Below are 288,358 nucleotides of genomic sequence, written 5' to 3'. Positions count from 1 at the left end.
AATTAAGTTAAACTTGAGTGAGACATTCTTATTATTCTCTTGCATAAATACATAGAATATATTGTACTTAAAATTTACATTTTACTTGAATCCTAGTTAACTTTCAATGTAAATAGAAATCAAGGGTTTTTACTTTTTAGCTTAACCTGCTTCCAAAGGATACTGAATAAAAAAAACCACTTTTAATGAAGGATAAGTATGTCTATATAGAGATACTTGGAATAGTTATAAGGCAGTATATCATCACATTAATATATGTCTTAATTTCCACATGCGGACAAGAATTTGGTATCCAGAGACTGACAATGCTACCTACATTAGTTCTGTAAATAAGGACATCTGTACTCATTTGTAATAACAGTATCATAAAAGTATGCCAACAAAACACAGGATCAAATGAAAAACAAAACATATTCAAAAGAAGGAATGAGAGAAGAAATTCACTGCTCTGTTATTGAACAAAAACAGGTTTGTCTGGCTGTGGAATGCACGTTACATCTTGCACTGCAGGCATGAGCTCAGTAAAATACAATTAAAGAATTAGAGAACAGTTGTGGATCCGTAACGGAGAAAGGACACCCCAGAGCCCCTAGTCTTCTCAGTGGAAGAAAGATGGTTGCCTTGTAGGAACGTGTTGAAAGCATCTTGCCTTACTGCACTTTTACTGCTTCTGAAAGGCCCAGGTTATTTTTTCTCATCACTTTCTGTTAACATGCCAGTGTTTTCTGTTTGTTTCCACTAGAACTAACACAGTCAACAAACTAAAATGCAGCTGACTCAGTCTGACCAGGAGTGCTTTTTCTAAATTGCGTTTATATTTGTGGCATGCTCAGGTTTATGCTGTGCTTGGTATCTGTTCCAAAATATTTCAGTTGTTAAAGAAGAGCCAAGTTAGCCAAAAGAACAGTTTATCTACATAAAGAAGTGATACCTAGAAATCCTGCCAAGTGAGAAAAAGGTCAGCTATTTAAGCAAGCAGTGAAGTTAACACGTAGCTCCCCCTCTCCCAAGCCTGTTCAGATCTATCATGTGTGAACTGTAAATCTGAAGGGGGACAAACTAGCATTACCCTTATCTTGTCTAACCTGACTATTTCACAGCTGGCATTTTCTGTTTTGTTGATGAGGGGTCTTTTTATGGTGGACACATTTTATTCTTATTTGCCGAGGTGTTTCGTATTCTAACTTAGCTTTTTCTACAAGCAAAATGGTTTGAATCCAAGAGGGGTGAAGTGCCCTTTCTTTAAAAAATGTGTTTACTTGAATGAATTTGTAGTCACACAATTTTTAAGAGTTACAGCTAGATCCACTGGAGAACTGCCTCAGGATTTAGGCAGAACACCCGAGGCGCTGCTGTTTGGGTTTGGGGCTTCAGCTCTGAACCTCTCAAGCTCAGGTGCCGGTGAAGCCTGGAGCTGCCCAGCACCTCGTCCGATTCCCACATTCCCAGGTACCTACAACAGCAACCTTGCAGATGGCCAGAACTGCCCATCTTTTTGGTGCCAAACTTAGCTGCTGAACAAAGTAACAAGGATTCAAGAACAAGCTCTGTTTCTGCCCAAGCCCTCTGGGAGATGCACATTACAGTGGGCACTCTTACAGCTCACCTAACCTTTGGTGACAAGTCACGTTACAGTATCCTCTTACAGTATTTCTCTTGTTCCTAATGCTTCTTGTATTTCTTGTTTTGCAAGAGAAAAACTTACACATGAAGGATGGGGATTGCCTCCAGCCAGCTTCACAGCTAGCCTGGTGCCAACAGCACTTTCCTAGGAGTGAGATAAGAGATAAGGTTTTCGACAGCCTCAGGCTGAGGAGGGCAAGTAACTCCTCTCTCCTGTTTCCTAGGCGAACATTCCAACCACTCTCCTATTCTGCTTAACGCAGGCCCAGCTACCATCTTCCTCCTCCTCCAGCTCAGTTTTGAGTCCTTTCCAAACAGTCACTTGTCTCTCGACTCCGGGGACAGCCCCAAACTGTGAATCTGAGGGGAACAGAAGAACTATGCCCTTGAATAGCATGCCTTGTCTCCCTGCATGGCCAGAATTTCCAGCATCTTGCTTTTTGCAAACCTTCCTGATAGTTCTAGGAAGCAACTTGCTCAGCAGCAAGGCTGTGATTTTCTCCATGTGTCTCTTCCAAATGCCTGCTTCTCAGCACACACCGTGTGGAGAGCTTATAAGCATTAAGGTCCTGGGGTGTTTTTCCCAGGCCAGCCAAACTCCACTGCTGGGTGGATAAGGAGGTCACCATCCCATGTCTCTTCCCTCTCCACCCATTTGCCTGGCTGCCACTGTGCATTTTTCCAAACCATGCCATGGAATTGCAGTTGTGCATCCTTCTCCATTAGAACTGAAGTTGTGTCAACCTCTAGGTTGCTTAGCTGAAATGAGAGGTGCTACAGGAGCTATCCTCAAGGCATTTGTGGTCTTTTTTTGGATCTCATAATTAGGAAAGTTCAAAATACATTCCTGAGTCCAAAGCCAAAAACTACATACTGAAATAATCCTTTACAAATGAAACTTCTCCTTAGCCTGAATTTGATATACCATGCAACTAAAGACACCACCCCAAAACAGTTATTAGGCGAAATTGCAGTGATTGGATGGACTTCAATGGATTTACTACGGGTTCAGGTTTTCCCCTAGACAGCATGAAAACACTACTCAGAGCACTTTGTTGGAAACCAGCTAAACTTTTTTTGTATGTGCGTGAAATAGGAAACATTAATAAGATTTGGAGATATCGGAGAATTAGATTAAATTAAATCCCACATAGAAATGTCAGTGCCTGTTATGGACAGGGTTGTGTTCTAGATTCAGTATCAAATTCAGTACTACATACTCAGTCCCAAAAGATGATGGCTGATAACTGAAATCAAAGTAATAATAAAGGAGCTATTCACTTGCTGTCTGATTGGGACTCCAAATTCTCATCAAATCAGGAGCAAATACAAAAAGTGAATCTGATCACTTCTATTTTAGGTTTTTTTTGATTTGTATTCAACATGCAGATACGGAAAGATGTTGTTTTCTTTTTCAAAAACATGACTCGATTTTGTTGATTGTTGAAAATTAGCTTCATGAATATTTCAGTAAGGAAAAAGCATTTCATCAAGTATTCACCAACTTCACAGAGCTAATACACAATTGACTTAAAATAACTTATGTTTACAAGGCTGTATTACATGGAAAAAAAGCAACTTGGTTGGTCCAAAGTTGGGTATTATTCATCCTAGATATCAAAGCAAAAGATCTTCGAGCCTTTTGGAGGCAGTCAGAGTGAAACATATTGCAAAGGGTGTTTCTTACCAGGCTATATATTTTTAACAGTAATGGGTCTGGGTCAGGTGCAGAACTTCTGAACTGAGTGTCTCTATTTTGCCTCCTGAATCCATTTCAGCATTTGAGTGAATGGACTAGACAAATTCAGATAAAATGCTGAGAAATTTTATGGATTTAACAAGATTGAAAATCAAAATCACATTAATATTTCTGGTGATGCATAACTTGTAGCAAGATTTCCTTGGGAAATCACAGCTTTGTGACTGAGAACCAGAACAAATTTGGCTACCAGCTGTGATAAGTAAGCACAAACATTCCTGTTTGACAAACTGGCTGGAAGCCCATTTACTAAAAACTGTCACCATCTTTATGTTGATTTGCCAAACACAAGGTTACAAAAATTCTGTTGGGTGGGTTTGGGTTCATACAACAAATCTAGAAGGCACACAGATTTCAGATACAAAGTGCTCTTGTCATGTCCTTACTGCTATTTTGAAGACACATTTAATAAAAGTCATCAGTAACATATGTTAGCTATGCTTGTTACAAAAGCAAGCCACCATCAAATCTACTGGAGAATTCATGCTGTAATGGGATTGTTTTGAGCCTTATTATAAAAGGCAAGACTCAAAAAAGTAACTTAATTCTATGTATAGTTTCTTAATAACAAATCTAATATTCCCCATTTATTCTCTGCATTTTCTGAGTGGTAATAACACAGTTTCTATCAACATCAGCAATAGTGTTTTTAACTGCTATGCTTACAAGTTTAACATTTTGGCTTGTTACCTCTTAGATTTCATAAGGGTGTCCAAGAAACATTTTGCTTATGTACAATACACCGTGGAAGGCCAGGGCAGACTCCAGAGATCTGAAGAACTAGCATAGAGGTAGTATTTAGGCTTGCATTTTTGGAATTCTGCTGCTGAAACTAAACGTAAATATACTTAATTACATTTTTGTCATTTAAATCATATTACCTGAAGGTGTGGCCATCTCAGGAAACCAGCTGATCTTACAATTTTTGCCATCTTTTAAAAAAGATCTGTCTAGAAAGATATTCCACTGCTGTAGATAAGTACAAGTATGCCGGTTCTCACCAGAATCTGCACTAGCTTGTGTGGATGGCAGAAAAAAGAAATCTCCTGTTTGACGTAGACCCCAAACTCTCTGGATAAAAGAATTCAGCTTAAAGCCAAGAATTATTTTAGTTCTGAGACACTAGTTCTAGGCCAACCTTAAGCTAAAGATAAATGTCAGTTCTTAATTAGAAGGTTATATTGATATCTATATTATACATCACGTGTGATACTTACAAAGACACTCACTAAAACGAAGGACAACTGATCAATTACTAATGTTTCATATAGTGAATCTGCAATGCTAGCTTTGCCCAATGGAGTCAAGATTCTGCAACTTTTTTTATGAAGAGTATATCCTACAGACATTTACACACATTTCTAAGCAAACATGTTACCGCAGTTGATTTTATCTGCTGAAGTTTTAAAAGCTTTCCGTATTGAAGCCCTATGAAGGCCTACTGATTGAGTATCATTGGTGTGGCTGCCAATTAATATATTTAAATTCTTATATTTCTGAGATTATATTGTGTCAAAATTTTTCAATTTTCATCTTTGACTAAAGCATATGAATTTTTCTTTTTCTAATTGAATTTGAGAATGATTTTGGAGAAATATCATTATTCCCAGTGCATTTTTGGCAGAATGACAAACAAAAACAATGCAGTGCCCAAATATACTTCACAACTGGTATTAAATTGTGTAACATGAGCTCAGCTAGACTCAAGAGCAGAGACAAGTAATTATCTCCCTCCTTTCCCTACTAGTCCCCCAAAACGAGGGAAAGTTCATGTAATCAGCAATGACAACACACAATGGAGTCCCAGGTATACACGCATGCTACCTGAGTAGATCAGACCACTGCTATGTGTCAGCACAGATCTGCAATTAATGCTAATGTGAAGTTTTTTCATACCAAAAGACTGCAATTAAACACTGAAACAGTGCTGATTTGTGATGCCATTGACTAGTTCATGTCACAGAACTCCTTAATGAAAATCAGTTTTTTTCATAGTGAGCCTTAAATGTTATCAATCAAAGCCCAGTTGCCTATGGATGTGGACACGCTTTGAAATAATATGCTATCATCAGGATAAATAAGGACACTTCCATTTCTCAGTGTCAATGGAAAAGCACTCAAAGCTTTTGGCTGCCTGTTTACGAATTTTAATGAGGCCTGGGTTTGTCTCAGAAGGAGGTAGCCTTAGTTTTCAAAGTGATTCAGACAAGTCACTACAATATTAGAAAACAGTACAAAAGCATGAGCAATAATATAATAAAGCACTTTGATGAAGCTATGTTGGGGAGGGGAAGCCAGCTTATATAAAATCACCCCCACCGTTGCTCCTCCTAAGCTACAAAACTACCAACTTTTGGATCTGTTTCCAATGTCATTTTCACCTTTTGTTGCTAAAAAGTTTGTAGTATGGAATGAACAGTAAAAATAGAGGCTGATTGTTATATTTTAGTCTCAGACGGAGGATGATTTGACACTTCTCACCCATCAGACAATTACAGGGCAGACTCAAGTTAATTTTGGCTTTAGAAAATGTTTGTTTACTTGAATTAATTTAGCACGGTATTTAAACCTGGAATATGATTTCTCTCTAGCAGAACCTAATCCATTAGCAAGGCCTTCAAGGTTCCCAGTCTAACCTCTGCTTTTCAAGTCCCCCAGACATGTGTGCACATCTATGTACCGCAGCAGCCCTGTAATGCCTTTGTCCCAACTACGGCCACAAACAGAGGGAAAAGCTGCCCTGCCTGGACCCTGGATCCTATTCCAGCCTCTTTCCTTGTTTTATTTCTTACCTTCCCTGTATTTCCTAGCTGTGGGCAGACCTATGCATTGTTTTCTTACCTGCAAAATGGAGAACATCACTGCCCACTGGCTCAATACTGGCACGAGGCTTGTTTCTGCAGCATCCTTGATTTCTTCCACAAGCCAGCCTTCAGGGCTCTGTGAAAACTTGGGCTCTGCTGGCACGGGCTCAGGAAGAAACAATAGGCAAAAAAAAAGTCAATATTTGCCAAACAGAAAAGGCCAGCTCCCGCATAAGGTTTCCACGGCCTGGTGAGTCATGTAGAGTGAGAAAGGTCATCAATACTAGATTCATTAAAATCTGGTTGCTTTAGGTGAATGCCGTGGTGACTACAGAAGACCAATGCTTAGACCAAAAAGCCAGCTCCCAGGTGGTCACCCTCTGAGCACTGGATGAGCTACCAAAGACCCGGGAGCTGGGAGGAGGAAGGGTAACTCTCCGGTTGCTGTAAGAAAGAAGAAACTGATTTCTCCCTCTCCCCCAGCTCCATCTCCCCATCTCTCAGCACAAGCAGCTCCCCTCTGTGCTACCATGTCCCTGTCTCTGCTGCTGGAAAAATGTGGGGTGGGAGGGTCCCTCATTCAGCTTCCCTTCAGCTGGAAAGGTGGCACATTTGTAAGATCTAGCAGGTGAGCAGAAATTAAATGACATGACAATTCCTGTCTTGATGATAGGGAGCAGTATATGGGGTTGTTAAAAGTCTCTCAGGAAAAACCTTCATTTGCTCTCTCATCTGAGTTACTTAGGACCTGCTGTACTTATCTTCAGGATCTCCACTTTGCTTTCTGAAGGCAGACCCTTAAATGCAACAGCAGATGGAAATCCCAGGCTTCTTGGGAGCTTCTATGAGTTTTCACATGTTCAGACAAAACTCTCTCAGTTTGACCTTACTGCCAGGAACTTCTAAAAACACTCACCATTCTGCAGAAATGAATTAGAATCACATAAACTCAGTGCTGCTGTTCTTCTCATCTTCTTTTCATGTCGTTATGCCCATTTCCTTCCATGTCCTTGTTTTACTCTCATCTTTACCTACTTTCTTCTCCAACCTTATTCCACATTCTCATATTCCTTGTTCATGCCTCTTTCTTATGCAGCTGTTCAAAAACTTATCTGATGTTCTAATTTCTTTTACCTTTCATGTTCATTCTGCTCCCTCTTCCTTCAAACTGCTTACTTATGCTAAGGCCCAGCTTTCAAATTCTTTTTAATTCCCCTGCACTTACACTTAGTGCCACCCCCCAACTGATTTTTTTCATCTTTGTTGCATTTCCCTCATCTATCCCATATTTCTCCTTGTTGTGAAAGATAAAGGAGCCAGTAGTCTTAGCATGGCAAAGTCATAAACAGAACAACTGCACATTTGAAAAAATCAGTTCTTTTCAGCCAGGAATGGCAGACTCTAAGCCAAGTTAAGTATTGTCATAGTACCCTTCAAAAAAGTTGGAAGTAGGTGGGAAAATTTCTATTCATTCCTAAACTCAGCACTGGTTACTACTGCATGAGAGCACATGAAATGTTATATTCATCACACTCAGTTAATGAGATCAGTTGATGGTATAAAGCACATTTAGGAAGTGGTAAATTCATGCAATATATAAAATGCTTTATTCTGGCATTTAAACACTGCCATACCCAGTGAAAAATTTTTCTGCCTTGCAATACATTAACCATTATCCCAACACCAGAGTAGTTGTTAGCTGACTCTGTTTACTGTCTGGGCAGGTGATAACCACACCTATCCATGAGTAGAGTCATTAACATTTTCCTGGAAGGGGCATAAAATAGTTTGGAAGTCTGAAACTTTTACCTGATTAAGGGCTAAGGCATTCTTACAGGCACATAGTATACATTTGGATCATTACCAAAAAAGCGTGATCTCCCAAATCCCTTCTACCATCTGTAAATGGAAAATAGATATATAAAAGCTGACCCCAGAACCACAGACTAAGTCACACAGGTGTGAAGCGTCATAACCAGCTATCAGCTGGACAATATCAAGTAAAAGACACTTCTGGATCTAATCTAGTAGGTAGGTAGACTTTATTCTCTTTTCATTGCTGCTCACTTGCTTCTGTAAACATTGGCATCTCATGAGCTACATTTGGATTCTGTCAGAGAAATTATTTTATGTTCTTTTAACTTAGCTTTTCTTAAAGCAGTTATAGGGTAACAGGCAAATGTGAAAGTCTTTGTAGGCTTTGCAACAGTGAGTCTTTAAACATGTAGTGGTGCGTCAGTTTTTCAGACAGATCACAACCCTAGCACATTGTTTCAGGACGTCTAAAGAGTAAGTCTGAATTTCTTGAATTTGTGGTGTTCAGACTGTAGATAATAGCAACATCTCTTCCACATTCTTAATTCCCATTACTTTTTACATTATCCTGGTGCCTGGGAGTCACAGTCATGGATTTGGGTCCCCTACGTGCTGGCTTGGGAAGCACCCTGCAAGATAACCACAATTAGTGCCTCTGTAACCCGAGTATAAGGAAATGTGTTCTGACCCCAGCCTCCCAGTGACATTTTTTGTTGTCCAGGAATGTATACTACAAAGCCTCATCTGCCAACAAGAGTATATATGTTAGGTCAGAAGATCCCTTCCCTAAATGGGTCAGATGGTGGAAATCACCCAGCCAAGCCACATGAAAAGGCTGCAAGCTGGTCCAGGGGGCAATTAAGAGAATTTCTGTTTATATGAGAGCCTTTTGCTCAAGATTACCAATCTCCTGACAAAAGGACTACTTAAGAATGCAGTAAAGATTACAAAACCAGATAAGAACATACAAAGACTTTAAACAGGGTTGTAAAGATAGTAGTATTTATTAAAAACCAGGTCTCCATGCATCTGAGGGCACTCCAGCAAAGGAGAACAATCAAAACATTTAACAAGCGTGTGAATTTGGAGCTCAGATACTCCCTCAGAGGTCTGGTGCTATCTTAATGTAAAAGTGACATTTCTTGCCCAGTAGATGAACAACATATTCTATATACAAAACAGCAAAACTGTTCACTGAAATGCTCATGAGATGCGATGCCTATTTTGCTAAGAAAGAAACAGAACATGTAGAATTTATGTAATAACATGACCTTTCATGCTCAAGCCATGGATAGCATTTTCAGTACCTGGGATTAAAGGTTAGGCATTTCTGGGTCCCAGTCCCACGATGAGATTTGGAAATTTGTTTCCACTCACTGTAGAGTAAGCAGTGACAATAAGCCTTCACCAGAAAGAAGTGCTTGAATATCAAAACAACCGTCAAGCTTTAACCTCATCAGGTGGGAATGAACTTCAAAACAGGAAAGCATAAAGCAGTACAAGCCCTAAAGCCATATTCTGTGTCTTGAGATGGAAGTTATGAACCACAGAAATCCTGTGTCAGCAGATCTCAGATCATGGTAGGCATGCAGGGAATAAAGAGATTATCAAAACTGGGATGAGCTAAGCCCATGACGTACAACACTGCAAATGATCTGCTATTCAACAGGTGCCAGCACAGAGCTTTCAACACTGGGGACAGATGTTTGAAATGCTTAATGGGAGCAAGAAGCCCTGCCTCTGCATGTTGAACCTGCTTCTGGAGCCTCCTCAAGCGCTTGGCCAGGCAAGTACAGCGGCAGTTTAATTTTCTGCTCCCAGAATTATGACTTCCTGCACAGGCTGTTAGAGACCCTGCTGCTGATCTAGGTGAAATGCTCAGGTTTTATGTTTTGAAATAAGCAGGTCTTTGGCAACTGCATGACATTTGTTTGTTTTCCATCCATACAAACACAGCAATTCTAAGCATTGCAGCTAAAAGTGAACATGAATATTTGTTACAGAGGATGTGAATTCACAGACTACTAAGTACCCATAAATCCAGTCTTATAATATATTAGAAGAAAATAATGTGTTTAGTCAAGTGACCTATATCTTAATAAAAATACAATGATTCATATTTCCAGCTACTGCAAACAAATAATTTTAAGAACACCCTCTTAGGTATTGGGGAATGGTACTCTTTTCATCATCCCATGTTACTGATGAAAAAATCAAGACTGCAGCTTCTTGCAAGAGGAGTTTGTCATAATTTATATCTGATCTCTGGCACTGAGAGGAATCCTGTATGAGCCCCTTTCCAGCTGTAACTCAGATTAGCTTTACTCCTGCTTTGGGTGTACATGATTCTTTCTGGACCTCGAAATGGAAGCAGGATTATTTGAGCTAAGGCTCAAATGATCAACTAGCATAAATAAGTATACCTTCCTCTGTTTGACTAGAAAAGGAAAACACAAGCAATTGTATGATCCTCCTTTTTTATTTTATGGGAATCCAAAAGTATTAAGCACTTCAGACCTCCCTTTCTTAATAAGAGAGACCTTGTTTAAATGGTTAACATCAAAACAGTAAACTTACAGACTATAAAGTCTGTCTTTACTGCCAACTGATTTGTTTTTCTTTGTTATATCCATTGCTGAGATTTTTTTTAAGGATTAGTTTTTCCTCAGATCTGATTAGATGTTCTAGATAAAGCCCTGGGTTGAGGTTTTGTTCTTTGCCTCATAAGTTCTGACCCCACAGATTTTTTCTCTTAATTTGGAAAGGCTTATGACCTGAAATTGGAAATGCAAAGACCATAGAAGCATTGCCCTTCTCTCTAGATTAGATATTGAACTGTCTGTTTAGCTGCCCTGTGGACACTTTAGTTTATGGTACAGATGCTTGTAGGAGAACAGAGAAACCAGGAAAAATATTTCCCTCTTCAGAAGACTTGTACTCTGTACTTAGGAAAGCCGAACTCACCATCAAAGGAATCTTTGGCCACCTTTTCCTCATCATGATAAGTCCCAAATGAAAAGGGCTCAGCATGAAAGAAAAATGGACAGATTGATATTCTTCATATCGGTATACTGAACTTTACCTACAGAAATGCTGTAACAGTGGTTAGGAAGAGAGGACACCATTAGGTCTTCTGGGGGTTAGTCTCCAAAAGAAAAGGGCTGGACATAAAGTGCTGGATTTTTCCTACAGAACTTTCTATGGCCTGTCTAGTTTAAAATGTCACTGAAGCTATAGACTGCCTTGGATATTCACAGGAAAGTCCAGAAAACTCTTCTCTGGATATTTGAATAGAGGTGCCTGGGAATCTTGGCATTTATTTAGAGACGGTAATATCTGCACAATGAAAATAATTTTTCAAGCTTTCAAAGGTCTTTTCTAGCTTCCCACATTTCTCCAGACTCGTGATTCCAAACTACAGTCATCATTCTTTCCCCACCCCTTAACAATTGATGTATTAGGCTCCTTCACATTCTTTATTCCCCATTACAGAAAAAAAGAAATACAATTGTTCTTGCCTGAAACATTCATTTTCTCCATAAGCCACTGCTCCCTCCATCCAACACTGCAATATTTGAATCTGATAAACGTGGTTAAGAATCTTAGATTTTGTGGGATCCCAATGGATTAGGAAATCAGCAAGTGCTCTTCTTGTATTTTACAGCAGTGCTAAAAAATACATAATTGCCAGAGATATTTTTTTCTTCTTTGTAATCAAAGGCAATCAAACATTATTTACTGTGTGGTCAGTATGAGCCTGAATAATATAAATTGTAATCACAAAAGAGCTTTTAGGTGAGTGGGAAATAACAGCTAAGGTTTTTTTTCCCCTTAAAAAACCAACTACCAAACCCAGGAACACAACAAACACAATGCCATTTTAGTGCATTTCTGGGAATACTTAATTAGACCTATGCAGCACAAGTCAATATTAAAGCTCCATAACAAATTTATACATTTTAAAAATTCAATGGGATTCAAATCCAAACAAAGGCTGCTAAGTGACAGAGAAATAATAGAATTACTGCTGTATGCTAGGATACTGGCTATAACAAATAATCATGCCATTCTCTGTCATCAGTCCACAGGGATCCCAGTAGAAATGACTCCTCTTGAGGTCCAGAAGAGAAAAACAAAAAATATTCCCTAACCTGTTCCCTCTGTACAGTTGTTGCATACTTCCTAAATGGAGTGATGCTCAAACAATTGAGGAGCATATCCCATACTGCAAAAGATCAGTGCTTAGAGCTAATTTATCAATTTTTTAAAATATGGGACTGTCATACAGGATATGAATGGCAAATAACATGCTGAAGTGCACATAAAAACTGTTAACAAACAAAATTTTTAAGAGCTCCATGAGCTTTTCCACCACACAGCTTTGTCAGCAGCAATGCACCTTCTACAGACACCTTTCATTTTCCTAATCATCGTTCCACTTTGTTTCAGTGCCAAAACAGACTCAAATTCAGCCAGCTTCATGTGGAGACAATCTAACATTTGTATTACGAAGTAAGCAGACCTGCAAGAAATTAGATTCCAATTAATTAGATGTCAGTTTGGTTTCAGGTTTTTTTCTACAATAGTGTTATTATATAGAAACATTTTTCTCCTTCTGCTTATCCACACTCTTAAAAATTATGTCCAGACTCCTTTTTTACAGCTCATCCACTGACAGATCTTTCTCTTAGCCCTTGACAAATGCCGCAACACACCTTCCACGTTCATTCACAGCCTTTCCTTCTGACCTGCCCATTTTTCTCACTGACTACTCTTCACATCTGCTGCAGCTTTACTTCCTCCCATGCATCATCCTAAGCTGTTCTTGCCTCTCTGGGTCACGCACGATCTGGTCCATCCTTTCCCCATCCCTTCCTGGGGCTGACTCCTGCCTCCACACAGCTGGCTACACCAGCCATTGCTTTTCCAGTCAGCACCATCCAGCTTTTCCTGGCACTTCTCTGAGACATGGAAGAAGTGTCCAGGGAAGAGGCAGCAGCCACCTCCTTTGTGAGAATGCTTGGTGAAATATTCAGGGTGGCTGTGTCCTTGGCACACTGGTCAGTATCGTCTCATCAGTACTTTCTCCTCCAGAGACTGCTGACTTTCAAGAAAGACATAGTGCTTGACATTGCAATACCCTGCAAAATGACCTCTGTATTGTGTTGGTGCAGTGACTTTTGACTGGTGGATGTCCCCAGCCCCCTGGGACTCATGATATTGGCATTACTGTATTAACAAAGAACCCAGAGCAGGGGTAAGAGCAACCCACAGAGTTCAGATCTGACTTTTTTAAAATTCCAAATTTTGATTTCCTTTGGACTTATCATCAACTTTATAGCATCAAATAAAGCTGTTTTTTAAGCCTGATGACATTACACTGCCATGAGAGAGATCTTATGAAAGTCACTATTGGCACACTACATGCTGTACAAAGTACTCTGTGTGGTATTTGCATAGTCCTTCCACAGTGACTGGATGAGCAAAGACATGACATACAGTCTATGTTTATAAAATGTCACATAACCAAAAATCTTGTTCAGGGAGTTACATGATGGAAACATGAAACAGTTTTAATACAAAACAAAACCCATGACTTTTATTAGTACTTAGAAGTGAAATCTATCCCTAGGCCACTTTTTTGACATGCAGGCTTCAGGAGAGCAGAATGGCATCTTGTTAGAGGGAGACTAGGCAATGAAGGTGCTAAATGAGTAAAAGCATCTTTACAGACCCTTAGCATCCAGCACTTACTAGAAACCCAGTAAGTGTCTCAATCAGCATACCTCCACAGACAAACAGCATTTCATAGTCCGATGTTAATTATCCCTTCCTTTATATTAAATTCTACCTCAGTGACCTTGCTGCTCTTCAAAGGAAATATGAATAAGAAAAGGGCTTGCATTCCTGCTAGCATTCATATTTCATATACACACTAAAGTCTGAACACATTTTTAAAAATTCAAGTATAACTAAGATGTGGCAAAGCAGATCATACATATTAAAGTGCAGTGTGGATTGCATATACTAAAGTCCCTGTATCTATCTAGGCACATAGCTAGAAACCAGTCTTTTGTCAGAGATGCTTCAACTAAGCACATGCATCCTAGCTGTTTTAAGATTTTGTGGTGTAGGTTTTCACCCTTTAGGTTTTGGTGTGTGAATTTCATTTTCAAAATAAATGTTTGGGATTAGTTTTGGTCTGCAGACTACAATTTAGCGCATGGATGAAAATGAGACAGACTCAAATCTAATTCACACTATAAAATGCAGCTGGATGTACTGAAGTACAGCTGGGATGCACAGGCATGGAGTTCATTGATGGTTACATATATTCTGAACTACCTGAGCATTTCCAAAAGCAGAGAATGTAACACATATTAACTTTTCCTTTATGAAATCACATTTTATTTTTTCAACATTCCATGCTGAAGAATGAAAGCTGGAAAAATCTCTTTTTAAATGCATTCTGTTTTGCCTTGCCCAGCAAAACATTTCTTCCCTTTTCTAAACAATTCATGTCAAAAAGAAATGATCGACCTGATTGGATTTACTGTTTTATACACACCGTATATCAAGGCAATCCTGAGCTGAATTTTATGTTCCATAATCCTGTCCAGAAATGTTTTTATCATGCAATAATAATCGTCCCCTTGAAATTCAAATCTATAATACATAATTGACACATTAACTCTAAAATGGTAAGAAGATATGTGGAACTATTTTCAGCTGTTATCAACTGTACATGGCTGTGCTTCTGAAGCACTTAGCACACATAGATTGATGATACATTTTCTGAAGGGGATAGGCTTTGTAGAGTGATTATTTCTGTAAAGAGATATATTGTAGGTTTTTGCCTTCACTTTCTATAATGCACACAGTAATGTCTGAGAAAGTTAAACACATTGTAAAGAAAGCAGACCATATAAAACAAATTGAAACTGTATTTTAATCCCATTTTACACCAGCAGTGTCATTGCTTTATACATCAAGAACACAGGATGCACAAATATTTTCTCATTTGGCTCCTGAGTTGAAGACGACATCACTAGAAAAAACTGCTTATACAACTAAAATTTCAACTGAATAGTTGTGTGTGATTCATGCCATTCTATTCGAAGTATAATTTTAGTCTACTTTCACTTGCCCTTGAAAAGCTTTTCAAGAGAATCTTGAGAAAGTCTAAAAGGGAGGGAAAAGATAGGAGGTAGAAAAATATGATCATCTTTGTCCTCACTGTATTTAAAGAGGCACCAAAATAGCTTATTGAGGTTATAGGCCGTATCCAGTAAGAGATGGGCTACAGTAGAATTTAGCAAGAAGTTAGGTATATCTAAATTGTGATCCTGAGATCCTTTGCTGTCCAACTCCATTATGTCTTCCTTAATGACTTTGAAGGTACACCTGCAAAGTTCCAAGCTTCTTGTTACAGTGAGTGACAGTGTGCAGAAGGCAACCTGGCCACAGCATCAGGGGCCATGCGTAGGGTGGCACCAGGTTTGGTGGCTCTTCTCCCAGCAGTGCACAGCTCTCTGCCACTTGTAGCACCACCAGGCTCTACAGCCCTGGTCCAGGCTTGAGCTAAGCCACAAAAGTCCTCCCCTAAAAGGAGACCAAGGCTCAATTTTTGTCACAGATTGAAATAGTGGATGTAACCCCAAAGGAATATACTAAACCACACAGAGTCAGCCAGCCCCAGAGCACGGTCCTTAAAGGAAGAGAGTTTTTATGGTGTGATGAGAAATAGCCCCAGCTTTCAGTACAGCTGTGCCATGTCTCCTCTGAGGCACATACCCGACACCACCAGTTAGAAGACCAAGGAGGTGCCTGTCATGTCACTGCTCATCAAGTTTCCTTCTACATGTATGCATACCTCTCATTTGAGCCAGTGACCATTTCAACACATTTCCTTGTCATCTTGATTTATTAAGGAAGGGAAAGTTGAGTATTTCCAGCTTCTCTTATGTTAAAACTAAGGCCTAATCCCAACCAGTGGGGGGTTATCACCTGGTTGCCTTTATGCTTAAAGTAAACTATCATCGTAAGCTGTACCCATACTCTGGGTTAGAGCCTGCCTACCTTTCACATAGAGTCAGTCCACTTTCCAAGGAAAGGAGTCGTAGGTGCTTGTACTCATGCTCTGGATGGTGTATCTACTTTAGAACAGATCTTTTGCTAGCAAAAGGTGGTTTTAGGACTATCACTCTGCAAAGTACATATTAGAGATTTCATATACATTCAGTGTATTGTTGCAGATCAGTTTTGTGAACTTTGTTGAGCAACTGAAATCTGTGTGATGTGGTTTGATGTTTACAAAACTCACACCTTTGATTTTGTAAAAATACTTATGAAGTCTGTAACATGGGCACATAGAGCATGTGGAACCCAAAACACCAGCATTATCTTCCCTAAAGCAAATGTTTCTGTTGAGGTGCTCCACCAGAACTCTGCTACAGGCTTTCCTACATACATCTTTCGAGCCTTGGTGCCTCCGCTGATGCTCATTAAGCAGAAAGGTGGGTATACTGTTAATGTTAGTGGCAGATTTGTATGGTGAGCTTTCTTACATGTAGTAGGGTAGGATTGCCTGCTCTAATGTAAGCCTGCTCTATTGATGCCTTTCGCAGTGAATTATCATCTTCTAGCTACCATTAGCTTTTACCTTGTTGCCTTAGCCATGGGATCTCATTCATGAACAGGTTGGAAACAGACTTCTCAAAGTGTGGCATGTTCTCAAACCTGGGATATTTAAAATACTTACAGTATGAAAAAAAACTTATATCATATACCTAAATCTGCTCTCTCAAAGTCAATTCTGAATAAACTAAGCTTTAGTAGAACATGTGGATGACGAGCCTGTGACCTTGAGCTTCCAGTTCCTCTTCAGATAGATATACAGGTATGCAAAAATGCTCCCAAAACCTTAAAGATAAGCATATGAAGTAGAAGGTACCTATTCCAAGCCCTTCTATAGCTTGAAAGAGGTCCATTTAGAAAGAAAATGCCTTCTCACCCATGCAGAAGTCAATCTGCTGTGAATATCCCTATATTAAAAGGATGATACATTCATAATTTTAGGAGACCATTTGAAATCCTACTTTTTCTTTGGTTTTTTTTTTTTACATTTCTCCTCTTTTCTTCTTCTTTCCGTACCTCACCATGGATTTTAGAGCATCAGGCAAAGCCGTTTGGCCTTTAAGCTCTTTAAGCAACAGAAGGAATAAAGTCCAGCTTGCCATGACCAGCTAAACTTTGTACCTATTACAGACTTTTCTCCCATACTGCTCTCCTGAGTCTCTTCTAACAGGTCAGAGACAGGGCATATCATAACAGGTCATCTGGAGCTAAGTGTATGCTTACAGTACCAGCCAGTCTACACATGTACATTGATTGACTGGATCGCTTCTGCCAAGCACACTGTATCTTTGCAGAGAAAACTCATCTATTACTGTGACTGAAGTCCCTCTCTCTTCCCACCCTCCCTCTCTCTTGTTGTTTAGACACTAGTTTCAACAGACATTCTAAGAAAACATCTTTGAGACTTCTATTCCTCCAAAGTTGGTAAAAATTTGCCAACAGATTAAAAGTTCTTAAGCAAAAAGGAAGACAGACAGACAAGCAGAGATTGCATAATCATAATTTCCTCAGGAAACCACGTTAAAAACAGATTCCTGAGTCCTTAGATGTAATAATTACAGTCATTACCACATAATATACATTTCCATTAGCATTAACTCACTCAATACAGGTAACCTTTGGAATTTAAAGTGGATAACGCCCTTTTTTGGTCATTTAAAAAGGAATTAAATCTGAGGCAATTAAGAGTCATTAAAGTAAATGATTCATGGAAACCCAGTTTTCAAATCTGAATGCCTAAGCTAGCAAGATTTCTACATTTAGGTGTTGAACCAATGACGGTTCAACCAGATGATATTTGTCACATACCAAAGTATTCTGCTGGAAAATTCAAAAGCCAGACATAGTCTTGGTCTCCTTACTTTACACAAAAAAAGTTTGAATGGCAAACTTGTAACACATCTGTATTGGATTTTTTTACTACACAGATTCTCAACTTGAGGGTCTTATATTTGTCCAGGTAGGAATAACTATACTGCCTGCTTATGATGAGCCACATAAGAGATCAGACATGGCATATTATAATTTTTATATGACCACAAGCAGTGGAAATGTATTAAATAATTCTTCCCTGTTCAAGAACTGGTGAACATCATATGAAGCAAGTAGGTGGCAATTTCAAAGCAAACAGGAGAAGATACTTCTTCATACAACATGTATGAGTTCAGTGGTTGAATTCCTTGCCACAGGAGGTTGAAGATGCTATCAGACAAACTGACAAAGGGACACAAAAAAACCCAGTGATCTGCAAACCACAAACCACTGAAAGCCAAAGGATTATTCTGGAAAAGTACCTCTTCATATCTTGGACATCTGCTGCTGGCCACCATTTCTTCTGTTTCTTTGTTTTGTGAGGGAACAGGATTTTTCAGGCAAGTATCCGTACAGTATCATATATCTGTCAAGCATCCCAAACCCCTACACACATCAGCAAAGTCCCCTCTCTGCTCTCATGCCCTATGGTCGAGGACCAGGAGATCGCACCCAGGTAAGTTATTTGTCATTACAGCACAGAAAACATTCAGGCCATTGCTGTTGTCCAAATGTCAAATTTTAGCAAGCAAGCAGAGTTGGGGGAAAAGGGACTTTTAGGCTCAAAACCTTACATTCTTTCAAGCTGAGTTCTCAGTCTATGAAGGAGAGGCCCCAGTCTTCCTCCCATACTGGGACCTGGTACATAAAATGCTGAGAACAAACCACAGTATATTTCAACATCACTTTTAGTTAGCTGTTTTATAAGAAAGGAATATTTTATCTTGTTATTTATTTTCATACTAATTGTTTTTGTATAATTTCTGTTGTTCTTCATAAGCAAGGTGTTATGTATATTTCCTTTTAAAAATTTAGCACTTTTGTAATTGCCAAAACCACAGCAGTCAGAAGGCCTCAAAAGCATTTTTTCATCAGAACATATTTCATTCCTTAAATACAGCTTCACACAGCCTTTTCATACTAATGCTTTATAAATTAATCATCAGGAACAGATGCCAAGTATGTTATACTTTTTCTTGGTGAAGGGGAAATGCAAAAGGCCAACCTCCTATTTGCGCTAAAAGAGAAGCCTCCTGTTTATATCTTGTTGCTTTTTTAATAGAAAAAGTTATATATATATTTTCAAGAAAGTTCCCATGCTGCTTCTATGTACCTAATATGAGACATTTTCCCAAATTAAATACACTTACGTTGTCCTTCTTTTGAAGCATGCTAGTTAAGAGTGCATTAATAAATATGAAGAACATCCTACGCACATAGTTTGTTTGCAGAAAGTAAATTATGTTCAGGCAAATCAAGGCAACATAATACAATGCACTTCACAGGAAGAACCAGGGAACATTTTTCAGATGAACTGCACTGAGAAATGCCATTTCAGATTGATGAAGAGTGTGCAAATGACCTCAAGCATAAGAAATACCAAATACAACAGAATTTGAAAATTTTAAAGTAAATGCAATATTTCAGTGTTTTATCTTGAAACAAAACTTTCATAATTTCGATTTATTTAGTTTTAAATGAAAATTCCTGTCAAAGAGAAGATTTCAGTTCAGTAAGAATTAGTTTTATTTTATTGTCCAGTCACAAAATTGACACATTCATTATCTGCAGAACTCTGCTTGCAGGCAAAGTCAAAAGGCAACAACTGCAAAAAATTACATAGCACTTACTTCATTAAAACCTGAATATTACCAAGATAAACTTCTAAGGCCACACTTATATAAAAATACTTAGAATTTACTTGCTTAAAAGCCTAAATCTTATCTAAGGCTCATTGATTTACCTAAAAGTTGGCCTACATGATAAGTATGCTTAGGGAAGGTACTTATACTTGTCAAAAAATGCGTGCAACTTCATAATTTCCTCAAGTTTCTCTAATTTTGGTGATTCATACATGCATGAAATTCAGAGCATATGAAATAATTTTAAACTTTATCTAAAAATAATTACTCTCAAATCTATACCAGACCAAACACAATTAATTTTTTGCATCTCTACATTTGGAAAGGCAGCTTTTATACTGTTATATTCACTCATATATTGTGAAATCAAAACAATATCAAGAGAATATCAGAATTGTGAGGAGACTGCATAGAGAATTGCAAATTAGAACACAAAGCTTTTAAGCTCACAAAATTCCCTTTTTCAAGAAAGAAAAAACACCTGTTTGGTGTCAAAGTTTTAAAGACCAAATTGTTGAACCAGGCAGCTCCCCTAATCAAACTGGGATGATGAGAAACTCTTCTGCCAATATAGAGAAAACAGTTTCTTCGGTTTATTCAACTAATTCAGTCTAATGCATGAAACTACTGATAACCTGAATGAGATATGAAAAAAAGCAACACCAAAACTTAGAACTGTTTCTGTTCCTATGAAACTAGACTGGAGAACCTGAGATCTACCAGCAGCAGAAATTTGTGGTGATCAGAAACAATCCTTTCATTTCCATTTCTGTAGATAATGCTTTCTTGCTTCACTAGATACATTCATTTAGTGTCTAAAACATATTTTAACTTTAGAAAATGGATTACGTACCCAACACATTTATAATACTGCTACTGGTTAATAGAAATACTTTTTAAATGCTATTTGTGTTCATTTTAATTGAATTCCAGCTCTATTCAAAAGCAATTTGACATCAACCGTAAAGAAAAGAATAATCACCAAGTAAGTTAGAATTGCACCATTGACCATTTTTAACATAATAAGCTACAAACTGCTTAAATAAACATGCACAGGTATATTATAGGCTATTTGTTGGCCTTACATATAAATCTCAATGCTAAGTTTATTAATTTGCTAATCAAAATGTTTTGGTTCTTACCAAACAACAACAACCTAATGTTCTTTAAGAAACTAAAATTACTATTACAAAAAAAAATAAAACAATTTATATCAAGTTTGCTTGCTTGTTGATGTAAATCAGTCCACCTGGAAAAAAAAATGCCTTGGACTACCTTAAAGTCTTGTGAGATGATCCTTTTCTTTCTGCAAAGGACGATACTAATTTTCAAATAAGCCAGGACCATGTATATTTTTTGTTCTGTAGGTGCAACAAAATGATGTTGAATCTCCTGTGTCTTAGACTGGTCTAAAATAGGGCTGTTATTTGGTAGGTTTTCCAATAACTGACTCTTTATAGATGAATCATAACATGATGCTGGAAACTTGGCAATTACATCAATGACTCTGCACCATGCATTGTACATGACCTGCATACTAAGGGAGAAGAGTACAAGTAGAAAGGAATACTTTTTGCAGTTGCTGAGACTCACCTCATCTCATTATATCCACTGTGTGTATGCACAGTCTGACTTGCTTAGAAGACAGATGTAAAACCAGCAGCATCCTACAATCCACACATTACTAGCTGTTACTGCTTAAGTTCCCATGAAATACTAAAATAACAACCAAATATCCAGAGACATGCAGCTGAAAAAACTCCAGAAAAAAATATTCTGAGACAGATTCAGGTTTGTAGCAGTGCTCACAAGATATTTAAAAGATTCAAGCCAAAGTTTCTATTGTGTGAGAAAATGCAAGCAAAATTGGCCTGATTTTCAGGGGCACTCAGCAGTTTGAGCTCCCATTTAGTTCATCTCTAAGATTATACAAAATAGTCTGTTTGTATAATCTACAGCCTTGAAAGAAAGGTCTCCTGTGATCTCTCATAAGAGTCTTGGCAGGTAAATGTGAGCAACACAAAAGACATTGTCTTTCTTTCGTGAAAGTAAGTGCCATAAGCCCAATAGGTTTTCCAGACACATTGTTATAAGCACTTTGTTCTAAGAGGATGAAACTACAACTCTTTTAAAGTTCTTTTTCCCTTAAAGTGTATTTCTATTTGGTGGCTTTCATCCAGGTTGTTCCAAATTGCTTTCTGAAGTGAGGAATACTTGATGGAAATAGGAATAGCAAATACTACACAGAAAAGGCAATAGTGTCTGGGAACAGAGAAACCAAGTCCAATCTGTTGTTAAGTGGAATTTTCTTCCTAGCTAAAGAGAGAAATGTCCTGCTTCAACATGCTTTGCCTAAAAAGGACCCAATGTTTCTAGGAGGGCAATTATGTGCCTGAAACACACACTACAGAAGTACATACATATATAAACATGCACATAGATGTCAACACACACACACACACATATATGTGTACAGTATATCAGTGTATATATACCCACTTCCCACTGAATGTAGCTTATGGTTTACTGCTTCGAAAATTTTTATTTTCACTCTTACTTTCACATTGTCATTTAAGAAACAGAAGCCATGGTCTTTGCAGCGCAGAGTCCATTGCAGACTCTGAAACTCAAAGAGTTTTGTTCTTGTTGCCATCATTAAAAACCTGTCATTAATTAAAGGGAATTATGGGAATTATGACAATGTCTACTGGCCACACAGACCCTAGATATGAATTCGTTTCCCCACCTCTAAATGCTTTCTGCCTGGACCCTTTCCTGTAAAGGGGAACTGCAGATTGGAAATGGAGGTGCCCAATGTCTCACTAAGGGAAGACCGTGTATAAATACAAGAGACGGGGCCTGGGAAGGGGAGGCATTACTTTTTGTCCCCTCCTCCCCTGGTGCTGCATGACTCCACAGGGCTCAGGGAGTGGCAGAGGAGCTACAGGGCAGACAATGCTCAGGGTGCCAAGGCTGTGGCATGGGTGCCAGAGATTATGGGCTAATGTGCCTGTAAAACCTCTTCCCACACAATGCTTGGGGCTATAGGTTTACCTCCATCTTATGATGTGACAGGGAGATTAAAGGCAGAGGGTAAGAGAGTCATCTGGGCAGAAATCAGGTCAGCCCACGACTTGCCACCACCACAATTAAGGTTCCCTTCTCATAGGATGGGCCAACACTCAAACCAAGCTGCTCCCAAAGATCTAATCTTCATTTTACCAGCTGATAAAACTAAAAGAGAAGTGTTAAGTGACTTGCCTAACAGATCTTACACGTGCTTTAACACAAAGAGTCCATGAATATTTAACTACTGATTGGTACCTTTCCTGCAGCAGCTAGAGCTCCCCACTGGGCTGGGGGAGACAGATGTCAGTCTCTGGGTCACAACAGGCAAAGGAGAAACTTGATCCCGGGGGGGAGCAGGTCTCAGTATTGCTGTCCTTTATAGCGGAAAGGGAAAGAGCACAAGGGAATTAGGTTTTGTTGTGATGCAGAGGGGAAAGGCCTGTGGAGAGCAAACCCCTGCTTCCCTCCACCCTGCCAAGGACATTCTCATCAGTGCAAGCACTACCACCCAGTGCTTTCTCTCTGCTGGCTCTGGTCTCAGACCTTGGAATATAACACGTGTAACCAATTTCATATTAATCCATACTGGAATACAGTACAATGTTACAGTCTTATTTACTTCTTATAAACCCTTAAGAAGGGCACATAGAGAGGCTGGATGACAGGTTAATGTTCAGAACCACCTTGAGCCCAGGGTATTCTGTACCCAGCCAAAACAACACCCAGCTTGCACGATCTACAGTTGTGAAATAGAGATGGAATTAATACAGCTAGTATGTGCATATTCATATAGTCACTTCAGAAAAAAATACTTCTAATAGAATGAATCCTGAGTACTAGATAAGATGAATAAGATTTCCCCAATGACTACTTTCAATCTTTGTTTACAACACAAAAAAAATATCTGAGACTCAATTATTTATCTACCCATTATTTATTCATTCACCTAGTAGTATCTCAGTAAACTAGCATGTGGTTTGGCTGCTCAGTTTTTCCCTAAGGATTCTGGCCAAACACTCCTGCACAAAGGAAAGCTGGGGAGTATTTTCATTTGAAAACACAAAGAAAGCAGCCATATCTCTTCAAATCTCTTTCATTACGGCTTTAACTGGTGATGGACATATTCCAGACAGTCTAGTTCAAGCTTGGTTAAAGTCTTCAAATGTTTGGAGACTTCTGAAGTACCCTTGCACTTTATTGTGCCCCTGAAAGTGGCTCCCAGAAAAACGCCTTATCTCTGGAATACACTGAGAAGGTGTGGTTGATTACACATTCCAAATACAGAGGAGAAAAAATGAATGTGGGTTTATACCCCCCACCCCCCATCTCACTCCCACTCCAAAAAAAACCCTGCCACTGTAAACTGAACTAGTTTATTTGAGGATATTGTTATTCTCAGAAAGTGTAACTCACAACTCCAACAGGCTTGCTCGGTCTCGCTCTGAGTTCCCCTTTCTTGCTTTTGGCCTTCAGTCACAGCTCCTACCCTAACTATGCAAAACCTGCTGCTTTCACTTCACATCATTTCCCCAAAATTCATTCCTGTCTGTCACTTGTTTCTCTTTAGTGAAGAAAAGAAAAAAATCAGTCACAACAAACAAAGAAAGTGTCAGGTTTTGTATCTCATCATTGTCAAAAAAGGCAAAAGTTGTGGGGAAGGAAGGATTTGGACAAAATTTGGTCAGGTTCTGGTAAAGAAAAATATTCAGAATGTGGTAAAATCCTTCCATAAACCTTTAGTCTTCACCACTAAAGTATCTCACATCTCTAGTCTTAACCACACCACCTTGTAAACCATTTATAGCTAGAGTTCAGCATGAATGCCCCAAAGCTTAGCCACCACAGTCACTACCTATTAAAGTAAACAAAGAGGGGAAAAACAAACAACCCCCAAGTCTTCAAACGAAAAGAGCCAGAAGCCAGTGACTGGAGGAAACCAGCTCTTGGTGTAATAAATGTAGTGGGGAGGGTCTGAGGACCAGCGACTTACCTTCCTTACTAAAGAAAAGAGATGCTAAGAGGCGGGAAAATCTAAATGAACTGAGGTAGCATAGCAAAAAACAATTTGGTGGACATCTGAGATTTGGGGTGGGACTGAGTTGTACTCAACGACTCATTTAGGTAATCCATACTTTAAATATAGTTGGTATATTCTGAGGAGAACTATGGTTCACTAAGACTATATTATCTGGATATCTAGAAGCTCTGAAGTGCTACAAACCTGCATCAGTCACTGTAGTCTGTAATAAATTTTATCTATTAAGCAGGATACAAAAATCCTGACAAAAAAAAAGGCTGTAAACTGTGTTTAGAAATGGAAGCCTTCACAATACTGAAATATAGAGCAAGACGGCATACTCTATGATAATGTGCTTTAACTACAACACTGTAGAGTATGGCTAAAAAAAATTTGTTTGTTTCAAGTCATAACCTTCACAAAAGGAGATAATAAATATTGTGGGAAGGCACACAGAGAGGGCTGTTTTCATTTATAGCAAGACAAATTAATCCATGTCCATTTATTGTGACCACTCTTACTTTACTTTCCAATCCCAAGGATTATTGGTAAAGTTCTTTGAGAACCCAGGAGGTAGCATAAGACACCCAAGTCCAAATTACTACAATATTATAATGCTGCATTTAGAATGAAGTTCACCCCGACTATCATTTAAATCAAAATGAAGCACTGAGTGCCATTCTTGTGGCAAGGAGATTTGCCTTGACTTTTTGTCCAGGGCTGAAATTTACTTTGTTGTATATATATCATAAGAAAAGGACTATGCTTAAAGAATTCAAAGAATTTCAGGTTTTGTAATAAAGTAACTCTGTAATTAATGTACTATAATTCAGGAATCCAAAAGAACTAGAGATTTCGATACACTGAAACATTTCACTGCATTTGCTTTAGTTCAGGCATGTCCTGCATTTACTTTCTCAGTAATCCTATTTAGACAGGCAATTTGCCTAAAGCTAGCATAATTGAGCATATTTGTAATATTGCATGTGGTAATGTGTCTCACTAAAACAATTGTATATAACCTAAATTTTCTCAAGTCAAAAAAAAAGAACGATAAATGAATTATGGCACTTCAGGACTCTAAGCCTTTATATCATACTCATTCACCTCACCGTATGACATCATAGTGGTCAAATGTAAGCCATGACAAAAGTAATTCCTAAAGAGACAGATGCACTTTTGCTATGAGCTGACTTACTTCTGTAAGAACCTCTGTGAGTCCTAGTAGTATCAATGATGTCAATGACACTTAAATGGCTCAGTATGCAAAACACTTTTAAAACTGGAATATCTGCCTTCTAGAGAAACAAAAAAAATCTTATTCCTCCCACCCCACCTACGTTCTCATGCTCTGCAAAGCAAGCCGATAAAAACCTCTGTCATGCCATTGCCCAGTCTTCCTACAGTTGCTCTGGAGTGGAACTAAACAAACCACCATAAAGTGCAGGAACTCTGGATCACAAACTGTGAACAACATCTTCAGGGCTTGTGTCCCATTCAGGCTCTGCAATCAGACCAGTAATACCAGCAGGACTGGGAAGGAAGGAAATCACTTGTCACTGGATCTCATCTAGCTATAGGACAAAAGGGAGGTTGATTTCCTCTGTTGCCAGTGTGGCCATTTTAAATAGGAAGAACAATTCCAATAAAAATATCCACGTTTTATTGTTTCTTCTATAAAAGAAGAAAATCCTTTTGCAATCTGGAGAACGCAGAAGTGGACACCAACGTGCCAGGAACTGATGGCTGCGAATAGCCCAGTGATGATACATCTCTAAAGACAAGCCTCAGACTGGCTACTTCACTTCAGGAAGATAGGAGAAAGCTTGATCAAAAGCCACTGTTATTTCACATGGATGCCCTTTAGACCATGCTTACATGTTTACCTGTTGTAAACTGTACTCTTACCATATTCTCTACTACTTCTTCAAACAATTCCTAGTCGACAAGATAGACTGTGACATTTCATGGTATCCAGCTATGAAGGTATCTTTTAGTGGAAATTGCAAAAAATTCAGACTGAAACTACCACTGCCTATCCTTTTCCTTTATCTTTTTTTTTTCCATAATCTCATTATGCTTAATATTTCAGTGGACTCCACCAGGGATTTATTATAAATTTAGGTATCTTAGCCACATGAAGAGGGATTGGGTTGAGAGGGTTTTTTTAGAATTTGTTTTCCAATTGGGCATTAAGTGCCCACTGTAGCACTAAGTCCCTCATGGTGTAACAGATGCCTTTGTAATTTAATTCATGTGAGTTCCATGCATATTTATGTATATTAGTTAAAAACAATTCAGCTACAGTAATACTGTTCTGTGTCCCCTAGTCAACAAATAATAAGAAGTGCTCCCCTTGCCACACGCTTATCTCTGTTATTAATGTACAATAACAAATTCCAAACTCTCAGCTGGGAACATTATATTGTAATTGCTTAGTAGGCTATTAGGGCATACCTATCTGTCAGAATCAAAATACAGAAAACAACACTGCTGTTATAGGAAGAGAACGATTGATTTCTTATGCCATCTCGTGGAAAAATTATTAATTGCAAGACGATCTCAAACTTTCACATGGTTCTGTATAAGCAGAAATGTCAGGAACATAGTTCAAGCCAGCTTTGCTTCCTACACGAAAAATCTGTTGCCTATAAAGTAGTAACCTAGTTTGTTAACATCTTACAGTCAAATATTTTTGATCAGTTGACCTAAACTCAGTGGCTTATCTTACTGTATGCCTTGTGGATTGTGCAGTCTCAATCATAAAGCTCTGATTTAATTTCCTTGCTACAAACAGTTTTTAGATCTTCCTTCATATTCAGGTTTATATAGAAAGATAATATGCTTCTTTCAAAATTCATTGCACAACAGCAGTCTTTATTCTCACCTGGACTGCTGGTTGGAATAAATTTTTTTTTTTCAGTACTTTTTTGAAAATTGCAAACTAATTGTTCTAACAATAAATATTCACTGATTGCTTAATTAAACTTATTAAAATGCAAATTAAAATCCCAAACCAATGACAATAATTAAAAAAAGAACACATTACCAAAATGATGGAAGATCAGGTTTAACTTTTTCCATTATCCAAAATAATGTCAATTAAGTATAATTGGAAAATGAGCAAGCACAAAAAAAGTCTGAAAACAGCTTTTGCCACAGAAACTTAAACAGGACTGTGTTACCTCACACAGAGCTCAGAAGAAGACTATAGATTATTATTTTGCAAGGTGTTTAGGTCATCCTTGTGTTCTAAGTCCACTTGCAGTCCAACAGAATTTGAAGGGCAGCCTAAATCTTCTTTCTGTCCTCTCCCCTCCAGTCTTATGATATTCCATCTGTAGGAAACCTAAACACTTATCTGAATCTCGTGTCTTTAATCTATAAACACTTGCTAAACTACATTCACAGAAGAACATAGATGATAAGTTCTAGGAAACCCCAGTGAGAGTGTGGTGGAATAACAGTGATGCTTGAGGATTTAACCACGCAGCTCTTTTTAGCATTAATGTGAGTCAATAAAGTTAATCTCTAGATTCCACTTTGAAACTACATGTGTGAGAGTTTGAATTATTTCCTTTTATTTGCAGTTATCCTTTGATAATGCTTCAGCATATGAATACTACCAGACAAGATGACAGTGGAACTCAGCACCATTTACTCACTGCAAAATGAATTACAATTGCCTGGGTGCAGTCTAATCCAGCAAACATTTCAGGGACTGCTCCATTCCACTCTCTCCTCCCCATTTCTCATCTCAGGAGTAACATGCCCTTTTGCCATATTTCTGCTTCTTTCTAGAGCAGATGTTGCTCTTTTACGCTGCTGCATGAGGTATTTCAATTGGTCAAGAATCCTCCATGGACAATGTGAAGACCAACAAATTGAGCAATTATTTAAATAAAAACCACTTGACATGGCAAGCTACTGTGCTAGCATATTGCTGCACCAACCTCCTTCAAATTGTACTATTTAAATTCCTCTGACCTAGTAAATGCCCTTCCTGCTTCACTGTTGCTGCAATACCTATGTGCTATAAAGCATGCTGAACCTGTCAGCGGGACATCACTGCTTGTGGAGGACAGCAGTTAGTCTTCTGGCTGTGTCAAGATCTCATTACACGTGGGTCAATCACAATACGAAGAAACACAGAAGCATCTACTGTTTGTGGAAAAACTGTAACTCCGCACAGCTCTTTGCTGCAGCTCTGAGCCCTGAATCCGTGGCGTAGAGCCCCTGCCTGTCCTTCCTGGCTGCTTTTCTTAACCCGCTGCTGTGAGTGGACTCAGACAAGAATCAAGATGCAGCCCCAGCCCCTGTACCCTGGTCTCAAGCATGTGGTACATTAGGAAACTGTATACAGGCTTAAGTTCCTGGCTGGCTGCTCTGACCACCTTTGCTGCATGCCCTTGTTTCCAGCGGCTTTGCAACCTCAATAGCAAGGTTGCAGATAGCAAGGTGTTGAATTACAATCTCTCTGTACAGGCCTAGTCCATGTCATGCTGATGTGAGAGCTGCCATTAGCTAGTTTTATTCTGACACAAATATTTTGCTTCCTAAAGTGGGACACAGCTTATATACTGTTCTTCATAACATAAGCCTATTGAAAGATTTGCTCCAGTACCATCTTTCAGGTCATTACCAAAACTGGGCCTGTTGTAGGTGGTTATTGTTGATCTTTTTTTATTAGGAGCAGAACTGAAGTCATATTTCAGTCACATACAAATTAATGAGACTATAAAATTAAAGTACTGACAAAGTACAAATGATTATGCTCTCTTCCTTTCAGAATGTGTAATGTACATTCTTTTGTATCAAGATTTCATGTAAGTGCACTTTCCCATTTCTTTTTTGCTGCTACTGTGTATCTGCTGCAAATAGCATCGGTTTCTGGTCAAAATCTTCCACTCAGTATTGAATTACAATAGTATAAACTGATGTCAAAATTTTATCCCCCATATCTCCTCAAGTAACTTTCCTGCCTTGCCTCAGACCCAGTCCCCAGATCTGTATGTGCCAAGGATCCCTATGACACCTCTTCGGCTTCAGCATCACTTCCAGATCCCAGATCCACTCTCTCAATGGTGTAGACTTGGACAGCTTATAGAGTGGGTAAGACAACTGAACATCTGAAGTTTCTTGTGTGGCCAGCCTTAAGCATGCAAAAACACTAACCACTGAAAATTACAAGATTTAAACAAATGAAGTTGAGTCAAATGAAGTTTTATCTTGGTTTTGAGACTTCAAAGTCCTGTTAAATCTTGTTTTCCAGGTTGTCTTTGAAGGACAAAGTACTGATATAGTTTCCTCCCTCCGGGTGCGGGATTTCAGAATTCTGCCAGATATTATGTGTGAGACCTGGTAATGCTGTAGCTCCTGCAACCCATTAAAAATTAAATATAAGTACCCTTGACATAGAAAAGTCAATAAAGATTTCTGAGGTCAGCCTGAGTCATAGGACAATTTGGTAACTATGTTAAGGGAGGCATATTCAAGGAACTGAAGTACACAATCAGCAGTAATAATGATTCTGCAAGACAAATTAGATGGTTAATAACATGTAAACAGACCCGCAGTTTTCAGATTATGTCATTAGTAACAGCTGTGCAACTCTGATGCCATCAGAGGGAACACACATAGAGACCTAAATGGAAATTGCCAAACTCTTTTGTTGATAGCAAAGAAAGGGAGGAGAGCTGGGTCACGTCCTCCCATGTGTGTTGGCTCTGCAAGGTTAACAGGAGTGGAAGGTAGTACTAACTTAATTTTGCCATTGGAAAACCTGCCAGTTTTCCATATTCACATTTTGCAGTATAACTAGTGCTTAACTTTTGTTCTCTACTCTTTTACTTGCTGTCAGGCATTTTCTTTTCAACACATTCCTGCACTGCTTCTTGACATGCTTTGTTTCTCCTGTTTCATCTCCTTTTACATAAAGCAGGGGTGGTGTGCAAGGTGTCATCACTCACCTCAGAGAGGACATGAGTGTGGCTTTAGTTTCTCTAGTCCTTCTACTAGGCACCACAACTCACTTTGGTCCTTCGTATCTAAGCTGTGTGTGTAAAGCAGAAGGTATGACCATATATGCCCTCATTGATATGACGTTGACCACAACAACCTTATCTGTTGCAGTGGAAATGGTGTCAGCTTCAATATTAAAGATTCTTGTTAATATAAGTCTATGCAATGACAGGACAGTAATGCATATTTACAAACTGTTTTGGTGATTCTTTCTCAGACAGTTATAAATTATTTCTTAGATGAGAGCTTTTTACACTTGATGAATAGCAGATGATTGTCACTACTGTTTAATTTTTAAATTAATTTGAAGTATAATTCTCCAACTATAAAGTGCTCTGACACTACTAAGAAATGAATCACATTAAATGAAGTTCATTATAAATCATCATCTTTACATGACACTCAAAAGTATGCACTGGAAGAAATTAACGCAACAAAGCAGGATTCTCAATGTTTCATTTAAACAGAAAATGCATTTCAGAATTAATTAAAATGAGAAAACACTAGGTAAGTATTGAAATTGTTTGTGTGGAACTCCTACATCAGATACATAAAACCAAGCTGATACTTAGTAAGAGCATACAAATTTGTAAGCCCTGTGAAATTTTACACTTATGAATTAGTTTCAGCTTCATGTTATTCAAGAATTTAAAAGAGGTTTACAAATCTGAGCAGTGACCTAGTCTTACAACAGATGAACTTTCACTAATTACATTTAAGAACAAGAAGCCAGTAATGCATGAAGGAAACCAAACAGAAATTTTGCATTACACTTTTGTAGAATCATGGAATGATAGAATGGTTTGGGTTGGAAGGGACCTTAAAGATCATCTAGTTCCAATTCCCCTGCCATGGGCAGGGACACCTTCCACTAGACCACGTTGCTCAAAGCCCCATCCAACCTGGCCTTGAACACTTCCAGGGATGGGGCATCCACAGCCTCTCTGGGCAACCTGTTCCAGTGCCTCACCACCCTCACAGTCAAGAACTTCTTCCTGACACCTAATCTAAATCTACCCTCTTTCAGTTTAATGCCATTACCCTTTGCCCTATCACTACATGCCCTTGCAAAAAGTCCCTCTCTGGCTTTCTTGCAGGCCCCCTTTAGGTACTGGAAGGCTGCTCTAAGGCTTCCCTGGAGCCTTCTCTTCTCCACGCTGAACAACCCCAACTCTCTCAGCCTGTCTTCATAGGAGAGGTGCTCCAGCCCTCTGATCACCTTCGTGACCCTCCTCTGGACATGCTCCAATAGGTCCATGTCCTTCTTGGGTTGTGGGCCCCAGAGCTGAACACAGTACTCCAGGTGGGGTCTCACCAGAGCGGAGTAGAGGGGGAGAATCACCTCCCTCGACCTGCTGGCCACACTTCTTTTGATGCAGCCCAGGATACAGGTGGCTTTCTGGGCTGCAAATGCACATTGCCGGGTCATGTTGAGCTTCTTGTCAACCAACACCCCCAAGTCCTTCTCCTCAGGGCTGCACTCAATCCACTCATCACCCAGCCTGTATTTGTGCTTGGGATTGCCCCAACTCATGTGCAGGACCTTGCACTTGGCCTTGTTGAACTTCATGAGGTTTGCACAGGCCCACCTCTCAGGCCTGTCAAGGTCCCTCTGGATGACATCTCTTCCCTCCAGCGTGTCGACCACACCACACAGCTTGGTGTCCCTGGCAAACTTGCTGAGGGTGCACTCGATCCCACTGTCCATGTCACTGACAAAGATGTTAAACAGCGCCGGTCCCAATACTGACACCTGAGGAACACCACTCGTCACTGCTCTCCCCTTGGGCATCCAGCTGTTGACTGCAACTCTTTGAATGCAACCATCCAGCCAATTCCTTATCCACCAAGTGGTACATCAGTCAAATCCATGTCTCTCTCATTTAGAGACAAGGATGCCGTGCAGGGCAGTGTCAAATGCTTTGCACAAGTCCAGGTAGATCATAGCAGTTGCTCTTTCCTTATCCACCCATGCTGTAACCTGTTGTAACGGGCCACTGAATTTGTCAGGCACGATTTGCCCTTAGTGAAGCCATGTTGGCTGTCACCAGTCACCTCCTTATTTTCCATGTGCCTTAGCATAGCTTCCAGGAGGATCTGCTCCGTGATCTTTCTGGGCACAGAGGTGAGACTGGCTGGCCTCTAGTTCCCCAGGTCTTCCTTTTTTCCCTTTCTAAAAATGGGGTTTATGTTTCCCCTTTTCCAGTCAGTGGGAACTTCCCCAGACTGCCACAACATTTCAAATATGATGGATAGTGGCTTAGCCACTTCATTTGCCAGTTCCCTCAGGACCTGTGGATGCATCTCATCAGGTCCCATGGACTTGCGCAGCTTCAAGTTGTTTAGATGGTTTCGACCCTGATCTTCTCCTATGGTGGGCGGGTCTTTATTCTCCCAGTCCCTGCCTTTGCGTTCTGCATCTTGGATGGTGTGGCTGGAGCACTTGCTGGTGAAGACTGAGGCAAAAAAGTGATTGAGTACCTCAGCCTTCTCCATATCCCAGATAACCAGGTCTCCTGTTTCCTTTCAGACAGGGCCCACATTTTCCCTCATCTTCCTTTTATCACCAGTGTACCTATAGATGCTTTTCTTGTTGCCCTTGATGTCCCTGGCCAGATTTAATTCTATCAGGGCTTTAACTTTCCTAACCAGATCCCTGGCTGCTTGGACAATTTCTCTGTATTCCTCCCAGGCTACCTGTCCTTGCTTCCACCTTCTGTAGGCTTCCTTTTTGTTTTGAGTTTGTCCAGGAGTTCCTCGTTCATCCACGCAGGCCTCCTGGTGTTTTTGCCTGACTTCCTCTTTGTTGGGATGCATTGCTCCTGAGCTTGGAGGAGGTGACCCTTGAATATTAACCAGCTTTCTTGGGCCCCTCTTCTACCTAAAGCCACGACATCCTCATATTGAAAAGAACACCACCAAACACACAAAACATAAATGTTAAACTTACTTCCAAATGGTCATTAAACTACACTTCTTGGGAAAAAAGTACCAAATTAAAAGAGACACTGTCAGATAAAATATGAAGCACATATTGGAAGCTGCATTTTGTAAGCACAGTTTGGTCTCCTGGTAAAATCCAGTCCTTTGGAATGAGAAAGGAAAAGAAACAAACTAGCTCTGAAATAATATGGAAGCTGCCAATTTTGTATAAACTTACGGATATTTGCAAGTCTTTAGTGTAATGACAGTAACCAAGGGCAACAGGTTGAATATCAAATTTATTCAGCTGAGGCAGCCATGCAGAATATTTCTACTGAAACAGAAAACATAACTTGTAGACTGGCATTCAAATAAAGTTTTAAAGTACAGAGAGTTTGAAATCCAGTAGGAGGCTTCTTGTGTTAGTCTTTCTGCTAATTGCTCAGCCATTTAGAGGTACTATCTATTTACTACAGTGGCCTACATTACACTATGCAGACCACTGTTATGATTAGTTGAGGAACTTGTCTCTGCTCTACTCATCCATTTTTTCTAGCACGTGGTACTTTTTTACTATACAGAATAAGAATGGAAAATATAAGTCTGAAAGGTTAAGTTTGTCAAAATATTTCAAAAATTTGTCAAAACCACAAACAAGTGCTGAGATGCTGAGAATGAAATACTACAGTGAAATGTTGGAAGCCAACACAACTTAAATTTCAGACATCACTCACGTCTTCAGAATTATAGCAAAACAGATATACAATATGCAGTTTTAAAGCTGTAATTGCAAATATAGTATTAGAGCATTTTTTACATGGAGCTTCAGTGGTTTATTAGTAAAAAGATTTGCTAAGGTTAGCCATGTTGAAGGGAATGCAACTTTCTACACACCTACTGAATAAACAAAATGCAAAGTAAAAATGACCTAGAGCCATAGTAACTAGATTTAAACATAATATGCAAGCTAATTCTTAGACTTCAATAAGGTTTTAGCAAAGATTTTAAAATTTTCATCCAGCTGTTTTTTGAAATTTCGGGGAAGTCTTAGAATTACTGAGAAAGACCTTCTATAACAAAACCAACCATCTTTCTTGGTTGGAGTGGATTCACTAATGTATCCTCGTTGTAAAAAAGTTTGGGGAAGAGGGGAGCTCATCTTTCTGCACACTTATTTTGCTACACATGAGCAGACATTTCATGGTCAACAACTGAGAGCACAAAATACTAATGTATAGAGTCCGAACAGCACAGTCTTAAACAGTTTGTTTTTCTTAGCTGGTTTATACTTACTTGATGAGGCAAAGGTCTACAAAACGAGTATTTTACGACCCCAGACCAAGAACCAAAAAAGGCAACATAGCTGCCCCTGACCCTACACACCAGGGGAAAAAAAAAAAAAATTGTGGTAGAAGGACTGCCTTTATTTTGCTCCAAAGTAAATATTTACTTGCTTTTTCAAAGGAGAGAGGGAGGAGGGAAGGAAAACACTGAATTAATGGAGCCTAAAAGAAAAGAAAGTTTGTTAAGTTCTTACATTTGTCCTTCCCTAGAGAATCATCTCATTTAAATGCAAGACCCAGTCATGGAAAATGAGAAAAATAAAAGCTTTGTGAATGTAGGCATAAAAAATACTTATACTTGCAGTAAACAGTGATGAGTCAGTATCTACTTATTTGGAAGATTGATTTGGTATAACATATAAACATAGGTACTTATTAAAGCCTGAATCTCTGGAAGCTGCCAAGCACCACACCTTCACTGTTTCTGTCTGTGATGATCCTGAAGGGGAATGTTTCTGTGCAACAGTTAAGTGTCACTAAGGTCATTATGTGGTATTTAATTATTATGCTGGAAAAATGGAGCATCACACACTTACCTCTGATGTAAATGTAGTTCAGTAACATGGAGTTACAAGTAACCTTTTCTAAAACTAAAATAGATGTGAATATATAAGAAGGAGCAGCATATTCCACTTATTCCACAGTATTTCAGCAACAAGGCAGATCTAAACCAAGATGTACAAGTGAATCTGACAATGCTCTAAGTGTACTACAATTTATAAATAATAAAACCTACAGACATAAGCTGCATAGGCATATAGCTATTGTTTTCTCTGTATATCCTTTGGGTTATGTTTTCATTGTCTTCTAGTTATACTTGCCATCTGTACTGAAACTGCTTAACAGAATGGTCCTTTGTCACTAAAGAAAAAATATATCACCAAGATGCAGAAACACTAATTCCTTACTTAAACAGAAGCAAATGGTAAAACAATGCCTTATAAGTAAATCTATTGGAGATAAAAGAAAAACTGCAGAAGAAACATCAAGTGTGATAAATTATATGTGGATTACAAAATATGTGCGTAGCTGCAAATGAAATTTATATAAGCAGGAATAAAGGCGAACATATACCAAAGTGCCAACTGCAATGACAGCAGCACTGTCACTAGCATGAGAGACAAGGTGCAAAGGTGAAAGCTTGGAAGACTGGTGTCTTGGTAAATCAAAATTACTGCTCAAATAAATGTATTACCCAAGCACAGAGCTTCGTTTTAAAGGAGATAAACTAGGCAGTAAACAACCAACTCAATTACCTAGTTTTCCATAAGGTTGTCAACGCAAGATGTTTTGTTACATAACAAAAGATTCCAAATAAACTCATAGCTACAGTGCCATCATGGGTAACACATCTTAATACTCTGCTATTGGCAATGCTATGCTCATACAACACTTTAATGAGATCAATAAAAACCTTTGAGAAAGTGTGAAATGCAGCATATGGGCAAATCTGTCTCACTATCACAACTCTCTGGGATATTCCAAAAAGCATCTGCCTCATTCAGTGCCCTTCATTTTATTAAAACCTAGGGGTTTCGAGTGGTCTTTTTTTAAGATTGTGAAATTAACTGACAACATATAAATAACAATTTTTTTTTTTTTTTAACAACAGTGCCTGGGCTCAGAATTACTAGTAATGTAAATGCACAAATTTTGGCCTATAAGAAAATTTATTGAGGGCCTACTGGTAAATCAAGGCATGCTGATGTACTATTGTATTCGTGGGTTTATCCTGTTATGGAACACAGTAAAGCACAAGTTTGTAAGTTCTCAATGATATGAAAGCACATATGCAAACTGAATTTCTAAAGTACAATAAAACATCTCATTACATATCTCTCCTGTCCCATCTCACATTTGCGAAAAGAGCTGGCGTATTTCTTAGAAGTCTTTCTGTGATTCATGATTTCTATAATCACATTTTCATTGTTTTGTGGTTACTTAACACTGTCTTATTGCAAGTATACTTGCAAAAATCTACCTATTGCAGACATATCACAGTATTCAAAACATCTCTGTATTTCCACAGAAAGTAGTTTCAGTGAAACTTTTCTTTTGTTCCCTCAGCTGCATCTCCACGTTTCAGAAGTAATTATTTAAAGACACCCCCACACCTACTTCACCTGATAGGCAAAATGCCTACCCTCTCCACATAGAAATCACAGGTCAAAGATATGCTTATGGTTGAAATACATCTTGTTCACATCTTCTAGTGATTTTGGCAGAAAACTAAAATGTTGTTAAAGGGGCTGTTGCTGACTCTAACTGCACATCTCCGTTTCCCCCAGTGTGCTTTTGTGACCAACAGCCTGGGCTGCCACCTATGGCACCATAACCAGGGAAGTCCAAGAAAGCATGGCCATTATCTTTAATGAGACATAGTTTCTGCACTGGCAGCAATATCCAGTAATACATATTCAGTAGTACTCCAAGGTAATGGAGAAAATGAATTTTTTAAACATGACTCTTAGGACATTGTACTCTCTCATTACTGCTCTCATTTTTGAGGTCTATGTTCAGCATTAGTTGCATTAGCCCCAAGAATTATTTTTGTGCTTTATGTTAAATATATACTTACAAGTCTTACCAGATCTGGGCTTATACAGAAAAGAAAAGCAAAGACTAAATGTCAAACATAAAAAGGAATCTCCTTCTTCCATACCCTTTTTCTTGTAAAGTGAGACCTACACATGGGTTTGGTGGTGCAGTAAGGGTAACTCATTAAACAGAAAATCCTACTCTCTTGAAAGAGCCTTCTGTCACATCTTTTAGCATTATTTTATTTCTGATATGCTAACTTTTTTTGTGTTTAGCATAAACTGAAAATCTCACTCCTGTTACCTAACAAGACTTTTATACAACTTGGACATCTGTAGGCCTGAAATGTAAGATGTCTTAACAATTGCGGGCCCTTAGAAAAGATGTATTTTGAAGTACTGCTGTTCAAATCCCTCCTTTTTTTTTCTACTATGATAATTGAATGTCAAGACAAAGAAGGCACTGAGGTCAGAGACCAAGAGCAAGCCAGTTTTACACTGACTTTTTAAATTTGATTTTCACCTCTAGCTGGAACTTGAATTGCAATAAAGCGAATCAGCCTAGTTTTTCTCTACTATATTCTATTTTAAAGGAAAGTCAGCTTTCAAAAGTGGAAGATTTTCAAATTATATCTAGCTGACCAGAAATGGCAAACCTTTTGACAGTCAAGATTCACTCCAAAGAACTGGTGGTATGGCGTCTCTCCCTGAGTTCAGCAAAACCAGCACAGGTATGGCAGAGCTTATCAGCTCGGTTCACTGCTGCTTCTCACTTGCTCTTTCAAATGGGTCTGGGATCTCCTTGTGGGGATGGGACCATGGCATAAGCAAAACAATGTAATAGAAAAGAAAAATATTCCTGAGGTTAGCTCTTAAATGAGCTGGGTGAATTTGTACCTTCTAATCAACATCAGTGCAGAAAACTACAACAGAAAGAGAGGTTATGATATATAAAAGCAAAAGACCAAGTTCATGATTTACAATTATTTCCTTCATTTCTAAGAATTTATAATGCCAGGTGAAATGTCAAACTACTGCTCAAAACACAAGAAATTCTTTGCCAGTACCTCGCTTTATTCCACCCCTGAAACAGTGGGACTTCCTGCTTACTCTTCTCCTTTAACATTTCCTGGGACATTGCTTTATTTTTAAATATTTTTTTTTAAGTATTATTTTAAAAATCCCTTTTTGAAAGTGCTGAAAGCTGACCCTTTGCCAAAACAGCATTGTATTTGACTGTGGTATGTGAGAAGGAGGTTCAGTTTATTTAATACAGCTTCTAAAACACTGGGTAATATTGGCCAGTTTTGCAAGTATGTATTCATTCAATAGTCTGCTCAGCCCCTGTAAGAGTACAAAGGTATTCACATGCATGTGTGTACAGCAGGAATCTAAACAAATAAGAATATAAAGTATGTGCAATTCACTTCAAGGTCAAGTTTAAAATTATTCTGGCTTTAGTGGAATTTCTGTGAAAAACCGTTGAAGAATCAGGTCTAGCAGTTCCTCAGAACAATGCAAACTAAGGACTTTCTCAGGAAAATATTGCACCTTAATTATTTTGACATGACATTGCAATGTTTAGCAGCAATATAAAATCTTGACCTGCAACACAGTATTCACAGAAAAATCATTCAGGGAGAAATACTAGGTGAAAGTATGTACACAAGACATTGATAACAGTGTCTTGAAAAACTGCAAGTGAAAGCAAAACAACTAGATAAATGTGGAAGTTACATTATTACCAAATTGCTGCATTAAAGACTAGCATAATAAACCTTGTGTATTAAATCCACATAAAGAACATGTAAATTGATTTTTATAAAAAATCAATTAATCTAAAACCTGCACTAGATTTGCATAAAATGCCTTCTGGGACACCAAAAAGCTTTTTGTTCCCTCACTACGGTGTGTCTCCCTGCTTTCAGGAGTCGGCCAGAAACAGAAGTCCTGGAGCAGTGGAAAGAGTTCTGCAGGGCTGTGCTTCCATCCTGGAGAGAGGAAGCACTAACGACCCCTCCTGAAAGCCTATTTCCATTAACCTGCTGTCAGAACAGATCCCTGACAAGACAAAGACGGGTGCCTTCTTATTGTTGGTGCTTTTTCTGGAGAGGGCCAGGTGGAATCTCACCAGCCTTCATGATGAGGGCTGTACCCACCACCCACCACTATGTCTGGCTGTGGTCCTGGGCAGCTGTTAATGTCCACCACCGCCTTCCCTACAGCCATGTGGAGTTGCCACAGTGGCCTTGCTGTGCTGAGTGCCCTGGGACAGATCCCAAGTATCAACCCCTTGGAAGAAGGGAATAAAGACCCCAGAGCCAGCAAGGAATGGACTGGGCTGGCCAGGGGGCACTCAGCTGGGTTGTGGCCCCAGTCTTGCCCCCAAGCTCCCTGGCCCTCAGACTCCCACTGAGATGTTGGCTGTTTTCAATAAATGCTGCCATGGGGCAGAATAAAATCTTGTTCTGATCTCACTCTCTCCCCTAGGGCTGGAGGTGGACCCCTTCCAAAGCAGCAAGATCCCAACTCTCCATCCCCCTCTCCCCAAAAGCCCCTCATATGTTAGCATGCTTAAAAATGCATGAACAAAGCAGGTATATTAACTCCCACTTATTAAAATCAGATTATTGCAAATATGTACACTGATTTCCAAGCAAAGCCACAAAGAAAAAAAAGAGGTTTTTCTTGCATGTTATTTTGGCAAATATTTCTCCCAAGGGCATCGGCTAGCGAACAAAACGATTACAAGAAATTACAGTATGTACCATGAATACTTTTTGGTATGCACAGAACAATTTAAGGTGTTATAATGTCACACTGCCACATTAAATAAAAAGAAAAAATCATAGGCTTTTTAAGTTATTCAGAAAAGAATACAATGTTCACTCTGTGTTATAGAAGCTATTAAAGAAAAAAAAAAGATTTTGAAACCGTGCTTTAATAACAGCGTGATTACAAGTTGGGGAGTGTTTATCTAAAAGAACAAGATGAACGTTGCTTATGGCCTTAATCCAAAACCCTTTGAAGCTGAAGAGTTTTTCCCAATGACTTCAATGGGCTTCGGTTCAGGCCTCAAGACCATTTGTCATTATAAGATGTACTTATTCATTTCAGGCCAATGTCCCCCACAGAAGTGCTACATCTCCACACAGTATGTCTATAGTCAGATAGCCTGCACCAAACCCAAGAACACTGCAGCCAGTTAATACAATAATCTTCTGGGGAGCAGAAGATGCCTTTTTGTAATGCCTTTGTGCCGTATCTAGCATGAAGCATAATCTATCATGAGGGTACTAAGCTTGTCTGCAGTATGAATTCCCTTGTACCTCATGAATTTCCCCTCACAATACCTGTGTGAAGCACCAGCAATTTTGTAGTTTACAGGAGAAGAAACAACAGAAACCTAAATAATTTACTGTGGGTCCCACATGGTGCCAGTGACAGAGGTGGGCACTCAGTCCAGAATTAACCCCACTCCTTAGACAAACAGAGTTAGGAAAAATACTCAGCCTAACTAGACCCATAGTTTTGGATCTACTTAGAGCAGTTTAGAAGACTACCACCTTCAGCAGTTCAGCACTGGCTTTCAGCACGAGGCTCCTGCCTGATAAGTGATGCCAATTCCCTGACCTCCTCCAGTGCTAAGTCAGTGGCTTAACACCTTGTCCTGGTTTCAGCTGGGATAGAGTTAATTTTCTTTCTAGTAGCTGGTATAGTGTTATGTTTTGGGTTCAGTATGAGAATAATGTTGATAACACACTGATGTTTTCAGTTGTTGCTACGTAATGTTTATACAAAGTCAGAGATTTTTCAGCTTCTCATGCCCAGCCAGCAAGAAGGCTGGAGGGGCACAAGGGATTGGGAGGGGACGCAGCCAGGACAGCTGACCCAAACTGGCCAAAGGGGTATTCCATACCATGTGTCATCATGCCCAGTATATAAACTGGGGGGAATTGGCCTGGGGGGAATCACTGCTTGGGAACTAACTGGGCATCAGTCGGCAGGTGGTGAGCAATTGCATCATGCATCACTTGTATATTCCAATCCTTTTCTTATTATTATTGTTATTTTATTATTGTTATTATTATAATTACTAGTTTCTTCCTTTCTGTTCTATTAAACTGTTCCTATCTCAATCCACGAGTTTTAATTTTTTTCCTATTCTCTCCCCCATCCCACTGAGGGGTGGGAGTGGAATGAGAGAGCAGCTGCATGGTGCTGAGTTGCCGGCTGGGGTTAAACTACAACACACCTCCAACACGGAGTCAGCCAAAATGACCGGCTTGAGGTTGAGGCAGGTAAGGACAACTCACACCATTCCCTGCTGTGTGTCCCAGAGCTAGGAAGAAGCATGAGCTTAGAGCACCCTGCCTGTTTTGGAAGTGAATTCTCCATTGGTTTGGGTGGATTTGTTTCTTTTAATGTGGAGTAGCTCTTTCTGCAAAAGCAGCCTTAACAGACACTAACAGCAGAGAACTGTTAAGAGTTGAACTGCTTACATCAGATACCTGGATAACATAATGGGTAAAGAAATTACAAAAATATTCACTAATTATAAGTAAAGATATTGCAAAATGTTGATGAAAAGCCAGCACTTATGTTTTGTAGGATGCAAAAGTGCAGGCTACAGCAAAGTCAGCAGCGAACTTGAACTGAAAACCAATGACCTTGCTTCCATGCAACCTTTTGTTTGGGAATGTTTGGGTTTGCAAGTTAGTGAACAAAATCCTCACACTTTTACCGCTGCATGCTTTTCAACATGTCAAGACTGAGTTCATTTGTAAACCTATCTATTTATAAATATATAAACTGTGTCTTTTAGTCTGTCTTTAGAGAACAGTATTTCAAGTAGAGGAAATGCATCAGTGAATGCTGTGGTTGTCCTCTGAGAAATATCTAAAACGGAGGAATATATTAAAGGAACCAGAAACAGAGGAAGCAAAGACAGCATGAAATACCTTTGCTTCATACAGAAACAAATTCTTTATTCCCAGTTGTCTCAGTGTTAACTATGTATAATTTGAAATGCTTCCCCTGTAATTTGTACTGAAATGATCACCTAACTGAGCTGGGAACAGAAAGATACACGGTGGAGACACACATTTGGTGTGGAAAAAAGACAGTGCGAAAAACTGGAACACAACATCCCCTCCTTGGTATGAAAAGCACACAGCTATTAGCTTTTTTACAAAATATTTCTCCCATCATTTCAGGTTACATCTCAGATATATATTTAATTCAAATCTGATATGAAAGTAATTAAATGGCAAACCATATCAAGTTATGAAAAAACATATTCATAGGATTAAAAACAGAGAGAGACAAAGATCTTTACCATAGCTGTAAAACCTCAGACTACATTTGGAAATAATCAGCCTCAGCTGAAATCATATTACATCTAAATTAAATTAATGCTATGTACCTGAAATATTTTTGGTTTTAAATGACTTAGAGACAGTCCCTATGTGGTCAATTACTTCTTTAGTTTGCCGCCTGTTTTCCTACCCACCATTCCATCTGTTAATTACAATGTCTTTTGTGGTTCTGAAAGGAATTCCTTTCATTTGTGAATGGTGGAGTATATCAAACAGTTACCTCTAAAGCAGACTAAGAACTAGAGTTGGATTTCTTCATAAGATTGTTAAAACTGATTGTTACACATCAAAATTACAACAGCTTCCAACATCTCCAGTGACTACTTTGGTAGTTTGAAAAGAAATTTGCAAGAAGTCTATGTGGAGGGTGGCTCCTACAAAAAATATCTTCTTCAGTAACAAATATAAAATATGTGGCAACAAAAGCACTTTCTGTAAATCTCCCTGATGATTATTTATCACTTCGTGTATGGAAACAAATATTCAATTAAATTAATACAGTAATTTTAATCTAACTTTTTCCCCTTAATTCCACCACTTTTAGAGTTAACAAAAGAACCTACTGAACAGATGGGCTATTTCCAGTTTTAGACACAGGTCTTAAAAAGGACAGTTAAACCATCAGGTACACTGTAATTGAGATAAAGTAAAGTTCCTCTTTCAGATCAATAGAAATGAGAAGTAGCTACATCAGATTCTGTGTTCCCTCAGTATTGTATTATTTTAAATTCCGACTCTCCTGGAGATTTACAGCCCTGTGAACCCCATACTATTTCCAGCTCCTGCCATAACCTCAGTTATATTACTTCCCCCTGCTTGTGCAATCTTGCAGTATTCAGCTAAGATTTAGAGCCATGTTTTTCCATTTAAAGCAACTGGACGGGGCCCAGGTATGGGAGAGTGCCGAGACCCTCAGCACGGGTGTTGGAGGGAGAGCGGGAGTGTAACTGTGACAGTGACAGTCCCCTCTGCAAGTCCTCCAGGCAGGCAGTGCCCCATTGGTCCTGCCGGGGGATTGCTTGTGCCAGGCTCACCCCACAAGTCTTCTCCTGGCACAGACTGGAGCACTGTGACCAGCTGGAAGCAGTGCCAGGGAAGGACTTCACTTCGCACGAGGCAGAACTGGGTTTGGATTCAGAGCTGCAAAAGACCTCACACAGCCCTGGAGCATCTGCACATCACAGAGAGGGCAAAGGGAAAAACCCCCTCTAACGAACTGCAATTATCTGAATATGCATTGCCTCTTGCTGTTTCATGTCTGTATGCACGTATGTGTACGTACATGTGTATGCGTGTACATGCATGTGCATGTGCATGCATGCACACACACATCTCGTTTGACACAACACAGAGCTATTGCCTTAAATTCCAGGATATTTTTTGTTCCAAAAACAGGCATGCATGCACACATGCACATGCAGGGGTTGCCTTCTACTTGAGGTCACAAAGCAAACCAGGGGGCCCAGTCTTCTGCAGTGGGAATGCAGTGTTAGGAGCCCCCACCATGTATCTGTCAAGGAGGAGCTTTGGCTATAGAGTCCAGACACTACAACTCTTCAATATCAAATATAGGGCAAGACAGGAATATTAGGTGCAAAATGTTTTTACAGCATTTTTCTAGAAAGGAAACCCTGCTGAACCAACTGTCCTATATTTTATCACAGTACGTACAGTATGTTTAGGTATAGAGAAAGATCTGCCTGACCAGGACATCATGGACTTGGTTTATCTTGCCATCTGAGTACTTTTAGTATTGCTTGATAGTCCCTAGACTGCTCAGACCTCATATTTCTGACCAAAGGAGCCAACAACTTGTCATAACTGCAAGCTGGGCAAAGCTGAAAGATTACATGAGGTCACTTCTGAAAAAATGAGAACAAGATTCAGTTTTCTAGTAAGACAGAACTAAACCTTGTTCACTGAGCCATGTCATTGTTCATGCTGTATGCTACCACTCTTCTAATCTTCTAATAACCCTTTTCCAGTGTCTGAGAAAATCCCCAAAACTTGATTCCTGCCATTTCACTAATATTTCATAGATTTATTTATAGAACAGGAACATATATTGTTCCTTACAATATAAATTTAGTCCCTTTCCTCAAATAGAGGATGGCTTTGCTAGTGGATTTTTTTCTTCATATTTTGGGTAATTGAAATGCTGTTTTTGAGAACAGTTTGCGATAGAGTTTGCCTGCCTAGAAAAAGAGTTACTGTCTATGCAGGGTCAAACTATGACTTAAAAACATTAAAGCATGGCTTTATTTGAAGATACAACTGTGCTTGTAGCTGGGTGTTTCATCCTTGCATTTGTTTTAGCGCACACCTCAAGGTCTGACATCTTTTGAGAGTGCTCCAACTCAACAAGTGTCTCTGAGCTCTCTCCCAGAAAGCATCAGACCTGTTCCTTGCATTCCCACATGGCTGAAGTGAGATGATTTCTTTGAACACAGAAGCAAGTGACATCTAATGAACTCTTTAGATAATAAGTGAGGAAAATTCAAATTCATATCTCTAATAAAAGTTTGAGGTACTGTTACTGTGAATTAATTTCCTTTTGACTTACTGTGATGCTCGTAGCCATGGTAGATACAGGAAGCAAAGGATTCATATCTCCACAGGGAGCATGTCCTTCTGGATCAGCCTTTAGGGAAATCATTAGATGAAACTGTGAGTAGTGATATTTAGATGAAGGTGAAGGAATGAAGCTGCCTATCAAAGCTGATAATAATAAGGCCTATTTGTACTTATCAGTTTGCACTGTCGGTGAATCCTCTGTTCTTACACAGCTGTTTATACTGCACTGTTCATAGTTTTGTCTTCCTTATAGTCCCAATGGGTGAAGCAGATGAAAACACTCCACAATAACTGGTCTTGGACAATATCAGAACGGGATTCACATTGGTGTTCTTGCCAGGCTGCACTAGTGTGGTGGAGGAGGTGTGCACATCGAGAGTCACTTACATTTCCCCACTCACACTACAAACCATCCCCCATCTTCCCTGCTCTGTGATTGCATATCCGTTCCCCATCTACCCCACATGCTTTTGCAAACAGGGACCCACACTTGTTTCAGGCACAGGCAGATGCCCGGTTGACCAAGCCACTGTTGGATCCTACAGACCTTTGGTTCTTTATGCTCTGAGACACATGAACCCTAAGAAAGCCCTGTCATGGGTCAAGGCTCTCCCTTGGCCCTTGCGACTCTGCTACACCCAAAGTCCTCCTGCCTTGTGTTTCAGTTTCTCCCTCCTCACCTCCTCCTCACCAGGACTCATGAATACAGGCAGTGTCAACCTTCAGGCTTGCCGATGCTGGGCTGATCTCCAGCCCTGCCAGGGACCTGTTCAGCACAGGGGCAGTTTGCCCTGCCCTAAGGTGAATCCCATGAGAATTTCCATGCTCTGCAGGCATACGCTGCACATAAGAGAAGGGGTTGATGCCACCACAGTTCCTTCCACCTCCTTCTCCAACAGCTCTTTCTTCACAACAGTCTGAGCCAAGATCAGACACCTGCACCATATCAGAGAGCTGGGTTTGAGTGAGGACAGCTAAACCAATTGACATGGGCAGGGGGGAAGGGCATGCACCAGGTCCAGTGTCATATACCACTCACTGGAGATGGGGAAGAGGCAGTCTCTGTCAGCCACAGCCTCCTGCCTCATCAGTGGGCTGCTGTGGACACTACCAGTGCTCTATCCACTTTTCCCAAGGTCAGTCCCTGTCTTCTTAGGAAGATTGTATGGGCTGAAGCAGAGTAGGGAACTAGCAAGAGGCAAGAGAAAACTTTTGAAACATCCCACAGTCTTCTCAAAAACACCTTGCCTTCTCCTGGCCATCCAGACATATATTTGTTGCCTAGAAAAGTTGTCCTACCACCAGGACAAACCCCAGCTTTGCTAGCCTTGGCAGGAAGAAGTAACTTTGCATGCCTTAGTAAGAAGCATTGTGCTGGCTTTCCTGGGCCCCAACCCTTCCCTCCCCTATTCCCACCTTACCACGTTGTCCCATCTACTTACCACCACATCCTTTCCCTGCTTTTCCTTGGCCTTGCTTTCAAATCTTGAGGAGGAAAGGCAGATCCTGACTCTGGCTGGGTCTTTGCAGCAGGCATCACCGGGGGAGTAGCCTGGGGAGTTGCAGAGCAACAAGTCACTGCCAGTCCCTATGACTTACAGTAGCCACTAACGTGTTGGTAACCACTTGTGCACCGGTGCTCACCTGAGCTGCAGATGAGGTGTTTGCATGCTGTCATGTCTCCGATCATGACAGCTCAGGGAAGTGCATCCACACCACCAGAGGGGAGAAAACCCCTCTGTGGTACTGTATCACTAAGGCTGGCCTAGAGAATTGTATAGCACTCTGCCATCACTTTGAGAGTGCATCCACATCTTAGTGGGGATGGGAAAGTCAGTATAGGAGTCTGTCCTATTTTTTCTGACTATAGTGATTTATAGGCTTGAATTTACGAGGCTTGAAGAAGGGAATTAGGAGTTTCCCAAACTGCACCCAAAGAACCCAAAGTCGTAACGCTCTGACTGTCAGAAATGGGCTGAACTTCAGACAGTGCTGTACAGAAGCTTCCACTGACTGCCACTTATTCATTTATTATATCTCTTCTCTGACTGATTCATCTGTGGTGTAACTGGACCACTTACTTTCCATTTTCAGGCAGTAAGTTAGCAAAGGAAGCCAACGCAGCTGATTAATGAAGTTCATTAATCTGAGAACATGAAACCTAGAAGAAACAAAGAACCTAGAGTAAATAAACTTCACATTTTTTAATTTATTTATCCTTTATTTAGTAATAGCACCCAAAGCTGCATTATATTAACACAAGTAATAAAGCTTTCATATTTTATTCCTACCAGTGCATTTCCAAATCCAGGTGAAATGCTGGAAACAAGTAATGCTGCCATACCATGAACACAGGGTGTAGATCACAATGATACACAACTTACAAGTGAATCCCAATGTAATAAAATAAAGAGTTGTAGTTTAGGTATGAAACCTGTAACCTAAGGAACTGTGGCCATCTCTATTTCCACAAAGTACCATAACAAAACAGCGGCTGTAGGAACTATAAAGATAACATACTTAATCATACTTTTTGCATCACTTTATTGAATACTCCATGTTGGATGTACAACTTATAGCTATAGTGTGTGTTGGCTACAATGCTACAGTGAGAATGTGTATTGCTTGTATTACAGAAAGGGTCATGAAATGTATGGACCTGTCTGCATGTTTAACAAAATGAAACAGCAATACAATAAAACTGCACCACATGTGAATATTGTCAATGGTTAAGTTATAAAGTCATTCATTCAAAAATCCAAATATTTCAATGAAAAAAAGTATATAAAATGTAGTAAAACATAAATTACATTTAAAGGTCTGTACATGATTCATCCTGCAAATAGAAGCACAAAACCAGCACTTTGTACAGTATTGCTTATTTCGGTCTTCTAAAGTTCAAAGATTCATTTTCACTAAAGAGGCAGGAAAAAAACATGGTTTCACATGCAATCCAGCAGTAATTGTGGTAAATCAAGTAAGTCTCTAAGCCCACACAAACCCCAACACTTTTACAATGTAGGAACATGCATGTGGAGCCCTTTTCTATACTTGATAACCAATATGCAATTAAAGTTGGATTGTTAAGTTAGTGCACACCTACAATATCCCCTACAATATCCCCATTTTTGGTTAACAGTGTATTAAGGCTGCTTGCTGCTGAAAATACATAGCAGAGAAGGAATACTTTCATCCACAAATGCAGTCAGACGATCTCATTTGGAAGCTTCTGTCACAGTCATTCATTGGGAATGATGAAAGCAAGCCATCCTCTCTCCTCTCATGTTATTCCACAGGATGTTGTGGATGCTATAAGTTTATGTGGGTTCAAAATCATTTGGATAAATTCATGGTAGAAAATTCCATCGAGGGCTATTAAACAGAAAAAAAATTCCACTTCTGTCTTGGGAAGTCCCTAAGCCACAAATTGCTGGAGGCTAGGGAAATACCCTGGGGAAATTCTACAAGGGAAATTGCCCTTGCAGTCTTCCCTGGGCAGACATTATCGATGGCCTTTCGAGACATGCTACTGGGCTGGACAGACTTGTGGTCTGACTCAGCACAGTCAATTTTATGTTCATTTTCCCTACTTTTCTGTTTATCGTAATACAAGCACGGATCAGTATTCTCAACTTGTTATTTTTTCAGACTCAAAAAGCAAACAACAATCTCGTGTCCATTATATCAAAGAGATAAATACTATAAACTAAGCTGTCCATCACATCCAGGGCACTTCTTTATGCTCAGAGCAATTCTGCAACCATAGTTGGATTCCTTTTTGTGTTATTGGTTTAAGCATAATTCACTAACATTACACTCACATATCATGATATACATGAAGTGCAATGCTACTCTGCAATACGTTGCACAGCAACAGTACGTAACTGAAAAGCAGCTTCCCTCAAGAACTGTAGGACAGTAAAAAAGATTAAACCCAGCAATTCTATACCATCATATTTGCAAAATCTGATGGTGGCAATGGTCAATAAACCCCGTATATGCTGCGCTTTACATGGATGTAGGTTTTTTAGTTTTCTTTCTTTTAGTCAGATCAATATCACTGCTATTAAGCCTAAGGATCTACAGTCTCCATGCATGGAAGTGATGTGAAATTTTTAGTAATGAGGCCAAATTCCTTAGGCTTCTGATTGAATTTCTGCTTCATCCATCTGAAGTGTGTCATTATCACCCAGCAATTCTGTTTCAGGCACAGAGCCCTCCTCTTCCTCCTCCTCCTGGACGGGATTCTGGGCAATGTCTTCCGTTCCATTGTGTGTGTCATCTGTGCCCTCCGAGAGCAGAGCAGCCCTATCAGCCACCGACGCATTGGAAGGTGCTGTTGTTACGTAGCCTGTGCTGGTGGATCCGCTCCCGCTATGGTGAGAGCCTGGTTTGGGAATGATCTGGGGAGGCATTTGCTGAGGAGCCATTTGCATTGGAATTTGGACGGGATAAAAATTTGGCAAGTAAGCGCCATAGGCGGGCATTGGCTGGTAACCATTGACTGGAATGTAGAGCTGAGGAGGTGGGACCATTGGTCTCATCTGCCCTTTCATTTGTATGAACTGTGGTTGAGGGAAAGCTGGAGTTTTCTGCTTTGGTCCAATGTACCTAGCATTGCTGACATTGCTAACAGGGCTTGTGCTGAGAGAACTTGTTTGTGTGGTGTTGCTTGCCCCAGAGGTTTGCGCTGAGCTGTTGTAATTAGAAAGGTTTCCCCATGTTCTTAGTCTGTTGTGTATATCTTTAAATCTTGGTCTTCTATTGGGAAATTCATTCCAACACTCCAACATCAAAGTGTATATCCATGTGGGGCAGTCATCAGGACATGGCAAAACCTGTCGGTTCCTGATCATCTCGATGACATCCTGGTTAGAATAACCACAGTAAGGCTGCAGGCCATAGCTGAAAACTTCCCACAACACAACTCCATACGACCATATATCCGAATCAATAGAAAACTTGCCATACATAATAGCCTCAGGGGACATCCACCGGATAGGAAGAAGGGAATTTCCCATCAGCTTGTAGTAATCAGCAGCGTAAACTTCCCTGAAAAGGCCTAAATCAGATATTTTCACATTCAGTTTATCAAACACCAGTATATTTCTAGTGGCCAAGTCCTTGTGGACAACATGGTGGCTTGAAAGATATTCCATTCCTGCAGCTATCTGAGTCACAATGTGGAAAAAGTCTGCTGGTTCCAGAGTGGATTTTACTGTCTTGTCATCGTCAGTGCTGCCAACATCCGAATGGGGTGATCTCATCACCAAGAACTCATGGAGGTCGCTGTGGGAACAATAACTAAAGATCATGCTTATGGGTTGTTCCTTCGTCACTATTCCCAGCAAACAAACAATGTTTGGATGCTGTAATCGTGATCTCATCATTGCCTCATGTTTGAATTCTTCCCGAAGAGCCAGTTCTGCTTTGTCTTTAAGTGTCTTGATAGCAACAGCTTGCGTCTGTTCACCTGGTGCTGTACCAAAAAGATGCCCCTTGTAGACTTTGCCAAATCTCTCCTCTCCTAGTTCCTCCATAAACCGCACAGTGGACAGATTGATTTCTTTAAGTTTAGCCTGAAATGAAGTAAAGAAGATAAGTAAGTCAGTAAAAAAAATCAGAATGTTTTCTAAACAACAGAATCTCTTATTAAAGAAAAGCTCCCAGTGGTAGATGCTCCAAATGGAAGATAAATTGGGCCAAAATGACTTTCCAGCTTTTTGTATATTCACATCAGTATATTGATTTTACAGTTAATCTTGAAATGAGTTATACTATTATCAGAAGTGTAAATTGAATTATGCTGCAAGATGATGAGTATAATTATTTTTACAAAGGAGCAATCATATTTTCTGCAAGCTAAAGGAATAATTGGTTCAGAGTAAATCTGGCAAACAATGACATCTATTAACTGCAGCTGCACTTGCCCTACAGATCAACCCAGAGATGCCCACTGGAGATCTGTCAGAAAAGCTGTGGGCACTGGCTGAGAAGGTGGCAGCCTTGGGATGAACTGAAACATCTCTTCCAGCAGAGGGAGGAACAAACCCTGTCTCTTTCGGTTCTGCAGTGGCAGATATGCCCTTTCTCCTCTGTTCCACTATAGGAATGGCCCCTGCCTGTGGGCAGCAGTACACAGTACCCCTGCTGAGAAACCTCACACTAGCTCTGATGAAGAAGAGGGTGGAAGGGGAGCAGAAGGAAGAAGGAATTTCTCCCCGCTACATGAAGGAAAAGGTGGCAAAGCCAAAAGTGAGAAAACCCCAGAGCCTCCCTCCTGCAGCTGGCAGGGAAAGCAAGGGAGTTTGTGATGGTGACCTAATGGGTCTATCCTGACCAGCATGGGCTGGAGGAGTCTCTGACCAAGCCAGATGAAGCTGGCACAGCTTCACACACAGGCCACTGCAGCAGGAGGGGGCAGGGCAGGCTGGAAAAAGGCTTTAACAGGTGATTTGGGAACAAGCTCTAATTTTGGTGGCCAACAGACTGTGGTCTGGACCAGGCAGTTTCCAGCATAGCCCACACTCAGCCATTAAACCTCCCCCTTATCACATAAAATCAATGTAATTTGTTACAATCAGTAATATTCTGCAAATATTCTACAGTTTCTGAGCAGATGTTGCCAACTGTTTCAAGTTGAGCATTGTTTTTTAGAGCTTGCATCTTGTAAATGCTGTGATTAGAAATTCAACATTAGCTCTGAACAGGATTTTAGCTCAGAGATCAGTTAGTTGACCCAGAAAATCGTATGCAGGAGCTGAGATCTGTAGACAGAAGTTCAAAGCCATTTTCGTTTCACCGTCCTTTGTGATACACAGCCTTAGAAACATGTTGCACCCCAGCTCAGCTCCCCGCTCGGTGGTGGTTCAGAATACCAGCAGACTGAGCCGATGGATTAGACAAGAAATCCCACTGTGCATTCTGCTTTAAACAAGCAAACCGTCCACGTCACTACCAAGAGCGAAAATGAGCTGCAGGCTGAAGACTGGATCAGAAATAACAACAATTCCAGTCAGTAAGACAACAGGCAGAATGGGGATTCACAGGTAAGGACAAATGTCATAAAATACTTTGTCCTGAAAGCTGTTACCTGAGGCCAGGATTTCGAGATACAGCTAGCAAGTGCGAGATCTGGTTTTCACTGAAGTAGATGGCCAGCACAGTACGAAAATTAGGTCCCTTAGAACACGGCTCAATTCTAACACTGACAACCCGAGACACTGAAAATCACGACACCTTGGAAATACGTGGCCTAAGCAAATTCTGGAAAAAATACCTGTTTGTGTTGATTAATGAGTGGCATTTCCATGTCCTGGCTAGGAGATGCCATTAGCTGCCGGCGCTGTGGTGTAGCAGCAGATGCCTTCTGCTTGTTTCTGCACATACAGACCAGGAAGAAGAGGCAAGCAATAACCAGAGGGATGGCTATGCTGGGAACCAGGATGTAGAGGATTCCCATTTTACTGCTGTCACGTGGACCTGTCAGGTGCAGAAATGTTCATTGTTTACAATATGTATTTTTAATACATTCAGTAGTAAAGCAAAAAAACCCCCAAACAAATCCAAACCCCCAAACTACAGTATGATTATTAATACTATATTTTAATGCTATATTTTAAACATAAACTCCTACAGCTTGAAAACAGAAGCCACGTTACCCTCTCCCCCTTCTCCATAATTTTCCATTAAATATTCCAGAGAAGTCTGAATGGACATAGCAACTAGCAGTATGAAGATAAACTAGGAGCCCCACATTTAATGTGTCGACTGTAACAGTATGTGGTTTATTTCACTTTATTTTTGAGGCTTCTGGTTGTGGAAACTGCAGAACATAGACCAGAGTATCATTGCATTATCTTGTTCAGGGAAAAAAAAGCAAGTGAGTAGTCTTCATCACAGTATATAAAGCAGTGAACTCAATGTGATAAACCACAGCAAACATTGCAGTCTGGCCTTCTCACCCAACTTCAGCCATTTCATCAGCACTCTGCCCACTTTTTTCCTCCTGGTACTACTTCTGCCCAGAATAAAATAAATCTCACTTCTCACTGGCAGAGATATTATTTGTTCTGTACTTAATAGAATTAAAGTGCTTTTATCTTACAGTGAGACAGACATGAAAGAGCCAACCATACACTTAATAAGACTGTTCTGGAACCTTCCTAAAGTGCTTTTTTCTTGATACTTAGAGACTCTAGGAAAGCATAATGATGTCCAAAATGTTTACTGGAACAGCCTGGGACGTTTTCTGCAATTGTGGTTTTGCTGTTTGTGGCTACTGCTTTCACCACAACCACATCCCAGTGTTATCTTTACACCACGTTACATGCAACATAGAAATATATTATAAATGTCAAATCATGTTACTGTAAGTAAGTGAAGTAACTAAAAAATTTCATGTCAATTTTGAGTGCTCTTAAATATCCAGGCAATCTGTTACAAAACCTCTTTTATGGCTTCCATGATACATCTGTTGCTGCAGGAAACATGCTTTTCTTCCTAATGAAGCACAGTACTAAGCTGTTTTGTCATGTCCAAAGACTGTTACCACTGTAACAGCTCTAGACTGAAGACTGTGCCAATACAGGGAAGTGAGTGGGACAGTATTAAGCTGCGTGCTTTTTATTTTTGCTGTCAGTTGTGCAGTACAGAGCCACTAGCAGATAGTGTAGGACTTTTCTGATAAGATCGTCTGTTTTATGACGTCTCTGCTTCTGCACTCCACGTGGTTTCCTTCCAACCAAGCACGGTGCTGTATCTCCCTCTAGAGGATCTGAAAATCCTTGCTGCCTACAAGTTGCCATACAGAGCGAAAGCAATATGTGGTGTGAGCAAACCAAATACATACAGGTGATAAGTACATCAAGTCTGGCATTTGACAAATTAGAATACAAACTACAGCATCATCGTTAATTATTATCTAAGCTTAAGCACCCAATATGTAACAAAAAAGTGTCAGCATCTCAGTTACAAGCTCTGATCTCCAGAAAATATTAAATACCTACAACACAAGACAAGGGTGCCGCATTATAGCAAGTGAAACATTTGAAAGCATAACCGCCTTAAGTGAATTGTACTTGTAAAAATAGGGAACATTCAAAATCACACAGGATTCAGGACAGTAGTAGGGGAAAAAAAGAAAGAGAATACATACTACAAGAAGGTATGTCACACAGTTCCATGCGTACGTTTTTATTCTTTGTAAAACACCAGGGCCCATCCATCTGACCTCCAGGATTTCGGCAATATGCATGTCCTCCACCTAGCTCTGGAAACTGTGTGCTCGTCAGATCATGGTTGTGCGGACTTTGGGAGTCCCATAGTTGGCAAGTGTGGCCAGACTTGGTAACGCTGACCGTCCCTCTGTAGTCTGCTCCAGAACCGTTATAGCACTGATGATCTGCAAGACAGAGTTAGACAAAACGTTGCAAATAACAAGACAATCAAGGCCAGCAAGACCAAAATGGTTGAAGTGCATAGACCATGTATGCAAAAAGTGCTTGAATTTAGGTACTTCAGGATTTAAACGAAAGCTGTGGGCTTTGAAATTTCAGTTCTGCAGGTATCTGTATTCTTACACCCAGATATCTGGATTCTTCTCTTGAGCATCTCAGCTCTATGGCTATACATACCAATATCTGGTAACTCTGGGTGCAAGTTGATACTAAGGAGCACGTATGGACCTTTTGATACAGGACAAGGTAAGTTAAACTAAATTAGAGATCTGAGTTTTACTTCAGGAAAAGTCTTCAGATGCCAACAGTGTAAACTTCCCGCCACTTTTATTTCTCATAATCTTCCTGTCTTCCTCAAACTGCTCACTTCCTAGAGAAACTAGTGCTGCATTTTCTAATGCCCCTTGCCAATTTTTCCTTCTTTTCTTGTTTAGAAAGAAGGGATTCAGGCTTTTCTTCTCTTTAGATACATCACTTTCATACCTGCTGACCTCCTATCTTTATTATCTCTCTGGTTTGCTGCTATCGTCTCTTCACACTTTTTGAGTGCTTGTTGCTCATGTATCACCTGAACTGAATAATGCATTTTCCTGCACATTTGCAACACTACCTTCTCCACTTTTCTGAGTCCCCCTCCCCAGAACTCAGGAATCCAGCTCTCTCAAAGCCCTTCCTCCACATCCCCAGGGTATTCACACGGAGGCTGTTCCACCAGAGGGAGAACGACTGGCTCTGAGGATCATGAACTACTTCAGCCAGACGTTTTGTTGTTTTTATTCTCATTCCTTTTGCTTGATAGCTCTTCCCTGGCTGATTTGTCTCTGTCATTGTCTTTGAAGCTACACTAGGTTATTGCCTTACTAGCACAGAGTCTTCCATCTCCACCAATATGCCATGACCCCTGCTCCTAGCTATGGTTCAGACAATGGATATTCAGAATAATCTTATCACACTTTGAACTTTAAACATCTTTAGTCTCTTGGAACTTCCTTGTTAAACATTGTAGGGGATGGTGATTAATTGCTAGGAAACGGAGTAGGCAGAAAAATTGTCAGCACATAATTACTGACGGAACAGCCCTTCTACTCCTGGATACAAATATAAATTCAAGTAAGCGAGATCAATGTTTTCACCCATCCTGTGTGGGTGAAGAAAGACAATTACACTCCATGCTCGATTTACAGGGTTAATATTCTTGTGGATTTCCATATAGAAAGAATGAACATTAAATGTTTAATTTCTTAACAGATTTTTCCAGTGAAGCTTCCAGAGCCTATGTGAGGTTTATTGATAGGTAAACAGAAGTCAGAAATAGCTGTATGGGGGACTCAACCAGAAAGGCAAGGACTGAGCCAGAGATGGGGGCAGGCTTGTGGGAAGGGAAGCCTGCAACACACTGCTGCCCCTCGCTAAACTGAGTCAAACTGGTTGTGTGAACACAGAGTTTTATAGCCCAGGATGGTTGATATAACCCTTTTCAGTACTAAGCAGCATCCTTTAAACTCTCTCGCCATCCTAACTATACCTTACAACAGTGCAAAATTGTGGTCAGTATTAACATGATAAAAAGTAGTAACATCCAGTATAGCAGTACTTCTTTTAGAAAAAAATGACTGATAAAATATTGTGTCTCAGACCCAACCTGAGGAAGCAACAACTCTACTTTTTCCCAGTGATGAAACACCCAGACTTACATTGGCTGAGTCTCTCCACAGGGATCCCAATCCTTATGCAGCTGGCAGCTTCCAAGGTGTCAGGTCGTGGGAGATCCTCACACTTAGGCAACTGAAGCTGCATCAAGATGAGGGGGTTTGACCTAGCAATGTTGTACTCCTGCCTACAGAGATCGTTCTCCAGAACTTCACATTCATCCCGGCACAGCTCCCGCGGCTTAGGGGTCCGAGAGCGCTCATCACATAGGGGAAACACAAAGTGGCAGAACGATGGTATAGCAAACTGTGAGCACTGATCAGACAAATGTGTGGAAGTGCCAATCATGGTAAATGCAGCTGGAAGGGAACAAAAATACTGCTTATGTATTAATTCACAAAAAGCATGAGAAACAACATAATTTTCATGTCATTTGCCTTTTACAACTTCCATCTTTTCTTGAGGGTCTGAAAGCCTACTGAGCAGTGGGGAAATGAGTTCATTTCTGCTGCAAAGGAGAGTTGACAAATGCAGACAGCAAACCCAGCATCCCAGTGTCCCTCTGATGTCTGCACAGAGCTTGTAGGACCTCAGTTCTTAGGAAAGTACCCAAGTGACTAGCATTGAGCAAACTGTTGGTGCTTGACTAATTTTAACTTGAAAGGATACGGAGCAAAGGCAAGATACACTTGCCAGGATGCTGACATGAATTTCCAAAGTGCCAAATCAGGTAAAATCTGAACGAGGATCACCTAGCTTCTTCCTTCTGTAGACATTTTGATCGATAAACAAGACAAGTGTTTTTCAAGTCTTGACAGGCAAAATGAAGTGTGCCATTGGTATTTGGGGAAATATTGCTATTAATAGACATGAGAAGCCTAACAGGCAGCAGTTTTGGGAAAAATGAATGTAATCAATCTCAGCATACTGATCACATTAAGATGAATGTCATAATGAATTAGGAGCTTAATCCTCCCTTTCAGCTTTCAGCATCTACGCACTAACATTTATCTGCAAGTTTTCTTACACATTGCAAAGAAAAGACAAATGTGCATGTTCATCATGTACTGGGGATGAATCACGCTTTAAATGTAGGAACATTCATTCCCACACTGGAAAGCGTCATTTGTGAGTGAGGCTTACTAGACTGCACATTCCTCTAATGCACACTGTAAAAAGGAAATGAGCAGTTCCAAGTCATTCAGCAGTCTATTTACAACCTACAGATCAATTCTTTGCCTCTTGTCCAGCTCCCTCCTTTCAACCATCTACTTCCTGCTGCCACCTGCTATCAGGGAGTCTCCTGCCTCTTCCTAAACGCCACACATGCAGCAAGCAGCCCCAGCTCCAGCCCTTTGTACTGTTTACACCTTTGCTTATTTTAATACAAAAATATTAACACAGTAATATAACCATTTATCAATCATATAGGGAACACTGCATGCAAGCACGATATCAGACCTCAAACAACAGCTGTGACGTGCTTGTCCCGAAGACTAACAGGGAAAAAATAAACTTGGAGGAGTGAAACAGTCACTGTTGGGTATTTGAAACACCACACTAATTTCTCTGAAGGCGTTAGAGAATTTAGATCAGCATGAGCAAAGAGTGCACAATTCACAACCGTGTCTTTATTTTGATGGGAGGTGCAAAAGCCAGCAGGACTGTGTGGTGGCATCTAAGGGGTTTTTAAGTTATTAAACAGATATTAAACAGCACAGCAAAGACATTGCTAGCCACACATATCCACAGGTCAGGGGTCAGGTCCATGCACTCTTTATTACTGACCCTCCAGTCTTTCAAGTCATGTGTCAAGTTTTTCTCCACAAACGTCCTTCTTTTTTCAATAGAAGGCTGCAATTCTCATCTAACCACATGGCCAGGACTGAACAGCACCAGGGGTCATAGAGACAAAGGGAATGTATTTCACACATCAGCACAGCAGGGAAATGAAAATCCGGAATGAAAATTCCCCATAGATGTTGCCTGTAACCTTGTTAAATGTTCTTGGCGTCGGGCAGTAGGTGTCACCATTTCCCATGCACAGACTCCCCTGAATGTCCTACGGCTCTTAAGCACAAAGACCTTCCACCAAAAACTGTGCTTAGGAAGTATGGGCAAAAGTATAAGCAAAATCTCAGCAGCAGTTATATAGCAGATTTTTTTTTTTATCTAACAAGTTACCGCAATTTCAAAAATACCCCATCATTTGGACAGAGAACACCCAGTCTTGCAATACTTGTTTTACATATAAGAAAACTCGTAAGAACCAAGTATGCTGTGAAGTCCTCAGGGTTATTTTGCATAAGGCATTTGGTATGTCTTTCAGATATATATACTTTGAAAATGCCATATTATTAATGGATTATCATTACTGCCTGGCTAGGCATGGGGCAGCTCTACATGGTGGTTCACAGAGTTTTCCTAAAAAAGAATGATTCCATCAGAAATTTTCCTCCACTCCAGGATAGAGAGCCCCAGCATCCAAAATCTAACCAATAATCGGTGATGTTAGGGATCCAGCAGCCAGGTCATGAATGTCCATGTTGTATATTCCAGAAACAAGTATAACTTGATCAAGAAACATTTTCTGGAAGATATCACAGTTTTTTGGTTGTTTATTTATTTTTAGAAGGACATTATGGACCTAATCGACAGAGTTACAGATTTAATTATTTCAGATAGCTGAACATTTCCATATTGCTGAAAAACATCCAAATAGGATAGAGATTATGTTGTAGAAAAAAATGGTATCATTAGTCTGTATTAATTAATGACATAATGGTAAAAGAGGCTGGAATTACAACAGAGTACAGGAGAAAGGAGGGAAGGGAATGAGTCATTACAGCACAAGGAAAGGTCAACACCTGGATTTTGCCAGTCCCAGAATCTGATAGCCATTTCAAGAACAGAAAAAAAACCTGACCTGGATTTCTGGCTTGACAACGAGTCTTTAATGTAATATCTTTAGGGAGATAGAGGGGACAAGTGAAGTGAAACTCTTTTTGGCAACTAGTTATGTTAAAATTGCAGATTCGATTAGTTAGCCATATCTGGCCAGATGCAAATGAGCTCCTGCTGGAATAAGTTAACTGGCCATATATTACAATAAACAGTTTGCTTTATTCCATGGATTCATTCGCTTGCTCTGCTTGTGTACATCAGAGTCACAGCTGCTAATGTCAGCTAAAACTGAGGTCCAGTGAAGAAAACCCATGTTGATGTACAGCCCATTAAAAGTCATTAAGGTTTTGGATGCATGTTTGTGACTCTGTACCAAAATGATGATCAGAGAAACAATCAGCAGGGGCAGAGCACAGGAAGGTCAACTCTTGTTTTATATAAATCAATGTGAAATCCAGACTCTGCCGAGATTATGCAATAGGGAAGGAAACCCAAGAGAAAAGCCACCATACACTTTTCAAGAAAGTAAAAATCAGTAATTTTTTTGTTACATCACAAAATGTTTTTTTAAAAAAATCTTCTATTTGAATCCATCATGCAAAAAGTTCCAGTATAAACTCCAAGCTGTTAAAAAGTCAATGCTCTGACATTTTACTCAAGGACATGGAAGAATCTTCTACACATTACAGCAGATACTTATCTTCCTTGCTCCCAATTTTGTTAACAGCACAAATGGGAAACTGGCTCACCTCCTCTAAACCTTAATGTAAGGATGTCTTAGTCATTGACCAATAAAACTAAAAAGGATGATAGCACTATTTATACTTGAATTGGATACTTTCACGGATGTTTTTTTGCCCTGCTACAGAGATATATAAGCTTACCAGTAATTCGGTTTTCAATTTCCCCTTGCATCTGGAGGGAGTCCACATAAATGGTCCTGTTTCCAATGATTCGTGCACACGCAATTCCCCTGTAGGGCTGACAGAACCCATCTTCATGGTAATCTTCTCTGCAAAAGACAGGTTAGGATTTTATAAGCAGATGTCTAGCTGTCCCTGATGAATTTTTACAAAATAAATTCTTAGAAAAGCAGAAAACCCCAAAAGACTGCAAATCTGAAATTATTCCATTCCCCAGGTGCAGCTTTCTGCTCCAATTCTCTCTACACAACCTTAGAAGTATTAACAAGGCACCCTGTAAATAGCTCATTAGAGAAAGAAGTAAACCAAAACCCAAGATTAATTTAAAAATCATATGCTAATGGTAATGGGATTTGACAGATGAATCTATTAAAAAGCCTTTAGACTGACAGAAACATAGATCTTGTTACATGTCCCCATGCATTTTTGGCATCTAGCTGCACCCAGTACAATTAGGCAAACAGTAGGTTCTCTTTTCCCACCTCTCTCTCCCTTTCTTCATTTCCTGTAGTGAACAGCAGAAGAGATCTTGCCAAGCTTTAATTAAAACACAGAATAATTTTGAACTCTGAATTGGGTAAACAGAATAAAAAGTAATCAAGGTTTTAACCTCTTTTCCTCTTCTCTTTACTCAGAGTCAACGCCAAATTCCTCTTCCAACATACATTTTAATACATTTGTCAGCACAATGAGGCTTTGGGCCAAATTTTATTCCCTTACTTCAACATAAATACTTTGGCGTAAAAGCACTGGCCTAAACGCTCAGTGGTTCAACGCATCATTCCCAAAGCCCCAGTAAATAACACAGAGCTGATCTGTAGATCGTAACTGTCTGAGCACTGAAAAGGGTCTTCAGAGTGAAAGCGCTCTCAGAGTCAATATCCAGGACGCCATGTGTTTCCTCTGGCACGGCACAGCCTCTGTGCTAGGATTCACTAGCCTGATGGATTCACATCATGTCATTCACTGCATGATGGGCCATAAAAGGCATAAAACATAATCTAGAAAACCATGACTCTAGAGAAATCCTAAGACACCCAAAACCTTAATCAACTTTTGTAACTAAACACTCAGTTCAAAAGCCTGAGGTACCTCTCCAATACCAGTGATTTTTCAAGTATTAATTCAATAATCTTCTGCACTTTGTACTTTATTATCTCTGGATATCAATTCCTGTTTTGGTCACCCATGGTTCCACTTCCCTTACAAGTACTTTCACCCTTCCTTAGAGTGCCACAGGAGCAGGACAAAACTGTCAGTGATTACATGTAAAACCACATAACTTCAGCTGGGCCTAATCAGCACAAAAACCTGCTGCCTGATAACAACTATCCATGATGAGCACATCACTCTACACAGTGGTGATGGCAGCCTGTTATTTCCTATGTCTTATTCTGTCTTAGGAACCTCTTTTCACTTTTACTGTGCTGTGTCTCCCTGATAAAGCTCATCTCTTCAGGGAAATGTTACCACTATTTCTTAAAGTATAAACTGTTTGGCAGCAAAAGGTTGGGCAGGACTGTCCATGCAGTGTAGCCAAAAGCTGGAACCATCATCACTTGAGCAGCATCTCTCCCCTTCCTCCCAGCAAGACAATGACTTAACATGACCCGATCCATCACACAGCTGCTAGATAAACCATGCTGATATGAAGTGTCTCATGCAGTTGTTGTCCAGATCTGGCTTTTATTTCCTATCACAGTATGATTGTTAAATATTCATAAAGCAACATTCTGTCTACAAACTCTGAAACAAGTTCTGCTTCCACAAAGATATGTAAGTTTTCGATTATGGTGGATGAAGTAAAGGAGGAGTCTTTCAGGATCAATTAATTCCTGCAGTGAAATTCTTTCATAACAAACCCTCTAATTTTGCAACAATTCCATCATGCCTGAAGGGACAAAAATATCAAAGGATTTTGTCTGTGCCTGTTTCATGATCCTTGACCACCTCAGTAGGAAGTCAGCAATTCCCATAAGGAGCTGAATGAATATGAAACCTCTGTTTGACCTCTTTCTCAAGAGTAAATTCATACTCCTATCCTGCAGAACAAAGCCTGCAATATATCTAACTGAAACTGTACCTCACACTTCAACTCTCAGTGCAGGGCTCTCTTGCCAGCACCAAAAAAAAAAAACCCCAACCAAAAAACAACCCTATAAAAAATAGCACTCCAAACAGCATGGGTTTGGTGACAAAAGCAGTGTGATCTCTTACTTAGCTCAGTTTATTTATTTCTGACAAGAACTTCTAAATACAGCTTAGATACTATATATACACACATATGCTCCCCTCTCCCACATTATAGCCAACTGCTGATTAAACTAAACTGGATATGACCATTACCATGGATGCAAGCAAAAGTAAACAGTAACCTGATGTCAGATACTCTGACAGAAGCTGGGCTGTTATTCTACATACATCTTTGTCAGGTCAGGAAACTCAGTGAATACAGTTTGAACAGCACTAGTGATCAAGGGGACAAAATTACATTAGTCTTCTTAGGAAAATAGTTGATTTCAACAAAGCTGCAGAAGTGGCAGCAATAAATTAGTCTTTGCCTTGGCTACACGTACACTCAGCGCATGGCAAAACATCCGCAACAAGCAACCTAGGGGGAATCTGATAAAATAGTGCAGAAGTGGCATCATGCTCAGTTCAAACAGGAGTCTTCGGAACCATGTGCGGCTTTGATTCATGCTCCAAACCATATGCCAGCAATTCAGTTGCTGATCAGAGCAAGAGTTAAAAGTTGCTGAAAATAGGCAGAAATACTGACTCTTCAATTTCCTGCTGCTTGAGATGTAAAGTCTGCTCTGATCAAGAACCCTAGTAAAAGCAGAAATCTGACTCCACAAGAGGAATCCAGAAGAGTTCAATTTGTTCCACTTGCAGAGATCTTATAAGCTAACCACCATAGGTACTTTTTTACCTTTGTTCCTTATTGTTTCTTTCTGAATGTTTCAAGATGGCATTACCTTTTCTCTCTAGCGATTTTCTTCCATTTTTATATAACCATTTTTTTTTTACAAAACAGAGTCAGGAACATCCTAAGTGTTGACCTTCTTTTTTCACCCTTGCTGGAGGGCAGTCTCAAAGACAGTGCACCTGGAACATGAATTTTCTCAGCACTCAATTAGAGTGGAGGTAAGGTATATTATCCTACTGAGAGTACTCTCCTCTGAGCTACTTGTCAGATGTTTGACCAGAGTCTGGAATCAGAAACAAAATCACAAACAATCTGACTAAACAGATCCTCTATTCCTAAACGCCCAACTTCCATTTCTTAGGATGAATGCCATTAGTTTTCCAGGCCCATAAGGTGATCTGCCTCAACAATAAAGTTAAGAACCAGCCTTTCTAATATAAAGCTAAAGCAGAAGAATCTTTTATTTTGGGCACATACAAATAAAACCAAAACACCAATACTACTTTTATGTACAACCTGGGGTGTCTCTAAGATTGACCAGGCTTACCACATCTGGACACATCTTGAAGAACCAAGCACTGATAAGACATTTACAAGTTACTTGTCACACATGCACTGCACCACCTGATTAAACACAGTCTGCCTTCAGGTTTGTGGGCAGAAGAATTCTGTATGAAATGGAGAATTAACGAAACAAGCAATGTAGAAAAAAGATGCAGGTTCAGTGGTACAGTGCCAGTTCAATCTTCTCCCACTGACAGCAACCATAACTTCCAGGGGCATCTGGGTCTATAAAGGAAGCACTGGAAGAACAAGGTGCCACCCAATAGGAATAAAAACCAGCATGCATGAATAGGAATCTCTCTAGATGCAGGTCATGCAAGACTTTCATAAGGTAGATATCTGCTCTAGAAGTATATGGAGAGATTTCTTGGCATGATGCATGTGCTGCAAAAACATACTGAACATCGCCACCCCCATCCTCACACTATGCATTACTTTAATTTCACATGTGACACAGAAAGGACACTGAAAAAAGGCTACAACAGAAAATACTTAGGAAACAAAGAGGCTTTTCTTAACAGAAGATCTGAAATGCTGAAAGAATACATCTGGGCACAATACACTATGTGGTATCTGTGTAACACAATCTACTGTATGCAACGATCACAGCTGAACAGTCCAGAGGGCATATGAAACAAAAAAGTCCCAGTAAATAAAAGGCAACCATGGAAACTGTTCAATCCTAAAATCACCTTGTGACGCACATAAGTCTGATCAGAACTTTCAGCATGTATTTGGTGCCCCTGAAAACACAGTGAGAGCAGACCTAATGGTTTTGCTGAAAAATACAGAAAACACATGAAGGCATAATAATCTTTAGCAAGGGTTTGCAAGGGAATTCTGAAAGCAAGGTTGAGAGGTACTAGAAATTTATTTGCTATTAAGATACCTTTTTTCTGATTGCATCCCACAAACTTAACTTACAAAGACAACAGAAACTTGTAAGTTAAATCTATTTTCCTGAAAATAGAAGAGACACGACACTGCGCATCAGCCATAAAAAGAAACTCGGAAATTCCCCAGAAAACTCAAAAAGAAAACTTTTTTTGATTGAATACATTAAAAATCCCAACAAATTTAAAAGTACCCTACCAACCTACCCTTGTAATAAAATGAACAGAAATGTTATTTAAAATTATAATTTGAGAATAATTTATTTTAATATATTCAAATAATAAATTTAGAAGTTATTTGGAGAGATATATCCTTAGCTTACACCTTACCAAAGTAAATGATACTAAGCCAATTCATAGAATATAACAGGATATTCCAGACATTAATTTTCAAAAACATAGTAGAAACTTTGTTACAGCAGTTTCCCACAAGCAAACTAAGTGCAGTTAAAATTTCCTATAAATTTTTCCACAACAAATAAGAAACATGAAGTTTTGACCCCCTTTCATATTGTCCAGGAATTAAGCAGCTTTTAATTAAAAACAGTTTAATGCTAAGAGAGGATATTAGGACTCCCCCTCGTATTCCATTACAAGGGGAGTGGCAAAGCAAGGACAAACGCACAGAAAACCACAGTTAAGACAGTGACAGACGAAGGAAAGGACAAATGATTTGTGTCTTCCTATTTGCTATGGGTAGAGAAATACAACATTTGGTGTACAGTCATTGGGCTTGTGGGAAAGTCTCAGAATTTTTGGTAGCTATGGCTTGAAAACTAATGGCACAAGCTGTGTAAAGAGGATGATTGTGATGGACAGTAAAATCAGACGGAAAAGGACAGGCAGCATATTTCAGATTATGAGTTAACTTAGCCTGGTGTGTGGCTACTCCATAAACATAAAGCACACAAGTTAAATGACCTGCAATACAAAGAATTAAAGGAATAAAGGGTTTATGTTTAATCAGAGACAAATCACTCCGACTTGTGGGAAGGGCATTACAAAGGGCAGCAGTAAAAAATCAGGAATTTCTGTTTTCAATATACATATGTATTCATGGTTTGTTTATACTGCATCTCAAAGTCAGGATCTCTTATAATCCCGCACTACAGCCCTTGTAATTTGTTACTTTTACTCTTGACATGTACCATGTCATAGTGCTGGGGAGTGAACTCGACTCACAAGGGGATCACTTTTCAATGGCTAAAATGAGTTCACATCTCCAAATATTCACTCTCTCCCACTGAAACAGGTCACAGAGATGATCTGAGGGAAGAGAAACATACTACCCTTGTCATATGTTGTACCACATGTATAAAATTTGCCTCCTGTCAAAACCATGGTGAATTTACATTAATGTTACTATACAAAAATACTTTGTATTTTCCAGTCAGGTTTGCATATTTACCTTTCAGGGAAAATATAAAATAAAACACTCAATTTCTTGTTTCACCATGAATTAAAATTCGTCAAGAGTGTTGCCTTTTAAAATAATAGTTACAATAAACTGTAAAATTGCTCCATTTCATAGGCCTCCTGTTGTGCACAGGAGATCAATGGAAGTTTTAGTACTGCCATTCAAGGCAACAGAAGTATAAATATTTGATGGAGGAAAACCATGGGATTTTTCAAAACCAGTATTGACTGAACTATTACTACTCATCCATTGAGAAGGGCTGAGCTAATGCCAGGTGCTCCTGACATCGCCCATAACTTCTGCACATACAGGGCAGAAATTCAGTAACACGCATAAATGGATTGGAGGTTTTAGCAAAGTTTGAAAAACCCAGGTGTACAGGAAAACCTCAATACCCCCCCCCCCAAATCATAAAACACCAAAACCCCACACCTGCACATCTGTGTCCTGCCTGCTGAAGACAAGAAGTCAAAGGATGGCAGGGACAATTTCACTGTTGCCTCAGGCCCCTGCTTGGATGGAGGCACCCTGTGCCCACGTCACAGGAGAAGGGTGCAGGCTTCCTGCCCTACCCATATCTGTGCTCTGAACAAACAGTTTCATTCTCTGACCAAAGGTTTATCTGCAAATAACCCACCTTTCCAGCACATAAAATCATTTGTTTGCACATCTTCACCCACGTCTAAAGATCAGTGCTCCTGGGATATCAGAAAATACCCATCAAAGTAGTTAACACCTCAAAGAGAGACTTCACTAAAATACAAGAGGGATGTAAAAACTTTTCCCATACACTAAAAGAATGTAATAAAAAGTATCAGAAAAGAAGGGGACTCTAGTATTAAAAAGTCAAAAACTAACAGGCAGGGGAATTTGTATAAATAGTCATAGCTCAGTTGCAGTCAATGGACCTATGACAATTTACACTCAGCAGTGATATGGCCCGTGAATTTTGCTACCAGATGCTCATTGAGCAAATGATTCCCTTACACCTAGCATAAAACTTAGATAAATATTAACAAAGAGCATTTATTTTTGTGCTTTTTATCTGAAAAGTAGTACATAACAGAATCCCTAAAAAAAATGTGCTTGAATTCACATTTACTGAACAGAGCAATCGTGCTGCATTTGATTTGAATATTTATCTAGTGCCTAGAAAAGTACATTGTGAACTGAAACTCCAGATTCAATGTCTAAGATCAGTAAAAAATAACAGTTAATCTTTATTCTACTGATTCTATGTGTATTTATTCTACTGTATCTATTCTAACAAATGATGAATTTGTTAATGTTAATCATAAGATTTGAGACACCATTTTAAGCCAGGTAATAGATGAAGCAGTTCATTGAAATGTCATTAGTAAAAACACAGCTGCAAATGGACTTAGTGTTTGTGACAAACTAGAGAAAAGTTGTTTGTCAAACAGCAACTTGTAAACAACCTTATTTTTAGCCTATTGCAATTATTTCCACAACAGATTATAAAATCAGTATTTTTAAACACAAAACTTAGGCTCCAAAGTCTGTCTCTAATACATAGTCCAAATAATGTTTTAAACATATATTCTGATGTTACCATGAAAGGAGAATGTTTTTAATGCAAGGTATTAAAAAATCACTGAAGCACAAGAAAGGGGGAGGACTTCAGTAGGTTTTAAGCATATGCCTTCATTGAATCATGAACCAAATTGTTCTCTTCACTAGGCATTGCCTTAAGTGGGTGTCAGCACTCCTAGCTGAGCTGTGTCCTTGCTAAAAGATCAATTATTTAAGTGGATAAAATCAATGGAATATGGTGTTGCCTTCCTTTCTTCCACAGAATCATCTTCCATCACTCCTATAACAAGAAAAACACACAGACCTCACTAGCAAAGATACAGGAAAGAACCAAACATATAAAACTCTGGCAGGATGCTCATTAGATAATACTACATGCTGCTGTGGTTTGATGGTATCATAGGCATTCACATATTTATTATTGCTCTACATATTTAGAAAAGGTTTCAGTGTACTAAAACCTGTTGCTGTTCCCAAGTACAGTAATCACATACGGAAGTATAGACATGGGTGGTAGGACGGCACTTACCACAGTAACCTGGGTAAAACATGTCCTGAATTTCTGCAAGGAACAGAGGATTGTCCCTGGAGGTATAACCAGCCAAAATCCTCTGATTACCACATGTAACTTTAAACAGATGATCTAATATTACTTCTACCTACAAACGCTCTCTTTCAATTCACCCAAATGACATTTTTGTAAATCCTCCCTCTGCTTCCATAGGTGTCAAGCATGTTGGAATGAAATCCTGAAATCAGATGAGTCAGCTGGCAATCCAAGGAAGGCTGCAAGTCTGTTTTTTAACAGAAACGTCTCAGTTACAACCAGGGTTACTGAAGAATTGGAAAGAAAAAAACCTTCAGAAAACTAATTGCAACATACGGGACCTAGCCATGCAGCATTCCAGCTTCTCGCTCACCAAAGAAATCATTATGAGTCTCCCTCCCCAACCCCTTTTTTTAAGGCAAGTTATCCCCCTCAGTGTGTTACGACTGTCTAATAAATTGTATCCCTCCAACATCCCCAAGGAAAAAAGAGCAGGGCCAATGAGCCCTCTGAATAGTCTCTAACAAGCAGCTCCCTATTCCCCCCCGCCCACTGCCAGAGGAGAGCAAAATTCTTCTTTGCATTTATCCTTCCTCCTCCTGCCATGCCACCCTGAGTAAGCACACACAGGTCAGCTCCAAAAAGGTCTTGGAAGAGTCCACCAGCTGAAAATGTCATTGTAATTGCTGCCGTATCCAGGCAGCAACAGAACTGGCAGGTGGCATCCCAGGCGGTCCAGAGAGGGCTTCGGCAGTGGGGCTGCCAGCGTCCTGGGGTCAGCGCAGGGGACAGAGGGCTCCACCTGGGCTGTTGTGCTACGCTGAAGGAGGGATGCGACTGAGCACGCAGAGCTAAGAGGCCACATCAGCTGCCCAGTGGATGGGAAAGCCGTGGAGGGGGGAAAGAAGGAGCGAAGGGCAGCTTTGATGGCTGTGATGCCGTAGAAGGGAGGGAGGGAGGGAGGGAAGAAGGAAGGGATATTGGGCCTCACCAAGGGGGCTGGGCTGGGGATAGGGGTCCCTCCTCATCCCTGGGAGTGGGTGAGAGAAGGGCAGCCCACCTCCTGCCAGGCTGCTCCAACCTTGCCTGGTGTCAACCCTCACCCCACTCCATAAAAGCCACTAGGGATAAGCATGGTATAATAAATTCTTTTTAAAAAAAAATCCTTAAAGCTTTCAGGTAGCTATTCATGCATAAGCAGATTTTATGCACAAATAGAAATTTTATATTATCGTTCAGTTCATTAAAATCCGTCGATGGAATTTCATACCTATGCCAGGATGACAGGTAGGAGGTAGAAAATCTTGAGAGGAAAGACTGAGAAAGCATGGTCAAAAAACAGCCAGTTACACAAATCCAAAGAGAAGGGGATGTTACAAGAAAGACAAATGTATAATTTAAAACAAAAACCCAAATCCCATGGTAGTGCCTCAAGCCTTCCGTTTTGTTTTTTTTTCTTGAATGATGGGAAATACAAGTTTGCTGCAAAGTGCTTCCTAGCTTTTTAGTAGAGGTTAAAAGGTGAAGACATTTTTGTAAAAAAAAGTGGTTAAAACCTGTTATTAATTAAAAAATGTTTCAGAATTAAAAATGTCATTTTCATTCACCATGCCATTAAAAATGTGATCACTTATGAAAGTATCTGAGCAAATGAAAAATTGAAAAGAACTGCACTGGCATAATTTTTTTCTTCTCTCTTCTTTTTTTAAAACATAACAAAGGTGGCTTTTCTATTTCAGCTAACACAGAGATTATACATCTAATAGCAGAGAGCTTTGTAAAACAGCCAGAAATTATCATAGCATCCGCTATAAATTGCTTATGTAATTATACATACATGCAAGTATTCATCTTCAAAGTTTTTCACAGACCATTTTTATTAAAACTACAGAAACATCAACTATTTATAACCATGTAACAATGAAGTGTCAGTTTCACAGTAATTTTTCCAGTCTTAAGGAAAAATTAGCATATTCCATTCATCAGAAAACCCCAGCATCAACTAAATTACTTCTTTAAAAACATCTAAGCAACAATATGAAATACTTGTTAGCTTCTCTGTTACTTTTTATGGGTACAATATGAGCTACTTATTCTAGGCAATGTTGCAGGAAGTTAGTTTGTGAATACTTCCCAATGTTAAAGGCTGTTTTCATAGCTGAACCTAACTTTGTAGAACTTACTTCAGCTGAAATTTTCTACAGTCCAAAGCTTTTTTTTTTTTTTGTTACTTCAAAAGAAATGGTTGTTTCAAAAAATGAGGCCAGAGAATATTACCATTCTTATCTTTAGGAAAAAAGAAAAAATTAAAACCCAAACCAAAACCACTACCAGGAAAAGGAGCAGCCATTTGGTTGTGATGCCTTTGTATTCCCTTGCTATTGAGTAGAGTCCTGAGACTTGCCGGAACATACCTTTTGCTGTTCCCATGAAACACTACCCGAATTTGTCCAACCTTTATGTCATTTCCATCTCCACGTGCTCAGCCCAGCCTATGTTAGTGTAGCTGACACATTCTCCAAATATCCCATCTACAGCAAGCTTTGCAGACATGCATGAGAAAATAAAAATGGCTTGGCACCCTTGTCAGGGCTAGCGCCTAAGGTTAATTGCGGCAATGGTATGAGGAGTTTGCTGAGGGCCCAGGAGGACAGGGGCTATGGAAGTGGGAGGAAGAGGCAGGTCAGGATGCATAAAATGGCTACCACCAGTAGAGCACATGATCCTCCAAAATCTGGAGCAAAACTTAGTATTTTTTCTGTCCCACCATTTCTTTCTGTCAACAGATGAGTAAGTATGTGTCTCCTCTTCTGGGCTGGTCTGCACTGAAGACAGCAGTCTATTATTAGTGCTATCCACTTGTTGGCTGACTCCAGTGACCGAGGTCTGGGTGGTATGGCTAAGGAATCCAGAACTCATGAAATAATTCTAGTATGTCATCATAATTCCACACAGTAGGATTGTTGATTTTTTCCAAATTAGGAAAATTAGCTTTTTCTGCACAGGAAATTCTATGCCAGTTCCAATCAAAGCCTCTGGAGTTCTCAAGAATTAAAAATAAACAGACACTCTCCCACTTCAGCCACTCAAGAGGGTAGAAATGAACAACCTTTGGCTCTGCAGCTGTCCTTTGTTGGGGCTGAGGACACAGCACCCTGAACCACCCAAAACTGCTGGGAGGCCTGAGTATCCATCCAGCCCTCATGTAATCCCAAATGATAATTTCCCCTTATTTTTTTTGGACTTAAAAACCACTTACGGAATGTTTATCAGACCTTATTTCCAAAGACTCCTCTCTTCTTTTTTTTCCCTATGTATAACCAATTAATGCCTGAATGTCACATTTTTTTCATTTAATGCTTTCCACAATATAACAGTGGATACTGCATTGTATCTCAGGCAAAGCAAAATAGCTCATATTCCAAAGTCAGAGTTATAATTTATTTTCAGGTGCCACACACATGATGCTATGCAAACATTATTAGCTTGATAGGCTGTGCGTAGTAATTGTACCAGCACCACAGCTCTGTAAATCAATCTAATCGGGCTTAACATTAATAAACTCTTCATGAATCAAAACACGTAGAAAACTCAATTAAGAAATCAAATGCTTCTCCACGTTTAGCAGTTCAGCATTTAGCTCTTAATGCTTGAAAACTAAGATCCTGTATATACTGATATATCTCTCGGTCTGAATGACAGAGAATTTAAAAGTACAGTGATCACCCATTGCACTTTCTTGCTGGAGTGCCTGAGTCTTGGAACTATTGATTTTTTAATACATTTTTGCTTTTCTTTCTTCTCCTCAATCTAATTCTGAACTAAAAAACATGCAGCTAAAATTCATTACCCACTGAGGTTGTCTTGTCCACATTAATTACCAAACAGAACATGAACACGGTACCTTGCAGCTACCAACAATAAATTGGGAATATCACCACAGCAGCTCAGAGTCAAAAAGCACCTACGGTTTTAGCTTTGTTAACACAGTGCACCCGCAAGCATGCCTTTGTTCTAAGTTTCAGATTCCTGTGTAATTTAGCAGCTAAGAATATGTTTCTATGTAACATGTAACATTTTATGTTTGGACTTGATGATCTTAAGAGTCTTTTCCTACCTAACCAATTCTATGATTTTATGTAATAAACTGTAGCCTATTACAGCAGAAAATAAAAAAACTGCACTAGTCCTGTTGAAAGCACAGAAGATTTGTTCCTGTGTGAAACAGTATTTTCTTATACTGCTTGCTGCTGTGACAGATTCTTCTTACCTTGGGGCAAAGACTCTTTCTATTTTGGCGACTGAGGTAACATGCATGTATTCCTTGGGGTGGTATACGCTGTGCTGCGTGAGGAACTGGCTGAATGGCAGGGTTCAGGGGATTGTAGTGAATGGGGCTACATCTGGCTGGTGGCCAGTCACCAGTGATGTTCCTCAGTGCTCAATTCTAAGGCCAGTTCTGTTCAGTATTTTTATCAATGCAATGATCTAGAGGCGGGAGTTAAATGCACAGTTTTTAAGTTTGCTGATGATACCAAACTGGGAGGTGCTGTTGAATCTCTCAAGGGACAAGAGGCCTTGCAGAGGGATGTAGATACATAGGAGCACTGGGCAATCATCAGTGGCATGAAATTTAACGAGAACAAATTATGGCTTCTGCACCTTGGCTGGAGTAATGCCAGACCCAAGTGTAAACTGGCAGAGGAATGGCTGGAGAGCAGCCCTGCAGAAAGGGATCTGGGGGTGCTGGTTGACAGCAGGCTCAACGTGAGTCAGCAGTGTGCCCTGGCAGCCAGGAGGGCAAACCACATCCTGGGGTGCATCAAGCACAGCTTAGCCAGCTGGTCAAAAGAGGTGATTATCGCACTGTATTTAGTGTTGGTGCAGCACCACCTCGAGTACTACATTGTCCTGGTTTCAGCTGGGATAGAGTTAACTGTCTTCCTAGTAGCTGGTACGGTGCTATGTTTTGAGTTTAGTATGTGAAGAATGTTGATAACACTGATGTTTTCAGTTGTTGCTAAGTAATGTTTAGTCTAAAGTCAAGGATTTTTCAGCTTCTCATGCCCAGCCAGCGAGAAAGCTGGAGGGGCACAAGAAGTTGGCACAGGACACAGCCAGGGCACCTGACCCAAACTGGCCAACAGGGTATTCCATACCATGTGACATCATGTCTAGTATATAAACTGGGGGGAGGGGGGAGGGAATCACCGCTCGGGGATTAACTGGACGTTGATTGGTGGGTTGTGAGCAATTGCACTGTGCATCATTTGTATATTCCAATCCTTTTATTATTACTGCTGTCATTTTATTAGTGTTATCATTACCATTATTAGTTTCTTCTTTTCTGTTCTATTAAACTGTTCTTATCTCAACCCACAAGTTTTACTTTTTTTCCCAGTTTTCTCCCCATCCCACTGGGGGGAGGGGGGAGTGAGTGAGTGGGTGGGTGGTGCTTACTTGCTGGCTGGGGTTAAACCACGACATACGTGCAGGTCTGGGCCCCACAATTTAAAAAGGATATTAAGGTACCTGAATGTGTCCAGAGAAGGGCAACAAAGCTGGTGGAAGGGCTGAAAGGCATGTCCTGTGAGGAGTGGCTGAGGATTGGTTGGAAATGGTTCAAAGCTGTGTCAGGGGAGGTTCAGACTAGGTATTAGGAAGTGTTTCTTTACTGAGACGGTGGTCATACGCTAGAACAGACGTCCTAGAGAAGCAGTCAATGCCCCATGCCTGTCAGTGCCTTGAAAAGAGGCATTTGGACAATGCCCCTCATAGTATGCTTTAACTTCTGGTCAGCCGTGGAGTGATCAGGCAGTTGGACTAGGTGATCGTTGTAGGTCCCTTCCAGCTGGAACTATCCCATCCTATCCCATCCTATCCTATCCTATCCTATCCTATCCTATCCTACCCTAAATAAATGTTTGTGAAAGCTGCTGAACCAAACGAAATCAGAAAGTCAAAACCTTCTGGAAGCTGTTGGACTTTCGGAAACCTTTGCTGTATTTCCCACTGGCAATGCTTTCTCTTGCAGGACCTCAGCAAGCATCCCTTCACTGGCTTGTGACAGTTGTGCTCTGGGTTGTGGCCACTCAGGTCTTGAAGATCTCCAGGCTCAGGGATCCCACAACATGTCTGGGCAACCCATTCCAGTGCTTCAGGATCCTCACAGGGATGTTGTTTTTTCTTCCTTGTCTCCAGCCTGAACCTCTCTAGTTTCAGGAGATGCCGCTGTCTTTCAGCTGCCCACCAGGCAGTGCTGGGAGGAGCCTGCCCCCATCCCCTTGATACCTTCTCCATGAGCACCGGTGTGTGCTGTGAGGTGCCCCAACACCTTCTCTGCTCCATGCTGAGCCAGCCCCAGCCCCACAGATGCTCCTTACCTCCCCTGAGCCCCTCTGGTTTGTCAGCCTGTCTCTGGGACCCCAGAGAGGACATCATGCCTGGATGAGGCCTGATGGGTGCTGAGCAGAAGGGATCACCCTTGTGCCTTCTGACTAGGGGAGAAAGACAGGAGAAAAACCATGAGAGAGAGCCAAGTGCTGCCTTTGACGCTCCGGGGGAGGAAGCAGAGGAGCCCAGAGGGCTGGCCAGCAGTGCTGGGCTGTGGGCAAAGCTGTGTCCTGCAGCCTCCAAGGGAGGCACGATGTGTTGTTACCAAATGAACCCTCTTGCCGTATGTGCCTGGAGACATCTGCCCTGGACAGAGGGACCTGACGGGACCCTGGGAAGACACGGCCGAGGCCTCCGTGACTGCTGTGGAACACCGATGCCGAGCACAAGATGAGGGAGGGGGGCACGGAGCGGGCAGTGGTGCTGCGGTAACCCCAGACGCGTGTGCTGGGGCCGCAGCGCTGCTGGGGCGAGCGCCGTGGGCGAGGATGGCCTGTCGTGATGTCACCCAGCAATGGATTGTGACACCCCCGAGCAACGGATTGTGACATCGCCGAGCAATGGACTGTGACCAGGCGACCCTCACTGCTTATATTCGGGCGCTGAGGCTCCCCCCAGTCTGCTCGTGCCCGCACTCCAGCTGAGCAGATCGCGAGGTCTGGAGCACTGAGCGAGGCCTTGGCACTGGTGTCGTGCTCGGGGAGTTGCTCCTTGCAGCTCTCAGTGCCCAACCCCAGAGCCGTTGAAGGATTTTCCCCGGCCCTGCCAGCTCCAGGCAGCCGGGGCACCCAGGAGCTACGCTCGCAGCAGCAGAGGTGAGCTGGTCGGGGACGCCTCACCCTGGGGAGCTGGGAGGGTTTCCTTCTGGAGGGACCTGGGCACTTCTTCCACCCCTCCCCAGGCCAGCCAGTGACCCTGCCCTCTCTTCCTTTTCTAGCATGACACCAGCTGCTGCAGCGCCGGTGAGAGGGAGTGGTTCCACATCCCTGGTACCCCCAAGCCCACCGCAGCACGTGGAGAGCGTAGCCATGGAGCTGGAGGACCACTGTCCCATCTGCCTGGGCAGCTGGGAGGAGGCCAGCTTTGTTATGCCATGCCTCCACCGGTTCTGCTACCCGTGCATCCTGCGGTGGGCTGAGAGCAAGCCCGAGTGCCCCCTCTGCAAGAGGAGGATCCTCTCCATCTTGCACTCGGTGCAGGCGGATGATGACTACGTGGAGCATATCATCACACCACCCTCAGGCGTTGTCCGTCAGGCGGGAGGAGCTCCCAGACGTGCAGCTGCCCACGACCTCCATCTCCCTGGAGGACCTCAACGCTGGGCTGCAGAAGGGGTGCCCAGGCGTCCTGTGGGCATCTTCCAGCCCCCAAACTGGTTGAACAACTTACGGGACAACCCAGCGCTCCTCCAGATCCTGCAGCCCTGTGTCCATCAGCAGATGGAGGAGATCTTTGGCAGCAGCGTGTTGGAGGCAGCCATGGAGGAGGACACCGTCACCACCATCCTGACCAGCCAAAGGATGGATACAGAGCTGCTGGGCCAGATGCTGGGGGTCTCCCATCAAAACCATGAGGAGACATTCTTCCAACACCATGGACATGTCGCTGCGCAACGGCACAGCAGAGAGACCCAACGTCTGCTGGGCTGGCAGGATGCCCCTGCTGCTGGAGGTCAGGAGGACCGCCCCATGGGTGCCCCTGGCCCCACTGCCACCCAAGGAGGGTCTCTTGTCCCCGGCCCAGCCTCCTCCAGCAGCCCTGCAAGATCCAGCGCAGACGAGCTCCCTGGCACCTCATCTGCTGCCGTTGGTTGGATTCCCAGCAGCCACCCCTCTGCTCCCATTGCCATCCCTGCGGAGCAAGAAGTGCCCCAGGAGGAGCCAGGGGAGGCTGTGCCCGAGCCGTCCACTTCCAGCCGGGGCAGGGAACGCTCCCCTGGGAGGCCACGACAAGCCCCAAAGAGGAGGACCGACAGCTCCGAGGCCTCCCCAGCCAACAAGAGGACAGCACCACGTCGCTGACCCTGGAGTGTCCCTCGGGGGATGGCCAAACCAGGACTGGGCCATCAGCTGGGGCATGCACCAGCCCTCAAGGGCTCCCGGCCCCCCACATCCAATCATCCAAATATAATAAGTGCATGAAAACTACATAAAAAGTCTCAGTGTTACTAACAGTGCAGGTGGTGTTGCTGTCCTCACCCTGTTTTGGTTTTTTGCCAGGAGGGGTGGGACATTAACACTGATGGGTCCTTCTACGCATGCCAGGCACTACTTCATTGTTCCACCCAAAGGCAAGTGCTGCCCAGCTCCAGGCCTGCAGCATCTCTGCAGCTGCTCCCGGGGCAGATGTTTCCAGCCGGGGGCTCTCCAGGACCAGCCCGTGCCCCACCGCTCATCACCCCAGGCTCGTCCTCCTCCTCACCGCACCCTCTGCCCCCGCGTCCCGGGGCTCTGCTCTCCTACCAGCCTGCACTGCTGGGCGCAGCCTTGCTACAGCAGCACCCAAATCCCTCCTCCTGGGCAGACTCGCGACTCGGTGCTGCTCTCTGCATCGGCCTAGGGTCGTACCCTGCCAAGGCAGGATCCCCGACAAGCTCAACAAGGGGAAGCGCAAAGTCCTGCCCCTCAGAGGGACAACGCCAGGCACCAGCACATGTGGCACGCTGCCCGTCTGGAAAGCAGCCAGGGAACGGTGACCATGCTGCTGCCCTCAAGTACAGGCTTTCTTCCCACTCTTCCAGATCCAGCCTTGGCGCTGACATGCCTTCTCCTCCACTTGGAAAGAGCCCATCTTCGGCAGATGCTTGGCAGATGGATGCCAAGCGGCTGAGGACTCTGGGTTTGTCTAGTTTGGAGAAAAGGTGGCTGAGGGGTGACCTCTTTGCTCTCCACAACTTCCTGAGGAGGGGAAGTGGAGAGGGAGCTGCTGATCTCTTCTCCCTGGGATCCAGTGACAGGACACGTGGGAATAGTTCAAAGCTGTGGTAGGGGAGATTCAGACTTGATAGTAGGAAGCATTTCTCTAACAAGAGGGTGGTCAAACACTGGAACGGGGTCCCTAGAGAGGTGGTCGATGCCCCATGCCTGTCAGTGCCTTAAAAAGAGGCATTTGGATAATGCCCCTCATAGTATGCTTTAACTTCTGGTCAGCTGTGGAGTATTGTATTGTATTGTATTGTATTGTATTGTATTGTATTGTATTGTATTGTATTCTATGCTATTCTATTCCTTTACCCCTCCACTTGTTGTTGAATTGCAATCTGGGACTACTTTACTGGCATTAGGTAGGTGAAAAAATGGAGTTTTTTCAAGGCAATTTTGCAAAACTGAGTGAGATGAAAGTATCAGGATTTCTATATGCAGGTCAAACTGCTGAGACTGTCCCACTGAAATAAAGAGATTGATTTCCCAACTTGAAGGAAAACATGGCAACGCAGGGGTAAGCGTGCTTTCTGGCCTGTAAATTGAACTGTTACAAAAACTTGTGAAGGGGTGGGATTATGTGTATGTGTGTGCAGACATATGTATAAAAACCAATTTTCTGTGATATATCAAATATTGTTTGTGTCCCACCTAAAGCAATCCTTTGCCTCTACTGTGTTACTATCAGATTGAAGAAACTGAGAAATGGGATGCTTATGACTGACCTTTTTGAGGAGCATGAGAGAGAATGCTGATGAGATACGCTTCCTGCAACTTTATTTTTACCTCAAATACTTCAGATTTTAGACTTAACAGAGCAGTACCAATTTAAAAGAGCTGCTTTCCTTACTACATTTTCTTTCTCCTTTTTTTAAAACAATGCCTTCCACCACTCTTCACATTATTTAGTTTTGAATGGAAATGTTCCACTTTTATCAGTTTGCCCCATCTGTTTCACCTTTTCTCAAGTACACTAAATTAGTTGCATCTATGGTTTGTTTGGCTCTTTCAAATTGAAATGGAGAACAAAATAATACAAAAGTAGGGAGAAAATTAACCATAAAGCCATAAAAATTGAAAGGAAGATGTATAGTGTGGTGTTACAACATTATCTCATTTTGTTAAATTACCTACTTTTCATTAGAATGGTGTTCCTTTATCTTTGTCCCTAACTACAACATTCACCCTTTCCTTGTATGCACTTAGAGGCTATTCAGCATCCTAAGGAACTGTAATTAAAGTCAATGTGGCATCAAATGCTGACAGGAAGTCTCAGGGACACATAACTGTCCTTTTGTAGGACATACAATAAATACTTTAAAAGCCATTTAAGCTACTGAACAAAGGACAGAAGGGGAGGGAGAGAGGGAGGAAGTAAAATCAAAACAAACTAAAGATCGCTGGTTATATCAGGGATGTCCAACAGCTGCAGTAGCTACTTGCCAAAAATCCAAGCGCCATTACTACTTTGAATATCAATTTACATGTATCCTTAAACGGATTAACAAATGTCTTATTTCACTTGCAACTTCTTTGATAGTTTAATGCAAATTGTTTGGCTGAGCTGCCCAGACCTAAGCACCTGCTGCTGATCTGGAATTTGCTGGAAGAGGGTACGTCGGGGTCACATATTTACAAAGTCAGAGCTGTACTTGGCTCTTCGCTGTACATTGCACATCTCAGAGTTGCACCTTACAGCTTGCCTGATACGATAGCTTGCTGGCTATCAAAAACCTAACCACTGCTTTTCAGAGTAGGAAGGAGGCTCTCCCAGCACACAGGCTGTGGGTAAATTCTTCCCTACAGAAATAATCAACTTCCTTTAATATCCACCTACAAGTTAAATTTCTAAATTTTGGAAAGCAGAACTCTTAGGAAATAAAGTATTTGTGTGTTTTGGTGTAATTTGTGTGTTTTGGTGTACTGCATGCTGTAGCTCCACATATAAATGCAAAGTGGTAAGCATTACATTCATTACAGTGCTTGATCTAACCCATTTAGAAGTAACTTGACAGTACTGCTAATCACAACTGGGAAGGTGCTTCCTCACATTTAACCCTAAGTTAGCTTAACTGTAAGAGTAGACAGAAGTGTAACTAATCTCTTCTTCCTCCTAAGGTATTTGGAAACCTTGCCCAACAGCAGGCAAGTTCCACAGGGCTGCTTTCTTGTCTTTGCAACCAGACTCTCTCAGTAAAGCAGTGAAAAGTAGGTGCATTACACCGTAAGTCTCAGGGGCATTTGATTTATACAGTAGCACAAAGAAGGTAAAATTTTCCAGCGGTCTATTTTTAATCACCTTTACTTGGCTTCCCTTTGGTTTTGGGTGGTTTCTGAACAATATGAATTAGTGAGAATAAAGGATTGAAACAAACTATTGTCCTTTTTTCTATATTCCCTATCAGCTTCTTTCCTTTCTTATTCCCCTTCGTCGAAGGAATGGAAAAAACTACCACTTCCAATAGTTTCTCCAGATAACAAGTTGCAGGAATACAGATACTTATGTCTACTCCAAGATGCTACGCATATTAGTTTAAATACAAATCTGGCTTTTAAAATTAGTCGATTCTGTAGGCACATATTGAATTTCTACTTCTAAAAAATGCATTAGATTGTTCATCATTTATTTACTAGTGATTAGAAAAGATTTAAGTGGAAGATTAAAGCTGAAGAAATAACTTAGTGTGGGAAGAAGCTGGGATCTGATGTGGTGCAAAGCAACCCAAACCAGTACTTCACTGCTCTTTAACTCTGCCTTGAATTACACATATTCTGGGCTTTTCATGAGAAAAAATAAATTTTTTGAAATACAGAAGTAAGATTAGGATAAAATTTTCACAGTTTCCATTACAAGACAGAGGGTTAGCTTCTTCAGAATGTACTCTACAGCTCTGGACAGACCAGAGTATAGTTTTCAGTTATATATTATTTGTGACATGGTATACTTACGAGCCCTACTAGGCTGTATGCTACATAGCTAGAGTAAAAACAATCACTGCACCGAAAAATTACACTCTAAAATAGATAAGAGAGAAAAGAGTATGTAAAATGGCTTAGTGCAGCCTTGGTTTCAGTTCCTTCCTTCCTCTACAAATTTCCTGTCTTGGCCTGAGCAACTGTCAAAGGACATTTAAACCAATGGACCCAGAAGCAGATCTGAGATGATTGTTGATCAAAATTCCCTGAAAGGAGCCCCAACCCCACATCATGGTGAAATACATCCTCCCCTTCAACCTTGAAAGAAAAAAGGAAACTGACACACAGGGGCTAGGAGGGAATTGCAGCATGTTCCAGCCAGATCCCCAGATTGGATTGTCAGGGAGCCAGGAAATCTGCCAAGGCAAACACATGCTGTTTAATGTAGACCAGCCTGAGACAATCTGTGCCTCAGTTCCTCATTTGTAAAATAGGAATAACATTCCGTGCTTTATGGGGAGAGAATGTACCCTAAACATTTTGAAATGATCAGATCCTATAATAGAGGAAGGCAAAAAATTCCCAAGATTGACCATCTCCATTTGGTGTACAAAACATGGAGAAACAAAGGTTAAGCAACTTGCTGCAATCACACACGGAGACGGGAGCAGAGCCAGAAACTGAATCCAGACCTCTAAAATTACAGTCCAGTGTTTTAATCACAAAATCCTTCTTCTTCCTTGATTAAAACAGGAAACCAGAACTCAAAGTATGCACTTATTCTGTAACTTCAACATGTTATGACAAATATCTTAGAAAAATATATATACTTAAATATGGTTATCTCAGCCAAGTGTATATTTTGATGAAACAAAAGGCATGCATGTCATTTTGGAGGAGGCCCATCGTTGAACACCTAGTCCTCATGGGCCTGAATAAACTCTGTAACTTCTGAGTTGCGACAACCTTGTACTGGTTATAAAAGCATCTGTTTATGTGAATTTTAAGATAATCCTGTGTAATTTACAAGATTTAAAATGTTGTCAGTGGCTGAACTACACAGAGACTAAAGATTATTTGCCATGCCACCCAAGGAAAGGAAGAAGATACAAGCGGTGCTGCTGTTTGACTGTAAGGAAAGTATTCTTCCTTTTTAACGTGGTGTTGGGTACATTTGCTTTGCCAGACAGATCTGGTTTACAAAATTATTTGCCCCCACAGCTACTGTCTTTTACGTGTAAGAACCCAGCCATGTGCAAGGAGGTGACCTCAGGGTGAAGTGCTCTGGTGACCCACTCCTTTCCACTCTCTTTCCCAAGGTCCCATATTCCCTTTTCCACCTTATAATTACATGGAGATTTCTCACATGATGGAAACATACTTGCCCCCATCATAAAGCTGTATGAGTGCACATCACATCATGCAGAAGGTCCCTCTGGAGTCACAGAAGAAATGTGCTTTGGCTATGTGATAAAAGCCATGGGATATGCAGATCCGTAGAGTATAAATTGCCCACCCCAGCCCCAGATCAGAGTCTTAACTCAGACATGTTACTAGTTTTAAAGACATTCTGTTTTCCATTGTTTGAAAGAACTGCTTCATCACTTTTCTTCATTGGACTGAATCTTAAAATTTTTACTGTGGTCCCAAACTACCTGAAGAAAATCACAGAATGATAGAATGGTTTGGGTTGGAAGGGACCTTAAAGAACATCTAGTTCCAGCTCCCCTGCCATGGGCAGGGACACCTTCCACTAGACCACGTTGCTCAAAGCCCCATCCAACCTGGCCTTGAACACTTCCAGGGATGGGGCATCCACAGCCTCTCTGGGCAACCTGTTCCAGTGCCTCACCACCCTCACAGTCAAGAACTTCTTCCTGACACCTAATCTAAATCTACCCTCTTTCAGTTTAATGCCATTACCCTTTGCCCTATCACTACATGCCCTTGCAAAAAGTCCCTCTCTGGCTTTCTTGCAGGCCCCCTTTAGGTACTGGAAGGCTGCTCTAAGGCTTCCCTGGAGCCTTCTCTTCTCCACGCTGAACAACCCCAACTCTCTCAGCCTGTCTTCATAGGAGAGGTGCTCCAGCCCTCTGATCACCTTCGTGACCCTCCTCTGGACATGCTCCAATAGGTCCATGTCCTTCTTGGGTTGTGGGCCCCAGAGCTGAACACAGTACTCCAGGTGGGGTCTCACCAGAGCGGAGTAGAGGGGGAGAATCACCTCCCTCGACCTGCTGGCCACACTTCTTTTGATGCAGCCCAGGATACAGGTGGCTTTCTGGGCTGCAAATGCACATTGCCGGGTCATGTTGAGCTTCTTGTCAACCAACACCCCCAAGTCCTTCTCCTCAGGGCTGCACTCAATCCACTCATCACCCAGCCTGTATTTGTGCTTGGGATTGCCCCAACTCATGTGCAGGACCTCGCACTTGGCCTTGTTGAACTTCATGAGGTTTGCACAGGCCCACCTCTCAGGCCTGTCAAGGTCCCTCTGGATGACATCTCTTCCCTCCAGCGTGTCGACCACACCACACAGCTTGGTGTCCCTGGCAAACTTGCTGAGGGTGCACTCGATCCCACTGTCCATGTCACTGACAAAGATGTTAAACAGCGCCGGTCCCAATACTGACACCTGAGGAACACCACTCGTCACTGCTCTCCCCTTGGGCATCCAGCTGTTGACTGCAACTCTTTGAATGCAACCATCCAGCCAATTCCTTATCCACCAAGTGGTACATCAGTCAAATCCATGTCTCTCTCATTTAGAGACAAGGATGCCGTGCAGGGCAGTGTCAAATGCTTTGCACAAGTCCAGGTAGATCATAGCAGTTGCTCTTTCCTTATCCACCCATGCTGTAACCTGTTGTAACGGGCCACTGAATTTGTCAGGCACGATTTGCCCTTAGTGAAGCCATGTTGGCTGTCACCAGTCACCTCCTTATTTTCCATGTGCCTTAGCATAGCTTCCAGGAGGATCTGCTCCGTGATCTTTCTGGGCACAGAGGTGAGACTGGCTGGCCTCTAGTTCCCCAGGTCTTCCTTTTTTCCCTTTCTAAAAATGGGGTTTATGTTTCCCCTTTTCCAGTCAGTGGGAACTTCCCCAGACTGCCACAACATTTCAAATATGATGGATAGTGGCTTAGCCACTTCATTTGCCAGTTCCCTCAGGACCTGTGGATGCATCTCATCAGGTCCCATGGACTTGCGCAGCTTCAAGTTGTTTAGATGGTCTTGAACCTGATCTTCCCATTTCCTCCCGGAGAGGGCCCACATTTTCCCTAGTCTTCCTTTTACCACCGACATACCTGTAGAAGTTTTTCTTGTTGCCCTTGATGTCCCTGGGCAGACTTAATTCTATCAGGGCTTTAGCTTTCCTAATCTGATCCCTGTCTGTGAAGACAATTTCTCTGTAAGGCATGAAAGCATGCAAATTTATTCTGAATGATTAATACCTCAAAAATTCCTCCCCAAAGGAATGACTATTTGTACTTGATGATGGTGTTTCTTCCCACTTATTTCTCCTTCTAAGGGTCCAGCAGCATACAGGCATCAGTGACTGCAAACTCAGAACTGATCTTACTCAGACTTCAATAAAACAGGGACTTCTCAAAGTTTCTTAGAAAGCCCCATTCCCCTGCACTGGGCTCTGGAAGGAGATGTTCACCTCCTGGCATCCTGAGCAGACTGCAGAAAGGTCATGCGAGGAAAAGTGCACCACTGGCAACAGAGCCAGTTCTGTTCACCTATATTTGGCAAGGGCTGAGTTTATAGCTACTTCTTTCTGCCTCTACTCTGCTGTGTCTTCCTCACTTCTGCTAAAGCCCCATCAGATTTTCCAGAAGCCCTTAGAGCTAACAAACTGTCAGATATCTCCCATCCCAAGTTCCCTTCAAGGTGTCACCTCTACAGTCACAGCCTTAATGAGAAATCTAGAGAGCTTCAAAACTGGAATTTGCCCAATGGGTGAAATTCAATCTAACCATTCAATTCAAGAGAAAAATACATTAGACTAGAGAACACATAGCCTTTTAGAATGATGTTATCTTGTAAAAGCAATACCTCTAGAAGGGAAGGCAACTGCTTCTGCCCTCCAAGAGATTAACATCCGTTGCTTACTTTTAAATCATACTAAAAAAACATTCTCCGGTATTTGCTACCCATTTATTTTATGTCCACACACTTGTACCTTTCTGAATGGACAGGATGTCTCTCTTTAGAAGGGCAAAAGCTAATAACACTAGTGATAAAAAAGGTAATAGCATTATGCAGTGAGAAAAGGGGTTCAACCTGCTGGCTTGTCCTCTAGTAGTAGAGTCCTTTAGTAGCACAGCCCCTTGGACAGCAAAGGCTGGTGGTCAGAGACTAGTTTTCTGACTGTGTTTTGATTTTATTTCCTTTGTAAATTAATTTGTACTAGCTATCGATACTTTCAATAATTGTAATACTTTTGATAAATAAATAAATTTGGAAAAACTGTATTTTTCCATTTCTACAGAAAAATCCCTAGAAATTTTTACAGATACAGACCTTCACAGAAAATAAAGACCTCTCCACCCTCTCAAAAAAATCCACACCAGTTTAAGACTATGTATTTGGCTGAAAATTTTTACTTTCAGATTTTTATGGAAACGTCTCAACTTCACTACCTGAAGGTTAGGGCTCTTTTGCACTGGCAAGTCTGACTGCATAATGCACATTTGATCTCTGGCAATCTGTAATTGTAGATAATTTGTCGAAATCCACAGCAGAACACATGGACTGCATAAAAATACCTTGCTAGATGGTATCTACATAGGTAATGTTTTTTATCCCTTAATAATTCATTAGGTATAGTTTTAAACCAAGTTACAATGGTTTTAGGTTTCAGTGCTTCCACTGAACCATGTCTTTTTGGAAGCATTAATGCCAGGAGAAACAGCTCTCAAGTGGCTCAACGTGAGACTGTGCTGTGCAGCCAGCAAACAGAAAGACCCCTTTGTTCCATGCGGGCTCCTTCCAAGCAGTTAGGTATTTCTTTCACCTTTTTTCCCCTTTTCTCTTTTCTGGCTTACAAATCGAACTGCACAATTTTATACAAAATATTCAGTAAAAAAATTATAACCCATTTCTGAAAGTAAAAAACAATATTGTCAAATTACGGCATTTTATTTGAAGGACTAGGCAGAAGGCATGGAGCAGAGGAACATGGGAACAATTGTAAGGCATAAGAAGATGAAAAAAAGAAAGACAGTATCAAAAGGAAGGATAGGAACTTTGGAAAGGTGGGCAAAACCTGGTTAAGAAGGAAAGAGAAAAAAAATTGAAACAGGAGCAGGCATGCAATGACGCAAAGATCTGTAATCCCTGAAAGCTCCTGGACCTCATATGATAAGTCCCGCACGACTTCTCACTAGACCTTTGACCTGAGCTTGTTTTTCTCAAGTTTCAGCTTTCTCTTCAATCTAGGGGTTATTAAAAAAAAAAAAAAATCTACCAGCAGTGTACTCTTCAGATTTAATGGCAGGTCCACAACAATGATGGCACACTATTGCTTCCAGGTCCACCACTGCTACTATTGGTACAAGACTGATTTAGAGGTGTCATAATCCAAATGACAGGATTTTTTTTGTTGTTCAAGTTTCTTTCTTTATTTTAACTTAGAGTTCAAACCCAGCAAAAATAGAATAGTTAAGCATTCAAAACCTGGGCAAAACCAGAATGAAAGATGGCTTGGCAACCTTAATTAACTGCCACTTTTGGGGGACATGTAATTAAGAAATATGTGTCACATAGTAATCTTTTTTCACTTTATAAATTGGAATTTTTTTACTTATGTTGATATTAGTAAATATTAATAAGTTAATGCTCAGTACAGGAGAACAGTTTGGGAAATACTAGGGAAACCAAAAGAAATTGGATTAATTATTTGCTCAATAACAAAAAGTGAATCAATGTAAAACTTGGTTCCCAGCTTTTCACCTTGTGCTCGGAGCTTGCTGCTGTTCAGTTGCCTTTGAGAACTGTCCTTTGAACTTCAGTTCAGTGGTTCACTATGCATATTTCACTTTGCTGTCTCTTGTACCAGTCTCTGCCTTCTGATCTCATACAAGATCAGACAGCTTCCTGGTATCTCACTATTTTTCTCCTTTGTAGAACTGGTGCATAACAGTTTTCTAAAGTGCTGTAAGATCTGAAGTAGGATTTCAGGGCTTACAAAAATGATTACATTTTTTCATACTCTGTCATGAACAGCTGGTTTTAATCTTCAAAAGTTAGCAATCAATTTTAAGAAAAATACGAAAACTTGTTAAATCCCTATAATGTTGAAATCCTTTAAATACATTTATACCTTCTGTCCATATAAAATAGAAGAATGTGTACCATGTGGTATTATTTTTATATATGTAAGATGACTGACTGAAGTACATGCAAGATGGATGGATTAGTGGTCAGTCTGCTGCAGTTATTTCAACTGTTTTCACTCAAGCCATTGGGAGTTCAGACATCACAACCACTGATCAATAATGTACTTCTTAAAAGCATCCATGTGTCTTTACAAATTTGCTTTTACTCTTATTTTTAATTAGTCCCTCACCAAACTAATTTTATGCCATTAACATATGAAAAGGTCTCAGACTGCATTCTTCACTCCATTAATTGATCAATTGCAGAATCTATTTCAAGAAATTACACAATATGCAGTATTTAAATTAAAATACATAGAGCAACGATGATGAAACAGAACTGATCTATTTTCATTCTTATGATTGGATCAGCAAGTAAGCCCAGGCAGCTAACAAAAAAATCACCAAATCACCACCGAAGTCAAAGTGACACTAACAAACAGAGGTTTTACCTAGCTACTCAAAAGACAGGATTCTAGTCTTGTTTTATCTGACTTTTCAAGTTATAGTAATATAAAAACAACAGCAGCCTAAGCATTTTACCCGTTCATTTTTAACCACTTTTCCAGCCCATGCTTGCCCTGTAAACAATTACTGTTCAAACATCATGACTTTGTGGTATTTTGCTTGTCCAAAATATGAAATAAGCAAGAAGAAGTTGCTCAAGAAAATGCTATCAAACCAAAACCCACTGTAATACAATGCTATCCTGTCTGAAAAAGCTTCATCCATTCTGTGAGTTTTCAATCAAATTAGGTATTTTTAGCAAGCACACCGTGGTTGCAGGCAATGTTTACTGAGTTTATGAACTAAATTCTTAGAGAATAAAATTGGTCAGAGTACATTAAGTAATTTTCCAAAAAGTACTTACTGAAGATTGTGATTTGGGCTGTTTGTTGGACCTGTAAGCATAAAACAAAAAAACATTGCTGGCAAGTTTGGCTCAAGGACAACAGCATACAAAAAGTCAATAGCAATCTAAAGGAAACTGTGTCTTTAAGGGAGGTTTGTCTCAAGATTCAAACAAAACCTTCTGCGTTCCTGCACGTAATTATATATTGCTATTTTCAAAGCCACTAATAAAAATCACATGAATCTTCTGTCTGCTCAGGCAGCAATTTGAGTGGACTTAATTTTTGTTAGAAAATATCTCCCGCCATAAAAACACAGGCTGTTAAAAAGATAATGTGTTATCTTGACACATCACTTACCTCTTAATAAGCCCCACCTGAGCCTTACTATCAGAGTTTATGGTATGACAAGGGCATGCTCTTAACCTTTGTCACAGCAGGAACAAGGTCCAATACCCAGCACTTAATAAATCACTACAAACTAAACTGTGGAGTTAAGCTATTTTCATTACAAAATTAGAGGAAATTTTAGGAAAATGTCTCTAGAATTTTTTTCCCCATTGCTTTAGAAGCGAACTAAATAAAAGCTTGCCTTCCAGGCTGGATGATTAAGTCTCCAAAATGCAATATAAGTACTTCTTGAAAGGTGTGGTGTACTTTCAGCTGTCAAAGGGCAGAATTTGAGGCCAGGCTTCACATAGCAGTACAGATGTGGTCAAGGATGGGCCCAGCACTATGAACATCACATAGAAAACTGCTTCTCATTCTTCTCTTCAGTTTTTTTTACTGACAGAGTTCAGCAGTAGAGTGAAAGCTCCGGGCAATGAAATGTTACCTTTTTGTACTTTACACTGGCACTTCTTTAAAATTTTTTCTTCACTACATGTTTACAGACCTTTCCATCTGTATTTACTTTCTTTTATTACCAGTAAATGGGTATTGAGTTCAACCAAAAAGTTTTGTGCTGGGGGAGAGGCCCCAGGCAAGGGCTTTATTTATCTCCTTTCATGTTGAGAAGTCTTCTCAAAACATCAAATTCATTTCTCATTAGGCTATTGTGGAAACTAATACCTAGTTTATAAAGCAGTCTGAGTAATTATAAAAGCCAGGAACTCACCGAGCCTTACAAACAACACTCCTGTTGCAGTTATTGTCTTCATCCCATTCGAAGCCACGCACTGGTAGTATCCCGTGTCCGTGGTATCCAGATCCTGGATTCTCAGACGTGAACCATAATCTGTTTTTCTGATGATGATCCGTCTCGGCTCCTGAACCACTGGAGCATCGTTTTTTAGCCATCTGACATTCGGAGATGGATTTCCTGCTACCTTGCAGTGGAGGATTGCTGTTTGCCCCTGGACTACAGTGATATTGTTTACTGGTTCCAAGAAGGTCAGGAAGTAACCTAAGAGGGTAAAAGGTCAGAAAAGATCAAATTTCACTTGGGTTGTGATAAAAGACTGCCCAAAGGCACATTTTTAAGAGAGGATCTTGGAAACGGTTTCAGTTTTCTTTCAAGCATATACTTCAAAAAAATGCAATTCACTGTCCTAGGGACACTATAGCATCACGCTCTAATTTGTCTTTCGTGATTGGCTTCAGGTTTGTCTGCAAGTAGGTGTGCAGATTAGAAAGCCAAGAGTGAATTAATACCATTACATCCTAACTCCCTTTGTGGACAGCTATTCTGAAGCAATAATGACTTTTTCTGCATCTTTTGGGAAATGGTTAGTGCTATAACGGAGAAATACACCCTTATTCCATAAAAGAATAATCCCCGTTGCAACCGTACTAGAATATCATTCTAATTTTACCACTTAATCTTCTTACATGGTCATATATTTGTCTTAAAAATAACTAAAACTGGAAAAGTTACTTTTGGATATTGTTTTGACTTGCCAGATGATACTCATCTGACAAGAAAATCTTAAGATGAGTCTGATTTGGATATATTTATCTTACAATTGAATTTTAAAGATGGTAAGTCTCACATTCAATTTAAAGAAAGGATATCTCAATTGCTGAAGTAACCTGTGATACAGAGGGCACTCCTAAATTGTTTATAGGTTGTCATTTTTTACATCAAGTCCTAAAATAGTGCTAAATTGGACAAAGAAAGGTCTGTATGGATATTGAATAATCAGGTTTCATGGGTTTAATTTTATAAATGGAAACTAAAAGCACTATTTTGTGGTTTGTTGAAAGCAAAGGGCTTGTCAAGAAGCACATATGCTGTATTGGTGATCTCAAGTAATAAAAAAAAAGAAATAATTGATGGAAGAGCACTGCAAAAACTTGACAATCAAACCTTCTGTAGGTTATTATTTTTAAATTTAATTTGGTGTTAGGAGTCCTGCAACTGACACACATTGCACATTGAAAGCTTGAAAGCACGTGATTCCACTGAAATAATAATGTGATTGTCAAAACAAGTAAGAAAAGTATGTAGCTGTCATACTCGTGTTTGTTTTGATGAATTTATACCATCTAGACATAAAGCATCAGGAATACTTCATATTACATTACATTTTTCTATCAGCAGGATCCAAATATCAAATAACTTTGATGGATGTCCACATGTGCCATTTCTTATCAGTTAGATTATTTTGCAGTTGTTTAATTAGGAAATAGTGTGTTACTGTGCAGGAATCTTTCACCAGTATGCAATGGTCAACATTTGCAGTCTGATTGCTGAAATACCTTAAGAAAATTGACGCTCTGCTTTGATTTACGTTTGACATGACCATGAAAATCAGTTCCTCTGTAATGGCTAGATACGGCACTGGAGAGGGGAGCAGTAGAAACATCAGAATATAATGAATTTGCAAAGCCAGATTTTGCTGGAAAACTGGGTTTTCTGGAGTATTACATTGTTCTTTACCACTGGCCTTTCAAAAGAAATCCTGCTTTAACGAATAATATGAAAATACAATATAGGCAAGTGTGAATTTAGTATATCACTAAATAGAAAATGGGGTAAAGCCAAACATATATAATCTCCACATGACATTGCAAACCTACAGGAAAATTATTTTGTCATCCTTTTTCTGTATGTAATTTTACATTAGTTTGCCCTATTGTTGGCCTACAAATCTTTAGTAGACTTTGAAACATTCTGAAAGAACACAAAAAATATTTCTTTTCAAATGCCTGATTAAAAAACGGGAGAAAAACTACATGAATGCTTTCTGCAATGTCATGCCACAACAATATCATTTGTTGTGGTTTCCAGCTACATTTCACAGGTGCAGAATTAGAATTGCTAGGATGACATTCTGGCAGGGAACAGAAAAACAGCAAATTACCTTGTTGATACAGGGAATAGAAGCAATTGATTAAAACTATTACTTAAGCCAACATTTTACATATGTAAACATTTCCAGCAGCAAGCAAAAAAGCATGATCAATCCTCCCACAAGTTATAAAAGGAATATCCATGGCTATTTCACTCTTAGCTCATTATTTAGGGAGTACCACAACTTATTTTGCCACTTTTTCATAATCTGTATGTAGTTTATTCTCATTAACACCCTCAAGGTAGAGTATACATTCAGGAAGAGAAGAAGGAAGTTTGCATTTATTTTAAACATGTTCAAAAAAGAGTTGTCATACTCAGTCATACCGCTCGAGTCAGAAGAATCAATTTATGAAAAGAGATGGAAAAGTGGAAAAGCTGAAAAATTCTTCTAATTCTAGCAAAACAGCTGGGGCATTGAGGAAGTGCAAGGACATCTGGTCATGGTAACAGTGTTGAGCTGTTGGGTGGAAGCAGAGTGGAACTACAATGTAGGGCCATGAAAGCACCAACTCAAGGAACAGTTCTGGCAAGACACAGATTGGATGTGTGGTCTGCAAGATGGGTAGGAAATTGGCTCACAGGCCACACTCAGAGGGTGGTGATCAATGGCTTTAATTCACGCTGGCAGCCTGCCACAAGTGGGGTCCTCCAGGGATCGATAGTGGGCCCCACACTGTTCCAACATCTTCACAAATGTCTTGGAAGATGAGATTGAAAGCACTCTCACCAAGTTTGCTAATGACACTAAACTGGGTGGTGATGCGGGCAGAAGGGAGAGTCATCTTAAAGAGAGATGTGGACAGGCTGAAAGAGGGGGCAAGCAAGAACTCCATGGAGTTTAACATGGACACATACAAAGGCCTGCACTCTGGGTCAGAATAACCAAAGAGCCCAGTACAGGCTAGGATCTGTGTGGCTGAGGGGCAGCCTTGCTGAAAGGGAGCTAGGGGTCCTGGTGGACAACAAGCTCAACATGAGTCAGCAGAGCACTGCTGCAGCAAGGAAGGCGAATCAGATCCTGGGCTGCATCCACAGGGGCATTACTAGCAGAGATAGAGACGTGATCATCCCAATCTACTCAGTGCTTGTAAGGCCACATCTGGAGTATTGTGTCCAGTTCTGGTCCCAAAAATTCAAAAATAACCCAGAAAGATGAGAGTGTCCAAAGGAGGGCCACAAAGACAACCAAAAGGCTGGAGAAACCTGCCGTATGAGGAAAGACTTGAAGGAGTTAGGTCTCTTCTCCCTGGAGAAGACAAGGCTCGGGGGGACCTCATCACAGTTTTCCAGTACTTAAAAGGCATCTAAAAAGAGGACGGAGACTTTCTTCACAAGGAGCTACATGGAGTAGACAAGGGGTAACAGGTACAACTTGCCTCAGGAGAGGTTTCATCTCAATAAAAGAGAGAAATTTTTTGCAGTAAGAACAGTCTTCACTGGAAAACGACTTCCCCAGAGATGTGGTAGAGTCCTCATCCCTGGAGGCTTTCAAGGTGTGATTGGATGGGGTGCTAGATGATCTTGTCTAGGCTCCCTTTACCAAAAAAGTTTGGACCAGATGATCTTTTGAGGTCCCTCCCAACCTGGGCTGTTCTATGGGTCTATGATTCGGCAATCACGGGGGCAGCCTGAATGTGCTCACACAAAGTAGGCAAAATAGATGGTTTAAGGTCTTTTTTGAGAAGAAGTTGGGCCACTTCAAGCATGGAGCCAGCACAGAGGCACAACCATCTGGCTCAGAGATGCTTCTGATTCCTAAGAAGTGAAAGAGGAGGAAAAGATGCCTTCTGTAAAGGTGGGGCCAATTCAAGTGCTGTAAGTTGACAGACAGAGAGTATGGTTCTTCTACCTCTTCAACATACTTTTTGTCCTTAACACAGAAGTATATGAAAGGTCTACATTGTCCTTGTGCCATTGGTCAGCTTTTGTGCCATTGGTCAGCTTATAGCTTGCTCAAACTCTTACCACTATTTCACTTTTCCGCAGCTGGGTTGAGTCTTCACTTGGGGTTGGATATTCACTTCACATGGATATTACATTCAAACAAATTTGGATGAAAGCAGATACTAAATTCACTTATTAGGACCAACTTATGTAATGAACTCAAAATTAAATCCACATTAGACCTTTCTCTTTTACCAATTAAACCAGAGTTACTGTATCTGGTTCATAGCTTTTAAGCAATCCAAAATATTTCATATGAATTTATGAATCAGATCCTATTAATAACTAGAAAAAAACTATTACCACCAAAAGCAATGCCAAAGATTTATGGATGAATTCAGACCCAGTGTGATTAGATACACTACCCCTGAAGTCAGTGTAACTGAATCCATTTCCTGCAGGTCAGAATTTGGCTTTAGTTCATTATTTCTCCTGCCAATTTTACAGGCATTTTCTGCAGTGTTTTATATTACCCTCTTATTACAAATTAAGTAATAAATCCTTTAGCCTACTGAACTTTGAAGCACTTGTGTTTTCTTCAAAAAGTTCTGCAGAGCAGTTTAGGAGCAGTAGGGCAACTCACTGCCTATCCGCTGCCTCTGTCCGTATCCTGAAGTCCGCACTCTCTATTAGTTTCATTTCCTCTTTGAGAAATGATGCTGAAGGCTGGTGTTTATACACTTAACTGAATCTGAAGTAATTGTATGACAGAGGCGACAGTCATTTGTTGTACTGCTCTGTTACTTGGTGTCCACTTTAGATAACGCATAATTGCAAATCTTTCAAACGAAGTGGAGAATTTAACCAACCATGTTCTTAAGAATGTTTTCCTTATTTGATATCTGTGGTGATAATCAGCAGTTACTTTTTGTGATGCATGTCACACCACAAACACTGTGTAGATGCCAGTTTGATGCAGTGGTTTGGGGAAAAACCAAACTGTTTCCCAGGATAAATTGGGACCTCAACAATGTGCAAAGCAATTTTTTTTTCCAATATAGTTCTCTTTCTCTCTTAATAAATATTCCTTTGGACAGGTATGGAGAAAAATGAAATGTGAAGGCACTAGAACTTGTATTTAACTTGTGTCTTATATTTTGTGTTATGCATCAGTCATCTAGAATTTTTTTAAACTTGAACAGATTTATTAATCTGTTTTAATACTGACATACCTTTGAAACAAAGAACAAAAAGTCTCTATAAAATATTTTGGGCTTGCTATGTATAAACAGCATTACTAAATTTGTAAATGTCATATGATAAACAATTATATTTCATTTGGGATATGGATATCAAATAGGATTTTTTAAAAATCTGAGCATAATGGCCAGCAATTTTCTGTGCTACACAGATACTATTGTTATATACTATTTTCTATACTCTGGCTTTGTTCCAAGGGTCATTGAAATGAAGTGAAATGCTTCCTTTGCCTTCAGTGGTCTTTGGCTTGGCTTGAAGTACTCCAAAATGAAAAGCTATCTGATGGCTATTTCTGCATTTGCTGTAGGCAAAGATGCTCTAAATTAAATTTCTTTTTTATTATGGTTTCTAACATAGTATACAACCAATATTAATATTTATTTTGCTTGAACAGAGTAAAAACTGTTCTGTCAAGAAGTTATGAGAGGATAATTCAAGTTAACCTATATATTGTGTTATACTATCATACTCTATATACCCTATGAATAAAGTAGCTTAGGGAAATGACTGACCTGAATTCTGGCAAAACTCTTCCATATTTTGAAATGCCTTTGTTATGTTGCCAGTACTTCATATTTTTAAATGGAATAAATTTGATATAAATATATCAAACAGAATCCCACAGCAAATCCAAATTAAGATGACAGGTCTATTTTGCGAGTTTTGGCAAGAACATAAAAATAAACTTTTCCTGCATGTGTCAAATCGTTGTCAAGATACGCACAAGAATAGATACTAAGCTAAAACCATGAAGGGTGCAACTATCACTGAGACCTCACATGCATATTATTTTTCTTAGTTTTATTTATATTATTCTGGCACTTAGACGTCCAAGTTATTGGCTCAAACTGTATGTGCTATTCTTGGCATAAACACAATAGAAAATAATTGCTCTGCTTCTGTTATTTTAAGATCTTAGCTGTGATTTTGAAGTTCATTCTAAAAGAAAAAAATTAAACCTCTTTAGTTACTTTAGATCAAGTTAATTCTGGCTTACCTGTTTTCAATTCAAGTCTTGGTTTCTATTCATTTTTTATTGTTGTTGCTCCTTTTTCCCTATATGATTTTAAAAATATTTATGCATTCATAATTTTCAGACCAGCTTTGTGATGGCCTCCATGAATAGCAATTATTACAAATTTGCAACTCTTTTAATCTCAGAACTTCTAAATCATTTATGAATATTGAAGTCTCATGAGATGGGAAGATAACATCAACCTTATTTCCCAAATACAGAAACTAAGGCAAGGAGAGTTTAAGTAGCTTCCCAAATTCACACATGAATTAAGTGGTAATATGTATGATACTATACTGAGTTTCACATCTTTCACTGTTCCTGAGATAATGAGGATATGAGATAAGGAGACAAACATCCGTTTTTGTGGAACAGTTGGTTCTTTCTGCATTGCATAATGGAAACAAACACTGAATGTCCAATTTCTGAGAAAAAGAAAGGAAAATTTAGGTCATAAATTGCTAGATACCTAAGATAAAACAATCTCTTCAGAACAAGTAGTAATAATTGCATATATATTTTATCACTTTCTAGAGTACATATTTCTTGGTAAGACATACATAAGTATTTAAATAACTTTAGATTCAGTAGTCAAAAAAGCCCATAAACCCATCTGTTTGGTATTACAGAACACATCACAACTCATAGCAATGTTGTCTTTAGGAACTCAAAATTTAAAATCAGCTGTTTAAAAAAAAAGCAAATACTTTTTGTCTGCATAACTGCATACAATTTAGAACATTTTCAGATTCGTGGCATAAAATTTTCCGATGTTCAAAACCACTAGAAATATGTATGTTATGATTTGTTTAAAAAGCAATGTGGGATTTTTTTTCCCTCAGCCCCTTGCTTTTTCTTTTTTTCTCCCTCCCCACCCTTTTTCATTTTTGTCTTCAAATAACTCTTTGTTCATTTTGTTAGATATAAATACAAGAACATAGTCTCTCTCACCACAACTCTTTCAAATGACAAGCTTCTGCAATGGCATTTTAAGACTATATCTTAATCTTATATCCAATCAAAAGATGTTTTGGGGAAAACACTTTGAGTAATTAATCTAATGATACTTCCATTAGAAGCAAATTCATAATTTTCTATAATAAGACATAATTTTTCACCTAGGAAGCATACTTTAGCTTATGGAATGGCTGATTATTAACAAAGAATGACTTGAGGAAGACAACAGTGTTCCCAAATTTACTGTGTTATGAATATAGTAATAAGTATAAAGTGTTCACAGAATTGACAGGTAATCTATAAAGAATATCAAAGAGCTGCAGAGTGTTCTGGGCTTATAAAAGAACTGAAGACTATTGTAAGAGAAAACAAACATGAAAGTTGCTGAAATTCAAAGCCTTTCTTTCTAGAGGTGTGTATAGCAACACTGCTGTAAATACAAGAATTTAGGTGATGTGGATCACACCATCACACCTTAGTGAGTGGTGGGAGTCCAATAAAGTGACTCTTTCCACAAGTAAATTAGGACTGGAAATATACAGAGAAACACCATCCTAATAAGGAGGGGAGATAGAAGTCTAAGACTCAAGATTTCTTGCACAGATCATTTTCCTAAATACAAAGCAGTCTTCCCAATTTTTCACCCTTCTGCTTTATTTAACTGCAGTATGAAGATGAGCAACCCTCAACATATTAGACACAGGTTAGGAAATGGAAGGGGTGTTGGCAGCTCTCCCAAAATACGCATGAGCAGTTAAGGAAACTACCCTGTTATATACTGCCACATAGTATTTCCAGATGAACTGATACCTTTACAGCCTAATTTAATCCCATTATTTACACCCCATCTTCCATACTATTTGTGATCTCAATGCAAAAAAATGCAGCCAGAAGCATGTAAAATAAAGCGATTTGGATCACATGCACTTGAAATGGACTTCAGAACAGATTATAGCCAATTCAGGAACGATGGCGAATTAGCACTGAAATACTGCCACAATGTGCACATTGTCCCCAACACCGAAATCAGCGGGCTTAAGCTCTCTTATTAACAGAAGGAAACCTATTTTTGAGCAGTGTTTTCTCATACTTGAAGGACTGAAGATCTTACCTAGCCCAGGAAACCAATTCTATGGGGTGGAATGGTTTTCTTTTCCTGTTTTCTGAACTCCCAGATGAGACTGTGAAGAGGCAGGTACCACCTGTCCTACGCTACTGCCCATTTAGAAGCAGATCTTTGGGGGGCATAACAATGCAGTTAGGATGTGGACTGTTCTTTGGGTCACCAGTCACATAGATAAAAAGCTACCACTTTTAGAATACATACGAATGATTCCTGACAGGATACCTTATGTCAAGTCAAAGCAACCAGGACAGTCCAGTCATAACTTGGATTTATCATACAGGTAGCTCTTGAACCAGAATAAGTTCCCAGACGGACTTGTGCAGAAACCACAGTTAAGTCAGAGGCTTGAGGCATCATGTCTCCTGGAGCAACCCAACTCACTCAGTGTTTCAGCTATTGCAGGTTGCCCTCACTCATGCATTTTTTTAAGTATTAAAGTGTATTTCTCTAACATTCCCACCACAAGACATTATTTATTATGTAAGATTTTACTGGCAGCTCACTTAGGCATGACGAGTTTGTATTTTACCCTTTAATACCTTCCCCAGGCTTAAAAGCACAAAATTACGAGCAGGGAGGCCCTCCGTGATGAGGCACCAGCAGTGATCATCACCACAGAAAAATTTGGTTTTGGCTTGTGCCACAACTGCATTTATTTGTGATTAACAGATATGTTCTTTTTCTACTCTGGGCTTCAGAAAGAAAAGGTCCTTGTTGGCCTTGTCTTGGCTGACCCTCAGCTGCAGTGAGAAAGAGAGAGAGGGAACTTTTCTCCTTCCCCACCATGACCTCCTTCCCCAGCATCACTGGCAGGAAAAGCTGGCCAAGTGCAGGAAGGTGGGCAGAGAGCAGCACAAGACTCAGCAGGCAGTGAGCCTGGGTGTTTCCAGAGAGGAGCATGGAGCTGACATTGTTCTGCCTCTTGGGCAGGGGAAAGAGACTTTTTAGGAACCAGAGAGTGTTTGTTGCAAAACAGAAAGACACCGAGAGGCGCTTGCCTGAAATTGAGACGGGGGAAGGGATCACCTTTGCAAAGACCCACTGGACTGGGAGATTTGTGTTCAAAACTTTTTTTTTTTTTAATTCCAAAGCAGACCTAAGTTCTTTTACAGCAAATGCTCACTGCTCTGCTCTGGTTTTCAGTGAAACATTGCTCAGAGGCAGTGCTCTTCTGGTGGTTCAGGTGCTGCTCACTTAAAGGAAACAGGGAAGATAAATTCTCCTTGAAGCCCTGGCAGAGTCATGGTCCTATCCTGTCAACTATCAGAAGGCTAGCTTCACTTGTAGGAAGAGACTTGCAACTTTTCTAAAGTGCACGTTCTTAATAATACCTTGCTTAACCTGGTTACATCTTTGGAGACAGAACCATTTTTCAGGACTTCTGGAAGATTTAGAGGAGATGGTGACCACTACACTTAGTTCTTCTAAAGTGGCTTTAACTTTGGGCATTATTAAAGCCTATTTACTATTATTTTCTGGCCTGCTTTGCATCTATTCTACAATCTGAAAAAATAGAGGTCATAAACAAATCAGAATAACTAAACATTTCTCAAGGAAGGAAAGGAGATCGATGTGATGGAGGAAGCTGAAGGACTCTTTCTAATGGTGTCAACAGTATGCACAAACTGTGAAGTAGAACTGTCCAATGATTTTTTGAAACAAAAACTGATACCTTACTATGATACAGAAACACATGGGTTAACATTCCAACCAAAGAAACAAAAAATTTCAACCAAGGGATTTTTGCTTATTTGGAGAATTTTGTAGCCACAAAAATAAAAGGGGAGCAAAATGAGGCCATTTCCAGACCAGGCATGCTGGAAACTAACAACTGATTCTATACCAATGAGTCATACAAGAACAAGAGCCTCTTTTTTTTCTGAAGGAAATACAAAATCCTTATGATGTAGAAATGTTTGAGATGTGATTAATTACTTCCTTAGACAGGTATTGCCTGTGGCCCTGCAAAAAAAGGAAATAACTGTAACTCCTTTCTCAGCAAGAATTTGACCAAGTAATGTCACATGAAAAAACATTTTCTTTCATGTCTGCACCCTCAGACATAACAGAAGAGTAAAGCGGGACCAACTTGCCAAGCAAACAAGCCCATCAGATGCAAAGATTAAACATGGACCTTTTCCCATCAAAAGTAGTGGGTTTGTGAGTGTGGAGTGAATAAAACAACGGTAGTATACAGTGCTGACAGGAATGACTGTTACTGAAATTTATTCCCATAATGGAGGACAAAGTTTAAACCTCTAAAATAATTTGGGAGCTTCAGGAAGTGGAAAAGGGTTGACGAGAGGAGTACATCAAGTCTTCCTCCCAAATGGGAGGGGGACAGTCCCACACTGATGATCAGTAGGAACATGGTTAGAGATATGCAAACATAAACATGTCTTTTTTTATCCACTAAAGGATAGTAATTAATGGGAGATTATGAAAAAAAGCTTCTAGTAAACATAGTCAACATAAGAAATCTAACTAACATCCAGGTGAAGCACAATAAGGATTACATAACATTGGACATCTATGAGAACAGAGACTTTATGCCAAGGTACCCTCAAAATGTATGTTCCTCTGAAAGAGAAGCTCCAAGAAGAACATCTGACCAGCACCTCAGAGCTTCGTAGGCTTCAACATGAGCTCATCTTGCTGAGAATGCTAAGGCAGAAATCAGGCTTAGCTCTTCATGCTAACAAGATTATCTGACATTTTTTCTAAGCATAAGGGTTGACTTTACTACAGCAGTGCATTCATACAAAGAAAAAAATCAGTGCTACAAGTAAGAAAACATGTTTCTTCAGATAGAACATTGAAAATGTCCTGCTTTAGGAAGTTGCACCAAATTGTAATTGAATCACAATTTTCAGTAAATATGTGCATTTTCAGATGCAAGAATAGTATTTGGATCTATAGTTTAAGTGATAAAGTATCATAAAAATTTATGCTAACTAACAAGTTACTAGAAATTCTGCCATTACAGTCTATTTAAAAAAAAATAATCACTAATGCCCAGAGCTATTTAAAAAGTAAGTATTCTTGTGTTGCCATGGGCTAGATTTAATTATCTCAAACCAAAGATATTTAGAGATACCAATACCTAAGATTTACCTATAGATGCCAAGTGTGGCACTGTGCAAAATTAAATCATTTTCATCGCACCAACGTGACAGAAAATATGCTAGGAAGGTAATAATAGCCCTCTGTGTCTGGGTCAAACATCTAATCCCTCAGTGTGGGTGGACTGAACATGCTTAAAAATTAATTTTTATAGACTCCTGTAACCTTGCTATTCCTGCTTAGAATCAGAAGTATTAAGTCACACAAGGCTGCTTTTCTTACAGACTCATATTCACAGGTAAATAAAGTGAACATTAATAACAGGATTTTGCTGGTCCTTTCTAAAGTATGCTTACATTTGGGCAGGGGGGAAGAAAAAGTATCTACAATTAATTTTACCTTTAGGTGTTGGAATTGGTCTCTCAAGTCCATCTGCATGACCTAAGGGGTCATTTGAATCTGGTACTTCCATTTCACCTAGGAAGAAAAAAAGATTTTTTTGAATTGAGGTTCTGAGTTAATCTTTCTCTTAAATAGCATTATGACACTGAGTTCAGCAAACTCATTCAGACCAGATCCTGGTTCCAGAGTAGCACACAGGAAACACCTACTAACAAGGTCAGGATTTACCCATCGCAGATTAGAAAACCTTAAAATAATTTATGTTGTGGATTTACCTTGTGTTTGGCAAACATGGGCAGCATTAAAAAATACTTTCCAGTTCTTACCAGAATAAAATCCACATAGTTTACAAAGAACGCAAACATTTCCTGAAAGCAGTGCTGGTCCAGCAAATTAGCAGTACCTGAGCTTTACTGACAATCTCAGTTACAAAATAGCATAAATATGCTTTTGAAGTTACATTACAGTAATTCAGATTCTATTTCCAGAGGTCAGACTCATTGTCTCTGCTGACTTTCTTATCCTATTCTCAGCCAGGTCCCTAAAAGATATCTCCCAGAAGTGAAAATATAATAACCATTAGCCAAGTATTCCAAAGGGTGATGAAACGGACGGACATCTTTCTGTGTGCCCTCCTCATTTGTGCCTAATATATATCAGAATAAGCTAGAAACAACATTTAGCCAGCAGTTGCTGCAGACAGCAGACAATACTTCCATGTTCCTTTGGTTTTGCATGTCTTACAAAACCCTGACCATTATAACTGGGGGTTCACCTGTCTGCTCTCCCTTTTGAAAACACGATGCTGTGAGGAACAGAGCAGAACTTATAAATTAGATAAAGCTATAGGGGTGCTTTTACTAAAAACAACTTCTCAAATGACATCCCCAATATTTTTGTATTTCCTAATTTACATTCAGTCATCCAAATTTCTCATCACTTCGGCATATCACCATGACAGCATGCAAATCTAAGGTCATCAGGATCTAAAGTGAAAGATCTGGGTTTTGTTGTAGATTTGTTAGGGGTGTACATGGTAATGTTTTGGGTAAAATGAAGCTAGGGAAAAAGCTCTCCCTCTTCCTTTTGTCTCCATTCCCCTTTCTGCAGACTAAACCCTACAACACCACTCTGACTGCAGGTCATAGTGATGAAACACAAGTAACCCCATCCCTACCTTCCACCACATTATGAAAGAAGAAAAGAATCGAGACTGATGTTATTTTTTTTATTTTTGCTTTATGCTTTTACCCGTTATTTGAGAACAGAAGATTTAGCTAACCTGCCTTTAAGTTTACCAGGCAAAAACACAGAAATCAGAGACAACCTCTACCTCAGGCTGGGTCTGAAATTGTTTATTTTGTCACAGTACTGCCACCTTGTCACTTCATCTCTCCCTTCATCTCCCACTGCTTTAGGTTCCTACCCTGGCAGTACCACTGATTCCACTTGAGTTGTGTGCTCATTCCCAAACACCCCAATTAGAGTGATGGTGAAGACAGTGCTGTGCCCCTGCTAAGACACTCTCTTTCCAATTGGAACAGCTAAGGCTTGGGCAGACATCATCTTCTGCCACTACCAGCACTGGCCAATGGAAGTGGTATATCATCTTCACCTGCAGAGTGGAGAGAGAAATGGAAATGGGTGGCCAAGGTGGTGGCATCTTAGATTGCCATTGTAAACCCTGCCCCAGTGTGTCTTCACACCCCTGAGGGCATGGTGCAGACTCAGTGCCTGACTTTTTACTGTACCAAAGTTTTGTTGACTTGTTTGATTTAGTGTGAACTGATGAATGCATGATAGGGATGCAAGTTCACCTCTATTCCCTTGCTTCTGCTTGACCTCCTCTATGTCGCACAAGGAGTTTAGAATGGGACAGCAACATTTACTGGCCACAAGGAAAATAAATCCAAGATGAGATATTGGAGTAAAAAGAAGAGTAGGAAAAGCAAATGTTCTTTTAGTCCACAAGCACCTCCACTTGGCTTGTCCTGGTGATCACAATCCACCAATATTCACAAAATGAAACATTATTTGTAGAAGCCCATTCTTAGGGACGCTTGGTTGCTTAACACTCAGAACTCCAGACTCCAAACTGCCCAAGATTTAATACCACGTGTTCAACTTTAAAATAGTTGTTTCCATTTCTTCAGTCATTTAGTGGGATTCACAACAAGAAAAAACATTGGAAGCTTAGATAAATGAGCACAGAAATGTCTTTCTGTCTCTTCACTCCTTCCCAGACACGTATCTCCTAATTTTTTAAAGCTTTTCAAAACAAAGATGGAAAGAAACAAAAGCATTTGCTGATTTGAAAATATTTCAATAATAGTTTTGTGTGATTCACTTGTGCTTGATATGTTTATGTCTGGAAAAAACATTAATCTCCAGATGTGCTTTACCAGAGAACAAACACAAACTGTAGACACCACCTACCAGCAAAGTCTCCATAACTAAGCAAAGTTAAAATTTAAAATCCTTTGTGTACTTTGTAAACTATAAATACAAAATGGATCTGTCACTTAAAATTGCTTTCATGAAAGAAACATGTATATTTTCTGTAATCTGCAAAATTCCATTTCAACCAAATTTATTATGAATTCCAAGCTTTAACCCTAAAGTTTCTGTACCACAACTTAAAATACCAAAAAGTTATTATCAATATGAAAATTTAAGTTTTTTACACTATAAATGCTTCTGGATCAGATGACCAACAAGTCACTACAACCAAATAAAACCTTTTCCTCTTGAGTTAAACAGAACTAAAAAATCCTGCAGTCAAGAACTTCAAGGAAAAAACTGTGTATTCCTGTTGAATATTATTTTCAGTGCTTTCTGATTTTGCATTAATAACTTAGTATATTTTTCCTGCTAGGAGGTGTTTTCTGCAACAGGTAATAATTCTTGTTGTAATTTTTTCTTCAATTCCCCTCACTGTAGTGCAGACACACCCCTGATCATGTGCCATCACCAACTCTCTGCAGTCTTATTCTTGTTTGAAGACCCCTACACAACTGCGCTCCTGTCCACATCTGATTTTTAACTTACGTCCCTTTTCCCACTTTGTTTATTCAATATTTCAGTTAGGGTATGCCATTCTGCTTTTCTTCTTCCTACTTTCTGTATCTTTTCCTGGCAGCATTTTTATGTGTTGTTCCACTGCCTGAAGGGGAGAAAAATCCACAAAGTAACTTAAGCTGTCCGAATTTCACTGTCAGTCTTAATCAGTGAGCAGCTACTGCTAGAAAAGATATAATTGTTCATTAAACTGATATTAGATGCAACAAAGATATTAGACAGTTGCATCTTTTTTCACATCTATTACAAATACAGCATTGTCATAGAGTACTAAGAAAGAAGGTAGACTTGCAAAATACAAAACTGGCAGAAAAACAGCAACCCACACAACAGTTGTTATTAAAAACTGGTACGAAGAGAAATGCTCAATATTTGAACCTTACAGGTGACACTATCAACTCACACTGGCCAGAAGTATGCTAACTAGCATGCTACTACATATATATGTAGCTGACTGAAGACAAATCAATCACCATGGTGTCTGGAAAGCATCTCAATGAACATATCTACATTGGTGTATGAGGAACCCCCACAGCAGGCTGGACAACTGTGCCAGTATGTAGACAAAACAGCTGCACAGGCTTGTACAGTCCAAGCCTGAAAGAGTTTCTGGCAGAGGGCTTTGGGTGGCCCAGATGTTCCTGGAATGGAGAAGACAAAAATGAATTGGCTAAAAGGTATACAGGCTATCAAACTCCCTTATTTAAGACTACTAAAGAAAGTGAAGCAGGTAGGAAATGGGAATAAAGACAGACCTGACTGAGAACAATGGAGACACAGAAGTGCACATGGGGAAAGATATTGTTAATACAAGATTTGTTCAGAACTGACCGTGACTACTAAGGACCAAGATCTTGGGCTCAGAATAGTTAGTTCCACCAAAATTGAGCTCAGTTCTCAGAAGCAGTAAGAAAAGCAAATCCAGTCACTATTGGGTACTTCTAGGAAAGGAATAAAGAGTAAAACTGAAAGCGTCATTATGCTGCTGTGTAAATCTATGGCTTGCTCTCATAAATTGAACATTGCACGCTGTTGAGGCCCTCTCATCTCAAAAAGGGTACAGAAGAGTTGGAAGAATTTCAGAGAAGAGCAGTGAGGATAATTAAAGTTATAAACCAGGTTTTGTGCAGCTGCTCGGATTTGTTGCTCTGGGAAGAACATAGTGGAGGTAAATGACAGTAAAGGTCTACGGAGTCGTTAGAGTCTTAAAGAGGATGGGCCAATCTCTCAGTAAAAGAAATGGGAGCATGAGGGAAAAACAGCAAAAAGCAATTTCAAAACAAAGCTAAAACAAGGTAAAGTTTTCTCAGACAAGGTGTAGTTAGGCTGTGTGCAGAGTTCACATGGTTACAGGTGAGACTGGACAAGTTCATGGAGCAAAATCCATTCAGACCTAAGTAATTCATAGAACTCCTATGTGGGCAAGGAAGTCCCTCAGGTCAAAATGGCTGGAGGCTAGGTAAATACCCAGGACAGAGTAGTACTAGGTACACCAGACCTCTTCTTACACTTTTACTTCAGCATCTCCTTTTTGCTGTCATCAGAGTCAAGGCACAGGGTTGCACAGATCTCTCATGTGCTCCAGTATGGTTACTCTCACATTTTTCACTTGCATATGTTCTCTGCTCAGACATTAAATGTATCACAGCTTATTTCTGAACACGCACTTCTTCAGTTTACATTTGCAGTGATAGTGTCAGGTAGAAAAGTTCACCAGTGTCTGTCCTCCTTGCACACTGCATGACCAGACAAGACTTCAGCATAACTAGAACTCAGCCTGAATGCCAGCTGCCAGCATGGGACAATGTATGTGCCAGATGCGCCACATGTCAGATCCCCAGGAATACCCATCTCTTCAGGGACCACACAGTCAAGTAAAATGCAGATGCTGTTAACAGTACCTCTTTTAAACTGCTCACCCACACAAAAAGGATTCTTAACTTTTCAGGGCAATAAAGGAAGCTATTTCAATTTAAGGAAAATCCCAACTCCAGAAGAGAAACCATATTTAAAGTCAGTGTTCCCTATTTCTGATGTACAAAATACATTCTGTTCCTTTGACTTACCATAGCAAACTGCAGCAAGAAAGCAAGCAGTATAGAAAATCCTTTTCCAAATTGAATATAAATAATTATCACTTCTTCTGTCAATTCCCTATTCCTGAAAATATGAGGAAGATTTGCTTACTGACAAGGTCCAGCACTGGCAGCTCCACTGCTCCATTTTAAGCACCAATGACCGAAACAATACACAAGCAAACATCCCATACTATTGAGACAGGAATGCCCTTTCACACATTCAGAAACTAAATTGCCCAACTGATCACAATGTCAACTCACAGGGCATACACCATTCATCATAAAAGAACTAAATTTTTCCCTCTGAAATAGTTATGAGTTCACAGATCCTTCATTATTTGAGAGGTAATTGCAATAAACAGATTTCAAAATGCTCATGGCCATAAGCAGACATCAAAACAATGCATTAATCTTCATCAAAAAGCCAGTCACAAGGAGGCAGTTATCATAATTGATACCAGAGACAAACCAAGGCCTCAGCCTCACACAGGAAGAGAATAATGAAGTCAGGTATTTTCAACCAGAATGGGCCTGATTAATTTAGAACAGTTAAGGGCTGGCTGATGCAATGCCATGCAATGTTAATAACTGTCTTCCAGTTCTTGCGGAACACAGATGAGATCTTAAAAGATGGGAAATTGCACAAATACTTCCTATTATTTATTAAAAAGGGTAAAAAGGAGTGCCAGAGAATTATAGACCCATCATCTTAACTTCAATTCCTGGAAAAATAATGGAGCAAAGAGGTTATTTTTAAGCATTTACAATAAAGCAGAGACATGAGTAATAACCAACATAGAAGCCAACATTGACTTGGCTTACATGGATTAGAGCTGAACATACCTCAATAATCTCAAGCTATGGCAAACCAGGCAAACATCACACTGGGACACATAAACAGTAGTAATCCTTCCAGTCTACTCAACGCTAGTAAGGCCCTGGAGTGTTTTCTCCAGCTTTTTGTATTCCATTTCAAGATGGATGTGGGTAAAACTGAAATACTACAACTAGTGCCATGAGGACGGTCTACAAAATGGAACCAACAAAAAGAAAAAATGGATGACTACTACACCAGCTTAGTCTGAAGGAGATTAGGCATGGACTGAGAGCTAGCATTCTTCAAACACACAGGTGTTGGTGAACTAAGTTTTCCAGGGTGGCAGATTAGGCAAGCATCTATTGCGTATGATACTGCACAGATACAGCTAATGCTTCTTCTCCCAGGGTGAAACAGGACCTCTTAAGGTCTTTTCCAGTCTCATGATTCTATGAAGAAAACAACCATCCTACTACCATTATATGTTAAATCCCAAAGCTTACAAATATATCCTTCAACACTAACAATTGCACATAGCTGTAATTAGGGAAACTGCAGATTTTTGTTCAGCCATTCCTTCTGCTCATCAATAATCCTGTTTCTGGAGCTGAAGCTACTTTCAGATTTAAACAGCAATATGCAACCTTTGCTTCCTGCAACTGTAACCTTTGACTCAGCTTCTAACTTTCTTCCAATAACATAAAACTCCCAAACTCTCTCTCTCCAGACTAATACCCTCTAATATTCTGCTCTTTTCTTCATAAAACTTTGTTGACCTTCTGTCAATTACTAACCTCTGGAGCTCCCAAACAAAGAACCCACTGTACCCTTTGATTCAGCTGCCAATCTGATTACTTTGGCTGGGGGAGGCAGGCTGCTTGGGTTGCTGAATCAGGGCCTTTCATTGACATTTTTCTTTTCCAACATCTGCAGCCCCTGGCAACCAATTGCAGAGTGGGCTTGGCAGACTTGTAAAGGGTGGTGGATAGCTTACAAAAGATGCAGTTTGTAGCATAAAATCAGTGCGTCCCTTTCATAGCGATGGCAGATTAGAACCTCCACAGCACACGTTGCTTAACTGCTGCAGCTTCACATAAAAATAGCTGAAGGTGGGGGAAATAACCTGCACTTTTTGTTGCAGTTGCTCTACTCGGAGAACTGTGAAGTCTGAAAAACAGGTACTTCTTAGCTTGTTATAAGCTCGCAAAGCATACTATTCATAGGATAGTATGTTAACTAGTTAAATTTATTCTTTAGCCATCCAAAATTCTTTAAAATTACTTTCAGCTAAATTTATAGTAATTAAAATCTCTCACTATGAGACCATTAGAAAAGGAGTAAGCTTTTCTAAGCCTGCTCTGTTATAACATCAAATAACATTAAATAAGTATATTTAAAGTAAAACACCAGCCTGCAAGTCACAGAACCTTCAGAAAGCTGGTAGAACACACAGACAAGAAACCTTTTACAAGAGCCAAGGTTGAGTTATACAGAATAAACTCCCACAATTTATAAGCATTCCTTATTGAAGTAAATCTCTTGTTTCATTAGTGTGAATTTTCCCCTCTTTTGATTTTTTTCTATTTTACCTAATAGCTATATTGAAATAGCTTCATTTCAGTAAGTATCAGGAAAAACAGTCTGTTGCAAAATGTGGGAACTGCACTAGGGGACAAAGGCAGATCTGAGGTTTATGATCTGTAGCAATGAAGAGGGCTTCATTATTTGTTTTGGACAGAAAATTTATCATTGATTTAAAATAAAATTCCAAATAAATACAAATGTTACACCACCTTCATTCTGCCCAGTGAGACCTCATTTCTCAAACACATTTTAACAGAGATTCAAAATCCTATATTCTCGCATCCTTTTGTCAGTTAAATGTGTAAAGAGGGAATCCGCATATTGCATTAATCTCTGTTACTGTGAATTTTTGTGTTCACAGGCTGATCCAAGATAGACTAGTTGTCTGTTTTGGAAAACTAGCAGTCAAGTGCATGATGAAAAATCTGCTTTACAAATTTCACAAGGTTCCCACAGGAACTTCCTCATTTAATAAAACAATCCTTATTAACCTACCATCAAACCACTCTAAAACACAGTAAAAGAAATCAGCTGGCCATCAGCACAAAACTGCAGAGAAGGAATGATTCTTGTTTTCTACACAGAGCTGCGAGTAACTTCCAAAACAGATAAAAGAATACTGAAGATGCAGTTTATCTTCTTAGCCATCAGCCAGGTGCCTCACCAAGTACTATGAAGTCAGCGTGAAAAAGAACAAAATCAGATAAGTCATTTAAAATATTATTACCAGGGATTCAAACACACTTCAATGAATAATTTGATTTATTTTAATGCCTCATACTGTTAATGTGTATTTTATATTAGCCACACAGCTGCATTTGCACCGTCAATCTTTACGCTTTCATTATACAACCCTCCTCATCGAGCTTAGCTATTAAATAACCTAGATTCTTCCTCCTGCAACTCATACTTGCCACTTAAAATGAGAGTTCAGAAATGTGAGTCAAACCAAAGATAAAGATTTGTTCAGACTTCATTCACAGAAGAACACTTGCAACGTTACAGTAAACCAAATAGCACCCATGGAAAAGAAGATACTAATTTTAAGTCAGCATTTTCAGTGCACAATCAAGTTCTGAAGATGAAAAGCTTTAGATTACAAATGATTCTATAAACTCACAGCCAAACCACTCTTTTGATAAAATTACAATAAAGTCCATTCCTCTTATTTTACAACACAGAGTGGAGATCATTAAACAGGAACCCAGCCTGCACGAAGGAATATCCAAATCCAATTTGCAGTTCTTAGGGCTTCCTGCAAAGTCCTGGCCAAGTTGCCTTAGGCCAGATTGCTAAAAGCATTTGATGCCAAAAGATGCAGACAGGTGTCTACCAGAATTTTCAAAAGCATGTGGGCACCCAAATCTCATGCCTGCAGTAAATATCCCTTAATCTTTTGTACCTCAGTTGCCTAGGGGCTAAGAGAGGGAAACGTTAGCTCCCTGATGTGGTTCCCAGTGCAGCTGCATGAGTGTTTGAGCCAGCACAAGGAAGGGAGAAGCATGGAAGCAAGAAGATCGGGCAGAGAAAAGGCAGGGGGCAGTTTTTTGATGACTGTGGTGATTTATGCCACTTTCAACTGATCACAGTATTCCAGACTTAAACCTTATTCCTGCACACTGCGGAGGAGAAACCTTATAGTCACTGCAGAGTGCTAGCTTTGCTCCTAGTAAAGAAAGGCAAAAATTAAAGCAATATTTGGAAACAAATTAAGATGTAATTATGCCAATGAAACTGTTCTGGATGTTTCATAAATAAAAATGAACTCCACAGTATTTACAGCATAAAATACTTGAGGCTTTTTAAACCACAAACGCATTTCAATGTCAATTCTAATTTAGCAACAATGGAACCAAGTCTACTACCTGTCATAAACATAGTTTTTCTGTACAACTCTATGTTGAGCAGTCCAAGTCGATATACTGAGGAGCATATAAAAGCCTTGAACCATCAAAAAAACACAAGTCATTCTGGATTTCATAACAAATGAAAATTCTTTGTTGGTAATGCATTATGCTAAAAAAAAAGTAAAAAAAAAGTAAAGCAATTGTAGGTACATTCCAAAGCTCTTCACCACCTCAGCTGTAAAATCATAGTTTAAACACAACCAATAGAGGCTCTGAACACACCTGCAGTAGCTCAAAGAACACCAAGCAACATGATAATTATCCACGGCATTATTACATGATTGATTATTTTACTGCTTCTGGCTGTGAAAACAAAATAGTCTCAACCAAACGGTTGAAAATAATCATGATTTATGAGTATAACACTCCACCAACTGGGATAAACAATGATTTTCACAGTGCTCTTTTTTTCTGAAAAATATTTTAGAATCCAAAAATGCCAGTTCTGTTTGCAGCCTTAGGCTGAAATCTTTAAGACTCTAAGTCAGAAAAACAGTCCTAGTCGGACAGACACTTGAAAATGGGCTTATTTCTAAGCACACTCCTAAAATGCTTTTCTGTATTTGAAACAAAACAACATTAATCTCCTGCAGTCTAGGTGGCAATGTAAAAGCAGCACAGATCACAACTGAGTGTAACAGAATATAGTAGAAGCTGCTACTACCTATCCTAGTGGTCATTCTGCCTGAGTTGACAACTACAGGCAGTGGCATGACCGTAAGTGTAAAAAAACCTTCCTACACTTTGTTTAGTTTTCACTCTCTAATTGTATTTCAAAAGCAGGAATTCCAGCACCAGTCTTGGAAGGTAGGGCTCTGCTCTCCAGAAAACAGTAAATAGCATATTCATATTAATCAGAGCACTTTCTGAATTATAAAAGTGTTTGTGGGTAAGTATTATAACCATCTTCCTGACAGAAAGGATACAGTGGAGGCCAATGAATAATTAGTTCTCAGACCCCAGTGCCTGATACTAAACACTAATTTGAGAAACCTGGGCACTCAGGCTGGAGGCCTGGCTTATCAGTATTCTAAAGGCTGGCAAATAAGCCAGTGATGGGGCAATGTTTATCCTTAAATAAATTCATTAAATAGATTTTCCTGTTCTTTCCTATCATCAAGCACCACAATTTTTAAAAGACCCAAGTAGATAGAAAAGCATGCTTCTGGCTCTCTGGAGCTCTACCTACCCACTTGGGATTTGTCTTCACTAAGTCATATTAGAACATGATTTTACAAAGTTATGCTGCTAATATGAAACACCAAATACTGTGTTCAAAGAGAAGCAGCTGCTCATTAGTCAAAATTATTTCTTACTGTAGGTTTTGCTCATGACCAGTTGGCATAAAGTTAAATATGCCAGATTCAATTCTTAGAGAGGGCAAATTTCTTTTTAACACAAAATACCTTGGTTTCTAGATCAAGTGCTCAAAATTCTTAGTTTTCTACTGAAAGTTCTCTTTGTAATGAGTAATTAGTTATGGTCTATATACACCAAAAAAAAGAGTAATTCCTCTCCCCTACTGGCAGTTCAGCTTGTACTGACAGCCGTGGAGCAAGTATGGAGGGAGCAAGTCAGTGTGCAGGTGTTGTGCCAGGCAAGTCACAAGTGAGCACTCCCAGCACTTGTGACAAGATCAAATATTGTTGGTAGCTAAACATCATTGTGTGAGTGTGTGTGTGCGCGCGTGCGTGTGTGCATCCACATTTGCCTGTGTGTGTAGAAAATGGAGGTCAAAGATAAGAAAGCATGCCAGGATATAAAGGAAACTAACAGCTGATCTATATTTTAGCCATTGAAAAATGCAAACTAGTTATCCTAATTGAAAGTTTAAAAGAGATGTTATTGATTTGTTTTAGTAAGCTTTCCTAAATTTTCACAGTATGGAGTTATTTATTTAAATAACATTAATATAAACATAAAGTTTAAAGAATATTGATATGTATTCAATTGAGAGTAAATATCTAAACCACACAATATTTCTGCTAACGAGCTGCTTGTCCAGTCTAGATGGGAAAAAACCTTTTTCTTCCTACTGCAGAATCTGTTTGACTTCTTGGATTACAACTGAATGTGTACAGTGAAGTCATAGTGGTTGCCTGCTCTGAAAGGAACTCCCATTTCTCTTTCTTCTTAAACTATCTTTGCTGCTACAGGGGAGGGGGGGGAAATAACTCAGATGCATAAGTGGACTTTGATACAGTTGCTCTTTGTTATTTGTCTTTAATTAACAGAGCCAAGCAACACTTTTCTGCATTAAAAGAGATGGGATATTATTTGCTTATACTATTGTAAAAAACAATAATAAAAAAAGAGTAGAGCCCTGAGGTGGAAAACAGAGTAAGCAGAGTGCTTCCAGATGTGGATACAGGCCATTTTCAGTGGGTGGACAGTGAAAGAACTAAATGAAAACATGGTCACAGTCCCACTGACACTAGCCAACATGGTCATTTCCAAATGACATAATGACGCACTGGAGCTCCTTTCTGCCATGCCTGCCTGCACACAGAGCAAGGAGCAGCTTCCCTTGGGATACAGAGGAGAGCCCAGGCATGCACTCCCCAGCAGCTGGGCTCAAAGCACTGGGCAGTTTCCACCCAACTGCTACCTATTTCCCTGAGCCAGGCAGGGATTTCCTGAGCTCCCAGTATCATTCCTCATTATCCAGTTTTATGATTGTAACTGATGCTAACCACAAGATCAGCCTTAACCATTTTATTACGTTTTCACTTCAAGCAGCAACGTTGAAGGCTGTCACACTGCCATTTTAATGAGTCCTGAAAGCAACACTTGCACAGTGCTTTTTCACAGTTGCATCTTCCCACCAAAGAGCTCTGAATCTTGCATGTATAAACTCCTATTTTGCAAACTACAGACTTTCTCACCTTTTTGTTACTGTGACAGCAGGACTGACATAGTTTTTTGATTATTGCATGGGTCAGTTTTGCTTCCACATCATCAAAATACTGTGGCTGTAAAACACCTGTTTTCATGACATATAAGTGAGAAACAACACACACAACCTAATATTAGATTGCAAGGTTAGCTCATAGCACTGAGCCATGACCTCAAATTCTTGCTCATATATTGAGCAAATCTTGGCTAAGTCACATGCAACCACAGCTGAGATTTCAGATGTGTTTTCAGAAAAGCACTCAAGCTGCATGGAACGAGCAGCATTTACTGCTGGAAAATTGGTTGGTTCCACCCCTGAAGTGCAAAGCACACAAAAGCCAACAGCCACTCCAAGCAACGGCCAAACATGCTGCTCTTCATTTCTAACACTTCTGAGCCATAATGCAGATACCTCAGCTTTGGGATTGGAAAAGATTGTGTTTTAAGGAAGAAGAATGTTCTTCACAATGAGAATTAAAATTGGGACATAGTTGTATACTGTTTTCATGCATTTTATTATGTTTCAACATTTAAAAATATACATAGCTTGTATTCTGCTCAGATACAAATGTTACTTTTGTATTTGATACATTCCCTTACAACCACTGTTTACTTAATCAAAGTGGACAGCTGTGGTTTTCATTATCCTTAACCAAATATTTGCACAGGTATTACTTACTTGTATTATACATTACCATAAATTTTTGCAAGCAAAAGCCAACCATGCCAATCTAAATGTCCTCATATATGAACTTTTTGTAACAAGTGTGAGCAATTGCCAAAAAAATTGTTCCAAGTGTGTAAGCAGTTGCCTTCCTTCATGTTAGTTATGGACAGCTTTAAAACTGCATTAGCTCTGAAGTACAGAAAAAGACTGCTAACTCCAGTCAGCAGGAGAGGATGCTAGAACCAGAATACATCTCTATACACAGCAATCAAAGGACCCATTATAGCAGAGAATACCATTAAGAAATGACATCATTTTAGGCACTTGTAGGAATCTAAGACTTTTGTTGATAACGAAGCTTCAGCGGAAGTGTCCCATGTTGTGTGATGTACATGGAAGCAACCTATGCATAGTTGGCACTCACTGTGCAATGGAAAGACAAAAAACTGCTAAGCTTAATGGGCAACTTTTTAACTGCAAACGCTTGTTGTTTATTCTCAATAGTGGATATATTCTAAAATATTAACTGGGTTTCCTCTGTGTGCTGGATTTGGCTGGGATAGAGTTAATTTTCTTCATAGTAGCTGGTATGGGGTTATGTTTTGGATTTGAGCTGGAAACAGTGTTGACAACACAGGGATATTGTATTTACTGCTGAGCGGTGCTTGCACAGAGTCAGGGCCTTTTCTGCCTCTCACACCACCCCACCAGCAAGTGGGTTGGGGGTGCACAAGAAGTTGGGAGGGGACACAGCGGGGACAGCTGACCCCAACTGACCAAAGGGGTATTCCAGACCATATGACGTCATTGCTCAGCATACAAAGCTGGGGAAGAAGAAGGCGGGGGGGGGGGGGGGGGGGGGTGGATGTTCAGAGTTACGGCATTTGTCTTTCCAAGTAACCATTACGCATGCTGGAGCCCTGCCTTCCTGGAGATGGCTGAACACCTGCCTGCCAATGGGAAGTGGTGAATTAATTCCTTGTTTCGCTTTGCTTGCGTGCACGGCTTTTGCTTTACCTATTAAACTGTCTTTATCTCAGCCCATGAGTTTCCTCACTTTTACTCTTCCAATTCTCTCCCCCCTTCCACTGTGAGGGCAGTGAGCAAGCAGCTGTGTGGTGCTTAGTTGCTGGCTGGGGTTAAACCATGACAATGGTATTAAAAAAGAAGTAGAATCAAATCTTTCCATCCTTGATTGCACATGCAGTCAAACCACTTTCCCTGCACTATGAGAATTTCCCAGGTCTGGCTGGTACAGAGCCCATCAGATAATTACCAGCTCATTCTGCACTACTGCACGGGCTGTGATCTGCGTTACTTGGCACAGCAGCTGATTCAGAGAGGGAACTGCCAGAAATGGAGAGGATGGCAGTCTGAGCTCAGCACGGACAGGTCGGGCTCTGTCAAGATTGAAAGGAGCCAAGCTGTAGGAGTGACAGGAGAATGCCCAGTCAAGCAGGGTGGAAGCAGGAAACTCACAACAGTGTAAGACAGTTGGCTGGCAAGATAACTGCAAAGCAGAGTGCGTTTCTTCTCCCTCGTCTGACCGTTTTGCTGCCCACCCACGCTACTCAACATTAATACCAGGCCAACAGTTTGTTTCCTATCAAAAGGATAGATTTCCTGTTATGAAATAAGCCCAGTTGCTTGAGTTTAACCTGACAAAGCTTCACAGCAATAGAAGTAGTTATCTGACGGTTGCCTGGGGGCTCAGCCTCATTTATAGTAAATAACATTTACATGACAAAAGACTACCATAAAAATTAGCAACCACTAGCTATCTTTGCTACCAGTCACAGACATGCCATCATTAAAGTAGTCAGAGGTGATCTATCATGGTACCGAAGACCAAGAAAGTTTATTACATCTGCCACCAGTTTTGTGAAAACAGAGCTTTTTCTTGTCCAGTACTATCAGGCATTAGTTTCTCAGCACTTACCTTTTTAAAATGTTTGTTATTTACAACATATTTTTTTGGTGAGTATCCAGCTGTTTCCTCCTCACTCTTTGGGAGTATGTGAGAATCTACATCTTCCTACAACAAAATTCAACTACAGCCAAATCTTTAAATCTTGGCAGAGTACCTGCATTGACAGAGTACTGCATGTAGCAGTTACTGTGTTACTAAAGGTATGGGAGTTTATTTTTCCCAGTATGCATGTTCCCATGCTTTGGGAAAATACTTAGGGAATTCTGTCCAAAGCACCAAGTGTGATGCTAACCACAACTTAACCATTAGTTGTATGCTGTGACACTGGAGAAATGCATCTCTGAAAAGACTGGAGTGGTTATTTGCATGCCCTGCACTTCCTATTGCTAGACATGAAATTAAGAACACACTGGGAAAAAGTTTCTCTGGATCTTCCACTACGTAAACTACTTACTGACTCTTAGGTTTTCTACAAAGCAGCCAACATGAAAGAGACTTGGTGATTTACAGTCCAGCTCTATGAATGTAGATAAGATCTGGGCAAAGATCTAAAACAAAACAAAGAACTGTGTACTGCTCTTGGAATGGCTTCTCAAATATTTAAAACTAGCATGACCCAGAAAGCCAACTGATTGATATATTGCCCTCAACCTTGTCACTCTTGGCTAGTCTGTTTTTCTCTGCTCTGTCTCCGTATTCTGTCTTGTATATATTAATCTGAAATACCTAACCTCACTCATTTGATAAAGTAAGCACTGTACAGATAATAGGTTATTAAGTGCTCTGCTCAGTTACTTGGCTGTCCATGAGCACCTCCTGACTATGCAATATGCAGAGACATCATTTTTGCTAGTATGACTCTTCAGAAGAAAAGTATCATTAGAAAAGCCTGTTAAGATGCCTCCTAGGATAATGAGAGTCATACCTGAAACATATTCTAAGAGTATTTGTTTTCATTTTGTTTATTTATTAAATGAAATTATATATTATTTGCATTTTCTCCTACTTGGAAAAAAATAAATAGTAAATTATTCCTCAAAAAAAGAAAATTCTCTGTATATTTATAAACATATCTACCTCCAATAAAACTAAAAGCCAGTCAAACTGCTAATACAGGAAATCTTAGTAATATCACAAGGTAAATTAACTCCATTTCCTCCTTATACTTGCCTCACAAACACAACATATACTAGTCTTCGTAACAGAGAGAAGCAGTGGTAAACTTGAACACGCAAACATGACACGTCAATCTAAATATAAAAAATGAACAGAAAAAAAATTATTGTGCATATAAAGGAAATAAAACAGGCTGTACTACATATACATATTTCTCCCTCCTATTTTTCTCCTCTTCTGCACAAAAATAAGAATACAAACAATCCAAGCCCTCCTTCCAAAACTCATAAAAGAATCTACATTTCACAGCTTATGCAGAAATTGAAAGAGAAGTCAGAATTGAGTATCTGGCACTGCAATTCTCGCATGCTTACAACTGCTAGCAGGCATTTGAGAAAAGAACAGTAACAGGTGGAGTTCTTAACTGGCAAAAATCCCCTTCCAGGAAAAGGTCTACAAAATGGCAAAAGTGAAATTAAATTATAATGATGAAGGAGGAGATTCATAGACTGCAAAAGTCAGCTTTGAAGACCATGTATCCTTGCCACAGCACAGCAACTCAAGTAGTCACAGGACTGAACTCCCTTACATAACCCATCTTTCTACCCATCACTTTCCATGAGACAAAGGCTACTGCAAACTTTCAGTCACTTGGTTTGCCAGGACTTTGTGAAACTGCTTCATAAACAAAAGAGGCAAGTTACATACTGTATTATGTTACTGTAACAAGGCTTTTAATCAGATTTTAAGTGACCTTATTGGCCTGAGTCATAAAGCAGTAATTCTTAGTGGACTTACAATTTATGGTCAAATTTGACTTGAGCAATAGCCCCTTGCTGCTTTATTTAGTACAAGGCTATATCACATTCTGATTTATTGCATTCTGATCGCTACGCTTTTACTTTTTTAGAATGGATTTATAACAATGCTATTAATAGAGCTCCAGTACAATGACAACAAGCAAGTCAATAACCAAACACTTTTGTATGCATTTTGCTTTTCAGATAAAGAACCTAACAGTCAATACCAACCTCAAAGTGCTAGCATATCAACTACAACTATTGTAACAGCTAGGTTAGTATAAGATCCAATTATGTCAGTTCATTGCAAAAGTATGCCTAATGAGGTATATTGAGCAAAATCGTTTATTACAAGATACAAGTATAACTGAATTTCTGTAGCTTTCCCAGATTCCAGTGACTAAGCATTCAAAAGCTGCTGCTTAGGTGCAGTAATGCTTAACACAGAATAATAACGTAAGGTGAAGCCTTTATGTTAAGTTGACATTTTCCTCCACAGACTTTCTAGCTAAGGTTTGAGAGAGAAAGAGCTCAGGGAGACCGAGCACATGTTGGCAAACAACAGTGGGAACAAAGGCTGTAATTGCTACTCATCCCACTTCGGTCAACTAGAGTATAAAAAAGGCTGACCAAAATTCAAACTTGCTTGGAGCACATTTGGAGACTAAACTATAATTCAGTACCAACAGGAATGAAATTCTTACAGAATCATAGAATGATAAAATGGTTTAGGTTGGAAGGGGCCTTAAAGATCACCTAGTTCCAACTCCCCTGCCATGGGCAGGGACACCTTCCACTAGACCACGTTGCTCAAAGCCCCATCCAACCTGGCCTTGAACACTTCCAGGGATGGGGCATCCACAGCCTCTCTGGGCAACTTGTTCCAGTGCCTCACCACCCTCACAGTCAAGAACTTCTTCCTTACACCTAATCTAAATCTATCCTCTTTCAGTTTAAAGCCATTACCCCTTGTCCTATCATGACACGCCCTTGCAAAAAGTCCCTCTCTGGCTTTCTTGCAGGCCCCCTTTAGGTACTGGAAGGCTGCTCTAAGGTTTCCCCAGAGCCTCCTCTTCTCCAGGCTGAACAACCCCAACTCTCTCAGCCTGTCTTCATAGGAGAGGTGCTCCAGCCCTCTGATCACCTTCGTGGCCCTCCTCTGGACCCACTCCAACAGCTCCATGTCCTTCTTGTGTTGGGGGCCCCAGAGCTGAATACCGTACTCCAGGTGGGGTCTCACCAGAGCAGAGTAGAGGGGGAGAATCACCATTACCTCAGCCTTTTTCTTAGTATTAGACAGCAATTTTCCGAGAGTTTCTGATATTTTAGTTGTGGGAAATCTTTTCAAGAGTAAAAGTTATGCATAACTGATCTGAAGTTACAGGACTCAAGGATAAAAACAAATAGGCTTGTGTCAAAAATTCATGTGTTAATTCTTTGCTATACCCTGTGTAATGGACCTACAGAAGCACGTCTTTAGGATGGGAGAATAAAGTGTTGTGTTAGTTGTACAAGTGAGAAGCCCTTTGAAATTCAAAGTAGTTTAACAATTCACATCCGCCTAGAAAAACATGTATCAGGAAAAAAAAAGTTTCTTTCATATATCAAAGTCTTAAAAAATAAGACAGTTTAAGAGAAGCACTTGTATTTATATTGTCTCTCAAATACTGTAGGCCAGAAGTGATTAAGACATAAATGTTTACAAATCCAAAGCATTTGAAAATGTGGTTTTTATTAGGTTAGTGGAAGCAGTTGCTACACCTAAGAAAGTGTTCAGGTTTTTGTTAGTAAATGTTTTTTTTCTTTTCTTCATGGGGAGAATAGGGGCATTAATCAGAGTCCATTCATTCACCTCAAGCTGCAGCTTGTCAGGAAAGCTGGTGTAGTCATTCTTGTCTCTGCCATTCTTTCACCTTTAAGTCTTGATTTCAATCCAGATAAACAGAGACAAAAATGCTTTACCTCCTGTTTGTACATTATGATCCCCTAGCTACGGCTGAGGTCATTAGACATTATTTTTATTATGCATAGAAATAATTAACAAATTCTGATGGTGAAAATTATTACCCAGATCAGTTCCTTAGAAGGCGTCATACAAACACACACACTGGGTAACATTTTTGAGTAAGCTGGGGAGTGTATGAGCCACAATATACAATGCCAAAAAGCACAGCCTTTGCAACCTGAGTTGTAAGTGCAGCCTGAATCCCAAAGGCAGTAGAAAAGAAAGCCTCAAGCGACAGAGCCGCTGCCCTTTCCTGCATGAACTGCAGCAAGGCAGCAGTACCTCTTGGCACTTTCCACCCCTGCTGCCTGGAGCTGCAATTCCTCCAGGTATCCCGCAGAAAGCTTCCCAATGGCAGATGTAAGGGAGATAAACTCTATCAGCCAGCTTTGTCTTTTCTGTGGGTACCATAAGGCTTGCTGCTGTTGGAAATGAAGAATCAATGGGGGTATAACTATCACGTTGACCACAGTTTATGCAAAGGACCTCTGAAGTTGCTACTTACCATTCAGAAGCACTTTCAAAATCCCTGATATCACTAGAATTAATAGAGCCATTAATAAACTTATTGTTTTCTACCCACTTGCATTTCCCAGCTTAGCTGTTCTTTTCCTAGAAGAGTGAATACTTAGGTGGTAATCCTTACACTGACAAACATGGGTGGACAGTCTATTCAGAAACAGCAGAGTTAATTCCTGTGAGACGTGTCACTGTTGTATTGCAGTAAATAAAGTGACAGTTCAGCAGTCTAATCAAAGTAGGTAGTTTAAAAAAAAAAAAGCACATTTATGGAGGAAAAAACCCAACCTTGAGAACTAACAGAGATTCACACTGTGAGTGTTTCAAAACAGGCAGCTAAGAAGAGCACCCTGCTTTAATTCTGTACCTTCACTTAGTAATGTAGCACAGCACCTGGGTAGTTTATGATTGCTTGTGTAGTCATATTTTCAGACTAACTGACAGTATAGACTACAGTGTTTCTGAAAATATTCTGGACAAGAGCCATAAAACATGAACCATTCTCTGTTTATTTAAAAAATTCCCAGGACCAAGGATACATTTCACCTTGGTATGCTCATGGTCAGTCTGCCCTCTCTTTCCATCCATCTTTCCCTCTTTTCCTCCCGCCCTCTCTCTTCCCTTCTCCCCTACCCCAAGGAAAGCTCTTAACTTTCTTCATGTTTTCACTTTACCAATTTAAGCCAAAGGACTTGTACTAACCCTAGTGAAAATATTTAAATTTGCTGGCTTAAAGTTAGGTCTTAAAAAGTTATGTTCTCACCAAAATTGACCGAATTTCTGAGGTGTTGGTTAAGCCATTTTCCACTGTGGTTCACTGAAGTTACAGCTGTGTGGTTACTTTAGCATAGAGGGGAGAACTGAGCTGCTTCCATTTACATCCTTAGACATGGGGACTTAAAGCCTCAGATCCGACGGTCTGGCATCTCTTCAACTAGCTAAGCATAAGAAAGAACAAACTTTCTAGACTGATCTATTTAGAAGCACACTTCTGACTCAACTAGCTTTTAGTATTAAATTAACCTTAAATCTTAACATGCGAAAAAATAAATTTCAGTTAATATTTTTTGATCTTCTATTCTTCTTCTTTCTTAGTTTTATCCAGGGAAAAGATGTTTGTGACCAGACTCCTCTAAAATGTTGACTCATCACTCATCATGCAGTAGAGCACCGTGCTCTGTTTACAGCACTGCAAAGCTTAAGGCATTTTGTGGAATTTTTTCTGCCAGATGTTGCCCTGTTCGAAATTTGTACACAGCAAAAGAAACATAACAGTGAAGTCCTGCCTTTTGGCAAAATGACAAAATAGACATACATTAAATGTCAGCTTTCTAGAGTTTACATCACTCACACCCCTCAGTCTACAAGGACCTACAAGTTACAGCTGTCGAAGTTTTTGCATAACCTAAACTTTCAGCTCTAGAGAACCCTTACTTGTCTACATTTATTTATATTCTTGGTAATGGAGTGGCTCTTTATTTATATTAGCTGTTTAAACAGTAACTGGGTTGTTTTAGGAATTGTGCATTTGTGCAAAGATGGGCTGTGCATTTTACGTATCTGAAGAAAATCAAGATTCATCAACAAAACTTGACTTAAATTTGTACAATCATAGGAGTAAAATATTTTTCCCTAAAATCTTTTGCAACAGTTTTTGCAAGCAAACAATGTAGATTAAGTTACTTCTCACATCTACTAGTCATGTTGCTTGACTGTTAGGATTTAACATTGTTAAATCTATAAACAGACATTGCTACATTTTCAAGTCTCCTTTCATTTTTAAAAATGTGTAACTTTGCTCATGTGTAAACAACAGCTCTGGAGATATGTATTATGGAAGAGTTATTACCTACATACTAAACAATCTCCTAACTGAACTTAAAACCGCGATTGGCACTCTGCAGTCCTTCAAAAATAGAAATGGGTGAACCTTTTTGAATAGGGAGCCTTTTGATCTTGGAGATTCACAGTGTCCACAGAAGTAGCAGGAACTCTTGCATCTCTTATCTCCAGCATTTTGAATGCACGTTTCCTTTCAAAATTGACTGCATCAACAGAATTAATTGATCATTATTTGCAGGCAATTGGAAACCTGGACTGTGTATGAATGACAGATAATCTCTATTATACTGCAAAGAAAGTGTTAACATAGGTAGGAGTATGCTGTATGTGCATAAATATGCACAGAGTAAATATTAATTTGGAATTTTTCTTTCTCCAGTCCGTTCCTGCAGTATCTTTTATGCATGTACCTTTTAAAAGATATTCAACAATGTAGAAATTCAATAAATGTTCTGAAAACTAGTTTAAAAAGTTAATAAAACAACATTCCAGATCCCACATTTCAGACCTTAAAAGCCACTTAAGAAAGAAGTTAAGGGTTGCATGCTAAAACACTGGTAGTGACCATGTACCCAGCATAAAGGTGAGTGTTTATGACCTCAGTGAGATGGGATTTCCATTTCCTTTAATGAGCCAAGACATCAGACCTACACTCTTAACTCACGCTTACACAGAACCCGCCCCTAGGACAATATATCTGTTTCTGTGGAAGCAAAGGGAAATAGGTGTGGAGAAGGTGTGGGGGGAGATGGGGAAGGGGACTTGGAGAAAGACCTGCGTAACTAGACCGAGAGAATGATGGTATCTGTGGTGTGGCCAATCTTCAGGCCAGAAAGGAGAAGAAGAAAGCACAACAGTGCAGTTTTGCAGTGGGAGTCACTAGTGACTCCCGTATTCCCCAGCTCTGGAGATCAGTGCATGCATTTTTGTTCCACAGACTGAGCCCATCAACAGCCCCGGTCACTGCAAAATACTGATTTCCAATTTGCTGTCTCCGGAATAATGGCTCTTGTTCACAGAGCACAGTGATTATTTCAGAGCCATTTGGATTTTGAGTTTGATGGGATGGCAGAAACATGTGTTACCCCAGCTTCCCTGTCATGACATTTAATACTGGCAAAGACAGTAAAACCAAGGTGCCAACTATACCAGAAATGATACGCAGTATTTAAAGGCATCTTGTTTACTCCTATCATTCACTGTTTCTTCGTTAAGTACACAGACACAGCTCAGACGTACAACACATGTGGGCCACAAAGTTAAAACTTTGCCTTACCACAGTTGAGAGGGCGTATTTGCCAGCTGTAAGGTCCACATCTGGCTGATCAGCCATGCCCCTTGCCAAGCAGCAGGTACTGCAACTTCTCTCTGGCAAACCAAGCAACAAAGGGGAGAAATTCCACGTGGAGATGAATAAAAAGAAAGGTAGGAAGGCAAGGGAGATGCAGGAGACCTGGGGAAGTCTGGAGAAGTCTTCAGAATGTAACGGGGAGCTTGGATATGGAGGGACTGCAGGACTCTAGGAGAAAAGCTTAGATGTAGTGGTGTATGTGCAGAGGGAAAAGAGTGGGGAAGAACAGGAAGCCAGCTGGTAAATGAAGTTCTCAGCAGAACGCCTACCCACATGTCTAGTATAACCATAACCTCCTTTAACCATATCACCTAAGCATCCAGTTTTGGCCTCTGCAGCCTCAACTACTCTAACCTCACTCTCACAGATCAGAGAAGTGAAGATTAAAAGTAACTCAAGTCTTGGAAAGGTCTTTAGAAGATCTATGAAAAAAAAGAGTTAAAGAGGAAAATAATCCATGGCATTTGAAATACAATTTGGTGGTCCCAATCAGAAAGCCCTTGCTAGATAATATATACAACATCAAGTGCACAACCACTTTGCTCAAGGATATTCATAATTTGAAGTGGCACAGTGTTTTAGTTTAATCCCAGGCTGAAAAGATTGAGTCTGCATGAGCACTAGCATTGCGTTTATATTTAGAAGAATACACTAATAGTTTTATTTACAGCCAAGACTGAGAGATGTTTGGGTAAAATACTTTTTAACTGCAAGAATAATTAGATGTTGGATGGCTAATCCTCTTCCTGGATTTTTTCAATTTCTTAATTAATATCTGGGAAAAGCTATTAGCTGTAACTCATTTGTTGCAGCTGTAAAGTGCTGTAAAGAGCCAGACTGAGTCACTTCATTAAATACTGTTTTTGAAAGAACAGCTTGCTATCTAATTCTATAAAGTCATTCAACCTCCTGGTAGCACATGTGAGGAAACATAAGCCAACCAAAAGCTTCCCCAGTCCCTGTTTCTGAGAGCAGACTGACAGCGACAGAACCAAAAACAGAGAAGGGGAAAAGTTCACATGGTTTATATCTCTCTTAGCCTTAGTCACAAGGAAATGTAATCTGCACATACCACAAATTATGCTCTAGTCAAAATGCTTGTATAGGTATCTGCCTCAGCTTCAAGCAGGGTTTTAGCTGTAATCTACAAGTTCATAAGACCTACACAACCCAGTTGTTCCACAATCAGAATAATGGAGCTTCTGCTGTTACGGAAAATGAAAACATAACTTTGGATAAAACAGCCATACAGGTAGCCATGATTGTTTATAGTCTTGCTTATACCACGCAACCAAAGTGCCAGCAGAGAGCAAGGAGAGCCAAAAGGATTTTAAGGAAGCAGAAATTTTAAATGTCTTTGATTCTTAGCAGCCTATACTTGCCACTTAACATGCTGAGGTATCAAGTAGATGAGAGAGTTGTGACTGATGTAAGAAACAGGATATTAAATACAGGCATTTACTCTTCTTAAATCAACCAGTCCAGATCTCTAATGCTATGCATGCTAGTTTATGTGTGAAAAAGTATTACAGACCCTCATCATTCATTATAATAACCATGCAGTAGTCCAAACAGTTGTTTTCTTTTGAAAAACAGCTTTATAATAAGTAAGCAGTACATTTTAACCTCACAGCAACATGCCTCAAAGCATCTTCTTTCATTAATACGGTTTGTCATTCTACAAAAATATATACTAAGGCTATTAGTATTCTACACAAAGCTAGAATGTAGGACTTGAAACAGAACACTCAACATTTAAGATAAAATATGTACATTTCAATTCTGAATGAGGTACTAAATCAGCAAAAACTTGCTCCTGACAGACTAGTGATGAATTATAGGATTTTCAGTAATCCTCCAATAAACAAAGTGAACACTGTTCTTCATGCAGCAACTGCTGGTTAAATCACACACGACATAGATCTGGTATTCTTGCTGGAAAATATGACATTACCTTGATTGTCAGACAGCCTTCTAGAAACACTCAATTTTCCAGCTTGCCTCTATGTAAGCACACAGTTTAAAAGAAAAATTATGTGATAGAAGTCATAAACATACAAAAACCCTACCTAGCAATGTAGATCTTGAAAGACTTTTCTATGCTCCAGATCAAGGGAGAAAAATACTTTCAAAAATATACTGTGAAGGAAGGAAGAAGGATTACATGAAGCTGGAATTATTTTGCAAAAGAAAATGAAGCCTGTCATCCCTCTCCAACAGGCTGTAAAGATGCCTAACGTTAAAATTGGTTTGTCACCTGTAACAGGTAGAGTTCTGCATGGTATTTTGAACAAGACATGCCTTGCAATGGTAAGCTCCTTATATGTTTGGCAAGGAAAGAGTACCACCTGCACTATATGGCAAAACTTGTTTATTTGTGTACCAGGCTGAGCTCATATACTCATTGATGAAACATGTCTGTTTCAGACAAGCTTGTGGAGCAAAAATGCGGTGTATGTACCACTCTGTGCTTTAAAGTGGAAGTTTGCCACGGCAGAAATCATTCACAGAATAGTTTCAACTAAAACATCTATTTTAACTCTTGGACAAAACAATTAATTTGTATAAATAGCAGATTAACAGAATTAAGTTACATCACACACACACACCCCCATCTGCTTTTGAACTGACAAGCAAACTATGTTTAGTGAAGTGCAAAAACATATCAACCCTTCCTATCAAATTTCAGTCCTTCAGAGAGCCAGCTTCTCAGATCTCCATAGGGATCTAGGCAGGGTGGATAAAATGAAAGAATTTTTAAAATAGCTGGCTTTTGGATCTTGCTTTATTTAAAGATATTTTTCTTTTCAAATTCCTCATTCATATTTAAATATGAAATTATTATATCCTGTGCAAAGTAGTAATCTAGTCAACACAGCTCATTTAAGCTACAAAAATATTCAGTAGTATTTAAAGTGCTTAAGAAAAATCAAATCTCTGAAGAAGTAGAAGCCAAAGACAAAGCAAGTGGAGCTAGAATAAGCTGAAATGTTAAACCAGCTTTTGAGAGAAACAGACTGTTCCGCAGGTGCATAGTGAATATACGCTTCATTCCAAATTTCAACTACTTCATTCAAAGCTGAAAAACCAACTGGGATTTTAAAAGCCAGGAAACCTTATTTTCCTCTTACAATCCATGAATAAAAATGAGGTGAGAGGCTGAGATGCAGTTTTAAAATCTTGAAGCTCATGGTAACAAGAAACAATCAGTTCAATTCACTACTATAGATAAAATTGTATTTACTAAGTCAATATGTTTCAAATTAAAAACATATTTTTGGAAAGTTATTTTCTCTTCCATATGCATGTTAAAGAGATTTTATTTTACTGTTTTTTTCCAAGCTTGTTTTATGCACAAACAGCACAACCATGGGCAATAAATGCTTACACTAACATTGTTTAAATTTTGTGAAAATAAGAAAACATAATAAATGTATATTAAACTACACTACTGCTGGAGTGGATTGCCCCTTTAGAAAAAAGGGATACCTGTAACTTACTTATGAACCTTTAAACTGTTTTAATTATCAAAGACAACCAACTATTCCCCAAAAAAAAAAAAAAAAAAAAAGATTGAAAGCAACAGTCTTCCTATTTTCCAATTTAAATTATAGTCAGAAACACTTAAGTTACTTCAAGTCTTTCTACCCTGCTCTTCTTTGCTTAGAAACTGGAGGAAAAGGGAGATCAGTTACAGTCCTTGGAAACAATTTAGCCCCTCTGCTAAATGCATTTCAGGTTTCTTTCATAGCAGCAGGAAACAGTCCTGATGCAGAGCTGAGATTACTTCTGTTGAGAGAGAGCACAAAATTTCATCTTCTTCTTTTGATAAAATCACAGTGCTGAAGATACAAGCTCTAAAAATACGGTGGTATGGAGCCGACAGTGGGATTTGCTGGTTGGCACCACCCCTCCCCATTACCTGAACTTTAAAAAAACATAAAAAGAGATCATTTCTGTTTTAAGACAGATTTCCTCCCTCTATCATGGCATAGGAGCAGTAATTTCCATTCACCTTTAAACAGCAAGGCACGGTCACTGTTGGGGAGGATAGAGGGAACTCCCCCAAAATTAAAATACATCAGTAAAAAGGCAAGGGAGGCACTAGCCTACCCCATCTGAGGCCACAGAATGCCATTGCTTTAAAGTCTCAGGGTGGGAGCATAATAACCACTTTGATATAACAACGCCTCCATAATTACTGAGATTGTACAGTGAAAAGACTTCATCAAGTTGCTTTCTATTAAGTCATTTGATGTTATAAATTTATCTTCAGTTTCCTGTCAGAGAGAAATGAGCAGGGAGTTGAAAGGTCCCATTTAGGCTACAAGGACGTGTTTTCTGCAGTAGTCAAGTTGCACAGATAAAGTCAGACCACTTCAGATCCCTAGTATGGGCCAGGTGCCTAGCACAGCTGGCATTCCAATTCAGAGTTTGATATTAAACAATGTTAATAAACATTGAGGACAATTTCGTGCAAAATAAAGACTTAAACTAGTGTTTGTTTGTTTAGGGGTTTTTGCCAGTTGAATACCTAGCAAACTGCTATAGTTGCATTTACAAACAGAAGCAGAAATATCTTAGCCAGCTTTGTAATTACCTGAAAACTCGTACCACTGGCTCAGTTAATTTGATGCATCCCTGATCCCAGTCTGAAGGTCTGTATTTTAACCAGGCAGTTCCATCACTTAAGCAAAATATAAATTGTTTAAGAATGAAAATGGCAGGTTGTGATACAACTTAGGCATTCTGGAGCAAAACCACAGTACTAAGGTACTATTTTGCTCCCTGTTACCTTGCCAATTTAATCAAGCTTTCCTTCCCCAAGACTAAATTCCTTGCTAATATTGTTTGGCATAAAATTCAAACATATTTTTCTGTTGTACTGTTTATTGGCATATATTTAACAAGAGGTTTTCCTCACACTTTTGATCTTAGCACTGCAAATAGCATATGATATCATACAGTTTCGTTGAATTCTCACCAGTGCCACTGAACATCTTCAATACCTTTTTAAGATAAAGTTACTGCTATTCAAATGAAGAAAAACTATTCAGACAGCTACCTGGTAATACAGAAGAATAAACACTAAGTTTTCTACTGCAGACATACCATATAGATATATTATTGAGTCATACATATAGATATATACCATATATATTTGCTTATGATAATCATATATGCATGAGTTTTAACAACTCTTATTTATCAGAGAAAAGCAAACATCTTATAAAACTTAATTTGCTCACAAACCAGAATGAGTTACTTCTGAAAGGTATGAAGCTGTTCCAGTTTAGCTATGCTGATACAACTCTTAAGCTGCCTGAGCTCTGATACCAGTTTAGGCAGCAAAAATGCTACAAAATGGATAAAACTGGTACTGTTATAAAGATCCATGACCTCCTCAGGTATGAGTGGCCCCACAGACAAACTGGTTGTCAGTGGGCAGTCACCCCTGTCCTCCAGCTATTTGCTCACAGGATCAGCAAAAGAGGAAACTGAGGACATAGGAAACTGTACTGACGATGAATGCAGTATGACAGCAGTAAAATCTCACTCTTTTGAGCATTTCAGCTTTCCAAGCCATTTCCTCCCAGCACCACCATGAGGCCCGAGCACACACTCAAAGCAGCTCTGACTGCTCCCAGCATCAGGCATTTTGCAGACAATGTACAACATCAGGCACTAACCTCCATTATGGCAGGACATGAGTCTGTGGCAGAACATGTACTTGGGGCATAGGATGAAGGAATGGAAGAACATAGCGAAGACCTGAGTGATGCCCTCTGTGGACTCCGCCTGCTCCCCTGCTCCCCCTGAGCTTGCTTTCCACTGAGAACTGTCTTTCCCCTCATCTTCCTTTACAGGAACCCGATGGTCTATGCATTGGCGCTCCACAGGCTCAAGGTTGAGCAGATGGAACATCTAAGTTAGAAAACTCTGGCTTACAAGTGTTCATACAGCAATGTAAGAGCCTCACTCTCCCATTCACCTTCAGTACCATGCAAGGTGGCTACCTGCACCATGGGGTTTCAGAGGTTGGCAGGAATGTGTTGGAGTGAGTTGGAAACATAGTCAGCTTGCTGAAGAAATAGGTTGTCCAGTCTTTCCTGGGAACACCTCAATGGTCACAGCACTGAGGAGTCAGTGGTAGGTGAAATGACATCTGACCTAAAACCCTATGACCTAACATGGCTACAAATGGTTGGAGTACTGGCATGTGCAACTGAACAAACAAAAGTTTTCTTTCCTGGTACCCAGAGAGAGATTCTTTTCTCCGGTATCCAGCAGAGAACAATAGAAATGGATTTCAGTTAGACGACAAAAAGAAGACAAGAAGCAGAAGTACCTGGGAACAAGGATCCTGCAACATCTGAAAGCAGATGGGAAGGGCAAAGTTACCTCCAGCTCAGTAGAAATGAAATGAGCCCTACATATTCAGTTCAGAAATACAGCTAAATGTTTGTTAAACACAAACCAGAAGTAAGAGCAATATTGGCTTGATCTCAGAATCTATGTAGCTCAGATAGAGCAGCTAAAGCCAGCTTATGGTGGTTATGTGGCCTGCATTTGAGGCAATAAGCATTCTTCCACAGTCCTCAGATAAATCAGGCCACTCTTGAGCTGAAATAAAAACGTCTGTGACATGTTCTACCAATTAACGTGTTTAATCATGTGTTTTTTTAAATGCGTTACTTTCTTGCACAGTCATCACTCCACATGGCTTAAACTGACAGTTGTGGACACTGTCCACATGCTGGTCTAACGGTCAGTGAACCATCACACTTCAATTTTCAATGTTTTCCCAAGCAGTAAGAACTAAGCATATAAATCCTGCAGCACTGTAATTATGGAGTAGCTACAACATAATTATAATAGTATATACCAAACAGGGACAGTTCTGGGGAAGAAAAAGAAAGTCAAAGAAACATCAGTAACAAAATAGTAAACACAGGACTCAGCAACTTAAGTGCAACACAGTATCTATGTTCTTCCGTCATTAAAGCAGAACACGCAATAGCAATCCAGAAGACTCACTAGAACTGATTTTAAATACCTTCAGTTCAATATATTTAATATGTATTTCAGAGTATCTGGTTAAGCAGAAATACCTTCTCTTTCTCTATATAAAAAAGAATAATCCTTGGTAAATACTGCAAAAGCTAAAAGCTGAATTTTCAAAAGAAGTCAGCACCCCTTAAACTCTCTTTCACAGAACATTCTTTTCACAGCTGCTGAGCATTGGGTATATGGGAATCTCGCCATAAGGCCTTTATTTCTAATTGTAAAATTATACGTGTGTGTGTGTGTATAATGCAACAATTATAAAAGCAAAGCAAAAACTTTAGGGAATTAGTTCAATCAAACTCTTTCAAGACACTATTTACTAAGGGTGCAATTTAAGTTCATAGTGCCTACATGTAATAAACCTACTGTGAAATAATCAATTTTCTAAAACAAATACAAATTTTATACTGCCTATGTCTGAGATCCACTGGAGAGAAGTAGGTTAGATAATTCAGGTTAAGAACTCATGCACTGCCTCTGCTTCTGCATTCACAGATGAGGGCTGGAGGATCTAATGATGCTGTATAATATGGATTTATTGGCTCAGACTAATGCTAGACCGAGTTTCTTAGAGGTTTTATAGTCAGCAGTGCCACTGGTCTCTCTCTCATTCATACTTCGGATTTACGTTTCTATAATATGAACAAAGCTCTGTCCAAATTATTGAACACTCTTTCTTTAGCATAGATATCTGGTAGTTAAAAGCTTTGTAAACTTTAACACCTACTGCCTCAAGAAATCTCCGTCAACAGAGAAAAGAGTCTTGGCAGTTAAAATGTGTTTTCACTGATATTCAACAATTTTAGAAGATTTATTAGAGATCTTTTGAAAAGATATAGTTCAATAGATAAATATATTCTTAAAAGCATCAATCTAGCTAAACAAGATTATTATTAAATGTTTATTCTGTTACTTTATATTTTTAATGAGAGTTTTCAGCACATTTTTGCTCATCTGTTTTCTAAAGTCCTAACAAAACATTATGAATCTTGTGCTACACTACCTCTGTGAGCTGAAGGCAAACAAATCAGCTAACTCTCATGCTCCTAAGCAAACATTTCCAGTGAACCCCTCTCAAACATACATTAGAAATGTTCTTCAGAAGCCAAAGGCAGGTCCCTAGAGTCACATGAGGAAAGACAGACTTGTCATGCCATTAATCCAGCTCTTTCTTCTTACCTCATTAGTTATGTCTCAGAAAGAGTAATTTAATTAAATTTGCAGTGCCCATCAACAATAGTTATGGACTTCGGTGGAAAAGGGACCTTGAGTTAAAGAAAAATTAATGGAAAGCATGTATCTTCATATTGCAGTTCTGTTCCACAACCCTGGTAGCAGAATTACCTGAAACGAACAAAACCTAAGGCACTACACAGCGAGTAGGTGAGGACTTTAGCTAAGTCAAGTGAATAAAGAGACAGCACTTTTAAAAAAAGCCTTCTGGGAAAGAGTTTTTAGCTCAGCTGGTGAGCTGGCATCCCAGGGACACTTACTGTTCCCCTGCATTCAGATGGGTGATATTTGGTAAGAGGAGCTTAGTTCCTGCAGTGGAGAGAAGAGCAGCATTCAGGTGCTAGCATAGGTTGGGACGAAAACCAAATCCCTGTCGATTAACCAGGTGAAGCCATGGCCAGCTCAGGCTTATCTCCTTTGCAGCAGCAAGAGACACAGAATGCAGTCCCTGCAAAAGTTACCCAGGTCCCACGCATCAGAAATAAGATACTGGAGCCAGCTCTTGAACAAAGAACCATGGTTAAAGACCATCATCTAACTAGAAATACTTATGCAAGGGCTGGGAAGACACAGGGCTTAGGAAAACAAGAGGCGGAGACTGCTGATCCAGAAATCTCCCCTCTTATTTGTGAATCCCCAGCTGGTAGGTTACAGGGATGCCTCATGCTTATCCACTGGCTGTGCTGGGCTCTTAGAATATGTCTATATACAAAGTTGCAGCCTCATTTTTTAGTGCCCTGTCTAGTGTCTCTGCCCTTACCCAATTACAGAATCCAGAACATGTTCGTAATACAGGCGCGAGGTACCTCTTCACAAAATGTCACTTGGAGACACTGAAAAAAAAGTTCTTTTAGACATTTACACCCAAAATGAAGACAGTAAGGGAGAGGATAGCTATCTAATGCACCTATTTCTCACTAGCTTTATGGTCTGTTCTGTTTTCCCTCAAGCACTGAAAAACTGCCATGTAGGCTTTTCTTCTCTAATTTCTCTTGTTTCCCATATTAAATAAAATTTAAAAATAAATAAAGGTGGTGAGAGAAAGGCAAAAAAGGTAAAAGCAGGAAATGGTACCCAAAACACAGTAGTCCCCTAAGAAAACAACCATCTCACAATAAACCTGGACATCCACCAGCTGAAGGGTTAACAAATTTGTTTCTAGCCTTACTTTTCTTAAACAGATGTTCCAGACAACATTAAATAGGGGCTAGAAAGAGGGGAGAGGCAGAGAATGAACTTCGGTGCAATATGGAATTTTTAAAGGCATTTCCTTCTCCCTAAGAGCCAAAAGCTGTGATCACTTAAGTCTTTGCTTTTTTAAATACATATTCATTTTGTAGCTTTTGCCAAACTAAATGAATCCAGTCTTTGAAAACCTTTTTTAAAAAAAAATGATAATTTTCCCAGTCATATTTGAAGTCTGACTTTTTTCCAAGAATGTCAACAAAAATGTATATGAATTTCTCCCTTCACAATTAATTCTTCTTAACTGTTCAGAAGTGTGCCACAACAGTAAGTTAGTGTTACAGTTCTTAAACTTTCAGATCCAAATAAATTCATTTTACCCAACAATTAGAAAAACAAGCACTCCTTTCTTCTGGAATGGTGTTTCTGTATTCTTTATTCTGGGTTTGGGGTTTTTTTGTTGGGTTGGTTTTGGGTTTGGTTTTTTTGTTTGGTTTTTTGGTTTTGTTTTTGTTTTAATTTGCCAAAGATAATATCAAGTAATGATAATACAGCTGTTGACCCTGAAATTCAAATACTTCTTAGCAGTATAGAATAATATCATTAAATTTTATAAAATACTTTCTAAAACTGCATTTGGGAATGTTTTTCTTAATGAATAACTTAAAAGCTGATCATGTTTCCAAAGAACGTTCCAGTTTTCTGACTATGCAGGTGTTTGATATACCTTATTCTTCCTTTATGTGAAGTCCTGAATGGAAGCATAAATGATTCAGAAACATGGACTCCCAAATAAAATATTTCTTTCACTCCTGAAGAGGTGTAAAATATTTTTAACAAATCAGAATGTGTTAAAAAATGGTTTTAAAAAAACAAATATGTTAAAAATGTTAAAAAATCAGAAAGTCCCAAATGACAGTATAGCTCAGAAGGCCTTGCTATAAGAAAGGGAGAAATTTCTCATTTGTTGCAGGAGTTACACATCTGCTGAACTATATGAACTACAGAAGTTAGAAGGAAAAAGACAAATTAATTTCACAAAGAATGTGAAGGCTGGTTTTGTTTCTAGAAGTCCAGACTAATCTATTTCTGATTTTTCTATATTCTACGTATGTACATTACACATTGATAGCACTTTTCCTGCTCTGCTTTCTCACCTCCAACTTCATGCCTGTTACATTTAAGAAAAACAATCTTAAAAAACATTAGCCAATTTTAACAGGCATAAAGGAAGGCAGGTGGGAAATGAGAACAACAAAATAATACTGATAAATTATGAATGATGTGATAAAAATTCTTGCTGGGTAGGGCCCCACGTTTATGTGCATGTTGACAGTGTTCACTGTAGAAACGACCTTTAGTAAACACTCAATAATAGTAGCAATGTGGAAAAAAACAGAAAAACCGGTTAAATACTCTGAAGAAAAAGACAACCTCAGATGTTCAAAACAACCAAAATTAAAGTAGTGTTAGATGATTCCCATTCAGTATTGCTGAGGGTCCTCATGTAGGTGAGGATTCCTGATGCAGGCACCACTTACATGAAGAGGAGGAAACTGGCCCATCACTTTGTGGTTCTAACACAGGAAAGGTATCCACCCTGGAGGACAAATGGGAATTTCTCTTTTGCAATGTGTAATGCAACGCCCAGTCTTTTTCAGACAGTTCTTTTCATTCACTTCAATTCCAAAACATTAATGGAATGAAAAATATCATTTATTATTTTTTCTTATTCATTTGCCTAGAAATTATCCTTTCATCTGCTTTAACCAATGTTTACTGCATGTTGAGAAATTCAGTTGTCCCAAGCTTCTGTTCCAACAAATGCAGTATCTTGTCTCTTTTACACGCTCAAATAGTAAAGATCATTTTTTTCTCTTTCTCTGCTATACGCCTGATTTGTTTAGTCACTGTATATTCAATAGTAAAAGTCAAAATAAAAAGAAAGAAATTTTATCAGATTCTCAGTAAATTGAGAGTGTCTTTTTGAAGTCCAGCAAACCAATAAAAGCTTTGAAGGTATGTTACTCTACAACAACTTCCAGCATTCTTTTAATGTAAACTTTTATCAGAAACAAAGGCACTGAAGTCAGTGAGGAACTTCCTGGTAATAAACAGTAAAAAATTATAACAAAAAAAATATTAATAATCAACAACAACAATAATAAAATAAAATAACCACTACTGATTTGGCAATATATGGGACACTAGAGTTCCTGATATTGCAGTGTTACTTCAAACACTACAAGAAAAATAAGTACAACACACAGATCAGGCATATAGTGAATAAATTAAGTTCTCAATCTCAGATATTTATATGCATTAAAATTATGTACTTTCCAGAGCTTTTGAAATGTTAAGCAGCAATTCAGAGCACAATGTGCAAACAGACACCATCTGACTACAGCAGAAGTACCAAGCCTGAAGTCATGACAGAGCTCAGCCCATACACACAACTGGGAAACTTTAACGGCCAGGTCTTAGGAAAGCTGGTAGTACAAAGCCAGAACTTCTGGGAACTATCGTAAGAGCTACAGAGACAGTTGTGTTCTCTTCTTTTCAAGCTCTTGCACACCATTTTTCTGTCAGTACCTCAGACCCACAGGAAATGTGGCCTCAGCTGCATCATGTGCATCACACACATGGTGAAAAATAATAGCAAGAAGAGAAGGAAGAAGCAAAACACAAGCCAATTCATAGACCACTCATATTTCTGACTGAAAGCATACACTTACATCTTCAGCAAAACAGGAGACATACTACTTGTCTTTTAACTGTAAGGAAATTCAGCAATAGCCAAAACAGTCCAGATTTTTCAGCAGGGATAAAATAAAATGGCCCTCACTAAAACAACAGCTTCAATCTCTCTCTCAAAACCCTTCTTGCTGTTAAGTATGTGAAAGTAACTTTTTACTTTCTGGTGATGATAGAGGTAGCTGAACAAATGCCAAATACCATTAAGAGTGGTTTCAAAATCTCCAGTCCTCCTGAGATTTCAGAAGTAGTTCTGTAGACACCAAAAGACTTTATGGAGCTGGAGTGCTGCTCATGACAGCACCCCAAATACTGGGTACTTGGTTAAATAAACCTCATTGGTAATAATCTGTGTTATTTTCCCCAAAATGAATGAAAATAGTCCTCAGAATGTATTGAACATCACTAAAAATAGAAGTCACATTCACTTTCAACGGTGATGTTGCAAAGGAATCATAACTATACATTGTACTCGCCGCTTCACATTAAAAAAAAAAACAACCAACAAAAAAACCTCAGCTCTTGCACAGTGAAAAAACTACTATTTACATGAAAATAACTAGAAACTTGACAGTCTTTTTATTATTCTTCTTCTTTCCATGTTCTGTTTATACTAAACGTGACCCTTCTGGACGAGAACGGTTCACAGGGAAAATGAACTGTGTTCAATGCTTTAAGGCTATGATGTCAGGGCCCTGCTGTGCAAAGGCCAACATTTGTATTACAGCCATTACTTACTCTTCCGAAGCATCAACTAACACTGGAAAGATAACAGAAATACAGAAGATTTTCAAATTCTCCTCAAGTCTCCAAATGCAGACAATGCACTGATAGATGACAGAAACTAAAAGTAAACTGTCCTTTTAAATTCTTAGCAAGGTAACTGTTTTTTCAAAATCTGTTCCCTTTAGCATAAGCTATTTTCATTGAAACATTTTGGGGTGCTTACTGCCTGCAGAGCAGCTGTACTTTGTCACAGTTTGATGAAGCAGACCTACTTTGACAGTGAACAGGGTTACTAAGGGCTGTCATTCATACATGCTGAACCAGAGCAGGAGATCAGTCACTTTCTGAGCCCATGCCTTGCTCTTTATAAATATTCCCATGTGTTTGCAATTAGTTAGTGGGCTATTCTGGCAGCAAAGGTTATTGAAGGCTGTTTTCCAGGCATGTGTTTTGGGTTTTTTTTTTTCCTCTCTGCACAACTAAGACTCAATCTTAGCATGTTTAATAACAACACAGCCAAACAGTAGGCTCCTGTACATATATCAAAAAACACATTAAATGGAAGAGTTTATCTGCCTTCCCTTGCAAAAAATTGGATGTGCTGTAGATCTAGAGGGCCACAGAATGCAATTGTGTAGCTTCTGGCAAGCTATGACAAGCAACAGAAGCCTTGCAAAGCACAGAAGATTTCTGAAATCTGGTTTTAGCTGCTGTAGTGTTTAGAGTGCCCTGAATATGGGGAAGGATTCGACCCCTGCTGATCTGAAATTTCATTGCATTAATTTTTTAATTAAGAAATTAATTTAGTTAGGTATTCCCCTCCACGGTTTGTAAGTATTTGCCCAATTAATACACTATCAGTTGCATCTCAAGAAATACATTCATTTATGCGTGACAGAGGTGCAACCTACATCTTACTGGAGTAAATCATCATGGCCTTCAGGAACACGTGGCATGACATAGCACACATACATCAAAATACCACATTTCTGTTTGTTCTCTTACATCAGACGGTAACCTAGATATCAACCTAACTAATTGCCTATATCTCATAATTACAAGTAGCTTGTTCTGTGAACAATAGTGGAATAATTGTACACAGTGAATATCCTCAACCAGATACAGCATTGGGGACTATTCATAATATACCACTACAACACTAGGGAATATGCTGGATTCGGGACTAGCACTGAACAAAGAAATATAACATGATTAAGTAAGTTTGTAAACAATGCTTGCATTTCAGTAGGCTGTCTCTATTGCTCAGTGAAATTAAAACTGTAGCGCTTACTTTAAAATCCTTGGATACAAAAGGTAAAAATAAACACAGTGCAAAGTGCTAGAGTCTAAAAGAAAGGTCTAACGGGATTACTAATATAGTAACCGAACCACCCTTTATGATTTATGTGGCTCATGAACTTAAAGTAAAGTAAGCATTGAAGTTGTAGCATAAAATGTGGGTTCTGCAATCTAATCTGACCAGGTGACCCTGATATCCTCATAGTACCGTCCTGTGATGGCCAAGAGCATCTGAAGAGAACAAGAATAAAACTAACTTCTGCTGCTAACATAAGCTAGGTACTGTTTCTTGCCCAAGCCTGCCTGTTCACTGCATTACGGAGAAAGACAACTGAATCAATACTAAGCATCAGATTCATAGTCAATAGCAGCAGCAGTTAACTCATGCGATCTTCATTGTTATAAGAACAATTTAAATACACAATAAAACCTGCCATTTTCACTTGTTGTGGAAATTGGAAGGAATTTAAAATATATCAGACTAGGAAAACCTGTGCTGGTGGAGCTACCAAAGTCAGGACAAGTCCAACATGTTTCAGCTTTTCATCCTTCTACATATAAACTAGACCAGCAACGTGTAATCATAAAGAGGATAAAATGGTTTGTTCTTGTACAGCACCATTGATACATATGCATTTTAAAGAAGAAGTTCAGGAGAGAATATAGTCAAAAGAGTTGACTCCACAAAGAGCTTTCACACTGAGTTACAATCAGTAGGATTATTCACGTGACTAAATGCAACTCATGTTATGAATTAGGCTTTAAATTAAGAAAATGTCAGGATTAGCTAACACACAAGGATGAGATATAGGCTGGATGAAAGTGAGGAATCTAAAATTATGCAGTCTTCAAGGAAGGCAGCATACCATTTTGGTACTTAAGAAAGTCTGTTTAAAGGGAAAATTATTAGATGATTCTCAAATTCCATAGCTACACATAAACCATGAAGAATTACATTCAGACCATATCTCCATATTACATATTTAATACAGATGGGTTAAAAAGTAAGCCTAACATCTAGTTCTCTTCAGTGCCTGGAAGGAAAAAGACTTTGATCCAAAACCCAAAAGCAATCTAATTTTTCCAGTACTGAGTCAAATACAGATGTAACCTTACAAGGTAATTTGATTTCATGATACTTTTACAATTTTGGAATGAAATGGTCTGATAGCAGCTTCCAAGAATTCAGCATAATTAAAGCCAGGCACAATCAGAACCAGGATTTGGGCTTGAGCCCAGATTATAGGTGAAATTTCTTTCAGATTCACCCTTCAAGTTCATCTCCAATATTTGTACTATTAAATACAGAAGAGGGACAGAACTGAATAGAAACATAAGGACATTAAATGGAAATGTACTTTTAAACAGTATTTACTGTTGCAAATGAAAAACAAAATAAATGCTTTGATTACATAATGAAGGAAAACAAGAGAACCAAAATAAGATCCTCATGCACACTCTTTGAAAAGATCAGTCAAAGTCTATCAGTTATTTACAGTCCTAGAGTACCTAGACTGACAAGTATCTATATTCTACAGAGGGGAAAAAATATGTATTGCTGGTTCGGTATAGGATTATAGTTTCCTTTGTCCACTCTTTTATGAACAACAGAAAGGCTACAAATCATTTCACCATTGTCCAGGAAACTAGTTGAAAATTCCTGTCTCAAAATTTTCCAATCAGTACCAGCATCTCTGTTTACACAAGGAGGTTCCCTTTATAAGAAGATAGTGTAGCTTAATGTTGTTATAACACACTGACCTCCAATGTCAGTTGCTTTCCAGAGTTTACAAGCCTCAAGCCTCACTGGAACCCAGCACAGTATCTCATTCACAGTTGACTGTAGTGAAGGAATGCTTGCAATATGAAGGAACAAGCAAGCAGATAAAAAGTAGTAGGCATAGCCAATAATATGATTGCACAGCATACTCTGCATTTCTTTTGAATTTCCCAGCCGAAATTCAGTTGTGGTCTTCGACAGCATTTGCCACCTATGATTCACAGTTGCTAAGAGATGTAAATATGCAACAGATCAGTCATTCATCTCTCTGCCCATGGAGAATTACTGCATACAGTATGTTTTCTAGTATTTATCCAGCTCAGTTTTATGAGTTCCAAGAAATGGAACCTCCCTTGAAAAACTATTCCTGACAGTGACAGAAACCTTCTGATGGTACAATGCATTACATTGACAGTAAAAAAAAAAATAATAAGCTTGCTTAAGTTTAGTGTTGTTGTTCATTATTTTACTATACCCGTATTTCTGTGCTTGCACCTTCCTATGCCATCACCACTTCCTCAAAATGCTCACATCTAGCCAATCCTCTTCATGCATTTGTACACATACACACAGGGTCAGATTATTTTTATTGCTTTTCTCTGAGCTCCTTTCAATTCATTAATATCTCTCTGTTAATGGCAAATTCCCATTTGCAACAACCTAGCAAAATATTTTCCCACCTCACAGAAAAGATTGTTTTACACAAAACTGTTTCTATGCAGTCTGCTTGCCAGCCCAGCCCTTCTCATGCACATTGAGAGACCTTTCCTTCAGAAGCCACACAATCTTCAAAAGTCTTTACCTCCCCTGTCCTGACACCCTTTTTCTCAGTATGTCTATGGTAGCAGTGTATCTGTTTAACCAGCCATGCTGTGATTTGGATCAAGCAACTAACCAGGCTAAAAACAACCCAGCAAAAGAGAAAAAGAAAAGGTTATTTTTAACACAAATCAGTTTTCCAATCCAGTTCACTTCACAGGTGCACACCCTGTTGTACCAGCTGATTGACAGGATCTCTGGAGATTGGAATAAGCAGCAGAAAGCAATGGTTGCAGTGCAGAACAGCACTGCCAGAAAAGGATATGGCCATGAAACTATATGGTCTTCCTGCGAAGAACATCTTGCCACAGAGTGCCTGGAACTGCACTTCAACGCCTGCCCAAAAAGCCCTGCACTGTGATGAAGTGCAAACAAACACTCAGTGGTGTAAGTGAGATACAGGCAAAATCAGGTGAGAGGGTCTATTTTTATTCTGTATTCCAAATAAAGCAATGTGTATGTTTAAAAGTAGAACAAGGCAATATATTTTCACCACCGGTGAAGTTAGCATAAGGATTTCTACCCTTCCTCTCCACAGAACATTTTTCTGTCACTTCAGGTATGCTCATGCAAGCAGGATCACTGCTATGAAGGCTTAGAAATGTTCCAGCCTTTAGAAAAGAGGTTCTTCATTTAAAATCTCATCTTCTAATAACAATGATCTTCAAAATAAAACAAAAACCTTGAGAAAAAAAAAGAAAATATTTCCCATGGATTCATTAAAATAGGTACATATTTATGTTAATTGGGATCCAGGTTATCTATGGATTGTGGTGGATTCAGCAAACCTCTGACAGAGATTATCTTTTCCAGTGACAAGACACCAAAACTATATAAATCACACTGTTTTTATTAACTTTTTGTTAACAAAACAGAACCTGGGCTGAGAAGGCCTGAGAACCTACAGCTCTTCACTTTTCTCTCATCACTGTAAGGTTAAAAATGTAACCTGAAGAAACATAAAAGGCAAATTTATTGTCAGAAGGAAATGTCACTTACATATGTTCTTCTTTGGGATGTGACCTATTGCCACTACCTTCTCTGCCTCATGACCTCCTCCGATGGGAAGGCAACTACCCCATTCACACTGCCTGCCCCAGCCTCTCATTCCTTATGCTGGACTTGAGCTCTCTTCCCTTTCAGAGCTCTCTAGCCACTATATTCTCCCTTTCTGTTGCCCTTTTTTGGTCTCTTTCTGCTTTGCTATCACTTTTTGCAATACATTGTTCTGGATTCTCAGAGACTCTTGGCTACAGTGCCCTAATGCGAATTCCTTCTTACAGTCTGTGGCTCTTTCTCTACAGCCTTCCAAACAAAGGTCAGTACTCAGAGGCTACTTAACCATCCTAATTCACATGGTAACTGAACACAGACTATCCTTCACACTTCTCCCCAGAAAACAGAGCCAAGATATTAAGTATCATTTTTATGTAGAAATCTGAATATTTTTTACTCCATAGTATGCAAGTTAGCAATTTTATTGGTAAAAGAATTTTATTGGTGAGCATTCTTTCACTTTTAGACAGTGACAATTTCCTCTCTCCACTTCAGATTCTCAAAAGGTAGTGACTGATATTTATTTTTGCTACCATAAGTATTCATATTAATTCCATTGCTGTGACAGCTCATTTCACTTTCTGCAAAAGAAAACAGTACCAAACTTCCACTGTGATTCAGGGGACTTTTATTACACACTCACATGAGAAGACCTAACTTCCTTAACAGGATCTTTGAAAATATATACTACTCAGGAAGAGAATTTCAAGCAATTCCAAAGCAGGCAATTAAAAGTAAATTTGAACAAATATTGATTTTAAACCTTGTAGTAGGATCAAAAGCCTTGCTTTAGTCAGACATCCACTCTAGTGATATCCACAGCAGAGATACCATAATGTTCAAAGATAAACGACAACACTACCTGAACTGGCAACCGATAGAAAATATAGATGATCAACTTGCTGAAATACATATGAAAGATTGATGAAAAGTCCATGAACTAAATAACTACATTTTGCACCAACTGAAATAACCTTCAGTTTTGATCTAAGCACAGCACATAGCAATAGCTTACCCTCCGGGTAATAAAGGCATGAAATATATCCTCACCCACCCAAAGATGAAAGAATATTATGGAAAGAGCTTTGTGATTATTCAGTACAAAGTAGACTATGTCATAAAAATATGCCTGTGCTTGTTGCAAAACCTTTTCTGTAATATATGGAAGGCAAACACTATGAACCTAATGCAGTGCAGATGAATCATCCAGTAAAGATCTAGTATATCATACTGCTGACAGTTTTGGATAAAAACCACTGCAAAGTCTTCATTGCTGGTCCTCTAGAGGTAGCTTCACCAATTTCTTTTGTGCTCCTTGTTCCATGTTTTGATAACGGTCTTAAGAAAACCTTAAAGATGTGGCTCCGTACCTGTGTATCACACTTCTGCCTCCTCTAGGACAGTATTTGCCTGAACACAGTAAGTGAAAATTCACTTGCCATTTTGGCAGGGTTACCCACACTCCAGGCACCTTCCTTCCTTTCTCTAAAGGACAGGGAGAAAGGAAAACAGCAATTCAAGAAATAGCAGACTGAGTTGTTGAAGCACTGTCTCAAAAGACAAAACAAAGGCAGTGCCACAGCACAACAAAACCCTTACTTTGATCAAAGTTATTTTGGCAATCATTACTGCTCCCCTTCCTTTGCTGAACAGGAGGAACAACAGAGGCCATTCAATTACCCTTGCTATACAGACTTGGATAGTATAGGAAGGGAAGCTGCATTTCTTCTATGATTTGGATTTACCTTTGCGTTTACAGGAAGCCAGCCATGAAAAGCTTGGTGCAATGTAAAGATACACAGAACGAGAGGCTCAGCTCCACTTGAAAATCTGGGGAAACACTCTTCTCTGAGTAAGGCTGGCATGACTGACAAGAAGAGTCTCACAATGAGCAGTGGGGAAAAGGCTGAGATACATTTGTAATTTCTATACCTAATACATGAGAGAAGGTAAATCAGGCAGATAAAAGTTTGCCAGCAAAAGGCAAATAAAAATCAGTATACAGAGGATGGAAAGCAAAGGGAAAGTCCTAATATGAATGAGAGAAGCAATCAGGTTTGCAAAAGAAGTAATTGATAGGACTGTGCCTTATACAGCTAGAATTTAGAGTGTAAACAATCAGAAGCAACGAAAATGTGATCCAGGCATTTCCAGGCCAGGACTTCATTAGTGGGCAAGACTTCAGAACAGATTTTTAAGGGAAGATTAATTAATATGCAGATAAATTGCAAACAAAACAAATTATAACATAGGATCTATAATAATTCTATCAGTTTTACCTGACATCGTTCTGCAATAACAGCACTGATTTTATAGACATCTTCTAGCTTAGCTTGAGTAAAGCATTTGATATATGGAAATTTATACTGAGTGCCAGGTGAATGATGAGGTACTACAAGAGCAAGATGAAAAAGACATGGCAATAAATATTGACAAAATTAATTTAAGACTGGAAGGAGATCATTAGGGAGGTCCCACACAGACTGGTGCTTGGACCAATCTTGCTTAATATTTTTACTGATAATGCTGGAACAAATATCAGAAGTATGATGCTGAAATCACTTAACTACAATGCACAGTGATGGCACTGTAAAATGGCTAATAAGAATGACCTTGAGGTCTGGATCAGAAAACTGGAATTAATCAATATCAAAATCATGAGACCATGGAGTTAGGGACTAACATAAAATTCCATAGTATACTGGGAACTCATCATTTAATTGAGGTGAAGATGGGTCTGAATGCACTAGTAAAACACAGATGTGGAACAGGAAAATAAAATCCTTAAACTTATCGGGTGAGACATTGCAACACTGCAGAACAGCTAGTGCTGTTGTATATCTTATATTGAACCTTGAAATAATATCACATACATTAAAGTATGAAACAGAAAATAGAATAGATGCAGAAAAAGGAATTGAGAGACAGTACTTGGAGAAGACTGGAGTACTTGCAGAATACATGGAAACAAGATTTGCTTGTTTCCCATAGCAAAACGAAATCAAAGAGAATTCATGTCTGTTCTCTATGGAAAGTTCAAGGAAATTAAGCCCAGGATGAAAAATAACTGTTCGCACAAAAATAAATTGCTATAAACAAGCAGTGGATAAACTTAGACTCAAAACTGAAGAGTCCTACCTGTTAAAGCAATCAAGTCCTGGAACAGCCTTTCCAATGGGAGCAGCAGAGGCAAGAAAACATTAGCTGTTTTTCATACAGACTTTGATAAGTTTAAGAAAGGGGCTATATGGCACTGTGCCTTCAACAGCAGAAAACTGCTCAGTGATGCAGGAGGTTCCTTATAGTCCTAGGAAACCTGCTTTTTTTCCCCTTGGGTTCAACAGCTCATAAAGAATCTGGACTTCCACTCTTTCCCTTCCAGCTGATCCCTGTTACAACTTATTGGCTGTGAAAAAGGAGTCCCTGAGACAGTACAGAATATGACCACCAAGTGATTAACACCAGAATGTGGAGGAAATAAGAAGCCAGCAATGTGCTTTGCACTTCATCCTGCGGATGTGGACTGACCCAAGCATGATATATCCCAGATGGGTCTTGCCTGACCAAGAAGGTGACAGGCCTGTCACCCCAGCCACAGGGTCCTGGTTTGACTAAGTTTCACATGAGACTCTGGAAAAAATGCTGGTCCAAAAACAACACCAGAGGAAAACAGCTGGGGACAGAGATGAATGTGATTGCCCCTTTTAGCAGCAGCAATGTTACATCAGCTTAACTGCAACATCAAATCTAAACATGTGCTGAATGTGGGCTAGTTCAGCGCAAGACCAGCTTGGGTGGCTCTGCACGGTGCTTATAGCACTGGATCTCTGGGGATTGTTATCTGGAGACATCCAAACACTGCTCTGAGAAGTCACAGCTCAGGCCAGCTGAGTTTATTAGCTGATCCCAGCACTCCTGGTGCAGATGTAGCTGCAGTGAAGACACACCTGAAGACAAAAATCCTTGGCTGGGTGTGACGACTTTTGGGCATGGGGGTGAAGAGGCTAAAAATGAAGAGCTAGACCCTGTGAATCTCAAACACCACTTTTTTTCTCAGCTAGGCCACAGCAACATAAAACCACTGCTCTAGAGCACATAGTTCATAGCTTTTAGTGTTGTAATAAAAGCTGTATACAGCCCCTTTTTCTTTCTAAAAGCGTGCAGCTTACCTTTCACATACATGCATCACGTAATCTTAAGCCCATCTGCCAAAGCAGCAGTGCGCTTCTGAAATGGAATTACTCTTCTTTTTTTCTACTTTTTTAACACATTATTTTGACAAGAGGCAATTTCTGAATTGAAAAGAAAGTGATTTCAAAATTAAATAAAAAACATTTCTCCCTAGTCCCATACTTCATAAAGGTACAAACCCTTAGATACAGCACAAGGGTTTACCTAAAATTTCCATTTCTCTTCAGTCCCACAAGGCCCAAGATAAACAGTACCCTAATAAAAGTTGATAGCATGGGCTCTGTTCAAGTGAAACCACTTTATAACATGACCAAGTGTGTTCTCTGCCAGGAAATGATTGCTTTTCCAGTTCAACCCAAGAATGTTGCTCTGCCTTATGTCTGCTGGCAACAACTTCTCTGTTTATGGGTGGGCTAAAAAAGGAGGATTCAAAGGCTAAGTTTGGGCCTCAGATAATGGTGCTGGGATTAAGATTTGGTCCTAGAACCACACCTATAGTACTGGTTTGCGAGGATGAGGAGACAAACAAGAAAGGTATTATAACATATTACGTAGTTTACTAAGCTTCTGTTTTTCTTCTCCTTACACTTATTCACTACATCTCCATTCAATTCAAAATCAGGTCTACAATAATGAAACCACAAGCAAGTATGATTTATTTAACTTCCTATACCATGTTAACACTATCACAAACTCTCCCGTCAAAGTCACTGTATTCTCAGAGATTTCTTGTAAGAAAAATCTTTGTACCTTACTGCAGAAGGTCCTTCCTGATCAATGCACTGCAAAACCAGCGCCGTAATTGGTAAACATTTTGCAATTATGACAGCACTACCCTTTAATGAAGAGAAGGAAATTGGTTCTTCCCAAAAGAGAAAGACATTCAAGCTACATACAAGGTACTGCTGCAGGACACAACACAGCGCTATTGCCAGGGAGACTTGTGGTGGAACATGCTGCCAGTATTCCTGGTACCTCTAACACAGGTAGTGAAAACTAAAATTAAACTATGCCCTTATCGTGCATTCGAAAGCAAAGTGCCTCAACACTAAGCTACATACTTTAAAGATATTCACGGGAATTTCCCAGGCTTGAGGAATTATGAAGAAAATCTAGTATAGGTCAGAGTGTTAGTGTTACACTTCACTGCCTGAAACTTTCTGTAATCATCAAACAGCCTAGAATATAAAGTGGACCACCTGTGGGCTGCAGTCCCTCAGGGGTGTTCCTGGCCTGGCATGGGTTGCCCGTGGGCTGCAGTCTTTTGGGGGTGTCCCACTCCAGTGTTGTCCACCCATGGGCCCCCCAGGAGTGGTCTTGCACCACAGCTGCCCCCTCCTACTTGCAACCTATAACATATGTGTGTTCAGTCTGCTACCCCCACCCCTGGAAAGCCCATCTTTAACACTAGGTTACAGGAGTCAACATCGTAACAGTCTGGACATATTTTCGTTAGAGACCTTTCAGAGCAGAATCATTTCAGGAGGAAATGCCAGAACAGTTGCAAGAACAGTGATGGATGAAAGAAACAGCCATCAGCAATGCAGTTATGGAAAATTTAGATGGATATGTCTAAGCAAGAAGTGCACAGCAGGGAAAGCAGAAGAGAGTGAGCTTTCCAACCCCACAGCTCTTCAGGTCACACTTTTGACTACTTATAGATGAAGAAGATGTGCAAGTCTATCCCTGGAAAGAAACACTTCCTACGATTTAATACAGCTGCAGAAAGACATGTAAAACCATGCCTCATTAACAATTTATCCAGAACTGAGAACACTATTAGAAGTAGTCCAGAGTTGTATTAAATCAAAAAGGACCAGAATACCACTACGCCAAATCTGTATCAAGTTACAGAATTGACCTGGTTTATAACAACTGTGTTTACAATGACATAGCACCAGGAAAAAAACTAGATTCTTGAAGTATTAACACAAAGAACGTAACAGACATTTGGGAGATGAATGTCTAGCACACAACTCAAACGAACACCAGCCTTCTTAAATTGATACCTGGAGGCCTTCATTTAGCTTAAACAGTTTACTTCCAAGTCCTGCATTACTCAACTTGGTAATGCAGACTGTCCCTGGGAAGCCACCCTCATATAAGCATATGAGAAGGACTTTTTTTAAATCAAGCTCTTCTTGGACACACTTCTGTCAGTATCTTGTCTCAGTTGTCACTATAATTTTTTAATTGTTTGCAACATAAAACTTTTTATTGCAAATGAAGGACAGGGAAAAATTAACTTTGGGTAAAAAGACTATTTGTAGAATGAAGAAATATTACAGTCTTAACCTAAGGAGCTCAGGATTTAATACCAGACAGCAGACAGAGTACACATATATCTTCAGAGAAAGGAAGACGTAGAGACCTAAAGCAGCACAACTGTCAAAGGAATTAATACATCAACTATCTTTTTCTAGAGGGCTTTACATATAGAATAACTGGGGAAAATGAAATGAGACTCTTTCAAGCACAAGGAAAAAAAATACAGCATTTTAGAGACATGAAGATAAAGGCAGAAGAAGTAATGTCTCTGGTGTATGAAGGGCTTTTAAGGTAAAGAGAATATTCAATCTTTTTTTTTTTTTTAAAGCCACTTAATGGATTCAGGAAAAGGTGGAAACTATATAATATTAAAATTCAACATCTTGTAAAGAGAGAATGTAGCAGTAACTCTGGAATGTGATGCAAAGAAGGACCAGGAAAGATTTAAAGCCAAAACTGAAGAGAGGGAAAAGGAAGGGGGAAGATAAAGAGGGCTGTGAAAAGAAATTACAAGGATTTAAGAAGGAAAAATGAAGCCTTATTTTAGACAGTTGAAAAGGGCAGCAGGTTAGCTATAAGAGATGTCAGAAACTCTGTTCTGGAAACAGAAGCGATCTGATCTGATATGATGACCATACTAACAATCCTAGCAAATAGAAATACTTAGAAAAGAGGTACCTTTCTTGAGCAGAAAAAATATGTGAACGTTTCAAGTAAAGAGTATTTTAACAGAGCCTTGGTAGACATGAGGATTTTTAGTTTAATTTTTTTTAAAGCTATTGACGTTAATGTGACTAGGTTAGTTGTTGAAGAAGTGGACATTATTGCTCCAGATCTACTCACACCTGAGTCACAGGCAACTTCAGTAAAGTGAGAATCAATACAAAAACCTCTGGTTACAGACTTCCTGCATTTTTAATCTCAGCTTCTTACTGATACATTGCTAGAGCCTGCTGGTTGTTGCAGTCAAGCACCGCATGTCCATCTATACAGCTCCGATTTCTGCAGCGAGTAACTGTATAAGGCTTTTGCTGCCTGTACACCTAAAAGACTTCTCAAAGGTGGATGGAACAATAATTCCTGTAAGAAAATGAACTCCTGTAACAACATATATATATACTGTATTAATGCCTATATAGCACACGGGAGTCATCAGGTTCATGTATTCCTTCCAGCTGAAGGATGCTCAGCTTCCTCAGGTATATCATTCAATGAAAGCAGATTAGTATTTCTCTGATTAATGCATATAGAAATATTCGCAAGGTAACAATTTTAGCTCAGTGAGGGCAATATCCTGATGATGCTCGAGTGTGTATTTCAGCCACCAACACAGTATCTGCTATAAACAAGCAAGTCTATGTCACACAGGCCATAAATATTAGCCTAAGAGCAGCTACTCAAAGCCCAGGAAGGAAAGCATAAAAAAACTGCTTGGAAGAAGAAAAACATCCAATAAATTTGCTAAGGTATTGCTCATGCATTTGAGAGGTGCTGGAGTGTGTCCAAAGAAGAGCAACGAAGCCGGTGAAGGGTCTAGAGAACAAGTCTTATGAGGAGCAGCTGAGGGAACTGGGGTTGTTTAGTCTGGAGAAAAGGAGGCTCAGGGGAGACCTTATTGCTCTCTGCAACTACCTGAAAGGAGGTTGTATCGAGATGGGTGTCAGTCTCTTTTCCCAAGTAGCAAGTGATAGGAAGAGAGAAAATGGCCTCAAGTTGCGCCAGGGGAGGTTTAGATTGGATATTAGGAAAAATTCTTCACTGAGAGGGTTTTCAAGCATTGGAACAGGCTACCCAGAGAAGTGGCTGAGTCACCATCTCTGGAGGTATTTAAAAGACAAGTAGACGTTGCACATAGGGACATGGTTTAGTGGTGGACTTGGTAGCATTAGGTTTATGGTAGGACTCGACGATCTTAAGAGTCTTTTCCAACCTAAATGATTCTATGACTAAGCCCTTGTTAAGTCTTGCTATACAACACACACAGACTTCACAAAGGACAAAGGTACATTTTCTATTCCTTTTCTGCTAGAAAATAAAAAATATTCTTTGTTCTGAAATGAAAAATCTGCCCCTGAAACCAATGTATTTTTCATTTCTAGAATGGATTATTTAATTCTGCTTGTCTGAGGATAAATGCCAGTTCCACCAGGGATCTGAAACTCATGAGCCACAATCACGAACCAACAAAGATGGCTATGAACATGTAAGACCAATGTTCCTTGACCTTCATTTGCTGATTATTCATTTCAGGATGAATTTAAAGTTCTGACTTACACTGCTTTCAATAGTTGAGTGAGTTTAACGCAAAGAATAATCATAAGCCCATTTATCAAATGTTAAATACTACTTCTAAAACTCTATGTCATGGGAGATCATGCAGTTATATCGTATTCAGATCTAAATACAAGAGCCATCTCTTTGATAAAACCTTCCCTTATGATGGCATCTTACCATAAGCAAGAAAAGTCAAGTGAAAACAGTAAGGAGGAAGGAGAGAGCAAAGAATATGAAGGAAGGACCACACACACCACTTAACATGATTCATAGGAACTTCACCTGTGGGACTACAGTTAGATACAAAGACATTGGGCACCTTTTGGGCATATAATACATTGACTATGCCAGCTGGCTCTTTTGTAGGGTGAAGTGCATTTATATCAGTGGACTTATTTGGGAAGCATAAGGTAGGTACAGAGATGCATTCAGTGTTTTCCAGTTAGTGTATACTGATGCATGCATATTGACTTCAGCAAGGCTTTATGCCAACTCATACAACCTGAAGATCTCTTCAGGATACAGATCTTCCCCAATAATCTCTCTAGTCATAGAGTCTCACTGTTAAGCTGTGACACTGGGAGATGGCCAAGACAAGTTCATAGCAGACAGAATCACAAATGAAGCCTCTGAACACATACCATAAAGCAGACTTGAAAGAAAAGATGACCTTTGCTTTTCTTATGGAATCAGAATGTTTAAATCTTGGGTAACATAACAGATAAGCAACTTCTTCATGTAAAAGAGTGCAGGACAAAAACAGACAAGGATTCTCATCCCACGAAGCCCTCTGCAGTTTATTTTCCTATGCAAGAGTATTGTTGGTACTACAGTAGCTGAAGTCTTTCTGCAGAGTTTTGCAGTAATGCTAACTCTTTGCATGCTGATGCGTAGAAAAGGAAACGTAAAACTCTCCATAGGACTGATGTTTGCATGGGATATCGTATTACAAATTTAAAAAGAGAACAGTGGAAGACTAGTTTATAAAAATGTTAAATCATTTGAACAACGGTGAATTTATATGTCTTTAAACAGCATTTTAACTATTTCAAGATACACAACCTTACAGTAAGAACTTTTTTTTTCTTTTTTTCATTTGATTTATTTAGCTTTCTCCCAATGTCTGTTCTCCGGTATTTCCTGGTCTCTGAGCCAGATATTCCACATATAATCAGGTCTCCAAAAAACAAAGCCAAAAAATTAGCAGGAAGTCCCTGTAATTCTATATTCTTAGCTTCAAACAAACTAGAGTGGAAAAGAATGCAACTACTCTTTCCTAATCTCACTTCTTTTTTTTTTTCCTTTCTTTCCAAAAACATCATTATCTGGGACCAAGAATATTATTTTTTGAAAGAAAAGCATGGGGTTCAGATAAAAATTTCAGTCACACTGTAGTTTCAGAAAAAAACTCATAATCATAAGACTTTTTCTCTTTATTGTGGTGACAGGACATGACAGTAACTGAAGGTGAGAATAATTTTTAAAACTTGACTTACTATAAAGAGCTTATTATAACTTCCAGTGCATCCTCCATAATAAGGCCTTGCTCCTCCAATACCTGTTCACAATGCAAAGCTAATAAAAGCAATTGTTTGCAGGATTGGGACCTAAATTCTTCCAATCATTTTTTTGTACTGTTAGCTACATTCATGTTTACATCCTTACATCAGAAAGGTGTTCAGAACCTAGTAGTATGAAAAAAACAACAGCAAAAGAGAAAGAACGCACACAAAATGGACATTTATGCATACCATAACAACAGCTGCTAAATTTAACTGTATATTGATAAATTCCGTATGTACCAGTGAAAATCAGAAACGCAAGCAATCCAGAACAACATAACTGTATCTCTAGCAAAACTGTTCAAGCCACCCATAACAGAGCAGTAAGTATTCAAGAAGGGTTGCCTTTTGAATTAAATCTATTTTTTTAAAACCAGCTTTTTGCTTGAAGAAAAATGTAGAATTCTTAACAGAAAATTCCCTTCATCCTCCTCGTGTGGATGCTCATTACTTAAGCACACCTTCAATATTTTTAAAGCACCTCTTCACTCTACCTCTTCTCACTAACTAAAGTTGGCAAACCCAATACCTAAAACTAAGATGGAAGCTACTACCTCATTTCTATCATCTTCTTGTCATCAGTCTGTGACTCCCAGGTTTTGCACAGGTTCAGCAATGGTGCAGAGCTGTACAGTATGAACCGGAGACTTGCCAGGTATTGTGTGCAGGAGTGCCACAGTAATAGACTATGCTTGATGCACAGCCTACAGTGAGCTACAGGCTTCTCTCCTTTGAGAGGCAATTATCATCTGTAGATCGCCACAAAGAACCGAAGAAACATTCCAATTCCTCTTTCTTATCTAAAATCAATTGCTGTATTACACAGAACTGGGGGAATGAAGCAACAGCATTCAGGATCTTCAGGATATAGGGACTTATTCTTCTGCTTAGCTTGCAAAGAAGGCAAGAGAAGGTAAGGGTCACTGCTCTCCACTCTTTATTTGCACCTGTGAAGGAGCAGGAAATATTTTTGGACTTGCATTCAAGATATAAATATTTATAACTTTTAAATTGCACAGTCCTCTGGAAAGGTAAAATATATTTTTCTGTAGCACAAGAAAAATTAAGTTGTTTAATTGTTAAAATTTTACAGTGGAATCCCTTGGCTGACATATAGCTAATTTCACTGTACTCTGTTCTTTTTTTTTTCAAAGTAAATTGTAAAACTGTTGTCTGAATCTTTCTATATGGTGAACAGTCTTTATTACAGTCCGTCATCAGCAAGGATTTAAGTATGGCTCTACTCTAAACCTTAACAGAAAAGTGCTTGCGATTTTCCCCACAGCTCAGGGGACATTTTAATTCAATGGTTTAGTTCTTAAGGTGGTCAAAGACAGCCTATGAAAGAACACAGCACAGTGGCCAGTATAGAAATCACACAAGCCAGCATGGCATCGCTCATGCTGGTGGTGGGGGGAAAGCAGCTGGAAGACTTCCACTGCCCACAGCCCTCGGAGCTGCCTGGGGTGTTTCTGCATGGCACCATGTGAGGCTGTGCTTTGCAGGCAGGTAATCACAGCCTTGGCCCCTCACACTGGTGAAGAACACAAAAAACTCTTGTTTTGAGCTCAAGCTATCCCCGAAAACCAAGCCAGAAGATGGATTTTGTTCCTTAATGCCCACCAAACATTTACGGACTGGCAATAAGTAAAAGCTGAATCAAACGTTAAAGGCAGTGGGGTTATCCAGATGTAGTTATGACATAATACATCATTCTCTGTAGCACGTGAAATGTAAAGCCTGCGTTTCAATCTAAAGCCAGGCCTAACTTACAGAGCTGGTAGATGTTTGTGTGTGTGCATGTGCCCGTGCACATGCACGTGCACGTATGGTGGGGTGCACACATATGTTTGGGAGGCGTGTGTTTCTGAATAGATGTGGGTGTGCACGTAGGGTGGGTCTGTGTGCAGGAGGGTATGTGCACAGGGGTATAGATGAATGGGTATTTGCAGATGTGTGTGTGCAATTATGTGTGGGTATTGGGACACATGGGTATAAGGGTGTACATGTCTAACCATGTGCAAGTGCGTGTGCGTGTGTAGGGATGTACAGGAGCATGTGTGTGTAGGTGCATATCTGTGAAAGTACATGTGGGTTTGTACGAGTGTGTGATGGGGTTTGTGTACAGTTGTACACTTGTGCATAGGAGTATGTGTAGATGCATGTGTGTGGAGTGTGTAGGGGGTATGCGTGCAGAGGTCTGTGTTTCTGTGTCTGCCTAGAAGTGTGTAGTGCAGTACATAGGAAATATGTGTGTGTGTCTATAGGTGTGGGGTGTCATAGGGAGGTGTAAAGATGTGCGTGCAAGTGGCTAAGTATAGGGGTGTGTGTTTGTGTAGGGGTTTGTTTATGGTGGTAGATGTCCATAGGTGAGAGTGCAGAGGGTGGGGTGTGCACGTGCACACAACATAATCCAAGCATATGTAACATAGTATTTAACAGAATAGAGATTTTCAATACAGAAGTCCATTTTCAAATAAGCACTTTTGACAGAACTTAATACTGACTTACACTTAAAGTTAATTTAGTTTGCTGTGATTTTTGTGACTTTTACTTTACACAATCAGAAGAATTAAATATGCATTTGGAGAAGGAATGAGTATACAGGCCAAGTATTCACAGATTATCCATTGACATTGATTTATTTAATTTCACAAGGAAACTGTGAGCAGCCAATTTCTTTGAGAGACTTCATAGCCCTGGTGTCTCTAGTTTAGTGTCTTGCATTAGCCTTGGATTTATCCAGAAACAGAATCCTCTACATTTTCCAGCACTGATGTCATTTTATAACTCAGCATTTTGTAATATATTACCATGTGCAAGGGAGAACTGTGTTCTGAGAAGATGTTACCTTGTGCCTTCTATTTCGATTTATTAGACTGCCATCTATCATGTAACTGAGACCTTGCTACAAAATACATTAAACAAAGCTGAAGTTTTCATAAGTATTCGCTTTAATATGCAGTAAAAGAAATACCTGGATTTGAATTCACTTGATGTTACAATTAATCCTCATTTCTAGGCTTTAAACATATCATATTTTTAAAAAAATCACCCATCCAAAGCCTTCTCTCTTCAGGGAGAAACTACAATATTTCAGCACAGAAGGGAAACAAGAGTATGGAAGCAGGACTTTTAGCAAAGGAGGTGATCTGTGTATTCAAGAAAAGAGACAGACAATGTTGAAGGCAGCACTGCTCCTAAGGCCAATATTTTTCAAGGGGAAGAAAATCAGAGATCTGAAACTGGAAATGTGTTTCTAAAAATATGGCTGTAAGACCCTCAGCATGGTATAAGAGGTGAGCGTAGGAACTATGCTGTAACTCTCAGCAGCTAGTTCTACTTGCGTTACTTTGGGAGCTATCAAAACACATATACATCTTAACCAAAAAGTGCAAAGAATTATTGACCTGAGTGACAAGGAAGAAAATTTACCCTGTCTTGCTTTATCCCCTAAATGTTTTCAGTTGTCAGGCAGTTCCTGTTAAATAATAAGGACAAGGACAGGATGTTTACCACAGAACACCTGTAGCCACTTCACCTAGGGTTTCACAGCATTACCTCAAGGAACTCCGGGCACAAAAAGATCTACTCTACCAGAAGTACGGTGCTGTGAAACCTCCACACTACGCAAGCTCCAACAGCTCTCTAATAAAGACACAATAATGGCACACTTTTATACATGTCCCATCTAGACTCAAGAGATACTAACTAGCCAGTCTTCTCTCCCCATGTTGCTGCTTTTCTCACTACTGAATGGTGGCAAGTATTGCAAAGTAAATACTGCGCACATATTATATTTTGCCTTATATTGAGGATCGTGGATCTGATATCCTGACTTGAAGCAAAGGCTTACTCAGGATTATTCTTCTTAATTGACACCCAACATTCACAAGGGTTTGTTTGATGATGAACAAGGAAATGAAGCAATTAAATAGCTGTAATGCAATTTTGGTGGGGGAAAAAAAAAAAGACAGATTGATGAGAAGATAAGAACATTCCAGACCTTAATCACTAATAAAGAAGGAAAGGGCAGATGAGCATCACTTCTCCCTTTCACAAATGTTGTGTTTCCCTAGACAAACACTGTTTGTGAGGTGGGTCCCCAAGCTTGAGGAGAAAGTGGTCACTTCAACAGGAATACAAAGAACCACTCTTTCTTCTTGCCAGAATGCTCTTCTCCCTCAGCCCATGAATGAACAGTTATGATCAGTGTTAACAGATGAATTATTTACAGTGAAGAGTAACAGATTTACCACTACAAAAAGAATACCACTAGATAACGCTGCAGCTTCTTTCACATGGAAGGCAGGTAGTAATTGCATACCCACAGAACTTTTTTCATCAGAAAGTGAAATTAAGGGTCAAGTTAGACATGTAACACATAAAATTCTTAAACAACAACATAAACTGCTATCTTTCTGAAAGCACTTATTCCATCAAATTTTACATCCAGACATTGTTGAGGTTAATTCTTTTTTTTTTCTCACCACGCTGGTACACACCATGCAGCTCCTGACACACTCTATGTTTGTTGCGGAAGAACCTGAAACATGTTAGATGCTTTTCAGTCACAATGGAAAACTACAGATTTTTGTGCTGAGGACTATAACTAAGACTTATTGCTGAACCCACCCAAAACCCATGCAATTATCACCACTGAGGCACTGCTCAGGTACACTCTAATAGGAAAGGCCAAGCTGTGTCAAACCAAGGATCCATCTCCTCGAGTACCCAGTGTCCCATAGTGGCCAATGGCAGTTGTCTTGAAAAGAGTATTAAAAAATAAAGGGGAGTTTATAATGGTGTCTCCAGTATATTCTCACACCTCTTAGCTGCCTGAAGCAGAAGGGCTTCCTGAGCTAAAGGTGGTTTCTTGGTGTTTAACAGCTTCTGGAAATTCTAATGAACCCTTAATGTGCACACCTGGAACAAGATGTACAACTCACTGCACTTAACATCTTTTGAGAGAAAATTGATAACAAAGACATGAAAACATACAATGGGCTACATTGCATCCAATCAAAGGACCATTTAGCCCAGTGCCCTGTATCTAAGAATGGCCAAAATCAGATTAATTTATGACACTTCCCCTTAACAGTCTTCCAGCTTCCAACTGTCTTCAGGCTCAGGACATTCCTGAGGCGGATGCATGCTCACTAACCCTCAACAGATTTCTCTTCCATGACCTTGACCAAAGCTCCACTTGAAACTACATTTTGGCAGCCAATATCCCCAACATCCTTTGGCAACTGGTTCCACACCTCTATTGCCAGATGCATGAAGACTCATCTCCTTCTTGGTAGGAGCTGGTTCCTAACAGCTTTATTTGATGCCTCTTAGATATTCTGAGCCTCGAATGAACTATACTACTTCATGTTTCTTTAAAAAGTGAAATGTAGACACAAAGAATATCTTTCAGGCAGAAAAATGAAATTTAACAAAGTGGATATGTGGTCAATGCCTTTTGATACTGTAATTATAGAAACCATACCTGTAAGCTGTTTTTGCAAATGAAATATTCACAAATATCATGTTCTCAAAAAAAAGGAGTGTATAAAAGAACACAATCATGCTACTTTTGCTATATGCTCTACAACAGCACTTCCCTAAAGCTAAAGAGAAGGTGAGGTGTCTTTGTGTGCTCTGAAGTGAAAACTAGATTAACTTCTGTTTCAGCAGAGAGGAAAACCTAATAACTAAATCCTGGGCAGAGAGTCAAAAAATACATTAAAATATAGATACAGAAAACACACACTGTACAGGATCCTGATGATATCCATACTTCTCAAGAGCAAGGCATACCTCAAAGCCCACAATGATTCAAATATGGAACAATAGCACTTAAAACTTTAATGTAATAAAATATCGAGTAATTTTTAGGAAAAAAGAAGAAACAAATCTCCCCCCCCCCCCCCCTTTGGACTGATTCCTGGCGCCACTGGTTGAGCAAGGAGCCACAAGCATAGCATATTTACAGCAAGCTTTCCAGATTGCGCTGCAAGAGCCAAGAACCTTTTCTGTAAACTGAGGCCTCAATCCACCCCACACACTTCACTTTGCAGCTATGTGCATTTAATAAAGCTTCACATTCACATTTTTATTTTTCTCGTTATATTGTTTATATTACTCTGCATTAATTTCCTCTTTGTAAAATCCCCTAAACTGCTCATAAAACTGCCTTAAAAAGAAGTAAAATGATCCTGCTTGGAGATCAAGGAAGAGAAATGGGGCCATTTTTCACTAACGATGTAAAGAACAAAAAAGAAAATTAATGTATCACTGATTGCTGTACATGGCCTGCCGGCAGATACAATTCTGGACTCTTGCATCCCACGATTTGTCCCAAAACGGTACAGGATGGTGTTTGAGAGAAGGCACCGATAGTCATATTTTAAAAGGTATTTCTGAGCATAGAAATACAGGTATGCATGATCCTCATGAATGTTAAGTGGGAGCAGGGAAACCATATACAACCAAATTTTTATAAAACTCACAGGTTTGAAAATTGAGTGAGACATCCTGAGTTGCCTTGGTAGCTATGAAGATATATCCCTATGCAACCTGACACGAAGACAGAATCACTCACATGAAAAATGAGGTAAGGTGTAAATAAGTAACATGTTGAAAAATAACTGCCACAATCCAAAAATCAAGAGGAAAAATCTTAAGACTTAGATTTATCATAAAGGAATATACAGGCAATAGAGGTGACTGTGTTCAAACAGCTATTCCGTATCAAGATTTATCCTTAAATCCCTATTTTCATAAATCTTCTCTAGTTTTAAAGAAAAAAAAAAAAAGAAAAGGAAAAAAAAAGGTTAGGCTGGTGACAAGCCCACTTGGCATGAGCTACTATAAATATTTCAAAGTTTCCATTTCTTTCTCTTTAAAAAAAGCACAAATATAGTCCTTTTATGTTCCCATTTAAGTAATCACTTCCAGGTTCCATACAGATCCATCCCCATGAGTAAGACTTAAAGTCTGCTATTACAAGCAGAAAGGATAAAACTGCCCTTTGGCAGAAGTATTGGTTTTGTGTAGTTAGACTTTTGGATTTCTACCACTTCCCTTCTTGGCTTCCATTCTTCCACCCAACCCTACTTGCATACATACCGGACCTTTAAATTGTGCTGCCAAACAACCTCCCTCCAAAGAGTACATCAGGGGAGAGAAAAAAGAGCAGTAAAAAAAAATATCAATTTTGCTTTCCAATGTTGTGTAACAAACAAGCCACAAAAGGACTTTGAGTCAGCAGAAAACAGTAGGCGAATTACTGTTTATTCCTTAGAAATGTTGTATCTTCTGCCCAGAAGGGAAGCTAGGACACCCACTGGAGTTCTACCTACACTGCTCTGGCTTCACTGATTATCCTTGGTTAGCAAGTCACCATATGCATTTCATGGGAACACTTAAAATCATATCGCAGAAAACTATTAATCAGAATATGGTTATTGAAAACTTGTCATAGAACACAGTCAATCTGAACCACAGCAGATATTCAAAAGCCAATAATCGCCAAAATAAATTATTATTAAAGGTCTAGCTTTTGCCTCCACGCTGACTCACACCAAACTATGCCATTGGATTCTTAAACCATAATTGTTTTGCAGGAAACTAAGATAACATTAAAAAGATTGACTGGAGTTCACTCTAGATTTGTAGCTGGTATTGTCAAAACTGATGATGTTGCACACCTCCATTTTTTAATAATCAATGGGACATATTCAAAGGAGGCTTGAGTTCTAGCAGAGAGCACTCAGCAACTTCATGAAACTGGGTTCCTTTGAAGTGCCCGTAGTTGAGTATCGAAAATAACTAAATTTTACAGTCAAAAAAATTTCTGAGGGTTGTAGGAGAGACTACAGGGAGGATAACAGGGTGTGGTGGGTTAACCCTGGCTGGATGCCAGGTGCCCACCAAAGCCATTCTATCACTCCTCCCCCCCGCCTCAGCTGGACAGGGGAGAGAAAATATAACACAGGGCTTGTGAGTCAAGACAAGGACAGAGAGACATCACTCAACCAATTACCGTCACGGGCAAAACACACTCAACTTGGGGAAAATTAACTCAATTCATTAACAATCAACCAGAGTAGGGTAATGAGAAATAAAACCAAATCTCAACACACCTTCCCTCCACCACTCCCTTCTTCCCAGGCACAACTTCACTCCTGGATTCTCTACCTACCCCTGCAGCGGCGCAGGGGGACAGGGAATGGGGTTTACAGTCAGTTCATCACACGTTGTCTCTGCCGCTCCTTCCTTCTCAGGGACAGGACTCCTCACACTCTTCCCCTGCTCCAGCATGGGGTCCCTCCCATGGGAGACAGTCCACCACCAACTTCTCCAACATGGGTCCTTCCCTCAGGCTGCAGTTCTTCACAAACTGCTCCAGCATGGGTCCCTTCCACAGGTTGCAGTCCTTCAGGCACAGACTGCTCCAGCATGGCTGCCCCGTGGGGTCACAAGTCCTGCCAGAAAACATGCTCCAGCATGGGCTTCTCTCTCCATGGGTCTGCAGGTCCTGCCAGGAGCCTGCTTCAGTGCGGGCTTCCCACAGGGTCACAGCCTCCTTCAGGCACCCACCTGCTCCAGCATGGGGTCCTCCACGGGCTGCAGGTGGAAATCTGCTCCACCGTGGATCTCCATGGGCTGCAGGGGGACAGCCTGCCTCACCATGGTCTTCCCCACGGGCTGCAGGGGAATCTCTGCTCCAGCACCCGGAGCACCTCCTCCCCCTCCTTCTTCACTGACCTTGGTGTCTGCAGAGTTGTTTGTCTTACATGTTCTCACTCCTCTCTCTGGCTGCCATTTCTGTGCCCCGTGCAACTTTTTTTCCTTCTTAAAAATGTTATCACAGAGGCGCTACCACTATCACTGATGGGCTCGGCCTTGGCCGGCAGCGGGTCCGTCTTGGAGCCAGCTGGCCTTGGCTCTGTCGGACACAGGGGAAGCTTCCAGCAGCTTCTCACTGAAGCCACCCCTGTAACCCACCCCCCCCCCGCCTGCTACCAAAACCTTGCCACACAAACCCAATACATAGGGCAACATGCCAAATATCTGAGATGTCTATACAGAAATGTCAGAAGTAAGAATAAACAGGAAGACCTTTCAAGTCTTTAGAATCAACCAAAATTACCACTGAATCCACATCACAAAGACAGGATAAATCGCAGGGCTGGAATTGGTGCAGAGGTGTGCAAAGAACTTGCTGATGAAATAGGGCAGGGTGAAAAAAAGAGAGAAGGTCTTACACTGTAAATCAAGAATGCATACACTTGCTCTGAAGTTCAGGAAGAGTCGAGAAGCAGACTTCAGTATCTCTGAGCAAACATAAAATGTGAAAAGAGCGAGGACAATCGCATCTTATTGCACACCTGATATAGATCACTCGATCAGAGGGAGAAATGCATGTTTTTCCCTTAATAGCTAGTAGAGGCATCTAGGATAAAAGAGTTGACAGTAATGGGGACTTCACCAAGAAATCTGCAGGTGAGGAGGAAAAAAGCCAAAAGGAATACACAGACAGTCCAACGGGATTTTTTAGAAGATTTCTTAGGTGAGGTTGATTTATATTTAACTCTAAGTAAAGGAGAGATGAGTCAAGAAACAGAAGACAAATTAGTGGCCACAAAATGACAAATTTTTTTTATTCTGTGGAAAAAAAGAAACAGATAAAAAAAAACCCAACCTGACACAATAAGGAATATTGTTTTTAGAAAGGGATACAATAACATGCTAAGTATACTGGTAAGCAGAGTGCCTGAGGATGAAAATCTTGAGTAAAAAGAAGTGAAGAGAGAATTTGTCCCAACACAGAAGAAACAAGAAGCACCACAAGGGACCAATGCAGCTGTGTAAGGGCCTATTTATAATCAGAAAATACAAAAGGAATTAAAAAAAAACCCTAGAAATAAGGACCTGTGATGAATGATTAGTCATAGTATAGAGGAATTACAGAAACACATATGGGTAAAATCAGAAAGGCCAAAGTATGCAACGAGTTATAGCCAGCATGGATACAAAAGACAGTAAAAACATGTTCTCTATAAACCGTATGTTTAAAGAAAATATCAAAAGTAAAGTCCATACTTAACTGGGAAGGAAAACAAACAAAAGAAGAAAGAGGCGGAAGTTGTTTTCTCAAACATTTTTAAAAACTGATTAACTATGACTTGTGTTTTTAACAAAGGAAGCTTGAATAGAGGTAGAACAAGCAAATGCTATATAAATTGGAGTTATTATTCAGGTCATCATCAGGGTCTGATCTGTCATCCTCTGTTCCACCAAATTCCTCCCAACAAACTCCTTCTCAAGGGCCCATCAGATGTGGGCAGTGTCCCCAAGCTCCCACCTCACACGATGGATATGTCATCCCAAGGCAGGACCACAAGTGTGCATACAAGGTTAGATGACCAGCAGCTGTGTGTCTACAGGGTTATGCGACTGTCAGAATTGGGGACGCATGTCTGAATGGCAGTCATGCAATATATCTTAACTAGCTACAGCTTCTGACCTTCTCTTCAAAATAGGGAACTGGAACATAGGCAAACAGATCAGTTAGGTAGACTCACAACTAACCGAAAAACTGTCTGCCTGCAGAGTAATTCTCCACTGTCAAATCTCCACTAGGAGTTTACAGGTCTACTGTCTTGGATTTTATTCTAGAAAATATTTTAATTAGTAATTTGAATGGTAGATTAGAGTCTGAGTATCAAACCTGTGAGTAACTCCCATGCAGGAGGTATCATAAGCATCCTGAGGAACAGGCTCAGAGTCCAAAATGACATTCATGAACAGGAGGAAGGGTCTAACATCAAAAAAGATTAACTTTTAAAATGTCTGACATATGCAGAATTTAGTAACATGTAAAAAACTACAACAGCACAAAATGAGGAAAAACTACTCAGGCTGCAATACTGCAGAAAAACTTCTGGCTGCTGCAGGCAATAAAAAAGTAGACTGTGGATGCTTAAGACTTAAAACCCAAGGAAATCTTACTGGAGCTATCATACTGAGATACCAGAGAGGATTATTTTGCTCTACTGGATGTTCATAAGGACTGGAAATAATTATTTTGCTGATTAAGTGCCAAGGTCTTTGTCCAACTTTGGGCACCACTGAAAAAACTATGATCAACAGACAGCTCCAAAAGCAACAGGAAACATGAGTCATAAAGAAAAATTGCACAACCAGGTTTAAGCATAAAAATTCCTAGGTAAGCGTTTGTCCAATGTGTAAAAGGTTGTTATAAAAAGGACAGAGAGCATCTGTTTTAATTTCTACTACATGAAGAAGGAGGAGAAATCAGCTTAATTTGCAGCCCAGAGGATTTGGGTTAGAAACCAGGAGAGCATATCTTCTTTTGATGATAGGTAAGCAGAGCAACACACTATATATTCACTGGAGATTTTAAGGAGCGGGATAAACATCTGTCAGGGCTGGTTTGAAGTACACATAGCCTGCTATAGAGCATGAGCTTGAACAGCATCACCTCTTGTTTGTTTTAAATTTAAATTTTTCCCTAAACCTTTAATTACTTCATTGTGGTTTTTATTCTACAGCTGAAATATCTCCAAGGAACTGACACTTTTTTTTCATTTTAAGAGATGGTGTTTAAGCACCTAATATTTTAAAAGTTCCTTCCTAGAAAATTCCTAGATAATTATTGTACCAACCTTCTCTTCCCAAGTACAAGCTTGATAGAAATGAAATAGCTACCAACATTTGTCTTGAAATTGGTGGAAGAGGAAGGAGAAAAGACATAGGTAAAACTTGCTGGACACAAAGTAGCCATGTCATGGGCAAAGGAAAAGGCAAAACAAAGACAACAGACAGAGCAGGGGTCAGCTATGGCTAATTTGAGGGACCCATGGTACTGGCAGGTCTGAGGTACCACTCCCCAGGTCCTGGAGGAAAGAACTCACGCAGATTAATCTTTCATTCAAAGGATGCAAGCAAAGCAATGAGTAAAAGCTTCTTTGTGTGGCCTAAGCAGACATGAAGCACTTCTTTAAAACAACAGAACAACTAAGAAGAACCTGGACTTCATCCTTGTCATGTTTGAAGCCAATAACCTTCTTCTAAAGCCCTTCCAGATTTAACATGCTTGAATTTGGCTTTAATAGCTGTTAAAGAGGTGCTGTCGAGGTATCTTTTCCAGTAAGCAATACTCTGTTGTCTCTTCCACTCCCTCTCCCTACCTAAAAGAGCAAAACTAATATGCAATTGTCACCTCTAGACACCCACTGAGCCTAGATTAGGCTTGAAGTCATACTGGCAGTAGATGAAAGTAAATTCTGATCACAGTCCAGAGCCTGATTTAATCTGGGAGAAGGGAGAGGAGATAAGTGGGCGTGTTAATTCCTGAATTTAGTTTTTTCTGTTCATCTTTGCACTGGAAAAGAGGTGAAGCTGGAAATCTTTTAAAGATGGATGAATATACTGCAAAACAGGTTTAAGCACATGAGCCAGCTTTCAGAAAAAGCATTCACTCATAAACTGCAGGCTTGCATACACTGGAGAAAGTGAAAACATCACCAAGTCTCTTCTTATCCGAAAAAGCAGAGGTGGAATATTAGTGTCTCTAATATTTTGCAGAAGAATTTTTCCACTAGCAAATACAAATGATTGACCAAGATAATGCAACTAACAGTAGTAAACCAGAAATATAATATGTGTGTTTTTCTTCTATGTAAGTGGTTATAAATTTGCAACATGAGTTATATAATTAAATAGCCAAATATTAACATCTAAAGATACTTAACCTGTACTTACATTAATAAGCATCACTCTGGTGTTTTGGTTCCCTCCTAAAAAACGCTAAATAACATGAATAAATTAACTTTGACTATAGCAAAAATTCTGTGGTCATTACACAGGCACTATCCTCAAAAAGATAGTTAGACCTGAGTCTGTTTCAATTCTGTCCTATCATCCTGTTAACAGAAGCGCTCTTTCACCAGTACTATTCTACCAAAACTGTTTTGCAGATCAGATTCCTTCACAGTCTAGTTTAATACCTCAATATTTTCCATACTAACAACAAAATACATTACTAATTGCAAAAAAAAAAAAAAAGGGGGGGGGGGAAAGCCCCCCAAGGTGAATCAGCTCCTTTCAGTGTTTCTGCACCGAAACCAGCTTTAGGTGATTTTCAGCTAAAATTATTAATCTCACCTAAACCTCCACTAAAAATTTGCTATGCTCCTACTTAACCTTAGCAAGTTTCTTCTAAATGATCCAAACATAAAGAAATCCATACACTCTTTGTGCTTCCAAAGCACGCTTTCTACACATCCAATTGATCTTTGGGTGGTCCAGCTACATGATAGTATATTCCACAATTGTCTGGAAGGTGGACAGCCAGAATGGGGAGGACGTGACCTGACCCCTACCATTCACTATTTATTATACAATTTATTTCTCTTGGTTGCTGACATACCTTTTGTGATGTTTTCCAATAGTTTTCTTTGGAAACAATTGAGATTTCTGAAGAGACCACAGACCTCAATCTGAAAAAACTTCATGGAACCATATCTATGTCTAAGAAACACAGATTGAAAAACAAACCTTGCATGAATCTGAGGATAGGAAACTTTTTTCCACCCAGAAAACGTTTTATTATTCTCATATGATGAGCTACCCACCCTTCATCCACTTTAAATTTAACGCCAGTAGGGGAATTTCAGTGCAAGTCTCATTTATCCTGAAGAAAAAGTTCAGCAGCAAAACGATAGTATTCACCAGGGGTGCAGTGCATATATGCATGTGTGTGTTACATGGAAATAATCATTATCTTTTGCTTTGTTTCAGGTTACTGGCTTTTAGCCCGAATTTTCTCCCCACCTAATTTGTCAAAGTGGGTAACTATCCCACTGCCATGAGCACTTAACAAACATTAGAATAATTACTTTCTGCAATGTGGGTTCCCTGAAATGATGACACACTCTTCTCCCTTCCCCAAGAAGAATCCATTACTTACCTGATCATTTTGTCTGCTTACAGCTGATAGCGTCATGTAGTTCCAGTTTCAAACCACAGAGCCCCTGCTAGATAGCGTGTAAGTGTAATTCCCTTCTTAACAAAGTAATTAACTCTGCAGACTGGCTACGCATTGCAAAAAAGCAGAGCAAGTTGGTTTTTCTTCAAGTTGTCTCTACATTTACTACCCATACATTTTTAGCTTTCTCATCTTCTAATGTTGTGAAGATGAGAAAGGTTACTAAGAATTTCCACTACAGTAGTTACGCTATAAAAGAAGGAGGCCAATATAAGAACATAAACAAGCAATCCAACCTTAAAAGCCCACATTCTTCAGCCAAACTCTACCTAATCCTAAACCCATTCACAGTCACATTACCGCTGTTGTTAGGCTGCAAAGCTGCTGCGCACTGTCCTCAGCGCTTAAGTTGTGCCTCACCTCTGCTACTCAGGCTTGTCTTGCCTTGGCTTCTGTAGCCCCTCCAAGATGGGTAGGGGCTGAAGCCAGCTACGTCTTACCAGAAGTGACTCCCCCCTCTGCAGCAAAGAGCCAGAGAAGTGAAGAAGACATTGGACGGGTTTTCCACTCCTGGCAGTGAACACCTGAAACGTAGGTTTATGCTGAACTGTGGAATCCCACGGCCCATGGGAGAGAAAGCACATCCCAAAGACTCTAGCAGAACATCTAGGGGAAGAAGACAACTTTTTTCCCTTCATGCAGAAGGGAATCATTCTACTTGGGAATGGGAGCCAGTGAACAAGGGATATGGGAGGAGGAAAAGAAGGAGTAAGACTTATTTTCCCATCCACCTTCCTATCCATTCCTTCCAGAAACTCATTCACCTCTTGGCAAAAGGTTTAAAGGATAGCAATTTTTTTCATGCGTATTATGAAAAGTCCAAATGGTATTTCCAATTACTAATTTTGTCCTCATTTCCATGTCAAATGATCCTGAACTCTACGGGAAAGAAGGCAGTTATCTTCCTACCCACCCCAGAACAGAACCTAGCTCCTTCTTTCTTTTTCTTTTTTCTTTTTTTTAAGAGGTTTCTGTGTTTACACAGATAGATGAGCCAAAGACAAGCCGGAAGAGGGCTTTTTTTCTCCCCAAATTGACTTATTTTATTGTATCTGATCATGACAGTGACTGAGAAAACCCATTCAAAAAGAAACCCCAAACCCTTAATTCAAACAAGTAAAGATAAACATCACCAGCAAGATATTATCTTTCATTGCTGAAGAACTACTACCAGTCATATCCAAATATGACCAGAGTAGCCCTCTATGGGTCAGAGTTTCTTTGATGTTGATGGAAACCTGCTTTTCAATTAATTCATAAGAAGGGAAGCGCACATATTTCCATTGCAACTCCCAAGCTAAAATCTCACGATAGTATATAAACCCTCTACGAAATGTGGAACAGATGAGCTTTAAAAGAAAGTAATTTTTATCATGGAATCTTTTAGTCAAATTGGGAACCAATGTTGGCTTACCACCTGCCGCTCTCCATTAATGATGATACTTGAGTATGGACATTAAAATTGTGCATATGCTGAGAGGAAAAAAAAAAGGAAGAAAAAGTATTCTTTGATGATAGAACTCTTACAAAAATCTAATGACACTTCTGATCTGCAAATTTTGAAAGAGCAAGTTAACAAGAACAACAACAGATCAATGGACCAACTTCAAAATAAAAGCTGGAACTTAAGAACAGGTTTGCTTAAGTCTTCCCATTTTTATACTAATTATGGTTCTAGTCCAAGCAGCTTCGCAAGAGGCATCACTGCATTCCAGGGTTATTGCCTCAATGATTTCCAAAGCAATGTGCTCAGTTTACTTTCCAGCTCTGCAAATTTGACTTGGAACCCAATCATCAAGCTGAGATACTTCCTCCTTGTATAAAAATCAAGAATAAAGATGAGCAAAATTCTGCCATATGTGACACTTCAGAAAATCTATCATCTCCATCAGCATAGCAGAGACTGCACTGCTGCCTTGTCAGTAAACCAGGTGAAAGAGGAACCATAAGAAAGATAAAATCAGCTCAGATGGATAACAGAATTACAAGTTTATCATGTTATCACTACAATTGTGTATGTTTTAGTGTGCTAGATGTCTTATAGCCTTAGCTGAAACATCACCATCTCCATCCAGCTCTTCACTGAAGCTCACCAGTTTAAGTCTTGTATTTCATAGCTCAACTGGAGCCACTGACATGACTACAAATTGCTTGTAGGACATTGTGCAAAGCCAGATAGGTTTGCTCAAACTGATTGCACTAGCAATATATGCTAAACTGGCTGACTTTAGACAAAACAGATAGGCAATGTTGACATGTTCAGTTCCCTCAATTTCCCCGACAGAAGGTGACTGCAGATACAGTATATGGTGCAGATACATAAATTCTTTCTTAATGTGAAATATATAGCAAACACTGTGCTTAATAAAGAAAATTCCCATCTCCCTTGCTACCAGAGACAATTTAAAAAAAAAAAAAAAGGTCTTGACACCTGTGAAATTTTTGCATTTTATACTATTCCAGTTTGATAGCTTGGAAATTGATGTGCAACATCTGCCTGGCAATCAGCATAAATACCAAATAAACTGGGCCAACTGAAAAAAAAAATTGCTGTTTTCCAGCCTTGATAACATTTCTATATTAGTGAGAACAAGAAGAAATATTAAATAAAATCTATCACTTTTTTTCTATTACTAGCCAGCAGATTTTTCCCAATCTAAAACCAGTATGCTAGCACTGTTCAATATTGCACCTTTTTTTCTCTAGCTACCTAGCTAACCAGATGGCTAAACACAGAGTTCTCTGCCTAAGTAGAAACACAGTTAAAGAGCTTTCCTAACACATGAAAGACGAGAAGATGAGACTGTCCCCTTCCGTGGTCAGAAGAGATGGTTGTCTCTCCCTCAAGTAACTTTGACATTAAATTTCCAAGAGATGAGATGACAGCTGAGCAACAGCAGTTAAATCCTTGCATGTACAACCAGATCAGTCCATCTTACCTCCAAACAAGACTCAGGAACTTCTCAGGAACAATTTGAATTTAAAATAGTAATAATTTGCTACTATTGTGACATGGCTTCAGAAATACTGAGGAAAATATTATATAATGTGTCTCACCCAGGCTTTTTGGACAAACTCTCCTGATCTGGTCGTGAATAATGAACTGGAATGTTCCTTTGTTATAGGTGTACCAAGTGTCTACAACAGAGTACTAAGGGCAACAACCAAGAGAAAAGTATCAACAGTGGTCCTCACAATTGGACTTGTACTACTTGTACTTCAAATGCTTAAAAATTAAAGCCCACATCACAATCCAGACTGACACATTCGTGAGTAGAAACATAGCTTATTATTTTTTGAAGTAATTTTAAGGTGATGTTTACAATATGCTCTTGGACTCAATCTTTAATTTCTGATTATAAATTAGCTCATATTATGTCGAGAAACTTTGTGTAATTGTTATCACAGCATTAGGAGTTGATAAAGCCCTGATATAGACTAACAATCCTCTATGGCCTGGGCCAGAATGCTTCTAACACTGGATGGAGGCGGGGGGGGGCCGGGGGGAGAAAATGTGTATCAGATGTATTTATTTGTATTTATATTTCCATGTACTATAAGTACATGGAATAAGTACAAAGAATGCAGCCAAAACTGCATATAAAAATACTTTAAAATCTGTAATTTATTCAGATTTTCTCTGATTTGATACTTGGAAACAGTTTTTCTTGGATAGAACTAGAAACTTATTTCAAACTTTGAAGAACAGCAGGACACAGGATTTTTTTAAGTTACTGTAACAAATCATGACCAACCACAAATGTTCTGTTATAGTTTGTCAGATTAAAAGTGAATATACTATTTTGCCAGAAAGACTAAATAATCCAACAGTGATTGGCTTACATTTTCTTTTCACTTTTTAATGTTCTCTTATAAATTTCTACCCAGTGTGTTACTGCCTGAAAGTAACTTCAAATAGGTGAAAGCTGACAAGTGGAGTTTTCTCTGCCAGAAGTATACATAAAAAAAAAAAATCTTTTTGCAAGCATACTATGCTATTTAAAAAGAGACTCTAAGGCACCACAAGAAGAAACCCTTTATAAATCAAGGGCACACTGTATACAGTAATTCACTTACAGTACTGAAGAGAGATGTTGTTAAAATCTACTAATCCATTTTTGGCATGAACTGCAAACAGGCAAGATAGTTTACAAACACAGGTTATAAGCACTGTTGCTAGAGCTGCCACTCCTGTGATCTCAGGCAAACTCTGAAGCATATTGCTTCCTTTCTGAAAAGCCAAATATGTTTCTTCCCCCCCCACACCCTTAGCTCTGGACAGTTGAATCATTCTCACAGCAGATAAATCTTTCTGACTGCTGATTATTCTGACGGGGGCAGCGGGGGGAGGCACTGTGTGTGACAGGGTCCCTTTTGTTTCATTACAGGCGCAACAATCTGTTTTCCATTGAACAGAGTTTTTAGTTCTCCTTCCACAACATTTTTCTTTAATTATGATAAAAGACAGTAACTTAAGCAGGCATAAATCCTGTTCAAGCGAACATAAGAAAATAAAGCGGTTAACTTCGGAGGCAAAAAGTTAGACATGTGACCTCTTAATTACAACTCTAGATAATACACCACTAAAGCACTGACAAGCGAAAAGTTGTTCGTTCCTCAGATTTGCACTAGTATCACTAGAAGAATTAAAGAAACCCACAATCATTTTTATTTTGATTAACGTGCTTTGCCTAGAATGTAACTATTCAGTTATAAAATGATCTTGATTCTACTCCAATAGCAGAGCCATATGCCCAGCTGCTCCCAGAGAAGAACATTTTCTTTGTAATATGCTATTTATTTCAGAAACTATGGAGACCAGCACCTCAATTTGCCAAATAAGCAGGGAAAAAATTAAGAGGTTGGGACTGATACCAGGAGGGAAAGATACTACCTTCATAGTTGGGCTAGCTGACACGTAATACAGGCAAGACGTATATGAAGACTAGGATCAGCATCCTTGGAGTACAATCAGTATGTATTCTCACTCATTGCCAAGTCCAAGAACTGGCACAGCAAATGGCAGTTTCAACTCAGTTTAGTTGTTGGAACCAAAACTCACCTTGACCAGCTAAACTGCAGCAGAACTGGTCACTATTCACACAGAAACAACCATCAGTCACTTTTTAAGCTGTGAATAGGCTGCCTGTATTTCAACCCACTTCAATGAAGCACATTCAAGCAGGACACCACCTCCACCCATCTTCTCAAGGAGCCGAATATGCCAATATCCCAAATGACTCACCTCTTAGAGAACTGGAAATGGTGGAAGAAGAGGGAGAACATGGTCTCAGCGAAGCAAAGTGAGAGGGTGCACTAGCAGACTTGTGTGCAAGGGAGCCTAGAAGTAGGGGGAGGTGAACAGGAGTTACAAGAAAGACATGGAGAGATCCCAGTATGACAGACTAGGGAGTTAAGATCTTTGGGATAGAGGCACGAGATGTTGTTAGGCATGGGGGGAGATGGCAAGGGAAAGAAATTTGAGGGCTGAAATTTGGGAGTCACTGGAAACATGGATAGGATATGCAGAATGTATTCTAACTGAACAGACATTGAATCTTACTGAGCAGAAAAGGACAGAGGCAGTTCAGTGGCCCTGTGGACAAGTGAAACACTATGGGTCATGCCCACATACCTGCAATCTCTCCCCTCACCCCCAAAGAGGCTGCCCATACCAAAGCTAACCCTGGGAAAAAGCCTTATCACATGCTCCTCCCCCACATTATACTCCTGCACTGCCAGAGTTAGACCTACAGGCTAAAACTATGGCAGAAAGCATGCTCCTCGATAAAGCGCAACCAGCTGCAGGCTGGCATCCAAGCTTCAACCTAGATCCTGTTTTGTTTATGGTAAGGATGTAGCCCAAGCTGCTGAAGTGAAAAGATGATGGACATTGGGGAAAGACAACAGGGACAAAAACTCACCCTTAAAGACAACCTAGGGGAGTCACAGGGAGTCCCCTAAATGTGGAGGAATGGATCAGATGCAAAGACCTTGGTGGGCAGAATAGGTGGATTGCATAGGTTTATGCAACAAGGACAGTGTGCAGACCCTGCGAAGTACACAAGTGCTCCATTCTTCCTATAAGTAGCAGTAGCTGCCACTACGAACGACAAGGTCCATCAATCATCACACTGAGCTTCCCCACTGAGTCTCTCAAGTCGTGTCTGGTTTGTAGTTAATACCTTCTTTGCATAACTAGCACCAAGATAGCAGTTTTTAAGACTACAATGTCACTACATGAAAAAGATAGGTTTGGTTAATTGGTTAAAGACATTTCTTTGGTTGCTTAAGTTAAAGACATTTCTTAAAGCTGAATAAAATGTTGAATGTTCAAACTACAGATGTCAAAAGGAAGAGAAATCCCTTGGGGCTTTTTTTTTTCCGGCCAGTCTGGAGTACATTATTTCAGGGCAGTGTGGAATTGCCTCTGGCTATAGTTACAGAGTACACTTTAAATGAAAACTGGTGTTGGTCTGCATAATATTTTGTGCACCTGGGGAAAATATTTATCCAAGCAACAGCCAGATCTGTGGCCACCAAACATGTTGAGGACTCACTTGCATTATGTTCAATGGAATCTTTGAAAGTACCAGCGGACACTTATTGTATTTAAGCTAGCTTCTTCTCTTTAATATATTTGAACAGAAGTTAGCAAAAATATATCATATTGAATTAGCAGCTAGGTTATTCACACAACGTGGTCAAATTTGCTACACAGTTACTCTCATAGTATGTATTTTCAATATGATTTTTACAATGACAATTTAGGTTTACACGTATCACGCTTGTAATTAGTTTTCCCTTATTAGGCATTTAATAACTTTAAAATGCAAACATATACTTAGGGTTTTAATATGTTTAATATAAATCTACCCTTCTAAAAAGTCATATACCAACTTACTCATGCACACCAGTGTTTCTTCCAGAACAAGCATTCATGATATGCTATACCAGCTTTACAGTAATTCAACATCCAAATGCTGGACTTTCAGGGTATGTGATGCTGTACAGAATCAAGAGTGGAACCAGCAATGCTTCCTTATCAGGAAAGCAGACATTTTAAAGTACCAACACTCTCTGTTTATGTGGAAAGCATAATATATAAACAAACATACATTCCTATGCTGCCATGCAGTTCCAACACCTCCCTGTTCATATTAGTGTATTCCTGCATCTATCTACTAGATTATTTGAGACACTGGTGAAGTTTTAGTTAATGCAAACTAAATCTGAACTATTTAAAATATAGATCACTGGCTATTTTCTTTCACGGAATAAAATAAAATATGACAGCCACTTCAAATACACCCAGAGCTAAATTACAGTTTATGCTGTCCCTCCCCCCAACATGTTAAAAGAGCTCTCTTTGTAAAAGAACTCTACTAAAGAATGCCTCTGTTACAGAAGTGCATTTTGGTACCTTCCTAATACTGAGATAATTAAAATATGCTAAGGTAGTAAGGTACCAATTCTGTAAAGAGTTCATTGAAGAAATGCTCTCTGCATTCTGAATGGCATCTACAAAGTTTCCACTTACATACACAGGCATTTTTCCTAACCAAGTAAAAGTACTCCTTCTCAATAAGAGTAAAAGCAGAATTGTTGATGGAACCGCAATTTATGTACTGGAGCACAGCTGCCTCAAGCCACGTCAAAAAGCATCCTCAGCACATCATCAATGCTGCCCTGCTCTTCAGCCACACGGTCCTTGGAGTAATTGCTTTTTGAAAGAGCTCAGACTATAAATTGCCTCTGACAAATTGACTTTCATTTTGTCTTCTAATGTAAGAAGACCAGAGATGCCACTTAAAATTACATTAAAGAGATAATTTCTTGTCCCCTGGTGACCACATTGCCTGGACTGTGCCAAATTCAGTGTACAAGCCATCCTTTACTACTTCTGACCTGCAATTTATTTTACATCCATAGTTAACCCAAGCTGAGGCAGAGGAAAATTAGAATGGCCACCTGGAAAGGTGGGCTAACAATGACCCTGCTGCAAAAACCATCACAAAAGCCCATGAAAAACATGCTAAGGTTGCAGGGGACAAATTTGAAAATAAAAATCTTAATTATTTCTGAGGAAACTCGATGCAGAAGCAGGTCTATTCTGAGATCATCTTAATGGGAATATAATTTTCCAGAACACGTAATGTTAGGAATGAAAAAACTTTATAAATTTACTACCTCAAATCTTTTTACAACCTTATACACTGTTAACTGAAACACATCTTTAGTTCCAGAAATTACACTGCATTATGAGAATATAAAATTCTAATCAAGCACATAGCTTGCAAATTTCAGTTCTAATTTACAAAATTTTGTAAGCACTATTAAATTATAAAAATCCTTTCAGACCAATGCATCTCAAAGTATTTTATCCATTTATATATAGCCACAGCTGGGTTTAGAAGCCCAAACTAAGCCAAGGGAGGAACACTAAATCTTGGTTTATTTTTTTTAAGGTGACTTTGTTTGACAATGTTTCACCAATTAGCATGTTTCAAGATGAGGGAGGTACAGAGCTAGACGTAACAGTTGGAAATAAAACTGGTTTTTACACCTCCATTCAGTGAATTTGCATTACTGGATTACAAGCGTAGCAGATTAAGTAAGATCTGATAGACAAAAGAAATATTAGTGGCTGTCCCCACATCTGATTTTCCAAACAATGGGATGAAGATCACATAATTATTTTTACTGCTGAGCAGGATTCCTTGGGTCTTTTTCACCGCTTATTATGTGATAGAACACATGTATTCAGGACATGCTTGGTCCAAAATACAAAGCACCAACTTTTAGAGATAACTCCTGCTCTTTAATCTCTCTTTAATTTCAAAGTCTGTCAGTAGAAAAAAAACTGAGTATTTTGGCTACTTACATAGAAGTGGCATTACACAGTCCGAAAGTGTTAAGTTAGAAGAAGTGAGAAGGAGATGCCAGTGAACAATCTTTGATAACTCACTAGGCTAAAAAAGTATTAGCAGACTAACACACCAGAGACATGGAAAACTCAGACTCCACCCTCTCTTACCACCACCCATGGAGCAGAAGATATTGCATCTGTATGATATGATTATGCCTTTCATGGGAATCCTGTAGAACACATTTAGCAGAAACACTGCAGAAAGAATGAGAACTGCAAAGTGAGAGTGAGCAGGATCTTCACTTCTTCACCACTTTACCTTACCTCTCGATTTTGCGTAAAGGCTAGACACCAGATAGGCAGCTAGGACAGTGGCATAACAGCCAAGAGATTCCTTCGGCCGCTTTCTGAGACTTATCAGTGATCAGGTTTATCAGATATCAGGTGTTTGTACCTGAAACATCACTACACCAGAGCCAGATGCATAAAAAGTGTTGTTTACAATAGACAGATGAAATACTGGATTTAAAGCAAAAAGGAGCAATGGCTAAAACTGGCAAGTCTGAACCAATAGTTGCTGAGGATTCATTCTCAAGAATAGTCAGGAAGGAAATGCTCTTGGACATCCTTAATGTTTTTAATTATCCCAACCTACTTTACACGTATTACTGTAACTGTTTCTGAAATATCAGCTAAGGACTGTCCAATATTAACAGACTGTTCAGTTATTTCTTAATGTAAATTCCTGTCTGCCGCCTTTTCAATTCCTTGCTTAACTGGAGAAGAAATAATAAAGATTACAATAACATTTAAATCTGGTACTACCCTTGCTTGCTGAGAAATTGTTGGATTAGAAGCAAGTAAAGCTTTCTTTTTTCTTATTTTTTTCTTTTCTTTTTTTTTTTTTACTGCCTTAACAATCCATTTGGCAGAAGCCTTGATTGTTGGCAGTAAGGAACACGCTCAGAAATCTGTGGTTGGACCAAAAAAGTCACTTCTAGTGCAATAATAGAAAACATAAACCCATCATTCAAAAAAGCAAGCAAAAAAAAAAAACCCAGGCCCCACTTTCTTAAAACAGTGAATCACACATATCTTCTGTCCTGAAAATTCTTTACATCAATTAAAAAATGAAGACTTACCAATATCCCATCCAAGCCTGGAAAATGTGGTGAGTTTGCGCATTTTTTTTCCTTAAAGTTATATGCCTTCATTTTAAAGTGCATTGCCTGTTCCTTTTCCCTCCATCTTCTGCTTGCAAAATGACACCCTTATGGTTGCAAAGCTAATATTCCAAAAAAACAAATGCAATGTTTTCATTCCAAATTCACAACAGGGATAATACAGTATTAGGACTCTGAGTAAGTTTACAACTGCTGTCTGCAACCCCACAAGCAGTAAAACTACCACGAACCAAGACAATTTCCCATAGCTTATAAAAGCTGCAAATAAGTGTGAAATTAGGAGCTCAAGTTATTATCTAAGGAGAAACACCCAAAAGATACAGGCTAGGAGTAGTGAGTTTTTTTCTGTGTGATCTCATCAACACCTTACATGAGCTAGCTACGTGTGGGGAGCTGTACAACTTCCCACTCACCCAGATGGATACACAATTTCTCCCCCAACACCTGCAGCCAGAAGTAGTGTTTAAAATTTTGCTAAGAAACCAGCATCCAACAGAAGTGCCCCCACTCCTGGAACAGAATGTGATGAGGCTGATGGGAGAGAGAAAGTCACCATCCCTCACAACCAGCCTCCAAAAATGTCTTCTGTACCTTCAGACACGTAAGAGTAATTCCTGATGAAACTCAACCCATTCAGCTTTTCACAACTGCAATTCAAGGTTTTTCTTGAACTGCATGTAAAGAAAACAGGTTTGAAATATATGCTGTATCTTCCAGATCTTTGGAGCCCTTAGTACCTCAAGACTGAGCTTCTCTTCTGGGGGAAAAAACAAAAACAAAAACAAACAAAACCAACCAAACAAAAAAAGCCAACATCCACAAACCACACACCACAAACAAAAAAAAAAAATGTTACATGATTCTCACTAGATGCAGAAATTATCAACTCTGGCAATCAAACTAGATAAACACGCTCTTGGTATTTATAGTTCATAGTCCACAGGTGTTCAGAAAGAAATGTTCATATAAGAAAGAAGGGGGGGGTGTAGGGAATGAAAGAAACAGACACCTCAGTGTAAGAACTGGAAGCCAACTAATGTGATCTAGTGTTATTTTTGAAAAGTCATTAATTCATACTGAGATGTAAATTTATTAATTCTTTAATAAGAAAAGCATCATATACACATCTTCACACATAAATATACTTCCAGTTTCATCCTCTGTTATGAAAGCAGACCCCATGGACCATAAATTCAGCAGGCTTAAATAGAATATACATCAGGTGAACAAAATGAAAAACTGAAGAGAAAAGAAATGTTCAGTATAAAGCATTCCTTTAAACCTATGTTCAAGGCATTACTTAAAAGTGACAGAATCACAAGAGCCTCGTTGTTTCTTCAACTGACTTCATGCAACTGTTTCTAAAACATTGTTCTGGTGATTTCTTCTGTGCTGCTTTTGCTCGGCTTCCCAGCTTCAGCTATCAGACTGACTTAGGCAGTCAGTCTGAGTATATGTATATAGATTAATAGTTAAGGCTAGTACTAGAATCTTTATTAACATTTTGAGTTTCTCTGTGTGTAGGTGTCACTAAGCAAGTTTAACTTTTCTTTTTTTTGAATGGCATTATATTTTTCTACAATACCCACGCGATGGCTTTTTTTTTTGTTTTTCACTTGCCTGTGTATTTTCTTTTCCCTGAAAGTATTGTAATTATCTGTCATTTACCATGTAATGTTTTGGTCTTGTAACCTTTAAAAATCTTTTTTTAATCTTCCAATCTATTTTTTTTATGGTCAGTTCAATATGATTAGAGGTATTCTGTTACATACTACACTATATTTGTATCATGTTGGCATGTCTTCCTAAATATGAACACCATGGATGTAAAAATGTGCTTATGATCTTCCATGTGTACATGGAAAAATGTGGTAGGTACATGTCCTGGTTTCAGCTGGCATAGAGTTAATTTTATTCTTTGTAGCTGGTACAGTGTGTTTTGTATTTAGTGTAAGAATAATGTTGACAACACACTGATGTTTTAGTTGCTGCTAAATGGCACTTATCCTAAGTTAAAGATTTTTCAGTTTGCCATGCTCTGCCAGAGAGCAGGGGCACAAGAAGCTGGGAGGGAGCATGGCCAGGACAGCTGACCCAAACTAGCCAAAGGGATATTCCATACCATAGGGCAACATGCTCAGTATATAAACTGGGGGGAGTTGGCCAGGAGGGGCGGATTGCTGCTCAGGCAATCGGTCAGTGGGTGGTGAGCAACTGCATTGTGCATCACTTGTCTTGTCTTGGGCTTTTTGTTTTTGTTTTGCTATATTCCTTTTCATTACTATTGCTTTTGTAGTTATTATTATAATAATTTTTATTATTATTGCTGTTAGTATTTTATTTTACTTTAGTTATTAAGTCTCTCTTATCTCAACTCACAAGTTTTACTTTTTTTTCAATTCTCCTCCCCATCCCACTGGGAGCAGGGAGGAGTGAGCAAGTGGCTATGGAGTGCTTAGTTGCTAGCTGGGGTTAAACCACAACAGTACACATGGTTAGAAGAAAACAGGTTGATATTTTGAAAACTAGAATCTGCAAAATAAAGGAAAATAAAAATATTCCAAAACTGCGAATACTTTATCTGTGCAAAATCTTACTGAAGCTTTTACAATGACAGAATTTCTACTTTAAAAAAAAGAACATAGAACTTAATGAAAACAAGAAATATTCGTCAATTACTAAAACCCAACACATCTAAGTAGTGTCACACCACCAAAAAAAAACCCCTCTTGTGCAAGCAAAGACTGTATGAAAAAACAACACATGTTGTTCTCCTAAAATGTGTTCAAAATCAGGTTGGTAGTTTTATTTTAGAAAATATCTTAATAATAGATCATGATTTTTGTGAGTTCATAGGATCTCAGTTTAAAGATAAGAAATGTTTTCAACAGCTTTTAAAAATATTGTACACATGGAAGGTCATAAGTACATTTTTACATCCACCTCAGCACTTAAAACAAAAACACATCATGAACACTTGTATACTATTAAGTTTCCAGACTTCAACTCCTATATCCCAAGAACACTGAGTTGTCCGCTTTTCAGTTGATACTGGTAATTGTATGCAAGCTGCAGGAGGTTTATAAATCCATTTTCCCAGACCCAGTTAGCCTTCTGAAATAGCCTGCAAACTGTAGTAGAGCTTTCCAGGAATGCACCTTCTAATTCCTTTCCCTGTTGTATTTAAAATCCTGCCAAAGGAACATTTCAAAGCAGAATGCAGGATGTAAGTGTATGATGGAAAGTTCATTGAAGGCTTCCAAAATCACAAAAATAGACATGCTAATTTAAAAATGAGATGTGAAATTGTTTATTGAAGAAATATGGACTATGACGTTCAAGTGGGTCTAAGAAATAATGCTAACAGTGTGGCAGCCCCTGCAGACTTGCTTTTAATTTTATGTAAAAGGTTTTTATTGGAATAAAGCACCACTGCTCCAGGAATTGTCTTCCCACGGCTTTGCTCTCTCTGATATTTGGGGTAAAACAGGTTTTGAAGAAACCTCCTTTAAATACAGCTTGCTGCAGTCTTCAGACAGACGGGGATTCTGCAAATGGGGACCTGACGCAGTCAGTGGAGCCAACAGAGCTCTGCCATCAACCTGAGCCCCAGGCTGGCCTCCTCCACGTCCAGCGCCCAGTGTTACAGTCACCTCACAAGCTGTACTTTTTGGCTGCCCTGTAACTCGCTTCCCGTGACTCGTGAACTGTAGTGCATCAGCCTGCCTTCTTCGTTTGGTCCCTTAAATAAGCGACTCAGAGAGCAACTATAAACTCTGCATTCCAGTGGCACCACTTGACAAATAATCTGAAAAAGGTATCTGAGGAGCCTACAAGGCATTTGCAGGGAAAACGTGTTAGCAGTTCTCCTCCAACAGCAATTGCCATTCTTGGAAATGCTGTAATCGCTACACATGAAAAGAGAACAAAAGCTTTTGGCCACACAGCACCAGTGAGCAGTAACCATGCCTGGTGCTCAGCTGTCAGCAATGGCTTCTGAAACCAACAGCATCTTCTCACAACGTGGCAAGGTAGGTGCGGAGCTCAAAATGATCAACACTGTGATCCTGCAATGTGCCAGAGACTCCCTCCCTAATAAAATGAATAAACATGTGCATTTATTTATACAGCTAGGAAAGTAAAATCCTGTCTTATCCCTTGCTTTACCAATACCATTTCCTTCTGAAACCTGCAAACTTGCAGGGAGAAGCAACATAAATGGGTTGTATTTGGAAAACTTTGTTTTCCAAGTGATCATGAGCAGAAAGTTGCATTCGGATCTTGGATTCACTGAGCAACTTCTGGAAGGAAAAACCAGTATGCAGCAAATGAGTGAATGCAAGAAGCTGTTCTGCTACAGAGGCACAGACACAGAGCAAACAGTCTTCAAAGTACACAAAACCAGAAGGAAAAATTACATGGGCTGACATGAACATATTACTAACTTCTGCAAGCACCAAACTTGACAGAACTGAGTACATTGGCTATCTTAGCCACCAAGATAACATTCAAATTGCATTTAAGAGGTACTGATCTTTTTTTTCTTTTCCTGTTTTGCTGTTTTCCATACTATTCTTGTTTACTCAGAAATACATGCTTTTCCTAGGACTTTTAACTATGCTTCCCTATTTGGCAAAAAAGATTTGTAGAGACTTAAAGATCTGAATCTGGACTTCGGGTAGAGTTTGGCTGCAGCCCTTCTAAATAACTGCCACCAAATGTGGCCTTTTTTGTAGTGAATAAAAATGCTTTAATTTTTTGTGGGTTTTTTTGTGTGTTGTTTTTTGGGGGGTTAGTTTTTGTTTTGTGGGTGGTTTTTTTTTTAAGTTAGCCATTACCTGCATTCAAGCGACAAATTTTAAAAGGACAAATTTTCTGGGAAAAAATCTCCAGAATGGTTAAGGAAGTGAATGCAGATGTCGAATCAGAGGTAACACTTCTATTGTAATCACAGATCAGTGCTAGTTCTCCTAATTTTCTTATGAAAAGTATGTTTTGAATAATGCTACTCATGCCTCCTTTAAAAGGAGAGATTTATTTCTGACAGCTGCTTTCATTTTACATACAGAAATATTAAAGTCTGTGATTATTACTGAGAATGTATAATTACAAAAAATTTAACACTTACTTTCAGATGGTCCCCAGATTTCCCCCACCCATCCCCATCATCTCCGCTACCATGTTATTTTCATGTAAGAGGCAAAGAAATACTACACCATATTATTAGAAGATAGTTTGAGTTTAAATTATACTAGCTTGAAAGCATATCTCTTTTTTTTAAAAAAAAAAAGTTATTTTAATCCCTCTGCAATTCTATTTTTCTTTAGACTTAGAATTGATTAAAACAAAACAATGCTCTGTCCAAACCTGTGTTCTTTTCATGATTTTCCCATCCTTCCATTATCATCCTAAAATACTCTATTCTTACAGTATGAAATTCTTTAATCAGTTCTGACATGCATCTACTTTTTACTTGGCCCAGCCCCAGCAAACACAGTCGTGCTCTACTACACATCATTTCTCTCCATAACCTCTCTTTTCCTTTGGGTAACATACTTCATTTCAAAACATACCTTCCACTACAAAGCAAGACTCCAGGCTTCTGTAAGGATTAAATTAGAGGTTGAATAATTGATGCACAAGCAGAATTCTGGTTTAGTTCACAAATACTGCTCTCATTCAATCTGAGTTTTGGCCAAACCAGCTGTAAAACCAAGCTTTAGCCTGCCTGATCAATTGCCATAGCCTGTTACTGAAATCTTCATTGTTTTTTAAAAGACCTAAACTTGAGAGTATGTTCCAAGATCAATGATTCTTCAGGGTCATCAATTCTTATGTGGTATTTAACAAACATGATTACAAAATAAATAGGTAAAACATCAAGTCTAAATATTACTTCTGCTACAGCTCTCACCACTTGGGATCACAGCCCAACACCACCAGTATGACGGTAGAGAACAGGGAGAAAATTTTCCAATACCACACCACTGGGAAAGCAAAAGACACACATATATTTTTCTAATAATAATGTGCAAAGTCACATCCTTTCAGAGAGCAAGGTTTCTGCCACCAAAAAAACAAAAAAGAAATTAAAAAAATCTTCCCCATTTCAGAGAATAGGAATACTTAAAACTATGTATAGCTTTTGTAGGCCAATGGGTTTGATCCAAAATCCATTAAAAAAGAGTTACTCTGCCTCTTACTTCAGATGAGGTGCCAGTAGCCTTAGCAACACATTAAATTATGTGCAATTTTTGGACTCTGTTTTTCATCCACTATGCTGAAACCCTAAAGATGAAACTTTAACTTCATGTTACAGCTCTCTTTTCTTGAGGAGAATATTGGCTATACATCTGTTTTACATACAGAGTTCTCATCAGTAACAGAAATGTCTCCTTCAGCCACCTCATCCTCTCTTTCTGGAAAGCTATTCCACTGCAGGAGAGACAGCATCCACTACTTGTAATTTAATCATATTGTGCCGTTTCATATTCAGTTTAGACACAGTCATGTTGGTAAATGTACATCACAGTAGCTAGAAGAATCAGAGGAAGACTCTAAAGAAAAGATTTTGAAAATACCTCATCAAAGTCAGAACAGCTTGAGACAACCGCCTTGATGGCAGGAGCAGCAGGGGAAAAAAAAAAAAATAAAACAAACAAACAAACAAAACCCAAACCAACCACAAAGGAATTAAGCTTATCACTTCTTTATGAACTTGTATAGGAACAGAATACGACATGATCCTGGGCATTATACCCCAAAAGCACTCCAGTTTGGAGCACATAAACAACCCATACCTTCAGCAGGTCACATGCTGGCAGCTCAAGAAGAAAAGAACTGGTTGCAGGGTTGCTTGGGACTGAAGAGTTTTACAGAGCATTGTAAAACAATGGACACTCCCAGACGTGAATACAAAATGTGCTATTAATCCTTTCTTTCTCTACACCAGAATGTCTTTATGGTTGTACTGGCATCAGATTTTCACAGCAGTTCTGATTTTTACAAACAATGAGTCCATAATCTGCATAACAATAATTAAAAATATATATATTTGAAATAATGCATAAAGTCTTAATCCACCGGAGAAGCACTGCTTATGAAGTAGTTTTGTGTTTACAAAAAAAGTGGCATCGAAGAGTCTAATCGTGCTAACGCTTATATAACACTTTCCTCCTGTGATGCAGAGACAGGGAAGAAATGTAGTAATTCCCTTGAGAATTTGTAGAAATCAATAAATCAGATGTCTCTTATACAACTGTATTTTGAGTGGTGTTTTTCCAACAAAAAATATGTGAATCACAAGAGAAAACTAAATCCCTTTTCCAAGGCTCCAGAGCCTCGAGTCCATAAAGCATGTGGCTAATATGCTTAAGGCCCTATGTTGCTACTGCAGCAAAAGATCATGTGCATCAGCCACAGGAACGAGCATGCACATTTTATGAATAATAAAACAAACGGACAGGTAAAGCTGACACCACAAGCTGTTGACAGGTGAGGCAGAAACCCCCTCCAGGCAACAGGGAGTGAAATGAGGAACTCCTATTTTTGAGCTGCACGTATCTTTTCCGTAAGACTTCATCCTCCCGAAGACAGGCTGGCAGCCACACGTCTTGTAAAGTTGGTACTTCATTTGCCCATTAGACACAGTAGCTAGCTGAACAAACAAAGCAATGTTGAGTCAGCATGTCAGGCAGCCTGGTCAGACTAGGACCCATTCATGGCCTCCCGCCTGTTTTTTTAACCAAATAAGATTTGCACAAGAATAGGAGACACGGCTGTCACCATTCTTTACAAGGGCAGCGTTACTTGTAACATTTTCCAAGATAAAGTAACTTCGATATTTGGCAAGCCAAACTCTAGTCCTGTGTCTAATGGAAATTTCTTTTGATCACAGCCTTTACACCAGTAAGTGACACATTACGGGTTCTCGTTAAGAAAATGAAAAGAATGGTAAGTGCTTTTTGCCTTGAGAAGTCAATAAAAACAATCTTATCGTCAATATGGTTAAACAACTGTAAATACTTAGGAACCTAAGAAAAAAGGGATTCATTTTTTTTCATTCAATTATATAAACAGATCAAGGCACACTTCAATTCTTTTGTTTAGGAAAATCTTTAATACTTTGTTTGCTTTGTTGTCAGAGATAACATTTTTTCACTCAGATTAAAGATAAACTTTATGGCTCTTGTTCAGATAAATTATCAAAATTCCAAGCCTGATGCTTGACCTTAATCAGTAGGACCAGCCAAAAGACTTAGATGTATAATTTTCTTGTGCCAATATACGTTAACTTTTGCTACAGGGTTTATATGAAAGCAAATGTCAACAAAGGCAAGAATGAAAGCTCCATTATACTTCCTCTGAACTACATGAAACTCACTAAAAATTCTGATTAAAACACCCTCAAAACAGAACAAGAAAACTTAATGCATCAAAAAGTAAAATACAAAAGCAACTTGAGTTTACAATATAGTAGATTGTTATCATGGATTAAAACACAGAAAAGCTACCTAAATTAAGTAAAAAAAAGTTTTGCTGTTCTGTTAAACACCTTTTGTACTATGGTCAGTAATGCAATAAGCAGGTTATGCACCTAAGCAGGTCTTCTCCTGTAACATATTTAAATCCCAGGAGGAGATTCTGGCCTCTGGCAGGCAGTGTGAATCATCACCAACTCCAAACATCTCTCTTGAAGATAAAACTTTGCTTCCCTATTTTGATAGCAAGCTTTTTTCCTTGTTTTGTAACCACCACAACTGAAATAAAAACTAGCATGAAACAAACTCAAACTCATACTGTTCTTAAGTAAGTATGCACCTGATAAACTAATGACAACGCCAGTTATTCTAGATGGAATGGTGCAATGAGTGCCACAAAGATTTTGCACGTTTCAAGACTTCCTTTCCTCTTAAGAGGGAAAATACACTCATATTGCAGTATTATTTTCAAACACTGCCAAGTAACGCTGTAGGGACTGGGGGTTTTTTTAAAAAACTTTTTTGAATATAAAGTGTCTAAGTTATCATTAAAATGTATTGGGCTGTGTTTGAAAATGGAAATGGCTAGCAAGCTCACAAACTGTCAGTAGTCCATCACTTACACAAATACACACACATTTGTCACAACAAACATGTCAACTTTTCCATGTTTTGACCCTAAGACCATTTATACTTCTATCGCTGAATGGTGAAGGCTGAATATGCCTTTCAAAGAGCTCCCATGGGCCACCTGTTACCATCAGCTTTAGTGTTCTCCAGTAACACATGAAATCCTCACACACCCTTTGGGCAAGAGATTTCAATCCTAGTTGGGCACAGACACTGCCTTCAGATACTCGGACACTGCAGTACACAATGCAGTACACAATGCAGTACACAACTGCAGCACGCTGCACAACTGCAGGGGCAACCCCTGAGGTGCCCAGCTTCAAGTGTGAAGGTTTTGAAAGCAAGGTGATGCTCGCCGTCTGAAGGTTTAGGTAGACCTTCAGAAGATCCCAGAGGAGCCCCGTGACACATCCATGCATTACATTTACTTGACAAACGGCCACCTATATTCTCTTTTTCCATTGCCAAGTGATCCTCAGGAAAAAAACAGGTTTTCATTTAGACCTAATCTTGGAGAAACACTAATCCATTTCATTCCCTCGTGACCATATCAGCACACGTGCTGCTTCATTAACCTCATCAACAATGTTCTAACCAAGAGATGATGGAGGAATCTTCATGCTTCAAAAGCATCTAGCTCAGTGTATGTACTACTCAAACCAAAATAATATTCATGGTTACAGTAAAAGAAAAGTCTGATAAAATTCTGGTAGCTGAGCTCCCAGAAGGCAAGCATTGCTAACTGTTTCCTTCTGACGCTTTCTTTAGAAGATAAGATACTGAGCTGTCACATGTACACCTAAACACTCCCATGTTCCCAAAACTTCAACAACAAACCTGATAACTGATCAGTAATAATTAAAAAAAAAAAAAAATCAGTCTCCAGATCACAGGTGATCTCTCAGCAGAGCAAGCAATACAATTAGTTCAATCCAAGTAAAACTCAGCCTGAAAAACAAATCAGATGGTGTCACAGTAATCTGAGAACCCCAGGAAATGCCAGAGTTGTCAGGCCACCACCTTCTCAATAACATTTCCCCCAGATTAGAAAGTGGATACACTAGGTCACTAGTTGGCAAAACTCCCAGCCTCAAATGATGGCCTGTCAAACAAGAGAGAAGGGCACTCTTCCATCTCCTGCACTACTAATAGGAGGGCCTGACAGTCTCTGGAGAGCAGAATCGGCACTTCACCACATAAAAATGACAGGGACATATTTTTATTTTCTGTACAGTACTGCATTCCCCAGCAAACCAATTTATTTGGAATTCACAAAATGAGTCTTCTCTTCAAAATGCTTTAAGGTCATGGGTAACTTGATCTATTGCTATGTAATGTACTTTACTGAAATTATAAATTGCAACTGGGAATTCATTAGGAGTGGAGCAACCTGATTATTGAGGTGATAAAAACCTCACAGTAACTCTGTTGCTAAATATCTTTTAAGTGTTGATCCCTTCATACTAATTGGGATGGGGGAAGGTGGTGGAAGATGGAGCATTAATAAATGGTCAATAAAGCTTTTTCTAATGGACTTTCATGAAACAAGAAAAACAGCTGTTTCTAAATCAGGTTACAACGTCAAGAATTCCTTTGCTCATTTGCTTCTCTTTCCTTCCCAGCCTTGAAGATGGTCCACTGCTATGGAGCTCCATCCACACTTAGCACAATAAACATAGTGCCACAGTCACACACGGACATGCTATATGTCTTTATTTTAACCAGACCTTTATTTTAGCCAGATCCTAAAATGTTTATGTGGTTCCCAGTGGCAACATAAATGCCTGTAAGGAAGCTGATTCACAGGAGGGAGACATGATCTCTCCTCTGCTTTGTGAGGAATGAATGCTCTGCAGAATACTTCGTGGCTGTGAGCACCCTGAGTCTCCAGAGCACTGAACTTGATGTACATCTTCATTTCTTCCCTGCCCGAGAGCCTAAGTATCTTTCCAAAAGGAAACAGAGTATGTAAGACCAGGGCATACCCAGTCTCACCCTGACATGGAATCAAAACACCCTGGGATGCACGTCCGGAGACCAGAATGAGCAGGCATGTCCTGAAAAGCATCTGTCTGCAATCTACATACAACAGGTCATCATCAAAGACATCAATGCAAAAGAAAAAGGCATCAAAGTATTTGACACTGCTGAAAATTCAGATAACCTTAACTAGACTATGGTCCATTTTCACTTACAGAAACTGGGATGTCAAATTTAACTTAAGGTGAGGCTATAAAGCCTTTTGGAACAGAGATTCTCCTGAAATGCTGTTTTACAAGAGCACACTGTGCCAGTATACTTCAAGTTAAACATTTACTAGACACTTGAGAGAAACAAAACACTAATATAACTAGGGGAAAAGAATCTCTTAGAGTCTCTACAAAGGTCACATATATGGAATAAAAGTCTATCAAACCATTGTTCTGAAAAGCAGAAGTATAAAAATGAGCAGGAGAAAAAAAAGAGCAAAAAGAGCAAAATCCTAACTCACTTTTCAAAATGAAACAAAACAAAACAAACCCCCCCACTCCTATTCTTAAAGAAGGACAGGTTGTTGAAATCTGTCAGGATGAATCAACTGGAAAACCTCTTTTTGGAAAGATTTACTAGGAATTTTTTCCCAACCAAGCTGAAATTATCACCCTTGGTACAGCAGAAAATGGTAGGAAATAATGTGTAGTACAAGTAGCATTTTAAAAATTCCATTAGCTATGTAGGGGTTTTTTTGTTCTTGGATAAAAGCATGGTAGCTACTAGAGACTGCACATAAAACAGAATTCATAAAATTACAGGACAGATTTATGTGAAAACATACATGATTGATTCTTTTTAATATTACTAACATGCCAAAAACTCATGACTTACACAAAAAGTAAAATAAAATACTTACCTATTCAAATGGCAAAATAATTTGTACTAAGTCCTGGTGAAATTTACAGGAATGGCACATGCTCAGGTGTAGTTTTTGGCATCTATAGATCTGTGTTTTGGGGTAAACTAACTTCACTGAAGCAGAACTGGAAGTCAAGCCTTTATCTTGCACAAGCTGATTGAGGAGACAGGAACACTGGCCTGGCAAACTTAAAAGCTGGCTTTTGATGAGGGAAACCAGGCTGCTGGAGGAGGGGGGGCAGGGGGCAGGGGGGGAATGCAGACAGGACTACATCAAAATGTCACCAGACTTACCAATCCTGCTAGGCAAAATGGAGGCCGTACGTACACGTTGACTTTCTGCCTTAAGACCACCTCTCTGTCATCACAGGGACAGAAGCGGGGCAAGGAAATACATCTTCCTATCTAAATCTGAAACATGTGCAGCACCAAGGATTGTTATCAGGGAAGAAAATACTAAGCCACGCTTGAGAATTTAGGACATGAATATCAATGTACCCGACGAGGGGGTGGGGGGCGTCTTGCTGCAAGACAGCCAGCTCCTCCCCGGAGAGGGAAAGGGAGAGGAGCAAGGCTTGCAGGTACAAAACAAGAGCGTGTGCCGCAGTCTCAAAACACAGGCCTGAAGGTGAGGCAAGGAGGTGCCCAGAAGGCACCCGCCAGGATGACCAGGCCAACAGGCTGGTGAAATCCTCAAGGCAGCAGGAGCCAGCACCTCACAGGCCACCTGGGCCCACCACGGCTCGCGTCCCTTAGCAGTGGAACGAGCCGCCTGTACGGGCAGGCACCATCAGCCGCCAGGCTGCGTGCACCCCCCGTGGGAGCCAGGCACTGCCCTCGCCTTTTCCAGGAAGGGTGCAATTTGGACTGAAGGTGTGGAGGAATTGCTGCGAGGACAGCAAGTCAAACCCAGCCAAAACTGGGATGGACACCTTCAGCTCTCCCTTCTCTCTTCGCATGACAGCTTACTGGTGTCAGTGCAGGGCCACCTGCTACCACAGTAGGTGCAATTCACCTGCTGCTTCACCAGCAGCTAGCCCCGGGCAACACCCACAGCACCGGGCAGAACAAAATCATCTCGCAGCTGACCTCCTCAACCTTCCTGGTTTACGTAGCGTAGACCTCAGTGCAGCAAAAAACAGGCATAAATCAGAAATAACCTGAACGCCAGCTAAAGCAACATATTTCAAACATACGGAAAGACTTAAGGACAAACATCTTTATGTTATGCAGGCAAACAATCCTCCAAAATTTAAAACAAGGTTGTCAAGAATTTGTGCCTTCACACAACATGAACAAGCTTTTCACTCAGCATTTTCTAAACGTCATGATAAACAGAGCTAAACTCAAGCAGCATTACTCTAGGTTATCATTACTAAATCAACTATAAATAAGGCCAGTTAAGAGACCACAAGCTTCATTTGTAGCACTTAACTTCCATCTCAGCAAAGGCTGAGCAATTTTGGACTTCTAAAACATCTCTTGCCACTCTCCAGTAATTGAACTTGTTGTGGAGGCCAGCAGAGAAACACAGGGAGCCATCCAGGAGACCTCAGAGCCATGAAATAATTTTACTTTTGAAATGTGCTTAAATAATATTACAGTGTGAAGAAACAGACATCTTTACTCTGCACACATTCCTGCCATTCCAACTTGTCCACAGGTTCCTGTTCATGTTCTTTTTCCTCTGCATACAGAAAGCCTTCTTTCTCAAAAAACACATTGCACATGGAAATGTCAGAGCAAGCTGCATTTTTAGATGACATGCTTGAAAGTTTAAATTATTGAAAAAATACTATCCTTTAAGAAAGAAAAAAAAAGAGCAGGAGAGAGACATAGACCAGATGGTGTGGGAGGCAAATCAAAACAGCACAAGGGTTATTAAATTGCATCCACTTGGAACTATTAACTGGCCAAGAATCAGCAAGACAGGTTTCCAAGTCAGTCTGAATATTCAGGGCTAAAATCCTGGGCCTAAAACTTCTTGCAAAATCAATATCAAAAGAGTGACACTGTATTATACCAGAAAAAAAACCAAAAAAGATAATTTATTTAGTCTTTAATTTAGATGCTTGCCCCAGTTACAATGGTGTATTGGAACTGAGCCATTTTTCTGATGGGAGAATATGAATGCTGACTTCTATGCCAGGTAGATTCCTCTACCAAAAGTATTCTTCTTGTATATGGTGTGTCACGATGAGAGAGAAAGCCATAAAGAATACTTAAAAATTTCAAAAGCATCTTCTTTTTCGAATGAAAGCTGCAGATACTCTGTAATTCTGCAAATTGAGTCACTTAAATTTAACAAGTAATTTTAAACATCCAAGTTACAGGCGTAAAAGTTTCCCAAATTTGCAAAATGCAACACGAATTACAACAGCTCGTGTTTCCTGGAACACAGAGAACTAGTTTTTCCCTTTTGTTCTTACACTCTGAACTGCACGACTTTAATCACTGTCTGCTGATAACAGAAAAAAGGGAGAGAAAAACCTCCTATGAAATGTTGAGAACTAGAGTAATACACCTGAAACCATTATCAAATTTGTCAACCTTTCAAAGAAACAGATGAGCTAGGAAGACATTTGCCTAAATTACATTAGGCAAATATAATGGCAGCTCAGATCCTACAGGTCTAGGGCAATTAGGAAGAGGAGTGGTTTAAACAGAACAAGAGTTCCTGAGGCTAGACAACGCTTTAACAACTCTTTCTGAAAGGTAGTTAAAGTATACAATGCAAATAAAAGAAGTCACAAAAGGATATGTTGCCTGTTAAAGGGAAAGGGCTTAAGTCAGGTATTATCAGTAATTACAGCTACATAACCTCATCTCCAAAGCATTAAACAATGAGGATGCTCAACTCCCCACTGACTCAGAGTATCGTTCCTGTTATGCATAGAGAGAAATTAAAGTGTTGATGGCAACCTTAGGCTGTCAAGTCAGTTCACATGAAATCAAGCATTACAGGCAGAAGGTTGACTCATACTTTTTTTGAATTCAAAATTATGATTCTTGAAAGGCCAGAAAAAAGGAAAGATGAAAAACACTGTAAAGCAGAACTGCCAAAAGAAATGAACAATGCTTTAGTGAAATCTGTTTTTTCTTTGGGTGTTTAAATTAAAAGGCAGAGTAGTCATAGGGGAAGATGTCCAAGGCTGACAGAAAAGCTGTAATATCCCAAGGCTCTAAAAACAAAAGACAGGTGAAAACCAGTTTATTTCAGTATTTCAGTTATTTTCTTCTAAAAATCCAAGAAGCTGTGGGAAAAGGCAAGGTTAACAGACTGTCTTAGAAGTCAGGCTTTCTTTAAGCCTCCAGAAATCAGAAGTTATTTCTGCTGTCAGTCATAACTGTGGGTGGGTACTTGGTAAGAAAGGGTGTCTAGGAAAGGGTATCTCTGAAATAAAGCTCAAAAGAATATTTAACATTTAATATTGTTAGCCATGCTCTGAGCAGGGCCTGGACTCCATGAGGAACTGAGGTCCCTTCCAACCCTAATTATCCCAGATGGCGCATATTTCCACTTCATTTGTCTGTTCAGTGTCTAGCCTAACTAATGCTCTATTGTTTTAACTTTTTGTCATTCCTTTCACTATTAGATTTGGTCAACAGTTCATCTCACAGCTGAACATCTGCCTCTTCAGGTTGACCACTGCTGTAAATCCAGCCCGTCAAGAATAACTCCACACATGGCCACTGGCCAGGCTCTGCATTTGAGCACTCCAGTGCTCTCAGAAAGACTTCCCCCAGTAAAAACACAGAGATAAACCTGAACATAAGCAAACTGCTGTAAATTAAGGCAGACTCAAGACAGAAATTTCCTATGATACTTGCTCCAGTAAGATAAAAAGCAAAACCAAGATCTAGGTTTAAATTTTGTCTCCACAAGCCTCATACTGATGAGTGAACCTGAGAACAAGAGGTATAGAACAATACACTACTAAACTAAGCCAGAAAAATAGCCATTTAGGCAAATGAAAACTATCAAACTTCAGAGCAGCCTGCACTTCTTTCTATGCATGTGAATATCTGCACATTTATTAGCATATCTACCAGGATAGCACAAATTAGAGGCACAAAGCCAAATTTTTAAATTATCTTTCATTTTAACCACTTTGCCTTTAGTGTCAAAAAGAACCTCTATCCTGTTAGCAATCTAAAATACCCCATCTTTCTGATCTACACTTAGAAAAAACAAAGCAAATAATGAATGGTTATAAACTGTAATCAAGTAATCCAAACAAGAGCATTCAGGCATCTCTTAACTAAACATTAATGGAAAGTCAAAAAACAGGTATTTTGAAATCCAGTAATAAGCAATTGCAAAGACATACAAAAGTCCAAGATTAAATCAGTTCCTGTATCTTGATCAGTGGCCAGAGGAATGTTGTTATTTACAACATCTATAGTGCTCCAAGGGTAGGCCAGTTTGCTTGAACACAGACTTTCTAATCTAAAACATCTTCAGGAGCTAGAAACATCATCTGTGAAATCTAAGAGACCTCAAATTTAATCTTTGTTTGAATGTTTATTAAAATCCTCAGTGTGACTTGACTGTAATAGAATCATCCCAACTTACAACAGCTGAAGACAGGCATTACACTTTTTGTAGTATTACCCTGTAGCCAGCATCAGCCTCTACATTCTGCAATCATATGAACAGAATAAAGGATGAGAGAAAAACAAGAACTGCAGACAAAATGCCTTTTTAGTGTATGGCATTCCTCCTGTAGTCAGCAGTATGCAAAATCCCACTTGGAGAAAAGGAACTGTCCTCCCACTTCCTTTAAAGAAGTGCATGTTTCTTAGTATGCACTTCCTCCTGTAAATTAAAAAAAAAAAAAAAAAATTACACGCCCTTATTGTGTGCAAGCTCGCTCTTCAAGGCAAGCCACTATCTTCACAGCCACCCTACAGATCTGTGAAAGCTACTTCTCTAAACTCCTGGTGCAGCTGCTTCTTCCTTTCGACAGCAGCAGGATGAGTGCCTGGGTAACACTTTAGCTTTCTGGTCCCAACAAAGCTCTCTACCACTCAGTCTCCTCTTTCAGACCAAATCCCTGCTCCTCTTCCCATAAAAATTTCAACTTTCTCCCAAGCCTGAAAGTCTGTCCTCCACAGAAGGACTTTAAAAGCTTCCTATTTACCGAGTGAAGGATGGCATACAGAAATAATGACCAACGGGAATCAAGTAGGTCAAGTACTTTGTGAAGATGGAAGCTGGAATTGCCATTTAAAAAAAAAAAAAAGCCTTGCCAAATTTGCTTTTTCCTGTTCCCCAAATTATTTTAAGAAACTATCTCAGGAATGTTCTAATCACTACATATATTGGTTTCAAAAATACTAATTTTCTCCAAACATACACTACAACTGTAAGTTACAATGATTCTATGATTCAATTATTCTCCAACTGTACATGCACATTTTCCTATTTTCTAATAAATCTGTTTTAACAAGAGAAGATCTTAGACTCAGTCATTTTAGAACAATTGTTAAGTTTCTTTCTAGTTATGATATGCCTATTTTTCTCCTATGCTTTCTGTTTTGACCTGACAACAGACTTTTATATGTCTCTACAATTCTGGTTGGTATTAACTTGTTCATGATACTGCTCTAGAAATACTGTAAGTTTTTGCCATTTATTCTGTGTTGTCTGTCCCCTTTTTTTAACCAGTAATCATTAAGAATGAACCACAGTAGTAGGCCAAAGCTACTTGAATGCTGTAGGGTACATATATGCCGAGACATTTACATGCAGTAAGAAGAGCTTAAATTTCATGTTTCCTTGGATAAAAATGTAAGCAAGCTAGTGGCTTTACTTCTAACTGAATCTAAATCAACCATAGGAATTTCTCATATAGGGTTTTTATTTTAGCATTTTGATCTGTTATTTTTTCTTCTTAGAATTTTACCAAGTTCTCCATTAAACATCACACCACGTATATGCACAATCATGCCTGGTGCCACATGTTCATGGACAAACCATACAGAAACACTTGCTCACACAAAAACCTCTCTGCTCTCAGCACACTTCACATAACTCCCTTCTGCCTTAGCTTCCTCATTTATAAGATTAACAAGTCCATCTCACTTTCTCATGCAATCTGAAAATTAATTAGCATTTATAAAGTTCTTTCACTTTGCAACAGGAGCTTCGGGAGGTGTTACTGGCTCTACAAAACAAGATATCACTAACACCTACAACTGTGTCAGTGAATTGCAACTCCCTGCTCTGTTTTAGATGTTGAACACTAATGGTCACAGAAGTAACACAAAAATTCATATCTGGGAAGTGAAATGCTTTTCAGTTTCAATTTTATAAAATTATACTATAATCATGCAGGCCTGACTTTTTATACGTCTTCTATTCAGGTAAAAAAATTGTTGTATGTTCACTGCGAGAATCTGGTTTCTTACAAAGTTAAAAACTCGTTATTACCTTCACAGAAGTACAAATTAACTTAATTAATAAACTCTCACTGTCTGTCTTATACTAGAGGTAGACACTGCCTCCAGAACAGCACTGCTTCTCATGCAATTCAGAATGCCATTACATGAGAGACAGTTGAATGTCTGTCCCAGTCTATTCCAGTCTTACACAGCATTGTTTTATTAATTGCTGATTCCCATATAGACACAGGCCTCTGATTTGTCACATGATCTGTATGCGTGCATGAACTTTGCAAGCCACTGTCAAAACTGTTTTATTTGTGGCGCTAATTATGAGCAATACATTTAGGAGAGTGTTAATCATATAAGATAACTGGTTTACAAGCAAAATCAAATGCAAAATGTGTTTATGAAAGCAGGTCTTCTACAGTTCATCTCAGCAGATGGCTACTGGGGGCAGGGGGGGCAGGGAATGACGAAACAGTCGTCTTTTTTACAAAAAATAGTCCTGTAGGATCTTAGTTCTGAACAACCCATGCTTCACATACCTCCTTCACGGTCCAGTCTCGTGGAGACACAGGCAAGCTTGGCCTTAGATGGTTAGCATTCACTCATACTGTTTGCCAGATCAAAAAAACTGTACAGTGAACTAGAAATGATCTTAATGCAAAAACACACATTAGAGTCAGGAAGACAAATCTTCCTGAAGATTTCTTTTCAGTCAGAGCTATAATCATACAAGTGAAAATATAAAATGAGAATGGAGACCAAAGCAACTATTCTACACTACACAAAGGTCTGCCTCCCTAGAGCAAGACAGAAATAGGGATTCCACAGAAATGGCTGTTCAGTTAACTGAAGTTCGAGTAAAATGGAGCCTCTGAGAATCCAATAAAAATGATTTCTGCAGAGCTGAGCTGGCACTCTAGAGCTAATTAAACATGGCCAATGAATTAGTGATGTAGTTCACTAATTACTTACTTACCATGTAAGTATTAGTCTATTAGTTATCGCAAAATTCAATAAATCACTAATCATGCCTGATAAAGTCTGCTGATAGACAACTGGGGAGAGAAAGGGCTCACATACAATTTTTTTAGTACATGTGAGAGAAACAGAGAAAAACCACTACTGGTTCATAGATGCAACTGAAATCCTAAACAATGTTGTTTCCAAAACTTTTGATGGTGAAGCAGTGGTTCATACAGAATTCCTTTAAAAGCAACTGTATTTGCATTGTATGTCTGGGGTACACCTAGAACATGAAGGCTTCTAGTGCTTGGGTCTTAACTACTACAGTTGTGATCATGCTAAACACCAATAAATCTATGCAAAAATGAAGGAAACATCTGTGGATAACACTGTTGTTACATGACAGACAACACACTACCAAGCGAGTATCACAAATGCCAGCTTCAAATACTTACAAGGATTTAGCACAGTATTTGATAAGTCAGTCAAATGAGTCTTGAGTACTGAAAAAATGACCTCAGGAACAGGTTCTTAGTCTTCAGCTATATTTTACAGTCTGTACATAGAATAAAAGTATGAATTTAACTTGGTTTCTAAATCCAAAATTTTCCTTCCTTGGATAGCTACTTGTAATATTAATCTATCTGAAATGCTTTTCCTATTGTAGAGGTCAAATTATGTAAGTTTTGAGCAGTTCCAGATACTCTACTTATTTAGAGGGTTACTAAAAGATTAAAATTGTTGCATTTAACTTCAACATATAATTTGAAGCTGAACTACTTTATTTGCTAGTTAAATAGCATTTTGCCCCACTCCAGAGATTAAATTCACCACAGAGCAGAGAATTCTTACCACTTCATAAATATCTTGTTAACAGCTAAACGATGACCTAGGTAAGACACTTCATCACAGAACAGAACATTAAATCAACTAAACTCATTTTTGTTAAAGCAGCAAAACAAACTGTAGCCTTTTCAGAAGGGAGGGGGAACCCTGATGGTGGAGAGAATGATGACTAACAGTATAAATGAAAGTATTGGCTTTTTTCTCTTGGGACTCAGGAAGGATCCTTTCCAAATTATGGTTTTAAATTAAAGACATTTGGAGGTCTCAAGTCTTGGTCCCTTTTGGACATTCATCCAAATCCCTAAACCACCACATATTTTAGAAAAACTTGGCAGTCTCTGCACAGAAAAGCCCAGGACTGACCTAACTGACTCAGAACTACCAAAGAGAGTGGTTTCATCAGTTCAAAGGAGGAAAAAAAAAGGAAAAAAAGGAAAAAAACCCAAACACACTAGGGAGAACAGTACAGAGAAAAAAACCAAATGAACCCCACAAAGGGGTTGCATACATCAGACATGAGCAAAGATAAAGGAGGTCATAATTTTCACTATTTCATAACTATGTTTTTGACCTGAAGGAAAAAAAGCGTATGTATTTTCCTAAATAAGCGGAGTCCACTATTCTTTCTACACTATTATGGCTCTCAGAATGACAGGACCTGTAGACAGTAAAATTGGCAATGACTTCCCTTCATGGCTCTATCCACTTTGAGTGTTTCAAATTGGGCAAGGTATTTGAAATATCCAACCACTGCAGCAGACACAACTTCACCTCCCTTCTTTTTCGTAAGTAAAACTTGCTATACAACCCATGGTGAAAGACACGGCCATTGCTTACATTATATGTTCTGAAGAAGAAAAAAGTAACCAGAGTATAAGGCAGGACTTTCCCAAGCACAGCACAGTGCTATGTTCAGTACCTGTAACACCAGCCATGTTGGCAGGGCAGCAGTACAAGTTTCTAGTTCTCTTCCAGTCTGCACTGATGAGCATGTTAACCTCCCCTATACTTCCTATCACACAGTCTCACAACCCTAACCCCATTTCCACACCTCACAGACATTTATTCTCCTCATAAACTGGATCACAGCCCACCTCCTCTGTTCAGACAAGCCCACCCACCCCAGCTCACTCCCACCTCGTCAGACCTGGGCTCCCCATCTCACCCTTTCCTGTCTTTACTATTCCATCCCATGCAAAAAAAAGACAAATGCTGCTACCAGCAGTTTCTCAGGCAACATCAGTTAATGAAGGAGCATGCTAATAGCTCAGTTAGTCACAGAAACCCTCTCTTTGGAGGTATTTTTCCTACCTGATGTTCAGGCATTTTTTTTCCAGCCAGCTAGAAACAGCCACTTGTGGATCACTTTGAAGTACTTCCTACCATTGGCAGGCAACCACAGCATATCTGTGAATTCCTAAGATCTAACATGCTAGGTAATAGGCAAAGAATTAGTCAGAAAAAAAGAAAGAAAAAAAAACGGAAAAAACCCAAGTGTCAGAACAAAATAAGCTGTAGGGAAAAAAATAAAATCATAGGAACAGAAAAGTAAAACGAAGAGGATGGGATGATGGGAGTTACCAGAACTGAAGACAATCCTGTAGAGAAAATGACAAGTGCACAAATTTATTCTCACAGCATTTCTAAAATTCTAAACCCATAACTTATTTCAGATGAATATTAATGCTCAAAACTGAAATTATATCATATGCTCCCAAATGTACAGTACTTTTAGTTAATTGCCTTGGTCTGGCAACATACAACTACTCACACAATACGGGATCTTAAAGAGCAAAAGAAACAGGAACACGTTAACCAGTATGAGATTAAAGGATACAAATTTAATCCATTAAATTGATGCAGACATGATATTAAGAGAGAAACTGTCATTTCTAGAAGTTTTCTATGAACTTTGTCTGAACTCAGAAAGAAAAAAAAAAACAACTGAATCTTTGAAAATAGTCAGGTCTAAACTCTGCCTTTCAAACTGATAAATCTCATTCTCTGGTACAGTATGACAACATGCCTTACCAGAGTTACAGAAAGGCAAGTTACAGAAAGGCAAGTTATTTAAGAAGAAACCACAGAAGCAGAGACGCAGACATATTACAAGAGTTTCTGCTGAGGGAAGTTTAGCTCCCAAGGACTGTAATACGACAGCTCCTATCCTTCACTGAATGATAGCATGAAGCTGAGGCGCCAGCAATTAGTCTGGGGGAGAACTGTCCCACTTCACATTCTCATAGGTGAAATATGAAAAAATTACATAAAGGCAAATACCAATTCATTGGAAAACCATAATGAGAGTTAACTCTCAGTGGTTAACTGACACGATGGAGTTTCACAAGTTTCAGTGCTATGGATACTTCCCTTGCTGAAGTCCACAGGCAACACCAAGGTGTTAGGTGTTGCCAATATTCTGATCTTAGCAAATGAATTAAAATGTCAGAAAAAAATGGTACGGAGCAAGTGGGAATTAAGATGCACAACTGAGTGAAGACAGGCAGAAGGTTTTGTGCTTAAACCATTGCACTGGTACCAAGCAGGGACTTGGCAACAATTCTGCATGAAAGATCTGGAGTAGATCAGAACTTCAGCAATGCCATCCTGCCACAAAACAGTCAGACATCACTCTGGGAAATAAAAACAACGTCATCCAGTAAATATAGGAAAGAATCCTCTTTCTTTAGCCAGTGCTGGTGCATCCTGAGCTGGAATACACCAGTTTTGGTTAGTGCACTTCAAGAAAGATGTTTTGGAGCAAGTCCAGTGGGGAGGAATGAGCACAACCATGAGATTCAGAATGCATGATGTAAGGGGAAAGGCTATGGAAACAGGAGGGGGTGTCCAAGGAGAAATGTCTACAAGGAAACAAGATAATTTTTTAAAAGTGTTTGTTTCAAAGTTTGAGGAACTGTTTCAGAAGTAAAAAAAAAATAATAATAAATAAAGTACAACTACAAGGGGTAGAGGAATAAACTGTAAGAGAAAGTAATGCACTTAAATCAGAACCAAGCGTAAGCAAGCACTAAGCCTGCACGTTTGCCTGTGGAAGTCACTGAACCTCTGTTCCTGCCACCTCTTGAGAATAGGTTATGCCAGCTACAGGTGACTCTGCCTTGAAGAACAGGTAACCCGACCTCTCAGCGTCCTTTCTGATCCCTTTTTCCCCCAATCATACTGTGGTTGCAGAAGATGTTGTGCTTCCTAGAAAATATAACAGACGTAAAGACACCTGAAGAATTTCTACAGAGCCTAACACCACAGTACTGACATTTGATTTTTCTCTGTTTATTTCTAGAAACAATAAATCACATGCCAATAGCCAGCACAAAGATGACATTTCAAGTATTTCACTGATCACTAAAGACTTGTCTGCAGGAAGAAGTTACTACATCTAGTTTATTCTGTGGTTTCACACTGAACAAGTACTTTCTAATAACTACCTCTGCGGACACAGTAAGAGTTCAGTAAATGTGAGGTAACATTTTCCACTTTTTGTAATTTTGAAAATGTGCTGTAAATTGACACCTTTGCTTTTTGCAGTCCTTTCCTGTGTAAACACATCCTCCTTAACTTCCAGAATCAAAACTGCTCCTAGCTTTAAATTTGGCCTTTGGATTACAAACCAGGATAACTTCTGAAATCTGCCTTTCCTAACTCTACATGCTCTTGCCTTTGACTGGCAGGATCCTCTTCAAAGCATTTTCTACACTTGGTATGTTCTTAAATAACACATTAACAAAAATATGCATATTTTTCTCAAGAGCAACATTATCCAAAAGCTCTCTAGACATAAAATTTGAAAGAAATGCGTTTGAGGGGTTTTTTTCTTGTTGCTTTGAAAACCACGGTATCATCAACTTTGTAACAGATTCTCTGTTACCTCTGTTGGGGAACAGATTTCTGAATGCAATTTCTACACTGACACAGAGACAACAAGATAAATGTGAGATCAGCTTTAGAAAAACAGGTTGAATTACTATCTACAATTTCAGATATTAATATCCAAATTCACTGAGTTTGCAAAATCAAGCATAAAGAACAGACTCACCCTCTCAAAATATTTATTAACTACTGCTTCTGGTCTGGCTGGAAATACTTAAAAAAAAAAAAAAATCAATTTGTTGCATTAAATTGCTTCCAGGCAGAGCTAGGAAGCACAGTTATTTTTAAAATTAAAACAACAGCAGATATATTTGCCTCATGTAGGTTTGGTTCAGATCCTGTTCAAACTTGTAATTTTACCTACATAATACCACTTTCCCCTTTGTAAGGGATTCTGGTCTATCATGAAAGGAGTCATCATTAACTACCACTATAACTACAATTTTTAAAATAATTTTTAACGTTTAAGCTCACTCTTCAGCTGTTGAGTTGCTAGGGTACCACAAATGATTTTTATTTCCCATTCCCCAGTAAAGGAATTTCTTATATGAACATAATTCCCTGGTTTCTCTGTCATAGCCTCCTCCCCTTTTTTTCTTTTCAACTTTGTGAAAAAAATATTTCATGGCTGTTCTAAAGAAGCATGATTTGTATTTCTCAACAGAAAGTTTTATAATTATGGCTAGATGCTACAAGATCCTTGTTATTTTCAACTGAGAATAGTCAAATATTCAAATAGGACACTGAAAGCTTTGATAGATCTTTAGAACCTTTGCAAAACTCTGCTTTTGTCCATTTCATTGTTTATTGTACAAAAAAACCCTCCCTTGTTTTATTAACATATCTAATTTTGAAATATCATTAATTCTTACCTAGTACAATGCAATACAAAACTCACTGGAATCCTAAAATTCAGCTTAAGCAACAACTGCTGGAGATTCAACTGCTCAAACACAAAGAGAAATTACAAAGACTATTTGTGGTGAGAATAACTACCTGACAACTAATGAAACACTTGTTTGCAGACTTGACTTTCGAGGCAGGTGAGATTTTTCTTATTTAAACTGCACAGGTTTGGCTCAGCTCTGCAGAATCCAAATCTTAGACAGCCATCAGTTATAATGATATTGTGAAAGTGTCTCTAAAATTTCTAGCCCACGCAATTATGTTAATATTTCTGCATATCACATTTTCTATCTCCAAGACTATAGTCCCATGGCAATTTAAGCTACTCTGTGCTAGGGCTGCCATGCACTTGTCCTCCTAGCCCTCCAGCCACCCAGCCTGCCCTCTTCCTGCACCAGTGCCGGTGCTCCTGGGGACAGGAGGTAAGCTAATTCAGGCAGCCTAGCCAGCACTTGGCTGGATTTTGCAGGGTTAGTTTTTGTCCAGTCAGCTCTCTGATATACAGTTTGGGTAGTTTTGCATTACTTGACAATTACACCTCAGGGTAGATGCACCTCAAGGCAACTTTTCATAAAGAAAAATGCTTCTCTATTATATCAGCAAAATGTGAAAACTAACGTACATTTAGAATCAGAACAGAATTGTCACTGCCTGAAATTAAAAAAGTATGCGGTATTATATTTGGGTTATCTATCTAAAATCTGTTGCCATAGCCTTCATCCACCTTTCATGCTTTTCTTTTTTTAAGAAGAGATAAAGTTTACTATCTACAGGAACACTGCTGCCACGTTATTAGCTCTAGTATCGCTGGGGTTTTTTCTGTAACACAATTCTACCGTGTCACTTTTCTAAACTAGAAACAACCACAGTAAAACCATTTGTTAACTTACCTCCCAAAATACGCGCACTCTCAGTTTAAACACTATGAAATCTTGGCATTCTCTTTATATCGTAGAACTTCTTGCTAAAACTGTGCTATGATCAACTATGCAGAAAATTTTATACATCGCTGGGGCCTCTTAAGCTTTCAAGCAGTTTTGTTTATTATCAGTTCATACAAGAGATTTACAGAACCTATTTTAAAGTCACTCAGCTCTCGTAGTCCTGGGCTGTTCCTTTTTTTTTCATTTTCTGATCTTGCTCTATTCAGCAAAAGTTTTGATATACTCACAAGAGTAACTTCTCATGCAAATCCAGACAAACGTTTCTAGAACTGTCCTTCTTGGCTTTTTCCTTCATAGACGTCTTAAGCTTCTCGTATCAGACCTTTGTTTATTCTACATTTATTCTTATCCAAAAGAACAAACCAGTGAGGTCCCACAACACCTTCTTCTGATCTAAGGTGGCACTGCTGTGACTCAGACCTCCTGTCCCTTCTGCCAGCCCTGGTGATCCCACAGACAACTAGTTTTATCATAGCGCTCTCACATCGACTTACTGTACCAGTAACAGATAATAATTTCTTTATATACCTGTACCTTACTGGAAATCCAGGCATTGACCAGGGTTAGTCAAAGATGTATTAAACTGTATTAAACAGCTTGCAATATGAGACACATTTAAGACAAAGTATACAGAGAAAAAGACAATAGTGACCAGCACGATAACACACAATTAGCCTAACCTTTAAATGAGAGATTTCCAGACACATCACAACAAGGAAGGATAACGATTAGTTTTGCACGTTTTTATGGGAGGCTCCTATGAAGCCTGAAGGAAGAAACTAGGAAAGTGTGTGACAGAGAACCACTCTGTGAGCTAAATGGAAATCCACTCATTCTGCTGTTGGAAGATGCTACTACCACTACTACTATTCCCATCCTCCTCCCACCTGCTCAGCAAAACTCTCTTGCCAAAGGCTACCAGCTCTAAGTGAGCTAGTGAAATAGGTGACCTCCCTGCTAAACCCCAGCTTGGTGACAGCACTGCAGAAGTTACAGCCTCCTCTGGCCTACTGGCAGAACTGCTCATGTGAGAGACCTCTGATCCATCGAACTCAACATCAACTGGGTTACCTTAGACTGAGTGAGCTGCAGGATTTTGCTGACGTATCCTGAAACAGGTTGCTGAATGTCCACCCACTGCTCTGACAGGAAAGTTGGAAGGTGGTAACATCCCACAGGAAGGAAATCATGAAGAACTGGGGAGGGGGAAGGAGGTTAACTTCTTTTAACAGTACTTTTAGATATGGATGATGCCCGGCCATGTGCAAGAAGAAAAAGTACAACAGTTACAGCTTGTTAAGGGCCTTAGAAATGAAAGATTAAGGTCTTACAAATAGAACTGTACATAAGGAGTAATTCGAAGACTTTGCTATAAAACACAGCTCAAATGCCTGAGCTGTGCTGAGTTAACTTGCTCGTAAGATTTTTCTGTGTTGGTTATCTCTGCCCAAAACTTTGTTCATCAAAAAAATCTTTTGTGTCTCCTTTATATCCAGGTTAGAGGTATGAGATCTATCTATTCTGTTGTAGGAAAGAAAGCTCCCCCATTTGTGCAGGACCCTGCCAGTCTCATTAGTTTGCATTGGGTAGAGTTCTGTGATTCCTCTTCTAGACTTACATACAATTAACTTATTTTTGTTTACAGTTCATCTGATATAGAAGGAAAGAGTGTTTCTGACTAATAGAAATCAAATTTATTATTTACAACTATAGTTTTTATATTTTTTTTCCTAAAGAAAAAGGGATAAAATTCTTCCTGTCTTTTGCTGTATGTGTTCTATCCTCTACCTACTCTACAATTGAATACGTGACTGCATTATTACTTTGATAAAGAATCAGTCCATTGATAGTTTGATTTATGATTCAACTAGACAGTTGTGTATGTTATTTTGAAAAACAAAACTTCACAATTTTAGGAGAACTCTAACAGAATTTAGCCTCTCTTTATACGACCAGTCAAGTCATTCTACTTCCATACACAATACCACAGAAAAAATAATGTTAAGGCATTAAACTACCAAAAGCAAGGAAAATCATTTATAGAAGCTGCTTCTTCTTGAAATAATACTTACCAGACGAACTGTTAAATGAACAGCCTAGAGCAGTGTTGACAAGGACAAGAGGCAATAACGTAGAGTTACAGAATTAAATGTTTATGCTGCTCCTATAAAAGGATGTGTCCAAACAGAGCAATTAGGAGACAGAAATCTAAGCTCAGTAGAGGTTTCATAGATATGACAATATACACATGGGGATTTTTCATTCAAGAAAGAATATCGAATGTGTGTTTGTTGTTTCTCTTTACAAGTTCAGATCACCTGATGTGGAAGTATCAAATCTATGAGGTACTTGGACACATCTTCCAGGTGAAATCGATGGAGAGCTCACTGACAAGATACCTATGGGGACCCAATCTCATTTCCTGATTGGACTACTCACACTTTACAGCTAGACACAGGCCAAACTCTGCTCTGGAACAGTTCCCCATTGGTTTCACTTTGCTGTTCCTGCAAGCAGTACCCTCACAAAACATACAAAACATCTTCCTGTTGCTCCAGCAAAATCAATATAGTGGAAAAAGAAAACATCTTATCTCTTTTCATTGTGCTAATTCTCTGTTCACCTCTGCCCACACTGTCTTTCACTCCTGCAGACTCCTTTTTCCCTACAATTACCTTCCAGCAGAGTCAGCTTGCTGATTTAACTAAATAAACAAGGAGCTTCAGGTGCCTGTGAAACTGCACCCTCACAACCACACAACCTTTAGGGCATGTCAGTCAACTCTGCTCTGGACTCAGAGGAAACAGGTACATAAGACAGCACTCATTCTTCAAATACCTTCTGCTGAATCAGTAACATCATGATATCTTTCCTCTTCCATCAGCTATTGTATACCACACTTCTTCACCATCACAGACAGGGATGCATTGGGACAGTTTATAGAGCAAAACCAGAAAGCATCAATATAAGTGAAGACTAATTCAATCAGCAGACAGCAGCATAGCCCCTTTGTTTCATGAATCAGTGCACACTGTTGGTACGATGCACGTGCACAACAGCTCACGCAGATACACACAAGCTAATTTTAAACTAGCTCAGAAGCACGGAACTGTCTATATAATACCCACACTGCTTCTTCAACAGGCTTTGCAAATTGCTCAAGACCAGTGCTACCACCCTGTGAGCTAGCTAAGCCTAAGGTAGGCGGAATACATCTACTTACCCCCATCACAATAACAGCATATCATTAGTGAAATGCATTTCTACTGTGATTTCTTGTTTTCACTGATATTACAATGCAGATTTGTATTCTTAAATGAAAGCTTTTGTCCACTGCCAGTTAAGAGGCAAAGTCATACTCTATAGCTAAGGGATTGCCCTGACTGACACTTTGAAAAGCGTCTTTTACTGCCACCAGAAAAGTCACATATGGCCATTTTCAGTTTCAAAAAAGATCACTGGCCAGCATCACTTGGAAAAGAAAGTGGAATTCCTTTCCCAAACTAGCTGAGGAGGACAAACAGATGTAAAGAGAAAAAGGTTGGTTGTGAGTCAAGTCCGTGGAGAACATTAGAAAAACTATCTAGAAGGGTATTTGCAAGTGAATATTGGTGCATGGCAAAGGCTTGGAAAAAGTAAATGCAAAAAGCTAGTAAGTGACATTTCGCTTCAAACTACTTACACGTTTAAACAAAACCAAGAGGAAAGACAATCATTTAAGTTAAATTGTTGTTTGTCCTGAATGCTGCAGCAGTCTGCAGTATGAGTAACAATTAAAAGCAGGATTAACAAACAATGCACCTTCCTTCAGTGCAGCAAAATCCTGTCATTCCTTTTCTTTGAAGCTTTAACTACTTTGTAGTCACTGGATTAGAAGACTTGAGGACTTGCATACTTTCCAGACATGCTTAGCCTAATGACAACTTCCTTTACAAAGCAACAGCCTTACAATGAATAAACAAACTTAAATAGCAAGCCACCCTTTGCACAGAGAACATAGTGACAGATGCTATGAATTAGATGGAATACTCTAAGTAGCATTTCTTCCCTCTGAGCAACCACACAACGCAATACAGAACATCTATAGAAAGATTTATGTATAAAAACCAAAGGAAGTTTGCTTAGTATTTTTTCTTTGCCTGCAATGTCCAAAATAATACAAAGAGGCTCTTTAAAATAAATTCTCTCAATCAAAAGTACGATTAAAAACTTCAGATGCTGACTGCTTCTAGCTGACATTTTTATTGAATACAAAACATAAACTTAAGACTCTGAAGATAAGCCATTAAGAGGACTCTACAAGTCTTCTATATAGATGACTCTCGTAGTTATCAAACAAAACTCAGTATTTATTACTATTCTTTTACATTTCATTCTCATTGGCTAGTGGGCTAAGATTGTCAGTTTTCTAATTAGTGGTCAAATATATTTCCATGCCAATGACAGTTCTGAAAGCTATTCACACACCTAACACAAATTGCAGTGAGTTCAGAAAAAAGACCAGCTTTCCTGCAAACTGGAAGCTCACTAAGAAGGATTAATTTGCCTGTCTGTCAGCTGGTCCTTTTCTTCCTGCATCTTGCATTTCTATGCTGTTTACAGCAGAAAAGAGATTAAGGAGAAAACTGCAATTCCATTATAAATGCTTAACATAATCACGACACTCAAGGGGGAAAAAACATTCAGTGGCAACCCTTGACCCAAGGATAAACTTCACCACTGAACTGCTTAATGATTTAATTAATCCTAGAAAAGGTTTGACCTAAAAATAGTTCACGTAGTCAGTGTCATTTATTAAAAGCCATGGGAAGACTTCTTGTATTCAAAGCCACATCGAGTTTTACCAGGTGACCTATGTACAACTTCCAGAGCTGAATCTCATTTATTAAAGTCATGAGGGAGCTATAGCTAAATCTCATGCAACTATAAAGATTTGAGCATTTTACAACTTTTTGTAGTTAGGCATTTAGAAGTAATCTGGACTTACATTCATTTCTCCACTAACATTGTACTGTATGAAATCAGGGTTTTTTCTTTATAAAATTAGGTAGACGTTTACAAACTTCAGGGCTTGCCAAATCATACCAGAGAGTTACCATTATGTTTTCATTCCCAGACCTTCTGTTGACAGAATTTGATTTTTTTTTTTAAACACAATGTTCTGCGTACTTTGTAAAGCACATGTGTATTAACTTCAGGTTGATTAAAGACCTTTTCCTATTTAATGGTAAGGGGGCAAAAGTCTGTAAGCCGACTACATTGTGCATCACCAGTTTCAACAAACCACCGTCCCAGTTTCTGTTGCCTCTCACTTGGTCATACTGCAAAGCAAACACTGAAAAGGCTGAAATAACATTTTCAAAAATAAAAGTTTAAATGAAACGTAGATTAACAAAGACTCTGTTTACCATTAAGCAGATCTAATAAAACAGAAGAATACCGCTTAACAATAGAAGTACACAAGTATTTATTGCTGTGATTATGGGCTCTCAACCACTGTGCTGCACGTTCAGTGAAGAAAATGGAGTCTCAAACTTCGTGCCTATCGAAGTATAGCGAATCCACACTTTCCACAGGTGGCTGAGACGATTGTCACAAGCCCGTTTACGGGGTAGCATTAAAAAATAAAATAAATAAAATAAAATAAAATATAAAAAAACCAAATCCGCTTTTAGTGGTAGTCTGTGATTTTATACTGCCTCGGAGAAGGTTGAAACGTTCTCGCCAGATCTGAAATGTCTCCTGACGACATGCGCAGGCAGAGAGGGCAGTACCACTGCCCTCCAAAGAAGACTGAGATGCTTTGCCGCCCGAGCACCCCGAGCGGTTTTTTCAGCCCACTTTGCGCCGCGCCAGGCGCGCTCCCACCGCGGGCAGCTCCGCGCTTGGCCAGGCGATGCCCGGGACCCCGCAGCCCCCCCCCCCTCCGGGAAGGCTCTGGGAGGGCAGAAAGAGGCCGGCAGCGGCAGATGCACAAGCGACGGTGCTCTCTGGCTGCGGGGAGGGGGCAAGGGAAGGAAGGAAGAAGCTCCCGGGACACCCTCCGCGCCTCACTCCCTCTGCGTCCGAGAAAACAGATCCAGCTGCTCGAGGAAAAGGGAAGAAAGTGGGGACGGGGACAGAAAGTCCGGCATCTGCTTTTACATTCCGCAAGAGGACGACCGTCATCCTCCCTGCGGCCCAAGGAGGAAGCGCTGCCTTCGACCACAGCCCCCACACCCCCGCCTCAGCCTCCCCCGGCCCGGCCCGGCGACCCCCGGAGCCCGGGACCCCGCAGGAGGGGCAGGTCGGCGGGGGCAAGCCGCGCAATTTGTTAGCGGGCGCCCCTTCAAAGGGAGCAATAAAGGCACTAGGAAAAATAAACGCGACGGGAACTGACCCCAAATCCGGGAGCTGTAACACGCTCGCCTCCTGCTCTCCCTCCCGGAAAACCCCCAGACCTCCAGCTTTCTGCTGTCCCTCTCCCTTCGCCGTAATGCAACAAATGGCAAGACCTAGGACTCCGGAGCTGAATAACAGGAAATATAGGCATCTGTCACCTCCCGGGGAGAGGTAAATGGATTAGCGAAAGCAACAAAGGGAAGAAAAGCCCTTTCAAACGTGCAATTGATTAACAAGTCCCCTCTAATCTGCAGCATCACTGTTTTTCCTTAAAGACATCATCGGTCTCCTCCTGCACTTCGGTGCAATTAAGCTAAAGCCAGGCAAGGCGGGGGAGGACGGCGCTGCTCCCCCGCCGAGCTCCCGCACCGCCCGGTGCGGACAGCACGGGAAGGGTTACAGACCTGGCATGGAAATGGTACCTACCCCCTGTCATCTCCTCCCCCAGTCCGTGGGCAAACCGCACCGGGAAGGAGTTTGTGAGCAAGGTTTATCTGCTGTAGAGGGGGAGAGGGCAATTTTCCAGAGAACGGTTTCACGAAAGATCAAAGAGCTGAATCCGGCAGCTCCTACCTCCCCGGTGCATTTCACATCCCAGGGAAAGGAAAAGGTTAAACCTCCCCTTTTCTGCTCGGAAAGCACCACACATTTTAGGCGTGCGTGGAGGGAGAAAAAAAAGAAGAAAAAAGAAAAAAAAAAGTTTTTGCAGCTTCTTTTACAAGAACTGTAACTCTTACACCATCGCGGCTCCAACCCCACACGCTCCCTAAGGTCCCTATAAATCACGGCGCTCGCCTTGGAGATGCCGTACCAACTGGCAACCGTTCAGCAGCCGCACTGCCGCTGCCACGGCGCAAGGTCTGATGTTAATCGGGACAGTTTATTCAGCCCTAAAAGCAATCACGGAGCTCGCTGAACCGAATCCTAGTGTTTCCTCAGCCCAAAGGCTAACCTCCTCGGTGCCCGAGGGTCGGCCAGGTACTCGGATGAAGTGGGACCCTCTAAAGCTCAAAAACACACAGAAAAGAGACCCCGCCGAGCCTCCATCAGCTGCAAGCACGGCGGCTGCTCCCTCGCCCACTCAACTTTAATCCCCCCCTCCCCCCGCTCCTGGTTCCCGCTGAGATTCTGGCAACACTCAACGGCCCAAATAATAACAAGTTATTATAACCACTCCGAGGGGAGGGCTGGAGGGCGGGCGGAGTGAAGGAGGAGGCTCCGCTCATTGCCATCCACCCTCGGCAACAGCAAAACCCCGAACTTTTCCTTTGTTTTCTCCTTCTTTCTCCCCACGCCCGCCCCCCGCCTCCTCCGCCAGTCGCCACCCGTCAGCCTCGGTGCGCTGAAGCAGTCGGGGATAGAGGCACGAGCGGCGCCGGGGCTCCGGGATGCGCTTGGGAAAAAGTTTTAGCGAGCCCTCCTCAGCGCCGCCACCGCTGCCCTCGCCTCCTGCCAACCCCCCGCCCCCTCGTAAAAAAAAAAAAAAAAACAAAAAAACCACGCAACATCAGGTTTCCATTTTGCCAAGAAGAACCAAAAAAAAAAAACCCCACCGAAAAAGAAAGGGGGAAAGAAAGAAAGAAAGAAAGAAAGAAAGAAAGAAAGAAAGAAAGAAAGAAAGAAAAAGAAAAAAAGAAAGAAAGAAAGAAAGAAAGAAAGAAAGAAAGCGACATCAACGGCCGGCTGGGGATGCTGGCGGCTCCGCCGGTTGCTGGCGGCTCCGCCGGTTCCCAACGGATACGCGCAACCCTCCTAGAGACGGGCGCCGCTTTCCCTGCCTCCCCTCTCCCCTTCCTCAAAAGCAGCAGCACCCTCCCCTCCGGCCGAGGTCCCGCTCCTTACCTGCCGCGCGGAGGCGGAGGAGCGAGGCGGCCGCCAGCAGGGCCAGGAGGCGGCCCGCCGCCCCCCGCCGCCCCGCCGCTCCCCGCCGCCCCGCCGCCGCCGCGGGGACCATGCTGGCCGGCCGGCCGGCCGCCGCGGCAGAGAGCCCGCGGGCTAGCAGCGCCTGAGGGCGGAGCGGGGTTCGCTGCCGCTGCCGGGGAGGGGGCGGGGGGGGGGAATCGGCGCTGCCGCAAACTTCTCCTCGGCACGGCCGCCCCGGCCCTGCGCTCCCGCTAACGGACTGTCCCCGACTGGGGGCGGAGGAAGCCGCGCGCCTTTCCCCTCCCTCGTCCTCCTCCTCCTTCCCCAGCATCCCAACGTCACCCGGGACAAACCCGACACAGGGGAGGGGAGAGGCGCCGAGGGGCGGAGGGGACATGGACAGTCCCTGCGCTCCGGCACCCTCTGCCGGGGGCAGCCCCCGCCGACCGGACCGGACCCGACCCGACCGGACCTGACCGGGGGAGCCCGCAGCCGTCTTTCCCTCCGCACGGGGGGGGGGCTCGACGACTCCCAGGAGCCGGCAGGCTTGGGCCCCCCCCTCTGAAGGGCGAGTCCTGGCGCCAGAAGCCTCAGGAGCCTTCAAGCTTCCTCAGAAAAATCCCCAATAAGACAAAAATAAGGCGGGCGGGGGGCACGTCGGCCAAAACCGCTGCTGCTTCCCTCCTTCGCTTCATTCCTCCTCGCTGCATATTTGACGCCTTTCTGCACCCACACAGCAGGAAGGGATTGAACACGGTTACTCGTGCCCCTGAAACGTCGAGGCGCGTCAGCCCCGCAGCAGCGTGTACTCCCAAGAGACAAGGACCACCACCACCCCTGGGATGGTCCTCTCCGCGCTCTGTCGTTCTTTCTCCCGTTGGGGTGCCAAAAGTAAATTTTGCTTTCTGTCTTTAACAGGCAGAAAATTATTCTGCTCCCAGTAAAGCTTCAAAAGATTTCAAAGTTATTTGCTACCAGAAGGAAGGGTGTTCTGAGCACAATTTAAATATGCTTTTCAAAATCCTCTTTAGTTTTTATTTTTTGCAGGTCAGAGAAATCAGCAGTTTAAGATAATGCAGAACTGTGAGCAGGCATCTGTTAACTATGTCACAGAAACTCCAAGAACACAGCAGCACCTGAATATTTGCATATTTTTAAAGTTATAATTAAACAGCAAATTTAATCAGATATCTTCTCTGTAAATACAACATTCTTATTGTTTTAGACTTCATTTCTGGAGATTTGATGCTGAGTAGTGCTGAATACTTACAAACCCCTTTAAGTTCTTCCCCAATCAAGCTCTAAATTCACAACTATTTCAGTCAAATTCATTTTCCATTAAATTTATTTCTTATTGCACACAAAGGCAAATGCTGCAACGTATTCTTTCTTCCCACTTTTGCACCCCGTTTCTTTCCTCTCAGGTCTCCAACTCCATCTTGAAAATTCTTCTGGCACCTAAGGATGACAAAGGGAGGTCCTGATCCCACTTCAGCAGGAATGTAGGACTGACTGAATTCAGTCCCTTGCCATCACAACAACACATTTTATAATCCCTTTCATAAACATATGAAACCTAATGTAAAACTAGTGAGGGTCTTTTTTATAAGCTCCACTCTTTAGATTAAAGGCTGCTCCAGACCTTGCCTCTTTGATAGTTAGAAACCTACTCCTAAATTCCAGCCTATATGTATTCATGACCAGTTTATGCTCCTTATCTCTTGTGTCACTATTATCCTTTCACACAAATAGCTTCCCACTTCCCCTCTTTGTGGTATAAAATGACCAGAATCACACCCCAATCTTTATTTTGTTACACTAAAAAAGCGTAAATGTTTAAATTTTCTCTGAAATGATCAATTCTGCATTCCTTGATCACCCTAACCCTTTTTCCTGCCACTCTGCCTATTCCCCCATCCCCCCCATATTTTTGGCAGTCCCATTTAATCTTTCCGAAGATGAGTGGCTCGAGCTCAGCATAGTACTGGAGATGCTTTCTCTACTGGAGCACCCCTAATTTCCTTTTTGTGCTGCAAAGACTGATACATCCTGATGATTCCAGTACCTTTCCAGTTACAGATATTCTATGATGTGTTAGAAAAATCTACATCCTCTCTTTCTTTATCGTTTCCAGTGTATACCTAACAGCAGAGAACTGCATTAAAATTCTATGTGTCTGGCCTCACAAATCTCTTCCCCCCCCCCCCTTTTTTTTTTTATCTCAAGTCATCAAGACCAGTTCTGTCTGTAAGATATCCTGCTCCATCTTTTATCAAAAATACCTCTTGGCTCTGCATCAGCAAAAAATTTTGGCTGCACATTGATAATGTGTCTTAAGGCTTTTGTGAATACATTAAACCTATATTAAATATCAGAGATCAATAGTGAAGAGCATCCCTCCACCTAACAGTTTGCAATTCAAAATTTCCCATTTTCCTCTCTTCTGCCAGCTCATCATCCAACTTACAGTCTATCTAGGAATCGCAATAAGCTCCATCTTAACCCCTAACTTCCCCTATGGAGGTATATCAAATGTTCAACTCAAGTCCAGATGAATGAGATCCAGTAGGTCCTTTGTTTTGAAAATCACCGAAAAGGAAGCTATTAACGTCACCTGACATGATATCTGTCTAGTAAATAAGTTTTATTCTAGTAATTTCCATGATGTTATTTTTTCTTCCAAACTCTGTTCCAGAGCTTTATAAATTCCTGAGGCCAAACTAATAGATCTGTAGGTATCTGGATGACTTTTTCTCACTCTTCATAAAAATCACCTACAGACCTGAACAAAGCCTTGATCTCTGGGGAAATGGGCAAGATCAGATAGCCACATAATGTGATACAGGAAGCATATGCAGCACATGAGCTAAGGATAACAAAAAGACTATATGCTCTTCTGCTCCTCTCCAAAATAAAGCTGTTACTTGCCACTGGCTGTAAGTAGCCACTGTGTTTGTTACTTCCCGGTTACATGATACTGCACCTCCTTCAGACAATTACATGGGAGGGGTGCAGAAAGGAAAGAAAAAAACAAATGTAACTAGGCCTGCAGTTGAATGTATTCCTTCTCCTCTCCCCCATTTTTATTTTATTCCACAATTCTGGCAATATCTGCTGTTTGGTTGTGATGATAAGCACACTTCTTATTATGTGATGGGATTAGTTTTCTAATGCAGGGGAATAGATGAACTCAGTGCTAAGAAAATAAAGCAGAGACAGTGCCGTGACTTTTACAACAAAGTTAAATTGCTTAAAACCTGTAGCAGTTACCTGCCTAAAACCTTACAAGCTCTGAGTTTATGTTTATCTGGAGCTTATGACTGTTCAGCTGACTTTCTTACCTTCCACACATAATAGGGGATAAAACTGCTTGCATAAATTAGTCTACAGTTTGCATAATCCTCCCAAGAAACAATATTTTGCTTCTTTTCTCTGATGCTCTCAAAAAATCTCACAAAATTGCTAGGATATGGATCCAAATAATTTTTGCATTTGGTAATAAATTAGCATTTGATAGAAACTTCAGTTGTGAATTATTTTTCTGACTTAGCAGGGGAAACCGGTTACGTTATGAAGGCTAAAGGACTAGACCAAGTTAGCTAGTGAGAATTTAAGTCTCCTTCATAAGCACAAATGATTTTGTCACTGACCACAAAAACTGCCATTTCATATTTTATATTTGTGGGGAGAATCACTTGGCAGGACCAAGGTGAAGTCACTACAGTGAAGAAACCACACTACAAATTCTTGCTCTCTATTGTAGAAAAATATGCACAGCAGCCAAAGAAGGATGGACAACTGCACATCTCTTATGAGTTGGTTCGCCCAACTCTGGTAAGCAATTAGAGTGCTCACTTGTGTCCTGCAGCATATGGTCCCAAAATGTTTTGTCACTATTTGACAAAGAAAAAGCTGTGCATGTATTTGTTTGCATGACCATATGGTACGTGCCTGACTGGAGTAGTTGAGAGCAATGGGCAAAGCTGGAATTCAGCCTGAACTTGCTTGGAAATCCCTGACAGAATTTGGATGGATTCCCTTTGCCATGCGTGTCTGCTTTCATAATAAATATAACAAAAGTAACTTTAAAGAATGTGCAAGATCAGATGTGGTGCAAACCTGAAGGTCTTAGTGTTCCTATAATCATTCTGCAAGCTTAGATAAGTTTTAATTGGTGCACTATCTTTATTCAAAACATTCATTCCACACCTAATCTTTCTATTCCTGTGATGAAAGCAGTGCAGAAAACATTATTGCAAGTATTATCTACATGCTTCACATTTGCAAGATCAACTTTTGGGCTTTCTTCTACAATGGTAAAGAATGTCCCAGAGAATTCTGCTATGGGCCAAAACTGAAAAAAGGATTTAGGCATCTAAAATAGGATTCAGACAGGCTTCAGACACCCAAGTCCAAATTTGTAACCCAATAATGTACCTGTTTAACCTTGAACATCTCATTAGCTGTCTCCCATTTGGTGTACGTGTTCCTTGCACACCCGGACATTTATACATCGCCAGAACTGCCCCAGCCATAGCGACCAAATGCCCAGTTCCACTGAGGTCCAGAAACTTTCCTGTCACAATGCTTGAGGCTCTTGACAACCTGTGCCTGATTCTGACCACCCAAACTGTTGTAGTCACTGTCTTCTGAAAAGCACATCTTGGAAGGAAACTGTGGTGACAGTACTCAATGTTATGCATTGGTTCAGCAAATACCAGCCTAACATATGAAGAGCTGGGCTCTTAACCTTTCTCAACATCTAGGCCCTCAGGGAGTGATTTGGCCACAAGACACTCTGCAGAAGAGAGGGACACACTCTACCCCTCTTACTGAAGCTGTGCCATTGTATGTAAACAAAGGTGATAGTCTCGGGATGGAAGTGAGAAAGCACAAGGCGAAACCCAGCTGTGTGTCTCAGGCACTGAGCACGGTGTAGGAAGTCTAAGAGACTGGTCACCCTGTGACAGTTAGTGAATCACTGAATAAAACCAAAAATAGTTTTGGAGCAGCCACTCAAAGAACTGTGTGTTCACTGTCTACCTGCACATTTCTGATTTTTTTTTTTTTTTAAATGAAACTTGTAGCTATCAAAATAAAAAATGAGTTAGAAACACTCATCAGAAAACCTCTTCCTTCTCTGGAAGCAAAATAGTATCAGGTTTTGATCCACACTTTTAGACCATTATTTATTATGCTTTAAATATACACAACACTGAGATACATATATGTGTATATGTATATTAAAATAGCCACAATAAATATTTTGAAGGAAATTTTACCTCCGGAAGGTAAAGCCCATTTCTAAGTGGGCTCAGGATTCATCTCCCTTCTTGCTTTGCTTCCAGCTCTACACATACAAACATATCAAGCAGTACTGCCACAGAAGCCAGCCCATTACAGAACAAGCAGATCTGACAAGTATTCATATCATCAACACTCTTTTATAAGAAGATCAACAAGGGTATTTCTCATCCCTAGAACCACAAGAAACAATAAACACAGCTTTTCATTTATTTCTTAAGTTCAGATGCAGACAACACTCACAAAAATAGAGCTGATTCCCCTAACTTGTAAAATCATACCTGATGATCTGAACAACATGCAGTGTCTACAGACTGATGCCTTCTCAATTGTCTCAGTCATAAAAACTGACAGGGGGAAGAAAGCTGCATCTCTCCTCTCTATCCATTATTCCTACAGGTAAAACAATTAGAGAATGACTTACTGAAGATCAGAATCTGAATAGAGAATGGGATTTAGGTTTCCATTATACAAATTAAACAAGAACATGAATGTCTGAATTTAATTTAGAGCTCAACTAATCCTTGAAATTTTTATGATTACACTAAAGAACGATCTTGGCATTTAGTCTCTCATACTCCAAAAAATAAAACTAAGATTCTTTTTTTCATGCAATTTTCATTATTGTTTGTTGTTACTTGTACTGAAATACTTATGTGTATTTATTTTAGTTGTTTATGTCAACCATCGCCATGGCACTAGAATGCTACAGTTTTGTAAATAACATGAACAATTAAAATTGTAACTATTCAACTTATGTAAACTCCAAAACAAGTTCTAGCTGTCTAGCTGTCAAGCTGCAGCAGCAACATTCAGACATTTGATGGATTTCAAAGTAAAAAAAGGGTGTCTATGTGCCCTTAACACCCTAAGTTACTTGCTGAGTTCATACAGAACTATAAATCCATTACCCAAGCTTTCAGTACTGGGATACTATGTTAAGTACTGCAGTTCACAAGACGACACCAAAAATCCAACATCCCCTCATTGAGGCAGACACAACACCACCAGTGGATCTAGACACCAGAGACTGGTATATTATGCAGCATAAAAATACAGCTCAATTTTAAAATGCAACCAATCTTTGCAAGTCACCACAAAACTACACATTGTTTTATTTTGAAAGGTCATCATCTGGACATGACAGTGTCAGACAAACACTGAACTGAACCAAGAGTTTAAAAGTCAGCATCCAAGGGGTACTGACTACAGAGAATGCTCTTTTGAGAGCCTTGATGTACATACACATCAGTGTCTGAAGGACAGTTGTGGGGCAAGTTGGGAAAGGGGAAAGAAGAGAAGGTGAGGATTTTTTTGGTTTGGTGTGGCTTGGGGTTTTTTTTTGTTTTGTTTTGGACTGGGGTTTTGGTGGGTTTTATTGTTGTTTTGTTTTGTTTTTTAAAGCTAGCCTTGGCTAGAGAACAGGCAGTCTTCAACGTTGGCACGCAGGGGTTCAGGGCCGCAAACAGGAATCAGAAGTTGTATGCTCTGTTCCCAAGAGCACTTAACAGTACTCCAGATGGGAGACATCTCATTACAAGCTTGTCAAAAGTGCAAAGAATGCCTTGGATTTAAAAAAAAAAAAAAAAAAAAAAAGATGGATATACTTGAGAAAGAGTTAAAATCTGGGAGAAAACTGGAAGCAGTCAGCACAAACTATTATTTCTTATGCCACAGACATGAAGTTTCTTGCAGTTCCTCTGCCTTTGCAGTCACAAAACAGTCCCCAAACGGACAACAGACTCAGTTTAGCAGAGGCAGGCTAAACACATTGCAATCCTGCACTAGGGATCAGTCATGTGGTAAAAGGAAATTCCTCTCCTTCCCTCTTCTCCCCCCAAACTTGGGGGTACATATGGCATACACGCATAAGGGAGCAAGAGCAACCATGGAAAGAACTTCAAAGACAACACACAAACAGTAATGGGAACATGAATACAACTAAAATCCATTCGGTGCTGCTGTGTTCTGTGGCGTGGAGCAGAGGAGTGCTGTTGGCTCTCAGTATACATTCCCCAGTGTTTTCCCTTTGGTCTACAACACTGAGGAGGACAGTCTGCCACATTTTTCCCTTCTCTCACCCACAGTCTGAACTTTAAGACTTATGAAAAGAAAACCCAGCATATTGATGAATATTAAATTATTCGGGATACCATAAGCTAATAGTGTACTCTACCACATTCACAGACCATTGTGCTTAGAGAATGGGAACCTGAGAGTGTGACATGGACTTGAACAGACATACAAGCATGAATAAAGCTGCTTACACACACACACACACACACACACACACACACACAAAACTAGTCAACAGTATAGATAACAGGGACTTCACGCTGAAGCACACGGAAGATGATGTGATTAAGTTGGATTCTATTTTTGAAACATTTTAAAGACTGCATAAAACCTTTTCTCCCCAGAGAGATTTTTGCAAAGCCAATCAGCTGGAAAGAAAACAACAACTGGGTCCCCAACTCCCACACAGGTGGTTAAGGTTCTCTTCTATTAAAAACAGCATAGTGCTAGCAAGTAAAATTATTTTAAAATAGACTTTTTTGTTATATACAAGTTTGCACTGTGTCTGAATCGGTTATCAAATGGTTTTGATCTTGCAGTGCTACTACCTGTTATATAGTAGTTTTTCCTTCTTTGTTTCACCTTCTTCTTTGTCTGTGCACCAGTCCCACAAATACATACTTTACAAAAAATAGGAAAGTGAAATACTTCAGTTAAAGAAGTTCTCTACCTCTTCTCATTCCCTTTACTGGAATTGGAACAATGTGAACAGTTATTCACTACACAACTACAAAAAGGAGTCTGTGCCTTTTCTGTTCCTCTTCTAGAACTTCTTTGTTTTTATTAAAGTGCATTTTAAAATATCTAATTATCCCATCTCTTCTGTGTAGTTATGTTCTGTAAATTCTACAAGTAGGAAAACCTTATCTAAATATATTTTTCTCTTCAAGATCTTATTATCATCCCTTTTACATTCGATGTCTTTCATTCACAAAAGAGACACAAGAAGATTGGAGACTAGCAATAATTAGAAAAGTGATTCATGTTTTGTCTTAGGTTTAAATTGCAAGCTCAGTCTGATCTGCCAAGGGAGGGAAGTAATTGCCTCAACCTAGGGGCAGATTAGATAACTCTCCTGAGTGAAAAAGTCTTATCTCCATACACAACACAGGGAGAAGAAAAGGGACTGAAAGCAAGTGAATTGTTTCACCTTTTATTAGGGAATCAACGTTTTTGTACCTGGTCAGCTACTCTGGTGGCACGATGTCCTGTTTCGCTTAAGGAATCATGAGAATATGCTTCCTGGTTTGACTCCCATTTATGCAATTGAATTTCTGCCTGATCTGAGGCTCTGCTTACAGGGATCAGTACCCCTTGTCTGGTATCAGTCAGCATTCCCCACTTTGAGCAGAAGCAAGGATGGATTATCAGATCAGTCACTACTGTTGTCCCCTAACAGCTGTAACATGACCAAGATCAAACAGGAGAGAAAACTTGCTTTGGTTCCTATGTTGTTCAGAAGTTGCTAAGCCACAGGTTTTGATGGAGGTTTATCTCACTTGCGTAACATCAGCTGTGGCACTACACAAGCGTCTACCTGCCCTACGCGAAAGCCTCTTAAATGAACACTTCCTGATATCTTTCTTTCCCAACCAACCATAGCAGCAGCAGCAGTCAACTTCTTGCAACAAATCTGTAATTAAATTAAATAGCACAGTTAAATTAGACTCAGATGCTCTGAGCCATTGCATAGACTTGATGATATCTCTGAGACACCAGTGTCATTTTTGTGGAGAAGAGTTCATCTAAAAGGCCCCAGCATGTGCCAGTTGCGGCCTTGTGCAACAGCTAACGTTATGCAATGCTGGCCCAGCGAAACTCGGATCCTGAGCACTACTGTCCTCTGTCAGGTTCTCAGTAACTACCGAGCAGCACAGGAATCAATCCAGCTAAATAAAATAGGAAGTGGAGAAACAGGACAGCTCATTTCCAACTCTGAGCTGAAGCCCTCTGAGAATGTCAAGGATAAGTGGGGAAGATCTGAACAGCACTTTTTCTCTTGCCTGTAAGTTGTGGATAATAGGAAAAGCAAAGACAATGGAAGACAACATTATTTCTCTGCATGGTTGGTTCTGAAGTACTCCGTATTTAACAGCAGTTAAGTCAGACAAGAAGGCATAGACTGATTTGGCAGAAAAGCTGCTGTTTAGTCTGTAACATAAAACATACAAGGGTGGTCTATTTAAACTTTGCATTTCTACAGTTGCATAGCTTTTAATTCAACAGGAGGGGCGAAAAGACAGCATAGATATTTGTACTTTCGAAAGGGTAGGAAAGGAATCAGGAGACTTTTGTTATCTAGTAACCTACAGCATACAGGGCTGCTCACGCTGAAACGAGCCTGAATGGAGCAGGCGGCTTGAGCCACACATGGCACTAGAAATAAAAACAACTAAATAAATACATCTGGGTGGAAGGAACCATGAGAAATAATTTTTTCCACTGTAAAATAGGGGGGAAAACTGGAATTCTTTTTTCAGCAGAGCTGTTGCCAGTGGGGCTGAATCTGCAAACTACAGCTTGCCATGGATGCTAACCTCATTGAGGAATTTTCTTCATTAAAAAGAGCTTGAACTCCTAGAACATGGACACTGTACACTGGGTATATGTGTATTTTATTAATGATGTACCACAGACATGGTTTTATACTGATGTGTGTATATTATTGAAAGAACCTTACAAGATTTTCTAATGCAACCAACCACCAGTATCCCAAACCCACAATTGTGTTCCTTTTTGTTTAAATTCTTTGGAAACAATGCCCTTAAAGTAAAACAAAGAAGACTCAACAGTGCAATAAGGGGAAGACAACTTAAAACACAGTTCTGCCTATATATTCATCCTACTTCCAGTTTCTGTTTACATTTGCAATTTCATAAAATTATCTGTTATTGTATTCTCAGGCAATAAGATTCCAACAAAAATTTAGCCAAAACATAAATGTAGTCCTCATATGCAACATGACTGAGTTAATGCTAATGTTACTCTTGGAAATTTAACTTTTGCTGTTTACTTTTAGTTTATACCTTCAACATTTTAAGTAGCAGAAAAGAAGCAACTGTTGCTAAGATTTCCAGGCCAAAGCCTAATCAAAAAAATCTTGTCTTTAGCATTGATAATAATGCCAAAGGACTGTGATGTTTAAGATCTTAAAGTTAGCCTTCCTATTACCTACAGTAAACTCCATGGGGTTAATTTTGTTTATTTAGTGGTATATAAGCTCAAGGTGACTTCTAGGACTACTTGAAGCCATAGTTTTTTCAACTTTCATTAGCATTAGCGGGAATCACATACGTGCATCAGTGGCAGGATAAACTCTAAAAGAATCCATTTTTAAATCAAAAAGCAGACATAAAGACAGATTTCTATCAGTGCATTTTACATGACTATGCAAGGATTTTGATTTGATCCACACTCAGCGGGGGTGCCTGTTATTCAAACCATGTGGTATCCGCTTGGTATGCAGGGTATAATACTGCTGCTGTCAGCATTTGCTTTAAAATCTGATGCAATGTATTACAAAGAAGATTTGAACAATCATAACTAAAATTTGTTGGGAAGACTTGAAACAAAGGATTGAATGAAGTTGAAAACTTATGGAAACAATAAAATCTGAAATGTTATAAAAAGAAACTTAGTATCCACATGGGAACTATTCTACAACCTTCTTGGGAAATTTTAATCAGACTTGCCTAACAAAAGTAATATAACTAACTTCTATATAAACAAAAATATGCATACCTTCCAACAAAGGGATTAAACATTACAGTTAACATTTTTTAGGACTACCATATATAGGAATGCTTCGTGCAATCTGATGGCACTGAACTTAGAGAAAAATGCATAGCCAATTAGCAAAATAATTTCCAATACATAGCTGTTTGTCAGGTCATCTTTCACTGTTTTCCACTGTGAAGACTATATTTACATTAACATTTATACAATGTAATTTTACCAGTTTTATTCCATCTAGCTTTATTTGGTCTTATTAAACCTTAGGTGAGACTTTTCTGTCCAAAACACATACACTGATAACCGTAACCTTCACAACCTACCATATTTAAACTTATTTAAAAGTTTTACTATCAATGTTGGCATTTAGACAGGTCTGTCAGAAGTTATGAAGAAGTTCTGATGAATCAGTTGTTTCCCAAAGAGATCTAAAGCTTTACTGTAAATTACACAGCACAGAGGTAGAAGACACAAGACTTTAAAATAGAGATTTGCCTCATAATAAATACTTTGTACTACACAACTTACTGGTTCAGAGGTTTTCAAAGTCTTATAGAAACATGAATATATGCAACCCAAAGTTAAAGAAGCTGTGTTAACAGCTTTTTAGGGGTGAAAAAACTAAAACTATGGGCGATTGACCAAAATTTCATAGAAATTTTGACAGTACGAGAAATAAAACCTGCATCTTGGATCAGGATATGAAAACTCATGCTACTGTGACTTTCAGTCTGTGCTTCAGAAGACTGGCCTTCATCTACGCAAAAACAAATTCCATCCTCTCCACTCAAGCAGTGAAGTTTTCTCTGCCAAACTGTACTTGCGTTACTTCTAACATATTGAGAGCTAAAAAGTGACGTAGAAGCATAAGAGCACACCTTAATATACAACATACAATGTTTCCAAACATGGTAGGAACTACAAGAAGGATATTTCAGATAGTGAAATATATTTTGCATTATTTATAGTGACATTAAGTAAAGTAAATGAGACCAGCACCACAGGATTTGACTATTAAAATTGTCTGGTGTTGAGTCCTTTTGCACGTTTAAGGTCATCAAGATCTTAAGAAACAGAAAGGATACTCTTAACTGAGGTAAAGCTGTCTTTCTTACAGATGTTCTCTAGTCTGCTGTAGACAGCAATCTGATAACAAGTTCCTGGGCAGACAGACCTTGATCCAGTATGGTTAGTCTTTTATTAACTGTGTTCAGTGGAAGTTTTCTAGTATCAGCAAGACTAGACTCTACCACCAACTATTGATATGTACTTGATTCTGCTTCAGAACAGACTACAGGGCCTTTTGAGATCCTTTCCAAGATAATTTTTTTTTTTAAAAAGCAAGATGGGTATTATTGTTAATAAATAAAGTATTAAAAAAACCCCTATGACCACAAGGAAATATTAAATTCTACCACAACAAACAAGTGTTTTTCACTAACATGAACAAACACTGAAGTATCCAAATTTGTTTATGAAGATGAATTCAACCAAGTTGAGATGGAACTGAGGACTTAGAAAATACAGCCATAATTTTTTTCTGTTATAAGTTATAGTCAGTATTATTTTTCAGAGTATAGATTCTATCACAAATCGTGAAAATCACTTTTTTAAGGGACATGTTAGTGTTAACCAAGGATAAAGGTTCTGGTGACAGTATGCTCAATTGTTCTGCTGGCAGAAGAAAAACATACCTGAATTGTGCTTTTGTCACTTTATCTATCCTACCAATTGGCGTGCACTTACTTATTTCTTCTTCTTTTTGGCTTCAGCATAGCCACTTAGGCTTGCCAAGTCTGTGGTATAACCCTATGGAGATGTACACAAAAGGAATACATCAAAATAGAAAACTCAAATACTTTCCTCAGTTTAACCAATGACAAAGATTGTACAGAAACTTTTCAATTTCAGTTTTCAACTCTTTCCCTTCCATTTGCATAGATTATTTATTATTCTTAAGAAAGAAAAAGATGGTTTATTAAAAAGTAATTATGGAGCAACAATAAGAAAACAACAGTGTACTAACAGTAAACTCAACTGTGGTTTATTCAATGCTTCATTTTCAGCTTAGGAGGCAAGCTTCCAAAGCACAAAAGGACAAGCAAGATGTGGTGATTTTGGACTTTCTCTTAAGAAATATTTCCCCCACCTACTGTACATCTAGACCACTTATGTAATATAGCAGACATTTATTTATGTGTTAGACAGATAAATGGCAGTATTAGAGCACAAGTTCCTTAAAAAGCAGTGTTGTAGGGACCTTATTGATCATGAAGCACAGAACCAACCATCAAACATGGTGCCAGAATGCATAGGTCATGCGTGTTTCCAGCAGTAGCTTTCTAGTCTTTTTTACTACTGATGAACATGCCACCATATGGTAAGAAAGGTGTCCAAACTGTTCGTGGTGCAAGACAGTATGTGCAAGAGCAGTCACTGAATTTAACAAGATAGCCTCCATAAGCAGCCGTTACTATCTAGAACTACAATTCAGTCAAACGCTACAGACAAAGAAAATTTTTATTGTATTAACAGAATATTCCTAAAAGATGTAAAACTTACCTCATCTCAGTTATCCATTCTGCACCAGTAACAAACTTTCTCTCATTTCCTTGCTTTGATGGACCTGTGCTATCAGGTTTATCCCCAATAGATGACACCTTGTATTTCAGTACATCATTCTTTATATCGCAGCCCTCAGTATTCCATTGTCATTTCTGATGACAACAATAAATCACCTAGGGATAACTATTGTACCCACAAGAGGACAAAATTTGAGATCCAGTTTCAAAGTCTATAAAGTATTTCAGAATACCAGTTTGATGAGCCTGAGCAGGCAGTTCAGACAGGAGAGACCTATATCCAGAGGAATTCTGAGGGTACCTGCAGTGGACTGGTTGAATCTCCAGCTTAACTCCACACTCAGATAGGTGGTGTACATTCCCAGATGTTACCACTAAACACAAATCCCTAAATAAGTGTAAAAGTTAGTATTAGGCACACATTGTCTACTAATGTGATCTGTGTATACCTCAATGCTGCCATAATTTCATTTTTACCATTACAGATCTTTGAATTCAGGGCCCTCAGAAGCTGGGGTGGTGGTGGTAGAAATTGTTCTTTAGGTTTTTTTAAATCACAAGCACTGGGAAAAAACTACAATTGAAGCCATAGTTTGGGTATAAATAATGAGTCAGACAACTGTTTTTTATTTTCATTTTTGTTTTCACTGACTGAGAATGTAAATTGAACTTTACTGCTATTGTGCTTTGTTCTCCCTCTCTGTGAAAATGTGTTCTGCATTAAATCGCATGGATAAACTAGAACAGCTCCAAATATCACCCTTCACTTTTGTATAACACAAGAGCCAAGAAAAGATAGAGAATGTGGTTTTATGACCAACAGATGGTGTAATTGGTATCATAGATGTTTTTATGTCAGGGGGTCGTAGGTTCAGCCTCCATCTGGAGCCTTCTCAGATCTGCTGTGTAGCTAAATGATTAAAGAAGCTATATTGGGTCAAAAACACAACCACCTGCCTGAGGGTAAAAGTACTGCTTTCTTGATCTAGTTCTTATACTACAGTTGCCTCCCATATTACAGTTCTCAAGCCAACCAATGCAGCAGTTAATACCAACAGGATTCAACAAAATACTCAACACCAATTTGCTCATTTCCTTCAAGATTATCAGTAACTTTTGACGAATCTTATAAAAGTAAGCCTAGTTTTGCTTGCTTGAGTGAAAAGCTATTCTAACTCAGACTGATAAATAAATGCAACAGGCCAAAACCCAAGGAAAAGGAAACAAGTAAGCTGGGTAGACCTTTAGATTCAGCATTGGCCAGCTGGCTAAGATGGCTCACATCTCCCAGTCAGAATTAGACACGTTTGTATTCTGAAGGTAAAAAGCAACATTAATACTCAACACAATTGTTCTTAGCTACAGTTTCTGGATTAGGATCAGAGTATCAACAAAAATGCTCTAATCCTACAGTATTAGGGTTACATATGGTTTACCGGGCTAAAAGGGTGTATGGACAGATCAAACCCAATAATTTATGCACACAACGAGGTCACCGGTTTAATTTCCTCATGGGGCGAGTGTTAGCAGTAATAAAGGCACAAAGTCAGTGAAACCATGGCTTCAGTGGAAACCAATACTCCCCACTACCATAACGTAGGGATTCTACATACTGTTAGTATTATCATTATGTGGTGCACCAAACTTGCCTGGGATACTTCATGTTTTAAGTGCTCTCTGTAGTACTAACACCAGAGAGCTTACCTGGCTAACACTGGAAACAAGTAAAATGTTTCTGTCTAATAAAAAAACCCATGCAAGTTACCATAGTTTCATGCAGTTCTGTCACAAAGCATCCTGTTGCTCTTCGCAAACTCTGGATAGCAGTACTCCTACGGCAGACAAAACAGTGGTCCAGGATCTGAAATTTAAAGATCATGACAGAGGTATGAGTCAAATGCTTTCCATTATTGCATTTCATGTGCTTGTACATAAAAGATCAGTAGAGTCAAACTCTCTTTCAAAATGTCAAAACACTCCCTTACATTGTGTTTCAAGGATTTTCCCATGCTAATGAAAAACTTGGTATTTATTAATACTTTAAAATAAACTTTAACACAAATTAAAAGCTAATGTTAAGTAGATTCATTTATTTTCAAAATTTAAACATAAACCATATTTATGTTCACTTAAAATTATAGGAAGAAAACAACATGTGATCTCATTAGTAGCTTTAAAAGTTTCTCTTGCCCTGTATGACTGAACTGACAGCCTGCTACACCTCTGCAATCATTTGCTGAAGATTTCTCTGGCAAACCTACAAACAAATCTGAAGCCCAGCTTCAAAAATCACAAATTTCAGCTGTTGATAACATGCAAGATCATGTGCTTCTTTTTACAGATCTCTAAACAGAACAGGGTCTTCAGAAAGCAGTTGCTTATTAAAGACAGGTGAAGTTTTTACTGTCTTCAGTGCTAAACATGTTTTTGCATAGGGGGTCATCCGTATTGTACTTATTTACTGGTATAAGAAAAACTTGAGATACAAGTGAGGGGGAGAAAAAGGCATTTTTTCTCTCTCATATATACAAAAAATAGGCATTTTTACTACCAGAAGCAGTGAAATATTTTCCTTTAACAAAGGAAACATTCCCTTTGCTGCGGAGCACTTTTCCTAATTGCCTGTACTATGGGAAGAGTAACAAACACCACATCAAAGTAATAACATATATTTCCATTCCAGTCATCCCTGCATAGTTGAGACATTTAAAGTGGATGCAGGATTTATGAAAATGATTAACTTTTGCTGACCACACCAAAATATTTGTACTAGCTGCCCAGCATATTGCTTAAACACTTGAGTGCCTCTAAGTGGGAGACATCATCAACACAATTATTCAGCAGCCAAGCAAACAAGTTTGTTAATTTAAGTAGTTCTATGTGAATTCATGTAGCCTGTCTTCATGGGTATAGTATGTCCCTTGATTACTGCTCAGGAACATCCACAGTTGCACGTAGTTCTCGGAAAAAATCCATACTGAAAACACTTTACAAAAATAAATAGACAGAGAACTGCAAGTAATAAGGAGGTCATACATCCTGAGACTGTTGTGAAGCACAGCATGATGCTCCTGTATACAACAAACCTATCTTGCCCTTGCATGAACTTCAGGAATTATTTCGTGTCAAAGAGTGGATAATTTCACAGGAAAAGTGATAATGAGAAGACAGGACCTACACCTGGATCTTCCAAGAAAACCTGAAAATTAACCCCCTTTCACCTCTAGTTTTTGGGGGCAAACACTTAAACTTTGGGGCAAGCATTTAAAAGTTATCCATTGGTCTAGAAGTTGCTGTTCCAGTGTCACCTGTAACACAGATGTTTCAAACTTCTCTCTTTGCCAGTAATGCCTAGCAAAAGCAATACTGTGATATCTGTGAAGAGTAAGAGAGCAAGATTAATCAGTGGCCTTTTGGGCTGTGTTCTATTGAATAGAGACAGCAGCTAGAACAGAGTCTGTTTCCACAGCGAGATGCTCTTCCTCCACTTGTCTCCTCAAATCCATCAATACTACCTTAAGGGATCATAAACAAACACACAAAGGTGTGTACTAGCAGCCTAAGTCTCTTATGAGGCTACTCCTGTCATGGAAGTGAAAGGCTTTGTCAGTCCCTTCATCCACCAGATAAGATACTCAAACACTAAACAGATTGGACGTTGTGCAAGTTTCGTGCTGCCCATCAACAGTTCCACAGTAAACTACCCCAAAGGCAAATGTTGCTGCCATTTTTCCATTTGTGACAACAAGAACTCCTTCACCCATGAGTTAGCTTACTGCACCTTTCTTCTGTCCTTGCTGGCTGCACAAAGAATCTCTGAGGCCAAAGCAGTACACATATGCTGAACTTTATTTTTTTTTTTAATTTTAAGGGTCTGTTGTGGTTTCAGCCCAGCCGGTAACAAAGGACCACGCAGCCGCTCGCTCACTCCTCCCGCCCCCCTCCGGTGGGATAGGGAGGAGACGGAGGAGAGAAAAGAAAAAAAACTGGAACCTCGAGGGCTGAGACAAGGGCAGTTTACTGGGACAACACAAAAAAAATTACAACAACAACAACGGTACTAATGAAAGAATATACAAAACGAGTGATGCACAGTGCAACTGCTCACCACCCGGAACCCGACGCTCCGCCACCGAAAGTCGAGAGCCCTCCCCCCGGCCCGCTCCCCATTTATATACTGAGCATGATGTCACATGGTATGGAATAGCTCCTTGGCTAGTTCAGGTCGGCTGCCCCGGCTATGCACCCCCCCCCACCTCCCAGGTTCCTGTAAAAATTAACTCTATCCCAGGTGAACCCAGGACAGGGTCGAAGTAGCCAAAACTTGTTCAAACCTTGCCACTTGATACCATCTCTTAGCTCTGCTCAAAACTGTTAAGAGGTTACTTTTTTTTTTTTTACCTAGCTGTTTTCAACGCTTTCCTTAGCCCAGCATAACAAATGTATTTATAGAAAGATGTGTGGATACTTAATAAATTCCCTTTGTTATTCACACATTGAACTCTTCTCCCAGGTTGCAAAGGGTACGTATAACTTCATTCATTTGCTAGTTTCTATATGATTCTGCAGTTGCATCTAATATTGCTGTGAGGTGAGTCACTATCACTGTTTTTTCTTGCAAACACAAACAGTTTCTGATACGCAATGATTTCCAGTACTCAGAACCAAGCTCACCATTCTCCAATGTGCATTGTTGATCGAATGCACCCAGACTTGGGTGGACCAACAATAGGTGAGAAACAATTCTGGTGACAATTAACTTCTGTAACCTAGTCTCATTACTAAAGATAGCTAGGATCCTGCTGTCCATTTTCTCCATTGCAGCTCCACTGCAGCACTTTGCATTCTTGTATCTTATTACTCTTAACCAGCACTTAATGAGCACTTCATGTTTCATTTTCAAACTCAGGGTCCCTCAAATAGTACCAAATTCCACCTTTGTAAAAAACATCATTATCTTGCTGTCTTCACCTCATAGCATTCAAAAATTGTTTCCATTTTTGACCTGTAACTCCAGCCTGTCTGATATTGCAACTGTGATATCTTACCCACACTTAATTCTATGGTTTCAAATAGTAAAAATGGCAAAACTGACCTTCTGTACTTAGAGGAGATCATTGACACTTGAGTCATTATGCGTTTCTACAGACTCCAACTTAGGCTTCAAAGCTCAAATATGCATGTATTGTAAATTGCACACCATTCACCAGCACTACACACCAAGGAAGAGATGAGCACTGGAACCAGCCTGAAACTAAGTCATTACATTTTCACCGGAATCGTCACCTAAATTTTTAAGCACCCAACAATGCATTTATTTTGGTAGCTATCCTGGAAAATGAAGGAAGAAAAGCAGGAAGATGACTGGAAAACAAAGGTGCAGGAAATAGCAAAATCTTCAAGAAACAAGAGAGCAATTTACTTTAAAGTTCTGATCTTTTAAAATCCTTAAACATTTAAAAATTCTTATTCTCAATATAGCAATTTAGGTATAAGCAATTATTTAAAATTTGCTTATTAACAAAGTCTGAAAATTAGCATATTTCAGTAAAACAATCTGCATACGATCATGCCTATAGCTTAACTTCTTCCGTGTAGTTCTTTTATCCATGAAAAAGTCAAGAAATTTATTATTGCAAATGCTTATTACTGTTTGCTAGCAATTCTGTGTGTAGCTTGACCATGGAAATCTAAGGATGGACCAAAATTAGACCTATAGTCTTTCACCAATAAAATATTCTACCTGAATAGTCATAAATAGGAATTTTGTTACTACTAAGTATTCCATAATATCAGCTACTTTAAAGGCCACTTAAATACTCCCAGATTTTAAACCTAAAGGCTGCATACAAAGGTAAGGGGTATCATAGTCTGTTTAGATTCTGTAACTGAAGTTTACATTCACCATTGACACCAAGGCAAAACTTTACTCAGTAAAAACATGATAAACACAACTGAAGATAGCTTATTAAGAAAATATTATTCTGGACAAAGTTAAAACAAAAAAGTTATTATTTAATCTTTCAGCAATTAACTGTACAGAACAGCCATGTCATTATCTTGTTATGTGAAAGAACAGAGGAAGTCCAAACCAGTGAAAAATTGCTAGGAAGTCAAAACCACCTCTCAGATTATCATGAAGTGCTGGTGTTACATCACCTTTTTTATCCTCTCCCTTTAACATCTGTCTAACATGCACTTCTTGTAATGCAGAGTTTAAATTCTTTCTCTTTCATTCCCCCCAACACCTACTGCGACATTCTTTGGTAATCACCAAAGGGCTTATTCCAAAAGAAACCCAATGTTGAATAGTGCAAGTGTGAAAAATTATTGCCACTTCCTGTTTTGAGTTATAATCATAGAACTACAGAATCACACAACAGCCCAGGTTGGAAGGGACCCCGAAAGACTGTCTGGTCCAACCTTTTGTGGGAAAGGGAGCCTAGATGAGATTACCCAGCACCCTTGCTGGGCTGCATCTTGAAAATCTCCAGCGATGGGGACTCTGCATCCCTGGGGAGGTTGTTTTAAAGTGACTGACTGTTCTTCTCACTGTAAAAAATTTCTTTATGTGAAGATGAAACCTTTCCCGGTGCCAACTTATACCTATTGCCCCTTCTCTTCTCCATGTGGCTCCTTGTAAAGGGAGAGCCTCTGCCCTCTTTGTAGATGCCCTTTAAGTACTGGAAAACTGTGATGAGGTCCCCCCTGAGCCTTCTCTTCTCCAGGAAGAAGAGACCTGAATCCTTCAATTTTTCCTCACAGGGCAGGTTCTCCAGCCCTTTGGTCATCTTTGTGGCCCTCCTTTGGACCTTGTCCAGTCTGTCCTTGCCTTTCTTGAATTGTGGGCACCAGAACTGGACACAGTACTCCAAGCACAGTCTGACAAGTACTGAGTAGGATGATCACATCTCTATCTGTTAATAATGCCCCAAAATGTCATTTTTGGCCTGCATCAAATATAAGTTAACCAGCGGATTATACATTTCCCGTTCTACTTAAGTTTTTCCTCTGACTCCAATACTTACTGGTTTTTGCCAACCCTGGATCCACTGTTGGAAAATCCAGCTCAGTTATCCAAAGAGCATGCAAAGTCAGGTGGTAACGCCTTTAATAGCAGGGGTAAATAGAGAAATCTTATCCATATAACATGGTAGGCAAAACTGCAGTATTTTCTTCTGTAAAGGTCTTTCAAAGCTGGGGCATATTTCATCTGGACTCAAGAGTCTGTTGATACAACAGAAATTCTACACCGAGTCACAGCAAAACCATATCTGGCTCAGTGTCTAGTTTTTCAACAGCAGTTTTGCATAAGCATCTGCTACCTAAGCACTAGAAATTGGTCATGTAGAGAACTGTCCTTCCCTGATACACTTCCAGCTATCTGCAGTTCAGCTGATTTATTAGTTTATGTGACTCCTATTATGCACATTTTGCAATGACCTAGCACACACTGCCCAGGAAACTAATATCTGAAAAAATCCATCAACAGCAAAACAGAGTAAGTCCATTATCTTATTAGCATGAAAACTGCCAAAGAACACAAAACCACAAGAAATGTTATCCAGACACTTCCTTTTATTAGGACACTGAAACAGCTTAATGTACAAATGCTTTGCATTAGTTGTAAATATTTCCTGTGTTCAAGCAGCATTTACAGCTCATGTATATTTCTTGAGTCATCTTAAGATGCAAGACACTTTTGTGGTAGCAACTTCATACATCAGTAAATGCCAACACTCCACAACCCTGTTTAAAATAATAAAGTCCAGATGGAGTGACAGGAAGGAGACAGTACACCATTCTGTGCAGTGACTGGGATCATATTTCAAAAATGGGAAAAAAAAGTTATTCAGCCATACCTCTCTTTCTAATACTCTCCTTATGCATTTTACCTCCTATCCAAAAATGATTACTATAATAAACAGAAAAGGCATCTGTAGGTTTTCTTATAAAAACAATGAACCTACAAAAATAACGATCAATTATTTTTAAATATTCAAGGAAAACAGATATCTGTTTAAAAAAAGAAAAAATATATATATCATGGGAGCACGTCTCTTCAAGCCAAAATACCTTTGAAGTATAAATTTGTTCTAGTCCACCTCAGTCCCCACATATTGCAAGCAACTGCTTTCATCAGGACAATTTCAATCAATGGCCACCTTATTATAGTTAAAAATGCATTCCTTCTCAACTACCAGATACTACTCTTCAGTAGAAAAAAAAAAAAACTACACTTACTTTTGATCACTATTTATTAACGTAATGCTTCCACTTAGCTGAAACTCTGTTCCAAATACTTGGCAGGGCAAAATACATAAATTAGTTGAATTAAAATTAAGAATCTAGATACTTACTTTCAATAGAAACTTCCAAGTTCAGGTTAAGGCCCTTACGTGTTTGATTCACCTCACAGCATCCTGCTGAACAGCTTTCCATTTATTTACTAAGACCCCAGCCTCACTCCCACATCTGAAGAAATGGATTAAGAAGTCCCACTTCATCCAAACATAAGCACAAAGCAACTGAAACAGGCATGTTCATATATTTATCAGCCTAGACCACTGAGAACTTAAGCACCTTAACAAGCTTCTGATTTTTTGTCAGAAGTTTAACCAGAAACACCTGCTGCCTCCCTACCCCCAACCAACTTTCTTCCCCAGAGCCATCCTTCCCTTCATCTTCTTGCCATGTCAGAGACATTTATCAAAAAAGCCAAAATGAAGAGGGCCAGACATGCTTAAACTGACCAGGGATATCTCTACACCAGCTACATCTCATAAGCATCTTAATTTCTCACATAGACCATGTGTATGACCTGTCAGTAAAACACACATTGTAACAGTACTTCAACTGCTATCAACCATAAGGTGTTCACTTTAGTGTGATCTAAATGCTTCTTTTCCATACACTTGTAAACAACAAAAATGGACAAAGGCAGTTTTACCAATGTTTGAGTGCTGGGTATGTGTTTGCCAAATGAATCAGATGATAGTATCTCTTAGCAACATTCTTGAACTTCTGTTTCATCAGAACCACTTAGTCACAGTTTTGAAACTGCCAGAAATTTCACTCTGCTTCCTGCCAATTTAGGTGTTATCACTTCATTTTAAAGCAAAAAAGAAAAATAAAAACAACAAAACAAACCCACGTATCTAAAGATTGTTGCTAATTCTCAAAAGTGCAACAAAAAAAATCCCCCCATTTGCAGACAACATAAAATAAAATGCAAGAAGTGAATATAGATTCTGCAATCTAGTATTTCGATGCTAATTGGTGACTTGCTTACCTTCACAGGTTTACCTTGAACTCCAAACCCATTTCTTATGCTGCATTGGAATCCAAGTACCTCATTTGTTCCCAGCTTATACACAAAGGCTTGCGTTTACTTGAATATTCAAGTTTCAGTTATCAAACCAAAAATGGCTCACAAGCTCAAAGTATAGCGGTAAGTTTTAATTTCCATTTCTCGCAATCTCTGAGGTTCTTGAGAAGGTTGATTGTTCTGCGCTTCAGTGCCAGTCTATAAAATGGGAATCAGCTTCCTTCCCCACATTTTTGCCCTTTTAAATTGTTGGCTTCTCACAGGCTTTTACTCATAGTTAATAGAGAAAAACGTAAAACTTAATGAAATAGAAGTACTCTTTCACATTGGGATGAAAGTTTCTCTACATTGCACAGATAATGATTTGACTATTTCAAATAGTCAAGCAACAATCACAAAAGTGCCCCAACACAACTTTAGCTGGTTTATCTGAATACACACAGGTGAGAAGTTTTGAAAGCCAGCACAGACACAGCCACTATGAACTGAAGTTCATGCTCATCTGATGCAGAATATTCAAAAAAATACAGCTGATCATGCTACAAAATCTAATTATATGATAAGTAAAAATCTGAATCAAACATGATTAACTTTTTATTTAAACAATGATGTTTCTCAAAAATAGTCCTGTAGTCATTGTAGCAGCAACCAAAAAGGCACGTAAGTACAAACCAACCCAGAATACAGATCAGACAGAATATAAAATTTTTAAACAGGCATTCTTAAAGCAAAATCCTGAAATACATAGCTATAGTTTCTATTTTATAAAGAGGTACAGCTTACTGTCATCCTTCCTTACCAGTTTCCTCTGATTGGTGTAATGCATCCATCTATGCTTACTGAAAATCCTGACAGCATAACCTCCAAATATTACTATCCAATTCCATGGGGATTTTATGTGCATGTATTGAGTTGTGTTTCAGTAGTATTTGTACTATCTAAACTCTTATTAGCTATCTGTGAGTCTTCCCCTCTAAGGTATAGCTGTTTAGAGATAAAACTTAGCACACACCATTTTAGTGCTTCACAGTAGTTTGACTAAGCTAGTATTTAGCTGCTGTTTCAAAACCTTGGTTCATTCTTCATGTTGCTTATGACTCATCCTCAAGTCTGGTGCAAAGTCCCCCTGACTGAACATACTATAATGGAATTACACCATACTATAATGGAATTACACCATACTATAATGGAATTACACCAGTTTCACAATTCAGAGGTTTCAGTTTCGATGTTTTAAAGTTAATAGCATGAAAAACCTCACCCATAATATCAAACATGCATATAATTACATATGAAATGCAGGAAGCATAGTACTTAATATGAATTTACCATTTAGATAATGGAATTCTCTGGCCAGTTATTCTTAAAAACTGGCTTCCAAAAATGGTTAAAGAAAGATATAAACAAAAAAGAATTGAAGTTCTTCCTATAATTCAGTAATAAATGATATAATATAGCACAAAATTATCTCTTAATGTGTTATTTTCTCCATTTTGGTAGTATTAGAAACAGTCTATATTATTTTGTGGAGGGGAGGGAATAATTCCTTGAAATTTATTTGAAGTTCCTACATTCTGAGAATATGCAGAGAAAATTATACGTTTTAGATGTTTATGGGGAAAACAATGTTCTTATACATTTTAAAAAATGTTTAAGGGTTTGAAGAAATAAATTTAAAACTTTAAGATGTAACTTATGAAGGAGTCCTGTATGCAACAGTGATATCCCATTTTAAGGAATGCTAGTAAATGTTAGAGTTTGAATTGCAAGTACACTCTGTCATTCACCAGTTCCAAAATTCAGCATTCTTGCCCTCACTGCATTTGTACCATTCTGAACAATCTTGTTACTCAGGTTTCAAAGCCATCAGTGGAAGAACTTGAATATCTGAAGTCACTCTACAGTGTAAAACACTTATCCTGATAATCTGGGGAAAGATGAATCCAAAACAGCAGTCTAATTCAAAACAGACTGTACAGCTTCCTTAAGAAGTGATGCAGCTTTGTCCAGTTCTTGTTCTGTTTGTTCCACTGTTATCACTACTCGAATACTAGAAAAAGAAAACCAGAACCATACACAGTAAACTTTACTCCTTGCCTTCAGCTTCAGACTTTTCTTGTACTGATTTTAACACATTAAGATCGCTATCTCTAGGGAAATTTTTATGAATTCAAACTCAACCAGAAACAAGACCTATGACTAAACAGAAATGGTCAGGCTACTTTCCCCACCCCACCCCTACACATCACAGAAATTTGGTTGTTATCTTCTTTACCTGCAGATGTGCAGCTCATGGAGATGAGTCTGGTAACAGGCAACATGCTGATCACTAAGATTAAGGTAGTTTTGATACAGTTATTTCAGGGTATTAGCATCCTGTAAGTCACTGAAAATGTACCTCAAAATGGAGCCTTTCCCATTTGTTACAGGACCAACTATTCAATCCAGTCTACTGAACACAACCCCATCACTGTATGAAAAGAGATAGAGAGTCATATTCAATAAAATGAAATAATGTATTGACTTTCTACTAACCTGGGTGGAGGAAGACATTTTTCTTCCTTCTCCAGATAGCGGGCCTGAGTTAATGCAATACCACTATCCATGCACTACAAATAAAGAAAATACAGCAGTCGTCAATCTGAGAACTTCTGATTGCATGTCCTTTTGATCACCAAATACACATAACTAACTTCTATGAGTTTGGTGTCAGGATAACTGTAAGTTCTTTCCAGATGGAGGTTTTGAAGGTTGTGCAAAATCATCTTTAATTTTAATACAGCATAAACACATAAAACAGGTTAGGGTGTAGCTTCTTTAGCTTTCATCTCCAAGTAATGAGACAAAAATGCTGCATTAAGTAGGCTATTAAATCACATGTAAGCATATTTTCAAGGAAATCAACTTCAGTTTCTTTTTTTGTGTAGTCCTCTTTACCTGCCACCTGAAATATAAAACTTCCTCATCAACCTTTATCTCCTTCATGTGGGAGAAAGAGAACCAATGTGTATTGAAGATGGAAAAAATACTACATACAAAACATGAGATTCTTCACACAAAAAAGCAAGTTCATGGACTCAAACAAGCAAAATTACAGAAAGCTAGACCTTAAATGGTTAAAATACACCACCAGAACTCTGTACAAATAATAGCCTTTATTCTTATGAACATCATGACAGTTTCCTAAGCAACAGTTTTATACGCAAATTTAACTTGAGTTTTGAAGTACATAATAGGAAATAATTATTTTCTGAAGTAAAAGGTCCAACATATATTTTTATCCAGTGCAATGGACCTAAACATCTGCAGCAAGAAATGGTTAGAAGATGGTCTTTAGTACAGACCTGTAGTCAGCAATGAAACTGAGTTTCCTGCAGCATTCCTACAAGACATTCCAACAAGTTACCCAACAAGCCTCCCTACCCATATGCACTTCATTCATTATTCACACTCAAAGGCAATGATATATTTTAATTGCTGTGGGGACACTTACACAATCCACAATTCTTTTGAGTAATTTCACATCATTTTCTCGAGATCCACAGCTCTCTTCCAACTGTAGGTGCAATGCTGGAGAGAAAGATTCCCCCACTACTTTTAAGCCAGAAATCCTAAAACAAATAAAAAGCCTTTAATGCACATCCTATTTGAACACACGTGTTAAAAGTTCTAGATCGTGTTTCCTCTTTCTACATGGCAAATGAGAAGAGAGGAATATTTCACTTTACTAATCCTAATGCAGACAATTTCAGCTTGCAATAGGTAAATATAACAAAACTTATCAAGTGAATGTCTTTCCTAAGGAGTTTACTAAATGTAGTTTCAGCAAGTTTGTGTAACAATAGTGATGACTCCTTTTGCAAAAAGCATTAACAATTTAGAAATTTTGAAAGGATCCTTACAAAGATGTAGGAGAAATGTTAGTGTTAGGCCTGTATGCTGATCATAAAAAGACAGCTAGTTAAGTCAAGTCTTTAGAGTCTATATTAAGATAATAAATAATAAAACTTTTTACCCAGTTATGTGATAAGAAGAAACAAGGTTTATTTTTTTGGCAAGACTTCTGATTTAAAATTATTTCCTGTAGAAAATCTTTACAACATCATCTGTCACTCAGTCAGAAGCCCCTCTAAAACTAGTTATATTACTAGAATTGCTCCCCTGTCTGTACATAGGGACAGTTGTTAATCGGGTTCGTAGAATTTGATTGAATGATTGACATTTGATTGTCATTGTCCTGACAGATCATATCATCATATTCAGGACTGAGTTATTTATTCCCCTCCAAAAAAATGTATCCAATACCCAAGCAAGACTTCTGGTCTCAAAAATTAACAGATCCCATAAACACATGTCTACCATCAGCTGTAATTTTGATTTCTTGACTTTGATGAGCTTGCCTCACACACAGTGTAAGTTTATACCCTCATTTTCAAATAAGTTTTCTATTTTTACAAAGTTCAAGACCCAGTCAGAGCAGAAGAGATGTGAAATCCATAAACACCAGAACTGAAGCCTACAGGAAAGAGAATTGGCACTATAAACACACTGAATCAATTATAACCTTGAAAATATAAAATTATACTCTAGCACAGAAAGCATCTTGCATTATTTCTACAATGCTATTTCAATTCACAGTCCATTCCAGAAAGACAAATCAAACTGATATTCTTCTTCAGCCACAAAACTGCAAACATTCTGATGTCATTCACCTTGCTAACTAACATACACTTGCTAACTAACCAAACACAGGCGATTTCTTTAATACACAAGCACACACACTGCGTTTGTCTCACTACTGCACTCATATCTAGGGATCAGGGATACAACATTTGGTAACATAAAGGACAAGCAGTTCGAGGTCCAGCTACAAGGTAGAAAGACAATACACAGTATAGCTGTATAACATATCTGTTCTTAGCTATGTTTCCTAGGAGTGACCTGACTTCTAAGAAGTAGCGTTCTACAAGTAGGGAGATGGCAGCAGAAGTCAGACAAGTTGCGCTGTAATTTTTATCTATTTGCTGGAGAACAGAGTTTAAGGCAAGCTACTAAAACAATTAGGTTTTGTTTAGAGAGACACAGTATTAGCTTCTAATTATAAAATAGGCATAATTCTTCAGCTGAAATAAATAATCATAAACTGCTCCCTCCAAAGTGTAAACGAGAAAAAATGAGTAGGAAGCAAGCTTTGTATCACTTCCATTCAAACTGAGTCTTTGCCTGAACAACATGCTTTGTATTTGCTATACACTTACTCACAGAGGCTGCTTACAAGTTTCAAACTTAATTTTAGTCTTAAAACTTTTTCTGTCAGTCACAGCTGTAGTAAACTGAACTACATAACTCATCTTACCCAACCATTTGAAGAAACCCAGGAGTTTAACCTGAGGTCTTCTGATGGCAATACTTCCACTTTCATGTAAAGTATTAACTATGTTTTTCAGAGCCTCTGCCAAATTAAGATTCAACAAATATTTGAGAATCCAATGCATGCACACTGTGACTTTCCTGAAATCAGAATTCACTTTCCTAAGAAATGCTGGAAAAGTTTAATTTTCAAACAAAACCATACAACTTCCACACACAAAAAAAAGAAAGAAGTCTGAAAGATCTGATTTTGAAGTAACAAAGGAACAAAACTAGCCTCCTGAACTCCAACGCTCCTTTTAAGGCTAGTTCTATATTAGTAAATTAAACATGCCTTGGACTGTTTTCTGGCCCTGTGGTGAATGGGTATGGAATGACTCACATCCATACTTTTAAAATCTGAGTCTCCGCATTGGGGTGGCCACATCCAAACTGACCACTGGGAACAGCTTCTGGCTCACGCCAACTCTTGAACTGTATCCAGGAGTCCTTTCAAAAAGCGCTGCTTGGCCTGGGCCAAACCCATGCCACAGATCACTTCAACAATTTGACAGACTAGACAATCAAGATCCAGTGCCCAGGAATGCTTCCTGACATTAATGTACCAGTATGGATGTAGCCTCGGGGAGCTCTCTCTTCACAGCTCTCCACGCCCCAGCTACAAGGCTGGGCTGCAGAACTGAGTGGCAGGACCAGGCTCTTGGTGGTAGGGAACCCTGTGTAGCTGGGCTGCCCTGAACGCCATAAACATTTCCATCGGTTTTGCTAACAGAAAACTAGAATGAGGTCTCACTGAAAAAATGTCAAGTTTCTCTGGACGGAAAAATCTTTAAAAATAAATCTGCTTTTCCCCAGTGAAAACTTGCTTCATTGGAAAATTCTCAGCCAGGTGTAGGATATGCAGTAAGTAATTAACTATTTAAAGGATACCATCTACTACTGTCATGCTTTTTTAAAAGCCACAATATTCTGTCCCGTCCATCCTGTTGCCCTGCAACAGAGCTTCTTCATTTCTATTTATTTACTAAGACACTTAGATATTCTTAAATACAAGACAGAAATCTACTTTATCTAAGGTTGTTAGGAAAGTTAAGAATATTCCTTATTTCTGTTAACCATCCCACCACTTACTGCATTTTCTTATGCTTTATAAATTGCCATAGACAATAAGAAAGTAGTTCTATGCAGGATTCAGAAGAATTCTTCCATTTCTTCCACAAACTGGCACTTGGCTTGTACCCAAAACAGGAATAAACATCAGTCATTCCTCTAGCTTACAATACTACAGTTTCTTCCCTCACCATAGTCCATATAAAGACCAACATTTTTGTAGAACTCTAATCATGCACTGGTCCTTAGATATCAAGTCCTAAATTTCACGGGGTAGTTACACTTTGGCTAAAAGAAAGATTTCCTTTACTTTTAATTTGTTCCTCTCACTGTATTTGTTCTATTATGAGAAAGGAGAAAAGCCGTATATTCTTTCCCACCTTCTTTGTGTACAGTTCTACCACCATTTTACACTCTCTTTTAAACCAACAGTTAGTTCCACTCTGTCACAGTGAGAGCACCAAGAATTGGAGTCAAGCAGCAGCCATGGTTAGGCAGGGAAAATGAGTGCATTTAACATCACAGCATTAACAAAATCTTTTTCTGAAAACTTTGCCTCCTCTTTGAACCATCACACACTTTTTCTAGTGTGGTTATCAATTAAAGAAAAACAGACTGGACCCTGCAAATATTAGTTCAAATCTTCTCTCTGATAACTGCTTTATGCAATTGCTAGGATAGTTTTCCTGCTACAGGGCTGCCCAGTTCCCTGGTGTTGGTAAATCTTTCAAGTTCTTTCTCAGTTTGACCTAGAAGAACTATTCCCTTTGCAATTTTTTGGACCTCTATATTACCACACAGTTTTCCATATGGCAAAAAATACAAAAGTCCTATTACAGACACTACTTGTTGATTTGTGACTATACTAATAACTGAATTTATGTGAAAAAGTGGAATCAGTCACAGGATGGAAAAGTACCAGCCATGGCTTATTTGCTTCTGTTTTGCAGTAAATATTGACAAGTAAAAGGTTGATAATTTTTCCTTACTTTTTTTTTTCCCCTGTATTTTAAACATATTTGTAATGATCACCTAAAAACAACAGGTAGAGAAGAATATTACAGTTAATCTCCTTTTAGCTCAATCATAACATTCTATAACTAGCAAAGAAGAGATGCTAACAGTTTTCAAGTTACTCTAAAATTTTAATTTCAAGCATAGAAGCATCTGTGTATCTTTGACCTGAAAACCTATGCATTTTAAACCTGTATTGAAACAGAACACAGCCAAAGGAGACAAGGATTATGTGATGGTAGGATTACTCCAAAGAAGTTGAATGTAGCTAAAGTTCTAACATAAAACATCAGGTAAGCAGGAAACTGCTTATTTGAAATAATAAGCAACTCACTGAATAACTAAGTAACTAATACTACAGAAAAATCAGCTGGTATAATCAATCACGCTTTATAGATTTTGTGTGTGTTTAAATGTTATTCATTTCTTTAAAATGTAACAGAAAACTGTTGAAGGATATAAATTGTAAAATACCAGCTAACATAATTATTCTGCATATTAAACAGTTGATGAATAGTCACAGTAATTTCTGTATTTTTTAGTATCAAAACCTGTCAGGGAAAAAAGCAATTACTCAGTATAGCCATCTTTTAAAACAGGATAGTGTTAGGAAACTTTAAACAGAATCCTGATTTTCCAGATAAATTCTAGCAATTTTCTATGTGACTCTAGAACAATGAATATTTCTTCTACGATTTAACATTCAAATCTTGTATATAAGAACAGTATTATATTAAAAATGATTGCAAGGTACACTGAGTTGCCTGAAAGAGTATCTGCTAAGCTATACACCAAATGCTTTTACTTAGACATTATTTTCAAAATGCTTATCAACACTTCGTACCGCTGAAAGCTACCACACTCTCCTGAAGACTTAAGTGTGTAAGGGCTTGTAAACACCCTCACTAGCATTAAGGTGTAATCTCATTTCAATACCTGTAAACGGATTTTAAAAACTTGGACTCTTTTTAGTAGCATAACAGAGACGGTTGGAAAAGGATGACTTTCTTCCTTTAATACAAACATAATTTAGTGTACACATCCCAGTCTAAGTATCTGTAAAACCAGAAACAGATCTGGGCAAGGAGAGTTCTTTAAAGTTGGCATTATAAAGGCATGGTCAAATTAACAATAGCCAAAAAAATCCTCCAAAACACTTACCCCTGTAAAGCTTTGTGAATTCGTTCGCATTTAGCCCGAAGAGTCTGAAAAATGTCTGCACACGCAAAAAGAAAAAAAAAAAAAGAAAAGAAATAAAAAACAGAAAAAGGAAAAGGCTTAGATATCCTGTTTCTACTCCACATTTCTGTATGTCTTAAGATTTCAAAAAAAGCATTTGGAAGGAAAACGAAGATATACATATGTATTGAAGTACTAAGACTTTTCACTACTCTTCATAATGTTCCTGATTCCCATTTCTGCCAGGAAATGACAGGCTTTCAAGATCTGACAAATGCATTACTTCCCTTTATCTCATTACTCCAGCTGCATCAGTTCATGATCATATGGAAAGGATGACACAAACACTTGGTAATGGGATTGAAATGACAGGTCGAACATATTGCTATCTATAAAATATCTACAGCCATGCAGACTCTGCTCCTTGATCCTTTCACCAGCTCACTGCAGATTCTTAAACAGGAAACTTTGACTCCTGGATCTGCAAACCTTGGTTCTTCTCCTCAGTAAAGGTTGACCCTCCACTACAGCTAACAGTCCCGTAACTTACTCTTAATTTTTTCTGGCTTTTTTTTAAGTTCTGAGGACTAGGCATGGGCTACCCAGTAGTTTTTATTTATTTGTGACAAATTAAATACTGTATCTCTCTGCAGATGTCCTCCAATCCGTTGGCACTAATGTAGGTTAAAAACAAATACATACAGATTTGGCCAATTTTATCCTTCTCATGTGTCTCTCAACCCCTCCACCACCCTCAAAAAAAAAAAAAAAATCTTTCTTAGGTTCTAGCAACAAGGGCAATTCTCTGACTCCTAGAACAGAAACTCCTGCCTGCCAACTTTATCCAAACACTCTGTACTTAGTCCTGCCAAAACTGCAGGTATTTTTACCATGATCATTCCCAAGATTCTTGCCTGGATGCTTACTTGAAGAAGAAAAAAAAATAATTATGTAGTGCAAGTGGAAAGGAAACGGTTGTTCCATCCTGAGGAAATACATTCCATTGTTTCTCTTTAACCTTCCCTTCCTCCATTTGTCTTGAAGGAATTTGTTTTCAAGGAAAAAGCATATTTCTAGTCTATAAAGCAGAATAATAATTTCTTATTTGCTTAGTGAAAACCATCTCTGTCCCTCCTAGCCTCAACTAAGTTGCTCACTTTCAACTGGAAGAAGGAAAGGGGACGAAACACTGAAGAAGAAAAGCAGGATAGGAAATTATACCAAGAGACAATCATGCATGTAAAACTAATTAGCTGAAAAAGAGAGAGGACTTAAAAGAGTAAAAGAGTGAGGAATCAAAGTAGGGAGAAGTATGAGTTATTAGTTTGGAGTGAAGAAAGACTGAAGAATAAGATTTTCCTGAATTAAGTACCTGGATTATCTTCCATAATATTCAGAGCCTCAATAGCAGCAGCAGCTAACAAAGGAGGCAGGGATGCAGAAAAGCAATAGCCTTGACCAGACAATCGCTGTGAGGGAAAAAGAAAAAAAATTCACTTTTTTGCTTATAGCAGTATAGACAATGTTTTAAAAGTTAGTTCACATACATTTAAACAAAACAACCTCTCCTCCACACTTAGAGGTTCATGGAAGGATTTAACAGTACATCTCCAATTCATCTACAAAATTTCATAGAACCAGACAGTTTCTGTATAGAATCAAATGTTGCATAATAATTTATATCATAACATTCCTTGCAAATAGATTTTAGTAACTAACTCTCGTTTCTAAGTAACTAATCCTGCCACACCATATAAAAATGAGACCTGACTTACCTGATGGTCAATAATAAAAGATCTTCCACAGCAAAATCCTCCAATAGAAGCCAGTGAATTTTCCATGTTTGCACTAATAAGATCTATATCATCAATCTGCCAGTTAAATTAACAAGTTAAGAGATGCTTTTGATTACATCAAGACTATTTATAAGATAAATCTATTAATGACATATCTCGTTTCATATTATCATGAATACTAGAGAAGATCCACCAAACTATCACATACTAAAATGAAGCTACAATTGAAATAACAATTCTAAGCAATACAAAAGGACTTTAGAAATTGAGATTTATGGATCTGTAGATAATATACGCAGGATCACTCCTTTCCAGGCATTGCAATGTGAAGAATACAAATGGAAAAAACTAATTATATAGATACTGGTGACAATTCCTCAGAGCACTCAGTGTGACAGTGTCCTTTAAGAATGTAATTAGTCCCACTGCAGTCAGCAGGAGTTAGAATGTGATTGATTGAGCACAAGCCTAGTTAAAATTGAGTCTGAACCTTAGAGACACAATTGTCTTATTTCACTTGTTAGTTGGAAATACGTTTTTTGTCTGGCTCTGTAATATACACTGATGACCATTGCTACAAATTCCCATTCTAAGCAGACAAAACTGAAAGATTATGTTTGTAAATTAATTTAACATAGAAGCCAATTAATCACTTGGTACTTGGCAAGCTTCACAGTAGCTCTGTTTGTTTCCTTTTCTAAAGCTTTTTAACATTCTTTTTCTCTTTTCCACATTTGTAATTAAGACACTTACAGTAAAAACAACAGGACATAGGGGAAGACAGAATGAATTCTCAGAATTTGATATGTCACTTCCAAGGTGAACTAGACACTGTCAGCATGTAGTGAGGGATGCTCCACACTAAGACACTGGCAACCAAAAGAGCACTTCTTTCTTCCCCAGCTCAGGTGGCTGTGGTAGCAAACAACCACAAGGATACCATTTTGGATTTCCAAAGTACTCCTCAGCTGAATAAACACCACAAAAGACTCTTGAAAAGACAGCGTGACTTAAGCTGCCAGTAAAGTAGTACAACAACGTCTTTGAAATGACCATCAGATGACCTATTTTTCCCCGCTGGAGCAAAAGGCAATAGAGCAAAGCAGGCTGGCTATACACTGAGATTTTTCTGACTCACCCCTAACCCCCAAGTATTTCTGTGTAAACATGACACTTAAATGTTTGTGGCTGGAAAATACTGCAATCATCATCTCACCAAGTGTCCAAAAAAAGGAAAAAATCACGCATTGTAAAAATTCTTTTGTTACCTTCCTCACTAAAGATAAATAAAATTATTTCAAGTAAGCTTGTGAAAGAAAACTGCCAAGACCCGAACACTTTAAGACTGATAAAGTATGCTTAAATTTCTACCGTACAGTACTGAACATTGTTAATGCCACAGGTATAAGAAATCAATTGTGCATTTGCTTCTGTACAAGTCTCTTGTTCACAACAAAGCTCACAAAAAAGGCACTTACATTTATTCCAAAGTGTTCAGTAATTCCTCTCCCATGTTCTCCAAGGACTCCAAAGGAAAGGCTCTCCTCCAAAAATATTCTAACTTTGTATTTATACTTCAATTTTATCTAAAACAGAGCAAATGATATAAAATAAAAGTCAAGCCCATCAGAATTTGGTAACAAGATGGGTGGGGGAGATAAGGTAAAGACAGACAAGTACAGTATCCTGAATACTGCAAAAATGTCAGCTCTAGAGTTGTATTCTGTCGTTATGACATTTTAAAAGCCTTCAAAATTCTTCCACCATGTAAAACTAGAGTAAATCTCATAAATGTTCATGTACCAAAAAAAAATTTATTTTTTTTTAAATAGGCTATCAAGTACTTTCGAGATGATGCATTTTCACAGCATTTCTTCCGTTATCTACTAGAATACAGCCTGCACAAAAAGCCAATTTATGCTGAATAGCAAGTGTTTTCCTTGGAGTCACTGTTTACGACAGCTGTGTGACAGTTTCTTTAAAAATTCTTTTTTTTGTATTATATATAATTTAGTTTAACAATTTAGTATCATACACCATAGCTGAAAATACAGTATATTTTACAGGTTGAAAACTAAGACCATAATCAGATATTCATTTGCAAGTCTCATTGCGTTTAGCTTCAGAATCCTAATCCTGATCAGAAGTTTCAAAACAAAGTAAAATTTGGGATCACCATTTCATGAACATTTGAGAAAGCAAGAAACTAAACAAAAAAACAGCATGCAGAGTTTTTCTGTGTAGGCTTACCTATATGATACTACTATTTCATTAGCCGCATGTTTTCATATGCGGAGTTTAAAAGGCAAACTCAAACCACTTACCAATTCTGGAAGAGGGCAAACATCTCCTGTGTTCATATACAATCCTTCCACTACAATAAACCTTCGAGTTACACGGGCCTTGCGAGGATTCTTCAGAGAAAGATATGGTTTCAGTTCATGTCAACTGTTACTAACAAGCAAAGCTTTGAAGATATTTTGATAGGGAAGGACAGTAATGGGAAGGGAAGGAAGATAATGTCTCTTTTTCAAGTAAGCTTTCACTTTAGTTTAAACTTAGTATTTATCATTTGTAATAAAAGTTGAAATGCCTCATTGGACTAGTTTTTCTTTGTTTTGTAATAATTTTAAAGCTTTTAACTCTTATGCAAGATTTATGTTTTGCAAGAAATCATAACCAATCCATTTGAACTTTATGAATAAAATACAAACAATACAACTACAGAACAAATACTACAAATCTTGGTCTCTATTATATTAATCATTAGTCTGAGCATTTAGAAGGCTTTTCAACAAGTGGTTTGTGCACTAGGATTCTCAATGTAGCACAAACCTCTCACAAGTAGTGTCTTCATAAAACACAACCCAAAAGTATTCATAACATTCAAGTTACAATTTCCTTGTCGGATCTCTGGACAATATAGATTGTAAGGATATCCTGCACTGGTTTCTGTTTAAACTTCAGTGGTATGATTTGAGTTCTGTTGTTTTAAAATGCCATTCCCCTGTTATTTACTTTAAACCTTACTGATACCTTCTGATCAAACATATTAAGTCATGCTTCGTACTATTTTCAGTTCTTGTAAAAAGATTCGGAGAACATGTATTCAGCTTTTCTGAGTGGTAGGCACCAAAACCAGGCACAGTCCACTCCACAAGTTGGACCAATTCTAGTGGCAAGATCTACCCCTTCCTAGTCAGCGTGTCTTAGTTATACACACATGGTCTATATTAAGATCTTGGCCACCAACTTTATGTTCACATTCCACTAATTACATTAAGAAACTTTAACCATGTAGCTAAATCAAAGCACTCTGCTGGAACAACCCAAATATTTTACACAAATTGCACTAGTCTGTCAACCACATCTAAAAACTCATGTAAAGATTATCTAACAAAACGTATTCTCCATGAAGACATGTTAACTAGTACGTTGTCTATAAATTTGCTATTAATCAGATCCTTGACTGATTTAGACTGATGTTAAGCTGATTGGCTTATAATTATGCAGTTTATCTACTTTACTTTTTCTATGTGTTAGCACAAATTCAGCTTTCTTCCAATTGTCTGTAACTTTCCAGCATTCTGTGAACAAGGCACATATTCACCTAATTCTTTTAAAAATCATTTAACCAGGTTATCTGTACTTGCTGATCTTGATTTTAGTAGCTGCTTTTGGACACCCTTTTGTATTACTGTCAGAATGAGAAGCAAGCCATCAAACTGACCAAATTTTTCAAGTGAGAGAACATCTTTAGAGTTGAGTGCAAGATAGGGGAAGAGTCTAAGAAAAAAAAAAAATCATATAAATTAAAGGGTTAGGATTAGCTGCTTTTGTATTGATTGTACAGTATGGCATTCGAAATGATAATTAACTTGCATGATTTATTAAGAAAATGCAGTTATACAACTTTCTAAGAGACAAAAAAAGCACTCTGTGATAGTATTTAAAAAAAAAAAAACCTCACACTTCAGTCATCTGCCTATAAAGATATTCCCCTACTACCAGTGCCTGTGAGCTCAAGTCCAGTGGTTACACAGACAAATGCAAGTAAATAAATATTCTTTAAAAAAAAAAAAAAAAAAAAATCGATCTTAATTACATAAGCAACATTAACTGCTCAATAGAGGTTTATGAAAACCAAATAACTGCCTATAAGCATTGCATCCATTCAATTACACAACCTAGTAAAACATGTGGAGGAGGTGGCACAAAAGAGTACAAATATTTCTTCAAAGGAATGGTACCTTTTGATCTTCAGTCTCTTGTTCTTTCAACAGTCGTTCAAGGTCAGCCATATCATTATGCTTAAATAACTTGATATTACTACGAGATGCTTGTAATCCCTTCTGAATAGCAAAGCAGGCAGCTTCATCTCTGTAAACACAGCAAACCCTTCTAAGTTTGTACTGGGTTTAAAAATTATTCAAAGAAAGCTGGCTATTAGGACTGTCCTGCTTTTGAGCAGATATCTGTACTTAGGTGTAGTTAAAACCAGATTTATTAAAGCATCATATATTTTATTTACATTTTGAAAACTCATTTCCAAAGCTTCTCAACTTTCCTATGGATGATAGCCAATAAAAAAAAAAGCCAACAGGTTTTTTCTTGAAGTGTACACTGGTGGTTTTGTTTGTATGTGACAGCAGTCTATTTGAGCACAGCATTCCATGGACCAGGTACAATACCATGGTAATCATTCCAGAAATCTCTCACTCCATTTGCTCTGGGTCTTAGAAAAAAGGCACAAAGATGTGCCTGTAACAGTTATAGTAGTCCTCCAAGTATTCAAAATCTGCTTTTTAATACCCTTTGGGAATTACTATCTCAGTGTTCAAAGAACTATCTGCCATTTTTAAGTGTTGGAAAAGCAAACCTCTGAGCATGATAGGGTATGCAATTTCACAGCTGCCCAAGGCGAATAATCTTTTAAAAGTGGCAACTAAATCAAACATTCTGTACATACTAAACACAGTAATTTCAACCAAGTTGCTTTGAAATACAGCGAGATCTTTTGTCAGTGAGAAGCTGAAACAGCACAAGATAGCTAAATCCAGGATACACTGGCATCTTGAATAGCGTGCATGATCCTGGTCCATTCGTCTCAAAAAAGCTGATCCAGAAAATGTTCAAAGATGACCAAAAACTAGGATCAAAGTTATGAAAGAATTTCTGTAAAATAAGTCAAATCAGCTGCAAGCCTTACACTTAGAAAAGAAAGCACTGAAGAAAGATTTTGGCAGACAAATACAAAAGTATCAGTGTGTCGTGACTTAACCCCAGCAGGCAGCTAAGCTCCACGTAGCCACTCACTCCCCCCGTGGAGAAGATGCATCAGTTCACTCTCTAAAAATCAAATGTATCAACTGAAATAAGTAGGCGTTATATCCAAAACAGGTATTTGTTCATATTTTTTCATAAAATGTTCAAGCTAAACTGTGAAATTACATGTCATAGAAGCATTGTGGTTATTAAAGATTTACAAAGGTACTAAAAGAATAGGAATGTTTAAGAAAAACCCATCAGCTACTACTAAATCCAAACCCTTCTCTTTGGCTCAGGAAGTTTTGAATATTGTTACATTGTTTCTCCTGGTTTTTTACTCTTCCCTAGACAAACTGTCACTGGTTACCCTCAGGGACCAGATACCAGGCTTGCAGAACCCTTAGTTTGACCCTGCATAGCTGTTCTTGTGTTATTTTAACATGCACCAAAATTTATCCAGCTAATCCACTGCAAATACACATGCAGGGAACAACTGTCCTGCAAGAAATGTGAAAAGCCAGCAGTAAACAGGAGAAAAACAAATATGACTGTACAGTTTCTTCAGAAGAAAACTAGGTATTAGACTTCTGTTAGTTCTTGCATGCACAAGTTTGGGGTTTGTTTTTTTTTTTTTCCAGCTGACCGTCCAAGTCTGCTCTTTCATGATAAAAGCAGTAACTGATTTGATTTCGAGTATTTGGCAAAGAAAAGATATTTGAGCTTTGTACCACAAAATACTTGATCAAAATCAGCATTTTTTTCTGAATGGTTAGCTTAATACGATTAACAGTAATGAAAAAGAAAAATTGAAAAGAAAACTCTTTAATCTGGCATTTGTCAATACTTACACAAACACAATGTCCCCTCTTTTTGAATATGCAGGAATAGCACTGGCAATTGTTGCAAATCCATATGAGTATATAATAGCTTCCTCTGTCCTCATGAATTTTGCTAGTCGTTCTTCTAATTCTAAGTGCACATCTATTTGAGAGAAAAAACGAAAAATCTTAGACCTATCAGAAAGACTATAATTGCTTTTAGCAATCATCTAATTGAAGCAAACAATGTTTATTTGTAGGAAGAGCGTTACAACAAATAACTTCCCAAAAACCAGCTGCAACCAATCCAGCCTTACTTAAACTGACAAGTAACCCAATATTAATCGGAAGCTTTGATAGATCTGAAAATATTTATGTAATGTCATTCTTATGTTCTTATGCAAGGGTAATTAAAATCTACTTGCAATTAGACCACAAGTAAATGATGCAGCACTCCTGGACTGTGACTAGGGAACACAGTTACTACAGTCAGACAACAAATAGCTATGTAATTTATAGCCATTAATGAGGTCCTGTTGGCAGACTGTCAGTTCTTCCAAGCTGATGCTTCTACTGCATATAGCACAGCTATCATTATAACAGAAAACTGTTCTTGTCAGGCTGCAATCACATACCATCTCCTGAACGCACTTCAGCCAATTGAAAAAGGTCACCATCTCAATGCCAGAGATTACTCACCCTTAAGATAAATTGACACAATTACACACACAAGCATTCCCCAAACCAATTCAGTCAAAGTGACCCACGTTAGAAACAAAACACCACTAAATCAAAAGATTAAGAAGGGTAATACCACATGGTGAGTAGACTGTTGCTGCAGAAAGATGACCACAGCGTTAAGTATTCTGCCTAAGCAAAATAACCTGTATCAGACAAACTGCTATTTTGATGGTGTAACTCTCTTGCCACTACCTGCTTCTGCTAGCAAATGTTAGTCAGAGAATTATGCCTTTTATCAACTGGAAATAAACAAGATTAAAGGCCAAATAGAGGTCCTTAGTGTGTGACCTGAAAGATCACCATTGGCCAAACATTACCTTGCAATTATTGAAAGTTCTTTGAAACTAAAATCAAATGAATCAACATCAGTTAAAAATACAGATTCTTCAATAGCCTATGAGGCATGGTTATGTCAATGTTGCTACTTCTAGCTAGGTACCAACAACAAGGGTGTAGGAAGAAAGGGCTTTGTAAATATCTTAGCTTTGCCATACTTAACAAATATCTAGCATAACCCTTCCCCAAAAGGGCACATCCACCTGACTGATATATTTACACAACAAAAGCAAAAGGCATATCTTCAAACAACAGCCTCCCAATCACAGTCAAGAGCAATTTTATCCATAGACTGCAAACTATAAATCTTCAATAATCATAATGTTTACCTGAGCATCAAAAAATGGAATGGAAAGGAATTCTTTTATTTGGTTTTCCACTGGTTTTAAATGGAAACAAAAAATTTAATCACTTATTATTTGAAAATTTTCTTTTGCTACCTATCACTTTGATCCAGCTGTATGAAGTACACCAAACATTCCGAGAAACCTAGAACAGACTTCCTTCTCCAAAGTCTTTGAAAGGAAGGATACTGTAACTGATTGGACTTATCTAATCTAAGTTCTGATAGAGATTTTAAGTAGTCCTTTTTCAGAACCTTTGTATCTTTTTCTTTATTGTTACATGGACTTCAGGACCAATGAAACAATCTCCGGTCCAGCTTCAAAACAGGATGATGAACTCTGATTCAATTATTGAACAAAAGGCCAGGAAAGATCTTTCTCTGGCAGCAAGCAACAAAAAAAGAGACTGGCCACATGGCAGTTAAGACATGCAATATAAACAACATTTAGCCAAAAGTGTTCCTTCTTGAAGCCCTGCCAGCAGAGAACAACAAATTAGGGCAAACAAGGGCTGATCTATTACTTTGAGGGCCCAGCTATTGAGACCTAATGGGGAAAACGTTTTGAGTGTAAAAGGCCACCTACATTCTTTAACAGAAAAAGTAGAAAAGATGACGAGATAATCAGTTAAAAATGGAAACTTGGATGCTTCTCACCGAGCTTTACTCAGCAACAACTATCTCTACACTGAACAAGGGCTAGGTAAAAACAGTGGGTGAAAGACATACTGTCAGCAATAATGAGTTGAAGAATATAATCAGATTTGTGTTAAGGAAAAAAATTCTAGAAGCCTTGTAAATTTTGCCAAGGGCAAGAACATTTAAGTTCAGAATGACATACAGCATACGCAATTTGATACATCATTACATAAGAGAATGAATGCTTTGTATAATTGTGAGATGGAAAAGCTTAAGATAGTATTAAGGTTTCACTACCATTCCACTATGATGAAAACAGAATACTATCTGATTCTCCTATTCTTCATTGCAATGATTTGCTTTAGTCTGCTTACATCACTTGGATTAGCCTAGCTTCAGTGAAAGCTGTGAACACTACCTAGAGCACATTTGCACAGAGGAAGATATGATTGGAACAGCTTTCTACATAATTATGAAACCTTAATAAAGCTATTACTGTCAACAACTGCTATGAAGTGCCAGTTTAGTGCCCAGCATGTGCTCGCATGCAAGTGAAAAGCAGAACTGAGACCAAATCCCACATCATCTTTTAAATATTTTATCAGGTAGCTAGTCCTGATCTTCACAGTAGTACTGAAATTGTGGCTGTTAGGCAATCAACAATAGCCTTAAACCCACCACCACCACCAAAAAGTGATACACCCCTCGGCTGTCATTATGGAGAAAATAACCATCAAGATTCAGTTATGCGTGAATATACTAGAATTTCAAGCTTATCATAGGATAAAGGCATGGATGCAGTCTTCAGGGATACAGCACAAAGCAAAAATGTCTTAATAGGGACTCACCAAATCTAGCAAATCCCTTCAAGCAGGCGGAGATATGAAGAATCAAGTCTCCATTCAAAATAAATTATAACATGATATCTACATTTAGAAATAAAGAGATCTCTAATATTGATAGGAAACATCAGCCCCTAAGAAGGGATAACTCTGAGTGACAAAAAATGACAAACATCAGTTAAATCCTATATAGTTAAGTAAGAGGAAATCACATAGTTCTGGACACAACATGACTCATCTACCAAAGTCATAGCACATGAAAAATTGTGTTGAAAGTTTGAGGCATACAACATTACTGATGTAAGGAGTGTTTCTTATCAGAGATTCATAATTCTGCAATACTCAGATGTTTAAAGTCAAGGGGAAATGGGAAGGCAGTCTGGGATCCAACAACAACAGCAGCTGCTTGTCTCAAATTTTAAACCAGTTCTCAGTTACTTTATCTGTAAAAGATGATATCTCAAACAGATGAGTATAACATAATTTCTTCACTAGTGGTGTCATGCAGCAACACCACAGATTATATACCCTGCTTTGTGAAATGAAGCATTTACCCAAAAAATTCAGAAGCCAATGAACAGCAACCAAACTAAATGCAAAAGCTATACAGTTTGGATCTTAGGATTAGACCTCCAAAGACGGCAAGAAATAACACAAAGAATCTCTCACTTACCAGAGAAAATCAACTTTGAACCAGTCTGTTTTGAATAATTAGTAGAAAGAAGCAAAGTGAAAGATTTCACAAAACCTAAAATCAGCCTGGACTCCAAAGGCAGGAGGCATTATTCCACAAGTTTCTTTGAGCTTTTCAGTGTTTTGGGAAAAAAAAAAACAAAAAAAAAAAAGAAAAAAAAAGCCTTTATGAATTCCAACAGATCACTGCTGACCAGTGATCAGTGAGGGAATCTAGCTTTCTAAACGCTCTCTACTAATCAATGGGCTACCATCACCTTTGTCAGAAATTAATTATGGTTCTAGGCTAATGAACAATCTATAAGATTGATATCAAAGACTCAACTTCATTCTGATATATAGACTTCAAACAAATCGAAATAGATACAGCACCTGGCTGATCACTTAAAGGACTAGCTTGATTAATTGAGAAAAGTTCCAGTCTTGACTTCAAGTCAAGGCTACAGGAAGCCAACTCTATGAAATCATTTGAGTACAAACACGCTGTGAATTCCATCACCTCTGGGAAGAGACCAGAAAGTTCACAAGAAGATGAGTCAATGGTTTCAGCTTGCAACTGTGCAGCTATTCATGTATTACTCTTTGGTTTCCATGCACTACTTCAAAATACCAATGCCTGTAAAGCACTGTTTCCAGAGGCTGATATTTAACTTACTACTTCTTAAAAAGAATGAAAAAACCCTTAGTAACACCTGCTCGTGTCATAAAATCTCTTTAACTACAACATTAAAGTTATCAGTGAAAGAAAACTTCATTCTGACTGCAGCATTAGATAAACGTCACTAAGAATCTTTATCATAGAAATCAGACTGCCCTCTTGTGGTCTACTTAAAATGTATTATTAATTTACACTTAAATTTGCCATGCATGATTAAATTCTAATATGTTTATTTTCTCTTTCCACTATAGTGACAAGAACTAAAACAGATTATATTTAACTTCGCAACTCTCCTCCAAGACCAGCATTAGAAAGAGTAATAAAACATGTAAAATTAATAAGAAACAAGCTATGAACAACAAATGCTACCAATACTTAACAATTACACTAAAAAGGGTGTTAGAGGGTAACCATTCTTTACAGTGATGGAAATAATTTGCTGCTTATATATAGGAATATTTTAGCTCACTTACCAAACCAGTCTGAACACCTTTAAAAGCAGATCAAAGAAAGTTACTCACCAAAAGTACCATAGAATCCTCTAGGTCCACAAGTGCCAACACCGTATTTCTTCAGAGATGCCTGGGCTGCACTCTTTAACAGAAAGGAATTACATGAAATATTTATTCCTACACTAGATCTCTAACTCCTCTATACACTTCACATTGACAAGTTTATACCAATGTACACAGGCCAGTTCATGCATCATGTAACATGACCTGCTATACAGAAAGTATAATAACATACTGAATTCCATGAATTAATTTCACATCAAAACTATTTTAGACAAGTTTTTAAGCATCATTCATTGTATTCTCATGACTAAGGACATTAGATACTAATCTAACTTGATAATCAGCTAGTACACAGTAAATACACTAGAATAAACTTCAGTAAAAAGACAAACTTAAATAGCACACAATTACAAGGTTTATAATCTTCCTTGCTGCTTTAGAAGTATACTTCCTTGACAAAGTTTGTGCTTTCTGAAGTCATTCTTAATTTCAAGACAACACACAAAGTAAAAGAGGAACAATCACACAAATACAATAACTGGAAGAACTCACCTTAACCTTTTCATTATCCAAAAGTCCAAGGAAGTTAAATGATGCAAAGTTTATACACTCCTTGCCATTAACAGTGATTATATGGGTGGGAGGACTGAAAAAAAAAAATCAGACCTATTGTTGTGAATGAACAGTTGCCATTTTCATAAACAGTCAAACAGTACAGGAGTTTTGTTTCTCAATAGTAAAAAGCTTTTTCAAGATTCCTTCTGTCCCCTTCTTTTGCAGCTGCCAATCAATATTTAAGTTCAGTGTAAAATCACAAATACACTACCATACTCAGCAAAAACTGTATTCCTGCAGTTTACCAAAGGAACTGTAAATACCTTCCTGAGATATTTAGTTTAATGATTCCTTGTTGAAAACTTAATTCATACAAAGGTGATTGCTGAAGAGATTAATCAAGCTTCTCCTTTAAAAGCAAACTGATATCTATTTGAAATCAGGAATACTATAAATAAAAAGGAAATTTCACTGCTACTTAGTTCTGCGATAAAAATGAATTTAAACCCGATGTTTTTGTCATAAAGCAAACCCACAATACCAATCTTGTACTGAATAGGGTTCCCAAAACATAAGTACTAGCTGTAAGCAGACAAAAAAGTATTGTATTATCTGTCATCTCAAGTTTCCAATTCTGTTTAGTCCATAACAGTTTGAATAACTCATGTAGTCAGGAAACACAGAAAGTATAAAAACACCCAATATTAACAAAAGAACAAGAGCACAATATATATGAAGCAAAGGGCAGAGAAATTTTCTGCCCTAAAAAATTATGATTTAGATAAAGTTATTAAAAAATTGAAGATAAAAATAGCTATTAACGCTTTAAACACAAGCATCGCATCTGTGTGCTGTATTCTAAAAGGAATCCTGTTTTGGCAGTTATACACTTCAATACTACAGAATCAAAAGTTTCAATTAATGACTCAGGGTGTTGAGAAGTCTCAAAGCTAAGCCAAATACAAAACCTTATGTCTGCCCATTTCTGTATGCATTGTCAAATATTACAGTTGAGATCCTATACTATGCCTCAAACACAATAGTTTCAACAAGCTTTTCCCATGTGGAAACTAGCACTGAGCAATTTTCACAATCAAAATTAAACAGGGCTGCTCAAATGTCAAATGCCTGTGCACAGCTGCTAAAAATCTGGTTGCTGACAATATTTCAATGGGTACAATAGGTGTGCAAAGCAAATAAACTTTAAGTCCAAGCTATTGACTACAAGTTAAGGAAAACACTGAACTGCCTGAACCTCACTTAAAAAACTGCTTGATTTTGGTTTATATCTGTCAATAAAAATTAAGCACATGTTGCTTCAACCAAGCAATTGCAAAGCTTACAAAACAGTTTTGGAAAGCTTTCTACTAACACAGTGCATGTGTCACGCATCTTCATCACTGTCATTTCATGACACTACACTGACACAAGCTGAACCAGACTCCACAAAGGAGCAGTCCTGCATTACTGCAGTGCATCTTCTGCATAGTACTAGCATTATACAAATGTGCTGCAAACTGTCTTGGGGAACTCACTGCCATACCTGGATCTGATCCCCTGTCTTGCTCATCAGTGAGCTGTACCAAATGTTGGAAGTCCTACTGACTGAAACAACTACTTAGGTTCGCAGATATTCACAAGAGCAGACCTATACGTTTTGGCACTAACACATGGTTCAGTATATTCCCAGCATACTATCAAACCTGGTAAATTTACAACAATTTGCCCTCACAGCTCCACCTCTCAAACCTAGAAAATACAATTATGTTCACCAACAACTTGCCCCGAACAAAATTACAGCCCTCATGAAAATATGGCCACACTTTGCTATCAGGATTTTACCCAGACTTCTAAAGGAACACTCATGGTTAGGCAAAAAACACTCATGGAAAAACTTATTCCAGTGAATAATTATATCCAAAACACAGATGCTAACAGTACCATAAAACCTTCTTTGCAATGTCAAAAACAAGTCTTTGCAAAAGGAAAACAGTGAAACATTTATTTCTGTATAGTTTCATGTGTCTCCCTTCCCCTAGTATAACACAGTTTGTTAGGTATTATGGTTAGGGACAACAGTTATGAGATACTGAGTGATCCAGCTGAAACTAAATAAAAACAGAATTTCAAGCTATATTCAAAGAACTTGCAAGGCCTTCAGAATTGTGTCTTTTAGTGACTGAAAGCACTCCATCTGTACTTGGAGCTCTCACTTAAGAGATAAGTGCTGCATTTATTGAAAAATCAGTCACAGAAGATGATAGAGTTAAAAGCCAGATCATTAGTGCCTTTTTATTTTAAAGCAAAGTGAGAATCAGCATGAGAATTTTGTAGACATATTGTTTTAGGAAATAGGTTTACATTTTCAGAATGAGATGTTGTACAACTAAGCTATCTTGCATAGATTAGTTCACAGAAAGGCTACCACAAGAACTAACTAATTTCTGGACTGTGACTGAGCCATCATGGGCAACTTCTTCACTGCTCATTCAAGATTGGTCACTTCCTTTGTATGGACAAGTCTCTGCATTATTGGCTTTGCTTATCATTTGGCAATGTTACTGGAATTATGCAAATGTTCAGCAGAAAGGAGCATACTAACGTAAGGCACAAACTGCCTTGCATATTGAGGGAGGAGGAAGTCTGCCTCCCCCACACAGTGAGTGAAAATTTTTACTGAAATATTTAATACTTCCTAAGTGGTTATGAGCCTATATAAACCCTATCTACACATTACTGCAAATGTGCAATATTCAACCACCACATACCAAGATAATTAAGATTTATGTAAATCACCATTTATGGTAGACATTAACACATGAAAATCACTGAAAGAAGACTACCTCATTAGTATCAATAGGGTCCCCCTAAAATACTAATTAAAAAGGGGATAGAAATGCTCTTGAACTGGAATTAGGATGCAGACACTTTCATTTCTGTATTAATTCTGCAATGTGGTTTAAGTTTATACCCCAAGTTACAATCTCATAGCTGTTGAGCAACTTACAGGAAGGTAGTTAGTTGGCAAGACAAATGCCAAGTTTTCCCCATAGCCACTGTGAAGTTTAATAGCCACAACACATTAACATTCTGTCACAATACATTCCCTAGCTGTAAGCACTGGAAAGCTCTAAATAATTTAAACATTTTTTGAATCAATCCAAAAGATATATTTGTTCAGATTTTTTTGAAACTTCCAACAATTCCTTTAACTCCACAGTACTGCTTGTTTCGAAATTCTGAACAGTAACAGAAGGATTTTAATCAACATCACAGTTGATTAAAATAGGCATCCCTTTTCTAAGGCAGACTTTTCCATGGTGGCAGAACCATCAAAATGGAGCTCCCTATGACAGCAAATAATTGTGCTCTGTCACTAAATTATTTTAAAGTATTAGTGTCACTAGAAGGATATTAAGAATGCTTATATTGTAAAAGTTACTGAAATGAACAAATCTGAAGCTTCTGAAAGAAATTTCAAAGCAATTTCTGAAATACTGTGACTCTTGCCTAAGTCAGCACTCATTTTAAAAGCCTCGTAACACATAAGAAAGTAATGCTGAGCCATAATTTCCTCACAAAACAACTTTGCCATCAAGCATCTCTACTTCTAATTGTCCAAAGAGGAACAACTTTTCATGAAGTGCCAAGTGGCTAGCCACAAAATCAGTTTATTTTGAAGTGATTTGTGATGACAGTTTCCCCAAAACCCCTACACAGAAGGTGGTAACCACCTTTGGAGGTCTAAGTCTATGTATACAAAAAAAAATAAAACAAATTACTACCAAACAATACAGACCTACAATGAAGGCAAAGATGAACTGTCTCTCCCTCCACCCCCAATATTAAAACAAAAAAATTAATAACAATGTTTAATGTAAGAAAGATTCTCTTAATAAGATAGTCTTGATAATGTTGCAAAAACAAGACCATCTCTTCGGTGGCAAATTCAGTCCTGCTATCTAAAAATGCAATTCATTTATGAAAGTTTTTAAGGATATGGAAATGCTTAGTAAGAAATACACTTAAAAACATGGACATCAAGTATTTGAGTTGAAATAAAAAACAGAATTTATTTTCATTACATTTACCCCGAAACGACGTTGTAGTTGAGAGCTGGGTGATCTTTTGGTACAGGAGGTACAAGAGGCTCTGGCTGCCATTCTTCAATCAACTCTTCTTTTTCCTGAGCAGGAGAAAAGAAACACTGCTCAAAAAGGATTTCCATTAAAAAAAGACATTATGTGCTAATAAACAGTTGGTAATAGTTGTATGAGAAATTAGGTATGCTAACATGAGTCACCTTTCTTAGACACTTAGAATTGGTATTACCTCAGTATGTTCAATTGAGGGGCTCTAAATTCTTCAAAGGGGAAGAGATGTAAAGAAAGATAGCCAGTTGTGCCTGTGCATTAAAGATCTCATGATACGGTAATCAAGAGAAGAGATACTAACCTGGTGTCCATACCAAATTTTAGTCAATACTGTTTCATTCAATCTATTAATTATGCAAGTCCTCCTCTACAGTTTTTGTAATTGAATACAAATTACACAATAATTGAATATAAATTGCTCCACTTTACATTCTCAAGTCTTCAACAGCGCTGTTTAAACAACTGGGGCATTAAAATACTTCTGAAAGTAACACATATGTGAGCAGGACACAATGGAGAAAACCTGCCAAATGCTCAAGAAATGGTAACAACTACTAAACCATGTATCTCCCACCTAACCATGGAGGAATACTGAATGCACATTCATTTTCAAAGTGCTTTAAACTATTTGGAGATCCTCAGTTAGATCATTTTCCAAAGGACATGCAGTGGACCAGCATAACAGGTGCATTAGACTAGATCCACATCAATTAGCAACCATTCAGGCAAATCACCAAAATCATCCTTCATATCACAAAGGCAGAACTCTCCCAGAGGATTATTTACTAGTACAGCAAGATACACCTAATAACAAATTTAACACACTAACTTTGAATAGTATGATTACAATGGGTTTTTATTTCTTTATTATTTCAAAAAGTAGCAGAATATTTAAGGCTACTTATTTCAATACCAAAGTATAAACTCTGCAATCGATTTTTGAAAACACCACAGCAATATCTTTTTCCAATTTTATTTTTTCCAAATACACTTTTCAAAGCCTTCAAAGTACAAAGTACAAAAGCAAATTAAAATATGAAACAATCAAAAGGAAAAACTACATGCAACATATGCCTCCTGCATTTTCATCACTTTCCTTTTACTAAGCCAATGAATAACTTTGTTTCTAGGTATTTCCAGAGTACTAATTAATATCCCAGGAGTTCCACAAAGGTCTATCTCAAAACACAAATGGAAATTTCAATAGCCTTGTAATTCAGAAAAGATCCTTTTTATGTGAGCATAGTCACTTCTGTTTCTAATATATTGCAGATGTTCTTTAAATACCTTTTTATTTAACTTTCTCATGTTAGATTTCTTACTGAAATTTAACCCACAGGGCATATATTTTAAAGGAAATAAAATGCCATTAATACGTGCAACAGAATTGAATATATTCAATATTTTGAAGTGGCTACACTTACGTTAGAAAATGTGCTTAGTTTCTTTAGCCACCATAGGACAGATCCCAGCTGGAGCCTTGCACGCAGTTGTGTATGCATTGAAATGCTGTTCCACATATTAAGGAAAGCATTAAAGTAGGGGAGTTTATTAATTTACCCTGTACGAGAGCCACTCATAGCATGTCAAATAGCAGATTTGAATGCTTCAACTAAAAAAATCCAAACAGATAACGGAGCACCAGAGAACAGAACAATAATATTACTATTGAGTACTACTTATTACTGCATTCTATTATCAAACCTCATGTTTGACATGACTCAGCAAATACCTCAAGAACCCTATGGCAGAAGATTACCAGATGATACACCCCATAAAGGTTAACATGCAACACAGTACCAAAATGGTGGAAAAGTAGTAGCCAAATTCAGGTTAATCTCAGAGTGGAACCACAACCATAACCTTGTATGCTAAGCTCCATTGATCCAAGACAGAGAGTGGCAATTCCATCCTCATCTCAGAACCGGTACCAGTGTGCATCTCTACACCATACCGCTATTTGAAAAAAAAGTACCAAAGACATAAATTAACACTAAGTGTGCTGACCCACAGCACTGCAAGCCAGCAGTGGCTACAGTACAGTCCTCTCCCAGCCACAAATACATTCCTGTTCCTTGTGTTGGCATAGGCAACCAGACAATAACCTTGTCCAGAAAAACGATCCAGACGAAAACTAACTCAGCAAAAGCAGGATGGATGTATAGCTAAACTAGATCCTACAACAAACTAGTCCTAACCTAGACTGGCTGATGCTACTGGGAAACCATATCCGGAGTTACACTTGCCCAGTAGTATCTTACACCTTTTCACAAGAGTTCAAAAAAAACTTCTGAAAATCAGAAAGCAGGATGCATGCTTATGCAGCTTTCACTCTGCTCCTACAACAGTTGGTGTCGAAAGGCCCCAAATCCCTGATGTACAGTGTAGCTTGCATCAACAGTCTCATTTTCATTTTAGAGCACAGGGTCAGGGGGTTTTTTGGTTTGGTCGTTGTTTTTTGTTTTAATTAGAAAGCAGAATAAATCAGGTGAGAAGTGGTGCAGCCTGTCGGTTATGGAAGGATAAATAAGAAAGCATTAGATGACATCAAATGCCTAAAGGGGAAAGACTTAGGAAGCATGGCGTTTCTTCTGTTTAAGACCTGAACACAAATAACATGAACAGCTTTTATACAACATAGTTCAAAGGCAGAGCAGGCAACATAACATACCTCTTCTTCAAAGAGGGCAGAATTAAAGCTGTGCAAGTCTGATTTTTTTGAACTAAAGGTACAAAATATCACCAAGCAGCTTAGCAACTGATACACAGATTCAATTAAAATCTTTTTGTTGTGGAGTCTAGCAGAAAGGAAAAAGTATTGATAGAAGGACACTGTAACTACAATAAATTAGCATAGTACAATTGCAGTTGAGATTTGTGAACATAAAGATAATGAGTAATTCCTAATTACTACTTCTCTCTCCCATTCATACTAAGTTGTAAGAAGTTTCCATTCTTCCCTTTGAAATGTTCGCAGCACAGAAACTAACAGCATAGGTGACAAGCCACAGATGAGATGTGGTGATATCCTGATTTTTTTTATTAGCACAAAATAAAATTTACATGAGGAGACTAATCCTCATTTCAGACAACACCATTTCACTAATTCTAGCTCACATTCATTCTCCTCATTCTCCTCACAAGGCGTTTTGCTTTTTGATGGGCATAGGAATGTAAGCAACAAACAATTGCATCTTCACGTCTTATGTCTTCTGTTTCCACATGTACTTAGCACATGCAGTAGTCTACCGAAAGCTTCTGTGATAGAAGTTCCTTTATTATGGTGGGGGATTGGAGATATTGGTGATTAAAATGAGTACCAATCTCAACCTAAAATGGCCATCTGCGATGCAGATGGGACAGTCCATACCCCTTCCTCCTACCATTCACCAAATATCTCAGTACACCGTCCTGTCCTGCTGACTTTTCAGGGTAAACATGACCATCTCCCTCTGACCAAAAATACAGAGTAGAAGCAGGCTTTCCATACAGCTACCCCACATTCAGAACAGCACTTATCTTCTACCCTCTAAATAGGCACCAAATTTCAGACCAGTATCAGGAATAAAAATGTAAATTTTGAAACATATAGAGAAAACATATTTTAATTCACAATGTAACACCCTCAATAGTTGATTTGCTTATTTCTCCTCAGTTCACTGTACTGAAAATATCCACTTGAAAAGAATGAACTCAAAACTTTCAATTTCCACTCTCTCAGGCTGTCATGTAAGTGAACTCATCTCTCAGCTCTTCATCTTTACCTTTTATAATTCCTTTTAATTTATATAGACATAAATGTTAAATAAAATATAAATATCAATATAGAATTTATGTATTTTATTTTTATGACTAATATACAATACACATGAAAATATAAGATATAAAATGTTTATAGGTATATTTTATAAATTATAATATACACACCTATTATACATTTGTGCATATATATAAATATTTAAAATATATTTATCTAAATACACACACACACACACATATATATATATAAATAAAATGGGTTTGGGTGGTTGTATATTGTTGGTTGTGGTTTTTAGTTTCTAAATGCCAGATGCCTTGGGTAAGAGAAATACTTGTGTGTAAACACATCCAACCCAAGTGTTTTTAAGAAGCTGCCTTGCTGACCCTTGTTTTTAAGAAAAGGTAGCAATTATGTTCATGAAGACAGTTCCTAGCTAGCACTAGTGTTTTGAAACAGTGTCATACACACGTCTGTGTCGATATCCAAAGATGAATAATATTTTTTTATTTGCTGGTCCTCAAATAACAGGTCTTTAATTTCACGGTATTTATAGAATCATATATCAGCATGGCATAAATTGGCACAAACAATGGGCATACTAGTTAGAAATTTCTCTCTTTCAAACTATGCTAATATTTAGGAGAATCTTTAACTACATAGGGAGTCTTGGCTCGAAATGACTGAAAACCTTTACAAGAACAGACTTCATCTGCTCTTCCCTGGAGAGCAACATCTGATCAATCTCTGAATACTATTCCTGCAAGAAAGCGTTCTTGCGGTCTACAGTATTTCTCAGCCATGCATTAAACATTTGTCTCTGACAGGAACTTTCCAGCCTCCTGACTAATATTACTCTAATAAAACTGTTCCCATGCTACTACTGCACTGAAAATTCTAAAACGAAAGAAAACAACTATTCCTCCCATCCACAAATGGTAAGACATGGCTCCTAGTAGGACTTCAGAGATTTTGAGAGAAAAGCTCAGTATCATTTTTTGCAGAGTGAAAGACACATACATCTGGAGGGCAAGGCTGGAGAGTGAGCTTGTAGCTAAATGATGCCATTCAACCTCCCACAGCCCACTTCAGTCCTTAGTGGCACTTTGCTGCTTTTCTATAGACTTTATTTGGGGTGAAAAGCCCCTAAGAATCTATATGTCCAGCACCCTGTCTGGCCACACTTATTTGTACTTCCCAAAATCCCAAACTGTCAGGAATTTACAGTCACAGAGCAGTACTCCACCTTTTTAGTTAATGATTTGGGAGATCTCATTACTTTGGAACAGAACCAATAGGAATACCTACAAACACTGTTATTAAAGGATGACAGACAGACAGTTGAAAGATGATTCCTGCACTGGATTTCGTAGTACTCTTGCCACACATTTGACTAAACCCAGAAGCCACCTTCAGGGTGGATTTCTTCACTGGTTTAGAAGTGTGACTCCTAAGTGCACTAGGTTGCATAATATATCACCTACCTCTGGTTCCCCAGAACAGACTGGTCCTGACAGATCACATTGTGATGGCTGTCCAATAGTGGTATTCTTCAGTAATATTTATTATGCAGAGCCAGCTCTCCTCTGGCAGCATCCCCAACAATAATTCACAAAGAAACTCCAAGTAACATTATATGAGCAGCTGACATAAAGGTAGCCTAAGCTCTACCACCTGAGCAAGCCTATCTCCAGTGCCTGTACCTGAGCAACCCAGTATTTCTTTCTGGTGTGGTAAAGGCTGGACACCACAGCATGAATCAAACTAGAACAAATCAGAAGGCAAATCAGCAGTCTCCTCGCTGAACAGCGGGCATGTTACTACACACAGCTCAACACACAGACAGAAGCCTGGCTGTGTGGGGTCCCACATTGTACGAAACAGACTGTACTGCGTCTGGCTGGGATGGTGTTAACTTTCTTCATAGCAGCTGGTATAGCGCTCTGTTTTAGATCTGTGACCAAAACAATGCTGATAACACACTAATGTTGTAGCTCGTGCTGGACAGTGTTCGCACAGTGTTCAGGCCTTCTGTATCTCACTCTGCCCCCACAGTGAATAGATTGGGGGGTGCATAAGAGGTTGGGAAGGGAGACAACCAGACAGGTGACCCGAAGTAACCAAACAGATATTCCATACCATATAATGTCACACTCAGCAGTAAAAAGGAAAAGAGGGGGTTCAGGAAAGTTAGTCATCTTTTGCTCTGGAACTGGCTGGCTGTGGTGAGTGATTGCCTTCGCATCGCTTGTCTTGTTTCTCTCTTCTTCCACTTCTTCTTTGCTTATTAAACAATTTTATCTTCACCTACAAGTATTCTTGCTTTTACTCTTCGTTTCCTCTTTCCCTGTCCCACTGGGGGTGGGGGAGAAGGTGAGCGAGGAGCTGTGTGGTGCTTACTGCCTACTGGGGTTAACCCACAACACGGACCAGTGTCAACTATCTGTGGATTTTTAGTGAAGATTAAGGTGGGTTTTCTTTCCCCCACAGCTATTCCCCTACACAAAATAAATGAGCTCTTTTCATAGCAATTACCTACATTGTAGAAAAAGAGATGGAATCACTCCACACCTCTGATGTATCAGTCTGCTTAAGTCCTTCAACTGTAGAAGACTTATTCACACTTCCATTTCACCGTTGTATTTATGCTTACTTTCAATAAACTATCTGTAGACAAGACATTCCCTTCCAAATACAGTTCTTCCTATGGAAAACACTGCTTCCATCTTCAGGGGTCAGTGGTAAAATCAACTAGACTAACTTAAATCTCCTTCATCATCAGCCAACCTGAACATACCATCAGACCAAAGAGCACTTTCCCATACTATTCTTTTTGCCATCAAGATCCAGCTAATAAAGAGCTAGAGTGGTGGATGTCTTCAACATCTCAAGTCAAAGCCTTTGCTGTAAGACAGCTCTTAGCACTCTCAAATTTTTTTCTTCTGTGCCTTGCAACTGTGAATCAATGTATCCAGTATCTATACAATGCAATTCTTGATCACTTTGGACTTTTTTGCTAGTATTCACATTGGATCCACCCCTCAAGCTCAATAAAGTTTGTATAAATCTCATTGTATCACAGCAATAACGTATTTGCATGCTTCTGTTCTTCAAAGAGCCTGCTACTGCTGTCCCACCAGTGAACTTTACTATTGTCATCCTGCAAAAGCAGGATTGTTATTAAGCATGAGCCACTTCCAAATGTTTTTCCCCCTTTCAACCCCCTTCTAAATGCCTGCTTCCACTGAGCTGCAGCAGACCAGCTACACTGCAATCTCCCAATTGCTCATTGCCCCCAGTTAAGAAGATACAGAACAATCTTCTTCCCCGCATACCACTGTTCCAGATTTGTCTGAGCACTTTCTTAAACACCTCAGCTTCAGCAAAATGGTCTGTCAGTGAACAAAGGAGGTGACCTGCAATTGGATGATAACATTCAAGATGCACATAGAAATATCTGAGTGTAATCCTTAGTCTGTAAGGAAGAGATAGTTTTCAGCTTTTTCAGGTCACCAGTTATGCAACAGTAGCAAAGAGCCTTTTCCCACCATCTACTGCAGAGGGAATGAATCTTTCAAAAGAAAAAAAGTTATCCTCCAAAATACCACAGATCAAAACCATCTGATGCATAAAAACTCTACTAAATGACCTATCATAGTTTCTGAATGGACAATCAGGGGCTACTTTAAAGCTGCAGCATGTCTTCATAGATGATCTGAACATTCAACGCTTCACCACACTGGACTTCCTTTTGCATTCACTCCTCCTCTGTATTCTTATCAAAAGTGGCAAACTTAAAAAATCCCAGGATCAATTCAAACCCTTCCAAGCACAAAACTGAACTGGCATTTCTTGATTCCCGCTCAGCTCACTTCTTGACTCCAATGTTAAATGCCTCCAATAAACACCTGCTAAAGTGTACCCTAGAATGCTCTAAGCTTGTTTAGTAAGTACTCCCCAAAAGAGGACACTGCCTGCAGATTTGCTCGCATTTACAGCTTTGCGCCTATAGTCCCTGCATCCTGTTCACTGATGCATTACACTGAGCTCACTGATCCTATACACTTAATAGGTATCCTTAGCGAGAACAAGATCAGAAAGCATGCAACTGCATGGTATATATGGGAATGACAAGGTGACACACCCATAAATCTGTTTCACAAACCTTTCTCAGTACCATGAGCAAATTCCAGTGTTTTATCCCATTCATAAAGGGTACCATTCCCCTGAAGCTCTAGCAAACTAAGCCTGTTTGCTATACGGGACTTCAGGTCATTCAGATCAACCCCTCACATATACAAGCTGGTTGTCTCATTAAAATACATTGCTACAGTTCATCTTTAACTGAGAAAAATTCCTGCATCCTTGTTCACCTCACTATTTTCACGTTCAGAGAGTGCATTCAATCATCCTTTGAATATATCCAATGGCATCCACTGACATTACGCAGCAAGCCCAATTACAGACCACGTCTCAGACAAACTAGTCCAGGGACACCTCCAAAACAAACTCTACTCATTCCTGATAGTCTCCAGCCAGAAGTCAGGGAGAAATTCCAGTCTTCACAATTACACCTTTTTTTTTTTTTTTAATTTGAGCGAACTACATTGCAAAAGAAGAAAACTGCTGCTAAACTACAAAGTTTTCTGGAACCCACTTAGCACAGATACCACATGTACGGACTGATCATTTTCCTACTTGCTACATTCTTACAGTTCGTTTTGTTTGGTGTTTTTTTTTAGTATAGCTTCCGTTTTTAAAAACGAAGCCATCCATTGAGTAGAGCTAATCCCAGCTTTTCATAGCTTAGCAGTCACGGTCACATCAGTTCTTTTATATTTCTCAGACTCTCAAACACAGAGCTACTTTAAAAGCACCAACTGAAGTGTTTAAGCAATGAGCAGTTTCTTAGCCCAAAGTAAGCTTACCCTTTGAAATACTAAGAAAAACCAGCATGATTTGTGATGCAGCAGTGGTTCAACAGCCAAATATATCAATAGCTATAAACTGTTTCTCTAAAGAAAAATATTTTTCCACCATACCTTAGATGTTAGATCAGATCGCTCTTGAAGCTTGTATGTCTTGGAGAAAAGAAGTCTGATTATCCACAGAATTAGAATTCCTTCCAAAATGAGATGGTAAGCAGGAGCCTGAAAATAAAAGCACAAAAATAAGTCTACACAGAATTCTATTTGAATCAGTGCGACACTACACAACAGTTCTGTCTCTACTAGTACGCTCAGAAAAAAAACAAAGCTGATCATCAGCTGATGTGTATTTCTAAATCAGTAAAAATTATATCAAAGTGGATTGCTTTGCAACTACTACTTGTAGCTGTTAACTTGCATTTGAATGGATTTATTCTGTTGTTAATAAACAAGACACACTCTAAACTGATAAGTGTTTTCAGTTCCACACATGCACATAAATTGAATATTGCGAGTAAAGGCAGGTAAGCTGTATGGGTTGCATCAGGATCTGTGAAGGCAGAAAGCTTTTGCAACAAGCAGAAGCCTCCCGAGAGCTTGAAGGTCTGTGTCATCTATACACACCCACTTCAACCCTACATTCTTACAGCTTACGGTCCACCAGCAGTGACAGCTACTACTATTTACAAAGAAACCTAATCCTGTTCTCATAGCCCATTTTTGTTAGTTTCACAGGCACTTTGAGCAGGTATAACCCAACACAATCACCAGAAGCAGTTTTGCCCCTGTGTCATTGACCTTCTTGAGTGGACACAATATTTAGGAATATATACAGCAAACCAAAACAGAGCGTTGAACCAAGTCACAGTTAGCCTCTTTGGGTGCTTGGAGGGAGGAAAGTCAGCTTCCTCTGGCAGCACAGCTCATTTAAAATAGATGTGGAGTTATGGCATCAGCATTTGACACCTAGTTTTAATGATGGGTTTAGTTATTCCATTTCAGAAAGGCTCCTGTCTACACTGTGGATGCCTACTATTTTTAAAAGACTCAATGTGCACACACTCTAGTGCACTCGCTTTTCAACTCGGCGGAAGAGCTCCCTCCCACACATAAACGTTTTCTACTGGGATCTGACCTGCCAACAAAGGAAGTGGAACGCACCACACATCCAGAAACTAAACAAAATCGAACACGAGTTTTTAAAACCAATAAGGAGTCCTACAGCATATCAAACCACAAATAATGAATTTATCAGTTGCAGAGTACTTTTCAGTTCACCAAACCTATTAAGAATACATACGTACACCGTAACATCTAAAGAACACATAGTGTAGTAGCAATAGAGGTCCACACAAGCTACTTCCCTGTGCTTTTCAGTGCCCACAATTGCTCCAAATTCAGCATACAAGACTGTGCCATCAGCCTGAGTAGCTAAGCGCTTCTACATCTGTACCGCAAACCCTAGCACAAATCCTTAAAAAGTTACCAACCTTTGCCAAAGGAAGGGAGGGAAACAGGCTGTCGATACAAGAACACCGCCTATCGTCAGGACATCCTTTTTAATATCACGAAACAAAGCCTGGATACAAGCATGCCACGATGATCCCCTCCCGGAGAGAACGCAAGCATAAACACCCAAAAGTTGTGCCTTCCTTTGTAAACAACGTTTCTAAGTTACAAACCCCGACCTTACACTCAAAGAACACTGTGACGCTTATCAAGGGTTAATGCTCCGGCACACACCTTAAACGTAGCCTTATCAACGGAAACGGGGAAAAACATACGCGCGTGCACCTAGTTTTCGCGCGCCTACACCCGCGCACCGCTCTGCGAGGGCAGCCTCGCACGGGCGGCACCGATCCGCAGCCGGATCCCGATCCACGGCGGGCAGGGCCGGGCCCAGCACCGCCCCGCCAGCCGCCACCCAGCGAGGCTGGCCGGTTACCGGCCCCGGCGGCAGGCCCGGCTCTACCTTCCCGCTCCCCGCACCCGAAGCCAGCGGCCCAGGGACGGGGCAACCTCACGCCCGTCACCCAAGCTCCAGCAGCCACGGGGGGCCGGGGGGGGGGGGTGTCCGCCTCGGGGCGAGCGGTGGGAGCCCTTCGCCACACCCACCCGCTCAACCCCGGCGGCGGAACAGCGCCCCGGGCCCGCGCGGCCCCAGACCGCACCTCGTAGAAGGCCTGCACCATCTCCACCAACACCCACTGCTGCCCCGTGCCCGCCGCCGCCATGGCCGCAACTGCCCGCTTCCGTCTTCTGCAGCCTGCCTGGGCGTGGCCGCCGTAGTACGCCGACGTCGGGGGCGGAGGGGTGGGGCCCGCGGCCACAAGAGAGCGCCCCCTCCGGCCCGGCGGGAGCAGGGCGGGCGGCCCGTTAACGGCCGGGCCGGGCCGGGCTGGGCTATGCGGCCGCCGGGGGTGGGGGGTGCGGGCTTGGCACCGCCGCGGAGGGCGCGGGAGGAGGCGTGGGCGTGGGCGTGGGCGTGGGGCGGCTTTTCTTGACTTCTGTAATGGTGGTTTATAAAGAATCGCCTTTTCTGGCCGTGCTCCTGCGTGGGTAACTTCGCGGTTACTGCTGCCCGCCGCCGCCGCCGTCATCACAAACGGCCGTTTTCTGTGGCGGCCGTGATGGGGGAGCAAGGCCGGGCCGGGAAGGTGCGCTCTTCGGCGCTAAATAAATGAAACTAACTGTAAGTTGAACTTGCATACGAAGACAAACCCGGGTGCATTGGGTGGTGTGTACTTCCCCACTCCATTTCAAGCCCGGCTCTGTTTGTTGGACGCGCTGGCGTAGCCTTGGCATCGCTTTCTCCACACCCGTAGGCTTCTTGGGCCCCACACCATCCCGGGCTGGAACTGGCCGAGGGGCAGAGCCTGTGCTTTGGTACCTCATTGCACATTACACTTGGCTGCCTCTATACCTGTTGCTGGTGAATTCGTTGCCGTAAGAAACAGTTTTTCAGGTACTCGAACAGTATTTGATCAGATTTCAACAGCAAAAGCAAGACCAGAGTATAGTGGAAATAATGAGGAAATTCAAATAAGAAGAGAAATTACGGCTTCAAGAGATTAGCCAAAGTGCGCAGCCATAAAAGCTGAACGTTGTTGGGGAGAGAGAAACCCCATGAAGAAGAGTAATGGTGAAGACCTTGCACGGATGCACCTGAGTGTGGGGAGGTGACTGAGTCTCTGCGTACAACTGCGCAGGACTTGAGCGACTGCTTGAAAGGCAGTGGAGAGGAGGGGGAGCTGGAAAGATGTTTGCTTAGAAAGTGAGGTAGCACTTGATGGAAAAGGAACAAAGGACATTGCTGCTAAAGGAGATGTTTGCGAGCTGCTTCATCGGCGCTAAACAGCTGTGGAGGGCTTCTGATAGTCTTTTGGGAGAGCACTGTGGAACTGCACCCCTTGGGGCTTCACGCGCTAGTCTGCACCATGGTTAAAGGACAGGAACCTGGGGCAGCAGTTGATTAAACAGGTGATAGCAAAAACCATGGGTGCTGTGGCTAACTACAAGCGAACAGTAAGTTATAGTTTTGCAGGAGTGGATGGTTAAAATCAGTGAACTTCACTTTCACACTGACTGAAATGCATAACAGTTAATCTTCTTCCCAAGTTTCTGAACTTGATGCGCTTGTCGCATTCCAGGCTCCACACAGGAAAGAGAAAAAATGTGGTTTGAGGCTATCTGAAAAGTCAAGACAGAGACAATAAATGTGCCTTTTGTTTCTTAGCTGCATGAAGATTATTCTGTTCACTGTTAAGTACTTCTGTGGCCCTTGCATTGTGCTAGAGAGGAGTCTTGGGCTCTTAGGAGATGGCTGCTACTACCAGCCTCAAAGAATTTGTCTGGTATGCATCCCAGTCCCAAATTGCCCCCAGAAGAGTGGGCCACATTAATTATCTTGGAGGGCTGCAGATTAAGTTACATCCCTGCTCTCAACATCAGATTCTGACTTTCAGTATTTGACATATATGTGTATGACTGGGAGACTAAGAAATTGATTTTGTGAAACACTGGATGAATTGTTTCCAGCTTGAAACGCAGTGACGTTAATAACATACTAACCAGCAGTTCTTCTGGCAGTGAATTCAGAATTACTGGTCTGAATTATCATAGGGCTGGGTCGCTCATAATAATGAGCCTATCCCTATTGTTCAGCAGTTTCATTGTTCCAACACAAGGCAACTGCTGCTTATTGCTTAAGGCTGCTATACTTCCGACAGCAAAAAAGAGGGGGGGGTGAAGGGAGAAGTCTTTTGCAATGGCAGTTTATGGCTGGGAAGAAAGCGGAGAAGAAAAACATCTTAAATCTACCTCTGAACTTGAAGTCCTGACAGAAGCTATTGAGGCAGTGCCCTGGGGAAATTCCTGCTCTGGAAGTGTCAGATTTTGTCTTCCTTCCCATATTGTCCAGTGTTCCTAAACTGCTCTTACTCTGGACCTTCCTCACCAACCCACTTGTTTCCCCCACCCTGCTTTGAATTCCCAGCTCAATTCACCTGGGTCAGTGCTGGCATGCTGGTTATCTGCAGTTGTTCTCTGGTCACTCCAGAGCAGAAAAGTGGGACTTGGTATGGTTATCAGGAATTTTATTTTTCCTAAATATCACAGAGGTAGCCAGTGCCAGTTATCTTTGGTCCTCTTTGCTCTATTAGCTCTTCCTATGGCTTCTTCATTCTTACTTTGTCAAGTATAAGACAAATAGTAGGAGCTGGAAGTGGAAGTGAGGGAATGATGTCCACCCTCTTTCTGCACTCTTGGGTCTCACCCTGGCTCCTTTCAACCTGGTACTCTATCAACTAGGAATTGGGGAGAATGGCAGTAGGAAGTAACGCATAACTGTGAGGGGATGTTGGTGGTTGCTGCCATTCTACTTGTATTGCTGTGTTGGAGATATGCACATGAAGGGGGTGGTGGGAAGAGAAATGTGGGAACTGGTGGGAGTAGGTCCTGAGAGTCATTCACTTCGCCCCTGCCCCCTCCAACCACACGCACAGAAGGGGAGTGACAGCAGAGGAGATTAGGGACATAAGGGAGTGTTTGAAACCATTCTTACATGTTCTGGGTGGTGAAAGCTTAGCTTACATTATTGTGGTTTTAGTGTGCCTAGTTGTAGCTTGTTGGCTCTGTGGCTACCCTCAAAAAATAAACAAAAAAATAAATAAAGCGTTGGGAAAGCAATCCTGTACTGGCAAGGAGAATAGCAGGCTAATACTAGGTAGTCTTTTTTAGTTTTTGGTCTCTTGAAACCTGATGCGCAACCAAGATGATGCTGGCAGCAAGCACAGAAAATGTCCAAAGTCAGTTGGAAGCTTAGTATTAAGCCCCAAAATTGTATCTTAACTCTTAGTGGGAAGCAGAAAGATGTTGCAAGAGTACTATGCAAGTGCGAAGAAGGACTTGAATATCAAGTTCTGTAATTTACCTGTTATGCAGAGGAGTAATTGTTCACAAGGCAAGTGGAGCACAGTGTTATCTTAAGCCATGCACTACTGCATCCTGGAAACGTGCTTAATCCTAGTTCTATAGTGCATTAGCTCTGGTTTAACTTCACCAGCAGAAACTTGTCTTAGATCTGCCTGGGAAACATCTGGAGATCACAACCTTTGACACAAGCTGTGTAGGAGCAAGGGTACCCAGTGGTCGGAGTACTGGTGCATTCTAGCTATCTCAAACTGTACCGTGGCACCCTGAACAACTGTAGTGACTAGGTGGCATAAAGTGGAAATGCTGCGATGTTTTCCTGGCATAGCGTGGGGACCAAATTTGACCTTAACTGTTTGGAGTTAATGACTATTTTAACTGTGTAAGGGCGGCCAGAGTCCTCTTTTTAAAGCATATTCAGCCAAAGGTGGACCTTTGGAACAAAAAGCTAACTTACCACAGAGATGGGTGTAGGCACAGCAGTATGTCTCCTGCTTATGCTTCTTTTCAGTGCCTGTTCCCCAGGTGGGCTTGGCAGCACTGGACTAAGCACCTAAGTTTCCAACACATGACAGAACTAAGTGTCTTAAGATGGAATTGACAACAGATGGACCCAGAGTTCTGTGACGACTAAAGAAAACTTGTATTAGAAACTTGTTAAGAGCTGCTCAGCCAGGCTGCTGGGACCAATAACAACAGGCACTGTTTAAATGGGAATGTTTGCCTTGCAGAGAGCCAGTTACCCATAGGCTGTGTTGCAATATTGCTGTTGCAGAGCTAGATTTTGTATCCTGTGTGGTTAAATCCCACATAAAGATTTCAGACATATTCAGGTTGGGGATTTGCAGCCCAGAACTTTCTGCTGGGCTGGTTGCCCGTACTGCAGAAGGAAATAGATGGGTGCCTCACGTGTTTCTCTCCCCTGCCTCAATATGCAGCTGAACTGATGTCCACCTTTTACTTAAAAAACTTAGTCCAAACAGCACACGATTTACTCCAAATTGTGTCAGTTTTAAATCTTATTTCTTTTAGAAACACAAGCACTGTATTAAATAGGACGGCATGGAATCTGTGTTCTTCACTTCTTGTCCCACTTTTTGCTCACACTGAATTGACTAATTGCTGTTTCTCACAGCATATTTGGATTAGAAGCATGGCAGACACGATGGGCAGACTTGTTCCCAAAGTCATTCTGATGGAGTTAAGGCAGGTTGACCACAATGAAGTCAGGATCACGTCAGGAATAAAGTAATTCAGTCAAAATAAATAATGCAGTATATTGTGAAATACTATCAGCTCTTCACATGCAAATTGTCCAAACTGACTAGATTCAAATGTGTGTGCAGAGTGATATGTCATAAAGGTATGTGCCTGCAATAGACCAATTTTTTCTAGGCTGAAAAGTAAGTTTCATATGCTATTTTTAAAAAGTGGTCTAGTGGGCTAATCTGACATGAATTTTAGGTAGCACACATAACATGTACCATATGCAAGGTAGAGGTCATGACCTGCAAGATGAGAAAGAAAAACACAATTGGCATAAATTCTAGCCATTGCTAAGGTGGCCAACAGAAGCTCGTAAGGTTCGGCTCCGAACATTCACATTCCACACCTCCTTTAAGTACCACCATGCATGCCTTCTCACTTGAGAATTAAACTAGAAGAGAAGCAAAGGGATATTAACCCCTAGTCAATTCAGGTTATTTACCTGAAGATTTGGACTTCAGTCTAAAACAAAATGTCTAAGAAGCTTTCTTGTCAGCACTGTTTTCCATACTTACTATTTTGTTGTGGAAGTTTTAAAGGAGGACTTCGTCTTCTGATGCTTTGACTAGGTAAAAGGCTGTCACCTAATGCAGCCCAAATAGTCCTTTAACCTTTGTGTGGTTACATAAAGGTCACACTGGTTTGTACAAACCCCTCCACTTTTACACTACTGTTATGCACTGGCTGTCTTACATAAAAGTGAGGTCTTTAATGAGTGCTTCTACAACAAAGAGTGGAACCATAATTTGCTGGTTATTCTGATGCACAGAGCCTTAGACATAGCAGTACTGAGAAGCATGAAAGCATGATGCATTCAGCCTTTACTTCCCATACTTGCAACTAGATGCCTCAGAAAAGGATCAATTAAAAAAAGTAAATGAGCATCAAGCTGCCCATTTAAAGTTGTGAGGTTACCGGTATGCTTTGAGTCCTAGATGGAGGTGAGAACTTGGTTGTTCTAGTCAGATATTGGAATCTTTTGAAGTAAGATGATTCAGCCCATTTTTTGAAAATGGAGCGGTGTGTACTGTAGATTTAATTTGCCAGCAAAGAATAGGCAGATGAATAGGCAATTACACAGTCACGATATTGTAGGTAGGTGGCTACTTCCTACTTCAGTTTCAAAAGAGATCTTAACGCAGAGCGTGTGAAAGATTCTGTCCATATCAGAGATAAGCTCTTTCCTGCACTGGACTGTGAGTGTAAACGTTCCCCAGAATTTCACGTTTAGGGTGTGGTCCAAATGCAGTGAACTTTATGGGAACAGTGTGTACTGTTTTTAAGATTACTGTACTGTACATTTTTAAGATTAAAATGGCAATTTTGTCTTCTTTATACAAAGAAATGCAACAGATACCTATCTTCCAGCACCAGCCTTAATGAATTGGCTTTGGATCAAGTACCACAAACCCAGTTCCTAGTCTTAAATTTGAATGCATGTTAAATCCATTCAAGTAGCAGATCATATTTAAAGATTAACAACAGATTTATCCTCCTCGTTTTTCCCCAGTTAATTACCAACAAATCTTTCTGATGAAAAGTAGAAAAGAACTGTTGAACTTTTTCAGGCCTGCAATATTGCAGAACTCAGATCAAAACTGGGATGAAGTTGTGCTCTGTGCAGTCGCTGTTTTTGTTAGGAAGAATGGAATGATGGCAGATAGTTGCAGATTTTGGTGAAAGCGAAAGCATCTCTTGATCATACCTTCATTGTGGTGCACATGGCTCAATTTCTGGTAGCTTCTTATATCCATGTAGCACTGTGGGGCATTAAAGTATTTTAGTATCCCATGCTGGCTTAACATCCTCAGGCTAAATGTTTATTTCAAGTTTTAAGCAAGCTGTAAATCTTCATAAACCATTTCCAGGAGCTTTGAGAGCAGGTTGAGCTGTCTATGAGAACATAATCTTTGTTTTCTCCTTAATGACTGGGTTTCTTCGCTAAGGTCTGCAGAATATTTGGTGCTCTCAGTAACTCCATTGTGCTGACTGTAGCAAGCATTGATTACTGATGCATTCATTGGCTCTGTGACACCTTCTACAGATGGTGGTGGTGCTTTTTCTGTTCATTTTTCTTCAGTTCAGCTCCTTTGCTGTTTGGTGGTTCTGAATTTTAATGGTAACAGTGTAGTCTGCAGCATGCGATTGTAAAACTCTTACTAGCATACTTGAGTTTAGAAACAAGAGACTTCAGATGGGTGTTATCAGAGTAGAGAGAAGTTTGAAAAGTTATGGTAACTTAAGCATTTTCATGCGTGGTTGTCACCATGGCATTTGCTGCCTTACAGATATTTTTGTAAAATTGCATGTCAAAGAAGCAACTAAATTTCAGCCAGAAAAACACAAAGTAGTCCTTTGCCAACTCATCATTCTTGCCAATCTACTGAAGCACAGAAAGGCACTGTATTGTTTACAGATCCACGTAACACATACCAGAACTCAAGCTGAAATTCTTTGTGGTTATAGGTAAAATGTGTGTGCATGTGTTGGCAGAGCTAGTCAAGTCTGACAGGCAACACCTTGCATATGTTTGCTACCCAGAGAGTTGCAACATAACTGCTATGAATTCAGAACAGATGTGGCTGAAAACAGTGATAGAGCAATGCTCTTTCAAGGTCTGAAATTCTTACCTGGCTTTTAAACCGTATGATTTTACCTGAGTAAGGCCTGAGTAAAAACATAGTTCCCTGTTCAACTGCTGTTTCTTAGCCAATTAGTGGAATACAAACTGTGTTCTCCATTATTAAGCATCCATAGTCACCCCAAATGTTTCACAAAACTAAGTAATTGTAAACAGTTGACATCTAAAGGATAAAATAAACTGAATAAAATGATACTGCCAGGAAATAAAGTGACTGAGAATCCCTGCACACACTTTTCCTACACAAAGTAATTGTTGAAATGTTTCTTTCAGAGGGACCTGAACAGTAGGGTTGAACAGGGAATGCAGACAACAATGCAACAGGTGAATGTTGGTGGCTTTATAAGACAGATTCTGATCCTTCTGGCACCTCTGAAAATCTAAGTGAAAGTCTGCTGGAATCAAAGAGTAACTTGTTTTCTGAAGCTTTTCAGAATTTCCCAGTGTACTCTTCAGCATCGTGAAACACTGTTTTTGTAGCTTTGCTTCTGTAAAATGTTTGCACTGGAAGGTAAGTCTGCTGCACGCAATTGTTTATGTCAGCTGCTGAAGCTAGTGCACAGTTTCAAGTGAAAAAGCTGGCACAACTTAGCTTGTGCTCTGTCTGAATATTCTCCTAATTATTCCTGATTATCCTAATAGTTTTTTTCCCTTCTCTTGCAGGAAATGGATGCAATCTTGTCGCTATAATGGTAGACTATTTTAAATATAAATTTAATTTATACCATTGTTTCACTTCAGAATTCATATTAAAAATAGGGCAGCCGATGTCTTAGAACAGTCTTCTGAGAAATGCTGTGGACTGGAGCTTGCCTAGCTTGTGCCTTTTTGGTTTGGAAAACAAGCAAGCAAGTCTTCAGTTGCTATTTCTTCTTTGTGACTTTTATTTCTGTACTCCTGGGTTATATTCTGACTGATTATTTAAAAAGGTGACAGTAGTCTTAATTAGCAGGTAAGGTGATAAAGCAAGCAGCTTAAAAACAGTTGGTCTTTGCTTAAACATAGTAACAAAATGGAACAACTCTCCAAAGATTCTTATTAATTTGTCCAGGAGACAGGAAATGACAAACATGTTCACTATCTGGGCAGTTATCAAATAGAGAAGAATGTGAGATGAGAGCTTCCTTTCACTGACTAGTATCAGTAAGAGAGACCACTGATTTGCAAATGCAAATACTTGATTCTTTGGGGGAGGGGAAGAAATCTGGAGAAAAGTCTCATGCATGCTTCATTTTTGAAAAAGATACTTTTTGCTAAATTTCTGTGCAAAGGAGCAGATCAGCTCTGTCAGGTCTGACGGTTGCTATCAAAACCAGAAAGTAAAGTAATCTGATCACTTTCTATCCTGGTAAGTTTGCTGTTTTTCATTTATAACACATTCATATTTCGTCAAAAAGAGAAAACCATTGAGAACATTTAGAGGTACTTCTAAGCAAATCTTAGTTCCGTCTGTACCTGGGAGGTAAAAAGTCTTGCTCTGATTCTTTGGATCATGTCTGTATTTATGTAGAAAGAAAACCATTAGGTAGATTCTGCGGCGTGTTTCCCTCAGTAGTTCCTTGAATTCCTGTGTTCGCTTTTGTGATGCTGTAACATTACCTGTATTTCCTTCTGCTCCAAGCACAGCTGGTGAAACAAGAATCATACATTGTTAAATTGCCCAACAGTCTTATCGTGAAATGGGTGGCTTGTGCAACAGGAGTTTTTACAGTCAATTCATATTTCAAGGCTTTTTGTGTATGGATCTCATCAGGAAGTGAGCGAGACAATAAGAATTTAGAGTTGTGGTACCAGCATTCCCAGACGCATTTCTTTATTCCATATGGAGAAACGAATGTGTAAAAACCATTTGCAAAATTACAGTACATTTTCCAAGTGATTTTTCTGTGAAATATTTTAACCAAAATTGGACATGTGTGGCTAGCTGCAGAAACGAGGTCTTTTTTTTCCCTCTTAACCACACTTATATCGCCTCATAGAGAAACTTGGGCAAAACTTCTGTAGCAGATTGTTGTCCCTAAGACTGCAAAAGTACATTGCAGGGTTTGAAAGAACATCATTATTAGCTAGATCTTGAGACCCTGCCACCAAAGCAATTCTTGGTGAGTGTTGTAAATTTCTATAACTTCACTGAAGTAGCTCTGACGGCTAACAGTGGCTGTCTGCTGTAACTGACTCAAGAGGATTACTCCTGCTCCCACTACCTTAGAAAAACTGTAGTGTTCTAGTATGCAAAGCTGTGACCTTAGGCTTACTTACTTAAAGTAGTGCACACTCAGAAATGAATTCTGCTACCCTCAGAAATGCAGGGTCAAGTACAAGACATCAAATAAAAAATTTTCCAATTATTTTACTTGCTTGCTGATTTAGATCTCTAACCTGCCAAAACCAGGATCTGAGAATGGATATTTAGGTGCCCAATTACCAGAAACAAGTTCTGTGTTAGAGAGGAAATGTATTTAAATCCCAGCCAAGAAATCCCAGTGGAGTGTCTTTTATGGATTGACTCATGATTTTTGTGGTTAATTGGCAAAGTTAGCTAAGAATAATCATCCTAATTTTCTTTGTTTGAAAGCAAAAAGTAAAAACTGCATGGAGAGTCACAGAATTTTGGTATTTTCTCTTGATCCTTCAGTCTTGCATTTATGAAAACATAGAAGCAACATATTTTGCATATTTCCAGACCTTTGTGGAAATAAGTGCAGTCAAAAAATTATGCTGTTCAGTGGATGAAAACTGTTTATGTAATTTTGTAACTGCTAGGCTTTTTACAAATGCAAAGTAATGGGCACAAGGGGACATCTGCTGCCAGTGAGAGGCAATGCACTGAAGCTACTTGATGCTAGAGTTCATGCAATAGTATTGTAGGAAAGTAAAAATAACAGAGTCGTTATGCTTACCTTACATGTTTATGCCAGACTCTGGGAAGTACCTGAGGATTTTTGTGTGTGTGTTAGGAAAGGGCAGCAAGAAGGCAAGATGGGGTAGCTGGAAAACCAGATCATACTTCTTGATTCATTCACCTCAGAGCTGTAAGAAGGGTTCGCTCACCCAGATGTTTCAGCAACTGTTTGAAGTGATGGTTATGTTTTTTGGTATAGCTTTGCAGTCCCTAAAAATCCTAAAAGCCCTTTCATTCAGCCAAGCAAGGTGCTGGGCTAACCCTAGAAGGCTCCTACATGGAACAATAGGACCAGGAAATTATCAGTTTGGGTCTGACGTGGCAGTGGTCCCATTGCAACTAAATCATTTTGAAAGTATATATGTGACTTGCACAGGATTAGTTATTAGTCTTGAGCCAGTCTCTACGAAATATATCAATGGGTAAAAGGCAACAGTGATACTGACAAACTTGTCTTAAATCTATTCAGTGTGGAAAGGGTGTTGTCAGGGCAATTGTCAGAGGGATTTTAGATCAGGGCACACTGGTATTTCACTGGAAAAACAATGTACTATGTATTCCTGGCACCTCGTCTATTTGTAGTCATATAACTTCCAGATGACACAGTTATGTTAGTTTTCCGTTTGGAAAATCTGTACCGTGGTGTGTATCATTAGACAGCTGCTGAAACTTCTTTCAGACATAGAGTTCTCTTTTTTTTTATGGTGTTTACTCTTTGAGGGGAGGACAAGAAAGTGCATTTCCTATCAGTAATAGCATTCCTATTAATAAGGGTATTTAACCTAAAAGTCAAGAGACAAACAAGTGACTGTAAAGACAAAACTAAGATGTCAAAAAGAATTGTGTTGCTCACCTCTGCCATAGGGATTTTTCAAATATCTTTTGACTTCCCAGTGTAACACATCATCAGTGTATTCCCTATCACAATTGTAACAGCATTTCATGTGCTTTACCGACGAAAATATTGTGGCAGTCAGGAACTGTTTAAGCATAGCTAGCTAAAGCAATTTCAGAGAAGCCTAAGCAAAATGATCACAGGGATCAGAAAAAATGAGAAAATTATACCAGTGCTCTGAACTATATGGGCTGGCTCTTTTTTAAAAAAACAAAACAAACGAAACAAAACAAAAAAACCCACCAAAACACAAAACAGTGTAGGAGAAGGTTCAAGACACCACATACCCCACCTTTGCTAGATGTTGGTCTTGTTAGATGGCAGCTGTGTTTAAGTGTATTTCCTGTGTAAGATGAGTCATTAATGACAGAAAGAAGTAGCATACACCATAGAATTAGGCTACCATAAAGACTATTCATAGATCTTAACCTTAATGCTGCTCAGAAATTGAACATGTCACTGCTTGGTGCCTTGTACCAAGTACCTGTATTACTGAGGTAATTGTGTGTCTCTGGATTTCCACATGAAACTCAGGGTATTGGGGTTTCATCTCTGACACTCCTATGGGTGGGTGTAAGGGCATCTCCCACCTGCAAGGTAATACTGCAGTTGCACTTGAGTAATACTCAAGTTACACTCTTGAGGTGTGCTCTGCCACCCATAAAGGGAACATTGCTGACTCGGCGATGTTTGTCAGGCTGAGTCTGAATGAATTTCCCTCTTTTGGGGCCAATGCTCTGATAAGTTAATTTTCCACATGTGCTACAAAAAACCTGCAACAACAAAAGCAAATCCTCTTGAAAACAGAACTCTTTACGGCATGTTTCCTCCCTGGAGGAAGGATAAGAGTACAAACAACATACAGCAGATGTTAGCCATGTTGTTTTAAGCCCTAGCAGGAGCTCAGACACTGTGGGGATAGGTGCTGAGTGAGAACACACAAGCAATAGAAAGGTGGTCTTCTCCAGGTGATTTCTGAGGGCGGTTGCAAGGTGCTGAAATGGAAAGATGCACTGATGTTGCACAAACCTTTTATGCTGGGGTTGTAGGAAAATACACTGTTGAAAGGGGAGCTTAACATGTGAATAATAATTAATTGATTACCTGTTTTTTATTACTCAAGTCATAGCAGTTGGCTCACAAACACAGGCTGTTTAGAACATTTAAATTTAATATAAACTAAAGGTTTTTCTTGGTTTTCATTGCTGGTTTGGGTTTCTTTTGAGGGGGGTGGTTTGTTGGGGTTTTTTTCAGGAGCAGGAGAGTTGGGATATTTTTCCTTTTAGCACAATTGATCCACATTCTAGTCAAGAAATTAGTAAAAATTTTATTTGGGTGAGGAAAAAGGGGAGGGGGGAGGGAATTGCAGTTGCCAAATTTCAGTTTTGGTAATGAGTGGGGACCAGAATGAAAACCAAGCTATTATTATCTAATTCCAGGCCCAGTTTTCGGGGTTAGACAGTCAAGACAGTTTTACATTCTTATGAAACATGCTTTATATTTTCTTGTATACATGAATGTCCTAAAGCAATGAATGCACCAAAACCATCATCTTTTATCCTTGATCAAACTGCCAATTATATTACACTGTCATGAGCAATTTTTTTATAATGGTTTAAAAATTAAAAAGAACTAATTGAGGGAAGAGGATCAAGCCAGAAAGGATTAAATGCTGACACCATTTCACTGGAAAAATATCATTCCTGTATCTGACATACTACCCTACATTCTTCCTGTGGCTAGTAATTCATTCCTGACTGTCCTGCTGTGAGGTATGTTATCTTAACCATGAGGCCTTCCCTCCCTTCTCCAGTATTCGGTGTTTCTGCTTTTTGATGATCACCCCTCACCCTTGCAGGTTTAATACAAATGTCTTATGACAGCTTGCTCCCCAGATAAAAGCTTAGTTTGTATATATATATATCTTCCAGCACACTAATTACTTTTCTCTTTGACCTCCTGCAAAACATTAGCCAAGGATGTTTTGAGCAATTTCTGCATTTAGTCATGCTGTGAGCAACACTGCTTTGCTTCTATTTTCTCAAGTCTTTTAGAAGTGGTGCAAGTTATGTCTGACCCAATGTTTCCTAAAAGCATCAGGTTATATCAGTACTAATCTAATAATTATTGGAAACTACAGCTGTGAAGCAGTGGCTTAAAAATGTGTTAACTTTGGACTGGTTTAGCTAGGGACAGTCTTTTATGGTTATACAAATCTTTTATGGTTATGCAAGTGCTTTTAAACAACATCATGCAAAAGGAACAATGTAAAGTAGTAATATCCCATTATCAGAGGATGTAAGTAGAAGTGGCAATCCTTGCTTAAAAAAAAGTGATGTTGTATAATTTGGAACTGAGCTAGATAGTTGCCTTATGAGGGCAGAGTATATTTCCTTGTACGCTTACCATGCATATGTACACAGATCAGCCAGGCAACAGCAGGTGCATCTGTTCCTTACCACCTTAACTATCCTGGGTAGTCCAATTGGAAAATTCAGGTAAGTTATCTGAACTGTTTGTTTTGTAGTACTGACTCCATAGGAAATAATCATCAGTTTTTCTTAAAAACATTTGGGTCTCACATTTTCTTAAAAACTTGTGTCTTCGAATTTAACATCAGTTCTGATGTAAATATTTCTGGATTTAAGTTGAACTAAGTTGAATTGCTATCCTTTGACATTGTAGCATAATCTTGAGCCAAGCTAGGTTTGAATTTAGTACTGCAAATATTTTTTTGATGCTGTAGAATAATACTGTGGGTAGAAATACCAACAGAAGCTTGTACAGTGCCCATCTAAGGTATGTCTGGGACAGAACAACAAGGTGTCCTGTTCTTACAGAATTGAATACCTTGCTTCCCCAGGCTCTAGTTTCCCATAACTACTTTTTTTCTGTACACAAAACAAAATAGGTATGTCTACTTTGCACAGAACTTTGACTTTGCACAGCAACCTGGTCATAAGAGGAATCAGCAAGTACTGCAAAATGCAAGGAGCTTTGTACAAACACAAAACAACCTTGTTGCCCCCTCTAAATCCCCCAGTAGATCATCCTCTGCACTGTGCCAGCACAGAGCATTTTTGCTAGTTAGGCAGCTGCTGCACTGTGATGGCTTCTGTTGTGCAGACCAGTCTGTCTGTCTCCCACACTCTGTTAACTACATTCACCTGTTGTCACATTGGTTTCTTAGATTGCTAGCTGTTTGGGGCAAGGATCAGCTGGTTTTTAGATACGACTGTTGCCTAGTTACAGTATTAGAAGAGCCAAGCACAACAAGGAACTATTGTGCGCTACTGCAGCGCAAAAACATAGCAGGGGGAAAGTGCTAAAGGATTAGCTATTTGTAGATGTTCTTGACTGGCAGGTGCACGGGTTATGCAGCTGTGTGCATAATCTAAACACAATTATGATTTCAGGAGCTAATAACAAGGCTTACAAGTCTCCAAAGTGAAATGAGTAGACTGTAAATTCAATTGTGCAATATTTCTTCCCAGTGTTTCTTGAAGTCTCTCTTGAAAACTTACGCAAGGAAAGATGTAACTGGGAAATGATTAAAATGATCTAGTGACATTGCTATCTCCTATTTCTATGGTTACTTCCTAGCTTAAAGGGAAAGAAATGTTACTGACGAGTAATAACGTGCATGTGCATTGGGAGTTGATATTCCAGTCTTACAAGATTTCAAGCTTGCTGATTCAAACCTGATAAAACCCTGCACAGTTCACACCAGCAGTAAATTAGCTCTTTTTTGTTAAACAACTTCTTACGATTACCCAGCCTACCTCAAATATATTTTAAGTCTATATTACAAAAGGTTGATCTGGTACTGCCAGAGAAATGAACTAGAATTATCAGATCTAATCAGATCAGAGTTACATACTTAGTTTCAGTCCCTCAAATTTTTATTTCATTAATTAATTTTTTTCTTATTACCCACTCTTGCAAAACAACAATGAATTGACTTCATTACATCAGGATTAACTAAGGATTTTTCTGTAATATTAGTCTGGTAATTTTTTGCCACTAGAGAGCAGATTTGCACTATAAAATGTAGTGTATCCTCACCAGAGATGTGAAAGGGCTGAGAATAGCATCCTGTAAATAAAACTTTCAAATACAGTCACCTGGTAATATGCATATATGACTGTCTTTTTCTCAAATAGACTTTAGACTCTTCCCTGATTTTTATAAATTGCTTCCTTCAGAAACTGTAATGGTTAAAAATTATGTGTGTTTGAGGATTTCAGTGGAACTCTACAATTCTCTTGACGTTAACCAGAAATTCAGGAAAGAACAGACCATTCATTCATACTGTTTTAAGTATACTACCCTGGTAAATGTTGTATGAACTGATGGAAACTGATCAGCTCAAATTAGTTTATGTCTAATTTATATATTTATTTCACTCCCTTAAATCAACCTTCCTTTACTTGGACATTCCATTAAGCTGTATTTAGAAGCAACCTGGAAACATCTCTTGGCTGTTGAGGTATTGTGAAGTGGAGGGGCTTTCATAGTATGTTTTCAAGCTTTCTGACTATCTAAAAGGAACAAAGACTTTGCAAAGCCAGAAGAGGGAAGCTCAGAAACCCTGTTTGTTGTCCACATACACCAAAAAATGGTAATATTTGGGGTATAATCCTGAGTCTGTTAAAATCAGTAGTTGTGCTAAATCTTTGATAAAATAGCTGTAAACCCAGATTTTACTGTGGGGCAAATATCCTTACACCTGTTGCATCTCTTAATTGAGGACAGTTAATAGATACAAAAAGTGGCATTAGAAACTTCAAGGTATTTGTCTTGCTTCACTAGCACAGCATGGGGAAAAAAGTGCTGCTGAACAAGGTCACAAACTGACCTGGTCAATGTAACAACAAAGTTTCATGGGCCAACAGTGATGTATCCCTTTCATTATTCTATACATGTAGAACATATTATTCACATGCAGTTTGTTAACTGGGTTAGAAGCACAACTTGTAATATCCTGTGGTCACGAACTGCAGGATGCTTGAAGACCAGTGAAGTTTTCTTCTATTCAAGTTTCTTCATTGTGTTCTGTCAACTCAAACACACATACTTCTGATAAAAGGCAGTATTATAGCTCTGAAGATTTGAAAAAGATCTATATGACAGGCAGAGAATGTTTTAAATCTCCCGTGATCTCAGCATTACCTTATAGATTCTAAGAAGTACACAGAGGGTCTAGCCCATATTTCAGTTGTGTAGCTGTTTGTGAGGTGTGGCTTGAATAGTAAGATCCACAAAAATTTCAAGTTAAATTTTATCATCTGTGAGTTATGTGACAGATCCCCTCTGTGAGGGGATTGAGAGAAACATGTATTTCACTTAATCTTGTCAAACTCAAAAAACAGATGAACATATTCTTGTACATTCTCACCCGTATGCTTGTTCTGTGTTTTGGCTGAAGCCACCATAGGAAACCAAATTAAACTGAGATACGTACAACATGACTAGGAAAAAGAATTCAAATCCATGTCCTCGGAAAACTTCAGCCATAAAAGCTTATGTAACTTAGATATTCTAACATGTTGCTGCGCTGCATCCATATTCCCAGCCATACTCGCACTATTCTTGCCTTTGGGGTATCCGCTTGCTACTGGAGAACAAGATGATTGGGAATAAAAGGCATATCTCTGTACTGCCCAGGAAGATACAGCTTGTTGGCTGCTGTACAATAAATAGCAATATCAATGCTGTTTAAATATCATGGTTTACATGATATCCTAATAGCTTTTTAAGCAGGGTTGAAGGTTACCATGGGTAACAGAGCAGACTGGTGAGATCCAGTTCTCTTTAGCAGTTCAGAAAGGAGGCAAGAAAGAATCATTGGTTATGGCTCAGTCTTGTCATATGAGGTGCAATCAGATGACATCTCATTTACTTTCTTCCTAAACCATCAAACAATATGTCCACTTTGTCATTCCATATGGTCTGTTTTCCTAGCTGTTCTTTGTAATAAACCTTAGAGGCTTAAATAGACTAGCTGATGTCACTGTCCTTATCTAGCGATTTCTCCACCTGTGATTAGGATCTGATTATCCTATAACCAGCACTGGCCTCTCACAACAGTAACCCTTGCTGATGTCAACTGTGGTTCACTCAGAGGAGGACTGGCATCCTCGACAGCTGCTGGCAGAATTTGTGGAGCAGTTCAGCTGGTAGCTGCTCTTACTCCTTTAAGGCAACTATATAATTAGAAATGTTAAGGAAGGAGACAAGCTTCAGCAAAATGTATGCCCATTATGCCTAACAAGCATATTAGGACTCTCAACTGAATGTAGATGGTATGGTTTAAATATTATCACTTCGGTCACTTGCCATGCATACAGCCCTTACTACAAGGATGGCAGAAGGGACTGGTAGTGTGCCAAAGCTGATCAGGCTGGTCCTAAGTGTAGCCAACTCATCAGAAAGGAACTGTTGCCCTGAAATACTTCTAACAGTAGAAAGTGTGTTTGATGTAAGTCAAAATGGTTCTTTAACAAATTAACGTTTGGTTTTGTGCCAATAAAATCAGATCTATGGTCCTGCGAAGGCAGCATATTACTGGGCTTAATCACAGTTACAGTATGTGCAACCACTATTTCTTCCCCACTTGAACATTAATCACAAGAAAGTGGGCCCAACAGGGACAGAGTTCTCTGATTAGAGGCTTTATAATTGTAATTCTATTTATGGCCATCAACATGGTGGGAAGTTATGATTTCTCATATTACAACAAAAAAAAGCAAGCAACACACGACTTCCTCCTGCCCTATGCTATCCAGCTGAGTTTTCCAATGTTTGCTACTTTGCAGAAGCTAATGTGCTAAGCCTTATGATTTACTTCTGGTGACATAATACAGCAATTTTTTTAAGACTGCTAGAAGTCAGAATACATCTTCTACCATTTGATAGAGCAATGTCAGCCTAGATTAACTGACTATTTAGATATTCACATTTACAACTTGGACAAAGGTAGGTTGTTATGCAGAGTGATGCTAAGTACTGAGGTGCAGTGGTTCATGGAAAGTGAACCAGCATGTGCAGTAAGTTTTGAAGCAAGCTGGAGTTCTTGCTGCTCTTCCTTCTACTCCGTTTGCCACTTCTGTCTGTCCTCCTTAGTGCAGTTTTCATCTCGAGGTGAGCTTAGAATGGAAATGCCAAGCTTAGACACCCACAGATTTTTGAAAAATAGATCTGTAACTAGTCAGAACCTTCTGCTCATTGCAGGAAAGTGTGATTTCTTTCTGTTGGGTCAACTCTTGCTATTCCAGAATGATCTCTGAGATTCAGGGAAAAAATAGTAGGGGCTATTTTAAACTTTTGAATGTTAATAAAGAGCTATCATCCAGTGACCTAGCTCCAGCTGAGAACAGTCTCGAAGGATTT

The 288,358-nt window shown here is 39.3% G+C and overlaps 2 protein-coding genes across 6 annotated transcripts; both read right to left on the bottom strand.

Annotated features, from left to right (window-relative positions):
- Positions 1-48,199: 48,199 nt before the first annotated feature.
- On the bottom strand, positions 48,200-210,323 carry ROR2 (receptor tyrosine kinase like orphan receptor 2). The gene is made up of 9 exons (XM_052778325.1): positions 210,074-210,323; positions 100,981-101,058; positions 89,096-89,383; positions 87,999-88,029; positions 60,569-60,696; positions 56,825-57,139; positions 54,830-55,075; positions 52,952-53,154; positions 48,200-51,251 (listed from the first exon to the last, which is right to left on the bottom strand). The coding sequence occupies exons 1-9, from the start codon at positions 210,183-210,185 to the stop codon at positions 49,809-49,811; spliced, it is 2,844 nt and encodes a 947-aa protein (XP_052634285.1). The 5' UTR covers positions 210,186-210,323; the 3' UTR covers positions 48,200-49,808.
- Positions 210,324-211,115: 792 nt separating this feature from the next.
- On the bottom strand, positions 211,116-270,112 carry SPTLC1 (serine palmitoyltransferase long chain base subunit 1). 5 transcript variants are annotated; one of them, XR_008233442.1, is made up of 19 exons: positions 270,004-270,112; positions 267,947-268,054; positions 259,085-259,179; positions 254,991-255,084; positions 254,445-254,517; positions 249,702-249,834; positions 247,836-247,965; positions 245,910-245,999; positions 245,064-245,171; positions 243,565-243,660; positions 243,162-243,258; positions 241,772-241,826; positions 236,610-236,727; positions 235,652-235,725; positions 225,554-225,649; positions 222,953-223,015; positions 219,785-219,850; positions 215,680-215,791; positions 211,116-211,552 (listed from the first exon to the last, which is right to left on the bottom strand). XR_008233442.1 is itself a non-coding variant. In XM_052776485.1 (15 exons), exons 1-15 carry the CDS (start codon positions 270,064-270,066, stop codon positions 235,073-235,075), a joined length of 1,428 nt encoding a protein of 475 aa, XP_052632445.1. In that variant the 5' UTR covers positions 270,067-270,112; the 3' UTR covers positions 234,300-235,072. The 5 variants fall into 5 exon arrangements, 2 of the variants coding, with proteins under 2 accessions (XP_052632445.1, XP_052632447.1); XR_008233441.1 differs by lacking the exon at positions 219,785-219,850; XR_008233443.1 differs by lacking the exons at positions 219,785-219,850; positions 222,953-223,015.
- Between the last annotated feature and the right edge of the window lie 18,246 nt (positions 270,113-288,358).

Source organism: Harpia harpyja, chromosome Z (assembly GCF_026419915.1).
Source record: "Harpia harpyja isolate bHarHar1 chromosome Z, bHarHar1 primary haplotype, whole genome shotgun sequence".
Taxonomy (NCBI): Eukaryota; Metazoa; Chordata; class Aves; order Accipitriformes; family Accipitridae; genus Harpia; species Harpia harpyja.
This window is presented reverse-complemented; position numbering and strand designations above follow the sequence as displayed.

Coding starts and splice junctions, on each gene's coding strand:
- ROR2 (XM_052778325.1), bottom strand. CDS start 210,185: ATGGTCCCCGCGGCGGCGGCGGGGCGGCGGGGAGCGGCGGGGCGGCGG. Junction 88,030..89,095: donor AGTGTTGTTTGTAAGGCTCG/GTGAGTTCCTGG, acceptor TTATGCTTACAG/GTCCAACAAACAGCCCAAAT. Junction 60,697..87,998: donor AGCCCAAATCACAATCTTCA/GTAAGTACTTTT, acceptor TGTCTTTTGCAG/AGAAGATTACCATGAAGATG.
- SPTLC1 (XM_052776485.1), bottom strand. CDS start 270,066: ATGGCGGCGGCGGGCACGGGGCAGCAGTGGGTGTTGGTGGAGATGGTG. Junction 241,827..243,161: donor TATTATGGAAGATAATCCAG/GTACTTAATTCA, acceptor TTGCGTGTGCAG/ACATTTTTCAGACTCTTCGG. Junction 235,726..236,609: donor TCAAAAGAATTGTGGATTGT/GTAAGTGTCCCC, acceptor CTTTATTTGTAG/TGCATGGATAGTGGTATTGC.